The sequence below is a fragment of the Adiantum capillus-veneris genome, chromosome 7 (genome assembly GCF_014529385.1).
Source record: "Adiantum capillus-veneris isolate H3 chromosome 7, ASM1452938v2, whole genome shotgun sequence".
Classification (NCBI taxonomy): Eukaryota; Viridiplantae; Streptophyta; class Polypodiopsida; order Polypodiales; family Pteridaceae; genus Adiantum; species Adiantum capillus-veneris.
The window spans coordinates 160,170,116-160,458,473 of NC_140937.1; the positions used below are offsets into that span (position 1 = coordinate 160,170,116).

The 288,358-nt window shown below is 45.1% G+C and overlaps 1 protein-coding gene across 1 annotated transcript; it reads right to left on the reverse strand.

Annotated features, from left to right (window-relative positions):
- Positions 1-8,553: 8,553 nt before the first annotated feature.
- Positions 8,554-220,451, reverse strand: LOC147454937 (RNA pseudouridine synthase 2, chloroplastic-like). The gene is made up of 7 exons (XM_086517456.1): positions 220,095-220,451; positions 177,333-177,476; positions 164,109-164,372; positions 64,868-65,070; positions 9,301-9,379; positions 9,017-9,192; positions 8,554-8,920 (listed from the first exon to the last, which is right to left on the reverse strand). The coding sequence occupies exons 1-7, from the start codon at positions 220,383-220,385 to the stop codon at positions 8,812-8,814; spliced, it is 1,266 nt and encodes a 421-aa protein (XP_086373582.1). The 5' UTR covers positions 220,386-220,451; the 3' UTR covers positions 8,554-8,811.
- Positions 220,452-288,358: the final 67,907 nt, after the last annotated feature.

Below are 288,358 nucleotides of genomic sequence, written 5' to 3' on the forward strand. Positions count from 1 at the left end.
TGAGGAGAAGCCATCGTGCGTGAAGGAAAATCACTCACCGGAAACCAAAATTTTCACGGACAAAAATCAGGGGCAACTGTAAAGGCCTCGGGGGCGGAGGCCCAGAGACTTTTTTTTTTCGTCGGAATATTATGGCCGGACGGCGACCGGAAAGTGGTCGGAAAACAACCGGTCGGTTGGCCGGTGGCCGGTAGTCAATGGCCGATGGCCAGTGGTCGGAAGTCAATGGCCGGTGGCCGGTGGTCGGAAGTCAATGGCCGGTGGCCGGTGGCCGAATTCAAAAGCGGACTTGTCTTCTCAAGGGCGGCCACACATGGGCGGATTGGAGGGTCCGATTTGGACTTATTCGCACAAGGGCATCTACACATGGCTGTCTCTCATAAGAGAGGGCAACCCTTTTGGCCTATAAAAGGAGGCCATTTCTACACACATTTCATAGTGTGAAGTTGATGCAACAAGGTGAGTGTGAGGTGGTGAGAGTGAAGCAAGGCGGGAGCTCCATTAAGGGTATAATCCCTTTGTAAACTACTTCTTGTTTTGAAGTACTAAAGCCATTGAGTGGCTGCTTTCCCGTGGACGTAGCCCACATTGGGTGAACCACGTATATCGTGTGTACTCTCTCTCTCTCTCTCTCTCTCTACTCTATAATCTCGTGTATATAAATCTGTTTTTCTCCATTAAGTAATCTACTCAATTATCTATTTAGCTACGTCTTATTTCCTAACAACTGGTATAAGAGCAAGGTTTGCTCGTAGCTAAATTATCTCAAGGAAAGGATTCCTTGAATTGAGTGGGAGTTATGGCGGAGGAAGGGAAGCTCAAGATTGAGAAGTTCAACGGCAAAAACTACCAACATTGGAAGATGCAGATTGAAGACTATCTCTACCAGAAGGACCTCTATTTGCCACTAGGCGGTCTTGCGAAGAAGCCCGCAACAATGGCAGATGAAGCATGGATTGTCCTTGATCGAAAGGCACTAGGAACAATCCGGTTAAGCTTGACGTCAACGGTGGCCTTCAATGTTTCGGAGATGAAGACCACGGAGGACTTGATGAAGTCACTTGACGACTTCTACGAGAAACCATCGGCATCCAATAAGATATTTCTTATGAAGCGCTTGTGCAATCTAAAGATGGCAGAGAATGGTTCAGTTGCAGAACACCTAAATGACTTTAACACAAACATAAGTCAACTTCGATCAGTGAAAATCAATTTCGATGACGAAGTACGAGCTCTCCTTATACTATCATCTCTACCGGATAGTTGGGACAGCCTTGTGATGGCTGTAAGTAATTCTATCTCTGACACAAATACTCTTAAGTTTGATGATGTTGTGGGTGTTCTCCTAAGCGAGGAAATGCAAAGGAGAAGCACAGGAGAATCATCAAGTGCTGCACTATCAGTGGAAACAAGAGGAAGGCTTAAGGAGAGGTTCAAAAACCAAAAGGGTCGTGATCTCTCAAGGCGGAGCAAGTCACACACAAAGTCAGTTCTTGAATGTTGGAACTGCGGCAAGACGGGCCACGTCAAGAAGGATTGCTGGTCCAAGAAGAAGAAGGAGACAGAGTCTCAAGACAACAAGCCAACATCGGAGGCCAATGTGGCAGGTAAAGTAGAGCAAGATGCTCTAATTCTCTCATTAGACAATATGTCTAATTCCTGGATAGTAGATTCCGGGGCTTCATTCCATGCGACACAACACAAGCAACATTTCCAAGACTACACCAAAGGTAATTTTGGGTATGTATACTTGGGAGATGATGAAGCTTGTGAGATTGTCGGCAAAGGTACAGTTTCTGTCAAAACTGCTAACGAAAATGAATGGAAGCTTAAAGATGTTAGGCATGTTCCTTTTCTTCGCAAAAATTTGATCTCTACAGGACAATTGGACGATGAAGGTCACAACATTGCATTCGGAAACAAACGGTGGAAGATCTCAAAGGAATCTTTGGTGGTTACCAAGGGTGAAAAAGTCGATACACTTTACTTGTGTACTGTTAGCACGCAACCTTCAGCTTGTGCAACAACTACAGAAGTTGACAGTGCGGTGTGACACTACCGACTTGGGCATATGAGTGCCAAAGGAATGCAAATCCTTCAAACAAAGAAACTTCTACCAGGTTTGAAAGAAGTGGACTTAGAGTTCTGTGAAGATTGTGTTTATGGTAAACAAAAGAGGGTAAAATTTTAAAAATCAGGAAATGAAAGAAAAAATAAAAAACTTGAGTTGGTTCATTCTGATGTTTGGGGTCCTGCAAGTACACCATCACTTGGTGGCTCATTGTACTATGTAACATTCATAGACGATGCGACTAGAAAAACATGGGTTTATGTCATGAAGAATAAATCCGATGTATTTTCCATATTTCAAAGGTGGAAAGCCTTTGTGGAGAATGAAACAGGTACCAAGGTTAAATGCCTCAGATCCGACAATGGAGGCGAATATTACAGCCAAGCTTTTGAAAGCTTTTGTGCTAGCAATGGCATTCGGAGGCAAAGGACAACCCCAAGGACACCTCAACAAAATGGGATTTCGGAAAGGATGAACAGGACAATCATGGAACGAGCACGAAACATGCGGCTACATGCAAGCCTACTGCTTGAGCTTTGGGTGGAAGCTGTAAGTACGTCTGTGTACTTAATCAATCGGTCACCCTCAACGGCATTGGATGGGGGAGTTCTAGAAGAGGCATGGACAGGTAAACCGGTGAATTATGCATTTCTCAAAGTGTTTGGGTGTGAGGCTTTCATGCACATAGATAGAAGCCTAAGATCAAAGTTAGATGCAAAGTCCAAAAAGTGTTTCTTCATTGGCTATGGAGAAGGAGACTTTGGGTATCGCCTATGGAATCCTGAAGATGGTAAAATCTTAAGGAGTAGGGATGTAATTTTTAACGAACAAAATATGTACAAAAATTACTTGGAAAGAAAACAAACAAAAGAAACAGGTGATGAGTACATGGAGCTTGAGGACGGTGAAGACTCAAGGACTGCAAACGGTGACAATGTGCAACAACGTCAACCAAATGAGGAGCCTCAACCTATTCCCCGAAGATCTACAAGAGCAAGTAGACCTCCAGAAAGGTTTGTTCCTTCCTTCAACCATCTCTTGATCTCAGATTCTGGAGAGCCGGAATCATATGAAGAAGCTATGCAACATGAATCCAAAGAAGAATGGACGAAGAGCATGCAAGTGGAAATGGACTCACTACATCGCAACCAAACATGGGAGTTGGTTGAGTTGCCTAAAGGTAAGCGGGCACTTCAAAACAAACGGGTGTACAAGCTAAAGGAAGAAGAAGGTGGGAAGAAAAGGTACAAGTCTAAGCTTGTTGTAAAAGGTTTTTCTTAAAAGAAAGGTATTGACTTCAATGAAATATTTTCTCCTGTTGTAAAAATGAACTCAATTAGGCTTGTCTTAAGCCTTATGGCTGCTCATGATCTAAATCTCGAGCAAATGGATGTAAATACGACATTCCCTCACGGTGACTTAGAGGAGGAAATCTACATGCTTCAACCAAAGGGGTATGAAGTAAAAGGTAAGGAGAAAATGGTTTACAGATTAAAGAAGAGCTTGTATGGTTTAAAGCAAGCATCAAGACAATGGTACTTGAAGTTTGATCGATGGATGTTGGATCATGGATTCACAAGATGCAACTCGGATCACTGCGTCTACACGGAGAATTTGGGAGATGGGAAATTCATCATCCTAATGTTGTATGTTGATGACATGTTGATTGCAAGTGCTAACATGCAGGACATCAAATACCTAAAAGAGGAGCTGTCCAAATCTTTTTCAATGAAAGATTTAGGTGATGCAAAGAGGATACTTGGTATGAAAATATCAAGGGACAGGACGAAGAAGACAATAAAGCTATCTCAAGAAGATTACATCAAGAAGGTACTAAAAAGGTTTGCAATGCAAAATGCAAAACCAGTTTCTACACCTTTGGCTGGTCATTTTAAACTAACGAAGGATATGTGTCCAAAGACACAAGAAGAGATAGCCTATATGTCTAAAGTTCCATATGCTGCAACGGTAGGTTCTCTAATGTATGCTATGGTCTGGACAAGGCCAGGCATTGCACATGCAGTGGGAGTTGTGAGTAGGTTCATGGACAACCCAAGTAAAGAGCATTGGCAAGCTGTGAAGTGGATACTTAGGTATCTAAAAGGGACAACAACAAATGCTTTGTATTTTGGAGGATCTGATATTTTTCTAGAAGGGTATGCTGATGCAGATATGGCAGGTGACAAAGATACTCGAAGGAGCACTACTGGCTATGTGTTCACGGTTGGAGGCACAACAATAAGCTGGGCTTCAAAGCTGCAGAAAGTGGTTTCACTTTCTACCACGGAAGCAGAGTATGTAGCAATGACGGAGGCAAGCAAAGAAATTTTGTGGCTTCACAGATTCTTAGAAGAGCTTGAATTCAAACAAAACAATTGTGTTTTGTACAGTGATAGCCAAAGCGCTATCCATCTTGCGAAGAACTCAGCCTTTCATTCAAGGACAAAGCACATTGAGGTGAGATATCACTTCATACGCACTCTTTTGGAAGAGGGACAACTAAAGCTAGGAAAGGTGCATACAAGTGAAAATCCTGCAGACATGTTTACAAAGGTGGTCAACAAGGAGAAGTTGAGCTTTTGCTCATCTTCAATCGGCATTCAAGGATAAGAAGCCAGAATGGAAAGCACTCACAGGTTTGGTTTGGAGATCAGTCTCCAAGTGGGAGATTATTAAGTATGGAGCCTGATTTACCCTTGTAATTTTTTGTGGTAAAAGCGCACATTTGTAAAGCCCCCATTATGAGGAGAAGCCATCGTGCGTGAAGGAAAATCACTCACCGAAAACCAAAATTTTCACGGACAAGAATCAAGGGCAACTTTAAAGGCCTCGGGGACGGAGGCCCTCGAGACTTTTTTTCCGCTGGAATATTCTTTTCCGCCGAAATATTATGGCCGGACGACGACCGGAAAGTGGTCGGAAAACAACCGGTCGGTTGGCCGGTGGCCGATAGTCAATGGTCGATGGCCGGTGGTCCGAAGTCAATGGCCGGTGGCCGGTGGCCGAATTCAATGACCGGTAGCCGAATTCAAAAGCGGACTTGTCTTCTCAAGGGCGACCACACATGGACGGATTGGAGGGTCCAATTTGGACTTATTCGCACAAGGGCAACTACACATGGCTGTCTCTCATAAGAGAGGGCAGCCCTTTTGGCCTATAAAAGGAGGCCATTTCTACACATTTCATAGTGTGAAGTTGATGCAACAAGGTGAGTGTGAGGTGGTGAGAGTGAAGCAAGGCGGGAGTTCCATTAAGGGTATAATCCCTTTGTAAACTACTTCTTGTTTTGAAGTACTAAAGCCATTGAGTGGCTGCTTTCCCGTGGACGTAGCCCACATTGGGTGAACCACGTATATCGTGTGTACTCTCTCTCTCTCTCTCTCTACTCTATAATCTCGTGTATATAAATCTGTTTTTCTCCATTAAGTAATCTACTCAATTATCTATTTAGCTACGTCTTATTTCCTAACAACAGGTTCTTATTTGCAAAGTTATTTTGTGAGATCTCTGGGTTTGGTGAAGAGGAAATGTTGTATATATCTACATCTTGTTCCATACTTATCAGTACTTGCATGATTTCCTGATTTCATGCACTGACTTGCATACTAGTAGACCCCTTCTCTTACGCTTTTTGCAAGCCATTAGGCAACCCCATCTAAAAGTTATATCCTTGATCACTATGCATACACACACACATACGCACTACACAACGAATGCATTTAGGCAATGCTAGCTTATGACAGATCATCCATAAGCAGTACACCATACACACACGTACACATGCATGTGCACACACGCATGCGCGCGCGCGCACACACACACACACACACACACACACACACAATACACATAGGGTGGTCCTACCTACCATTACTTATCCCTTTTGAAGATGAACTACAACTACTTACAATACAAAGCTCTACATCGCAACCCCCTTGCAAACAAAACATGCACTTGAGATCTCACGATTTTGAGCGGAGATTATAGATCTGGAATCTACACGTCGAGCTCTTTCCAAAGGTATGCTACATGATATACTTTTGCCCACTAGACTTCAAATTTCAATTTGGGGGGAAATTTGAATTCAAATAAACTAGCCGTTTTGCTTGTTTAAATTCAAAATCCGTCCTTTGATTACCTTTTTAATACTAAAGGTTTGACTCCCTTAAACTGCCAAATAAATAGGCCCTCCTATACTCCATTCTCTTCCTAATGCTTCCAGCTATTTTCTACTCCAAAAGAAACCTACATTCTCTAAGATATCCAATACTATGCATTGGCTACATAGTTTTCTCCACGTTTCCTTTTAATTGATTCCTGATGTAACCTACTCTAATACTTGACTATTGTCCTTGATGCCAGAGTGTCAAGGCACATATGAGCTCCCAACACTCCTCTCTCTCTCACTACACCACTCCTGTGGAGTAAGCTCTGTAGCACGATGGAGTGTAGGTCGACCCCCATGGATCACTATCATCCTGCTGGTGGAGGATAGCTCAAACTGAAGTGCGGAGCTCGTGAGAGTGGACCAAGCAATTGCCCCCGAAGTGTATTGTTGTGTTGTGGACACGAAGCCAAACTTGCTGTGCCATAGGACAATCTCAAAGACAATGACACTGACTTTCCACAGGATGGCCACAAGCTGCGAGATAGTGAGGGTTGGGCACCGTGAGGCGGCGGACGCCCAAGGTTCGAAGGGCACGCGTGACAAGGGGGAACCCTAATTTTTTGCAAGACGAGTTTTGATCAATGGCGGGCGGATCAAATTTCCCCGTTGATTCCTTGCGCACGTCACATAGCGAGGAGGCATGTAACCTATTGAAAATAGCTGCTGAAAAGAGATGACAAGATAATCTGATAGAGGTGGGCAAAGAGAGAGTCTCAAGATTCTTCAAAAACCATCCAAGGTTGATGGAAACAACACCAAATAAGCATCTTCTCTATTAAGACCACGACCTCTACAGAGAGAGACAAACCTCCTTGCATTGTTGTCTGTATCTTTTGAGGAGAGTCCCTTGAAAGTAGGAAACTTGATGTTTACCTTGGCCAAAACACTGGTCAACTCCTCCATGGCCTCTTGCTCAGGAGCCTATTGCTCAATAGCTTGCTGTAACAAAATGGGAGAGGGCTGTACTGAGGAAGGTGACCCGGAAGATGTAGAACCGGACGGAGGAATGGATGATGCCGGATATGGAGGTATGGGTGATGGGGTTGATGGACTTCTACTAGGTACCAGGGGTTGATGCCTTCTGTGGTAGTACTTCAGAGGACTCAGTAGTGCGCTTTGACGCTCTAATGACCGCCTTGTATGTGTCATGCAATAACCACAAACCAAACCAAGCTTTGGGCAAGAAGACCTTTAACTGGTTGAACACCGGTCTAGACTCTACTAGACCAAGGCGAGAGACTAGACCACTTGGCTGGACCTGGGACGAGGAAGGACTAGACAAGGTCGAGAGCTTGGTTGGACCAGGGCGAGAGAGGACCAGACCAGCAGGGCGAGAGACTAGGTCAGCTAGACTAAGCTGTCTAGGGTGAAACTAGACCAAACCAGCAGGCTGCACTGGACAAGGCGAAGTAGGCGAGGCTAGGTAAACCAGCTAGCTCCTCGATTTGTACTTCAACAGAGAGTGAGACTTCAGTTGAGGTCCTACCAGGCGTGCCAAAATGAGAGCACCCATAGCGTGGATAGTTTGTTGTGCTCTCTACAATGGGTGCTCCTCAGTGCAATGTGCGTGACATCTCACTGAAAATAGAATGACAGAATGAAAACACAAGAAACAACAGAATGAAAACACAGGAAACAACAGATAACAACAAATCAACACAGAGACACACAAGCAGACCAGAACATATGGACTCAACTATCTCAAAGGAACCAGTACAGACTCTGGCGAGGCAGCATACTCAGCTCCTGCCCATAACTCACGAGTACAATGGGGGTGTCGAGGCTCATATGTGCAGGGATGGTGCAGATGTGCTGTGTATAGACTCACTTCTCTAAACGACGACGCTGGACCATATATGAAGAAGATGATCCTGATGACCCAACAACTACTACTCATATGTACAACAATAAAGAGCCACCAACGGCTCATAAATGTCAGCCATCTAAGTCTATCTCCAAACTAAGTGGTGGTGGTGACCTGGCCACGATGTCCACTAGACCACCGTCCGTATCCCTGCCACATGTCACTGCCTAGCCCAGAGAGTCCGTCCAGTGTGAACCAGATCAAACCAACTGTACTAACTGTGTGTCCTATGAAAGTGACATTGTAGCTTGCTACAGGTAGGTATGTTTTCTCCAACCTCTTCAAATGTAGACACCTCTCAAGATCTTGTTGGATGCTGCATCTCAAGCTCCAAGTAAAACAACAAATGTAAAATCGGCTTAGATCTTCAAATTTGACAACATGGATTAATTGGAATTTTGGCTTCAACCTACCTTTCATCTTTCATGCTGTACACACACAAAAAAAAAGGGACTTGAATTCCTAATTTTGCATGCTTAATCCAAAGTAATATCCAGCATCATATGAGAAAATTTTGGATGTCATCACAACAAGCTTGTGGACCTACAAGAATGTTGACATGCACAATACATGATGGGTATGACCTCCTCATATAGCAAGTTGACATCCAAAATGGGTCACTTAATTAGAAGTATAACAAATAGGATTGCAAGCTGTTGCCCATTCTTGCAATGTTCTCATACAATTTTGCAGCGACACCAGCGGGGGTTATAGTATGTTGTTGTTAAAGCTCTTGAGCTGAAGCCAGAGTTCTTCAAAATCACTTGGTAAAGGACAAGAAAATGTCATTTCCTTTAGATTTCGTGGGTGAATAAACCTGAAACAGGAAACATGCCAAACTATGTTGAAAATCAATAAAGAGAGAACTTCTGAGGTGAACCATAAGCACAACTCATCTCTTCTTGAATAATACCCTAAAGTGGCTGCATGAAGAGAAGGCCTTTGCAGTTGACTAATAAGCTTTCGTGCCAGTCCATGAGTAGATGACTGTATCTTAGGTAATATACAGGACAATGCTGCACCCCTTGTACCACCATATACGTCATCACCTAGCAGAGGATGGCCAAGGTATTGGGCATGAACACGAATCTAACATCAAAGACACAAGAAGGCAAAAAGTTACACACTAAGGTTAGATTATGCTAGGAGACAAGGAATAAGCATAATGCAGCCACATAAACAATTCCTTTTCAATACCTGATGAGTTCGCCCTGTTTCCAGCTTCCACTCCATGAGTGCTGCACCCCCATTTGCTAAGACTTCCAATACTTCAAAACTAAACAATATAGCACATAAATCAAGGAAACTATCTTCGGCAGTGAAAAATTGAGCAAACAAGTTACACTTTCCAGCAGCGTGCACAGGCGGCACAACGGCTCAGTCATCACTTTTATTACACGCCTGCCGCGCAAATATAAACAGCTGCGACCTTAAACTATCAAGCAAGACGCTCTGCTTGAAATCATTTTCTATTTCCAAGAAAGTTTTGGTGATTCCACTTTTTTTTCCTTTTGAAGGCCATAGAAAGACTCCCCTTTTCTTTCTACTACATCTACACAAATTTTAACCCCACTTTTTTGCCTCTGGTTGGGGTTTTTGGGAGGGGGGCAGGGGGGAGGGGGGAGAACTGAAGGAGTACGAGCGGAAGTGCGACGCGAGAGAGAGTGCGAGAAGAAGAGCACGACGATATGGTGAACTCGCTCTACTGTAATGTGTAGAGCATAGTGAGTTCTTATTAGGTTTTTACAAAGGAATATGTGTACATACATGGCGGCCCGCCCACTTACCTGGGCGACCACATTGGGCTTTATACCCCAACAACCTCCCACTTAAAGTCCAATGTGGTACTTTAAGTGTGAGAGAAGCTACTATACAAGCTAATATACAAGAGATGTAGAGAAGTGATGTACTACCCTACACCTAACTGCTTGCGAAAATGCGCAAAGCTCTCTGAGGGAAGTCCTTTTGTAAGTAGATCAGCAGGATTTTCTGTGGTGTGAACTTTGACAAGCTGAAGTTGCTTATCCTCGAGCATTTCCCTGATGAAATGATACTTCACATCCACATGCTTTGTCTTTGAGTGATAAACTGGATTGCGAGCCAATTGTATAGCACTTTGACTATCACAATATAACACAGGCATCTCTTCTTTGATTCCCAAATCTGTTACTAGTCGATTAAGCCAAATTGATTCTTTGCATGCCTCTGATGCTGCAACATATTCAGCCTCTGTAGTAGACTGAGTAACACAATCTTGTAATCTAGAACGCCATGATACTGCTCCACCAGCCAATGTAAAGACATACCCTGACGTAGACCTTCGGTTGTCTAAGTCACCTGCATAATCTGAGTCTGTAAAACCCTTTACACTTAGCTCCTGACTCCCATAGCATATACGCATACTCTTTGTAGCTTTCAGGTATCTCAATATTCCTTTCACTGCCTCCCAATGTTTCTTGCCTGGGTTTGACATGTATCGACTTACTACTCCCACTGCAAATGCAATGTCTGGGCGAGTAGCAATCATTGCATACATCAAACTACCCACTGCAGACGCATATGGAATCTTATCCATTTTAGCCTGTTCTTCCTCAGACACAGGACAATCTTGTTTGCTAAGTTTCACATATGGTGGCAATGGAACACTCAGTGCCTTTCCCTTCTCCATATTGAAACGTTGCAAAACCTTGTCAATATACTCTGTTTGAGATAACCAAATCAACTTCTTTGATCTATCTCTCTCAATGCGCATACCAAGTATATGACTTGCCTTACCCATGTCTTTCATGTCAAACGATTTTGCCATCTTTGACTTCAAAGCTGAAATTTCTTCCAAGTGCTTGCCAGCAATCAACATGTCATCCACATACAAAATAAGGATCAGCCAACTACCATCCTTAGCTTTCTTTGTATATAGACAGTGATAGAACTCACTACGTTTGTAGCCTTGAGAAAGCATAAACTTGTGGAATTTATGGTACCATGCCCTCGGTGATTGTTTTAAGCCATAAAGACTCTTTAACAACTGGCATACCCAATCTTCCTTGCCTTTCTCAACAAACCCTTCTGGCTGCTGCATGTAAATTTCCACATCTAAATCACCATGCAAGAACGCTGTCTTGACATCCATTTGGTGCAACACCAAATTTAATATGGCAACCAATGCAAGAAAGCATCTCAATGTAGTCATCTTGACCACCGGAGAGAAGACTTCATCAAAGTCAATGCCTTGTTCTTGCTTAAAGCCCTTGGCAACAAGCCTTGCTTTGTACTTTGGCTGACTATCATGAGCGGTGATCTTATACCTGTAAACCCATTTACAAGGTAGAGCCTTTTTGCCCTATGGTAATTTAACTAGCTTCCATGTCTTGTTTTTATGCAGAGCTATCATCTCTGACTGCATGGCCAATTGCCAATTCCCGGAGTCCTTCATTTGCACTGCTTCCTTGTAACACAACGGCTCATTGCAATCAATCAACATGACATAGTTCATAGATGGAACAAACCTACAGGAGGTCGCGTGACACGTCCAGATCTACGCACAATAGGTGGCTCAGGCTCAGCCACAACCTGTGGTTCCACTCTATCCTGTCCTTGCTCCTCTTGAGCCCTGATATTTTGTCTTGCACGTGCAGGTTCATCTTCTTGGAAGACAACTCTTCTAATCTCCTCAACCCTCTCTGGTTTAGAATGATATTTGGATTCATTAAAGTGAACATCATTGCTGCGGACAACCTTTCTGGATTCGGGATCCCAAAGTCTGTACCCCATCTCACCAGAATTACCATAGCCTAGAAAGATGCACTTTCTACTCTTTGGCTCAAGTTTGTTCCTAAATTCCTTTGGAACGTGAGTATATGCCTCACAGCCAAAGACTCTGAGATGCTTGTATGAGGGCATTTTGCCTGACCATACCATCTCTGGCACTGAATCCTTCTGCAAAACCTTGCTAGGAGATCTATTTACAAGATGAACAGCTGTTGATACAGCTTCAGCCCAAAACCCATTTGGCAGTTGTGCATTAGACAACATACTTCTGACCTTCTCTTGTATGGTCCTATTCATCCTCTCGGCAACACCATTTTGAGGAGGATTGTAAGGAGCAGTAAGTTCACGTTTTATACCTTTTGACTCACAAAAGTCCTGAAAGGCCTTTGAAACATACTCTCCATCATTGTCAGTGCGTAAGCATTTAAGCTTCTTGCCACTCTGATTCTCCACAAGTGTCACAAACGTTTTGAAAACACTAAACGCTTCATCCTTGTGCTTGAGAAAGTAAACCCATACTTTCCTCGAGTAATCATCTATAAATGTCATAAAGTAAGAAGCTCCCCCTAGAGATAGGTTAGGCATAGGTCCACACAAATCACTATGAACAAGTGCCAACTGTGTATCTCTTCTACTGCTTCTATGCTTATGTGGCTGCTGTGTTTGATTACCATACAGACAATGTTCACAGAATTCAAAATCATTAAATGAAAAGCCAGGCAAATAACAAAACGAGACAAGATTTCCATTCCCTTCTTGGACATATGTCCTAACCGGCTATGCCACAAAGAAACGTTCGGCTGCTCCGTTACATTGATTACATTTTTAGAGACATTTGATACATAAATCATGTAAAGTCCTCCAGACTTTACTCTATGTGCTACTGTCATAGAACCCTTCGATATCTTCCACATGTTCTGTCCAAAAGTGGTGACGTAGCCAGCATCATCAAGTAAACCTGTGCTGATCAAGCTCTTTGTAATTGCGGGAACATGTCTCACATTCTTTAGCGTGAAAGAAGAGCCATTCTGAAACTTCAATTGAACATCTCCAACACCTAAGATCTCACATGTCTGCCCATTGCCTAGCCGAACATGATCTTTAGTGGTCACATAAGAGGTAAACCACTCCTTGTTTGGAGACACATGAAGTGATGCCCCTGAGTCTATAATCCAGTCACTCAGTGCATTTCCATTAGATGCTGTAAGAAGAGCTGAATCCATTGTATTCTTCAAGAAGTAGATGTCTCCTGACACTAGACTGTCATCCTCTGCAACAGTGTTTGTCACATTTATTTCTTGAATCTTCACTGAGGACTTGTTCTTCTCACCATGGTCTTCAGCTTTCTCTTTGCCTTTTTCTGCTTTCCATTCTCTGCAGTCTCTTTTCATGTGACCCTTCTTGCCACAATGGTAGCATTCTATGTCACTCTTGTCTTTAGCACTGCGGGACTTGCTACGAGATTGATTCCTCTTTCCACCTTTGTACTTTTCTTTGGTCCTTCCCCCGACAACTAAGGCTGTTCCTTTGCCTTTGTCCATTGTCTTTCTATTGGTTTCTTCAGTAAGCAGACTTCCTTCTACACCTGCTATGTTCAAACCATCTGGAGGTGCAGAATTACTCAAAGCTGTGCGAAAAGTGTCCCAACTTTCCGGCAATGTGATCAATAGGAACATAGCTCTAACAGGTTCATCAAACTTGACACCTTGAGCTGACAACTGACCGTAGATTGTGTTGAATTCATTCAGATGATTGGACATAGGTGTCCCTTCTTTCATCTTCAAGTCAACAAGCTTCTTAAGCCAGTATACCTGTGAAGCTGCACTTTGCTTCTCATAAAGATCACTCAGCTTTAACCATGCTTGATAAGCCGACATCTCGTCTGCTACATTGAAGTAAACACTTTCTGCCAAAGTCAGCATAATGGTAGAAAGTGCCAATTCATCCATTTAGCTCCATTCATCTTCGTCCATATCTTCTGGTTTTATCCCCTTGAGCTTTATAGGTTTTATCTGCTTCTTTTGTACCAACACGTGCCAAATCTGCTTCTTTCACAATGGGAAATTGGTTCCATCCAGCTTCTTGATATTGTAAAGAGCAGTGTCCTGTGATCCAGCCATAGCTACGCTTCACAGTGGTTTACTTTCCTGGGAAAAATTCGGCAAAGTTTCCCCTTTAAACTGACCTCTGAACCAATATCAACCTGTCAAATGAACCAAGAAAGCTTCAGATTTTGCATAAATTTCGGCAGAGTCTCCTTTGTAAAATGGCTCTGGTGTACTCAAAAAACAGACCAAAAAACAGCTCAAAAAACACTCTCTCTCTGACACTGTAAGCTGTGGGTAAACCTGTCCTGCACCTGTACTGTCTCTCACTGTCCTGTAAGCATAGACTGTGACAATGCCTCAACGGCAGTAAAGCAAAGATGCAATCCCAACTGTCTAACTCACAGTCAATACATCCTAGTTGCCTATCTAAGGGTGCTCGAGGGATCGCTCCAAGACCTGTATCACCGAAAGGATCTCAACATTCGAGAATCCCCCAGCTCAATAAAACCTCACTCGACCCTCAACAAAGGCTGCAGTAAATCTGACAGTACATAGACTTCCCACAAAGTCATACATCCACAAATTTTCCACTATATGCTGTAACCGCTGCGGCGGTTGTTTGCTGCGTGACTCACAGCCAGCAAACCCTCAACAAACATACATCATCTCTGACAATACATCCCATGTGGAAGTACCTGCAATGTCAGGATGAAATCTGGAATATCAAGTAGCAAACACAAGCTACCTGATGAACTAGTGGATGTCGCCTACAGTCTGTGTGTAGATGCGCCCGTGTCGTATGTGACACGCCTCCAAGAACTGTGAGCCGTCCTTCGATGTGTAGACAGCCACAAATCAACACTCTGGGAGTGTCGATATCCTCAGCACCTACAATCGTAAGCCGAAAACCCCAAATTTGCAGAGTCGGATCTGCACCTGCTGAGACCACGTAGTCGAAAATGGCTTGCGCAGACCTTTGTCGAAGCCGAACGGTGGCCGAGATGACCTCAGAATTTGGGGCCGTGTCTTCGCCTGTCGAATTTCACTCCAATATGAGCCGGTGACTCTAGCCTCCTGCAGTGCTGCCCCGAGCCTCGATCTGAGCTCTGATACCAGTTGAAGGAGTACGAGCGGAAGTGCGACACGAGAGAGAGTGCGAGAAGAAGAGCACGACGATATGGTGAACTCGCTCTACTGTAATGTGTAGAGCATAGTGAGTTCTTATTAGGTTTTTACAAAAGAATATGTGTACATACCTGGCGGCCCGCCCACTTACCTAGGCGACCACATTGGGCTTTATACCCCAACAAGAACGAAGGGGAGGTGCATTTCCCTATATCCACAATCCATTGCGCAGAAGCCCACGGTGGGCGCCGGAGCGGTCGGTAGGTTGGCTTGGAACCACTAGCATGTGCGTAAACTCAGCAGTTAAGCAGAGAATAAGGGGCAGAATCTAGCCATGCAAAAAGCTAAGGCAAGTTGTATCGTCATCATAAGAGGTCAGAAGATGTGGATGGAGGATAGTCTGCCATAATAAGTATCTGATGCTGTGCCACATGACCAATCTATACGGCATAGGAGTACCTTTAGAGTTGACAAGAGCGGTCGTACCATTGTGTGAATTAGTTACTGACATTGTGAGGCAATGAAATAGACTAAAATTTGTATAACTTTGGCTTAAATCAAACCATCACAGTCACTGGACTTAAGCAGAATATCCCATTCACATGACCCTCCTTTGAACTCCACATTAGTCATATTTCTTTATGCTTGCAAATAACAGAATTTCAGTATGGACTCTCCAGAGATAACTATGGAGACACTAAATGTGCCTAGTTTTCTTACATGTCGCAAAAGATGAGGTGAAATCCAAGGTTGATAAATAATTCATGTTTACATGGACACACATTGTAATATGCATATTTTCATTATCTCCTCTGTGAGCCAGCTTTCTCTACACAATAGCAGCAAAGATGAGATTAACACAAGGCAATGCAACTCTTCAGTTGCTTTAGAGAATATCCTCACACATGCAGTCCTAGAGTGAAGGGCCCGAGCTATAGTCACCTTTCAGAAATCTGGTTACCCGTGTCCAATATGGAGCCTAAATTGGAAGACAATTCTTAAATGCATAAGAGAGTCGAGTCCTTTAGTCGTGACAATAATCTGGCATTGATTAGTAAAGGCACTAACTTGGTCTCACTCATTCATGCACATCTAACGTGTCGCGGGGAGGGGGGGGGGGCCTCTATTATGTCGCATGGGCCCTTCTTGAGCCCCATCCTATCGAGCTTGTCAAAATACCTGCCCGTACTCCATAGTAGCCATGAAGTTTCAAAATGGGAGTTTCGAAATGGATTTCATAGGTTCTGGGAGTTTTCGGTTCATGTTTGATACCATCCGAGGGGTTTTGTGCTCCACTCCTGCCCTGCGTCCCGAGCAGTCCTCCCACCTTGTGTGTTGCCCACTCCCCTCGCCTACTGGTGTCTGCTTCAATGACTTGACATGTCAGCAGTTTGTGACAATCTGATGGTGTCAATGGGGGCTTTGTCTTTCTTCATTTTACTTGTCTTCTTCCTCTCCCTTTTATGAGACCCTGGTTGAGAACCAAATGAATGTCTCCACCCAAGTCAATAATTTCTATCATGGAAGTGAAAATCCCTCTTCTTGTACCCGTTGCTCCTCTGATGGGTTTGAAGATTGTGGCTCCTCAACATGTGAAGATTGTGGGGAGTTCTGTTTCCCTTTTAGCTATAGAGGTATGCCAGATGGGTGGTTTGGGATGCCTCACTTTAGTGTGCAAGGGGATGGATGCTCTCCCTTTTATGAGACCCTGGTTGAACCAAATGAATGTCTCCACCCAAGTCAATAATTTCTATCTTTGGAAGTGAAAATCCCTCTTCTTGTACCCGTTGCTCCTCTGATGGGTTTGAAGATTGTGTCTCCTCAACATGTGAAGATTGTGGGGAGTTCTGTTTCCCTTTTAGCTATAGAGGTATGCCAGATGGGTGGTTTGGGATGCCTCACTTTAGTGTGCAAGGGGATGGATGGATGTGGGCGTGAACAGGAGACGCTCCCTCAACATGTGAAGATTGTGGCTCCTCATCATTAGGTGGGTTGGAGTTCGTCTGCGTGTGAGCGTGAGAGCAAAAAGACTTTGTTTCTTTGGCCCGAGCTTCTTTTTTCTAAGTTGCAATTTCTGTTTTATTTTGAGCTTTCTCCAAATGGGCCTAAAACCCATAAGGTTGCTGCAAAGGAGGGAGTTTCAAGTACTTCCAGAGGATCTTAACCAACATGGGGCATTTTGTCGCTGTTTTGGAAGCCGGGATGAGAGGGGAGCTCTTTTATCTTCAGATACCTTGATCGAAGTAGTACCTGGCACCTCTGTTCCTCAAAGATTGTTGACAGGTTTCTCTGCTAGGGGGAGGTGTCAACAAAAAATAGTACTTCAAAACTGAGTAAAGATTGACATGCCAATTGTAATCTAGGTGATGAAGACAGCAACATAATAAATGCAGCTACTATTTCTGTCTTGCACTTCTTCGAATGCATAGAGGTGCGTGTATTGGCTGTCATAGAACTAGACAACCCTATGGCTTCTGCAAGGACACTTGGGAGTCATATAACCTGTTTGCAAAGCCGGAAAGTGGTTGAAGAATTTGGCGAGGAGGAGAACACTAGGTAGAGATGGAAAGTACGCAAGTGCCAATCTAGTTAGTCCAAACTTGATTTTCTCGGAGGAGAATACCAGAGATAGGGAAGAGATCGGAGGGTGATGATAAAAATGTATAAAGAAACCAGTTATTAGTTGGTCCTAAGGGAACCTTATTGGGCACAAAAAGCTTACTACTTGCTATCGCAATGATCGGTGTGACATACTGCTTATCTTTGGTAAAGGATGGTGGTGGCACCTGCTTAGCCACTAACATCACAGCTATGTCTGCTTCTGATCCAGATCCTTCATTGACTCAGATGCGTGATGCCCCTTGCCGTCAGTATCGTTGTGGTCTGACGATTGTGTGTTGACTTCTTAATTTACATGGAAAGAGTCGTTCAAAGTGTCCTTTGCATCAACTTGACCCGGATCGACATCTTCGTCTGAAGATGCATATTCTGAGGGTGGTAAAGAAGGTGAGACTGGTTTCCTCGTGGAAGAAGAGGATCTTGTAGCAAGTTCTTCTTGAGCATCTACTCACGTTCTTTTCTTTTAGTGCCAAGCCGTTACTGGCAAGCGAAGAGCCTCCACAGCAGAGCTGCGCTTAGCAGCAGGTCCAATTTTTGTTTGGGCCGAAAAACTTCTTGATTGAATGCATGAATGGTACTGGAGTTTTCGGAAGGGTTTGGGAATCCATGACCTATGTATCACTTGAATCTGAATCCACAAGTGGATGCAAGAGACTCGAAGAGGATCTGCAAGGGAATCTGAATTCACAAGAGAATGTGAAACATGAAGAGGATCTGTAGGTAGCTCACGTAGAAGGGAGGTGGGAGGTGTGGGCGGAATAAGAGTGAGAGATGGGAGGCTATTTTAGACCCCACGCTGTAAGAAGCCTTGTCTAGCATAGAGTAAAAGGGCGCTTGCTTTTCTCTAAAGCCAAAATTAGACATATGCAAACTCGCTTTTATTTTAGAAAATTGTGTGCAAAGGTGAGTCCAAGGGTGGAACTCGAGCTAGTGGGTGACATGGAGGTCAGATTAAGGGCAACAGTTGAGGCGAGCGGAAGAGGGAAAGGGAAGAGCGATGAGTTGGGCAAGCAGAGGGAAGGTGAGGGGAAAAGCAAGCAAGTGGTAGAGTGGAAGAGGGTAAGGAAGGACAAGGATTTGGGCGAGCAAAGGGGACTCCAGGGGAAAGCAACTAGGGGAAGGGCAAGAGGTTGGAGACGAGGGGAAAGACGGATGCGTCAGAGACTAGAGATTCCCCTCCACCAGCTAGAGGAGCTCCATGAAGCCCTGAGAGAACTCCCCCAAGGTAGCTGTCCAGGGGAGGATGGTTTGACTCCCAGCTTCTTCTTGGAGTATTGGGACTTGGTTCAAATCTTTGCACCGCATTTCAACACATCTTGCACACTGGAGAGATGCCTGCCAGCATGAGTGAGGGCTTGATTTACCTTAATCCCAAGGAGGGAGGCTCCTTGGATGAGATTTGACAGTGGCAACCCGTCACCATCCTCAACTCAGCCTACAAAATTCTAGCAAAGGCTCTAAGCTTGAGGATTCAGCCACTACTAGAGAGCATTATACATGGGACCCAGACAGGTTTTGTCAAGAAGCGTAGTATTTGAAGAGAGGATCTCGAGGAACTCTTCAATTTTGAGAAGGCTTACGACACAGTTGATTGGGACTTCTTGGAGAGCACTGTACGCAGGATGGGTTTCTCAGATGCTTGGGTCAGAGGTGTGTCAGCTCTCTACAAGTGTGCGCACAATCAGGTGCTCTTGGTAGAAGGAAGAGAGGAACACTTCATGTTCACACGTTCGGTCAGACAAGGATGCCCTCTAGCCCCCTTTCTCTTTCTGTTCTATGCTAAGGCACTGAGCAGATTTTTGACTTCACAACAAGAAGGCTTGCATGGTTTAGAGCTCCCTATTAGGGGAGACGAGCTACTAGATGCTAAGTTTGACGACGACTCAGCCTTGTACTTGGAGGACCAGGAGACCAATCTGCACAGGTGTGAGAAGGCTCTTGAGGTGTTTTGTTGTGCATCACGCACACTGATCAACTGGAGAAAGACAGTAGTTTTCTCGGTTGGCAGTGCTCCTACGCCTGATTGGTCGCCAGGTGAGGGTTTCAGGTGGATTCCCCCAGGGACTCCAATTCGCTATCTGAGTTTGGACTTGTCCCCTAAGCAACAGATTGCTCCCCTCCTCTTGTCCATTAGGAGGAAAATGCTACATTGGAGTTCGACACGGCTCTCTTAGGTAGGCAGAGTTGTAGTGGCCAACCAGGTGCTATTGGCTACTATGTGGTACATCACGTCTTGTTGAATCTTCTTGAGCTCTTGTATCAGCCAGCTGGAGAGGCTGATCAGGAATTTTCTTTGGTCAGGGTGCGACACCTAGCTAGCCCGAGCCAAAGTAGCCTGGCAGGTCATCACTTTAGCATGTTCTCAGAGAGGGGGGGGGGGGGGGGGGGGGGGCTGGGGATCATCGACCCAGCACAGCAGAGCAGAGCCTTTCTTGGGAAGTTTGTGGTCAGAGGACTGCTTCCAGTGGAGGAGCCCTGGAAGGAGTTGTTGCTTCACCGGCTTCGAGCTGGAGTGCCTCATGCAGGAGGCCCTTGGAGCCCTTCCATCAGGTGGAGTTTTACAGAGTTGCGCAGAGTTGTTCTGAGCGGGAGATTGGAGGATCGTTTTGCTGCAAGCCTACTTAGGTCTTGGGAGGAATTGAGAAGTAGCATCAGCCCAGCCCACTTGCATGGAGGAGCGCTTGAGACAGCTCCTTGTTTGGAACCCCATGGTTAGCACTCAGAGAGGCCACCTGGTTGGTAGTGGGGCTCATGTTTCTTGGGGTCCCATGGCAGAGGGTCCAGCCCGCACTCTTGGAGACTGGCTCCACTTTTCCGGTTTGTCCGAGGAGGGTCAGAGCATCTAGCTACGAGGCATGAGGGGGGTGCAGAGCATGTGCCCGGACATTACAGAGGCTTTACCAGCTGATTGGCTCACCCCTCTAGAGACAGAAACTCCCAGATGGATGGCTTGTGGCCTTCCTTTAAAGAGTCAGCGGCACTGTCTGTGGGACTGCCCCATGGCACAACAGGTTAGGCTTCGGTTCTTCGGCTGATGCCGGCTCTTTCCACAGCACGACAATACACTTCGGGTGTTGCTGCCCCTTCCACCCTCATTGGTCCTGCACTCCATTTTGAGCTAGCCTTTACCAGCAGGACGATAGTGATTCAGGGGGTCGACCTTCACTTCAGCTTGCCACAGAGCTTACCCCCCCAGGAGTAGTGAAGCGAGAGAGGGGTGCGTTGGTAGCTCGTCTGTGGCCTGACACTCTGGTTCATTTGGCGGGCTCGCTGTTTCCACATCGTCAAGGCTCGCACTGTGCCACCGGCAGAGACTTAGTGATTTTTGGTTGGAGCTGATTCACACTCACGGGTCAGTTCGAGAGACTCTTGGGCAGCCCTGACCGCATGCGGGAGCGCAGAGAGGCTTGCCTGCTACTTTGGCGCCTAGGGCCTTTCTTCACCATGGTCCAGGGTGCACCCAGATGGCACTTCCGTCCACCTGTGTGGCTCTTTCCTCCTCCCATCTTGTGATTTATTCCCCATTGTACATATTTTGTTTTCTCATTGTGAGAGTCTACCCTTGTTTTTTATGTAGCCCTCTCTAGTAGAGGTGGTTGTAGCCCTATGGGCATTTCTATTAACCAATGGAAGGATCTTTTTCTTGGAAAAAAAACAAAACCGCTCTACCTGCTCCTTATAGGTAATCTTCCAAAAAGAAGCTACTCGCAAAAATGTATTCCAAAACCTCTCGCAATAATCAACCAAAGTGTCTTTCTTTGTCATCTTCAGATGATGCCAAGCCGTGATCATGTCGTCTTCATACACCTCCGTTAACCATGCCGAAGTGAAGATTCGTTTGAATTTGATCCACAACTTAGGTGCTTTCCTGTGTAACAGCAAGGTGGACCACCATGTCTTTGCATTACTCATAAGAAAAGACACCGCCTTTCGTACCTTGGAGGCTTCCGAGAACACCTCCTGAAAAAGAGATGTTAAACTGCTATATGTATGTAAAGGCTCGATGGGTATTCTTGAAGCTTGAAAAAGTATGAAACTTAACTGCTTGACCCCCGTCCTTCAACTCCTTGGTCTTCTTACTCTTTTTCTCTAGGTAATCATACTAGTCAACAGCATTAGGGGGTTCCATTTCATTCCATAGAATCCTTGAACTCCTTGTTCTTCTTACTCTTTTTCTCTAGGTAATCATGCTAGTCAATAGTATTAGGGGGTTCCGTTTCTTTCCATAGATAGTCCCAAATGCACAAGAATCAGTATACGAACTGCCATAAGCGAATGAGGTGTCCTCAGAACTGCTAGAATGCTTGCGGTGCTTTCTAGACTTCTTTTGAGATTTGCTTTTCTTTGTCTATCTCAACTTCTTTCGCTTCCTTTCCTCCTTGTTGGAATCAACGGACGAACTCTCTAAACTGTCTTAAGGACGAAGATGAAGATGAAGATGGAGAATTGGGGTCATCCTCAAAACGAACACGTTTATTAGATTTACTAGCCTCCTTGAGAGTGGATTTCCAACCTAGGTGGCCAAGATATCCCTTTGAATTGCTCTTCTTCCGAAAATGCTTTGTGGTCTTCACAATTGGTTGATTTTCTTTTCAAGCGTGTCGTCAAACTCCTCTTGCGAGTACAATTTCTACGTTTTTGCACTTGGCTTTGCTTTCTTCTGCATGGCCAACTTGAGAGGTGAATGTACGGCATCTCGCCATCGTGAATGAACGATGTCAAGCGGGTGATTCTTCAGATACTTTACGTATTTCAGGTCCTTGGAGTACTTGATCGTTCGTTTGGCACGTGTCAACCTACAGCTGACGCCAGTACTCCATCTTGTCAAGATCTCCCGCCATAGGCCATGGTCTTCTCTCGATTCCTCGGAAGGAGGTTGGCTCCCACTGGAATCTCCGTTGTTTTCCTCTGCTCCTCCCTTAGGATTGGAGTGCTCTTCATCTCCTTGAAGTCGAGAAGTCGGTGGAACACTTTCCTCTCTGTTGGATTTACTGCTAGAGCCCATGTATGTCTGTAGCGCAGATAGTGTGTCGTGCTCTCTACAGTGGGTGCTCCTCTGTGCAATGTGCGTGACAATCTCACTCAAAACAGACTGAAACAGGAAACAATAGACAACAATTGAGCTCACAGTGACACCACAGCAACAGACCACAACAAATGACTCGACTATCTCAAAGAACGATACAGACTCTAGCGTGGCAGCACACTCAGCTCTAGCCCTAGACTCTCAGGTACAATGGGGTGTCGAGGCTCAAATGTGCAGGGATGGTGAAGACGTGATGTGTGTACAGACTCTATACTCTAGACCACGATGTTGGACCAGATGTAAAAGAAGATGATCAATGACCAAACTACTACTACTCATATGTACAACCATAAAGAGCCACCAACGGCTCATAAATGTCAGCCATCTAAGTCTATCCCGAAACTGAGTGGTGGTGACTTGGCCACGATGTCCACTAGACCACCGTCCGTATCCTGCCACGTGTCACTGTCCAGCCCAGAGAGTCCGTCCACTGTGAACCAGACTAGACCAACTGTACTAACTGTATGTCCTGTGAAAGTGACACTGTAGCCCTGCTACAGGTTGCCCGCCACGAAACCACTCACCGTATCGGTGAGAGAACCGCTGAAACTGCTAAAAGACTGAACTGCAATAAGAAATGACTACTGTACTGTCATGGTGAAAAGACTGTCAATCATCATCCCAGAGGAAGAGAAGTCGCTATAGCTACACTCAAAGGATCGGTCCCCGCAGGTGGAGCCATCAAATCAATGGTGGAACTTCGTTGTAGGGACTGCTGAGCTGATAGAGGCTGCTGAGCTCTGTTGTCCATAACCTGGCCGCCTGTGAAAGGAGCCACCAGCTGCTGCACGGCAGAGGGTAACACCTGTCCGGAAGTGAACTGAGGACGACGAGTGACACAGCCATGGCGGTGTGCCCCAGCAACACCGTCGCAGCAAGGAACGCTATGCATGTGGGACGATGAAGACTGAAACCCGTGAGGGTACTGTGGACTGTAGTACTGAACTGGAGGCTGAGGCTGTGTGTATAGTCCCATAAAGTGCTGAGAAGGACCTGCAGTCTGCAATGGTGGCCCGGATCCAGTCCATCCAAACCCTGAGCTTGAGCCTGAGCCTGAACTGGAGGCTGAGGCTGTGTGTATAGTCCCATAAAGTGCTGAGAAGGACCTACAGTCTGCAATGGTGGCCCGGATCCAGTCCATCCAAACCCTGAGCTTGAGCCTGAGCCTGAGCCTGTCAATCTCCATGTAGAAGCATTTCCCTAAACATTTGTACCTGTGCCCGAAGGTCTTCAATGATGTCCGACTTTATCTTCAAAGCTTGCTGTAGCGCGAAAATCGTAGCATCCCGATCCGAGATGGCACTTTCGGCCACCTTCAGAGATCCCGCCATAGCTGCATATATGGCAGAGTGGCGCTGGTGCGTAGCAACTAACTGTTCCGCTCCAAGCTCTATGGTGGCGATAGCATTCCTGGAGTCTTGTAATACTTTCTCCGAAAGATGTACCGGAGAAGTAGAGTCGGCCACACCTGATGATGTCCCAAGTGGCACAGGTGGCTCGCTATGAGGAGGTACTACTGGTCGAGTAGGAGCTGAGGTGGGATCTGAGATGGTAGTTGCAGGTGGAGTCAGATGCGTATGGGTGAATATTGGGGAAGAAGGTAGAGGAATCTCCGAGGGAGAAGCCGCCGATTTGTCATGAAATTCGGGAATCGACACTGGTGGCGTACAGAGAGGGGTGGTAGATAGAGACCGCCGTGGAAGATGTGTTACTTTAGTCTGTTGGCTCTCCGATATTGGCAAGGAGATTAGAGACTCTGCTGTATCTTTGGCCACCTTTGCTTTTATCTTCTTTTTCTTGTGGATTGTAGGATCAGCATGAATGTTTAGTGATTTCCTTTTCCCTTGCACACTTTGTGTATCATCATCTACTTTGTCTGGTGTAACATGAATACTTACAACCCACGCCAAGAGAGGGGCTGCAAAGCATTTGAAGCTGAGCTGCACAGATCTTACCTGGGTCCGAAATCTTTTGGCCCGAGATTGTAAAGATGAAAAAAGGATCTGGTGAAATCCACGGGGTTGGGCATGGAGCAAACAGTAAAGACCGTCCCAATGAGATAATGTAGTGGGCAGTTCACATTTCCCTTTATATTCTTTGGCATCTCTAGCTAGAAAGTAGTATCTAAAGATTGCCAAGATCTGTTTATTTCTTTCATAATTCGGGTGATTTGTACTGAGCATTTCCTCGCATGACTGAATTGTGGCCTCCTTAGAAATCTGAGAGAAGGTTCGAGTGGCAGGCTTCACAGCTGGAAAGGTTGTCATACCCATAGCATGGCCTATGCTTGTAGCCGTGAGTTTATAACCCCTGACCTTGGGAAAGTTCTTCAGAAGATCATGAATCATCTCTATAGGAACAGTGGTTGGGAGATCTTCGGCCAGTGCTGTGAGACCCATAGTCTGTAGCTGGTCCTTGGAGAGGATTTGGCTCAGAGACGGTCGAGGTGGCTGTAGATAAACAGCCAAGGAGAATGGTGTGCGACTTTTAGATGTAGCCGGCCTAGCGATTTCTTGATGGATGATTTCCTGATTGCGTTTCTTTTCACCTGTTGTTTTCAAGTTTGTTTCTTTTGATGCATCCCATTCAGAGACAACTTCTGAATCTGACTCTGAAGTTGGGGATGCTTTATAACTTTCATCGCTGGCATCACTTGAAGTGAAGTCATTCACATCTTGGCTGTTAGTTTCCGAATCCTCCTCTTCAGCAGAACTCAGCTGCGGAGGTGGTGGCTTCTTGACTGCTTTTCTGGAGGGTTTGCTGGTACCTGCCATGATAATTGCAATTCTTCTTGAACTAACTGATGTGCACACTCGTGCAGAGAGACTTAAGTTGTTCCAATACAGAAGAACGTCAGACACTGAACAAATTCCAAAACTAATCCACAACTGCTTACATTTCCAGACTTGCATACATGTGATAATTCTGTGATAACTCTTAAAATCCGAATTGCTGAACGAAGGTGCAGATGCTCGCTATCAGGGACGCGGTCGGTTGGAAGCAAAGCTTACCATCTTACAAATGTCGAGTCGAGTTGGTTTTGACGAACCTGAGATGGAACCAGAGATGGCCGAGGCGACCTGGTTTCGAATTTGGAACCGGTGGGAAAATTTGGAAACTTCCGAATTGAGAACGGGTGGGCGAATTTGGAAATAAGGGAAAGCACGCCGAATAGGGTGGATATGAGGGGAGGGCCAATTGAGGGGAAGGGGGTGAATTGGGAGAGGGCAGGGCGAATTGGGAAGAGGTCAACAATAAATTGGGAGGGAGACGAGTTGGGCAGGGGAAGGGGCGAGTTGGGAAAAAGGAGGGAGGGACGAATTGGGGAGAGGGGGGGGGGGGGGGGGGGCGAATTGGGAGGGGAGGGGGGACGAATTGGGAGAGGAGGGGGGGGGGAATTTGGTAGAGAGGGGAGGGGACGAATTGGGAGTGGGGCGAATTTGCAAAGGCAGGGCGAATAGGGAGGGAGGGACTAATTTACCGAATTGGGGTGGGGGCGAATTTGCAGAGGGCGAATAGGGAGGGAGGGGCGAAATAGGAGAGGAGAGAGGGGGACGAAATTGAAGAAGGTAGGGCGAATTTGAGAGTAGTGGCGAATTGGTAGGGAGGGAGGGCGAATTGGGAGAGGGCAAAGGGGAGCGAATTTGGGAGAAAGGGGAGGGGGGGACTAACTGGGAGGGACAGAATAGGAAGAGGAGGGGGCGAGTTTGGAGGGGAGGGGGACGAATTGGGAGATGAGGGGCGAATTTGGTAGAGAGGGGAGGGGGACGAATTGGGAAGGGGCCGAATAGGAAGAGGGGGGGGTGAAATTTGGGAGGGAGTGATTGGCAGTTAATGATGAAGACAAACACTGTGAGGCTGTGCCCGCCGGTGAGGATATCATACAACACTCTGTAGAGAGGCATACACCAAAGAGCTTAAACCCTGCTTGATTGTCCAAGCATGTCCTTGAATTTTTCCCATTGTGACCACAATGGGAACAATGCCGCACCATCTTTGAGGAAGGCCAAGCAAAGCTAAGAATTTACTTACCAACTGCTACATGACAAACTCCTTATATGTGGGAGACCTTGATCCCAATTCCAATAAAGCACAGCTGTATGACGTGATTACCAGTGTCGGGCAAATGCTGTCTACTAGGGTTGGCCGACTTAACAAAGAGATCCCTTGGTTATGCCTTTATGAGAGTAGAGGTAGAATGGGTGATGCACTTGCAGGCGGAGTTGTTCTTCTGGAGGATAGGAGCCTGTTAGTCGGTTGGGATGAGACTGCAACCATAGCTCCTTGAAGTAAGTCGAGGTTAAGTTTGTCTCAAAGACAACCGAGGATGTGCTCGGAAATCACCAATGCCAAGGTACCCGATTAGGGCTTTAGAGAGTAGAGATGGTAAGGGTTTACCATAGAGACAGACAACTCCCAATAGAGACAGACAACTCCATGCTACAAAGAGAAGCGTGTAACCTTAAAGAAAATATCACAAGAGAGACTAGGAGCTTAATTGGAAATACCTTAGTGCTAACGTCAAATAACACTGGTGATAGAAACAATTATAGAAAGAGTGATTGGATTGTAAGAAGTTCAAGACAATACCCAATTACCGAGACTGGGTGGAGAAAGGATACCTTAGGCGAAAAGATGGAAACTTCTACAGACCTAGCAGAGACTGAGACAGTAACAGAACACCCGTTCTAGTGGAAAGGTAGTTGGGAGGAGAGAGATGGGATACTAGAACCTACAAATGGCGAAATAGTTCCAGACTGTTTACTCAAATGAGTAATAGCACTTGATTTTGGAGCCATTTACCAAAGGCAATGGAACACCGTCTACAGTTACTAACTGAATTGCTCCTTGTGGCAAAATTTCCTATACCCTGAATGGCCCTTGCCAGGCTGGAACCAGCTTTTTAGCTTTTTTCAAATACTTTGCTTGATAAAGTAGCACCAATGCTCCTTGCGTTATTTGCAGCTTTTGAAGATGGCGATCATGCCATGCTTTGCGACGAAGCTGCTCTGCTTCCAGAGCCAGAGAAGCCAAACTTCGGCTTTCATCCAGAAGGTAAAGACGAGAGACAGGTGCCGATCCCAAATCTCCATTGGCACGCAGACTACCCACTTGCGGAGATCCTAAGTTGAATTAGAAGGGCGCTATTGCTTCCAAACCGAAAGCTAATTGAAATGGGATGTGATTGGTTGTGGCTTTGAAAGAAGTTCGGTATGCCCAAAGGGTGCCGTGGATAGCTTGAGCCCAAGTCGCAGGATGGAGATAACATGATTTCCGTAGAAGTGCTATGAAAACCTTATTAGTGCTCTCAGCCTGCCCGTTTGATCTAGGTAATAGGAACAAGATTTGCGGTGAAAATTCTTGTAGTTGGCAAGCAAGGTTGAAATCATTTCATTCACAAAGTGACTACCCCTATCAGTGGTGATTTCCAGGAGACACCCAAACCTGCACAAAATATTTTCGTAGAGAAACGTGGCTACAGTAGTGCCAGTGCAATCCGTTGTTGCCAGTCCCTCTGCCCACTTTGTTGCATAATCTGTAGCCACTAGTAGATACTTCCGATTGCCTGGTTGGACGGAGGGAGTAATTGGACCCACAAAATCAATGCCCCACTTCTCAAAGGGCTGCCATGCTATAGAGACCTGCAGAGGACGATTTGACTGCTTGCTTGGTTTAGGGCCACAACGCTGACACACATCACATACTTTTACATAGGCAATTGCATCTCGAAAAATATAGAGCCACCATAAGCCACACTGGAGAATCTTCTGAGCAGTAATATGACCAGGGTAATGGCCACCAGCGGGACCACTGTGGGCATCCTCCAAAATATACTGCACTTCATGAGGGGAGACACACCGCCTCAGAACACCATCTTGTCTTGACTTGTATAGCTAGCCCCCAATTAGAGTGAATGGCCTAGACTTCAACAACAGTCGTCTCTTCTGCAGTGGAGAAGCGTTCTCTGGGTACACGCCAGTAGAAAGTAGATGCAAAACATCGTCGTACCATTCCGGAGTGGTATCCACCTTAAAAGAGATTGCTATCTGGAAAGTCGTCTGCAATCCCCGTTGCTTCTTCACCCGTTTGAATGCGAGAGAGGTGGTCGGCAAGGACATGATGTTTGCCGGCGGGCCTGAGTACCACTTCAAAATCAAATTCTTGAAATAAGAGTAGCCATCGCCATACTCGACCTGCAACTTGCGGCTTGTTGAGCAGATAGCGCAGGGCATGGTGATCAATAATAACTGTGAAGTGGACCCCTAATAAATAATGCCGCAATTTTTTCAGAGCATACACAATAGCTAAACCATCCCTTTCTGTGGTGCTATAGTTGCGTTCTGCCTTGGTGAGTAGGCGACTTGCATAGTGAACAGGGCGATCCGGGTTGTACTCCTTACTAGGCTGAGTCAGCACAGCACCCACAGCCAGTTGACTGGCATCAGTATGCACATGAAAAGGGAGAGACCAATCGGGAGCTACTAGGATAGGCGCTTCAGTGAGGCGTTTTTTGAGGTATGCAAAAGCTTCAGCCTCTCATTTGACCATTGAAAGGGAACAATAGCACTGGTTAGGCGGGTTAGAGGTTGAGCCACTTGTGCATACATGCGTATAAACCTGCGATGGTAGCCTGTGTGGCCTACAAAGCTCTGCACCCCTTTTGGGTTGATGGGAGGTGATAATTTTAAGATTGCTACGATCTTCTCAGGGTCGGGCGATAAACCTTTAGCAGACACCACATGGCCTAGAAGTGTGCCCTCAGTGACCAAAAAATGACATTTGTTAGGGTTTAGCTTTAGGCGTGCCTCTCTGGACTTGAAGAAGACAACAGAGAGCTGAACGAGGTGTTCCTCTAGATTTTCTACTGGGGTTGAACATTGAGCACCTGAAAAGGTCGAAAACGTCGTCCATGAGGATGCGAAGATGATCTGTAAGCAGAGGACAAAAGATGAGATATACCGCCCGATTGAAAGAAGGTGGAGCGCTTTTCAACCCGAAAGACATTCTCGTATAGATAAAAATACCCCAGGGAGTCACAAAGGCCATTTTAAGCTAATCACCTGGATGGATGCTCAATTGATTGTATCCACTGAACCCATCCATGAAACTGTACAATACATGCCCTGCTACATCTTCGAGCACACGTTCAGTGAAAGGTGTGGGGAAACCATTTGGGATAATCACCTTGTTCAGAGCGCGGTAATCTACGCACACCCGGATTTTATTGGACTGCTTCTTAGGCGCTATCACCATGGATGATAACCACTCAGAGTGCTCCATAGGTACAATGATCCCTACCTCTTGCATTTTTTCGAGCTCTGACTTGACAACCTCTGCATACTTGGGGTTGAGCTTGTAAGCTCGGCCTCTCACAGGCTTAGCCCCTTCTACCAGAGGAATAGTGTGGAGACCCAATTCTGGTGGGATCCCTTCCAAATCCTTGTAAGACCAAGCAAAAAAATCCTTAAAAGAGTGTATAAAAGAAACTATCTGATCAAGTAATGCGGGATGCTCCCATAACCAAGTTGCTAAGAGGACGTACTGAGGGTTGTCACGGTCGCCCAAGTTGATTTTTTTGACCGGGAGGAGGTGTAATTGTGGAGGGTACTTCAGAAGTTGAGAAACGAGCTGCCTCTTGGAGCTTCGAGACATCATGTGCTGGTGCTTGATCGATTGGAAACTCCGCATACTCTTCTTGTAACCATCCTGGTGGAAGCTGCTCGAAGGGTAAATCTTCAGACACAGACATAACAGAGTGCTTTTGAGGGGGCGGGGCGTTGACTTGGGAGATGTTAGCAGAAGGGGGAAATCATTGGCGAGTTCATGCAGAGGAGATTTCTTCCCCCTTCGGTGATGTATAATAGGTTTCCCGAGGCTGACGGCTTCCATCAGAGGAACATTTGAATCATGAGAATCAGGGACTAACACACTGACTTCTTTGACTGGTACTGTCACCAGCGTGTGACTACTATCTATCCTTTTTGTTGATTTCTTTCTTATTATCTATTTACTTTCACTTTTTGGAAACACCCCTCGGGAAATCTAACTGCCCTGCATTGCATAGCTAGTGTGGAACTGTCCAGAGGGAGTCCAGGCCTGAGGGCAAGAGAGCACTAAGGTTGGACAAGGACTATGGTTAGCCAAGTGGGGTCATTGACTAGCCACTGCTACAGAGGCTACATTTCAGTTCTGGATGTGACTGCAGTGTACAAAGAGGGTCGGATGACCTAGAAAGATACAATGGCAGCATCTCCTAAAATTTAGGGAACTGCTATTTTGGGACCTGAAAATGTGTTGACGTCATTACCTCCGGAATGACAAGGGGAACATTTTCTTACTCTGCCGTGAAGTCAACTGGGCAACCGGTTGGGATATTTTTAGACGGCAACCCCGAAACTGGAAAATGCTTATAAATGTGCCAAGTGGCACCTTCTGGTGCACCTGCCTCATGCAACAAGAAGTGGCGCTGAATTTAGGAGGGGGAGAGCCTCATTTTCAGATTTGTCACAGGTTAAGAGCTATGGAGTGCTTGCTTTCCCTCTTATGCACAGTGCGGTGCCAGGAGTGATGCCCTGCACGCTACGCACTGCCCTCTCTCTCCCCTTTGGCAGTATGTTATGCCCCTCTAGTGGGCTCTTCATTTGACCAATGTACAGTTGTGTGGGTTCATGCGCGATTGCCGAGGCAAGAGCCTCTTGCACAGGTACTGGATTAGCTAGCGGCTAATTCCCCCGCTGGTACAGGTGAATTCGGAGAGGTTTCACGCCAGAAATCTCGTCCGATTCAAAGGGCAAATAGCCCTACAGGTGCGGGAGCTCGAGGACTTGCTACGGATGCGACCGGCACGCGAAACGGAGCCCGAAACAGTAAATTACAGCCTGCTGTGTATTTTTGCAGGTTTAGGGTTTTGGCCCTAAACGGACCCTAATACCCCCAGGAGGTTCGGGGACGCAAGGGGACCGCTGTACAGGTGATCTGGCGCATTTTCAGGGCTGAAAACAGAGAATTCAGCGTGCTGCAGATTCTCGCCAGGTTTTGCAAAGTGCCCGTATGCGTCGGGAAAGTGAGTCAATGCGTGGGAATACTGACTGTGAAGGGTCCTAGTACAGTTATGCTGCCGAAATCAGGCCGGAACAGTTGAAATTCAGCCAAGTTTGTGCGGGGCAGCTTGTAGGGATCCACAACATTTATTCCCACTTTTAAAGAATAAAGAAATACCGAAAGGGGCGCCTAAGTTAGGGGCCAATCTGGTGTCGGTCTTCTCATACAGGTGCATTCTAGCATCTGTATCTCATTCCCCTCTCTTGTGTCACTATAGCACAGGTAAAATAGACGACTAATAATGGGTGAAAGCTAAATCAAGGTTTGAAGTAAAGTCTACCGCCCTTTTTGGATTGAACAGGCCGGTTACAGGTACACTCTCTACTGTAGGACTACTGTCTGCTGTAGGACTTGGGACATTGGTGTCCGCCTGAGGAGCTGAGAGAGAGAGTTTTACCGGTACAGGTGAGTCTTGAATAGAGACTACATAGCATGGCATCGAGGTGGTAGCTTCCAACCACTGCAGCAAGTGTTCGTTAGACCCGTTAGGTGGGATGGGTTGCTCAGGGTCGGGGTTGGACTATACTGACAATGAGCTGTGATGAACCACTGGATCCATCCCTCCTTCAAGCCGAATTGGTTGCATAGGGGAGCCAGGAGTATGTATCCACATGGCGTCGTTTCCCCAATCAGAAGTGCTTTAGTATGCCGCAAGCATGGTCTACCAATAAGCAAAGGGAATCCTCTCTCCACCTGAGGAAGATTGACCACCACAAAATCCAAGCTAAATGTGAAGTCTGTACTATCAGAGGCACCTTCTCTACTATGCCCACATGGTAGACTGTCCTATGGTCCGCCAGTGTAACAGTGAATGGAGCAGGGCGGGTAGTCTGCAGACCTAAGGCCAACATGGTAAATTCTGGCATCAGATTGATCCCAGATCCACCATCCACAATGACACCTGAGAATTGATGCCCAAGAATAGACATAGTGAGACGAGGACTTTTATAGTCGGTGAGGAGAGCAGCTGGATAAGAAATCATGTAGGACTCCAAGGGCTGCACAGGTAGGTGCCCGCCACTAGGCCCTGCACCAAGGTACAGAGACTGGATGATGGACAGGGTGTCACTTCTAAAATTTGCATCAAGTCGAAGCTTGTCGTACAGTGACACTTGCTGAAAGGTGTTCTTAAAGATAAGACTTTGTTGTAGGCTTCGCTCTTTTGATTAAATCTTGCTCTGGTTCTTAATCTTTTGCAAGTCCTCTACTGCTTCCATGAAAGCACCATCAATATCTGATAGAAGAGAGGTTGGTTGGCTCTTGGCACTACCTACTGGTTTGTCAGCTACTAAGGGAGTTTGACTCATTTGTGGGACTGGAGATGAACAAATTGGATCGCCAGGGAGGCTGAGACCAAGGGCAGCTCTCTGTGCCCGTGTGAGCACACCAGCCGGCTCTTCCATTTGCTTCAATCCATCTCGAGAGGCAACTACAAGAGTGGAAGGCGAGGCCTGTGGAATGGTGCTTACTGTGATGAGGTTAAGCTTTGGGAATGTAAACTCCTGCTGGTTCTGGCTTGTGCTTGCAGATGTGGATGCTCGTTGTTTTGGACAATCCTTACTATAGTGATCCTTAGCTTCAGGGCAATGTCGGCAAGGAGAGGACCCTTCAGCTAAGGGACATTTTCTCTGATAGTGTCCATACTCCCCGCACCTGTAGCATAAATTGGCCTATTTGAGGGGGAGGTGGTCTCGGCTCTTGCTGCATGGGACCGGATGCTGACGTGTAGAAGCTTTGGGGAACTGAAGGAGTACTAGCATGATAAAAGCTGGGGGATGTAAAGTTGTTGTGCATACCTTGCATAGGAAGTGTTGTAAGCAGAGGTGGCATCGGGTTCTGATGACTATATGGTGACACCATTTTTGATGCAGGTGCTAGCTCTTATTGCAGAGAAGGACCTAGACTTTGTTGTATCTGCCGTAATCCCTTGAAATAGTAGCAATCCTTGTCTTCATGCCCAGACTTCAACGCAGAAGTGGCAATAAGCCCGAAGGGGACAGTCCTGTGGAGGATGTCCTGGAGAGTGACACGAGCTGCACCATACCATAGCCTTAGTCTCCTGTTGAGACCGAAGCTCTTCTAGCTCTCTCTTGATTTGATCCAAAGACTCAAGATGTGGGGGTTTCTCTTGGCGAAGAGAGATATTTTTCTCCTCTTGAAGAGCGCGTTGTAGTTTTAGGGCTTCAAGTTCTCTACGTAAAGAAGTCAATGGATCAGCAAGACTTTTCGAAAACACAGAGGGGGTCTCTATGTGAGGGGAGTTGTTGAATAGCTTCCTAGCCCCCTCTATCCTGGTAGCAATTGTGATGAACTCCTCCAGAGTGGCGTCGGATCGGAGACTCTCTCGGAGTTTTTGCTGAGAAGTTTTGGGAAGCGCCTTCTCCACCCACTTCTTAACCATGAATTCACCGGGTTGCTGGGGAAGCTTGGCAACCAGAGACTTGGTCTTAGTCATAAGCTCTGCAAAAGTCTCCTCTGGCTAGAGCACCATGTTGGCCAACTCATCCAACACCTTCTCCTGTTAGTCACCTGGCCTGAAAGCTGCACAAAATTGTTGTCTTAAGGCTGCCCAAGTTGCAAAATGGTTCTCTGCAAACTGGCTGTACCATTTGTCTGCTTAGCCATCCAAGGTGGATGGAAAGAGTACCAAATAAGCATCTTCCCTGTTAAGACCTCGACCCCTACAGAGAGATACAAACCTCCTTGCATGGTTGTCAGCATCTTCTGAAGAGAGTCCTCTGAAGGTAGGGAACTTGATGTTTACCTTCGCCAAAACACTAGCCAACGCCTCCATGGCCCCTTGTTGAGCCTGTTGCTCAATAGCCTGCTGTAGCAGGATAGGAGAGAGCTTTACTGGAGAAGGTGATCTGGAAGATGTGGAACTGGATGGAGGAATGGGTGATGTCGTATGTGGAGGTATGGGTGATGAGGTTGATGGACTTCTACTAGGTATCAAGGGTCGTCTTCTGTTGTAGTACTTCAGAGGGCTTAGTAGTGCGCTTTGACGCTCGACTGACCGCCTTGTATGTGTCATGCAGTGACCACCAATCCAACCAAGCTTTGGGCAAGAAAACCTGTAACTGGTTGAAGACAGGTCTAGACTCTACTAGACCCCAGGCTGGACCGGGGACGAGGAGGGACTAGACCAGGGACGAGGACTCATTGGACCAGGCTAGAGAGACCAGACCAATTGGACCAAGGCGAGAGAGGACTAGACCAATTGGACCAGGGCGAGAGAGGATTAGACCAAATGGACCAGGGCGAGAGAGGACCAGATGAACAAGCTACACAGTGCAAGGCAAAGTAGGCGAAGCTAGATAAACCCAACTAGCTTCAAGATTTGTACCTCGCAGAGAGTGAGACTTCAGTTGAGCTCCCACCGTGATCGCCAAAATGAGAGCACCTGTAGCGCAGATAGTGTGTCGTGCTCTCTACAATGGGTGCTCCTCTGTGCAATGTGCGTGACAATCTCACTCAAAACAGACTAAAACAGGAAACAATAGACAACAACTGAGCTCACAATGACACCAGAGCAGCAAACCACAACAAACGACTCGACTATCTCAAAGAACTGATACAGACTTTGGCGTGGCAGCACACTCAGCTCCAGCCCAAGACTCTCAAGTACAATGGGGTGTCAAGGCTCAAATGTGCAGGGATGGTGAAGACGTGCTGTGTGTACAAACTCTATATTCTAGACCACGACGCTGGACCAGATGTAAAAGAAGATGATCAATGACCAAACTACTACTACTCATATGTACAACCATAAAGAGCCACCAACGGCTCATAAATGTCAGCCATTTAAGTCTTATCCCGAAACTGAGTGGTGGTGACCTGGCCACGATGTCCACTAGACCACCGTCCATATCCTGCCACGTGTCACTGTCCAGCCCAGAGAGTCCGTCCAGTGTGAACCAGATCAAACCAACTGTACTAACTGTATGTCCTGTGAAAGTGACACTGTAGCCCTGCTACAATGTTGTGCCTAAAAAGGGATTAGATCCTCCGTAGGAGAACAATCAATTTAATATCGACCTGTACGGATTTTCGCAGAATGCGCTGGCAGCTTTTGTGCTAGTGCTTGAGTTTGAAGGCTTTTCATGTAACTGCTTTTCCGGAGCCAAGGGCCTTTAAATAAGACCCCTGGGTCTCTCTTTGGCTCAGATCTGCTAACGAGCCGGTGAGCAGAGAGGACCCGTGCGCAATTGTACTTTGCTCAAGCATTAATACAAAAAGAAATATCAAAACGGGCGCCAGTCTTTGGGGCCAATCTCTTTGGGCACGAAATTACACCAGGCCGTGTCGACTCAATCGAATTGTGAATTAAGTGTGAAGTATTTTAAAGTGATTCTCTCTCGTGATTTTAAAGAATTGCCAAATTCTCGACTTGGGGTGCCCAAGTCTGTTACAGTGGTATCAAAGCTCAATCGATTTCTCTTCTACCGGGAAATCCGATCCCTTTTTCCACGACACACATGGATTCTGGCAAGAATCAAACAAACCTCCTTACACTTCTGAAACGAGAGGCAGCACGGAAATTCAAATGGATCAGTAGATCAAGAATAAGCGCCACCTTGGCCTACGGAGTATCAACTAATGGAGATGCAACGTCAGCAGCAGGTTGATGATTGCGCAAAGCAGATGCTCCAGTTTGCAAAGGATCCACAGTATGCCAAATTTTTGACCCGGCACCCGATTGATATAGTGCATACTCATTGGCAGAAAGCCATTGATACCCCAATAAAGTCAGCCCTCAAGAAACCTCCTGTCCCAAGGATGTTTACTGAAGATGAACTTGATGACGGTGGCGAAAGACAAGTCAACCATTTTTTGGGGGCGAAGAAGCAATCGAAGAAACGCAACAAGGGGACTGACTACCGTGGTTATTTGGGCCGTCAATCTTCTTTTGCGAATGCAAGAAAGCAGACAAAGCATGTATGCTTCGAAGGATTGTCTAGTTAGTCCTCATCTTCTTCTGAAAATTCGGATAGCTCTTCCTCTTCTAATTTGAGTGATGAGGGCAGAAAGGGCAAGAAACAAAGAAAGAACAAGAGATTTGGAAGGAACAAGAAGAAGGCCAAGAAGAGTAGACCATACAACAGATCTCGACATTTTTCTGACAGTTTTGACGAGGATTCATCCTCTTCTGAGAGTTCAGACTCCGATGACCACATGTTTTATTCAAAAAAGAAGCAGTTTGACAGAGCCAACCAATATGATTTTCTCGAGGACAAAGGGAAAACGGACCAAGGAATTCAAGGAAGGTGGACGGGTAGTGACACGGGTGCGTAGGGCGGTAGGCGTTGGCTTTCACCCGAAATTCTTTACTTTAGACACACACACAGAGAACGTACCAAGGAAACCTGTGACGGGAATTAACACTTAAACACACAGACGGCCTGGAAGCTAGAATGCTCCGAGCAGACACCAACAACCTGTAGGCCCCAAAATTGGCGCCCCTTTCGGTATTTCTTTATACTTTGAGAGGGTAAATTACAAAGTAGAGTCCTGGGAATTCTTCATCTGTATCCAGCTAGATACCACCTATTTTCGCCAAATTTCGGCAACATAACAGCCCCAAAACTTGCGAAAAAAACCAATTCCCCTGTTGGAACTCACTTCCACTAGCATAAACCCTCTGATTGTTGCCCAAAAACAGTAAATTCAGCACGCTGTATTTACTTGTTTTTGCTCTGTTTTCAGCCCCAAACAGTTCCTTAACTGTCCTCTGCCAGTGGGGCACTATTCCCAATGGTTTTGGCGTCCGTATGGCTGAAAAATAGTCAATTTACAGTGCATACACAGCACTAAAAACGCACCTGTACGGTGAGGTTATGACCCTCACCGGTGCCTGCTTTGGAGTAGTAGTTAGCTACCCATGTTCCTGCTCAAGGAGGCTCTTGCCTCAACACAAAAGCATGAAACCACACAGCTGTACATCAGTCAAATGAAGAGCCCTCTTGTGGGGCATCACATAACTGCACGTAGGGGGGAGAGAGAGCAGTGTGTAGCGTGCAGGGCATCACTCCTAGCACCACATTGTACATGAGAGGGAAAGAAAGCACTCCATAGCTCTTAACCTGTGACAAATTGCAAATGAGGCCTCTCCCAGCATAAAATTTAGCGCCACTTCTTGATGAGAAGGAAAGTGCAGATAAATGTGCCACTTGGCGCATTTACAAGCATTTGCCCGTTTCGGAAATGCAGCCTAAAAATCTCCCGATTGGTTGCCCAATTGACTTCGCGGCAGAGTTGTAGAATGTTCCCCTTGTCATACCGAAGGTAATGACAAGGTAATGACTTCGCGGCAGAGTTGTAGAATGTTCCCCTTGTCATACCGAAGGTAATGACGCGAACACATTTCACGGCCCAAAATAGCAGTTCCCTAATTTTTAGGAGATGCTTCCATTGGGCTCCCATTGGTCATCTGACCATTTATCCTCATTGGACCGCATCCAAAAGTGCAATGTGGCCCAACTGTCGGATGCTTTCTGTTGGTGATCCCACCTTGACTTTATGCCTTTATTGAGTTCACTCCCTAGTATCCACCAACTTGCTAAAGTGCGAAGGGGGTACCTACATGATCTTGCACTGAGCCTAGACATCCTCTTACTATACAAATTCCAGTACCGACCAACTTCCCGTCTGCGGGTGAAACTACCGTTCGCATTGGCCATACAATGTCCGACCGTTTGCAACTTCAAAAAGAGGGTCTCAAAAATAAAACAAAAATCATTGGAAAGAAACCAACAACTAAGGTTAGCACTTGCCACGTCCTCGTGACATAGTTAACAGTTGCCACGTCCGCGTAACATACCCCCCTCTTGAAATCGCAAACGTCCTCGATTGCATACCATAAATACACGCCATTGATGATCTTGTGCTATTAACACTCTTTTATCATCGCATGTATCCGCAAGAAAGGTCGCAACACATAGATACAAATGACTTAATGAGGCCTTCATACTTTTGCATTTCCATCTATTACATTGAATTCATATGTACACTTGATGTACTAGCTCTATCATTACCCCTCCTTTGCACACGTTGGGTTGGGACATAAGGCTTCAAGGTAAAGCTGCAATACATTTGGTGATTCTGACAGTTGCTCTTCCATCCACTTTGCATCCATAGGCGGATAGTTCTTGAACTTCACCAAATAGCGTCTTGCAACTTGTCCTTTAATTTTTATGTCCTTAGGTGCCAAAACTTGCTTAGGTACTAGGATCTCATCAAGTTCCTCAACTTCTGGCTGATCCTCATCTAGCATATCTTCTGGCACATCACCCACGAAGGGTCTCAGAAGACTCACGTGAAACGCATTATGAATCTTCCACGCATCAGGTAATTTCAGCCTATAAGCCACATCGCTGATCTTGTCAAGCACTTGAAAAGGCCCATAGTAACGCATACTGAGCTTAGAAAACAGCCGTTCCTTGCCCTTCATCTTCTTTAACCTTGCCTTTTCGCATCTTAACAGTACCCAATCACCAGGTGATAACAGCAATTCACGACGGTGCAGCAACCTTTTTCTTCTTTGCTTGAGTCTTCTCCAAGGCAACTTTAATTTTCTTATACATTTCATCCATGTTCTCACCATATCGATCTGCCTCAAAAATCTTGTCCTTTGTATGCAAAATGGGAGGAACCTTTTTGCCGCCTTCAACAATCTCAAAAGGTGCTTTGCCAGTAGACGAATGCACCGTATTATTGTACGCATACTCAAGCATAGGCAAATACTGTTCCCACTTGCCCTTATTATCTGACACATAGCATTTCAGCAGACCTAAGACAATAGTATTAGGCACTTCTGAATGTCCATCAGTTTGTGGATGAAACGAAGATGAGAACTTGAGCGTAGTGCCCATGTTCTCAAACAGTTTTCTCTAGAACAAACTGGTCATACGAGGATCACGATCACTGACAATCGATTGTGGCATACCATGGTACTTAAACACATTGTACATAAACAAGCGTGCCATCTGGTCACATTTTATCTTCTTACTGACAGGGATAAAATGGGCCTGCTTGCTGAACCTGCAGATAATGGTCCATATACCATCATTCCCTGTTGGCGTTCTTGGAAGATCAAAGATAAAGTCCATTGCAATGCTTTCCCATGGCTTATCCAGAATCGGCAGTGGTTGCAACAACCCTGGTGCCTTTTTCTTGTCAAACTTGACCTTTTGGCAAACTATGCATGCTCGCAAAAAGGCATCCACATCTCTCCTCAAGGTAGGCCAATAGAAGAATGTCTCTGCCGCTTTAACTGTCGCATCAATACCACGATGCCTCTCTTCCATGACCTAATGTCGCAATGGCCTAGTGACACAAAGTCTGCCATGCACCATCATAAAACCAGCTCTGAGGAGGTAGTGCTCATGATGTTGCCCCTCTTGCAACTGTTCAAAGATCCTTGCAAAATCTTCATCAGTAGCATACTGTTCCTTCATGTCATCTAACTCATGATGATAAGGAATTGACACAGCTGAAATTTGTGGCTTCCTTGATAACGCATCAGCCACAACATTCTTCTTGCCTTCCCCATGCATAATCTGGAAGTGGAACATAGAAAGAATGTTTGCCCATCGCATATGCTTTTCGGATAACTTTGACTGTGTCAAGAAGTATCGCAAAGCGTGAAGAGGGGATGCTATCTTTGCAAAATTCCCGATAAACCTTCCATAGTAGGAACACAATCCCAAGAAGCTTCTGACATCGTGCACAGTCTTCAAGTCTGGCCATGTCTTAATAGCTTCGACCTTTGCGGAATCCATTCTGACACCATCCTTTGAGACTATGTGGCCGAGAAAGTGGATCTCTTCTAGGAAGAATTCACTTTTCTTAGGATTGACAAGTAGCCTGTAACTGCGCAGCTCTTCGAACACAATGGTCAAGTGACGCCTACCTCTTCATTCTTCGAATAGACTATCATGTCATCGAAGAATGTCCCAACAAACTGTTGATGTGAGCGGAAAATCCGGTCCATCATTCTGTTGAACGTGGCAGGAGCATTTATTAGACCAAACGGCATCACTAGAAACTCATAAATACCAAATGTCGTTCTCAATGCAGTCTTGTGCACATCCTCTGGCCTTATACAAACCTCAGTGTACCCACTCTTAAGGTCTATCTTGTTGAAAATTGCAGCACCCTCTAAACGATCGAGAATATCATCAATTCTAGGAATAGGAAACCTATTCTTGATGGTATTCTTATTCAACGCACGGTAATCAATACACATGCGCCATGAGCCATCCTTCTTCTGCACTAGGAGCATTGGGGAGCAAAAGGGTGAAGAACTATGCTGAATCAACCCCTTCTCTAATAACTCCTCAACCTGGTCCATAATCTCTTTCTGCTGCGCCACGCTAACCCTGTAGAGAGGTCTATTTGGTGGGCTACACCCTGCTATCCGAATGTCCTCAGGTCTCTCTGCTGGCAATTGCGACAATAATGAATCAGAGAAACAGTCACTAAACTCTCGCAAAAATGTTGACGTTTCTTTATTTAGCACAAATTAATTTGACTGACAATTATCTGAGACATCATGTGCAAAAATCAAGTACACAGAAAGATGATTCTTTATTACAGAAGTGATAGCAGAAGCAGATACAATAGGGATAGACTCCCCTTTGAGCTTTACATCCAAAACATGAGTTTTGCCCCTATGCTGAAGGGTGATCGTCTTGCCGAAGACATCCAACCCGCCATGTACTCTGAACATCCAGGGAATCCCAAGTAGCGCATCGCACCCTTCCAATGGCATGATATAGAACTATTTTGTGTCCACATACGACTGAATATGCAGACGCAGTTTTCCAATAATGGGAGTCACACACTCTGAGTGGCCAGGACATGCAAACCCTACCTCTGCTGTGTACCCCATCTCTTCAGCTCTGATGCCCAGCTTCATAGCTAGCTCTGGCGAGATAAAGTTGGCTTTGGCATCTGGATCAAAAAAAGATGAGTGTCGTCTGATCCCTAACTTTACTCCATGCCCTACATAACTCACTGGCATTTGTACTGGGCCTATCACCCACCATGTCTGGCACCAAACCTGCCATGGGTTTAGGCTTCTTGCCTTTCTGGTCCTCGTTATCATCAGAGTCAGCTGGTCTTTTCCTTTGTGGACAATTGGTAGCAAAGTGACCAGGCTGCTCGCATATAAAGCATTTATTTTCGCCATTAGGACCTTCTTTCCTCGAGCGACTTGCGCACAAAAGGCTTCCTTTTCTGTTTCTTTGTCTGCGCTCCATAAGTCCCGACTGAATCCTTGTCTTTGGTGGCCTTTTCTCACCCCAATGACGCTTCAGGAGCCGTTTTCACAAAGGGCTTCTTCGCTGAATTTTTCTTTTGCTGCCCTCCCTTCTCGTTGCTCGGAAACCCACTGTTCTCTCCTTTCAACAAGGCAAGACTAGTGTCAGCAACTTCCATGAGCTGAGTGAGGGTAGCCACTCTGTTCTTAGTACAGCAATCACGAAGCCCTTTAGGCAGCCCATAACAATACTTTTGTATCTGCTCTGTCAATGGCACAAATCTGTAGGAGGTTACTGAGAGGAACGCTTTACAAAACCTCCGATTGTACTCCAACAAGCTCTTGCATGTAGCCGAAGTAAGCTAGTGCCAATCTGTCATGACGTCGGCTTCAAATTCATTTGACAGCCAAGAAGATGCAAACATTCGCTTGCAGTAGACCCAAGTGGCGGGTGCCTGTCCTTGCATTAACAATGTCGTCCACCATTTAAGCGCATTGTCCTTTAAGAAAGTGGCAGCTTTCCTTACTTTAGAGGCCTCCGTAAAATTCCCTCCTGCATAAGCTGTATCAAACTGTTGGAGGAAAGTAAGAGCCTTTGCTTTATCCTCGAAGCCACTAAAGGTGCTGAACTTTACAACTGCACCACCTTCTTTGTAAGCTTTCGGCTTTTCCAGTGCCCCCAAATTGTCATATGGAATGGTCTGCAACATGGGCACTGTAGTAGGCATTATCGGCACATCTTGGCCATTCACATTTTGCGTCAGAGGTGCAATATCTGGCTGCTGTCCAGAAGAACCAACCATGCCAAAATGACCCTGTGGCACCCCAAACTCGCCCTAGTTGCACTGAAAACCCTGCTGCATGCCGATACTACCATACATGGGGTTTGGCATCATGCCTTGCATACCCCCAAACACTGTTCCTGGCATGTACGGCTGACATCAGCCATACTTTGGAACACTGATCCACCCACGAAATACCCAGGATGTACCGTGGGTGGTGGAAAAACTGGGTGCATAGCTTGGTATCCAATTCCCTGGCCATTCAAGACAGCATGCGGGCTCTGAAACGTGGCGAGCTGAGCTGGCATAACCTGTGGAATAGGCGTTCTAGCCACCTGTTCAAGCACGGGAGGAACCTGTTTTGGAGCCCCTGACTCCGCAACTTGCGAGTGTTCCCTATCCTACTGAGTCGCATGAAGTACTTGGGCTTGAGCCTCAACAAGCTCTGTACGCGATGTAGGTTGCCTAATTTGTTGTTGCACTGGTGGCGCTTGCAAGAACTCCATAAACCTTGGGTTCTGCACCAGTTGCGAAAAGACATTCACCGCGGAAACTAACTGAGTCCTGAGCACATCATCCTCAAGTTGCCCAGTCATAAAGCCCTGTACTACTGGAGGGACATTCACATCAACAGGAGGTACAGACTGACGTGGCCGTGAGCTCTCGCCATGGCAGTTTCCTGTCTGTCCTTCGAAGAGGAACCCTCTTCCATAATGCCCTTCCCTTTGTCGGCCATAGTGTAATCCCGCGTTCCTGTACTCTGTGTCTTTACCCAAAACAACCGAGGCTCACTCTTTGAGGAAAAAGTGATTGATGTCCCGGCAACGGAACCTTGAAATCGGAGCGTAGGGCGGTAGGCCTTCTTAACTTTAGACACACACACACAGAACGTACCAAGGAAACCTGTGACAGGAATTAACACTTAAACGCACACACGGCTCAGAAGCTAGAATGCTCCGAGCAGACGCCGACAATCTTTAGGCCCCAAAATTAGCGCCCCTTTCGGTATTTCTTTTTACTTTGAGAGGGTAAATTACAAAGTAGAGTCCTAGGAATTCTTCACATGTATCCAGCTAGATACCACATGTTTTGGCCAAATTTCGGCAACATAACAGCCCCAAAACTTGCGCGAAACCAATTCCCCTGCTGGAACTCACTTCCACTGGCATAAACCCTCTGATTCCTGCCCAAAAACAATAAATTGAGCACGCTGTATTTACTGGTTTTTGCCCTGTTTTCTGCCCCAAACAGTTCCCTAGCTGTCCTCTGCCAGTGGGGCACTATTTCCAATGGTTCTGGCATCCGTATGGCTGAAAAACAGTCAATTTACAGTGCATACACAGCGCTGAAAACGCACCTGTACGGTGAGGTTATGACCCTCACCGGTGTCTGCTTTGGAGTAGCAGTTAGCTACCCCTATTCCTGCTCAAGGAGGCTCTTGCCTCAGCACAAAAGCATGAAACAACACAGTTGTACATCAGTCAAATGAAGAGCCCTCTTGTGGGGCATCACATAACTGCATGTAGGGGGGAGAGAGAGCAGTGTGTAGCGTGCAGGGCATCACTCCTAGCACCACACTGTACATGAGAGGGAAAGAAAGCACTCCATAGCTCTTAACCTGTGACAAATTGCAAATGAGGCCTCTCCCAGCATAAAATTCAGCGCCACTTCTTGATGGAGAAGGAAAGTGCACATTAATGTGCCACTTGGCACATTTACAAGCATTTGCCCGTTTCGGGGTTGCCGCCTAAAAATCTCCTGATTGGTTGCCCATTTGACTTCGCGGCAGAGTTGTAGAATGTTCCCCTTGTCATACTGAAGGTAATGATGGAACACATTTCACGGCCCAAAATAAGAGTTCCCTAATTTTTAGGAGATGCTTCCGTTGGGCTCCCACTAGTCATCTGACCATCTATCCTCATTGGGACCGCATCCAAAAGTGCAATGTGGCTCAACTGTCGGATACTTTTTGTTGGTGATCCCACCTTGACTTTATGCCTTTATTGAGTTCACTCCCTAGTATCCACCAACTTGCTAAGTGCGACGGGGGGACCTACATGATCTTGCACTGAGCCTAGACATCCGGGACCGACCAACTTCCCGTCTACGGGTGAAACTACCATTCACATTGGCCATACAATTTCGGACCGTTTGCAACTTCAAAAAGAGGGTCTCAAAAATAAAACAAAAATCATTGGAAAGAAACCAACAACTAAGGTTAGCCTTTGCCACATCCTCGTGACATAGTTAACAGCTGCCACGTCCTCGTGACAGGTAGTAAAGTTTGAAACCTTTTCAAGGTTTCGAGATGCTCCCAAGGCTTCATCCTTTATTCAACAGTTTGAAATAGTGTTCTCTGGAAGGCGCTACTCGGAGCACTTCAAAATCAAGAGGGCAGCATCATTTTTGAAAGGAAATGCACGAACATGGTGGTCCACTCTTCTCTTAAGGAAAGAAGCTCCGACAAAGTGGTTAAAGTTCAAACGGCTCTTTATTTCCTCTTGGCTGACTCTGGAGTACGAACGACATGTGATTACTGCTTGGAACCATCTTCGGATGTCCAAGGCCAACACTTTGGATACTTATTGTGAGAGATTTTGGGATGCTTTTCTACCTGCCTATTCTTTTAAGAAGGTCACTTGTAAGCAGCAAATCGAGCGATTTTGTTGTGGACTTCCCAAAGAAATCCGAGATTACTGCCTTCAGCAGAAGTCCGAGTCCATATAACAACTGATGGGGCATGCTAGGCAAAGATTTGCTATGCATTCAAGTAACTTGACTTTACCCCACTGATCAAGTTTTCACACCAAAGACCGAACAGAATTCGACAAATGATAACAGAAGGAGAAGGAAGTTTCAGAAAAAGAAGGATGTATGACCCCGATTGACCAAGGAACAAAAATCAGAATACCACAAAGAGGGGAAGTGTTTTGACTACAGAGAACAAGGACACCTGAATTGGCGGCTCGACTTGGAATTATGCCCAACAGAATGGGCCACAGGTAGAGGCATGTCTAGCAGCACCCGGATGGGATGTTGCCATTACAACTGTCATTGGCAAACTTCGTTTTCATTGTTGGGGGTATTTAGGACACGAGGACTTTTACATCATGCCTTTGGAAGGGTGTGAAGTCCTCCTAGGAATCCCTTGGTTCCACAAGGACAACGCCGTGGTTGGTTATCGGGCCAGGCAAGCTACTTTGAAGAAGGGCACGAAAATTGTACTTGATGTAAAATTGAAGGGCAAGTTTGTCCCACTTGTATCGGCTTTGGCCATTCCAAATTTAATAAAATCCAGTCTTTTTGTTTCCTCGATCTTCTTGAAAGAGTTGAATGATGAACAGCGAACCAATATGTCTGAATTGGAAAAGGAACGACATGAATATCTGCACACATAGGTTGATTGTTTCTCAGAAGGCCTACCAGGCGAGTTACCTCCACCTCGTCCTAAAGACCATACGATTGATTTGATTCCTTGAGGTACCCCACCGAACCGGCCACCTTATCGAGTTAGCCGAGCCCAAAATGAAGAAATAATGAACCAAGTAAAAGAACTTCTAGAAAAGGGTCTCATCCAACCTAGCACTTCCCCTTTCTGTTCTCTGGTATTGCTAGTACTAAAGAAAGACGTATCTTAACGGAATTAAAGTTTTCAATGAGAAGCAGAGCACACATCTCATCTGCTACAGGTCTTTCAAGCATTACGGAAGCACAGATTGGTTATCAATGCGAAAAAGAGTGAATTTTTCTTGCCCGAGATACATTTCTTGGGGCACATCATCTCAGCAGAAGTGCAGACGGGCCCAGCCAAAATTGAGACTATTTGTGATTGGCCCGACCTAAAGAATGTTCATAAAGTTTGGAGCTTTTTGGGCTTGTGCTCTTACTATCAACGGTTCATTTGAAAGTTTGCATAGATAGCTTCACCTTTGCATTTATTGACTCAGAAAGGAGTCCCTTTCACGTGGGGACTGACAGAGGTTACCGCTTTTCAAACCCTCAAAGAGAGATTGACTACCGGACCAGTGTTGGCTTTGCCAGACTTGCAAAAGCCATTCGAAGTTTATTGTGATGCTTGTGGTCGTAGTCTGGGAGCAGTTAAGGCCATGTCATTGCTTACGAGAGCAGGATGTTTTCACGTCCAGAGATGGTAGCACAGATTTATGAAAAAGAGCTATTGGCAGTTATCCATGCTCTTACACAATGGCGACACTATTTACTCAGAGCTAGTTTCATAGTCTTTACAAATCATTAGAGTTTACGCTATTTCTTGTCACAGAAGCAGCTTTCGGAAAAGCAAATGCGATGGACTAACATCCTGTCACAGTTTCCCTTCCAGATAGTCCATGTTCAAGGACAGAAGAACTTAGTGGCAGATGCATCGTCTCGAAAGCCCTTGGTTTTGGCTATTTCCGCGTACATCATCGTAGCTTCGATATATGGTTGAGCAGTACGCCACAAATCGTGGCTTTGCAAACATCTTTACCCAGATACAAAATGGGGAGACAGTTTAAAGCTATTCCATACGAGACGGCTATTTGATGCTAAAAACGATGTTGTGTGTTACACAACCTTTCAGGAAAAAGCTTTTGACAAAGTGCCATTGTCCACCTTTTACGGGCTACCACGGCATAGATACCATCTTGAAGGGTGTGGAGCATTACTTCTATTGGCGGAGGCTCAAAAAGGATGTGAATGACTTTGTTCGCAATTGTTTGGTATGCCAAAAGGTCAAGTTTGACAGGCATAAGGCACCAGGACTTCTACAGCCTTTATCCATTCTCTCCCACCCCTGGGTAAGCATTGCTATGGACTTCATCTTTGATCTTCCCAAGACTCAAAGTGGGCACGATGGCATTTGGACAGTCATTGACAGACTTAGCAAGCAAGCTCATTTATTCCAGTAAAGAAGACGGTCAAGCCTGATCATTTGGCGAGATTGTTCATTGCACAGATTTTTCAGTTACATGGCATGCCTAAGACATCAGTTTCGGACAGAGATCCAAGATTCACGAGTTTGTTTTGGAGGGCAATTTGGGAGAACATTGGCATGCAGTTGCAGTTCTCATGATCATTCCACCCGCAAACAGATGGGCAATCTGAGATAGCCAATTCAGTGGTTTTGGATTTATTGAAGTCTTACATTTCGGATTAGAAGACTCAATGGGAAAAGTAATTGCCTTTGGTGGAATTTTCCTACAATAACACGGTTCACTCTTCGACGGGGAAGGCGCCATTTGAGGTAATCGAAGGTGCTAAGGAGGTCCCTTCTTTTCTAAGCACCAAAAACAAGATTTTTGAAGCAGATCAGTACACCACCGATTTGACACTTCTTTTGCCAAAGTTCGCGAGGCTCTCGAAAAGTCTCAAGCACGACATAAGAAGGCAGCAAATAAACATCGACACGACTTGAAGTTCAAGGAGGATGATTGGGTGCTACAAATAAACATTGACACGACTTGAAGTTCAAGGAGGATGATTGGGTACTACGTTTTGAGTAGGTACGCCCAAGGAAACGAAATGGAAAGGAGTGACTTTTTCCAAAGCTAAGCATGAGGTATTATGGCCCTTTCCAGATCCAAGAAAAGATAAATGATGTATCCTTCAGACTCAAGTTTCCAGACTCTTGGAAGATTCACAATGCTTTTCATGTGAGTCTCTTGAAACCTTTTAATGATGAGGTGCCACTTGACAGGGAGCATGATGAGCAACATGAAGTGAAAGAGAGCAAGGAGATACTCGTTTCAGAAAGAAAAGTGAAAGGTAAAATAATTCAGCGGTTCTTAGTAAAATTCAAGAACTATCCGGCATTGGATGCGAAGTGGATGGAGGAGGAGGACCTAGCAGATACTCCTTAGATATTGGAACTTTACCGTGAGGCTTTCGGCTTAGCTGCGTCTATTCCGAAAGATCCCGCAGATCAGTAGGGTTGAATCTGGTGCAAACGGGACTGCACGAGAGGGGAGTCACTCCGTTCCTTTGTTACAGATTACCTTGGCGGAATAAAGTAACTGATTTTGCTTTGGATTTCAGGGATACCGCTGTGCTAACAGTATTCTGCTATATGACTTTATGAATAAGGAAATTGAAAATGGGAATTCCCGAACTTGAATCTGATTGATGTCTACTCTCTCATGTGATTTTGTTTGAGTGCAGGATTGAAAGACGAAATGACTACAGCATTTCAGTCTTGAGAATCTCTAGACATGATCGCAATAAGAATTAGCTAATCCGACATCAGTGAGGTTCAGTGTGGATCTAGATGTGATTGCTAAATACGTTGCCAGGAATCATGGTATTAGATCTAGGATGAATTTTTATGTGATTGATTTGGATATGATCTAAATGTGCACTGGCTGAGTCGTCTTTGTGCAAGTGCTAGATTTGTGTTGTCTAGTGCATCGGTACTTAGAGTCAGTGTCTACTAAACTGGTTTATGGCCTCTGTCTATTTTTGCAGGCGTAATCGAGGGTGATTACAATTCTTTCAAGAGGGGGTATGTCACAAAATTATGACATGGCACGTCCAACTGATAGGAGAAAAACTTATAAGTTGTCCCAACTTAATGGATACCTGCCGACAGGGCCCTAAGGACACTAGAGATTTAAAAGAAGCTGGGAAGCTGGCAAGCAGGCTGTGCTGACGTGGCAGACCGTACTGAAGTCCACAAATTACGTTGCTATGTTGATGTGGCACCTGTACAGATTTCCGCTGAACGCGCTGGCAGCTTTTGTGCTAGTGCTATTGGAGCCAGGTGCTTTTGAGTTTGAAGGCTTTTCATGTAACTACTTTTCCATGGCCAAGGGCCTTTAAAAATGACCCCTGGGCCTCTCTTTGGCTCAGATGTGCTGATGAGCCTCCCGCAGGCAACTGTACTTTGCTCAAGCATTGGTACAAAAAGAAATACCAAAAGGGGCGCCAGTCTTTGGGGCCAATCTCTCTGGGCACAGAACTACATCGGACCATGTCGACTCAATTGAACTGTGAAATAAGTGTGACGTATTTTAAAGTGATTTCTCTCTTGTGTTTCGTGCCAGATTCTCGACTTGGGGTGTCCAAGTCTGTTACAATGTCTCTCTTTCTAATTAACAAGGATTTCCTTGCTTTACCTTTTTTATGCCTTTCCATTTTCTTGAGTGTAACTCGCAAGCGAGCGCGTGTGTGTGACTGCCTAAGCGATTTATTTTCTTAAAAGATCACCTCAAGGGCACAACTCATACAGTGACTGGCTACAATAGACATATAGTCCAAATAAACATATCAACTTAGCCAAGACTATTTCTTTGTTGTACTAAGTATAGTAGATCTTCTTTACATGACATTTTAACGTCAATCCTAATAAGAAGAAAAATATAGCCAATAGCTCAAATAATGACATCTCATCCCTATAATAGAGCTACTAAACATGTCTGAAGACTCCACAATGGAGGCAACCTAGCTGAAGGCCCCAGGGGATGTATATAGGATCACCACCTCTACGTCTATGCGGATATACAACTTCAGAAGCCTTTGTCTAGCTCTATCTATGGTGCCTTGTTTTCTTTGCCCAACTCCTAGCCTTCTCCCTCTCTGATTTCCTACTTCAAGGACCTTCTTATGACTCCTTTGGCTACTTCCTTTGCTCCCGAGACACTCTACATCAAGTACACCCAGCTTCCATTCGTACCTTCCTCCAAAAGACCAAGTAGTGATATGACCCGATAAAAGAACTTAGTTCAAGACAGCTCCACCATGTAGACAGAGGAATGACGTAGGAGGGTCTTTTCACCAATTATAGGTGAAGAATCACACTAATGGTGGGTGTACGATCATCATCTACAAGGGTCACACTCCTGCCGATGTACAAGTCTTAGGCTGCTTTCTTGTGTGCGCACGCGCGCGGACACCTGAGTATGTGTGAATATAATTGGACTTGTTTGTGATGGCACGTGTGTTGGCCCATGCATCTGTGAATGTACCAACAAGGACATGCATGCAGTTTTTGTTTGTATGTATATTCTGCAGTACTTCTCTGCTTGTTTTATATGGTTGTTTGTTGCATCTAATGTTTTCCTTTGTTGTTGTTTTTTTTAACCAAAGGTGGAGATGGGATGGTCGCCCTCTCTTTCCCCTTCCTAGCATTGTCCTAATGTTTACACATTCATGCAAAAGAGGCAAGTTATTCACATTTTTCACGCCGCAAGTTTAGAGGTGTGGGTTTTGTCCTCTATTCTCCCCCTTTCTAGCTTTGTCCTTATGTATTCAAGTTTTCCCAGTTTTTCCCTGCTGCAAGTTTAAAGATGTAGATTTTCTTGTGCTTTCAAAATATTTGGTTCTTCAAGTTGTTCTTCATTGTTTTGACTCTTTTTCATCAGGTTTCTACTTTCGTGCTATTGAGATTCAATGCAGACTACCTGCAGTTTTTTGTCAGTGGATATTGTCCAGTAATGGTGGAGGCTGATTCACTAGTTTTGTGCAGCATCATTTGGGCCGAAAGAGGCACACTGGCAATTTGCAGCAGCTTCAAGCCCACAATCTTCTTTTTCAATCAATCCACATGCTTATGGCAAAGTTGGTCACAAGGTGTGGCTGATCAGATGGTTAAAACAGTTTATAAATTATTCCTATGGTAAGCCACCACCAAAAAACGTGGACTATGCAAAGATGCTAAAAGCACAAAAAGGTTGAGCACCACCCATAAGAATGTGCAATTTCCCACATGAGAAAGATCACAGCCAATCCACATCCCACAGTGGAAAGCACCTTGAAGGTGAACACATCATTAAGGACAAGTGTTGAGATTACATTTATATATGCATGATCTACCTATACAAAGACACACACACACACACACACACACACACACACACACACACACACACAGTCTTTTTTTTTGTAAAACTGCTTTGATTGATTTACAAGTGGGAAACCTCAAAGCCAGGAAAACCCACGAAAAGAAAGGGATACAAAAAGCGGAGCACTAGGAGGCTCCGAAGGCTAGAAACAGTCAAAGTAAATCCTGTAGGTATCAAGAGTGTTGTCTCCAGCGTCATAAGCAAAATGTAGCGCTTGACCAAGAGATAATTTGAAATAGGGAAAGGGGTCAACATAAGTGACTTGGAGCATTAAAGAGTTCCTATGGTGCCAGATGGCCCACAGAGTCCAAAATCTGACCCAGGTGAAGAACATTGCAAACTGAGATTGCAGTGACTGGAGCACCCCAAAAAGCCAAAAGCGTCTGTGAAAAGAGCCGGAAGGAAAACGCAGCCGAAGAGCAGTCGACACTTGCCGAATGAAGGCTCTGGAGTGACGACAACGCCACAGTAAGTGTGGCACGGTTTCCTCAGCTTCAAGGCATCTGGGAGAGCAGGAAGGCGCAATATGCCGAGCATGTAACACACTGCCAACAGGTAGAGTTCCCACCAAGCAACGCCACAAGCAAACACGCTCCTTCAAAGATAGATGACTCTGCCAAATGCGATACAATGTGTGTTGCCACCACAAGGATGACTCGGAAAGCAACCACAGCTGATTACCATGATGCACAATCCATACATCAGACTGAAGGATGGCATATACACTGCCAGCTGAGATGCAGTCCAATCTAGTAGTAGCCAGATTCCAATCAGAGAAGCGAGAGTCCAAATCCAAAGGAGGAATGGGTGCGTGATCAGCAAGCATCCTCCGCCAAAGAGGAGAATAGTGAGGACTCAACCGAAAGCGAGACACTGCATCAGTGAACGAAAGAACATAACCTGAGTCATCAAGCACCTCATGCACCTGACAGATTCCTTTTTGGGAAAGAAAATACGCTTCGCGAGGAGATCGTTGAACCAAAGTCGAAGCGAAGGCCCTGCTCCAATGCACACTCTCCAAACGAAGAGAGTTACCCACAGCGGATTGTCGACCATTCCAATCCAAATGCGACGTGACAACCTTTCAATCAACAATGAGAGAAGAAGTAAAGGGACAACCAGGAATGTGTCCTTCAAGCTTCCCAAAAAAAACATCCCAATAAGTTGGTTGCCTGACCAAAAGATGAGGTGACCATGAGAGCCCATGGTTGCTGCTGCTCCACCAGCTTTCCGAGCCAAAAGATGACGTCGCAAGTCCAAAATATTTAACCCTCCAAGCCACTTGGGAGAACACAGCTTGTCCATAGATAGAAGCCAAAGACCCTTCTTGCTAGACGAGGTCCGCCAAAAATGCTCTAAGTATTGGTCATGAGAGATTGCAAGCGCAACCGAGGCAAGGATAACAAAGGCAAGTAAAACTGCACATAAGCCACAAGGATGCATTGGACAATCCTGAGACGCACATGAAGTGGCCACGTGGACAGTTTCCAATAATTTAACTTGGAATGTAGACGTTGGAGCACCCAATCCAGTTTCTGCATAGCCGATACATTCCAACCTAACGGATAACCCAAATGGCGAACCAGAACATGTGGAGGAACAATCTCCCAAGGCCACAATATCTTATGCTAGTCACACTCCTTTAGAGGCAATAGCTTGGATTTTGTTGCCAATCCAAACAAGTGAAGAGAATGCATAATTTGATGTACATCATCATAGTGATTACGAGGCATAAACAAAAAGCCATCCGCATAGGCCTGACCAGCAAACTGCCGTCTAGAAGGTAAAGTCAGGCCATGTAGCCTACCAGTGGAAGTCAAGGAATCCAAATACATAAACAAGGGGTGAGTAGCGATGGCATAAAGCAAAGCACTCAGAGGGCAGCCCTGCCTTACCGACCGTCCCAAAGGCCAAGATTCTGTAAGAGATCTATCCAACAAGCCTGCAGAAGTGCTGTGTGCATACAAGAAAAGCACGAAATGGGATAGACTAGGCCCAAATCCCAAGTGTTGCATGGTATCCGCAATTTAATTCCAAAGAACAGTATCAAATGCCTTTTCAATGTCAACCTGCATGACCAAGACAATCCTGTTGAGTATATTTTGCATATTCCCTACCAATAATGACATTCCCGAGGTTATCAGTAATTTGACGTCGTGGAATGAAGCCGTATTGAGATTGATGCAAGCCTTCATGCAGAAAGCACTTGAGTCGGTTAGCTAGCATTTTTGCCATTAATTTATATACCACAAGCATGAATGTAATAGGCCGCCAATGAGAGAATTCTTCACACAATGAATGCTTAGGTATCAGCTTGAGCAAACCTTCTTTCTAAGAGGAGGGCAGTTCCTGCTGTTCCCAAGCTGTATTCATCATGAACAATAGAGGCAACTTCAAATAATCCCCGAAAGACAAGAAAAATTCCACAGAGACCATCCCAACCACGAGCTCTCCATCGACCCAAATCAAGCAAGCTGGCATACAATTCCGACTCAGTAAAAACAGCTTCCAAGTCTTTAGCCTATAAGACTGTCGCATCGAAAGAATGGGAGTAACATGTGATAGAAACATGTGACGCGCTTGGCAAGCTTCTCTCGTGGGAGAAGAAGGGGCCCCAAAAATCTTGCCATAATGAGAATGTAGGGCTAGTGCTAGCTCTTGGAAAGTGGAGGTTCACTCCCCCGATGGTACTTTAACTCTCCGTATAGCTTGAGACTGCCTGATGTGATGCAAATTGTCACGTGCCACATCCCAACCCTCTGTGTCCGTGGACAAGCTACACCACAGCAGGGTTCAGTCAGTTCAGTCAAGTCTAGATTAGCAGTGATATGGCACTTTTGTGAGTCTATTCGTAGACCGTGCATGTCCAGTCACTTAGCATAGATGCATATCCTCCGGTTGCACACAACATGACCATCAGAATTCCCATCAGAATCCATTAGCATCAGTTAGGGGGTTTTTCAAGTGACTTTATCCCATTTTTCCTATTTTTGACATTTTTCACTTATTTATTAAGTGCCTTTTGTTGGGTAGTCAGTAGGGCAAATTGGGTAAGTTAATATATAAGCAAACCCAAGTTAGCACTCCACAGCAGAAGAGGCAACAGGAGCACCTTGCTCAACAGGCAATTTCTCAGCAAGACCAACCCCCGCGACTACTCTGGCGTTTTCTCCACAGAAGACCAAGCGTTTTTGCATCAGATCAGCCTTGGCGATTTGTGCACAGCAGATCAGCCCCCACATCATCACGACACAGCAGATCAGCCTAGCGTTTTTGCATTTGCAAAACCCCGGCGACAGAAGGACCGATTTCAGCCCCTGGCGTTTTTGGATTTCAGCAGCAAATCAAGACCGGCATTATTCACCTGAAGTGTAGCAGATTCAGCCCGTAAAGACCATCAGTTTTCAGCCTTGAGAAACCTCATTTTTCAGCCATGAAAACGCAGCCAAAACAGTCATTTTCAGCCACCGAAACAGTCCCGAAATTCAGCGATTAGAAGATCTCAGATTTCAGCCATCGTCATCGTCGTCGTCACCGTCGTCGTCATCGGCATAGACCAAGTTGCATAGTCCATTGCATTCGCATTGTACTCCTTTGTGCAATCAAGTAGACCACTCTCGCCGACGAGAGTGGGGCCTTCGGAGGAGGGTTTTACAACCTCTCGGGTGTCGTATCTCTTCTCTCTCCTTCTCTCAGTCTCATTCACTTTCACGCACAATCCACTCACTTTGTTCGTGACCACAGCACTCTACAAGACGGAAAGCTCTCTCTTTCCCTAAAGAACTAAAAGGAACCTTGAGCAATAAAGATCACTAATCTTGAGAAAATACAACATTCATTCCGCTGCACCTAACACAAATGCTGGAAAAATTGTTTAGAATCACATCCTTTATCTGCAAAAGCTTGTTGTCGAGCTCGAGTCTGCCATTTGGCCAATTTCCTCTCATCATTGTGCCGTAACATAGCGCGAGCAGAAAACAACTCAATCATTTGAGTGTCAGTAAGAGAAGAATGATTAGCCAAGTGCATTAGTCTGCTACAAGCATCCTTTGCCTGATTAACATGCTCCTTGATTGTGACAAATAATCCCTGCCATAATCCTTGATAACACGTTGAGTACGCATAACAAAGCAGAAGTAGGCTATGTACATATCAACATACATCTGGGAGATCAAAGGCGGGATGATATCCACAATCATAGCGCGAAAAGGCTCATGCTTGAGATAAGCATTATTGACATGTAAAAGCCTCTTCTTGGGTAGGCGATCATTGACATCAACGGAGCCAAAACGAAATTTCAAGCATCCAGGAAAATGATCCAAGAGACACACAGCATAATCAATCCTCATCTCACATACAAAGTCATCATACTGTTGCATGTGAAAAAGATACCAGCGATCTAGCCCAGCGCGATACATAGATTGAGCATTATGTTAAAAAGTGAATCCTAGATCAGTCGCATGCGAGAAGGGCCACAAATCAAGCCCATTACATGTCAACATAAATTGATCCCATGATTGCCGTTCCATATGAAGCATGTGAGAATGCCCAATAGTATTATCCGCAAGGTTTGGTGTATTATTAAAATCCCCACAGAGAAATGCATTGGACCTCCAACAATAAGAGGAGATAGCACTCCACAACCGTGCCCTATCTGCAGAAGTTGTGTATGCATATAATCCTCCAAATTCGAAAACTTCCCCATTAACAATACATTGGATGACCATCCATCTCCCAGCCGGGTCATTGAAAACCAAGGTCGGGAAGAGTTCGTGTCGAACAAGTATAAGCACTCCAGAATAGCCAGGTGATCTTGCATAAGTTATCCAGTAGCCCGCAAAGAAAGAAGTTTGTCCTGCAAATTGATGTTGGTTATGCTCTTGAAGAACCACAATGTCCGCTTGACATTATGTACATAGTGCCAGGTAAGCCGCCACTTGTCGTCATTGCATAACCCACACATTATAGGAGATGCAATTCAAAGAACTATACATTCTGATATGGTATATACAATGGACGAGGAAACGGGAAAAAGGGGAGAAAACTCAAGTACCAGTGCCCATCAACACATCCTCCCCAGCTGTAGGCACCTGAGGAGGTGGGTCAAGACCTGGACCCGGATGATTGAAAATAAAGGCACCTTGCAATGAAGAGGCTTCTCCTATAACAACTTCCTTGTAAGAGCGGACTACCTTGTCCCAAGCTTCAGCCAAAGAAGTGTTGTCATTACAAGGGAGTTTTTTCTAAGCAACATTCTTCAAAGGGGGCACATAATTACGAGAAGATGCTGAAATACGGGCTGTAGCAGCTTTAGCAGGTTTCTTGGACACTATCCAAGTTTGAGAGGTTGAAACCTGTTCTTTGCCTTTGTCTTTAATATTTGGAGAAGCAGAAAGTGCAAACAATTGTAATTGTTTCCCTTTGCCTTTATTCGCCCCAGCTGTCGGAGAGGAGGTTGAAGCACTTTTGTTTTGAACATCAGCAGAAGATTTCGGAGGTGAGTGAGCTTGAGGAGTAGGAACAACTGAAGGCGGTGGTTGCAAATTTGGTTCCGGACATTCAGACTACATATGACAAAATTTGCCACAGCGGAAGCAAGAATTTGCAAATTTTCCCCATTTAAGCTTAAATGGACGCTTGCCAACCACTGCATCCCCAGAATCGATTGAAATACCTGCTGGGGTGTGGGGATATTTGTGTCCCACAGAATACAAAAACGGTTTGTGTTTGCGTCGAGCTTAGGAGGGCAAATGACTTTGTCCAGCTGAGCAGCCAACAAGGAAGGAAGTGACGCAAAGTGCGAGGAAAGTCGACCACCTCAACCAAGACGGGACACTTGTGACAAATGAGACTCTGATAGTCCTTGGTGAGAGCCCAGGGCAGTACATGAGTCATCTGCGTATTGAAGAAAAGAGGAAACATTTCAAGCAAAGCATCCCGAGCATCCATGTCGGCCAGCAAGACTTCATAGAACCCTCATGCGCCAAAGTAAACCCCTTGAACTGCTTGCCGTTTGAGTAGGAAATCAACCCATTGGCCTACATCCTGAGCCGTAGGCATTCTACCCGGGAAAAAGAATCACCGCGTTAAATGCATATTGAGCAACAGGATCCATAAGCTCCTGTATAGGGATGCGCACTTCCATGCGGGGAGCGGACCCTTCCCAGGTTTGACGTGCATCCTCGAAGTTTTCATGCAAACATTCTTTGATAAGGCTTAATGCATCCATATCCGAAGATTCCATGGCTTTGCGGCGCTTGTATACACACTGCTCAACTGAATCCATGCGAAGCTCACACACACACGCTCTTTTTTGGTGTTTTAATTTTTGATTCTGGCAGGCCACACACATACACACACACCCCTAAACAAAATGCAAGCCGTACAGAGGCTGAAATTGAACTGCACACCTTTTCCTCTCTCTCTCTCTCTCTCTCTCTCTGGCTGTTTTGTAGCAGGATGCAGACTTTTTTGAGCAGGACGCAGGCTTTTCAAGCAACGCCCAAGGGTGGCGCAATAGCATGCTGCTCAAAATAGCAGGTCAGCGCGAAGGTCTGCTGGTTGCAAAGGCAGTTCGCTTGTTTGTTGCTGGTCCCGAAACCCTAAAACAATTGTGCCTTGGAGTTTTTGAGCAGGCAGGGCACAGGTTGAGAGCCTGTGCGTTGCTGGTCCCAAAACCCCCCAAAACGGCTGTGCAGGTGGTATGTCTGCTGCAAGCAGGATCTTGTGTGCACGCGCGCGCGCGCACACACACACACACACACACACGCGTGCGGGCGCGAGCAGTGCAGAGTACTGAGGGTCGACTACAAAGGGGCAAGGCTGCTGCGCTGAGGGCTGAGAGTGCGTGGGCACTCAGGGCAGACGGGTTGCGCAGAAGCTGAAGGCGCACAGGGCGTACACACACACACACACTACCCCCTACACACACACGTGCACGCACGCGCGCAACCACGTGCATTTGGACACAGTTCTGTTTAAGCACAGTTTGCATGTTTAAGTCGAATGATCTTCGAGGTAATGCTCGCTGCTGCTCCTGCGCGTTCCCCTCCCCCCCCCCGCCTGCTCCTGCTCCCCGTGCCATAGCCCCCCCTTCGCCCTCGCCCTCGCGCTGCCCCTGTTGCGCGCTGTCTGTCCACGCGTGCTGCTGAGCTTACACCCAGCCTACGCGCAGCCCCGCCCGCTGCCCCCCCTGTTGTTCGCTGCCCGCTGCCTTGCCGCTCCAGCCCCTTATCCCCACGCCCCCCGCCCCGCCCCGCCCCCCTTCCTCCGAAGGCCTCGTTTGAATTGCCTGGCAGTGGATTCTCAGTTGGTTTCTCCTTGCCGAGCTCTCAAGCATTGGCCTTCTCGTCCGCCCTTCTCCTTCAGAGCAGCAGACACTAATGGAGGCTCATGCTCCACCTCAGAGGGACTCCTCCGAAGCCCCCTCGCCCGACACCGCTGAGCCCACCATTCGACTTGCTCTCTCACCGACAGAGCAAGCGAGCCTAGCCGATGAGGTAGAGCGTCTGCAGGCGACCTCGGTCATTTGCAAGATTCTCGGCACCTGACCCAGCAGAGGAGAGCTGCGTGACCTTCTCCAGGCCCGCCTTCTCGCAGAGGTGGGCAAGATTTTGGATGTCCAGATCCTCGGACGGGGGTACTACCAGATCGAGTTCGAGACTTCCGAGATGGCCTCCAAGGTCATAGCTATGAGTCCACTGGCTATCCGAGCATCACGCGCCCACTTTCGACAATGGCGACACGGTTTTGACCCGACATCGGATGTGCTCGTAGAGGAAGCAGACATCCCCATCTCAGTCTGCTTTCCGGGTTTATGGAGGGAGTACCTTCCACTGCTCTCCAAGATTGGCTCCGCCATCGGGACTGTTTTGGAGACACCTCGTACGGTAGCATCTGTAGCTGCCAAGGCGGCCGGCATCCCTTCAGTTCGAGTTTTGGTCAGAGATACCCACACGCTCCCGAAGGTCATCCTTTTGCCTCGGGTGAGTGGGGGTTGGTTTAGGCAGAGTGTGGAGTACTCGGGTCTCCCGAACCAGTGCTTCATTTGCAGACAGATGGGCCACCTAGCGAAGGCCTGTCCACGGAGAAGACAACGACCTGCACCTCAGCCTCAGCCCCAGCCTGCCAAGGCTGGGCCGCAGCCTCAGCCAGCGACACAGCGCACAAATTCTGAGCCACCCTCCGAGCCTGGGGCTCCAGCGGAGGAGGGGTGGCAGCATGCCTATGGTCGTCGACGCCAGGGGCCACAGCGACAGCTTGGCACTCAAAGTGGCCCACAGGTGCCTACTCAGCAGCAGTGGGTTCCCACGGGGAACCGCTTTGGTCCTCTTGAGCAGGAGGAGCCTCCTACGCCAGCCTTCTCTTTCGTTTTCACCCTCGCCAGCCCCTCCACCTTCAGATTTCCCCTCTTCCTCCTCATCCCCTCCCCCGCCCTTTGCTCCCGCCCACTCTCCACCTCGCCCCCTTGTCTCTGTCGTCCCGCCCCGCTTCTCCTCTCCTCCGCCCCCCCCCCCCCCCCCCCCCCCCCCCCCCCAGCTCCTTCTCCCCCTCCTCCTACTTCAGTACCACAGTCGACTCAGGAGACTGGTCCCTCGCCGGCGGCTAGGAGATCTCTTGGCAGCGCTTTTGCCACGAGTCGCCTAGCGAGAGAGGGTCAGCCCTTCTTGCGGCCCCCTTTGCAGATTCAGACATCTTCCCTTGCAGCTATCCCTCGTGGTCTGACGAGCATTGACCTCTGACGCCGCTGGGACTTCTTCGATCACGGATTCACTCGCTTTCTCGGCGATTCCGCAGCAGACCACGAGGCAGCCTGCTTCAGGGTCCACGCTCTGTTCCTCGCCGCTAGGGGGACAGAGGCCTTGGACTCAGCAGTTGGTTTCTCCTTTCCTCTCTGCGGTAGGACCGAGACAGAGTGGTCCCTCGACTCAGTGGTGGGATGGTTGCATACACAGGTTCTCGAGTTCTCTCACCACATGGGAGAACTTGGAGTTACAGATTTGCTGCAGACTTTGTGGCCACTGGCCAAGTTTGCGGTGACACCCCCAGACTCAGCAGGATGTAGGCACATTGTGGCGTACTTTTTTGCTGATACACAGTGTTTGCCTTGCTATGTATACATACATGAGGACTCCTGGACAGAGGAGGTTGCTTTACGCTCGGCTCGCTCTGCGTAGGCTTGGGCCAGGCACTCACTACAGGCTCGCCTATCTAGAGGACGCTTGGATGCGGATTACTCCCCATCCAAGTCTGCCTCGAAGATAGCCCGTCTTGCTGCTGCTGCAACATCTATTCTCTCTCGCTCCCCATGAGGATCGTCTCATGGAACATGCAGGGATTAGGTGGGCCCCAGTTTCAACGACAGCGGGGCCGATTGCGGCAGGAGCTTCAGCGTTGCCTTGTGGGAGGAGAGATTGATCTCCTTATGCTCCAGGAGCACCATTTGTCTGAGAGCCGCATCCGGCGCTGTGGTCAGATTTTGCGTGGACATTATGATTCCTTTTGGTCAGCTGCTTTTGGATCTGGAGGCATCCAGGGTGGGGTATGTATGACTATTGCGGACTCATTGCAGCAAGCCATTGTGGGTAGAGGGATTATTGTGCCAGGCAGGGCTCAGTGGATTACTTTGCAGGTTCAGGGTGGCCTTGTGGGCTTCCTGAACATCTATGCGCCCAATGTGGCCAGTGATCGTGCAAAGTTTTGGTCACAGATTGTTGAGTCTTTGCCACAGGTTGACCATTGGTGTGTAGGAGGGGACTTCAACATGTTGGAGGACCCTTCTGACAGGATCGGAGGCAGCCATGCTACTGTGCATGGAGTCGAGTTAGCAGCTTGGGAGAGGTTGTGTATGACCTTGAGGGTCTCGGATACATGGCAGCATTCTGGCTTTGTGAGGCCTCCAGAGAGTCTTGCCTTCTCTAGATCAGACCGCAGAGTGGGAGGAGTGAATCTATCGCGGATAGATCGCTTCTACACTAGTGACCACTTCAGTGACTTGGGGGGATCAGTGGGCATCCTCGCAAGGACATCCTTCTCGGACCATGCACCAGTGATCCTCACAGTGGCAGACAGGCAGAGGAGTGGGAGCACGATGCTTCGCATCCCAGAGCGGGTCTTGTTGGACACAGCACTCAGAGAGAGGGTAGAGGCTCTTTGGACAGAGGGCATGGACAGCCAGGCTCTACCGGCAGACAGAGTGGCCTTAGGCCTAGCTCAGCTTAGCCACTTTTTTCTCCAGGAGTCTTTGGCTCGACGGGCCGTAGCGAGAGAGGAGCAGCAGCGTCTCAGACAAGGCCTTGCTTCACTACAGAGGATGCAGGAGCAGCATCCAGACAGTCCATAGTTGGAGGAGCAGTTACAGCAGGCTCGACAGGAGCTTGTTTGCACAGAGGAGAGGCGCCATGAGTTTGCCTTTCACCGACAGGCATCTCAGTGGACTCAGGTAGGTGACAGAGTGACAGGTCCTTTTTTTGAGACAGTAGGACCTCAGCACTCGCATGCCAAGGTCACTCAGCTGAGGAGACCCGATGGTCCAGTTGCTTGTGAGCCTGAGGATATGCGTGCAGTTGCTACTGACTTTTACCGTGAGCTACTGACGGCTGAGCCCCAGTCAGAGAGACAGGATGCATGCAGGGAGCAGGCTTGGGCGCAGAGGCCTTGTCTTGTGACTGAGGAGATGCGCCAGAGGCTGGAGATACCTCTTCAGCTTGAGGAGCTGCACACGGCTCTTAGGGCCCTTCCTCGTGGTAGTTGTCCAGGTGAGGATGGGCTGACTCCCAGTTTCTTCTTGGAGTACTGGGACTTGCTTGGCCCAGATCTTTGTAGTGCCTTTCAGTACATTCTGCACACAGGAGTGATGCCGGATAGCATGAGTGAGGGCCTGATTTACCTCATTCCAAAGGAGGGTGGCTCCTTGGATGAGATTCGACCAGTGGCGCCCCATCACCATCCTCAACTCAGCCTACAAAATTCTTGCCAAGGCTCTGAGTTTGAGGATTCAGCCACTTTGGAGAGCCCTTATACATGGGACTCAGACAGGTTTTGTCAAGGAACGCAGTATCCTTGACAACATCTTCACTTTCTGGGAGGCTTCTGCCCTGGCACGTCTCCGTGGGGAGGACCTTGTGATTCTTCTTCTCGATTTTGAGAAGGCATACGACAGAGTTGACTCGGACTTTCTAGAGGGCACGCTTCGCAGGATGGGCTTTTCAGATGCTTGGATCAGAGGGGTGTCGGCTTTGTACAGACAGGCTCACAGTCAGGTGCTTTTGGCAGGAGGTAGAGGAGAGCGCTTCATGCTCACACGATCGGTCAGACAGGGTTGTCCTCTTGCCCCCTTTCTCTTTCTGTTCTATGCGGAGGCGATGAGCAGATTTTTGGTGTCACAGCAGGTTGGTTTGAGGGGCTTAGCACTCCCGATACGGGGAGATGAGCTTCTGGACGCTGAGTTTGCCGACGACTCAGCCTTGTACTTAGAGGGCCAGGATGCCAATTTACACAGGTGTGGGCAGGCTCTTGAGACCTTCTGCTGTGCATCGGGCGCATTGATCAACTGGAGAAAGACAGTGGCTTTCTCGGTTGGCAGTGCTCCTATGCCAGAGTGGATGCCAGGAGAGGGTTTCAGGTGGATTCCCCCAGGGACTGCAGTTCAATACTTGGGTTGTCAGGTTGGTTTGGATTTGTCCCCCGAGCAGCAAATTGCTCCTCTTCTCCTGTCCATGAGGAGAAAGCTGTTCCACTGGAGCTCAGCACGACTTTCGCTGGCTGGTAGAGTAGTAGTTGCCAACCAGGTGTTGTTGGCAACTATGTGGTACATCACTTCTTGCTGTATCTTCTCGAGTTCTTGTATCAGCCAGGTAGAGAGGCTGATCAGGAACTTCCTTTGGTCAGGTCGCGACACTCAGGTTGCCCGAGCCAAGGTGGCTTGGTCGGTCATCACACTTCCTTGTTCTCAGGGAGGGCTTGGGATCATTGATCCAGCACAGCAGAGCAGAGCCCTTCTTGGGAAGTTCGTCGTCAGAGGACTTCTTCCGGGAGAGGAGCCCTGGAAAGAGTTTTTGCTGCAGAGGCTTCGTGCCAGGGTGCCTCAGTCAGGAGGCCCTTGGCAACCTTCGACCAGATGGATCTTTACAGAGTTGCGCCGAGTTGGTTTGAGCAGGAGACTGGAGGACCGATTCGCTGTGAGTTTGCTTCGCTCTTGGGAGCTCTTACGGCGTGGCCTAGTGCAGAGACAACCGACATGCACGGAGGAGCGCCTACGACAGCCCCTCGTCTGGAACCCCATGGTTAGCACTCAGAGAGGCCACCTGGTTGGGAGTAGGCCTCATGTGTCATGGGGTCCCATGGCAGCAGGTCCAGCGCGCTCTCTAGGTGACTGGCTAGAGTTCACAGGTTTGTCAGAGGAGGTGCAGGGTGTCCAGCTATAGGGCATGAGAGGGGTTCAGAGCATGTATCAGGACATCTCAGAGTCAGTTCCAGCTGAGTGGCTCACGCCTCTCGAGCCAGTAGCACCCCGATGGATGGGATAAGGCTCACCTATGTGGTACATCACTCCGCATCTTTGAGGCTCACCCTGTGCCACCAGCAGAGACTGTTCGTGACTTTTGGCTAGAGCTGATCCATACTCTCAGAGGACAGCTTGAGGGACTACAGGGCAGCTCCGACCGCATGCGGGAGCGCCGCGAGGCTTTCCTTCGACTCTGGCGCCCTGGGCCTTTCTACACCATGGTCCAGGGGGTGCTCAGATGGCACTACTGTCCACCTGTGTGGCTCTTCCCTCCTCCCATTTCTTGATCTAGCCCCATTGTATATATGCTGTTTTTTCATTGGGAGAGTCTCCCCATCATGCTTGTTGTAGCCCTCTCTTGCAGAGGTGGATGTAGCCCTATGGGCAGTTTTCATTAACTAATAGAAGGATCTTTTTCTTGGAAAAAAAAATAAAAAATCAAATGATCTTCAAACTTCAGCGAATACTAGATTGTGACTATCTAATCACATGTGACACAAACACATTCAGGTAAGCACAAGACCACCACCAAGTAGCAAAATGAAGATGGCTACATAAACTAAATACACTCCATTGACTCCTATATGGCAAAGCTATGGTGGATCTTAACAACACTTAGAACAAGGGCTCTTACCCACTTACAGCATTGCGTGCCCTTTTGTTGCTACTGGAGTTAGGCACAACAGCCATGCGAATACGATTACGAATATCCCGCCCTATTGCTGCATCAACCCGCCCTCTTTTACGACTGGGAGTTCCACAAACCAGGCTTAAATAAGACCTCTTGACAGTTCGGTCCTTGAATTGCTTGGACAAATGCTCATGTGCATGCTCATCCTGTTCACAGGCATTACCATTAAGTACATTCAGGACACACCATGTAAACATACTCATATACTGTGCACATGTTCATCATGCCAATAAGCACACCTTTAAGTACAATTCACATAGCATGTATGTCAATTTTCTCACATTTTTTTATGTCAAGATGCCTGTTAGCTATATTTCTTTGAAAAGGTTAAGACAGTTAATATTGCAGAAGGGGTTCAAATCACCCACAAACACCACCACACACTCTTTACACTCACTGAGAGAGAAGAGGGAGTGGAGGAAAAAGTCCTAGGGATTCTCTCTCTCTCTCTCTCTCTCTCTCTCTCTCTCTCTCTCTCTCTCTCTCTCTCTCTCACCCAAGTGTGGTAGATTGGTTATGACGTTTCCCTCTTGAATAATAGATCTTGAGTTCAACTCCTCATCGGCTAGATCTTCTCTCTTCTTCTTCTTCTTCTTCTTCTCCTCTCTCTCTCTCATATGGGTCTCTCACTGTTTTTAGGGTTTTGTCACTTCTTCTTTGTTGTTTTTAGGATTTCGTCACTGTTTTTTTGTTGCTTTTAGGGTTTCGTCATTGTTTTTTGCTGTTTTATAGGGTTTCCTCACCGTTTTTTGTTGTTTTTAAGGGTTTTGCCACTGTTTTTTAGTGTTTCAAATCTGCGTTTTGCTGTTTTTAAAGGTTTCACAAGTGTTTCTTGCTGTTTTTATTTTTTTCTTGTATTATTTTGTTGTTTTAGAGTCTCTCTCTCTCTCTCTCTCTCTCTCTCTCTCTCTCTCTCTCTCTCTCTCTCTCTCTCTCTCTCTCTCTCGGGAAGCATCGGAGAAGTGCAAACGGCTTCCCCCACGTGTAAGAAGACACATCCCTCACCGGCCGGCCACAAAGCCTCTTTCATGTGGACAGGGAAGAGGATGTCGGCAATAGAGAAGGAAATGAGAGAATGGAAAAACGAAGTGGAAGAGTGGAGGAAGGAGAGGAGCACTATTCTTCAAAGATGGACTGAAGAAAGAGATGGCATGCGTAGGAGGATCACTTCGCTTGAGGAGAAAGTGGTCATCCAAGATTCCATCATCCGAAATCTACAAGCAAAAAGTGGGCGGCTCGAAGAAGGCGAAATTCAGCCATCCATGATGGAAGAATTGAATATCATGAGAGAAGAAATACGGGTTATCAAGGAAGGTGAGGAGAAGAAGTCATGGGCCGCGGTCATCTCCGCAACACAAAAGAAAGCAGAGGAGGCCGAAAAATGGATTGATGTTGCCAAGAAAGGGAAAGGTAAGGAAGCTCCTTGTACACCCACTCTTATTAACATGACCCTCGAAGAGGAACAAAGGAGGAGGATGCGGGCTCTACATGTGAGGGTAACCGGCCTCAAGGACATAAACAATGTGGAAAAACTAAAAGAGATCACAAGCCTCACATCCATGATGGAGGTGGACAAGCCTTCACACACAAAGGCATGGAGAGTAGGCAAGAAGAGTGATGGCTTGGGAGAATCTCCAAAATGGGAGAGCTCTCATACTACGCTTCCCCTCTTTGGAAGAGAAAGAGGCCTACTCTCAAGAAGACAAGTATTCTTGAGGAAGAGGCCTACTCTCAAGAAGACAAGTATTTTCCTCGGTGAAGATCTCAGCTGAGCTTTATTCCTTGTATTCAGGATTACTTAGTGAGAGCCAGACCAGTGGACGTAGCAGTGAATCGTGCACTTTTGACATTGTCTGTTTCATTTCAGTATAGTACAACCCAGACATCAGGAGGCCAGTCACATACTCGTTATACATTTACACCAGAGACTGACACGGTTTATACAGAGGAGATTTATAGCTGTCTATGCACAGCTGGTCTTGGCCTCTCAGTGGAGGAGTGCACCACTTTACTTATTGAGACACTGCATGGTGCAGCATCAGAGGCATACCCACACACTCAGCCAGGTCGGAGGCGATATTCTAGGAGCATGCCCCAAAATAGTTGGTATGATGAGGAGTGCAGAGAGATGAGAGCCCAGCTTTAGAGGGATCTTCTTTTAGGAGTCGTCACTTACAAACAATCTCCGATTGCTTTCCGACGCCTTGTGCGACAGAAGAAACGAGCTTACTTGGCCCTGATGGAGCGAGACTTGTATCAGTTGTTCTTGAGTAGAGACTCAGCAGAGGCATGGCAAGTCTTTCATGAGCACTCCCCTCTCCCAGTGATTACTTGTCCTGATGTGTGGGGCTTGTATGCCTCATCGTTATATACGGTTCCTAGACAAGACCCCCTTCTAGATCCTACAGAGCCATGCCCACCTACCAGCACCTTCTTTACCACTAAGATGGTAAAGAGAGCCATTGACAGGATGAGGACCAGCAAGGCATATGATCATGATGGTCTAGTAGCATAGCACTTTACACATGCTAGAGATATGCTGGTAAAGGTTCTTGCAGTGTTGTTCAATCGTGCCATGTGTGAGGTTGTCTACTATTGTGCCTATCTTTAAAGCATGTGATCCTATAGAGCCTAGGAATTACCGCACTATTATGGTTGGGCACACATTGGCACGGTTGTATGATCCATTCTTGAGCAGCAGTTGAGTAATTAAGCAGAGGGTGAGGGTGTACCAGCAAAGGGCCAGGCCGGTTCCAGGAGGGGTTTCTCCACTCTTGATCATATTCTGACACTCAGAGCCATCATTGAGGAGGGCATGTCACATGGGAGATGGATTTATTGTAGCTTTGTGGATTTTCGCAAAGCATTTGACATAGTACCGAGAGCTCGATTGATGCGCAGACTGCAGGAGATGGGGATGCCCATAGTGTTGATTTGGGGGATTATGGCTCTATACAGATCAGTGATGGGAATGTACGCACACTCCGGAGGGGATATGTGATTCAGCAGTTCACTCTACCATTGGGGTGAAACAAGGTTGCCCATTGTCTCCTACTCTATTTGGTATGTATGTTGATGAGGTGTCTAATTACATTGATAGAGAGGGTGATAGAGGTGCCCAGCTTGCAGGGACGTGGATCCCATTGTTGTTATATGCTGATGATATTGTGTTGATCTCTGACTCACCAGAGGGTATGCAGCGACAGTTGGATGCATAACACAGTTTTGCAAAGGATAGTGGATTGTTTGTAAACCTTGGTAAAACCAAGGTTATGGTGTTTAACACCACACCACAGTGGATCAGGAGATCAGCACCAACTTTCACATATGGTCAGGAGATTGTAGAGTATACAGATGCATACGCTTACCTTGGGGTTGTCTTCACTGGGCCAAGGTTTTCTTTGGGGAGATCAGCAGAGACTAGACTGACTAGAGCTTTTGCGGCCTAGGGAGGCATGGAGAGGGTGTGTTTGCAAGTTCAGTTCCAGGAACCTCGGACAAAGTTATGGCTCTTGATACTTAGATATAGGGACCTTTTGTAGGCCAGGATGGTTGGAGACGTATGGAGAGACCCTTGGTATCTATAATCTCTCGATGATCATATCCAAGGCCTCCGTACCCCACGCTATCATTCGAGCAGAGCTAGATGCCCCTCCTACGGAGATTGAGGCGCTTACCAGATCAGTCTCCTTTGTGCACAGCTTGTGGGATACTACTAGAGACAGATATGCTAGGCTGGCCCTTGAGTCTTCCAGACAGTTAGCTCTTCAAGGGGACACTTCATGCTGGTATACCGTATGCACAGATGACATCATGGTTTTAGACGCATGGCTTCACCATGCACAGGCTGCCCCCTTTCCAGTACTCTCTTCACGCACCCTCGATGTCTCTTACACGGGTGGAGATTACTAGACTCATTCGTCAAGACCTGATCCAGTTGGATACCATGAGGACATGGGTAGAGCCGCCACAGGAGTTGAGCACGAAGATGGCTTTCTATAGAGGGCATCTTCTCCACCTCACACAAGATGGGTTTGTGATTCGACCCAGATACATGGACACACTTATGTCTCATGGTTTGCGCTGTGCCATTGGTCAAATACGCACATCCTCACATCAGCTCGAGATTGAGACTGGTAGATTCAGAGGGATACCAGCAGACAACAGGATATGCCGCTCATGCCAGCTAGAGCCAGAGACAGAGCTACATTACATATGTCATTGCACAGTGTACTATGAGATACGGATCCGTTTCCACTACTTATTCAGAGCGGGTTTCGGTCCTTTCTCTAGGGTCATGAGTTATGAGGATCAGAGATGTCTTGGCCTATATCTACTTGAAAGTTGAGTTACACAGATATAGAGACACTTTACTGGGAGAGATAGAGAGAGACAATCCAAGAGACAGATTACAGATTTTCTTTCACTAGATATGGGACAGCCAGAGGAGCAGCCATCACTACAAAGCTCGGCCCACACTCATTCGACCACTACCGGCACTCTCATCGACCGAGCACTGGAGCTACGGAGATCCAGACGGCCACGATTGAGGAGAGGGGCTACACAGCATGGACGAAGACTACAGCAGAGGATTCGAGCCATACTCTCTCGACATCCAGAGTGCATATGAGGATGGATTCTAGTAGTAGTATCTTTGTTCTAGTTCTTTTGTACTTAGACATGGTATCATTTTGTAACAGATTGGTCTCATACGTCATTTTGACCTTTTGAAGACGTTAATATAACATTTCATTTCATTTCTCTCGTCGGATAGATCTTTAAGGTCCTCTTGGGATAGTTTCCTACGACGTTAAAATTCTCTCTCTCTCTCTCTCTCTCTCTCTCTCTCTCTCTCTCTCTCTCTCTCTCTCTCTCTCTCTCTCTCTCTCTATACCTAGATGTGTAGAAGCACATAGCCCACATACATCATGCACAGGTAGGCACGCATGTATGTACATGTGCGCGCATGCACACACACACACCTTTTTTTTGTGAAACTAATTTTCCATTAATTACAATAATGTACAAGAAATAGCCACCCGAATTGGGCTTGCACATGCCCATGCACTTTCAAGGAGGCACAAAAGCTAGAGCTATATCACCTCTTCATGAGCATGGACAATGCCACAACGTGGCACACCCTCCAGGAGCCCATGCACTTTCAAGGAGGCACAGAAGCTAGAGCTATATCACCTCTTCATGAGCATTGGCGCACCCTCCAAGAGCCACGACCGACTACCCCCATTGAGGATTCATATGTATGGCACGACTACGCAGAGAAACTCTATGAGGTGCCGAACCAGCCTCCAATTCCACAACCTCCCGGGCCTCGACCCATGAACTCCTCCTCCTTCACAGCGGAGCAGGTCAGGAAGGCCATCCACCAACTACAACACCGCCGATCATTAGACCATAGAAGTTTGCAAAGTGAGCACCTCATTTATGCAACCGTCACGATAGCCCCATTGATTGCACATGCATTCAACCGGGCTTTAGGGGAGGGCTTCCCAAAGGAGTGGACCAAGCACACCATTGTGCCGATCCACAAGATTGGAGACACTTTTGACCTAGGGAATTACAAGACTATCATGATTGGTCATACAATGTCCAAGCTATATGGGGCCTTCTTCATGGCATAGGCCGCCACTGACAACTCACCAGAGGATATGTAGCATTGGCCATGCTAGAGCGAAGATGCCATCAGGCACACTTTCAAGAGCCTCACACGAAGGGGTGGCTATTCGACAGATTACTCACTCTAGCCCTAATGTATGCAACAGCAATGTGGACACCCGGATTGACAGATAGCCAATGGGCACGGATTGAGAGACCACAGATCTATATGACCTCTCGTCTTTTTCGAGGCAAGCACACAGTGCCGCCGAACATCATCAAGCAGAGCTTGCCAACCCCCCCATGGTAGTGGAGGCACTCTTCCAGACGGTCTGCTTCATCCAAAGAGTGCGAGAGCTCCTAACCGACAGACTCACACAACGAGCATTTGAGTCAGTTATACAGATATCAGAGACCAGATACGACAGAGCATAGCGCACACACATTAGAGCATAGTTCGGAACACACGGCCTTGACCTGGAAAGCTTGTCACCTTTCCAGTACGACCCCGACTTCCCCCAGCTTCAGCTCTCACGTAGTGAGAGGAATATATTGATCCGATAGGATCTTTGGTAGCTCTATATCAGACAGACTTGGATCGCATCCCCCCTCCGGCGGAAGATGTCATACTACAGAGACCATTTTCTTACCATACTGGAGGATGGGTTCATACAACAACCATGCTATATGGACACCTACATGCCACACAGCTCACGGGTGGCAAATGTCAGCTCAGAGTGTCATCACACAGACTAGAGATCGAGGTGGAACGAGCTCATCACATTCCCATGGAGAAGAGAGTGTGTAGAGTATGCACAGAGGAAGTGGAGAGCCAGGAGTTTACAAATGTAGAGCTTATGCGGATATCAGAGGCCGATAGAACCCCTATTCAGAGGGCACTCTACCTTCCGAGATATCATGCACTCTCGAGATCAGAGACAACTGGGGCGCTACTTGCTAGAGATACAGAGGCACACGGAACAACCACCTACAGAGACCCTGGGGGGGGGGGGGGGGGGGGGGGGGGGGGGGGGGAGACAGTCACAGCTTACACATTTCTTTCAAAGAGCTACACCCCCCCCCTCCCATTAGCACAGGATGGAGCTAGCTAGATTGATTCATTTGCATGGTTGTACTACCCTCATCATATAGACATGCATATATCCCTAGTATTAGTACTCCACCCATCCTCATAGATTTCATCACCCACCAAGCGTCCTTCTCTCTTTTAATTTGTACCAGTCTGAACTATTTTGTCTTTTCCAATAGACAGAAGACATACACACATGTATACTTGATTCTTCTCATAGGCCAAAGACGTTAAAAAGCTCTCTCTCTCTCTCTCTCTCTCTCTCTCTCTCTCTCTCTCTCTCTCTCTCTCTCTCTCTCTCTCTCTCTCTCTTGCTTGCGCGCGCGCACTCTCTTGAGTTGAGGACACATAGAGATCGCTTGTTGAGGCAACGAGGAGACAAACTAAGCAGCAGGTTACGGACTATTTCAGGCTATCCATTAGCATTAGACAACTAGACAGACAGGTTTGGCAGCAGACTTTGGATCCCACCTCAACTAGAGGCACACTGATTGACCGTGCGATGGACCTAGGGAGATCCAAGCGTCCACGATAATAGAGGAGGGCATCCTGGCATAGACGAAGAGGATTCGGATTATTTTGGCGCACCATGCACGATACCCAATCAGGTTTTTGACCATGGAGGAAATCAAGGAGATCCGACACCGACCGATGCTGGATTTACTTTGAGCTGGAAGAATATCCCCTTTCTAGTAGCTTAAGTTTCTTGCATCCCTCATTATTTTGTACCTTTGTATTGACTAGAGGGTCTCTAGTCTTATGAGCTTCTAGGCACTGAGTTTGCTCACGACTCAGCCTTATACTTGGACGGCCAGGAGGCCAATCTGCACAGGTGTGAGCAGGCTCTTGAGGTTTTCTATTGTGCATCAAACGCACTGATCAATTGGAGGAAGACAGTAGCTTTCTCGCTTGGCAGTGCTCCTACGCCTGATTGGTCACCAAGTGAGGGTTTTCGATGGATTCTCCCAAGGACTGCACTTCGTTACTTGGGTTGTCGGGTTGGCCTGAACTTGTTCCCTAGGCAGCAGACTGCTCCCCTCCTCCTGTCCGTTTGGAGGAAGTTGTTGCACTAGAGTTCGGCACGGCTATCTTTGGCAGGTAGAGTTGTAGTCGCCAACCAGGTGTTGTTGGCTACTATGTGGTACATCACGTCTTGCTGGATCTTCTCGAGCTCCTGTTTCAACCAGCTAGAGAGGCTGATGAGGAACTTTCTTTGGTCCTGAGGGGGTTCTTTGGACCTCGACTCGAGAGCCAAGATCGATCCTTCGTGATTGATCAAATCTGCAACGAGGTTAGCTTTGCTAGAAAAAGCATCCACTAACACATCATCCTTGTAAACAATCACGTCATCTTCATGCAAATCATCATGCTCGTGAGAAATCACATCTTGATCATGCAAATCATCATGCTCATCATTATCATCCAAATCATCATGCTTATTATTGTCATTCAAATCATCATGCAAGTCATCATCATCATGCTTCACACAATCATGCAAATCCTGTGTATCATGCTTTGGAGAAGAAGAGATTGAGAGCGTCTCCTTTTCCCGAATCTCTTGCGCACTTGAGAAAAAAGTCGCAAGAACTCTTTCATGTGTTGGTCGCTCTTTTCTTGGAGGGCTTTGTTCTCGCGATCAAATTCTGCTTGTCTTGCTTTGTTCTCTCGATCAAATTTGGCTTCACTTTCTTTTTCTTCCAAGTCGTACCGACGCTTCATGGCTTCCATTTTTGCATCGTATCCACGATCTATGGCTGCCATTCTTTCTTCGTAGTCGAACTTCCTGTCCATAAACAACTGCTTCAACTCCTCCATAGGAGTTAGTGCAATCTTTGTCGTGGATGGGGAAGGGACGGAAAAACCTCCTGGTGAGGAAAATTCTTCTTCGCCTCTCTCATGCTCATCACCTCCAAGCGAAGTATCCATTCCACTTCGAGTGATGACCATTCTGCAATCGTGGGTTCTTGTGGGTTCTTGTGGGTTCTTAAGTTCACGAGGAACTTGGATTCTTGCGGGTCTTGGGTTCTTAAGTTCACGAGGAACTTGGGTCTTGGTTCTTGAGGTTTTCTTTCGCTTGCAAACCGTGTTTGAGAAGGATCTTCTCTTCACCCGAGTTCTACTCTTTTCTGCGGACGCACCCCTTGGCGGCCTTGCGCTCACACCAAGGTTGCTTTTTCCCACCTCACGTCGATTGGCCAGCCGCTAAGTGCACAGTCCGCTCTCAATGAGTGAAAAGAGACACAAGGGGAGGCTGGACAAGCCCTTCTTTCCTAGGATTCCTGTCACTCTTCAAAAACACGATTAGGAATCGACACGCCCAAGTGAACTTGGATTCCTGCGACCGCAACAAGCAAAAAAACTCTTGTGATTCTTGTGGTTCTTTCCTTGAGTGATACAGAACACTGCCAAAGCTCTGATACCAATGTTAGGTGCAGCGGAATGATTGTTTGCGCTTTGCTCAAGATGAGTGCTCCGAACCGTGCTCAAGGTTCCTTTTGTTCTTATGGAAGGTAGAGCCTTCCGTTCTTAATGAGAGAATGCTATGATCACAAACAAAGTGAATGGACACTGTGCTGGCAAGTGTATGAGACTGAGAGATAGAGAGAGAAGAGATATACGACACCAGAGTCGTTGTAAAACCCTCCTCCGAAGGCCCCACTCTCGTCGGCGAGAGTGGTCTACTTATGATTGCACAAAGTGGTACAATGACTATGCAATGGACTGATGCAACTTGGGACTATGCCGGTGACGACGATGGGATGACGACGACGACTTTAGGGCTGAAATCTGTGGTCTTTCTACTGCTGTCCAAAAACGCTAGGGGCTGAAATATGGGACTGTTTTCGGTGGCTGAAAATGACTGTTTTGGCTGCGTTTTTGTGCGCTGACAATGAGGTTCTTTTGCAAGTCCTTATGGCTGAATCTGCTTCTATTCTTGCATGCTGAAAACGCTGCCTATCTGCGGCCAAATGGGCTGAAAATAGAAACGCTAGGGGCTGATGGTAGCGTTAGTAAAAACGCTAGCAAGCTAGGATCATGGCGATGAAGCAAATCTGCAAAACGCCAGGCTAGGGTGATTGTGGGCGATGCCAAACTGAAAACGCTAGGCTGAGTTGAGGTCTTGGCGATGAAGAAAACGCTAGGGTGAAGGAGATGCTAGCGGGAAGGTGCTTGAGGGGTTCTTGCTAGGAAGGTGCCTGTTGAGCGGGAGCTCCTGCTGCCTCATCTGCCAGAAAGTCCTAACTTGGGTTTGCTTATATATTAACTTAGCAAAAGTGCCCTACCTACTTTTGTTGGGAAGTCACTTAAAAATAATAAGTGAAAAATGTCAAAAATAGGGAAAATAGGCTAAATGCAATGAAATTGCCCTAACTGATTCTAATGGATTCTGATGGGAATACTGTTGCTAAATTGGCTTTATCTGATATAAAAAAAATTCTAAATTAATTATTGGATTTATAAGTGAGAGGGTTTTCTCGCTTGGTACACCAAAGAAAAATAATTCTAAATGAATTATTGGAATTTTAAGTGAGAGGGTTTTTCTCACTGGCGACATCCGAGTACAGAGTATCCCTAGTGCGTCATTCAAAGTAATGACGGGAACACTGTGAAAGGGAATATCTGTAAGGCCACCAGGAATGGGTACTTCTGATGCATCACAACGGATGGGTGACAAGAAGCATCAGTAAGAAGTATCTGACCATCCGGGAACGGACATCTCTGATGCGTCATAGGATGGGTGACATAGAGCATCGTGAAGGGGATTGTACCGTAAGTTCGGTAGGAAAGGACTAGGTGATGGGTAATCCTGATGCGTCACAAGGTGGGTGACGGATGCATCGGAAAGGGGATATCCATAGTCGAGAGGAAATCCGAACTGGAAAGAGGAATAAGCGTAAAGATGCAAGCACAAGAATAAAGATGGGTTCTATGTCTGCATTGCATTTGTGCATGTGGTTGCATCCGGGGACGCCTGGGAAGTGTTGTGAAAAGCATTGTTTTAAACTTTTAAGGTTTTATTGAGTTTTTGGGCAGGTTCAGACCAATTTTAACACTTAATAAGTGGGCAGCCACTTAGAAAATAAAGCAACAAAACCAGCCAGCGAATTCTCTCTCCCTATTTCGGGTAGAACAGAAAAGAAAAAATTTGAAAAAAAAATTGAAAAAAAAAAACCGCAATCTCTACGCAAGCAGCTATTCGTGCCGTGGTCAAGGAGCTATAAAAGCACCACATGCCCTCACTGAAAAGGGGTTACCAAAGTCAGCAAGAGAAGACTGTGCCGCCAGATAACGTAAGAGATCGCAAGACTACAAAGCACGGAAGTCGCTTTTCCCGCGCAAGAGGGACAGGTATCTATTGTGGATTCTCCATACAAATTGTTGTCGCGTGTTTGTGTGTGTGTTTGCAGGTACTTCATCGCGAAGGAGAAGCGAGAGGGCTTTGGCCTACGCTTGAGGATTCCGGGAACGGAATTCGGAAATTGTTTGCGGAGTCTCGACTCCGAGTAAAGACGTAAAGAGGATTGAGAGCTCGTCTCTTGGATTTCCCTTACAGGAAGGAACGACCATCGAGTCAGAGATTTAGAACGGAGGGGTTTTCTCCGGTTCTTGTGCTTGTAAAAAGATTCTCCCTAATATAGGATTCTCTTTAAGGGGGCGGACCAGCCCATCTTTTGGTCCCCAGTACTGTGTCGATCTTCTCTCTCTCTCTCTCTCTCTCTCTCTCTCTCTCTCTCTCTCTCTCTCTCTCTCTCTCTATCTATCTATCTATTTCTCTCTATATCCTTTGGCTTCAGTATTAAGTGATAAATTCTATTTATCCGAGTATATTTTATATTGTTATGCGCTCCCGTTTGTGACAATGGTATCAGAGCATGGTCTCCTCTCTTTCTCTATAAAGGAGGACGACTCTAGGAAGATACGGAAAGAACCCATGACAAGCCAAGAGAGAAGTAAGCAGGCGGAACCCTAAGCCCTGCAGAAAAAGCTCGCAGAGTTGGGAAAATTTTCCTCTTTGCAAGAAGTCGACACGAGACTTGGGATTCTTTGCGAAGGTGACAAGAGCATGATGCTCAAGAACCTAGAGAATCTGACGAGCAAAATGCTCAAGATACTTCCGAACCCAGAAAATATCCATGAACATCAATCGAGAACCATAGCCAAGAAATCCCGTCATTTTGGGAAGGGTATGAAGAAGGTCTTTAGACCTCAGAACACTCCGGTCAAGTTTGATACTTTTGACAGAAGGGAAGATGTCCCAAAAGCTACCGCTTTCATTCGACGGTATGAAGTTGCCTTTGCAAACGACAATTTCTGAGAAGCGTCGAAGATGAGGCATGTGACCAAACACCTCAAGGGGGATTGCAAGTACTTGGTGGTATACCAAAGCTCTGCAAGGAACTTACAACAAGACTTGGATTCAATTCAAGGCTGAATTTTTCGACAAACTTTTTTCCTCTACGCTTTGAGGAAGGCATCCAAGAAGATTGGGATCGGATTGCCCAATAGGAACACGAGTGAGTCAAAGCAAGTAGTGGTTCACTCTTGCCAAGGTAGCTCCACTCTCGACCCTCTTTGAGCAACGAAAGATGAAGAAATTCAACAAAGGACTTTTGCCCGAATTTTGTAGACGCATCTGCAAGATACTTTGCAGCAAATGGTAGAGTCAACAATAAAAGCTGAAAGTGTACACCTTAGTGTACATAGAATCCAATCCCCGTAGTGGGACGAGAACCATTGAACACAGAAAGTTTGGAGTAAGGGAATTCAATCTAACTCCTGAATTCTTGAATAGAAGACCCTCAAACTCTAAGTGAGAGGGCAGGTCTTTGATAAAAGTTAAATCTTTGAGGAACTCATCAACTGCGTATTGCTTTTATGCACGAGATATGCACGTGTCTAACCAAGACAATCACTCTCGAGTGTTTATGAGAGTAAGGTTGAGTCAGAACATTGTTTTATACGATGAACTGCTTTGCTTAACCATCCGGAAGGTCCATGATTGATCTGGTATACGGTAGTTCTCCAACAAATTACTTGCTATTGTGGGTAGAAAATTAGGAAGGAACCATTCTGAGCTTTCCAGCAAAGAAAAGCTTTCATTAAGCTTGAATACTCTTAAAGCCCACACCCCCTACCCGGTAAGGGAAGATATGGTAGTGCTTTTTGCACAAGTGAATGAACACTCTCTTTACGAGGGAAGGAACAAGCGACGACTACGGCCTGTGCTTGAGGAATCCAAGGACTAAAATCCTAGATTATTTGATGAGCGGGTTTTGCTCTAAGATCGAGCCAAGGGATCATCAAGTTGAGCGTCTTCGCTCTAAGGATCTTACGAAGGAAAGGTAATTTCCCAGGTTCACCGAAACTTTTAACACAGCTTAAGAATTATGTACACTTTTGAGTACATGGAAAACACACGAAGATGCAAACCTATGCCAAGGAACTGGATGAGAGTTTGTTATACTCTCTCGAGCGCCTTTTTGCGCACAAGGATATTCCGACACAAGAATCTCTATTTGAGATGTGTTCGGTCGAAGGAATTTGAGTTTCTCTACGGAGAAGAGGTTTTGATGGTCGTTGATCATTGAGTACGCTATGTGCTTTTACCATTACAGTAGCAACTTTTGGTTGCGGTGTATGTTTCTCCATGAGCAGGTCAAGTAGCACTTACACGCTGCTGGAATAAATTCGAACTATTATGTTCGTAAGAATACAGTTCGCCAACCGTTTCAAAATGTAAGAATCAAAGAGGGTTCGCTCTATTGTGAACCGGGTTTGAACATACATTCAGAAAATGCTATGGCTAGAATTCTATTTGCTTGAGATTTTGCAAGACGTCATTGATGCTCGCAAGGTGAATCATTTTTTTATGATTTTCTAAGGAAGAGACGCTAATGGGCATCGGGAAAACACTGCTGGTGGTAATAACTCACAAGAGGAAAAAGATTGGAAGGAAGTGCCGCCGTCACAAAGAATCTTTGGATTGGAACCGTCCGCCTACGTTGAGCGACAGCCCAGAACATAGAACCTTCTTTGCGATGATCGCAAACTTTGTTTGTGAAAGAAAGACATCGAGCTTAATGCTCTATGATTTGGACATTCCCTATGTGGGAGGACACAAGAGGTTTAATACCCTCTGGACTAACAACGCACGATTATGCGCAAGGACAGATACCTAGATTGGTTTCTAGGAAGATTATTCTTCTCGAATTTGAGAAGACGGAATCAAGTTAACAGAGTCTCAGATAAGGAAACTTTGGATCAGAACAATTGGCCTACCCAAAGCAAAGGCTTCGGAATAAGAACTTACTTTGGTAAGATGGCACACTTTGTCTGCCACACAGGAAGATTCACATGAGCTTAATGCTCTCGACATGTCCTATGCGGGAGGACAGAAGAGGTTTAATATCCTCAGGACTAATAGCACAAGGTTATGCACAAGGACATACACCTAAATTGATTTTTAGGAGGATTATTCTTCTCGGGATTGAGAAGTTGGAATTGAGTTAACAAATTCTCGGAAAGACACGAATAACGAGTTCTTACATGGCTTGTAAGTTTGATGAATGGTGAAGAATATCCTCGAGTACTAGAGGAACGACATGAACCGGTAAGGTAAGTATTGAATTATTGAATTTTTGTTTAATTTAATTTTGAAGTTCTCTTTTGAGAAAGGACTAGCTCAACTCACTATTGAGCAAGATTTGGAATCTTTCCGGTTTCTCCCCGGCAGTTCAGTTGGACCTCTACAGTTGAGGACAACTGTTTACAAGTGAGAGAGATGTTGGTAAATTGGCTTTATCTGACAGAAAAATAAGTCTAAATGAATTATTGGATTTATAAGTGAGAGTTTTCTCACTTGGAACACCAAGGCAAAATAATTCTAAATGAATTATTGGAATTTTAAGTGAGACGGTTTTTCTCACTAGAGACATCCGAGTACAGAGTATTCCTAGTGAGTCATTCAAAGTAATGACGGGAGCATTGTGAACGGGAATATTTGTAAGGCCACTAGGAACGGGTACTTCTGATGCATCACATCAGATGGGTGACAGGGAGCATCGGGAAGAAGTATCCGACCATCCAAGAACGGCCACCTCTGATGCGTCATAGGATGGGTGACATAGAGCATCGTGAAGGAGATTGTACCGTAAGTTCGGTAGGAAAGAACTAGGTGATGGGTATTCCTGATGCGTCACAAGCTGGGTGACGGGTGCATCGGAAAGGGGATATCCATAGTCGAGAGGAAATCCGAACTGGAAAAGAGGAATACGCGTAAAGATGCAAGCACAAGAATATAGATGGTTTATGAGAAGCTTTTCTTAAAAAGCGGAATATTTTAACGAGTTTTCCGAGAAGAGCACACGCTTTCCCGCGAGGAATCTATGTTTGCATTGCATTTTGTGCATGTGGTTGCATCCAGGGACGCCTGGAAAGTGTTGTGAAAAGCATTGTTTTAAACTTATAAGGTTTTATTGAGTTTTTGGGCAGGTTCATATCAATTTTAAAATATGCCGGCCATCCACTTAATAAGTGGACAGCCACTTAGAAAATAAAGCAACAAAACTAGCCAACGAATTCTCTCTCTCTATTTCGGGTAGAGCAGCACAAAAAAAAACATAAACAAAAACAAAAAAAGGCCACGATCTCTACGCGAGCAGCTATTCGTGCCGTGGCGAAGGAGCTATAAAAGCACCACATGCCCTCACTGAAAGGGAGTTACCAACATCAGCAAGAGAAGACTCTGCCGCCAGATAACGCAAGAGATCGCGAGACTACGAAGCACGGAAGTCGCTTTTCCCGCGCAAGAGCGACAGGTATCTATTGTGGATTCGCCATACGAATTATTGTCGCGTGTTTACGTGTGTGTTTGCAGGTACTTCATCGCGAAAAGGAAGCGAGAAGGCTTCGGCTTACGCTTGGGAATTCCGAGAACGGAATTCGGAAATTGTCTGCGGAGTTTCGACTCCCAGTACAGACGGAAAAAGGATTGAGAACTCGTCTTTCGGATTTCCCTTACGGGAAGGAACGACCATCGAGTCAGAGAATTAGAACGGAGGGGTTTTCTCATGTTCTTGTGCTTGTAAAAAGATTCTCCCTAATAAAGAATACTCTTTAAGGGGGGGGGACCTGAAACCGGCCTGTTCAATCCAAAAAGGGCGGTAGACTTTACTTCAAACCTTGATTTAGCTTTCACCCATTATTAGTCGTCTATTTTACCTGTACTTTCAAGACACAACAAAGGGGAGAGGGATACAGGCTGCTAGATTGCACCTGTATGAGTAGACAGACACCAGATTGGCCCCTAACTTAGGCGCCCCTTTCGGTATTTCTTTATTGTTCAAAAGAGGGAATAAACGCTGTGGTTCCTACAAGCTGCCCCGCACAAACTCGGCTGAATTTCCATTGTTCCAGCCCGATTTCGGCAGCATAACTGTACTAGAACCCTTCACGGTCAGTATTCCCACGCATTGGCCGACTTTCCCGACACATACGGGCATTTTGCAAAACCTGGCGAGAATCTGCAGCACGCTGAATTCTCTGTTTTCAGCCCTGAAAATGCGCCAGATCACCTGTACATCGGTCCCCTTGCGTCCCCGAACCTCCTGGGGGTATTAGGGTCCGTTTAGGGCCAAAACCCTAAACCTGCAAAAATACACAGCAGGCTGTAATTCACTGTTTCGGGCTCCGTTTCGCGTGCCGGTCGCATCCGTAGCAAGTCCTCGAGCTCCCGCACCTGTAGGGCTACTTGCCCTTTGAATCGGACGAGATTTCTGGCGTGAAACCTCTCCGAATTCACCTGTACCTGCGGGGGGATTAGCCGCTAGCTAATCCAGTACCTGTACAAGAGGCTCTTGCCTCGGCAATCGCGCCTGAACCCACACAACTGTACATTGGTCAAATGAAGAGCCCACTAGAGGGGCATAACATACTGCCAGGGGAGAGAGAGGGCAGTGCGTAGCGTGCAGGGCATCACTCCTGGCACCGCACTGTGCATAAGAGGGAAAGCAAGCACTCCATAGCTCTTAACCTGTGACAGAGACTTGCAAAATGAGCCTCCCAGCTATAAATCACGTTTTTGCCTTCTCTATAAGTAGTAAACTGGCCTCAGAGTGCCAAGTGTCACTCATTTGTGCATTTTCCCGCTTTAGACCCTCGGGTCTAAAAATATCTCACCTGCAGCCTCTGTTGACTTGGCCACAGAGTAACAAATTGATCCCCATGTCAAACTACACGTAATGACGCGAAGACATTTTCAGGTCCCAAAATAGCAGTTCCCTAAATTTTAGGAGATGCTGCCATTGTATCTTTCTAGGTCATCCGACCCTCTTTGTACACTGCGGCCACATCCAGAACTGAAATGTAGCCTCTGTAGCAAAGGATTCCACTTTGGCTAGTCAATGACCCCACTTGGCTAACCATAGTCCTTGTCCAACCTTAGTGCTCTCTTGCCCTCAAGCCTGGACTCCCTCTGGACAGTTCGACACTAGCTATGCAATGCAGGGCAGTTAGATTTCCCGAGGGGTGTTTCCAAAAAGTAAAAGTAAATAGATAATAAGAAAGAAATCAACAAAAAGGATAGATAGTAGTCACATGCTGGTGACATACCCCCCTCTTGAAATCTCAAACATCCTCGTTTGCATCTATGTCGTACATGCTTACTGTCAGCACTGATGTATTCAACACCTGTCGACACATATACGACACATACATGCTCATTGTCAACCCTAGTGTATTCAACACCTCGTCGACTCATGTATTGCCTGCGTGTGAACCCTGTCCCAACGACATAGTGGTAGCTGTGCACTCTGCCATTGCTTTGAGTCACTAACTTTCCAATGACAAAATGGTAGCTGCACATTTTGCCACTGTCTTATAGTACACGTTGGATCCCATAACACTTTCGAGCATACCCAAACCGACAGTTTAAGAATGCAGTTACACATGTACTCTTCAATAGAAGCAATCACTGTATCCTTGACAAACTGACAAGAAATACTCACTTCTATCGCACTAACCAAACTTTTGGACATTCCATAAGAGCAATTGCCAAACTGACAATCTGTACAGCTCTAACATTCATGTAACAGGTATTTGATTTGAGCTCACTTTAAATACCATGTACATCATTTGTTTCAGAAGCCATTGCCACACTGACAATCCACTTAGCTTTGAAACTCAAGGGGTCAAGGTAGGTTGCAAATCGAAGGCTTCCAGGTAAAGTGATAACACAGTTGGTGACTCTGCAAGTTCACCTTCTTCCATCCACTTAGCATCCATTGGTGGATAGTTTCTGAACTTTACCAAGTAACGCCTAGCAACCTTGCCTTTCACTTTCCTTTCTTTGTGTGCCAAGATCTGTTGAGGGACCAAGATCTCGTCAAGTTCCTCGACTTCCGGCTGATCTTCAGCTGGCATATCTTCTGGCACATCACCCACATAGGGTCTGAGAAGACTCACATGAAACGCATTGTGAATCTTCCAACTGTCAGGCAATTTCAACCTATATGCAACATCATTGATTATGTCGCATACTTGAAAAGGCCCATAGTAACGCATGCTGAGCTTTGGAAACAGTCTTTCCTTGCCCTTCATCTTCTTTAACCTTGCCTTTTCAAAGCGTAAAAGCACCCAATCACCAAGTGAATATACCACTTCACGACGGTGAGGATCAGCTGCTTTCTTTTGCTTTGCCTGAGTCCTTTCTAAGGCCACTTTGACCTTCTTGTACATTTCATCCATGTCCTGAACATACTTATCTGCTTCAAATATCTTGTCCTTTGTATGCAGTATGGGAGGAACTTTCTTGCCACCTTCAACTATCTCAAAGGGTGCCTTGCCAGTTGATGAATGCACTGTATTATTGTATGCATACTCCACCAATGGCAAATACTGCTCCCACTTTCCTTTATGCTCTGACACATAGCACTTCAGCAGATCTAGGACAGTAGAATTTGCCTCTTCTGACTGCCCATCTGTTTGAGGATGAAATGACGAAGAGAATTTGAGTGTGGTGCCCATATTCTCAAACAAGCCTCTCCAGAACAAACTTGTCATGCGTGGATCACGGTCGCTAACAATCGACTGTGGCATGCCATGATACTTGAAAATATTGCTCATAAACAAGCGTGCCATCTGATCTGGCTTTATCTTCTTCCTGACAGGAAGCCTGTTTGCTGAATCTGCAAATAATGGTCCAAATACCATCGTTTCCTGTCTGCGTTCTCGGAAGATCAACGATAAAATCCATAGCAATACTTTCCCATGGTTTATCTGGAATAGGAAGTGGTTGCAATAACCCTGGTGCCTTTTGCCTGTCAAACTTGACCTTTTGGCATATTAGGCATTCTCGCACAAAGGCATCCACATCTCTTCTCAATGTAGGCCAGTAGAAGAATGTCTCAACCGCTTTAATTGTAGCATCGATACCACGATGCCCTGCATACGGTGGGACATGACTCTCTTCCATAACTTTGCGTCCCAATGGCTTTGTGACACACAATCTGCCATGCATCATCATGAACCCGTCTTTAAGAAGATAGTGTTCATGACGTTGTCCATCCATTAGCTGCTCGAAGACCCTTGCAAAATCTTCATCATTTTCATACTGTTCTCTCATATCATCAAGTTCATGATGATAAGGAATCGACACAGCTGAAATTTGTGGCTTCCTTGACAAGGCATCAGCCACAACGTTCTTCTTGCCTTCCACATGCACAATCTGAAAATGGAACATGGACAAGATATTTTGCCCATTGCATATGCTTCTCAGATAACTTTGTCTGTGTCAAGAAGTATCGCAAGGTCTGATGGTCCGTTTGGACAACGAAATCTGCACCTAGCAGGTAGTGTTTCCAACTTAAGAGCGCATGAATCACAGCCAGTAACTCTTTCTCATAGACCTGCATGGTCATCTCTGGCCCTTGCAAAATTCTGCTCTCATAGGCTACTACCCTGCCATCTTGCATTAGCACTGCACCAATGCTACTACCACATGCGTCGCACTGGACCACAAATGACTTCCTAAGATCTGGCAACACAATGACTGGATCTGAAGTCATCTTTTCCTTTAAGAGATTAAAAGCTGAAATCTCTTTCTGTGTCCATCTAAAGGTGACTGCCTTCTTTTGAAGAGCATGTAAAGGTGAAGCAATCTCAGCGAAATTTCGGATAAACCTTCTGTAATAGGAGCATAGTCCCAAAAAGCTTCGGACATCATGCACCGTCTTCAAATTTGGCCATGACTTGATCGCTTCAACTTTTGCAGGATCCATTCTGACACCATCCTTTGAGACAATGTGTCCCAGAAAGTGAATCTCTTCCAGAAAAAACTCACTTTTCTTTGCATTGATGAGCAACCTATGACTGCGTAGCTCTTTGAACACAATGGCCAAGTGATGCCTATGCTCCTCTTCATTCTTTGAGTAGACTATCATGTCATCAAAGAATGTACCAACAAACTGCTGGTGTGGACGGAAAATTCTGTCCATCATCCTATTGAACGTACCAGGAGCATTTGTGAGACCAAAGGGCATCACTAAAAATTCGTAAAGGCCAAACGTCGTTCTAAAAGCAGTCTTGTGCACATCCTCTGATCTAATGCGGATCTGATGGTACCCACTCTTTAGATCTATCCTGCTAAACATAGCTGCTGCTCCTAATTTGTCCATAATATCATCAATTCTAGGTATAGGGAACCTATTCTTGATGGTATTCTTGTTCAGTGCACGGTAGTCGATGCACATACGCCATGAGCCATCCTTTTTCTGCACCAACAACACTGGAGAACAGAATGGAGATGAACTGGGCTGAATCAGCCCCTTTTCTAACAGCTCCTGTACTTGGCCCATTATCTCTTTCTGCTGAGCCGCACTACCCCTGTACGGAGGCTTATTTGGTGGGCTACTACCTGGCACCAAATCTATCGCATGGTCCTCGGGTATCTCTGGCGGTAATTGAGACGGTAATGAATCGGAAAAACAGTCACTGTACTGTTGTAAAAACATTGACCTTTCTTTATCTAGCACAGATAAATTTGATTCATCACAATCTGACACTTCACGTGCAAAAACCAAGTACGCAGAAAGATGCTTTTTCATTACAGAAGTAATAGCAGAAGCTGATACAGTAGGAATAGACTCCCCTTTAAGCTTTACATCCAGAATGTGAGTCTTTCCCCTGCTCTGTACAGTGATCTTTTTGTTGTAGGCATCCAGGATTCCCTGTACACGAAACAACCAAGGAATACCTAGCAACACATCACATCCATCCAGTGGCATGATGTAAAATACTTCAGCATCTACATAGGACTGGATATGTAGACGCAACTTTCCCATGATGGGTGTCACAGCCTCTGTATGGCCAGGACATGCCAAACCTGCCTCTCCTGTATACCCCATCTCTTCAGCTCTGATTCCCAGCTTTGAAGCCAATTCTGGGGAAATGAAGTTGGCTTTGGCACCTGGATCAAAGAAGATAAGCACTGTTTGATCCCTGACCTTTCCCCATGCTCTGCAAAGCTCACTTGCATCTGAATTTGGCTTGTCGCCCACCATATCTGGCACTAGACCACCCATGGGCTTCTTTCCTTTCTTGTCTTCCTTGTCATCAGAATCAGCTGGCCTTTTCTTTGTGGGACAATTGTAAGCAATGTGGCCAGGCTGCTCACATATAAAGCATTTGTTCTCTGTCCTCAGGACCTTCTTTTGCTCTTCTGACTTGCGAGGAAAACGTCTTTTCCATTTCTTTGCTGGTCCTTTTTCTGATTCAGCCGTAGCTTTGTCTTTCCCTGCGTTGGCCGACTCCTGAGTCCCTTTAGAAGCCTCATGGGGAACGTGCTTCTTGGCTGAATTTTTCTTGCCTGATCCTGCCTTGACGCCAGTGTTAAATTCACAATATTCTCCCTTGAGCAAACCATTGCCAGTGTTTGCTACCTCGATGAGCTGCGTCAAAGTAGTGACTTTTGTCTTCGTGCAGTATTTTCTCAATCCTTTGGGTAGGCCACAACAGTATTTTTCAATTTGTTCTGTCAATGGCACACACCTATAGGAAGTTACTGGAAGTAGAGCTTTCCAAAACTTCCGATTGTAATCATCCAGATTTCTGCAAGTGGCAGCATTTAGCTGGTGCCATTCTGTCATGACATCTGCTTCAAAGTCATCAGATAACCATGCTGCTGCAAAAATCTGCTTGAAGTAAATCCATGTGGACGGAGCTTGCCCTTGAAGCAATAAAGTTGTCCACCATTGTCCCGCATTCCCTGTGAAGAAAGTGGCTGCCTTGCAGACCTTTGAAGCCTCTGTAAAGTTTCCCCCTGCATAGGCCTTGTCAAACTGCTAGAGGAATGAGAGAGCCTTCTTCTTGTCATCAAACCCTGTAAAGGTCGTGAATGACACACCTTTGCCACCTTCTTTGTACGGAGTTGGCCTCTCCAGCGGCGTTAAATTGTCATATGGAAGTGACTGAAACATGGGAACACTGTTAGGGTTCATCTGTGTTCCCTGACCGCTATTAACTTGACCTCGAAATGCCATATTTGGCTGCTCATTTGTAATTCCAGCCATACCAAAATTTGCCTGTGGCATCCCAAATTGGCCCTGAGTGCTCTGAAACCCTGGTAGCATGCCCGTGACACCATACATGGGATTAGGCATCATCGTTTGAGCACCCCCAAACACTGTTCCTGGCATATAATACTGATTTCCAGGTGCATGACCAACCATGCTCTGGAATACGGATCCACCTCCAAAATAGCCAGGGTGTACTGAAGGTGGTGGGAAGACCTGTTGCATAGCCTGTAGGTTGCTTCCCTGCCCATTAGAACCAGCTATAGGCTACTGAAAGGTGGCGGGCTGAATTGGTACAGCTTGAAAAACTGGCATCTCAGCCACCTGTTCTTGCACCTTAGGCACAGGTTGTGGAGACTGCATGTTCTCCGTCAAGTGTACAGGTGTTTCCATTGACTGTGCGGTATGAATCACATGTGCTCGAGCCTTAACAGGCTTTTGAATATGATCCAGTGACCCAACTTGCTGAGACGGAACAGGAGGTTGCAGAAAGGCTAAAAACCTCAGATTCTGCATTACTTGTGTGAACATAGCCACAGCAGTAGCCAACTGGGTCCTGAATATATCGTCATCTGTCTGTGGTGGTCTTGAGGACTCACCCACTTCATGTGTCTGTTGACCCTGTGAAGAGGAAACCTCTTCAGTCACATCATCTGGTCTGTCAGCCATAATTACAATTCCCTGTGTATGATCTATGATCCCCTGTGTCTTCAAGCCCAAAACTGCCCAAGGCTCACTTCTTTGGGAAAAAGTGATTTAATCCCGTCGATGGAACCATGAAACCGGCCTGTTCAATCCAAAAAGGGCAATAGACTTTACTTCAAACCTTGATTTAGCTTTCACCCATTATTAGTCGTCTATTTTACCTGTACTTTCAAGACACAACAAAGGGGAGAGGGATACAGGCTGCTAGATTGCACCTGTATGAGTAGACAGACACCAGATTGGCCCCTAACTTAGGCGCCCCTTTCGGTATTTCTTTATTGTTCAAAAGAGGGAATAAACGCTGTGGTTCCTACAAGCTGCCCCGCACAAACTCGGCTGAATTTCCACTGTTCCAGCCCGATTTCGGCAGCATAACTGTACTAGAACCCTTCACGGTCAGTATTCCCACGCATTGGCCGACTTTCCCGACGCATACGGGCATTTTGCAAAACCTGGCGAGAATCTGCAGCACGCTGAATTCTCTGTTTTCAGCCCTGAAAATGCGCCAGATCACCTGTACAGCGGTCCCCTTGCGTCCCCGAACCTCCTGGGGGTATTAGGGTCCGTTTAGGGCCAAAACCCTAAACCTGCAAAAATACACAGCAGGCTGTAATTCACTGTTTCGGGCTCCGTTTCGCGTGCCGGTCGCATCCGTAGCAAGTCCTCGAGCTCCCGCACCTGTAGGGCTACTTGCCCTTTGAATCGGACGAGATTTCTGGCGTGAAACCTCTCCGAATTCACCTGTACCTGCGGGGGGATTAGCCGCTAGCTAATCCAGTACCTGTACAAGAGGCTCTTGCCTCGGCAATCGCGCATGAACCCACACAACTGTACATTGGTCAAATGAAGAGCCCACTAGATGGGCATAACATACTGCCAGGGGAGAGAGAGGGCAGTGCGTAGCGTGCAGGGCATCACTCCTGGCACTGCACTGTGCATAAGAGGGAAAGCAAGCACTCCATAGCTCTTAACCTGTGACAGAGACTTGCAAAATGAGCCTCCCAGCTATAAATCACGTTTTTGTCTTCTCTATAAGTAGTAAACTGGCCTCAGAGTGCCAAGTGTCACTCATTTGTGCATTTTCCCGCTTTAGACCCTCGGGTCTAAAAATATCTCACCTGCAGCCTCTATTGACTTGGCCACAGAGTAACAAATTGATCCCCATGTCAAACTGCACGTAATGACGCGAAGACATTTTCAGGTCCCAAAATAGCAGTTCCCTAAATTTTAGGAGATGCTACCATTGTATCTTTCTAGGTCATCCGACCCTCTTTGTACACTGCGGCCACATCCAGAACTGAAATGTAGCCTCTGTAGCAAAGGATTCCACTTTGGCTAGTCAATGACCCCACTTGGCTAACCATAGTCCTTGTCCAACCTTAGTGCTCTCTTGCCCTCAGGCCTGGACTCCCTCTGGACAGTTCCACACTAGCTATGCAATGCAGGGCAGTTAGATTTCCCGAGGGGTGTTTCCAAAAAGTGAAAGTAAATAGATAATAAGAAAGAAATCAACAAAAAGGATAGATAGTAGTCACATGCTGGTGACAGGACCAGCCCATCTTCTGGTCCCCAGTACTATGTCGATCTTCTCACTCTCTATCTCTCTCTCTATCTATTTCCCTCTATATCCTCTGGCTCAATATTAAGTTATAAATTTTATTTATCCGAGTATATTTTATATTGTTATGCGCTCCCGTTTGTGACAGAGCCGATCCCACAAAAGATCTCAAAAGTATTTTGACGGTTAAGACGAGGATCTTCTTCCTCGGATAATTCGATTCTGATGAGCCGATGTTTTCAACAAAGAGAAGTACATTTATAGAGCCGACCAGTATGATTTTCTCAAAGACAAGGGCAAGAAGCCCAAGGATTTTAAGAAGGGTAGGCAAGCAATAAAGTTCGATATTTTTTCTCGCTTTAAAGATACCCACAAGGCCCTCGCTTTTATCCAACACTTTGACATAGCCTACTCCGGAGGATGCTACCCAGAGCATTCCACGGTCCAGAGGGTGGCATCCTACCTCAAGGGGCATGCACAAACCTCGTGGTCTACCTTGCTCTTACAGAGGGAGGCACCAACAAAGTGGCTTCAGTTCAAGCGAGTTTTTACTTCTTCATGGCTCACCGAGGAATACAAACACGACGTGGAATCATCTGAGGATGATCAAGGAAGACACTAGATACCTACTATGAGAGATTTTGGGACACTTTCTTACTGGCCTCTTCTTTCAAGAAAATCACGTTCAAGCAGTAGATTGAGTGATTTTGTTGTGGTCTTCCCAAAGAGACACGGGATTATTGTATGTTGCAAGAGTCCGAGTCCATGCAACAACTGATGGGACACGCAAAGCGAGGGTTTGCAATGCACGGGGGCACTCTTACATACCCTACCGACAAGTTAGTCACAGTTCGGACCGAAAAAGAATCGAACAACAATAACAAGAGGAAGGGAAAACAACAGAAAAAGAAGCCTTCAGGCCCTCGATTGTCAGTGGAGCAACACGCCGAATACTTTAAAGAGGGTAAATGTTATAGTTGTGGGGAACAAGGCCATGTGTTTGCTAGGTGCCCTAACAAAGCACCTAAAGAACAATCAGAGGACAAGCCAGAGAGTTCCAAAGCAACGGAGGAGCGAGCAAAGAAAGGGAACACAAAAGCAGTTCTGGTAGCAGATTTTGCGGGGACGGACCCTGAACAAATGGATGAAAGTAGAGCTCTACAGAGCGTGGGGCAAAGTACGAGATCAAGAAGCCCTTATCTTCTTCGCCGAAGGAGCCAAGGCCAACTTCATTTCGACTGACTTGGCAACTCGACTTGGAATTACGCCAAATGAAATGGACCATTGGCTGAGCTAGTTCTAGCAGCACCACGACGGGATGTTGCCATTACACCTGTCATAGGCAAACTTCGGTTGCATTGTCAGGGGTATTTAGGGCACAAGGACTTCTACATCATGCCCTTGGAGGGGTATGACGTCTTTTTGGGAATCCCTTTGTAACAAACTGCTGACGTGTCAAAGCCCTGAAGAAGGGAGCCAATTTGCAAATGTCGGCCGAGGGGCCTAAACCCTAAGAAGAACAAGTAACAGAAGAAGAAGTCCTACCAACTTATGGGGACCCCGTTCGATGGGGCCCAAGTGACAAAGGATTAAAATAAAGCAGGACCTACATACACGCACACAAACTGATGACGTGGCAAATTTTTGAAAATTGCGCTAACATGATGACGTGGCAGGCTGTACGGATTTCTACGTTTTGCGCTGGCTGATGACGTGGCAAGCTATATGGATTTCAGTGATTTACACTGGCAGCTTTTTGGCTTTGCTTTTGGACCAAATGCTTTTGAGTTTTAAAGGCTTTTCACTGTAACTGCTTTTCCGGCCAAGGGCCTTTAAATATGAGGTTAGGGCTCATTCTTTGGCATGCTTCCTAGAGAAGGTGCAGAGGGTGGAGTACCGGCTTGTACTGTGTTGATGCAATATAAAGAAATACCGAAAGGGGCGCCAAGGTTTGGGGCCAATACTCGTTGGGGTGGAATTCCGCCACTTCGTGTCACGTGTCGTCTCTCTCTCAGTTCAGTTGTTATTGAAGTGCTAAAAGTCTGTTTCAGTCATTTCTTTTCTATTGGCACGTGATGCCCGTCTTGTGACACCTTGGTTCCATAAGAACAATGTGGTGGTCGACTATAGAGCGAGAAAAGCAACTTTGAAGAATGGAAAGGGTAGCGATATAATTCTTGATGTAAAATTAAAGGGCAAGTCCGTCCCACTTGTATCGGCTTCAGCCATTTCCAAATTAATGAAATTTAGTCTGTTTGTTTACTCAATCTTCTTACATGAGATAGATGACAAGGAAATGTCACATTTGTCCGACCTCGAGAAGGAATGACAAGACTTTTTCAAGCTCAGGCTGATTGTTTCTCTGAAGGCTTCCAGGAGAGCTACTCCTCAGCGTCTTGAAGATCACACCATTGATTTGATTCCCGACAGCACGCCACCGAACCGGCCACCTTACAAAGTCAACAGAGCCCAAAAAGAGAAAATTATGAACCAAGCAAAAAAACTCTTACAAAAGGGTCTCATTAAACCCAGGCACACCTTACTGTTCTCCAGTGTTGTTGGTTTTAAAGAAAGATGGATCTTGGAGAATGTGCATTGACTACAAGGCTCTCAACAAAATCACCATCAAGAACATGTTTCCAATACCCACAGTCGATGATATAGTGGACACGCTACAGAGTTCTACATGTTTCAGTAGAATCGACCTGAAAAGTGGCTATCATCAGATTAAGATTGCTCCTGGAGATGTATACAAGACCACGTTCAGGACGTCCTCTGGATTATACAAGTATCTAGTGATGCCTTTCAGTCTCACAAATGCTCCTGCAACGTGGACACGATTTTTCGAGAGTATAGGTCATTTGTGGGCACCTGTTTCGACGACATTGTCGTATTCTCCAAGAATGAGGCAAAGCATCGACACCATCTATTACAGGTTTTTCAGGCACTGCGCCAACTTCGGTTGGTGGTTAATGGAAGAACAGTGAGTTTCTCTTACCCGAGATCCACTTTTTGGGACATCGTCTATGCAGAGGGTGTCAAAATGGACCCAGCCAAGTTGAGACCATTTTAGATTGGCCAAATTTGAAGAATGTTCACGAGGTTCGAAGCTTTTTGGGTTTGTACTCTTACTATCAACGGTTCATTTGAAAATTTGCGGGGATTGCTTCTCCTTTACATGTTTTGACGCCAAAAAGGGTTCCTTTCACATGGGGACCATCTGAGAGTGCAACCTTCAAGACTCTCAAAAAAAGTTGACAATTGGTCTAGTGTTGGTTTTGAGGTATACTGTGATGCCTGTGGTCGTAGTCTGGAATCGGTCTTAATGCAAGAGGGCCATGTTATAGCTTATGAGAGCAGAATGTTTCCACGACCAGAACGGGTTGCACAGATTTATGAGAAAGAGCTTTGGCAATCATCCACGCTCTTACGCAGTGGCGACACTTTTTACTCGGAGCCGATTTCACAGTGTTCACTGATCATCAGAGTTTGCGATATTTCTTGTCTTAGAAAGAGCTTTCGGACAAGCAAATGCAATGGGGCAAACATTTTGTCACAATTTCATTTTCAGATTGTCAATGTTCAGGGACAGAAAAATGTGTGGCAGACGCATTGTCTTGCAAGCCACTGGTTTTGGCTATTTCAACGATTCATCACCACAGCTTCGATGATGGTAGACTGGTATGCCACGGATCCAGATTTTGCACGCTATTCGCTCGAGGAAGGCTTTTTGATACGAAAACATATGTTGTGTGTTACACAAGCCTTGCGAAATAAGGTTTTGACATAGTACCACTCTCCACCTTTTTCGGGCCATCATGGCATAGAAACCACATTGAAAGGTGTGGAACGGTTCTTTTATTGGCTGAGGCACAAAAAGGATGTGGACAAGTTTGTTCGCAGATGTTTAGTATGCCAAAAGGTCAAGTTTGACACGCATAAGGCACCAGGTCTTCTGCAACCTTTACCAATACCTAGCCGGCCTTGGGAAAGTAAAGCAATGGAATTCAGTTTTTATCTTCTCAAGACTCAGAGTGGGCATGATGGCATTTAGACCGTCATCAACAGATTTAGCAAAACAGACTCATTTTGTTCCAGTCAAGAAGACAGTTAAGCCCGATCATTTGGCTAAAATGTTTGTCTCAGATCTCGTCTACATGGCATGCCTCATTCCACAGTTATAGATAGAGATCCCCGTTTTACCAGTTTGTTTTGGAGGGCGATCTGAGAATATTGGTACACGGTTACAATTCTCATCCTCTTTCCACCCACAGACAGATGGGCAATTGGAAATAGCCAATTCAATAGTGTTGGACTTGTTCAAGTCATACATCTATGATCAGAAGGCTCAGTGAGAGAAATATTTGCCCTTGGTGGAATTTGCCTACAACAACACAATACATACGCCTACAGGGAAGGATCAGAAGGCTCAGTGAGAGACATATTTGCCCTTGGTGGAATTTGCCTACAACAACATACGCCTACAGGGAAGGCGCCATTTGAAGTTGAGTATGTGGTACTATGGCCCTTTCCACATTTAGGAGAAGATAGATAATGTATCCTTCAGACTGAAGTTACCAGATACTTGGAAGATTCACAATGGATTTCATGTGAGTCTATTGAGACCTTTCAAAGGTGAGGTGCTAGTGGACAAGGAGCCAGAGGAGCAACCTGAGGTGGAAGAGATAGAGGAGATTCTCATTCCAGATTAGATCCTGGCCCACAAGAAAAGGAAAGTGAAAGGTAAGCTGATACGACGGTATTTAGTCAAGTTTAAGAACTATCCGGCATTGGATGCGAAATGGGTGGAGGAGGAGGACCTAGCTGGATTTTAGAGCTTTACCTTGAGGCTTTTGGTCTAGCTTTTACTATTTCAAGAGTTATCGATGATCACCACGTTGAATTTGGTGGGGTGCAGACTGCACAAGAGAGGAGTTACTCCGCTCCTTTGTCACAGATTACCCAGATGGAATAAAGTCACAGATTTCTTTTGTGATTTCAAGGATACTAACAGACTGACAGCATTCTGTTGTATGACTTTATGAAAAGAAGTACTTTGAAATTGGAATTCCTAAAATGAATTTGTTGTATGTGCTGCTCTCTTTAGTGTATAGTGTTTGAGTGCATGTTTGAAAGACGAAATGACTGCAACATTTCGGTCTTGTTTCACCTAAGAGGTGATGTGGATATGATAGTAACAAGATTAAGTTAATTAAGACATCCAAGCGAGACCAGTGCAGTTTGGATGTGATTGCCAAACACGTTACAGTGATCATGTTTGTATGCATTTTGCTTCTTTCTCTCTTGAGTTCGATGCATGAATGATTGCGCATGAAGGGCCACACATAGCAGAAGATAGACTCTCCATTGTGATAGCTTCCGACAAGCTTTTTGGAAGATAGACTCTCCTGGTGAGAGCTTCCAACAAAGCTTGCAGAAGAGGGGAAGTCCTCTTAGCAGAAAGAGAGTGAAAACGTTCTCTCAGTCAGTAGTCATAACTAAACAAAGAAAGAAATAGAGGATGGGCATTTGCCCAGTTCCTGTGCTTGTAAAGATTCTCCCTTAGTAATAAAGAGACCATCCCATCTTCTGGTCCCATGAATGATTGCGCATGAAGGGCCACACATAGCAAAAGATAGACTCTCCATTATGAGAGCTTCTGACAAGCTTTTTGGAAGATAGACTCTCCTGGTGAGAGCTTCCAACAAAGCTTGCAGAAGAGGGGAAGTCCTCTTAGCAGAAAGAGAGTGGAAACGTCCTCTCAATCAGTAGTCATAACAGAACAAAGAAAGAAATAGAGGACGGGCGTTTGCCCCGTTCTTGTGCTTGTAAAGATTCTCCCTTAATAATAAAGATATTCTCTTTATGGGGGGACCATCCCATCTTCTGGTCCCCAATGATGTGTCAAGCTTTTCTCTCTCTCCCCCAAATTCTCTCGAGTATATGAATTGCATTTAACAGTTAGTTTACGCTTCCGTATTTTGTGACAACAATATTCACACTTCGACGAGGAAGACATCATTTGAGATTGCTGAGGATGACAAAAAGGTTGCTCTTATTTTGTGCACCAAGAACAAGATTTTCCAAGCAAATCATTTTGTTCGGGACCTGGAGATTGCTTGTGCGAAGGTAAGGAGGCTTGCAAAAGTCTCAAGAACGGCACAAGAAGGCAGCAAACAAACACCAAGTGTTTTGCACTTGAAGGAAGGGGATAAGGTGCTTCTTCGGTTTGACAAAGCACACCTTAGAAAAATAAAGGGTAAGGAGAAGCTGTTTCCAAAGCTAAGTATGAGATACCATGGGTCCTTCCAAGTTTTTTAGAAAGATCAACGATGTAACCTTTCGACTCGAGTTGGGGGATACTTGGAGGATTCACAATGCAGTCCATGTGAGTCTATTCAAACTTTTCAAGGGTGAAGTGCCAGAGGACAAGGAGCCTGAGGAGCAACCGCACGTACAAGAAACAAATGAGATTCTTACACCTAAGCAAGTCCTAGCACACAAGGAAAGGAAAGTGAAGGGTAAGTTGATCCCCAGGTATTTGATCAAGTTCAACAGCTATCCAGCTCTTGATGCAAAGTGGATGGAGGAGGAGCTTTGGAGATACTCCTCAGTTAACTAGAGCTTTACCCTGAGGCTTTTGGCTTAGCTCAAACTATTCCAAGAGTGCACATCAAATCAAAACAGACTGAATCTGATGCGGTGCGCGCTGCACAAGAGGGAAGCCACTCCACTCCTTTGTCGCAGATTATCCACAAGAGAAATAGAGTCAACCAACTGATCTCTGATATTTTGTGGGCGTGATATGTCACAAACTGATGACGTGGCAGATTGTACGAGCTGATGACATGACTGAACTGTACGGTAGGACCGCATTTTGCGCTGACAATGTTAACATGGCAGCAATCTAGACTTCCGCGATTTGCGTTGTGCAATGTGGCACGTTGTACGGGTTTCAGTGAATCATGTTGGTTGCTTTTGGGCCAGCAGCTTTTGAGTTAGAAGCTTTTCATGTAAAATTACTTTTGAGTTTGATGGCCAAGGGCCTTACCCTCTTTTCCTCAGTGTGCTGATGAGTAATTGAGCAGAGAGGACCCACGGGAGTTGTAACTTTGCTCAAGCATTAATATAAAAATAAATACCAAAAGGGGCGCCAGATTTTGGGGTCAATATCTCTGGGCACAGCACTAAGCCAGACCGTCTCGACTCAAGTGAGTTGTGATTGCAATTGTGAAGTGTTTTTTAAGTGATTCTCTCGTGTGTCGTGCCAGATCCTCGACTTGGGATGTACAAGTCTATAACAGTGGTATCAAAGCTTGAGGCATGTGCTTTTCTCAAAGCATACTGGTCCTCCAAAGTTTACTGGAAATTTTATCAAAGAATCTTCGTGCCCCGACCCCGGACTTATCAATCACTCCCACCCTTACTTCATCGCGCATCGAGCACGCTCCCGTCGTCATCGCTCTGTCTTTGAGGGCATAAGCCATAAAGAACCCCAGATTACACATGGATTCAAGTGACGAATCCCACAAGAATCAGACAAACCCACCTGACAATTCCGGAAATCGGGTGAAAGTACGGGAAATTCAAATGGGCAATCGGAAGAAGAGTACGGGTCTCCACCGCCTACGGAGTATGAACGAATGGAGATGCAACGTCAACAGCAGGTTGATGCTTGTGCTAAGCAAATGCTACAGCATTCAAAGGATCACTGTACGCGAAATTTTTGACCTGGCACCCGATTGATAAGATGCATTCCCGATGGCGTATGGCCATCGATTCATCATTAAAGTCCACATTGAAGAAACCACATGTCCTGAAGACCACGAAGCCTCCAAAGAGACGCAGCAAGGGAACAAACTACCCTTGTTATTTGGGTCGACAGTCTTTGTTTGCAAATGCACGAAAAGCCAAGAAGCATGTACACTTCGAGGGTGTGTCCAGTTCGTCCTCATCCTCTTCTAACAGTTCCAACAGCTCTTCCTCTTCTGATTCCAGTGATGAGGATAGAGAGGGCAAGAAACGACAGAAGAACCAAAGACATGGAAAGAACAAGAAGAAGGCCAAGAAAAGCAGATCCCACCGCATATCTCGGAAATTATCTGACAGTTTTGAGGAGGATTCATCCTCTTCTGAGAGTTCAAACTCTGATGACCAGATGTTTTATTCCAAGAGGAAGCACTTTCATAGAGCCAATCAATACGACTTTCTCGAAGATAAGAGCAAGAAGAGCAAAGAATTCAAGGAGGGCGGACAAGTAATAAAATTTGAGCTTTTATTCAACAGTTTGACATAGCTTTTTTGGGAGGGCTCTATTCAGAGCACTCCAAGATTAGAAGGGCAGCATCCTATTTGAAAGGCAATGCACAGACATGGTGGTCCACACATCTGTTACGAAAAGAAGCACCAACCAAGTGGCTTAAGTTCAAGAGATTTTTTAATTCTTCGTGCCCCCCTCAAGAGTACGAATGAGACGTGATTACCGCTTGGAATCATCTTCGGATGGCCAAGGCAGATACTCTGGATACTTATTGCGAGAGATTTTAGAATCTTTTTCTACCAGCTTCATCCTTTAAGAAGATCAGTTTTACGCAGCAAATCGAGCAATTTTGTTGTGGACTGCCAAAGAGATACGAGATTACTGCTTGTTACAAAAATCTGAGTCCATACAACAGTTGATGGGACATGCTAAGCAAGGAGGGTTTGCTATGCATTCAAGTAACTTGGCTTATCCAACAGATCAACCTCGACAAGTGATGACAGAAGAAGAAGAGACAAAGATACACGTCCCCGACTGACACAGGAACTGAAAAACAAATACCTCAACATGGAGAAGTGTTTTGACTATGGGCAACAAGGACACATCTGCGCGGTGCCCCAAAAAGGCACAAGAATGAAAACGACTGGCAGATTGAAATAGAACTGGGCGAGGAAATACTCGCTCCAGAACAAATACTGGATAGAAAATTGAAAAAGATACTGATGAGCTAACAGTATTTTGTTTTATGACTTTATGAATGAACAATTTTAAAATAGGAAGTTTTGAAGATGACTTTGATTTATGTATGTGTTTGGAAGATCCTGCTATTTGTGAACAGATAACAGGTGAAATCGAGAATAAGATCATGACGAAATTGCATTTGAATGCAATCCGGAGCAATGACACCTCCAGAATGAACCTGATAACGATAAGAATCAGAATTTTGAATGATAATAATGACTGATGATAAATGATTGAACAAAACTGTGGTGAGCGCATCAAGAGTTCCCAAGGGATGAGATTGCTACACAGCGACACGATAACTAGAACTGAATGATAGCACTCTGTTCAGTATGAACTCTTGATGAATTGGAATTCTCGGAAATGATTACTCACACATGTGATTGTGTTTGAGTGCAGGATTGAAAGATGGAATGATTGACGAAATGACTGCAGCATTTCGGTCTTGAGAAATCTATGGACATGATCGCAATTAGGATTAGTTAATCCGACATCAGTGAGGTCCGGTGTGGATCTACATGCAATTGCTAAATACGTTGCCAGAAATCATGGTCCTAGATCTGAATGGATTCTATGTGATGACTTGAATGTGATGTGATGCGACTGTCATCTTTGTACAAGTGCTGAATTTGTGTCGTCTAGTGTGTCTACTGAACTTGTTTATGGCGTATGTCTGATTTTGCAATCGAGGCGATTACAATTCTTTCAAGAGGGGGGTATGTCACAAAGCGATGACGTGGCAGACTGTACGAGCTGATGACGTCGTTGAACCGTTCGACAGGCCCACATTTTGCGTTGACAATGTTGATGTGGTAGCAGCACGGACTTCTGCGATTTGCGTTGTGCCATGTGGTAGGCTGTACGGATTTCCGTGAATCACGCTGGTTGCTTTTGGGCCAGCAGCTTTTGAGTTAGAAGCTTTTCATGTATAATTTCTTTTGAGTTTGATGGCCAAGGGCCTTTCAGTAAGAACCCAAGGCCCCTCTTTTCCTCAGTGTGCAGACGAGCAATTGAGCAGAGAGAGCCCGCGGAAGTTGTAACTTTGCTCAAGCATTGATATAAAAGTAAATACCGAAAGGGGCACCAGATTTTGGGGCCAATATCTCCGGGCGCGGAACTGCGGCGGACCGTGTCGACTCAAGTGAATTGTAATTAAAGTTGTGAAGTGTTTTTAAGTGATTCTCTCGTGTGTCATGTCAGATCCTCTACTTGGGGTGTCCAAGTCTGTAACACAATAGGCTGACAATCCTCTACTGAGTGACTTTATGATATATACATAAACAGTTGCCATAAGTTGTGGGCTTGTGGTTGGAATTCCCAAATAACTGAATGAAACATGTACTCTTTCATTTGTTGTTTTGTCCAAGTATCTATTAAAGATGAAATGACTACAACAATTTGTCTAGTTGACGTGAATCTGAAGAGACGAGATTTAGTGCATCAAGATATCTATAAATGCTCAATGAGGTCTAGATGTGATGGCTAAATCAGTCATAATAATCACGATTTGTCACAAACCAGTGACGTGGCAGCCAGTACACATCCACTCACACCCTATGAAATGCTGACATGGCTGGCCCGGAAAATACGTTGAACGCTGACGTGGCACTGCCCTACGGATCTCCGCGATTCATGGCGCAAAAAGCGGGACACGCTGACGTGGCAAATTGCATACGGAAAAGCAGCCTGCAGCTTTTTGGGCTACTCTCTACACAAGAGAGAGAGAAAGCTTTATTTTACCATTGCTTTATTTTAGCAAGCCTTGTGAGAGGAAAGTTGCTTCATTTTTACAAGGCTTTTGATTTTCAGCTTTTGGGGCTTTGCTTTTGGCATCCCTTGTAAAACCTTTATAAGTGTGTGCAGGGCTCCCACTTCTCAGAGCATCTGCACGTAGAGTCTGAGAGTGAGACCCTCCCATTCCCTTGTACTTTGAGTTGCAGATTAATACAAAAAGAAATACCAAAAGGGGCACCACTCTTTGGGGCCAATATCTCTAGACCGGGCTGTGTCAAATCAATTGTGAACTATGAACTGTTTTGAAGTGAATTCCTGTCGTGTCGCGGTAGAATCTTGACTTGAAGTGTCCAAGTTTGCTACAGTGGTATCAAAGCACGGCCGATTTCTCTTCTACCGGGAAATCCGATCCTTTTTACGCGGCAATTATGGATTCAGACAGATCTCAATCGACTTCCTCTATATCCGGAGATGCGCAAAGAGATCACGAAGAAGATTCACGCGAGGAGTACGGCCCACCTCGGCCTACTCAGGTGGAGCGGAGCTTGAAGAGATGGAGCGTCGACGATTGATTGACGATGTAGCAAAGATGATGCTAAATTTTTCGAAGGATCCGAAATTTGCAAAATTTATGACCCAAACCCCCTTCGACGAGGTGCACTCGCAATGGCGGCAAACCATAGAACCACCCCTCAAACCGGCACTCAAGAAACCTCCTACTCCAAGGATGTTTACAGAGCAAGAATTAGAAGAGGTGGTTGATGCACGGATTTCTCAGCTTTTTGACGCACAGAACAAAGCCGAAAAGCACGACAGAAAGCAGAAGAAAGGCATTGACTTCCCGGGTTATTTGGGTCGTCAATCTACAATTGCCTCGGCAAGAAAGCAGAAGAAGCAGATGCGATTTGAAGGAGTACCAAGTTCTTCTTCTTCTTCTGATAATTCTTCTAGCTCTTCTGACTCGACGAAGAAGACAGAAAAGGGAAAAAGCGAAGCAAAAAGCGGAAAGGGTAAGAAAAAGGCAAAGAAGTCTAAATCTCGCCCAGTTGTTGAAAGTTCTACAGAGGACTCGTCTTTGGATAGTTCGGACTCTGACGACAACAGCTTTTATGCAAAGAAGAAGAATTTCTATAAAGCCAACCAATATGACTTTCTGGAGGATAAAAGCAAGAAAGTCCGAGAGTTTAAAGAAGGTGGACAGTCAATTAAATTTGACACGTTTTCTGGATATCGAGATGCTTCGAAGGCTTTGGCCTTCATACAGCAGTTTGACATAGCTTTCTTTGGAGGGCGTTACTCAGAGCACTCCAAGATTCGGAGGGCTACCTCTTACTTCAAGGGAAATGCTCGAACTTGGTGGTCCACGCTTCTATTAAGCAAGACAGCGTCGGTTAAATGGCTGAAATTTAGAAGGCTTTTTATTTCTTCTTGGTTGACTGAGGAGTACGAACGCAACATACGAACTGCTTGGAACCATCTTCGAATGACCAAGAAGAATACATTGGACACATATTGCGAGAGATTTTGGAGCTCTTTTCTACCAGCCTCTTCATTTAAGAAGATCTCGTTCAAAGAACAGATTGAGAGGTTAACCTTGGGACTTCCTATAGAGATACGAGATCACTGCTTGGAGCAAAAGTCAAATTCCATTCAGGAATTGATGAGTCATGCGAAATGGGGTTTTGCCAATCATTCAGGCAGTTTGACCTACCCCACAAATGAAATCATGACGCAAAGGACAGAACAAACTTCGAACAATGAAAGTAGAAAGAAGAAGAGCAAACCAGAAAAGAAATAAAAGACCTAAGCTCACTCTTTGAGAGAGAGCTCTCTACATCAAAGAGGGGAAGTACTTTGGATGCAGAGAAACGGGACACATCTTTGCGAAGTGCCCTAAAAATGCATCGAAAGAACAGAACGATAAGGATGAAGACAAGCCTGAGGGTTCAAAAGCAGCTAAGGAACGTGGACAAAAAGGCAAGATGAAAGCAGGACTAGTTCTAGATTGCATGGGTACTGACCCAAGCACGATTGACGAGAGTACAAAACTTTGCCGAGCTTGGGGCAAAGTAAAAGACCAAGAAGCCTTGATCTTCTTTGATGGAGGAGCCAAGGTCAACTTCATTTCACCTGAATTGGTGGCGCGGCTCGAGATCACACCCAATCGGATGGGACCACTAGTAGACGCAGTTCTAGCGACACCCGGCAGGGACGTAGCCATTACACCTACCATTGGCAAACTTCAGTTGCATTGTCAGGGGTATTTGGGGCACGAGGACTTCTACATAATGCCCTTGGAAGGTTGTGATGTCCTCCTGGGAATTCCCTGGTACCATAAGAACAACGTCGTGGTCGACTATCGGGCGAGAAAAGCGACTTTGACTACAGAGAAGGGCCGAACTATTTTACTTGATGTGAAACTTAAGGGCGAGTCTGTCCCTATTGTATCGGCTTCGGCCATTTCCAAATTAATGAAATCCAATCTGTTTGTTTACTCGATCTTTTTGAAAGAGTTGAATGATGAGAATAGGACAAATATGTCTGAACTTGATAAAGAACGCCAAGATTTTCTCCACACTCATGCCGATTGCTTTTCAAAGGGCTTGCCAAGCAAGTTACCACCAGCTCGTCCTGAGGATCATACCATTGATCTGATACCTGGAAGCACACCACCGAACCGGCCACCTTATCGTGTGAGTCGAGCCCAGAACGAAGAAATTATGAACCAAGTGAAAGACCTCTTGGAAAAGGGTCTTGTCCAGCCTAGTACTTCACCGTATTGCTCTCCAATGTTGTTGGTTTTGAAGAAAGACGGATCTTGGAGAATGTGCATCGATTATAGAGCTCTCAACAAAATCACCATCAAGAATAGATTTCCGATTCCTAGGATCGATGATATTTTTGACCGACTATAGGGATCCTCGTGTTTTAGCAGGATCGACTTGAAGAGTGGATATCATCATATCCGAATCGTGATGGGAGATGTGTACAAGACAGCTTTTCGGACGACTTTTGGGTTATTTGAGTTTTTGGTGATGCCTTTTGGCCTAACCAATGCTCCTGCGACATTTAGCCGAATGTTGGACAGGATTTTTCGAGAGTACAGATTATTTGTTGGCACTTTCTTTGATGACATGATTGTTTTCTCCAAGGATGAGGTAGAACATAGAGAACATCTGCTACAGGTCTTTCAAGCATTACGAGATCACAAGTTGGTGATTAATGCGAAGAGAAGTGAATTTTTCCTAACGGAGATACACTTTCTGGGACATATTGTCTCAGCAACAGGAATGCAGATGGACCCGGCCAAGATTGAGACTATCCGTGATTGGCCCGATTTGAAGAATGTCCAATGAAGTTAGAAGCTTCTTGGGCTTGTGTTCGTACTACAAGCGGTTCATTAGAAAGTTTGCAGAGGTTGCTTCCCCTTTGCATATTTTGACACAGAAAGGAGTCCCTTTCTTGTGGGGACCCTTAGAGGTGACTGCCTTTCAGACACTCAAAGAGAAATTGACTACAGGACCAGTTTTGACTTTGTCGGACTTGCAGAAGTCATTTGAAGCATATTGTGATGCTTGTGGTCGTAGTCTAGGTGCGGTCTTAATGCAAGAAGGCCATGTCATTGCCTACGAAAGCCGATTGTTTTCAAGGCCAGAATTGACAGCACAGATTTATGAGAAAGAGCTTTTGGCGGTTATCCATGCTCTTACTCAGTGGCGACATTACCTACTCAGAGCGGATTTTACTATCTTCACAGACCATCAGAGTTTACGCTAATTCTTGTCACAGAAGCCGCTATCGGAAAAGCATATGCGGTGGGCGAACATCTTGTCACAGTTTCACTTCCAGATTGTCCATGTGCAGGGACAGAAGAACTTGGTGGCAGATGCTTTGTCCCGAAAGCCGTTAATTCTGGCTATTTCCGCGATACATCATAGGAGCTTCGACGATATGGTCGATCAGTATGTTACAGATACAGATTTTGCAGATATTTTCACTCGGATACGGAATGGGGAGATAGTAGCGCGATATGCCATTCCGGATAACTACTTGATGAGGAAAACGATGTTGTGCGTTACACAGCCATTTGAGGGAAAAGGTTTTAACTGAATGCCACTGTCCACCTTTTACGGGTCACTACGGCATAGCTACCACCATGAAAGGTGTGGAGAGATACTTCTTTTGGCCGGGACTCAAGAAAGATGTGGACGATTTTGTACCCAGTTGCTTGGTATGCCAGAAGGTCAAGTTTGACAAGCATAAAGCACAGGGATTGCAAGTACTTGGTGGTATACCAAGGCTCTGCAACGAACTTACAACAAGACTTGGATTCAATTCAAGGCTGAATTTTCCGACAAATTTTTTTTCCTCTACGCTTTGAGGAAGGCATCCAAGAAGATTGGGATCGGTTTGCCCAATAGGAACACGACTGAGTCAAAGCAAGTAGTGGTTCACTCTTGCTAAGGTAGCTCCACTCCCAACCCTCTCCGAGGGAGGAAAGATGAAGAAATTCATCAAAGGACTTTTGCCCGAATTTTGTAGATGCATCTGCAAAATACTTTGCAGGCTTGCAGCAGATGGTGGAGTCAGCAATAAAAGCTGAAAGTGTACACCTTAGTGTATATAGAATCTAATCCCCGCAGTGGGACAAGAACCATTCAACACAGAAACAACGAATTTTTGTTATTTCTCCTTGAAGGATACGTTGCTATCCGAAGAAAGTTTGGAGTAAGGAAATTCAATCTAACTCCTGAGTTCTTGAATAGAAGACCCTCAAACTTTAAGTGAGAGGACAGGTCTTTGATCAAAGTTACATCTTTGAGGAAATCATAAAGTGCATGGTGCTTGTTTGCTCTTTTGCACGAGCTATGATTATGTCTGATCAAGACTACTCACTCTCGAGTGTTTATGAGAGCAAGATCAAATTGAAACATTGTTTTTTGAGATGAATTGGTTTGCTTAACTACCCGGAAGGTCAACTATTGATCTGGTTTCCGGTAATTCTCGAACAGATTACCTGCTATTGCGGGTAGGAAATTATGAAGGAACCATTATGAGCTTTCCAGCAAAGAAAAGTTTTCAATAAGCTTGAATACTCTTAAAGCCCACACCCCCTACCCGGTAAGGGAAGATATGGTAGTGCTTTTCGCACAAGTGAATGAACACTCTCTTTACAAGGGAAGGAACGAGCAACGACTACGGCCTGCGCTCGAGGAATCCAAGGATTGAAATCCTAGATTATTTGATCAGCGGGTTTTGCTCTAAGATCGAGCCAAGAGATTGTCAAGTTAAGCGTCTTCGCTCTAAGGATCTCACGAAGGGAACGTAATTTCCCAGGTTCATCGAAACACAGCTTAAGAATTATGTATACTTTTGAGTACATGGGATAACACACGAAGATGCAGACCTATGCCAAGGAACTGGATGAGAGTTTGTTATACTCTCTTGAGCGCCTTTTTGCGCGCAAGGATATTCCGACACGAGAATCTCTATTTGAGATGTGTTCGGTAGAAGGAATTTGAGTTTCTCTATGGAGAAGAGGTTTTCTGATGGTCGTTGATCATTGAGTACACTATGTGCTTTTACCATTACAGAAGCAACTTTTGGTTGCGGTATATGTTTCTCCATGAGCAGGTCAAGTAGCATTTACACGCTGCTGGAATAAATTCGAACTATTATGTTCGTAAGAATATAGTTCGCCAACCGTTTCAAACTGGTGAGAATCAAAGAGGGTTCGCATTGTGAACCGGGTTTGAACATACGTTCAGAAAATGCTATGGCTAGAATCCTATCTGCCTGAAATTTTGCAAGGCGTCATTGATGCTCGCAAGGTGAATCATATTTTATGATTCTGTAAGGAAGAGACTCTAATGGGCGTCTGGAAAACACTGTTGGTGGTAATAACTCGCAGAAGGAAAAGATCGGAAGGAAGTGCCGCCGTGCACAAGGAATCTTCGGATTGGAACCGTCCGCCTACGTTGAGCGACAGCCCGGAACAAGAACCTTCTTTAAGGTGATCGCAGACTTTGTTTGTGAAGGAAGACATCGAGATTAATACTCTTATGATTTGGGCATTGCCTATGTGGGAGAACACAAGAGGTTTAATACCCTCTGGAATAACAGCCCAGGATTATGCGCAAGGACAGATACCTAGATTGATTTCTAGGAGGATTATTCTTCTCGGGATTGAGAAGGTGGAATTGAGTTAACAGGTTCTCGGATGAGGAAACTTCCGATCTGTTGGAAAGACGCGAATGAGGAGCATGGCTTGTAACTTTAATGAAAGGTGAAGGATATCCTCGAGGTACTAGAGGAAAGACATGAACTGGTAAGGTAAGTATTGCATTTTTGAATTTTTGTTTGATTCACTTTAAGTTCTCTTTTGAGAAAGTCGTCGGACTAGCTCAACTCACCATTGAGCAAATTTTGGAATCTTCCCGGTTTCTCCTCGGCAGTTCAGTTCGACCTCTACAGTTGAGGACAACTGTTTATAAGTGAGAGGGATGTTGCTAAATTGGCTTTATCAGACATAAAAAATAATTCTAAATTAATTATTGGATTTATAAGTGAGAGGGTTTTCTCGCTTGGTACACCAAGGAAAAATAATTCTAAATGAATTATTGGAATTTTAAGAGTGAGGGTTTTTCTCACTGGAGACATCCGAGTACAGAGTATCTCTAGTGCGTCATTCAAAGTAATGACGGGAACACTGTGAAAGGGAATATCTGTAAGGCCACCAGGAACGGGTACTTCTGATGCGTCACAATGGATGGGTGACAGGGAGCATCAGTAAGAAGTATCCGACCATCCGGGAACGGACATCTCTGATGCGTCATAGGATGGGTGACATAGAGCATCGTGAAGGGGATTATACCGTAAGTTCGGTAGGAAAGGACTAGGTGATGGGTTTTCCTGATGCGTCACAAGGTGGGTGACGGGTGCATCGGAAAGGGGATATCCATAGTCCAGAGGAAATCCGAACTGGAAAGAGGATTTCGCATAAAGACGCAAGCACAAGAATAAAGATGGGTTCTGAGAAGCTTTTCTTAAAAAGCGGAAAATTGTAACGAGTTTTCCGGGAAGAGCAAACGCTTTCCCGCGGGAATCTATGTCTGCATTGCATTTGTGCATGTGGTTGCATCCAGGGACGCCTGGAAAGTGTTGTGAAAAGCATTGTTTTAAACTTATAAGGTTTTATTGAGTTTTAGGGCAGGTTCAGACCAATTTTAAAATATGTCGGCCGTCCACTTAATAAGTGGGCAGCCACTTAGAAAATAAAGCAACAAAACCAGCCAGCGAATTCTCTCTCCCTATTTCGGGGTAGAACAGAAAAGAAAAAAACGAAAAAAAAAATTATTAAAAAAAAAAAAACGGTTACGATCTCTACACGAGCATTTATTCGTGCCGTGGTCAAGGATATATAAAAGCACCACATGCCCTCACTGAAAAGGGGTTACCAACGTCAGCAAGAGAAGACTCTGCCACCAGATAACGTAAGAGATCGCGAGACTACAAAACACTGAAGTCGCTTTTCCCGCGCAAGAGCGACAGGTATCTATTGTGGATTCGCCATACGAATTGTTGTCGCGTGTTTGAGTGTGTGTTTGCAAGTACTTCATCGCGAAGGAGAAGCGAGAGGGCTTCGGCCTACGCTTGGGAATTCCGGGAACGGAATTCGAAAATTGTTTGCGGAGTCTCGACTCCGAGTACAGACGTAAAAAGGATTGAGAGCTTATCTCTTGGATTTCCCTTACGGGAAGGAACGACCATCGAGTCAGAGATTTAGAACGGAGGGGTTTTCTCCGGTTCTTGTGCTTGTAAAAAGATTCTCCCTAATAAAGGATTCTCTTTAAGGGGAGGGACCAGCCCATCTTTTGGTCCCAGTACTGTGTCGATCTTCTCACTCTCTCTCTCTCTATCTATTTCTCTCAGTATCCTTTGGCTTCAGTATTAAGTGATAAATTCTATTTATCCGAGTATATTTTAAATTGTTATGCGCTCCCGTTTGTGACAAATACTGATGATCATGCTCTGTGCAACCAGAGGATATGCATCTACACTAAGTGACTGGGCATGCACAGTCTATGAATAGACTCACAAAAGTGCCAGATCACTTCTAATCTAGACTGACTGGACTGACTGAACCCTGTTATGTTGTAGCTTGTCCACGAACACATAGGGTTCGATATATCACGTGACACCACGAGCCAAAGTAGCCTGGTAAGTCATCACTCTACCATGTTCTCAAGGGGGGCTAGGGATCATAGACCCAGCACAGCAGAGCAGATCCGGAGATGCGGGCAAGGATCACAATAAAGATTCCGGCAAAGAGTATGGCCCGCCTTGGCCTACTCAGGCGGAGCAACGAGAGATAAAGCGTCGTCAATTGATCGGCGATGCAACAACGATGATGCTGAGTTTTGCGAAGGATCCGAAATTGGTAAAATATATGAGCGAGACTTCTTTTCAGGAAGTGCACGAGCAGTGGCAGCAAACCACACCACCACCCCCAAAACTCGCTCTCAAGAAACCTTATGCTCACAAGACCTATTCACAAAAGGAATTAGAAGAGGTGGTTGATGCACAGATTGCTCAGCTTTTTGATGCGCAGAACAAAGCTAAAAAGCACGGCAAAAAGCAGAAGAAAGTCACTGACTTCCCGGGTTATTTTGGTCGTCAATCGACATTTGACAAAGCAACTAAACAGAAGAAGCGTGTTCAGTTTGAGGGAGTACCAAGTTCTTCTTCTTCTTCTTCTTCTGACAGTTCTTCTAGCTCTTCAGATTCGAGCGAAGAAGACAGAAAAGGCAAAAAGCGAAGCAAGAAACAACGCTTCGGAAAGGGCAAGAAAAAGGCAAAGAAGTCTAAATCTCGCCCTGTGAGTGACAGTTCTACAGAGGACTCGTCTACAGACAGTTCAAACTCTGATGAGAGCAACTTTCTGCGAACAAGAAGAATTTTTATAAAGCCAACCAGTATGACTTTCTGTAAGATAAAAGCAAGAAACTCCGAGAGTTTAAGGTGGACAGTAAATCAAATTTGACACTTTTTCAAGATATAAAGATGCTTCGAAGGCTTTGTCTTTTATACAGCAGTTTGACATCGCTTTCGCGGGAGGACACTACTCAGAGAACTCCAAGATTCGGAGAGCTGCCTCTAACTTTAAGAGGAATGCTCGAACTTGGTGGTCCACGCTTCTTTTAAACAAGACTACACCATTTAAATGGCTGAAATTTAAGAAGCTTTTTATTTCTTCTTGGCTGACGCAAGAGTATGAACGCGATATACAAGCTGCTTGGAACCATCTTCGGATGACCAAGAGAGATACAGTGGATGCTTATTGCGAGAGTTCTGGAGCTCTTTCCTACCCGCCTCTTCATTCAAGAAGATCTCGTTCAGAGGACAGATTGAGCGGTTTACCTTGGGTCTACCTACAAAGATCCGAGATCACTGCTTGGAACAGAAGTCAACTTCTATTCAGGAGTTGATGAGTCATGCGAAACGGGGCTTTGCCATTCACTCTGGCAGTCTGACCTACCCCACCGATGAGGTCATGACACAACGAGCCGAATAGACTTCAGCGAATGAAAGTAGAAAGAGAAAGAGCCAACCAGAAAAGAAGGATGCACGACCCAAGCTTACTCCTGAGGAGAGAGCTCGCTTCATCAGGGAAGGGAAGTGCTTTGGATGCGGGGAACATGGACATATCTCCGCGAAGTGCCCTAACAAGGCACCGAATGAACAAGACGAAGAAAGGCCAGAAAGTTCTAAAGCAGCTGAGAGATGTGGCAAAAAAGGCAGATAAAAGCAGAACTGGTACCACATGGCGTGGGACCTGAACCGAATCAAATGAATGAAAGTACAAACTTTGCCTCTTTTGGGGAAAACTGAAGGATCGGGAATCTCTTTTAAAGGAGCCGAGGCCAACTTCTTTTCACTTGGAATTGGCGGCTCGATTTGGAACTACGCCCGACAAGGCTGAGGCCACAGGCGGAGGTAGTTCGAGTGGCACCCGGACGGGATATTGCCATTACACCGAGCATTGGCAAACGTCCTTTGCAATGACAGGGGTGTTCAGGGCACGCGAGTGATGTTCTACTCGAAATCCCTTGGTACCACAAGAACTACGCCGTGGTTGACAACCAGGCCGAGAAAGCGACTTTGACAAATGAAGGGCTCAGACATTGTACTTGCTGAACTTCAGTTTCTTTGCTCATTCTTTTGGGAGAGAATTGAACGATGGATAAAGGTCAAATATGTTTTGACCTGAACAAAAGAACGCCAAGATTTTTCTGCACACTCATGCCGATTGCTTTTTAGAGGGCCTGAAGATCATACCATTGATCTGATACCTGGAAGCACACAACCGAACCGGCCACCTTACCGTGTGAGCCGAGCACAGAATGAAGAGATTATGAACCAAGTAAAGACCTCTTGGAAAAGGGTCTTGTCCAGTGTTGTTGGTTTTGAAGAAAGACGGATCTTGGAGAATATGCATCGATCATAGAGCTCTCAGCAAAATCACCATCAAGAATAGATTTTCGATTCCTAGAATCGATGATATACTCGAGACATTATACGGATCCTTGTGCTTTAGCAGGATTGATTGGAAGAGTGGATATAATCATATCAGAATCGCGTCGGGAGACGTCTACAAGACAACTTTTCGCACGACTTTTGGGTTATTTGAGTTTTTGATGATGCCTTTTCGCTAAACCGATGCTCCTGCGACATTTAACTAGATGATGGAGAGGATTTTTTTCGAGAGTACAAGCTATTTGTTGGCACTTTCTTTGATGATATCATTGTTTTCTCCAAGAATGAGGCAGAACACAGAGATCATCTGCTTCAGGTCTTTCAGGCATTATGAGATCACAAGTTAGTGATTATGCAAAGAAAAGTGAATTTTTCCTACCAGAGATACACTTTTTGAGACACATTGTCTCAACAGCAGAAGTGCAAATGGATCCGGCCAAGATAGAGACTATCCGTGATTGGCCCGATTTGAAGAATGTCCATGAAGTTAGAAGCTTCTGGGGACTGTGTTCGTACTACAGGCGGTTCATTCGAAAGTTTGTACAGGTTGCTTCCCCTCTGAATATCTTGACACAGAAAGGAGTCCATTTCTCGTGGGGATCCACAGAGGTGACTGCCTTTCAGACATTGAAAGAGAAATTGACTACGGGACCAGTTTTGACTTTGCCAGACTTGCAGAAGTCATTTGAAGTATATTCTGATGCTTGTGGTCGTAGTCTGGGTGCGGTCTTAATGCAAGAAGGCCATGTCGTTGCTTACAAGAGCCGATTGTTCTCAAGGCCGGAAATGACAACACAGATTTATGAGAAAGAGCTTTTGGCGGTTATCCATGTTCTTATTCAGTGGCGACATTACCTACTCGGAGCCAATTTTACGGTTTTCACAGATGATGCGAGTTTACGCTACTTCTTGTCACAGAAGCAGCTATCGGAAAAGCAAATGCGGTGGGCGAACATCTTGTCACAGTTTCACTTCCAGATTGTCCATGTGCACGGACAGAAGAATGTGGTGGCAGATGCTTTGTCTCGGAAGCTATTGGTTCTGGATATTTCCGCGATACATCATAGCAGCTTCGAGGATATGGTCGACCAGTATGCCACAGATACAGATTTTGCAGACGTTTTCACACGGATACGGGATGGGGAGACAGTAGCGGGATATCCATTCGGGACGGCTACTTGATGAGAAAAACCATGTTGTGCGTTACACAGCCGTTGAGGGAAAAGCTTATGACTGAATGCCACTGTCCACCTTTTACGGGTCACCGCGGCATTGCTAGCACCATGAAAGGGGTAGAGAGATACTTCTTTTGCCCGAGACTCAAGAAGGATGTGGAAGAGTTTGTGCGCAGTTGCTTAGTATGCCAGAAGGTCAAGTTTGACAGGCATAAAGTACACGGTTTGTTACAGCCTTTACCCATACCCACCGCGCCTAGGAAAGTATTGCAATGGATTTCATTTTTGATCTCCCGAGAACACAAAGTGGTTGCGATGGTATCTCGACTGTTATTGACAGATTTAGCAAACATGCTCATTTCATTTCAATGAAGAAAACAGTCAAGCCGGATCACTTAGCGAGAATGTTTGTGGCCCAGATTTTCAGATTACATGGCATGCCTAAGACAATTGTCTCCGACACAGACCCCAGATTTACGAGTTTGTTTTGGAAGGCAATTTGGGAGAACATTGGCACGCGGTTGCAGTTCTCGTCATCGTTCCACCCGTAGACTGACGGGCAATCTGAGATTGCCAATTCAGTGGTTTTAGATTTATTGAAGTCTTATATCTCGGATCAGAAGACTCAATGGGAAAAGTACCTACCTTTGATGGAATTTGCCTACAATAATACGATACACTCTTCGACGAGGAAGGCGCCATTTGAGATTGTTGAAGGTGCTACGAAGGTTCCACCCTTCCTAAGCACGAAAGATAAGATTTTTGAAGCGGATGAATATACGCGAGACTTAGATACGGCTTTTGCCAAGGTTCGCGAGACTTTGCAGAAATCTCCAGAACGACAGAAAAAGGGAGCGGATCACCATCATCGCGACTTGAAATTGAAGGAGGATGATTGGGTGCTCTGAGAAGGCACGCCTGAGAAAGAAAAAGGGAAAGGAGAGGCTTTTTCCAAAGCTTAGTATGCGCTACTACGAACCTTTCCAGATCACTGAAAAGATAAATGATGTCTCCTTCCGACTGAAACTGCCCAATACTTGGAGGATTCACAATGCATTTCATGTGAGTCTCTTGAAATCTTTTAAAGGTGATGTGCCTAATGATGGGAAGCTTGATGAGCAACGAGAAGTGGAAGAAAACGAGGAGATCCTTGTTTCTGAACAGATTTTGGCACATAAGGATACGAAGAATAAAGGTAAAGTCCGAAGACGGTTCTTGGTTAAGTTCAAGAACTATCCTGCATTGGATGCGAAGTGGATGGAGGAGGAGGACAGGCAGATACTCCTTAGATTGTGAAAGTTTACCTCGATGCTTTTGGTTTAGCATGGTTGACTCCAAATGGAACCCAGAGTTCAGCTTGGCCGGAGATCTGGTGCAGTGGGATACACAAGAGGGGAGTCACTCCGCTCCTTTGTCAACAGATGCCTTGATTTAGATACTAGAGTCACTGATGTCTCTTTGAGCTTTAGGGATACTAAAAGCTGACAGTATTCTGCTGTATGACTTTATGAAATTGAATTCCTGATTATGATATTGATTTGTTCTTGACTTCTTTTAAGTGCAAGAACTGATAGACGAAATGACTGCAGCATTTTGGTCTGATTGATCTCGAATAGACATGGTTGCAATAGGGGTTAGTCAATCGGACATCGATGAGGTCCCGATTGGATCTAGATGCGATTGCTAACTACATTGCCGATAAATCATGGTCTAAGATCCGAATAAATGTTGAGTGTCATGTGATGTGACTGTCGATTGGTACATGTGCTAGATGTGTGTTCCTAGTAGGCTAGTACGTAGGTACTAACAGTCAGTGTCTGCTAAGACGGTTTATGGCCTCTGTCTGTTTTGTAGGCGTAATCGAGGGCGATTACAATGCTTTCAAGAGGGGGGTATGTCACAAAGTGATGACATGTCTGCCCGAGAGCGGAAACCATGACTGCTGCTGAAAACCCTAATTCTGCAAACCCTAACCCTAAAACCTGCAAACCCTAAAATCTGCCAAAAACCCTAACCCTAACCCTAAAAACTGTCATAAACCCTAACCCTAACCCTAGCAGCAGGCTGAGATTTCCATGAAAAGCGCTGACTAGATGACGTGGCACTGTACGGCTAGACCCGGAATTTGCGGCGCTGATTTTCAGCTTTTGCTTTATTTTTCTCTGTGCAAATTGAGTTAAGAGAGAGAGAGAGAAATGAATTGCTTTATTTTATTGAAAGCTCCAGAGAGCTTGTGAGAGAGAGATTCTGCTTTTGATTTGAAGCTTTTGGGGCTCTGCTTTTGGCATCCCTTGTAATTTAAATAGGTGGTGAGGGCTCACACTCTGCAGAGCATTTGGACGCAGAGTCTGAGAGTGAAACCCTAACCACTCTCTTGTACTTCGAACTGATTAATACATAAAGAAATACCGAAAGGGGCGCCAGTCTTTGGGGCCAATATCTCTAGGCACGGAACTCGCCGGGCCAGTGCAAATCTATTGTGAACTGTGAACTGTTGAAGTGATTATTTGGTGATGTTGTGATTGATTCTTGACTTGGAGTGTCCAGGTCTGTTTACAGTGGGACTCTAGACAACCGAGGCGAGTCACTTTGTTCCATGGGCTAGTTGCACATAGAGCTACAGCAATGGGGAGTTGGTTGGTACATAGTGGCCTTTCAGCAGCCTGTGCAACTTGCGACCATCCTTTGGAGAGTCAACGTCACTGTCTGTGGGACTACCCCATGGCACATCAGGTTTGGCTTCGGGTTCTTCGGCTGATTTCATCTCTTTCCACAATGCGACAATACTAGGGGATCTGCTGCTTGGTCCACCCTCACGGGCCCGGCGCTACTGTTTGAGCTATCATCCACCAGCAGGATGATAGTCATCCAAGGGGGTCAACCTACACCTCAGCCTGCTCTACAGAGCTTACCTCGCAGGAGTGGAGCAGTGAGAGAGATGTGTTGGGAGCTCGCTGACACTCTGGTTCATTTGGCAGGCCCATTGCTTCTGCATCTTTGAGGCTCGCCCCTTCCCACCGACGAAGACTATAACCGGCCCGTACAACGTAGAGGGCGGTACTATTTCAATTACCTGTTAACTTTACACAAAGCACTGAGAAAGGAAGAGAACACAGTTGCGTCCAGCGACTAGAATGTCACTGCGCACACGAGACCGACATCCTGTAGGCCCCAAAGACTGGCGCCCCTTTCGGTATTTCTTTATTCAAATTAAGGTAGACGATCCGACCACTTAGCACAAGCTTTCATAAAGCTGTCCAAACCTGGCGAGGGCTGAAAACGCAGGTTTTCGACCGGATTTCGATAGCATAACGACGCAAAAAGTTAAAACCCTTGTAGGTCAAAAACACCTGTCTAAGACGGATTCCCTCGATATCTGGAAGCTTTCTGGTGAGCTGTCACAGAAATTCAGCGGGCTGTAATTCTCAGTTTTTCACTGCCGGGAGCCCAAAAGCCTGTACACGCATCCCAAGGCTCTCACGAGGCTCCCCCGATGCTCCCTTGCAGTTTAGGTGCGAAACCCTAAACCTGCAGAAAAACACAGCAAGCTGTAATTCCCTGTTTCGGATCGTTTTTAGCGGAGCGAACATGCCTACGCGTGTCCCAAGGGCTCCCGCACGCAATGGGACAGTTCCCCTGTGAATTGGACGAGTTTTCACGCGAGAAAACTCTCCAAACTCGCAATCTTTCGTGATGGAACTGTGCGTACCTGTGGGGGATTAGCAATTAGCTAATCCGGTTCTTGTTCAGAAGGCTCTTGCCTTGGCAAACGCGCATAAACCCCCAGAGCTGTACATAGGTCAAATGAGAAGCCCATTAGTGGGGCATAACACACTGTACGTAGGGGAGAAAGAGAGCAATATGTAGCGTGCGGGGCATCACTCCCGTCACCATACTGTGCATAGAGGGCAAGGTAAGCATTCCATAGCTTCTGTACCTGCTACAATCCACCTGAGGCTGAAAATGGCGCCCCCATTGTTGATATGCAGCTCGTTTTTGCCTCCCAGAGTGGCAGAATCGCTCACAGGCTGACACGTCGCCCAGTTTCCGAGTTTGGGCTTTCCCTGCTAAAAATATCTCAACTGGTGCGTCAGTTGACTTGGCAGCAGAGCAATAAAATGTTCCCCTTGTCATTCTAGAGCTAGTGACGCGAACACATTTTCCGGTCAAAAATAGCAGTTCCCTAAATTTTAGGAGATGCTTCCATGGCGTCCCTATCGGTCTCCTGACCATCATTGAAGACTACCATTTGACCAACATCTACAATGTGGGTTAATTTACTGGCCCCTTTCAACTTATAAAGTTGCAGTGACTTGACGAGTGGCCCAAATTCCAGTTTGGCGCACAGCTTCCATACTCATCAGACTTCAGTGCTAACTGGCCGGGGCAGTCCCTGTCTGACCGACCTAAATCCCCGATGTGAGAAACCCATTTGGCTGCAGCCACTTCACACTGGCCATGCAATGTCCACTTGCACGTTTTCAAGGGTTTTGGGACAAACAAGTAAAAATAAAATAAATATATCTAATACTTATTTACGGAAGGCAACACGAAAAATACACCTCCTGGTGACACACCCCACCCTTGAAATACTGCAAGCGACCTCGCTTGCATGCCAATAATACATGCAGATATCTCCTGATATCACATAAATTCTATGATGGGAATCCAAGATATACATGCTTCCGGAAATGTAGCGTTGGACGATTAAACAATCCCACCAACCTGGCTACGACACATATATCAAGCATAGAAGTCTTCTAGTGTACTCTTGAGCACAAACTTCTCTAGCTAAATTCTGTATGGAAAGAGTAGATACAATTGCTTAACTACTCTCTTGAGCATCATGAACCATGCTCTTGCCTTGCTCCAAAAAGGTTGCATCAAGTCACTGTGGGTTCCATTTGAAAGGCTTCAAGATACAATTGCAATAGCTGAGGTGAATCAAGCAATTCAGACTCTTCCATCCATTTGGCATCTAATGATGGATAGTTCTTGAACTTCACCAAATAGCGTCTTGCAAATTTTCCTCTAACCTACCTTTCTTTATGTGCCAATATCTCTTCAGGAACAAGGATTTCATCCAATTCTTCCACTTCGGGTTGTTCCTCATCAAGCATATTCTCTGGCACATCACCAACAAAGGGCCTTAGAAGGCTGACATGAAAAGCATTATGTATTTTCCAGCCTTCTGGTAGCTTTAACCTGTAAGCTACATCACTGATCTTTTCTGAAATCTGAAAAGGACCATAATATCGCATATTGAGCTTAGGAAACAAGCGTTCCTTGCCTTTCCTTTTCCTTAACCTGGCCTTTTCAAAGCGCAAAAGTACCCAATCACCAACTGAAAATACAAGTTCACGACGGTGACCATCGGAAGCTTTCTTTTGCTTAGCCTGAGTCTTCTCAAGAGCAATCTTTATCTTCCTGTATGTTTCATCCATATCTTGCACATACTTGTCTGCCTCAAATATCTTGTCCTTAGTCTGCAAAATGGGTGGGACTTTCTTTCCTCCTTCCACTATCTCAAATGGTGCCTTACCTGTTGATGTATGCACAGTGTTATTGTAAGCATATTCAACCAATGGGAGATGGTGTTCCCAAGTTGCCTTGTGCTCTGAGACATAACATTTGAGCAGGTCCAAGACAGTAGAATTTGCCTCTTTTGACTGTCCATCAGCTTGCGGATGAAACGAAGAAGAGAACTTGAGCGTAGTGCCCATGTTCTCAAACAATGCCTTCAAGAAAAGACTCGTCATACGTGGATCCCTGTCACTGACAATTGACTGAGGCATCCCATGATATTTAAAGATATTGCTCATGAATATCTTGACCATGTGTTCTGGCTTTATCTTCTTCCTAATAGGAATGAAATGGGCCTGCTTACTGAACCTACAAATGATAGTCCAAATCCCATCATTTCCTGTTTGCGTCCTTGGAAGATCAAAGATAAAGTCCATTGCTATACTTTCCCATGGCCTATCAGGGATCGGCAATGGCTGCAACAATCCCGGTTGCTTTTGTCTGTCAAATTTGACTTTTTGGCATACTAAACATGATCTTACAAATGTGTCAACATCTTGACGCAAAGCTGGCCAATAGAAGAATGCCTCAACCCCTTTCACTGTCGCATCAATTCCACGATGCCCAGCATAAGGTGGAGCATGACTTTCCATCAAAATCTTTGGCCGTAACTGTTTAGTAACGCATAACTTTCCATGCATCATGAGAAAGTCATTTTTAAGCATATAGTGCTCATGATGTTGCCCATCAACAAGCAGGTCATAGATCCTTGCAAAATCTGAATCTTCAGCATATTGTGTCTTCATTTCGTCTAGTTCACAATGGTACGGAATTGACACTGCTAAAATTTGGGGCTTTCGTGACAACGCATCAGCCACCACGTTCTTTTTCCCTTGCACATGCACAATCTGAAAATGGAACATTGACAAGATGTTTGCCCATCGCATGTGCTTCTCAGACAACTTCGTCTGTGTAAGAAAATATCGCAAGGTTTGATGATCCATTTGGACAACAAAATCAGCCCCTAGCAAATAGTGTTTCCAACTAGTGAGAGCATGAATTACTGCCAGCAATTCTTTCTCATAGACTTGCAAGTTCCTTTCAGTCTTCAAAAGAATTCTGCTCTCATATGCGACTACTCGGCCATTCTGCATTAGAACTGCACCAAGACTATGGCCACACGCATCACATTGAACCACAAAAGGTTTAGAAAGATTTGGCAAAATAATTACTGGATCTAAAGTCAGCTTCTCTTTCAAGTGTTTGAACGCTAAAATTTCCTTGGCTGTCCACTTGAAAGTAACTCCTTTTCCTTGCAGTGCATGGAGTGGAGAAGCAATCTCAGCAAAATTCCGGATGAACCTCCTATAATAGGAACATAAGCCTAGAAAGCTTCGAATGTCATGTACGGACTTCAAGTCTGGCCATGACCTAATTGCTTCCACTTTAGCGAGATCCATGTGTACCCCATGCTTTGAAACAATGTGCCCAAGGAAGTGAATTTCTTGCAAAAAGAACTCGCTTTTCTTCGCATTGATGAGTAGCCTATTCTTGCGTAGCTCATTGAAAACTGCGGTCAAGTGATCCCTATGCTCCTCTTCAGACTTTGAGTAGACAATCATGTCATCAAAGAAGGTACCCACGAAGTTTCTATGTGATCTCAAAATTCTGTCCATCATTCTATTAAATGTGGCAGGAGCATTTGTGAGACCAAATGGCATGACAAGAAACTCATAGAGACCAAATGTTGTCCTGAACGCGGTCTTATGGACATCTTCTGGTCTAATGCGTATCTTATGATACCCGCTCTTTAGGTCTATTCTTGTAAACAATGACGCTCCCTCAAGCCGATCAAGAATGTCATCTATCCTCGGTATGGGGAACCTGTTCTTGATAGTATTCTTATTCAAGGCGCGATAGTCAATGCACATGCGCCATGAACCATCCTTCTTCTGCACTAAGAGTACAGGCGAACAAAAAGGGGATGAACTGGGCTGAATCAGCCCCTTCTCTAAAAGCTCGTTGACCTGACCCATAATCTCTTTCTGCTGGGCTGCACTAACCCTGTATGGTGGTCTATTCGGTGGACTAGAACCTGGCACAAGATCTATAGTATGATCCTCAGGTCTCTCAAGAGGTAACTCCCCTGGCAAAGAGTCCGAAAAACAATCACTGAAACCACTCAAAAAAGTTGACCTGTCTTTATCTAAGGTAGACAAATTAGATACAACTTGAGGTACTTCTTTTGCAAAGATCAAGTACGCAGAAAGATGATTCTTTATTACAGATGAAATAGCAGAAGCAGAAACAACTGGAACAGACTCGCCTTTAAGCTTTACATCAAGGACATGAGTCTTTCCTCTATGTACAAGGGTAATCTTTTTGTTGAAAGTATCCACCACAGCATGCAACCTGTAACACCGTGGGATACCCAATAACACATCACAGCCCTCAAGCGGCATAATATGAAATTCTTCCGCATCCACATAGCTCTGAATGCGCAGACGAAGCTTTCCCAGAATGGGAGTAACAGGCTCTGAATGTCCTGGGCATGCCAAACCTGCTTCGCCTGTCATACCCATCTCCTCTGCACGAATGCCCAACTTTGATGCCAATTCTGGTGATATGAAATTTGCACGGGCTCCTGGATCAAAGAAAACCAGCACTCTCTAACTTTGCCCCAAGCTCTGCACAGCTCCGTGGCATCTGTGTTTGGCTAATCTCCAACCAAATCTGGAACAAGTCCTGCACTCGGCTTTGGCTTCTTCCCTTTATGGTCTGACTTGTCATCCTTATCCTGTGACTTCTTCTGTGGGCACTCATTTGCAAAGTGTCCTTCCTGTTCACAAATGTAGCATTTCTTGGCCTCCCTAAGAGCTTTCCTTTCTTGAAAATTTTTGCCAAAAAAATGCCTTTTTTGTCCTTGTCCTCGTTCCGAAGAAGATTTAGACTGCTTCTTGGACGTATCAGCTTCTTTGATGGAGGGCTTCTTTGTGGGTGGCTCAGAAGGCTTTGCTGCAACATTGCCCTTGGCTGAAAACTATTTGCCCTGGGACCCTTTCTTGTGGCTATTAAATCCATCGGAATCTCCCTTCGACAGATTGCTGGCCACTCTTGCATTCTCTATCAACTGAAACATATTCATGACAGTAGTCTTTGTGCAGTAGTCCCTGATTTTCTTGGGCAATCCGCAACAGTACTTCTCAATCTGTTCTAACAATGGCACAAACCTGTAAGAGGTGACTGGCAACAGTGCGGCCCAAAACTGTTTATTGTACTCTTCCAAATTCGCACACTGTTTAGCATTCAACTCGTGCCATTCTATCATCACATCCACTTCAAAAGTGTTTGTCAACCATGCAGGCGCAAAAAGCTGTTTGAATTGGACCCACGTTGTTGGGGCTTGACCCTGGTTCAACAATGCGGTCCACCATTGGAGCGCATTCCCTTTCAAGAAAGTGGCAGCCTTGCGTATCTTTGAAGATTCCGTGAAGTTGCCTCCAGCATAAGCTGCATCGAACTGCTGTATAAAGGTCAAAGCCTTTAATTGGTCCTCAGTTCCTCTGAAAGTTTCAAACTTCACTCCCTGCCCACCTTCATTGTAATCCTTAGGCTGACTCAAAGGAGCCACATTATCATAAACAGGTGCCTGTAGCAGTGGTGCTCCATGAGTGTTCATTCCAGCACTCGCATCAACTGTTTTCCCTGTCATATCTGCATTTTGTACGTATGGCTACGGAAAACCAGCCATACCAAATTGTGTTCCAGGCACTCGAAACTGGCCATAGGCACCCTGAAAACCAGGTTGGACACCCATGTTCGCATACATAGGGTTACCCATGCCTGTTTGCATTGTCCCGAACACATTCCCTGGCATATAACCTGTGGAAGGTCAAGCCATAGCTTGAAACACTGAACCACCTCCAAAATAACCAGGATAAGTATTAGGTAATGGAAGGGTCTGACGCATAGCCTGTTCATTGCTCCCTTGACCATTCACAAACGGTTCCTGTCCAGCAAAAGCAAGTTGCTTTGGATCATTGGACACCGCTAGTTGCTCAACCACATGGGCTTTCCCTCGAGCATCATGAGTCCTCTTCGCATTGGAAATCTCCTTTTCCTGCAACGGCTTAGTCATGCCCTGTGTAGGAGGCTGAAAACCCTGTGTCGGAGCCTGTAAGAATTCCTGCATCCTTGGGTTGTTAGCCAACTGCTGAAACATGTCCATGCAACAACGCAGTTGAGTTCTAAACAACCTGTCCTCTTCTTGAACAGTTGAAGGAATTTTCTCTGTGCCATGTGAGGAAGATCCCTCTTCAGGTACTTGGTCTCTCTTCTCTGCCATATCGACAAGCTCTGTGTTGCTTTCACCCACAACAATCCACGCTGCACTTTTTGAAGAAAAAGTGACTATCCCGTCAATGGAACCATATAACCGGCCCGTACAACGTAGAGGGCGGTACTATTTCAATTACCTGTTAACTTTACACAGAGCACTGAGAAGGAAAGAGAACACATTTGCGTCCAGCGACTAGAATGTCACTGCGCACACGAGACCGACACCCTGTAGGCCCCAAAGACTGGCGCCCCTTTCGGTATTTCTTTATTCAAATTAAGGTAGACGATCTGACCACTTAGCACAAGCTGTCACAAAGCTGTCCAAACCTAGCGAGGGCTAAAAACGCAGGTTTTCGACCGGATTTCGACAGCATAGCGGCGCAAAACGTTAAAACCCCTGTAGGTCAAAAACACCTGTCTAGGACGGATTCCCTTGATATTTGGAAGCTTTCTGGTGAGCTGTCACAGAAATTCAGCGGGCTGTAATTCTCTGTTTTTCACTGCCGGGAGCCCAAAAGCCTGTACACGCATCCCAAGGCTCTCACGAGGCTCCCCCGATGTTCCCTTGCAGTTTAGGTGCGAAACCCTAAACCTGCAGAAAAACACAGCAGGCTGTAATTCCCTGTTTCGGATCGTTTTTAGCGGAGCGAACATGCCTACGTGTGTCCCAAGGGCTCCCGCACGCAATGGGACAGTTCCCCTGTGAATTGGACGAGTTTTCACGCGAGAAAACTCTCCAAACTCGCAATCTTTCGTGATGGAACTGTGCGTACCTATGGGGGATTAGCAATTAGCTAATCCGGTTCCTGTTCAGAAGGCTCTTGCCTTGGCAAACGCGCATAAACCCCCAGAGCTGTACATAGGTCAAATGAGAAGCCCATTAGTGGGGCATAACACACTGTACGTAGGGGAGAAAGAGAGCAATATGTAGCGTGCGGGGCATCACTCCCGTCACCATACTGTGCATAGAGGGCAAGGTAAGCATTCCATAGCTTCTGTACCTGCTACAATCCACCTGAGGCTGAAAATGGCGCCCCCATTGTTGATATGCAGCTCGTTTTTGCCTCCCAGAGTGGCAGAATCGCTCACAGGCTGACACGTCGCCCAGTTTCCGAGTTTGGGCTTTCCCTGCTAAAAATATCTCAACTGGTGCGTCAGTTGACTTGGCAGCAGAGCAATAAAATGTTCCCCTTGTCATTCCAGAGCTAGTGACGCGAACACATTTTCCGGTCAAAAATAGCAGTTCCCTAAATTTTAGGAGATGCTTCCATGGCGTCCCTATCGGTCTCCTGACCATCATTGAAGACTACCATTTGACCAACATCTACAATGTGGGTTAATTTACTGGCCCCTTTCAACTTATAAAGTTGCAGTGACTTGACGAGTGGCCCAAATTCCAGTTTGGCGCACACGAGCTTCCATACTCATCAGACTTCAGTGCTAACTGGCCGGGGCAGTCCCTATCTGACCGACCTAAATCCCCGATGTGAGAAACCCATTTGGCTGCAGCCACTTCACACTGGCCATGCAATGTCCACTTGCACGTTTTCAAGGGTTTTGGGACAAACAAGTAAAAATAAAATAAATATATCTAATACTTATTTACGGAAGGCAACAGGAAAAATACACCTCCTGGTGACAAAGACTGTTTGGGACTTTTGGCTCGAGTGATCCATACTCTCAGGCGCTAGTTCGAGAGGCTTCAGGGCAGCTTCGATCGCATGCAGGAACCCAGAGAGGCTTTTCTGCGACTCTGGCGCCCTAGGCCCTTCTTCACTATGGTCTAGGGTGCACCCCGATGGCACTATCGTCCACCTATGTGGTTTTTGCCCCCTCCCATCTTGTGATTTAGGCCCCATTGTACATATTTTGTTTTCTCATTGGGAGAGTCTCCCAATGGATCTTTTTCTCGGGAAAAGAAAAAAGAAGGTCTCTAGTCTTTCCCCCACTTTCACTTTCACTACAACATTTTGTTTAGGACATTAGTCTTTCTTTCAACACACAGAGTTTGTATTAGATTCACTAGTTTGTAACTTGTTGGTCTCATAGGTCATTTTGGCCTTTTGAAAATGTTAATAAACCATTTCATTTCATCTCTCTCTCTCTCTCTGAGGATCTTCGCATTGACAGCTGCCAACTGAGTTTTCACTCCCGCTGCACTCAAAACAAGTTTCAGGTTTCAACACTGTATTTCAGCCCAGGATTTCTGTTAGTCTTGCAAGAGCTGCCCCCGGTACTTTATGTGAAGCCTCACACGAGGTGCTTGAGGATGGACCAATCAGCTTTATGAAGCCCCGCCTAAATCGAAAGCGACACTTAGGCGGAGGATTCAAGAAAGCACACTATCGCGAGGTTCTGTGAGAGTAGAGAATCTTTCAAGAGAGCACACTATCGCAGGTTCTATGAGAGCAAAGAATCTTTTAAGAGACAACACTATTGCCAGGTTCTGTGAGAGTACAGGTGATATTTAAGGCGGAGCTGAACCTTTTGAGGGGTGATATTGGAAAAGAGATGTATGCAAATGCGAAGACTTACAAAAAAGCTATGTATGCAGATATGAGGAAAGAGTTGGACAAACAGATGCTTGGCAAGCGTGACGAGATGTACACATCATTGAAGGCCGAAATGCAAACTATAGTGAGGGCAGAAGTGAATGTAATGGAATGAGTGATGCAAAAAAGATTAGAGGATGCACTTGCTACTTGTTTCTTTTGAATCCTCGAAATAAAAAATGGAAAAACGTATGAATGAAAAGGAGGCATTGATCGAAGCACTTGAGGGAAAACTCACAGGGTGTAAAAATACCCCCGCAAAGGAGGGAGAAAATCAACCCTCAAGGAGCTCAAAAGCATTAAGATACAGGTGAAAACTCTATGTGAAGAGGAAGAGCAGAAGGCACGAACCTCTTCATCGGCAGAGCACCTATTCAAAACACCAGAGAAGGTTGATAAAGCTGAAAAGTGGATTGAGGACGCAAAGAAAGGAAAAGATAAGATGCATGAAGCCACACCAACATCCACTATCATCAATAATGACAATCGAGGAGGAGCAAAAGAGGAAGACTAGAGCCCTTCATGTGCATGTTACAGGTCTCGAAGACGCTTAAGTAGAAGAAGAAGTGAAATAACTCTTGAAGCGCAAGGGCATTTTTGAACCCACACGCACAGGTGCTTGGAAAGTGGAGCACTCATTATACGTTTCCCTACGTTGGAAGCTAGGAAGGAATTCCAAAAGAAAAGACCAACACTCAAGCAACTGGGATATTTTTGGGTGATGACCTCACTCTAACACAAGTAGCACACATGCAAGAGCTGATGCCAGAGATCAAACCAGCAAGGGAGAAAGGGAAAATTGCTTTCTACAGGGGAGGAAGAGTAGTGGTTTTGGAAAGACGCACCACATGACGGTGCGAGACCTATGCAACCAACCTTAAACTGGAAGCATGGAATTGTAATGGATCAATGAAGCTACATGTAGGCACATTTGAAGATAGCTTCAAGGGAAGAGATATTATTTTTTACTCGGAGATGCATGAGACTCCTGGTGGCACATTACCTAGAGTGGCGGGATACCATTGGAAGACTACTTGTACATAGAATATGAGATCAACACATAGAGGATGTGGTTCAAGAGGTGTGGCAGTCCTATTCAGGGAGGAGCTTCAGCCCCTCATTTCGTATTGTTCGGAGACATGAGCAAACTAGATATATGTGGGTCAGAGTGAGAACGGAGACAAGGAGGCCACTCTACATTGCAATATGCTATTTTTCCCCAGCACATCTGATTATGCATCGTCCAAGGGACAGTCACCCTACATGTTTATTAAATGAGGACATTTGGGAGTTCTCTAAGGATGGAGACGCGATTCTTCTAGGAGACTTTACTGCCATGACGTGCCAATCTCAAACAGCTTTCTACGATACCTCAGAGGAAATGTTGAGAGAATTGGATGTCAATGATACGGAATTGGCCAAGTGTTCGCAACATGAAGAGCACACTGAACATGGGGGATATCTGACAGACATGGGGACTACACATGGAGTGGCCATCCTCAATGGCCTCCAGAGTTTTTAGCATCGAGTGGGTTCACTTGTTTTCCTCATAGACATGGGGTGTCACGTGACACATCCAACCCTATGTGTCCGTGGACATGCTACAGCATGACCTGTAGCAAGCTACAGTGTCACTTTCACAGGACAGTTAGTACAGTTTGGACTTTACAGTTGGTCTTTGGTCTGGTCAGTTCACACTAGACGGACTCGTTGGGCAGTGACACGTGGTAGGGATATGGTGGTTTAGTGGACATCGTGGCCAGGTCACCCAGAGTTACCGGGGAACGCCATCCCATGGGCGGGGAACGCCGGAACGGCGTCCGGGGGGGGTTACATGGTCCGGAATGGCCCGGAACGGCCAGACGTTCCGCAGGGACTTTTGGTCCCGGAACAGCAGGCCCGTAACGGCTCGGAACGGTCCGGAACGGCTGGGAATGGGCAGATTTTCAGATTTTGGTGATTTGTCTTGTGAGCCTTCCCTTTGTTAAATGTCCCTTCCCCCACCCCTTACCTTCACTATGCACACAAGCTTTCAAGGGCCAAAGCTAAAGCTCTACCCTCTCGACTCTCGACTCTCAAGCTCTAGCCTCTTTCAAGCTTTGAAGTCTAGACTATAGAGTCTACAAGGCTAAAAGCTCTCCCCCTCTCTCTCAAGCTCCCTCCCTCTCTCTCTCAACTTTAAGCTCTCTCTCGAGTCTGTCCCCCCTTCCCTCTCTCCCCCTCTCAAGCTTTCAAGTCTACACGACACACGTTTGTCATAGTAAGACTGAATGGTCTTCAAATCAAGTGTTTTGTGAGTGTTAAGAGTCAAAGGACTCTGATACTACTTCTATTCAATCACAAAGAGCTTGAAATTGCATTATTTGGGTGTTTTTATGCCTCCCGTTCCGCGCCGTTCCCGTTCCGGGCCCCTCCCCGTTCCCCCGTTCCGCAGGGGATCCCGTCGCCGTTCCCGTTCCGCGTTCCGGGTAACTATGAGGTCACCACCGCCACCCAGTGGAGATAGACTTAGGTGATGTCATTTATGAGCCGTTCGTGGCTCTTTATGGTTGTATATATGAGTCATAGCGGTTTGGTCAGGAGTATCTTTTTACGTAGTCGTCTAGAGTGAGTCTATACACAGAGCACGTCTTCACCATCTCGGCACATCTGAGCCTCGACACCGCCATTGTACTTGTGAGTCCTGGGCTGGAGCTGAGTGTGCTGCCACGCCAGAGGCTGTATCAGTCTTTGAGATAGTCGAGTCATATGTTCTAGTCTGCTCTTGTGTCTTTGTGAGCTCAGTTGATGTCTATTGTTTCCTTTCTTTTCAGCCTGTTTGAGTGAGATTGTCACGCACATTGCACTGAGGACCACCCACTGTAGAGAGCACGACACATTATCCGCGATACAGGTGCTCCCATTTTGGCGATCACGGTGGGACCTCAAATGAAGTCTCACTCTTTGTTGAGATACAAATCGTGAAGCTAGTTGGTTGTTACCTAGCTTCGCCCACTTGCTTGCATTGTGTAGATAGTCTGCTGGTCTGGTCCTCTCACGCCCTGGTCCAACCAACCTCGTCCTCGTCCCTGGTCCTGGTCTAGTCCCTCCTAGTCCTGGTCCAGTCCTCCTCGCCCTGGTCCAGTCCTCCTCGTCCTAGTCCAGCTAGGTGCTCTAGTCACTGGTCCTGGACCAGGTGGTCTACTCACTATCCTCACTTGTCCTGGTCTAGGCCTATGTTGTTCAGCCCACAGTTAAGGGTCTTCTTGCCCAAAGCTTGGTTGGATTGGTGGTCACTGCATCACACATACAAGGCGGTCAGTCGAACGTCAAAGCGCACTATTGAGCCCTCTAGAGTACTATAACAGAAGACGACCTTTGGTACCTACTAGAAGTCCATTAACCTCATCAACCATACCTCCACATACGACATCACCTATTCCTTCATCCGGTTTCACATCTTCCAGATCACCTTCTCCAATGAAGCTCTCTCCTATTCTGCTACAGCAGGCTATTGAGCAACAGGCTCGGCAACGGACCATGGAGGCGTTGGCTAGTGTTTTGGCCAAGGTAAACATCAAGTTCCCCACCTTCAAAGGACTCTCTTCAGAAGATACTGACGACCATGCAAGGAGGTTCGTATCTCTCTGTAGGGATCGTGGTCTTAACAAAGAAGATGCTTATTTGGTACTCTTTCCATCCACCTTGGATGGCTTAGCAGACAAATGGTACAACCAGTTTGCAGAGAACCATTTTGCAACTTGGGCAGCCTTAAGACAACAGTTTTGTGCAGCCTTCAGGCCAGGTGACTACCAAGAGAAGGTGTTGGATGAGTTGGCCAACATGATGCTCCAGCCAGAGGAGACTTTTGCAGAGCTCATGACTAAAACCAAGTCTCTGGTTGCAAGCTTCCCCAGCAACCCGGTGAACTCATGGTTAAGAAGTGGGTGGAGAAGGCACTCCCCAAAACCTCTCAGCAAAAACTCCGCAAGAGCCTCCGACCGGACGTCACTCTGGAGGGATTCATCGCAGTTGTTACTAGGATAGAGAGGGCTAGGAAGTTGTTCAACAACTCCCCTCACATAGAGACTCCCTCCGTGTTCTCGAAAAGTAGTCATGCTGATCCATTGACTTCTTTGCGCAGAGAACTTGAAACCCTAAAACTACAATGCGCTCCCCAAGAAGAGAAATCAATCTCTCTTAGACAAGAGAAACCACCGCATCTTGAGGCTTTGGATCAAATCAAGAGAGAGCTAGAAGAGCTTCGGTCTCAACAGGAGACTAAAGCTATGGTATGGTGCAGCTCTTGTCGCTCTCCAGGACATCCTCCAAAGGACTGTCCCCTTCGGACTTATTGCCACTTCTATGAAAAATCTGGGCACGAAAACAAGGATTGTTACTATATCAAGGGATTGCGGCAAATACAACAAAGTCTAAGTCCTTCTCTCCAACAAGGGCTAGCACCTGCATCCAACATGGTCTCACCCTATGGCCATCAAAACCCGTTGCCACCTCTGCTGACAACACCTCCTATGCAGCAAGGTATGAAAAACAACTTTGCATCCCCAAGCTTTTATCATTCTAGTACTCCTTCAGTTCCCCAAAGCTTCTACACCTCAGCCTCCAGTTCCATGCAGCAACAAGAGCAGCTACCACCTCGTCTCCCGTTTCGTCCGTCTAATCGGCCAATCTTATGCTACAGATGCAGTGAATATGGGCATTACCAAAGTAAGTGGTGAAAAGAATAGGCCAATCTCTATGCTTTCGAACATTGATGGAGCCTTCCTGGCAGCAGTGGCTGACTTGCAACTGGTCAAAGTTTCCGAGGAGGCCCAGATTGTAGGAGCTAAGCCCACAGCGGAAGCAATCTTGAAGAACACCTTTCAACAAGTGTCCCTTTATGAGATACTCCACCTAGATGCAACCCTCAGAAGTGACACCCTCTCAATAATTGAGTCTCTGTTGCCTCGTACAGGGCCTAGTGGCGGGCACCTACCTGTGCAACCCTTGGAGTCCTACATGATTTCATATCCAGCTGCTCCCCTCACTGACTACAAAAGTCCTCGCCTCACTGTATCTATTCTTGGGCATCAATTCTCAAGCGTCATAGTGGATGGTGCATCTGGGATCAATCTAATGCCAGAATTTACTATGTCGACCTTAGGTCTGCAGCCTACCCACCCTGCTCGATTCAATGTTACATTGGCAGACCAAAGGACAGTCTACCCTGTGGGCATAGTAGAGAAGGTGCCTCTAAGGATACAAGACTTCACATTTAGCTTGGACTTTGTGGTGGTCAGTCTTCCTCAGGTGGAGGGAGGATTTTCTTTGCTGATTGGTAGACCATGGTTACGGCATACTAAGGCACTTCATGATTGGGAAAATGACGCCATGTGGATACATACTCCTGGCTCCCCAATGCAACCAATTCGGCTCGAAGGAGGGATGGATCCAGTGGCTCATCACAGCTCATTGTCAATACAATCCAACCCCGACCCTGAGCAGCCCATCCCACCTAACGGGTCTGACGAAGACCTACTGCAGTGGTTGGAAGCTACCACATCGATGCCATGCTATGTGGTCTCTATTCAAAACTCACCTCTGCCGGTAACACTCTCTCTCCCAGCTCCTCAGGCGGACACCAATGTCCCAAGTCCTACAACAGACAGTCGACCAATCGAAGAAGTGTGTCAGCCCCAAATTCTCATGATTCAAATGATCTCAGAAGCCGTCGGCCTCGGGGAACCTATAACATATCACCGAAGGGGGAAGAAATCTCCTCTGCATGAAGTCGCCAGAGATATCCCCCTTCCTGTAACATCTCCCAGGTCGAACGCCCCGCCCCTGCAAAAGCACTCTGTTATGTCTATGTCTGAAGATTTACCCTTCGAGGAGCTTCCAACAGGATGCTTACAAGAAGAGTATGCGGAGTTTCCAATCGATCAAACACCAGCACATGATGTCTCGAAGCTCCAAGAGGCAGCTCACTTTTCATCCTCGGAAGCACCCTCTCCAGCTACACCTTCTGACCCGATCAAAGAAGTCAACCTAGGAGATCCTGACAACCTTCAGCACATACTCTTAGCAGCTTAGTTATAGGAGCATCCCGCGTTACTCAATCAGGTAGTCTCTTTTATACACTCTTTTAAAGATGTTTTTGCCTGGTCCTACAACGATTTAGAGGGGATCCCATCAGAATTGGGTGTCCACACTATACCTCTGGTTGAAGGGGCTAAGCTTGTAAGAGGCCGAGCTTACAAGCTCAACCAGAAGTATGCTGAGGCGGTCAAGTCAGAGCTAGAGAAAATGCAAGAGGCAGGGATCATTGTACCTGTGGAGCACTTTGAGTGGTTATCACCCATGGTGATAGCTCCTAAGAAGCAGTCCAATAAAATCCGTGTGTGCGTAGATTACCGCGCTCTGAATAAGGTAACTATCCCAGATGGTTTCCCCACACCTTTCACTGAGCGTGTGCTTGAAGATGTAGCAGGGCATGTATTGTACAATTTCATGGATGGATTTAGTGGATACAATCACTTGGGCATCCATCCAGGTGCTCAGCTGAAAACAGCCTTTGTGACTCCCTCGGATATTTTTAGAATGTCTTTTGGGTTGAAATCCACCTTCTTTCAATCGGGCGGTATGTCTCATCTTTTGTCCTCTGCTTACGGATCATCTTCGCATCTTTATGGACGATTTTTCGACGACCTCAGGTGCTCAATGTTCAATGCCAGTGGAAAATCTAGAGGAACAACTCGCTCAGCTCTTTGTTGTCTTCCTCAGATGCAAAGAGGCACGACTAAAGCTAAATCCTAACAAATGTCAATTTTTGGTCACTGAGGGCACACTTCTAGGCCATGTGGTGTCTGCTAAAGGTTTAGCACGTGACCCAAAGAAAATTGTGGCAATCTTAAAGTTACCAAATCCCATCAGCCCAAAAAGGGTGTAGAGCTTTGTAGGCCATACAGGCTATCATCGCCGGTTTATACGCATGTATGCACAGGTGGCTCAACCCCTAACCCGCCTAACCAGTGCTACTGTTCCCTTTCAATGGTCGAATGTAGACGCTCAAGCTTTTGCATACCTCAAAAAACGCCTCACTCAAGCGCCTATCGTAGTAGCTCCAAATTGGTCTCTCCCTTTTCATGTGCATACTGATGCCAGTCATTTGGCTGTGGGGGCTGTGCTGACTCAGCCTAGTAAGGAGTACAACCTGGATCGCCTTGTTCACTATGCAAATTGTCTACTCACCATGGGAGAGCGCAACTATAGCACCACAGAAAGGGACGGTTTGGCTATTGTGTATGCTTTGCAAAAATTTCAGCATTATTTATTAGGGGTCCACTTCACAGTTATTACTGATCACCATGCCCTGCGCCATCTGCTCAACAAGCCGCAAGTTGCAGGTCGAGTATGGCGATGGCTAGTCTTATTTTAAGAATTTGATTACGAGGTGGTACTCAGGCCCGGCAAACATCATGTTTTTGGCGACCACCTCTCTCGCATTCACACGGGTGAAGAAGCAACGGGGGTTGCTGACGACTTCCCAGATAGCAGTCTCTATAAGGTGGATACCACTCCGGAATGGTATGGCGATGTTTTGCATTTGCTTTCTACTGGCGTGCTCCCAAAGAACGCTTCTTGACTGCAAAAGAGACGACTGTTGTTGATGTCTAGTCCATTCACTCTGATTGGGGGCCAGCTATACAAGTCAGGACATGATGGTGTTCTGAGGCGATGTGTCTCCCCTCATGAAGTCGAGTATATTTTGGAGGATGCCAACAGTGGTTCCACTGGTGGCCATTACCCTGGTCATATTACTGCCCAGAAGATTCACCAGTGTGGCTTATGGTGGCCCTATGTTTTTCGGAATGCAATTGCCTATGTAAAAGTATCTGATATGTGTCAACGCTGTGCCCTAAACCAAGCAAGCAGTCAAACCGTCCTCTGCAGGTCTCTATGGCATGGCAACCCTTCGAGAGATGGGGCATTGATTTTCTAGGTCCAATTACTCCCTCCGCCACACCAGGCAATCGGAAGTATGTCCTAGTGGCTACAGATTATGCAACAAAGTGGGCAGAGGTACTGGCAACAACGGCTTGCACTGACACTACTGTAGCCAAGTTTCTCTACCAATATATTTTGTACGTGTTGGATGTCCCCTAGAAATCACCAGTGATAGGGGTAGTCACTTTGTGAATGAAACGATTTGAACCTTGCTTGCCAACTACAAGATTTTTCACTGAAAATCTTGTCCTATTACCCTAGAGCAAACGGGCAGGCCGAGAGCACTAATAAGGTCCTGATAGCATTTCTACGAAAAGCATGTCATCTTCATCCTTCGACTTGGGCTCAAGCTATCCACGGCACCCTTTGGGCATACCGAACTTCTTTCAAAGCCACGACAAATCACACCCCATTTCAATTAGCTTTCGGTTTGGAAGCAATAGCACCCTTCGAATTCAACTCAGGGTCTCCACGAGTTGGTAGTCTGCGTGTCAATGGAGATTTGGGGTCGGCATATGTCTCTCGTCTTTACCTTCTGGATGAAAGCCGAAGTTTGGCTTCCCTGGCTCTGGAAGCAAAGCAGCTTCGTCGCAAAGCATGGCATGATTGCCATCTGCGAAAGCCGAAAATAACACAAGGAGCACTAGTGCTACTTTATCAAGCTAAGTATCTGAAAAAAGCAAAGAAGTTGGTCCCAACATGGCAGGGACCATACAGGGTGATGGAGATTCTTCCTCAAGGGGCCGTACAATTAGCCACCCTTGAAGGTGTTCTGCTGCCTCTAGTCAATGGATCTAGGATCAAATGCTATCATGCTTAAGCTGACGATCAACGGCCTAAAATCAAGTGTGATCCTCGCCGACTCTGAGCCCTTAAATCTTTTGGTATCACTATCTTAGACATCCCCTTCTTCTGTTGCTTCTTTTTCATCACTATCTCGTACACCCTCTCCTTATACAGCTCTCCTTCTGATGACTCTGTTGTGTTCACGTTCATGGGCATGATTTTAGAATTGGGAAACTCTCTCCTTCACTCTCGGTTTGTATCCTATGTAACCCCTCTCCTTCCTGCTCTGGTGGAAATGATTTTAGTTTTGGGCTTAACCTACCCACTACCACTACCTCAACCCAACCGATGCCTTTCTTACAAAGAACAAGCTTCTGTTGATCTCTGGCGTCTCATAAGTTCTCTTTACTATGCATATAAGTCTTAGTGTTCTTCAATTGGATATTTATGAAGGTACCATGTTCATTAGCAATTTTATTCCGCGTTTTTATATACTTTCAGAGTAGTTAGATTACCTGATTTCCGCATTCTGTGAAGCTTTCGTGCTCTTGCTAGTCCCTTATCCTGGTTGCTTGGTGCTTCTGATGTCCTCTCACTCATGCTCCTTCACCTTGCATCAAATTGGTTCGCCCAACAACTACCCCCATTGCCTCGCCTTCGCCTTGCTGCCCTCGCCCTGGCTGGCCTAGCCTTCGCCTTGCTGCCCTAGCCCTCTCCTCTCGCCCTCGCCCTAGCCAACTCCCCTCGCCCTCACCCCTCGCCCCTCGCCCACTCCTCTCGCCCTCTCCCCCCGCCCTCGCCCTCACCCCTCGCCCTCACCCTCCCCCTCACCCTCTCGCCCACCCGCCCTCGCCCTCGCCCAAGCTGTTGTCGTCTTCGCCCTCGCCCACGGTGCTTTAATAAAAAGCTACATTAAAATAGATTGAAAGCCCATACTTATTTAAAGCCAGCTCAACGTAAAAATCAGCCTTGCTTTAAGACACAAGAAAAAATAAAACTCAACGCAACGAGTATTCTCTGCCAGCGTTTTCAGTTTTCAACCAGGCGTTCCTCCAGTCGTTCTATCTCTAGGCTCTCTCTCCATCGCCAGCGTGCCTCCAGCCTCTCTCCATCGCCAGGTGTGCCTCCAGGAGTTCTCTCTCTGTGCTCCGTGCTCCGTGCTCCTCGGCCGTGCTCCTCAACCACCCATAAGCGGGATAACACTTAAAGATGGGAGCTTGAATTAACCTTGCTACATGTATTTGGTTGTGATCGCAACATGTATCTCACTGTGGGTTGAAGAAATTGTTCAATGTGGTTTACTGTGGTATATGTTTCAGTGGGGACTTAAGAATACAGGTTTTTAAGGATTCATCAGTTGCAGATTCTCGGTATACTTTATCAAGATGGTTCGTACTCGGAATCGAGAGCAGCACCTCCAGTCGGACGAAGAGTCCTCTGCCTTCTCTGGGGATAGCTATGACAATAAATCCGACTATACTCCTAGTTCAGAGCAGCTTTCAGGAGAATCTTCAGAGGAAGATTCACCCCAATCAATCACTGCTGGCAAGGTCACCACTCTCCAGGTGCCTCGCCCTTCTAGTGCCATCTCGAAGGTACCCTTACTAATGATCTATCATTTACAGGCGCCAAACCCGGCACTCAAAGATGTGTTCTCTCAGCAACAAATGATTCACCTGGGTCTCCAGAATTTAGCTCAGGCCGATTTGTCCTGCACAATCTCCAGGGCCAAGCTAAGTGCCCTCTTGCTTACTTTTCCGAAGCTAAATGGAATTACACTTACAGTGGAGGATATCGGACAGGCTATGGGAATATTGAATGTGCTGGCACCTTTGCCCGCCACCAAAATCTTCTCGAATGTCTCCCCAGAAGACACTGCAAATGCGTGCCAAGAACTATTGATGCACTTACATGCAGACTATCAGAGGAGTCAACATCTGTATTCAATTTTACAGTATTATTTTTTACTGCCCACCGGAAAGAGCAGTAGTTCCATCTTCTCCAGCCTCTCCAGGAATATGCGATGCTTTTTTTTTGTCTCTGCCACTGCCTGCTGTATCCGTTTCACCATCTGTTGTTTAGAGCACTACAGGACAGGGCAAAGCGATTTCAGACTCAACGTACAGGGAAAGCGGAGAGGTTCAATTGCTATGCAGCTCCATTATGTATTGGGTAGTGCAAATTATGCAGCAAAAGGCAGATGCAACCGTTGTTCTCACTCTGCAAGATCAAGCCAAAGAACAAGAACAAGGCCGTTCCAAAATGGCCAAAGAGAAAGGCACCTTACGCAAGAGGGCAAAAGTACAAAAAGATTCGACTTGGCAGCTAGCAACACTACCATTCTCTGAATCACAGGTCAAAATCTTTGACGTCAATACTGCAACACCAAGAGTGGGCATGACTACTTCTATGGCCACCTCTACTTTTACACCATCTCTTGTGAGTAGTGTTGCAGGCACCAAAACACACCCTCCAGTTGTGTCGGCAGCACCACATACTACTGTTAGTGCAGGGGCACATACTGCAGAGGCATCTAACCTAACATGTTTGCCAATTTTGTGCCTCAAGCCGACAGACTTTTAGATGGGAACAGAAGAGCCATATCGACGATTATGGATACAGCCATCTCATTGCAAGGTACCAACGGTGTGCATCCCGCTGTCTATGAGAGTATGCAAAGGAAAGTGCGCAGCTACCTCAACGATTGATGGATAGGGACATGTTTATTGCTCAGGCCAAGATCGCATAAAGATTCTCACTCAGCACGTAGTAGACCTCAAACATATTGTCCGCACTCAACAAATACAGTTAAAAGAGGCAAATGATATGGCCGCAGTTCAAGACCTTTCTCCTGTGGTGCATACAGTGTGTCCCTCATGTGCCAAATACCAAGCTGTAGCCATTTCACAAATAGCTACAGCTGCGGTTTCTACCCAAGTTCCTGCTATGGCAGGACAGATACAAACGGATGTTTCCAAAGCCCATTCAAGGGATGCTCAAGCAGCTGAGAAAACAAATCCTACCACTTGGAGTCTAAGCCAGCAAGATCGGCTTCATCACAGTTTCATGGACCCTCTATGGCCTCCCCTTCCCAGTCCACCTCTTTCCCTCAGCACTTCTATAGCTTCCCGGGATTCCAACCACTTGTTCCACCATCTCAGCCTATTCAGTCTTTTCCTGGGTTTCCACCTGTCCCACCTTCTCAACCTTCTCAGCCTACTCAGTCTTTCCCTGGGTTTCCACCTGCTCCACCTACTCAATCTGCTACTGCTCATGGGGTGGCCACTCCATATCCAATGTACCCTCCTCATGGCCACTACCCCCCATCATACACATGGCCTCCATCTCCTTACCCACCTTTCTACCAGTCTCCTCCTCCTCCATCATCCGAATACCAACAGTAGGTATCATCTTTTGGAGTTTTACCAGTAGTAGATCTGATTGCCAATCTTTCAGTTCTTAAGTTTCGCTCTCCGAGACAAGAAGCGGTCTTGTGGCGGGTAACCTGTAGCAGGCTACAGTGTCACTTTCACAGGACAGTTAGTACAGTTTGGAGTTTACAGTTGGTCTTTGGTCTGGTCGGTTCACACTAGACGGACTCGCTGGGCAGTGACACGTGGCAGGGATACGATGGTTTAGTGGACATCGTGGCCAGGTCACCACCGCCACCTAGTGGAGATAGACTTAGGTGCTGTCATTTATGAGCCGTTGGTGGCTCCTTATGGTTGTATATATGAGTAGCAGCGGTTTGATCAGGAGGATCTTTTTACGTAGTCGTCTAGAGTGAGTCTATACACAGAGCACGTCTTCACCATCCCAGCACATCTGAGCCTCGACGCCCCCATTGTACCTGTGAGTCCTGGGCTGGAGCTGAGTGTGCTGCCACGCCAGAGTCTGTATCAGTCTTTGAGATAGTCGAGTCAGATGTTCTGCTCTACTGTTGTGTCTTTGTGAGCTCAGTTGATATCTATTGTTTCCTTTGTTTTCAGTCTGTTTGAGTGAGATTGTCACGCACATTGCACCGAGGACCACCCACTGTAGAGAGCACGACACATTATTTTATTATCACAGGGCGCGGATAATGTGCCTTTCTCTTTGGCCATTTTGGAACGGCCTTGTTCTTGTTCTTTGGCTTCATCTTACAGGGTGAGAACAGCGGTTGCATCTGCCTTTTGCTGCATAATTTGCACTACCCAATACAAAATAGGGGCTGCATAGCAATTGAACCTCTCCGCTTTCCCTTTATGTTGAGTCCGAAATCGCTTTACCTTGTCCTGTAGCGCTCTACACAACAGATGGTGAAACGGATACGGCAGGCAATGGCAGAGACAAAAAAAAAGCATCGCATATTCCTCGAGAGCCTGGAGAAGATGGAACAACTGCTCTTTCCGATGCGCGTAGTAAAAAATAATACTGTAAAATTGAATACAGCTGCTAACTCCCGTGATAGTCTACATGTGAGTGCAGCAATAGTTCTTGGCACCCATTTGCAGTGTCTTCTGGGGAGAGATTCGAGAAGGTTTTGGTGGCGAGCAAAGGTGCCAGCACATTCAATATTCCCATAGCCTGTCCGATATCCTCCACTCTAAGTGTAATTCCATTTAGCTTCGGAGAAGTAAGAAAGAGGACACTTAGATTGGCACTGGAGATTGTGCAGGACAAATCGGCCTGAGCCAAATTCTAGAGACCCAGGTGTATCATTTGCTGCTAAGAGAACACATCTTTGAGTGCCGGGTTTGGCGCCTGTAAAGGATAGATCATTAGTAAGGGTACCTTCGAGATGGCACTAGAAGGGCGAGGCACCTGGAGAGTGGTGACCTTGCCAGCAGTGATTGATTGGGGTAAATGTTACTCTGAAGATTCTCCTGAAAGCTGCTCTAAACTAGGAGTATAGTCTGATTTATTGTCAGAGCTATCCCCAGAGGAGGCAAAGGACTCTTCCTCTGACTGGAGGTGCTGCTCTCGATTCCGAGTACAAATCATCTTGATAAAGTATACCGAGAATCTGCAACTGATGAATCCTTAAAAACCTGTATTCTTAAGTCCTTACTGAAACATATACCACAGTAAACCACACTGAACAATTTCTCTAACCCACATTGAGATACATGTTGCGATCACAACCAAATACATGTAGCAAGGTTAATTCAAGCTACCATCTTCAAGTGTTATCCACCTTATGGGTGGTGGAGGAGCACGGCCAAGGAGACGGAGCACGGAGAGAGAACTCCTAGAGGCACACCTGGCGATGGAGACAGGCTGTAGGCACGCTAGCGATGGAGAGAGAGCCGGTAGATAGAACGCCTCGAGGAACGCTTGGCTGAAAACAGAAAATGCTGGCAAAGAATACTCTCGATTGACACGCAAACTACCGACTCGCGGAGACCCTGAGTTGAATTCGAAGGGTACTATTGCTTCCAAAGCGAAAGCTAATTGAAATGGGGTGTGATTTGTCATGGCTTTGAAAGAAGTTCGGTATGCCCAAAGGGTGCCATGGATAGCTTGAGCCCAAGTCGAAGGATGAAGATGACATGCTTTCCAACAGAAATGCTATCAGGACCTTATTAGTGCTCTCGGCCTGCCCGTTTTCTCTAGGGTAATAGGAGCAAGATTTTCGGTGAAAATTTTTGTAGTTGGCAAGCAAGGTTGAAATCGTTTCATTCACAAAGTGACTACCCCTATCACTGGTGATTTCTAGGGGACATCCAAACCTGCACAAAATATATTTGTAGAGAAACTTGGCTACAGTAGTGTCAGTGCAACCCGTTGTTGCCAGTACCTCTGCCCACTTTGTTGCATAATCTGTAGCATCTAGGAGATACTACCGATTGCCTGGTTGGGTGGAGGGAGTAATTGAACCTACAAAATCAATGCCCCATCTCTCAAAGGGTTGCCATGCCATAGAGACCTAGAGAGGACGGTTTGACTGCTTGCTTGGTTTAGGGCCACAGCGCTGACACACATCACATACTTTGACATAGGCAATTGCATCCCGAAAAACATAGGGCCACCATAAGCCACACTGGTGAATCTTCTAGGCAGTAATATGACCAGGGTAATGGCCACCGGTGAGACCATTGTGGGCATCCTCCAAAATATACTCGACTTCGTGAGGGGAGACACACCGCCTCAGAACACCATCATGTCCTGACTTGTATAGCTCGCCCCCAATCAGAGTGAATGGCCTAGACATCAACAACAGTCGTCTCTTTTGCAGTCGAGAAGCGTTCTCTGGGAGCACGCCAGTAGAAAGCAAATGCAAAACATCGCCATACCATTCCGGAGTGGTATCCAACTTAAAGAGACTGCTATCTGGGAAGTCGTCAGCAACCCCCGTTGCTTCTTCACCCGTGTGAATGCGAGAGAGGTGGTCGCCAAAAACATGATGTTTGCTGGGCCTGAGTACCACCTCGTAATCAAATTCTTAAAATAAGACTAGCCATCGCCATACTCGACCTGCAACTTGCGGCTTGTTTAGCAGATAGCGCAGGACATGGTGAGCAGTAATAACTGTGAAGTGGACCCCTAATAAATAATGCCGAAATTTTTGCAGAGCATACACAATAGCCAAACCTTCCCTTTATGTGCTGCTATAGTTGCGCTCTGCTTTGGTTAGTAGACGACTTGCATAGTGAACAGGGCGATCCAGGTTGTACTCCTTACTAGGCTGAGTCAGCACAGCCCCCACAGCCAGTTGACTGGCATCAGTATGCACATGACAAGGGAGAGACCAATCGGGAGCTACTAGGATAGGCGCTTCAGTGAGGCGTTTTTTGAGGTATGCAAAAGCTTCAGCCTCTCATTTGACCATTGAAAGGGAACAGTAGCACTGGTTAGGCGGGTTAGAGGTTGAGTGTCACGAGGACGTGGCAGTTATTAACCATGTCACAGAGATGTGGCAACTGCTAACCTTGGTTGTTCGTTTCTTTCCAATGGGGTTTATTTTATTTGTTTAAGACCCTCTTTTTGAAGTAGCAAACGGTCGGACATTGTATGGCCAATGTGAACGGTAGATTCACCCGCAGACGGGAAGGGGTCAGCACTGGAATTCGTATGGTAAGAGGATGTCTAGGCTCAGAGCAAGATCATATAGGTTCCCCCGTCGCACTTCGCAAGTTGGTGGATACTAGGAAGTGAACTCAATTAAGGCGTAAAGTCAAGGTGGGACTACCAACAAAAAGTATCCGACAGTTGGGCCACATTGCACTTTTGGATGCGGCTCCAATGAGGATAGATGGTCAGAAGACCAGTGGGAGCCCAACGGAAGCATCTCCCAAAATTTAGGGAACTGCTATTTTGGGCCGTGAAATGTATTCGCGTCATTACCTCCGGTATGACTAGGGGAACACTTTACAACTCTGCCGCGAAGTCAACTGGGCAACCGGTCAGGATATTTTTAAGCGGCAACCCCGAAACGGGAAAATGCTTGTAAATGCGCCAAGTGTCACATTTTCAAGGACTTGCCTCTTCCAGAAAAATGGGCGCTGAATTTTTAAGCTGCGATGAGCCTCCTTTTGCATTTGTCACAGGTTAAGAGCTATGGAGTGCTTCCTTTCCCTCTCATGTACAGTGTGGTGCTAGGAGTGATGCCCTACACGCTACACACTGCTCTCTCTCTCCCCTACGTGCAGTTATGTGATGCCCCACAAGAGGGCTCCTCATTTGACTGATGTACAGTTGTGTGGGTTCATGCTTTTGTGCTGAGGCAAGAGCCTCCTTGAGCAGGAACAGGGGTAGCTAGCTGCTGCTCCAAAGCAATCACTGGTGAGGGTCATAACCTCACCGTACAGGTGCAAAATCAGCGCTGTGTATGCGCTGTAAATTCACTGTTTTTCAGCCGTACGGACGCCAGGATCATTGGGAATCGTGCCCCACTGGCAAAGGACAATTAGGGGACTGTTTGGGGCTGAAAACAGGGCAAAAACCAGTAAATACAGCGTGCCGAATTTACTGTTTTTGGGCAGGAATCAGAGGGTATACGCCAGTGCAAGTGAGTTCCAGCAGGGGAATTGGTTTCGCGCAACTTTTGGGGCTGTTATGCTGCCGAAATTTGGCCAAATCAAATGGTATCTAGGTGGATACACGTGAAGGATTCCCAGGACCTTACCTTGTAATTTACCCTCCTAAAGAATAAAGAAATACCGAAAGGGGCGCCAATTTTGGGGCCTACAGGTTGTCGGCGTCTGCTCGGAGCATTCTAGCTTCCGAGCCGTGTGTGTGATCAAGTGTTAATTCCCGTTACAGGTTCTCTTTGCAAAGTGCTCTGTGTGTGTGTATAAAGTAAAGAATTTCGGGTGAAAGCCAACGCCTACCGCCCTACGGGCCGGTTACATGGTTCCGTTGCCGGGACATCAATCACTTTTTCCTTAAAGAGTGAGCCTAGATTGTTCAGGGTAAAGACACACAGTGCAAGAACACGGGGATTACACTATGGCCGACAAGGGGAAGGGAATTATGGAAGAGGGCTCCTCTTCAAAGGACAGGCAGGAGATTCCTATGGTTTTTGAGATTGGCGAGAGCTCACGGCCACGTCAGTTTGTACCTCCTGTCAACGTGAATGTCCCTCCAGTAGTACAGGGCTTTATGACAGGGCAACTTGAGGATGATGCGTTCAAGACTCAGTTAGTTGCCGCGGTGAATGTCTTTTCGCAGCTGGTGCAGAATCCGAGGTTCATGGAATTCTTGCAAGCACCACCAGTGCAACAGCAAAATAGGCAACCTACGCCGCGTACGGAGCTTGTTGAAGCTCAGGCCCAGGTACTTCATGTGGCGCAGCAGGAAAGGGAACACTCGCATGTTGCGGAGTCGGGGGCTCCAAAGCAGGTTCCTCCCGTGCTTGAACAGGTGGCTAGAACGCCTATTCCACAGGTTATGCCAGTTCAGCCCGCCACCTTTCAGAGCCAGCATGCTGTCTTGAATGGGCAAGGAGCTAGATACCAGGCTATGCACTCAGTTTTTCCACCACCCACGATACATCCTGGGTATTTCGGGGGTGGATCAGTGTTCCAAAGTATGGCTGGTTATGCGTCTGGAAGTCAGCCGTACATGCCAGGAACAGTGTTCGGGGGTATGCAAGGCATCATGCCAAACCCCATGTATGGTACTATCGGCATGCAGCAAGGTTTCCACGGCAACCAGGGCCAGTTTGGGGTGCCACAGGGTCATTTTGGCATGGCTGGTTTTTCTGGACAGCAGCCAGATATCGCACCTCTGATGCAAAATGTGAATGGCCAACACGTGCCGATCATGCCTAGTACAGTGCCCATGTTGCAGACCATCCCGTATGACAACTTGGGGGCACTAGAGAAGCCGAAGGCTTACAAAGAAGGTGGTGCAGCAGTAAAGTTCAGTACCTTCAGTGGTTTCGAGGATAAGACAAAGGCCCTCACTTTCCTCCAGCAGTTTGATACAGCTTATGCGGGAGGGAATTTTACAGAGGCCTCGAAGGTTAGGAAAGCTGCCACTTTCTTAAAGGACAATGCGCTTACATGGTGGACGACATTGTTAATGCAAGGACAGGCACCCGCTACTTGGGTTTACTTCAAGCAAATGTTTGCATCTGCTTGGCTATCAAATGAATTTGAAGCCGATGTCCTAACAGATTGGCACCAGCTTACTTCAGCTTCGTGCAAGAGCTTGCTGGAGTACAATAGGAGGTTTTGTAAAGCGTTACTCTCAGTGACCTCCTACAGATTTGTGCCACTGACAGCAGATAGAGAAGTATTGTTGTGGGCTGCCTAAAGAGCTTCGTGATTACTGTACAAAGAACGGAGTGGCTACCCTTACTCAGCTTATGGAAGTTGCGAACACTGGTCTTGCCTTGTTGAAAGGAGAGGACAGTGGATTTCCGAGCAGTGATAAAGGGGGGCAGCAAAAGAAAAATTCAGCGAAGAAGCCCTTTGTGAAAACGGCTCCTGATGCGTCACAGGGGTCAGAACAGGCCACCAAAGACAAGGATTCAGCTCGGACTTCTGGAGCGCAGGCAAAGAAACAGAAAAGGAAGCCTTTTGTGCGCAAGTCGCTCGAGGAAAAGAAGGTCCTAATGGCTGAGAACAAATGCTTTATATGCGAGCAGCTTGGTCATATTTCTATCAATTGTCCACAAAGGAAAAGGCCAGCTGACTCAGAGGATAAAGAAGACCAGAAAGGCAAGAAGCCTAAACCCACGGCAGGTTTAGTGCCAGACATGGTGGGTGACAGGCCCAGCACAGATGCCAGTGAGTTATGCAGGGCATGGGGTAAAGTTAGGGATCAGACGGCACTCATCTTCTTTGATCCAGGTGCCAAAGCCAACTTTATCTCACCAGAGTTAGCTATGAAGCTGGGCATCAGAGCTGAAGAGATGGGGTACACCGCAGAGGCAGGGTTGGCATGTCCTGGCCACTCAGAGTGTGTTACTCCCATCATTGGAAAACTGCGTCTGAATATTCAGTCGTATGTGGACACTGAAGAGTTTTACATCATGCCGCTGGAAGGTTGTGACGCCTTGTTGGGGATCCCGTGGATGTTCCGAGTGCATGGAGTCTTGGATGCCTACAACAAAAAGATCACTGTACAGCATAGGGGCAAAACTCACATCTTGGATGTAAAGCTTAAAGGAGAGTCAGTCCCTATTGTATCTGCTTCTGCTATCACTTCTGTAATAAAGAATCATCTTTCTGTGTACTTGATTTTTGCACGTGATGTCTCAGATAGTGATCAGTCAAATTTATCTGTGTTAGATAAAGAAAGGTCATCATTTTTGCAAAAGTTTAGTGACTGTTTTTCTGATTCATTACCGTCGCAATTGCCGCCAGAGAGACCTGAGGACCATCGGATAGATTTGGTGCCAGGGTGTAGCCCACCAAATAGACCTCCCTACAAGGTTAGTGCGACGCAGCAGAAAGAGATTATGGGCCAGGTTGAGGAGTTATTAGAGAAGGGGCTGATTCAGCCTAGTTCTTCACCCTTTTGCTCCCCAGTGCTCCTAGTGCAGAAGAAGGATGGCTCATGGCGCATGTGTATTGACTACCGTGCGTTGAATAAGAATACCATCAAGAATAGGTTTCCTATTCCTCGCATTGATGATATTCTCGATCGTTTAGAGGGTGCTGCAATTTTCAGCAGGATAGACCTTAAGAGTGGGTACCATCAGATTCGTATAAGGCAAGACGATGTGCACAAGACTGCGTTTAGAACGACATTTGGTCTTTATGAGTTTCTAGTGATGCCGTTTGGGCTAACAAATGCTCCTGCCACGTTCAACAGAATGATGGACCGGATTTTCCGCTCGCATCAACAGTTTGTTGGAACATTCTTCGATGACATGATAGTGTATTCGAAGAATGAAGAGGAGCATAGGCGTCACTTGACCATTGTGTTCGAAGAGCTGCGCAATCACAGGTTACTTGTCAATCCTAAGAAAAGTGAATTCTTCCTTGAAGAGATCCACTTTCTGGGCCACATAGTCTCAAAGGATGGTGTTAGAATGGATCCCGCAAAGGTCGAAGCTATCAAGACATGGCCAGACTTGAAGACTGTGCACGATGTCAAAAGCTTCTTGGGATTATGTTCCTACTATAGAAGGTTTATCAAAAATTTTGCAGAGATAGCATCGCCTCTTCACGCATTGCAAAAGAAAGAGGTCACTTTCAGATGGACCCAAAAAGAGATTTCAGCTTTTAGTCTCTTAAAGGAAAAGTTGACTTCAGATCCAGTTATTGTTTTGCCAGATCTCAGGAAGTCATTTGTGGTCCAGTGTGACGCGTGTGGCAGTAGCATCGGAGCAGTGCTAATGCAAGATGGACGGGTAGTAGCCTATGAAAGCCGAATTTTGCAAGGGCCAGAGAGGACTATGCAAGTCTATGAGAAAGAGCTCTTGGCCGTGATTCATGCGCTTTCTAGCTGGAAGCACTCCCTCTTAGGTGCTGATTTTGTTGTCCAAACAGATCATCACACCTTCCGATACTTCTTGACACAGTCAAAGTTATCCGAAAAGCATATGCGATGGGCAAACATTCTTTCCATGTTCCACTTCCAGATTATGCATGTGGAAGGCAAGAAGAATGTTGTGGCTGATGCGTTATCAAGAAAGCCACAAATTTCAGATGTGTCAATTCCTTATCATCATGAGTTAGATGACATGAAGGAACAGTATACTGCTGATGAAGATTTTGCAAGGATCTTTGAACAGTTACAAGAGGGGCAACATCAGGAGCACTACCTCCTCAGAGATGGTTTTATGATGATGCATGGCAGACTGTGTCACTAGGCCACTGCGACATAAGGTCATGGAAGAGAGTCATGTCCCACCGTATGCAGGGCATCGTGGCATTGATGCAACAGTTAAAGCGGTAGAGACGTTCTTCTATTGGCCTACCTTGAGGAGAGATATGGATGCCTTTGTGCAAGCATGCATAGTTTGCCAAAAGGTCAAGTTTGACAGGCAAAAGGCACCAGGGTTGTTACAACCACTGCCGATTCCGGATAAGCCATGGGAAAGCATTGCTATGGACTTTATCTTTGATCTTCCAAGGACGCCAACAAGGAGTGATGGTATATGGACCATTATCTGCAGGTTCAGCAAGCAAGCCCATTTTATCCCTGTCAAGAAGAAGATAAAATCTGATCAGATGGCACGCTTGTTCATGTACAATGTGTTTAAGTACCATGGTATGCCACAATCGATTATCAGTGATCGTGATCCTCGCATGACCAATTTGTTCTGGAGAGGATTGTTTGAGAACATGGATACTACGCTCAAGTTCTCGTCTTCGTTTCATCCACAAACTGATGGACAGTCAGAAGAGGCCAATTCTACTGTCTTAGATCCGCTGAAATGCTATGTGTCAGATAATAAGGGCAAGTGGGAACAGTATTTGCCTATGCTTGAGTATGCGTACAATATTACGGTGCATTCGTCAACTGGCAAAGCACCTTTTGAAATTGTTGAAGGCGGCAAAAAGGTTCCTCCCATTTTGCACACAAAGGACAGGATCTTTGAGGCAGATCGATATGTTGAGAACATGGATGAACCGTCGTGAATTGCTATTATCACCAGGTGATTGGGTTCTCTTAAGGTTCGAAAAGGCAAGGTTAAAGAAGATGAAGGGCAAGGAACGGCTGTTTCCTAAGCTCAGCATGCGTTACTATGGGCCTTTTCAAGTGCTTGACAAGATCAGCGATGTGGTTTACAGGCTGAAATTGCCTGATGCGTGGAAGATTCATAATGCGTTTCACGTGAGTCTTCTAAGACCCTTCGTGGGTGATGTGCCAGAAGATATGCCAATTGAGGATCAGCCAGAAGTTGAGGAGCTTGATGAGATCCTGGTACCTAAGCAAGTTTTGGCACACAAGGACAGAAAAGTTGAAGGACAAGTTGCAAGACGCTATTTGGTGAAGTTCAAGAACTATCCACCTATGGATGCAAAGTGGATGGAAGAGCATGAACTGTCAGAGTCACCAAATGTATTGCAGCTCTACCTTGAAGCCTTTGCGTTACAGCCTACTTGTGCCCCAACTCAACGTGTGCAAAGGAGGGGTAATGATAGAGCTAGTACATCAAATGTACATATGAGTTCAGTGCCATAGATGGAAATGGCAAAAGTATGAAGGCCTCATTAAGTCATTTGTATCTATGTATGATACGACCTTTCTTGCGGATACATGCGATGATAAAAGAGTGTTGATAGCACAAGATCATCAGTGGCCTGTATTTATGGAATGCAATCGAGGACGTTTGCGATTTCAAGAGGGGGGTATGTCACGAGGACGTGGCAGTTATTAACCATGTCACAGAGATGTGGCAACTGCTACCCTTGGTTGTTGGTTTCTTTCCAATGGGGTTTATTTTATTTGTTTAAGACCCTCTTTTTGAAGTAGCAAACGGTCGGACATTGTATGGCCAATGTGAACGGTAGATTCACCCGCAGACGGGAAGGGGTCGGCACTGGAATTCGTATGGTAACAGGATGTCTAGGCTCAGAGCAAGATCATATAGGTTCCCCCGTCGCACTTAGCAAGTTGGTGGATACTAGGAAGTGAACTCAATTAAGGCGTAAAGTCAAGGTGGGACTACAAACAAAAAGTATCCGACAGTTGGGCCACATTGCACTTTTGGATGCGGCTCCAATGAGGATAGATGGTCAGAAGACCAGTGGAAGCCCAACGGAAACATCTCCTAAAATTTAGGGAACTGCTATTTTGGGCCGTGAAATGTGTTCGCGTCATTACCTCCGGTATGACTAGGGGAACACTTTACAACTCTGCCGCGAAGTCAACTGGGCAACCGGTCAGGATATTTTTAAGCGGCAACCCCGAAACGGGAAAATGCTTGTAAATGCGCCAAGTGTCACATTTTCAGGGACTTGCCTCTTCCAGAAAAATGGGCGCTGAATTTTTAAGCTAAGATGAGCCTCCTTTTGCATTTGTCACAGGTTAAGAGCTATGGAGTGCTTCCTTTCCCTCTCATGTGCAGTGTGGTGCTAGGAGTGATGCCCTGCACACTACACACTGCTCTCTCTCTCCCCTACGTGCAGTTATGTGATGCCCCACAAGAGGGCTCCTCATTTGACTGATGTACAGTTGTGTGGGTTCATGCTTTTGTACTGAGGCAAGAGCCTCCTTGAGTAGGAACAAGGGTAGCTAGCTGCTGCTCCAAAGCAGGCACTAGTGAGGGTCATAACCTCACCGTACAGGTGCAAAATCAGCGTTGTGTATGCGCTGTAAATTCACTGTTTTTCAGCCGTACGGACGCCAGGATCATTGGGAATCGTGCCCCACTGGCAAAGGACAGTTAGGGGACTGTTTGGGGCTGAAAACAGGGCAAAAACCAGTAAATACAGCGTGCCGAATTTACTGTTTTTGGGCAGGAATCAGAGGGTATACGCCAGTGCAAGTGAGTTCGAGCAGGGGAATTGGTTTCGCGCAAGTTTTGGGGTTGTTATGCTGCCGAAATTTGGCCAAATCAAATGGTATCTAGGTGGATACACGTGAAGGATTCCCAGGACCTTACCTTGTAATTTACCCTCCTAAAGAATAAAGAAATACCGAAAGGGGCGCCAATTTTGGGGCCTACAGGTTGTCGGCGTCTGCTCGGAGCATTCTAGCTTCCGAGCCGTGTGTGTGATGAAGTGTTAATTCCCGTTATAGGTTCTCTTTGCAAAGTGCTCTGTGTGTGTGTATAAAGTAAAGAATTTCCGGTGAAAGCCAACGCCTACCGCCCTACGGGCCGGTTTCATTGAGCCACTTATGCATACATGCTTATAAACCTGCGATGGTAGCTTGTGTGGCCTACAAAGCTCTACACCCCTTTTGGGTTGATGGGAGGTGATAATTTTAAGATTGCCACGATCTTCTCAGGGTCAGGCGATAAACCTTTAGCAGACACCACATGGCCTAGAAGTGTGCCCTCAGTGACCAAAAAATGACATTTGTTAGGGTTTAGCTTTAGGCGTGCCTCTTTGCACATGAGGAAGACAACAAAGAGCTGACCGAGTTGTTCCTCTAGATTTTCCACTGGCGTTGAACATTGAGCACCTGAGAATGTCGAAAAATCGTCCATAAAGATGCGAAGATGATCCGTAAGCAGAGGACAAAAGATGAGAAATACCGCCCGATTGAAAGAAGGTGGATTTCAACCCAAAAGACATTCTAGTGTATATAAAAATATCCCAGGGAGTCACAAAGGCCGTTTCAGCTGATCACCTGGATGGATGCCCAAGTGATTGTCTCCACTAAATCCATCCATGACACTGTACAATACATGCTCTGCTACATCTTCAAGCACACACTCAATGAAAGGTGTGGGGAAACCATCTCGTTTAGTTACCTTATTCAAAGCGCGGTAATCTACGCACACACGGATTTTATTGGACTGCTTCTTAGGAGCTATCACCATGGGTGATAACCACTCAGAGTGCTCCACAGGTACAATGATCCCTGCCTCTTGCATTTTCTCTAGCTTTGACTTGACCGCCTCAGCATACTTCGGGTTGAGCTTGTAAGCTCGGCCTCTTACAGGCTTAGCCCCTTCAACCAGAGGTATAGTGTGGACACCTAATTCTGATGGGATCCCCTCCAAATCGTTGTACGACCAGGCAAAAACATCTTTAAGAGAGTGTATAAAAGAGACTACCTGATTGAGTAACGCGGGATGCTCCTATAACTAAGCTGCTAAGAGTATGTGCTGAAGGTTGTCAGGATCTCCTAGGTTGACTTCTTTGATCGGGTCAGAAGGTGTAGCTGGAGAGGGTGCTTCCGAGGATGAAAAGTGAGCTGTCTCTTGGAGCTTCGAGACATCATGTGCTTGTGCTTGATCGATTGCAAACTCCGCATACTCTTCTTGTAACCATCCTGATGGAAGCTCCTTGAAGGGTAAATCTTCAGACACAGACATACCAGAGTGCTTTTGAAGGGGCGGGCATCCGACCTAGGAGATGTTAGAGGAAGGGGGAGATCTTTGGCGACTTCATGCAGAGGAGATTTCTTGCCCCTTCGGTGATGTGTTATAGGTTCCCCGAGGCCGACGGCTTCCATCAGAGGATGATTTGAATCATGAGAATTTGGGGCTGACACACTTACTTCTTCGACTGGTCCACTGTCTGCTGTAGGACTTGGGACATTGGTGTCCGCCTGAGGAGCTGGGAGAGAGAGTCTTACCGGCACAGGTGAGTTTTGAATAGAGACCACATAGCATGGCATCGATGTGGTAGCTTCCAACCACTGCAGCAGGTCTTCGTCAGACCCGTCACGTAGGATGGGCTGCTCACGGTCGGGGTTGGACTGTACTGACAATGAGCTCTGATGAGCCACTGGATCCATCCCTCCTTCGAGCCGAATTGGTTGCATTGGGGAGCCAAGAGTATGTATCCACATGGCATCGTTTTCCCATCATGAAGTACCTTAGTATGCCGCAACCATGGTCTACCAATCAGCAAAGGAAATCCTCCCCCCACCTGAGGAAGACTGACCACCACAAATTCCAAGCTAAATGTTAAGTCTTGTACCCTCAGAGGCACCTTCTCTACTATGCCCACAGGGTAGACTGTCCTCTGGTCTGCCAATGTAACAGTGAATGGAGCAGGGCGGGTAGGCTGCAGACCTAAGGTCGACATAGTAAATTCTGGCATTAGATTGATCCCAGATCCACCATCCACTATGACGCCTGAGAATTGATGCCGAAGAATAGATACAGTGAGACGAGGACTTTTGTAGTCGGTGAGGGGAGCAGCTGGATATGAACTCCAAGGGCTGCACAGGTAGGTGCCCGCCACTAGGCCCTGTACCAAGCTACAGAGACTCAATTATTGAGAGGGTGTCACTTCTGAGGGTTGCATCTAGCCGAAGCATCTCATGAAGGGACACTTGTTGAAAGGTGTTCTTCAAGATTGCTTCCGCTGTGGGCTTAGCTCCTACAATCTGGGCCTCCTCGGAAACTTTGATATGTTGCAAGTCAGCTACTGCTGCCAGGAAGGCTCCATCAATGTCCGAAAGCATAGAGATTGGTCTATTCTTTTCACCACTAAAGGGTTCGACAGTTTGATCAGGTTGCGGAAGTGATGGACGAGATGGTCCTGTTAGCAAGCTTAAACCCAAGGCTGCTCTTTGTGCCCGAGTGAGCACGCCAGCGGGCTCTGCCACTTGTTGTAGCCGAACTGTATGAGTAGCAGGTGCTGGATGAGGGGTGGTGTTCAGTGTGATTAGATTGATCTTCGGGAATGTGAACTCTTGTTGGTTTTGAGTCGGGCTTGAAGATGAGGATGCCCTTTGCTTGGGACAATCCTTACTGTAGTGGTCCTTAGACTCCAGACAATGTCTACAAGGAGGATACCCTTAAGGTAAAGGATACTTACTTTGGTAATGTACATATACCGCATCTGTAGCATAAGATTGGCCGATTAGACGAACAAAACGGGGGACGAGGTGGTCGCTGCTCTTGTTGCTGCATGGAGCTGGAGGCTGAGGTGTAGAAGCTTTTGGGAACTGAAGGAGTACTAGCATGATAAAAGTTGGGGGATACAAAGTTGTTGTGCATACCTTGCTGCATAGGAGGTGTTGTCAGCAGAGGTGGCAACGGGTTTTGATGGCCATAGGGTGAGACCATTGTTGGAGGTGCTAGCCCTTGTTGGAGAGAAGGACCTAGACTTTGTTGTATTTGCCGCAATCCCTTGATATAGTAACAATCCTTGTCTTCTTGCCCAGATTTTTCGCAGAAGTAGCAATAAGTTCGATGGGGACAGTCCTGTGGAGGATGTCCTGGAGAGCGACAAGAGCTGCACCATACCATAGCTTTAGTCTCCTGCTGAGACCGAAGCTCTTCTAGCTCTCTCTTGATTTGATCCAAAGCCTCAAGATGCGGTGGTTTCTCTTGTCTAAAAGACATTGATTTCTCTTCTTGGAGAGCCGTTGTAGTCTTAGAGCTTCAAGTTCTCTGCGCAAAGAAGTCAATGGATCAGCAGGACTACTTTCCGAGAACACAGAGGGAGTCTCTATGTGACGGGAGTTGTTGAACAGCTTCCTAGCCCCCTCTATCCTAGTAACAATTGCAATGAATTCCTCCAGAGTGACATCGGGTCGGAGGCTCTTGCGGAGTTTTTGCTGAGAGGTTTTGGGGACTGCGTTCTCCACCCACTTCTTAACCATGAATTCACCGCTTGGCAACCAGAGACTTGGTGTTTTAGTCATGAGCTCTGCAAAAGTCTCCTCTGGCTGGAGCACCATGTTGGCCAATTCATCCAACACCTTCTCTTGGTAGTCACCTGGCCTAAAGGCTGCACAGAATTGTTGTCTTAAGGCTGCCCAAGTTGCAAAATGGTTCTCTACAAACTGGTTGTACCATTTGTCTGCTAAGCCATCCAAGGTGGATGGAAAGAGTACCAAATAAGCATCTTCTCTGTTAAGACCACGACCCCTACAGAGAGATACAAACCTCCTTGCATGGTCGTCAGCATCTTCTGAACAGAGTCCTTTGAAGGTGGGGAACTTGATGTTTACCTTGGCCAAAACACTAGCCAACGCCTCCATGGCCCCTTACTGAGCGTGTCTCTTCTTATACAGCGCGATGCAGACTATTGGTACCTTGCAATGAGATGGACCGTTGGTACCTTGCAATAAGATGGCTGCATCCATAATCGTCGATATGGCTCTTCTGTCGCATCTAAATGTCTATCAGCTTGAGGCGCAAAATTGGCAAACATGTCAGGTTGCCCAGATGTAGGTGTCCCATACCTAGATGCCCCTGCACTAAGAGTAGTATGTGGTGCTGCCGACACAACTGGAGGGTGTGTTTTGGTGCCTGCAACACTACTCACAAGAGTTGGTGTAAAAGTAGAGGTGGCCACATAAGTAGTCATGTCCACTCTTGGTGTTGCAGTATTGACGTCAGAGATTTTGACCTGTGATTCAGAGAAGGATAGTGTTGCTAGCTGCTCAGTCGAATCTTTTTGTACTTTTGCCCTCTTACGTAAGGTGCCTTTCCCTTTGGCCATTTTGAAACGGCCTTGTTCTTGTTCTTTGGCTTCATCTTGCAATTTGAGAACAGCGGTTGCATCTGCATTTTGCTGCATAATTTGCACTACCCAATACATAATAGGGGCTGCATAGCAATTGAACCTCTCCGCTTTCCCTTTACGTTGAGTCAGAAATCGCTTTGCCCTCTCCTCTAACGCTCTAAACAGCAGATGGTGAAACGGATACGACAGGCAGTGGTAGAGACAAAAAAAAGCATCGCATATTCTTGGAGAGGCCGGAGAAGATGGAACTACTGCTCTTTCCGGTGCACGCAGTAAAAAATAATACTCTAAAATTGAATACAGCTGCACACTCCTGTGATAGTCTTCATTGAGTGCAGCAACAATTCTTGGCACGCATTTGTAGTGTCTTCTGGGGAGAGATTTGAGAAGGTTTTGGTGGCGGGCAAAGGTGCCAGCACATTCAATATTCCCATAACCTGTCCGATATACTCCACTGTAAGTGTAATTCCATTTAGCTTCGGAAAAGTAAGCAACGGGCACTTAGCTTGGCACTAGAGATTGTGCAAGACAAATCGTTTTGTGCCAAATTCTGGAGACCCACGTGTATCATTTGCTGCTGAGAGAACACATCTTTGAGTGTCGGGTTTGGAGCCTGTAAATGATAGATCATTAGTAAGGGTACCTTCGAGATGGCACCAGAAGGGCGAGGCACCTGGAGAGAGGTGACCTTGCCAGCAGTGACTGATTGGGGTGAATCTTCCTCTGAAGATTCTCCTGAAAGCTGCTCTAAACTAGGAGTATAGTCTGATTTATTGTCAGAGCTATCCCCAGAGGAGGCACAAGACTCTTCATCCGTCTAGAGGTGTTGCTCTCGATTCCGAGTACGAACCATCTTGATAAAGTATACCGAGAATCTGCAACTGATGAATCCTTAAAAACCTGTATTCTTAAGTCCCCACTGAAACATATACCACAGTAAACCACACTGAACAATTTCTCTAACCCACACTGAGATACATATTGCAATCACAACCAAATACATGTAGCAAGGTTAATTCAAGCTGCCATCTTCAAGTGTTATCCAGCTTATGGGTGGTGGAGGAGCACGGCCAAGGAGCACGGAGAACTCCTGGAGGCACACTTGGTGATATAGAGAGAAGCTGGACGCACGCTGGCGATGGAGAGAGGCTGCACGCACGCTGGCGATTGAGAGAGAGCCTGGAGATGGAACGCATGGAAGAACGCCTGGCTGAAAACTGAAAACGCTGGCAGAGAATACTCGTTGCGCTGAGTTTCTTTTTTTCGTGTCTTAAAGCAAGGCTGATTTTTACGCTGAGCTGGCTTCAAATAAGAATGGGCTTTCAATCTATTTTAATGTGGCTTTTTATTAAAGCACCGTGGGCAAGGGCGAAGGCGACAGCAGCTTGGGCGAGGGCGAGGGCGAGGGCGAGGGCGAGAGGAAGGGGATGGCGAGGGGCGAGGGCGGGGAAGAGGGCAAGGGCGAGAGGAAAGTGAGGGAGAGGGCGAGGGGAAGGGGATGGCGAGGGCGAGGGGTGAGGGAAGAGGGCGAGGGTGAGGGAAGAGGGGGAGGGCGAGGGGAGTTGGCTAGGGCGAGGGCGAGGGCGAGGGCGAGGGCGAGGGTAGGGAGAGAGGGCGGGAGTAGAGGGTGAGGGCGAGGGGAGTTCGCTAGGGCGTGGGCAAGAGGAGAGGGAGAGGGCGAGGGCAAGGGGAGAGGGCGAGAGGAGAGGGCTAGGGCAGCAAGGCGAAGGCTAGGCCAGCCAGGGCGAGGGCAGCAAGGCGAAGGCGAGGCAATCGGGGTAGCTGTGGGGTGAACCAATTTGATGCAAGGTGAAGGACCATGAGTGAGAGGACATCAGAAGCACCAAGCGACCAGGCTAAGGGACTAGCAAGAGCACGGAAGCTTCACAGAATGTGGAAATCAGGTAATCTAACCTCTCTGAAAGTATATAAAAACGCGAAGTAAAATTGCTAATGAACATGGTACCTTCATAAATATCCAATTGAAGAACACTAAGACTTATATGCATAGCAAAGAGAACTTAGTGTCACATGAGACGCTAGAGATGAACAGAAGCGTGTTCTTTGTAAGAAAGCCATCAGTCAGGTTGAGGTAGTGGGTAGGTTAAGCCCAAGACTAATATCATACCCACCAGAGCAGGAAGGAGAGGGGTTACATAGGATACAAACCGAGAGTGAAGGAGAGAGTTTCCCAATTCTAAAATCATGCCCATGAACGTGAACACAACAGAATCAGCAGAAGGACAGCTGTATAAGGAGAGGGTGTACAAGATAGTGATGAAAAAGAAGCAACAGAAGGAGGGGATGTCTAAAATAGTGATACCAGACGATTTTAGGACTCAGAGACTGGCAAGGATCACACTTGATTTTAGACCGTTGATCGTCAGCTTAAGCATGATAGCATTTGATCCTAGATCCATTGACTAAAGGCAACAGAACACCTTCAAGGGTGGCTAATTGTACGGCCCCTTGAGGAAGAATCTCCATCACCCTGTATGGTCCTTGCCATGCTAGGACCAACTTCTTTGCTTTTTTCACATACATAGCTTGATAAAGTAGCACCAGTGCTCCTTGTGTTATTTTCGGCTTTCGCAGATGGCGATCGTGCCATGCTTTGCGACGAAGCTACTCTGCTTCCAGAGCCAGGGAAGCCAAACTTCGGCTTTCGTCCAGAAGGTAAAGACGAGAGACATATGCCGACCCCAAATCTCCATTGACACGCAGACTACCAACTCGCGGAGACCCTGAGATGAATTCGAAGGGTGCTATTGCTTCCAAACCGAAAGCTAACTAGAATGGGGTGTGATTTGTTTGGTTCATTTGGCGCACCTCCTGCTTCTGCATCTTCCAGGCTCACCTTGTCCCATTAGCAGAGATTGTTCGTGATTTTTGGTTGGAGCTGATTTTCACTCTCAGGGGTCAGTTCGAGAGACTCCAGGGCAGCTCCGACCGCATGTGGGAGCGCAGAGAGGCTTTCCTGCGACTGACGCACAGGGCCTTTCTTCACCATGGTCCCAGGTGCACCCAAATGGCACCTACCGTCCCCCTATGTAGCTCTTTCCTCCTCCCATTTTGTGATTTAGGCCCCATTGTACATATTTTGTTTTCTCATTGAGAGAGTCTCCCCTTGGTTTTGATGTAGCCCACTCTAGTAGAGGTGGTTGTAGCCCTATGGGCAGTTTTATTAACTAATGGAAGGATCTTTTTCTTGGAAAAAAAAGGTACCTTCCACTTAGCCACACTGTGGTTCTGGAGCCGTAGTCTTAAGTGACTGCAATGTGTCGCTGCAGAGAAATGGGTCAAGATGCTCATACTAATAAAGAGACACTTGCTGATAAGTCTTCTAAGGAGCCTTCTCTGCAGAGAGGACTAGACTAACAGCTTTGCTTATTGAGGAAGGACTAGCTTTGGACTCCAAATTGTAAAGATCTTGAAGTAAAGAGTGAGGCCAAGTGTAGCTCTTTATGATTGAGCACCGACACCTTGGGGTCCTAAATACCTTTGGAATCCTACCAGAAGATGACATGGGAAAAGGGTGATCATTGAGGCCATTTAGGATTAATAGATTCCCTCCCCTTGGTCAATGGCTCCAAGCTGAAGGTCTACAGTTCTAGCATTTAGCAAATTTCAGCACTTTTCTTTCTCATTGTTCCAATGGTCACCTAGTCTACCTGCTCCACCTAGTCTTTACTTCTTAGACTCTGGTGTTCCTTGCTAGCTTCAGATATGACCATCTATAATAACAGACTTGGACACTCCAAGTCGAGATTCTACCGCGACACGACAAGATTCTCTTCAAAACAGTTCACAGTTCACAATTGATTCAACACTGGCCCAGCGGAGTTCCGTGCCTAGAGATATTGGCCCCAAAGACTGGCGCCCCTTTCGGTATTTCTTTTTGTATTAATCTGCAACTCAAAGTACAAGGGAGTGGTCGGGACTCGCTCTCAGACTCTGCGTCCAGATGCTCTGAGAAGTGAGAGCCCAAACCACTAATATATAGGTTTACAAGGGATGCTAAAAGCAGAGCCCCAAAAGCTGAAAATCAAAAGCCAAAGCATCTTCAATTTTCTCTCACAAGCTCCATTGAGTAATAAAGCAAAAGCTCTCTCTTTCTCAGCTGCCTTGTGTAGCTTTTTTTTTCCCATCATTGCATAGCCAAAACAAGCCCAAAAGCTGCCCATTTCCATTCAGCCTGCTGCCACGTGTCAGCTCCGTGTTTTGCGGGCCTGTCCGTACGGCAGTGCCACGTCAACATTCAGTCGGAATTTGCGGGACTATTCCATGCCAACACCGGGTAGCCATGTATGTGTACAGGGTAGCCACGTCACTAGTTTGTGACATACCCCCCTCTTAAAAGCATTGTAATCGTCCTCAATTACGCCTGCAAAACACACAAAAGCCATAAATTGTCTTAGCAGACACTGATTGTTAGTACCGACGCACTAGAAACACACATCTAGCACATGTACCAATCAACAGTCACATCACACGACATCACAAGACATCACTTGACATCACACGACATCACATGACAAATCACATTCAACATTCATTCGGATCTCAGACCATGATTTATCGGCAATGCAATTAGCAACCGCATATAGATCCACTCAGGACCTCATAGATGCCCGATTGACTAATCCCTATTGCAACCATGTCTATCAAGATCATTCAGACCAAAATGCTAAAATGATGCAGTCATTTCTTCTACCAGTTCCTGCACTTAAACAAGTCAAGAACAAATCAGTATCATATTATCGGGAATTCCAGTTCATAAAGTCATACAGCAAAAATACTGTCAGCTCTCAGTATCCCTGAATCTCAAAGAGACATCAGTGACTCTAGTATCAAAAATCGAGGCATCTGTTGACAAAGGAGCGGAGTAACTCCCCTCTTGTGCATAGTACATACCCACTGCACCAGATATCCAGCCAAGCTGAATTCGGGGTTCCATTTGGAGTAGACTATGCTAAACCAAAAGCTTCAAGGTAAAGTTTCACAATCTGAGGAGTATCTGCTAGGTCCTCCTCCTCCATCCACTTCGCATCCAATGCAGGATAGTTCTTGAATTTAACCAAGAACCGCCTTATCACTTTACCCTTAATCTTTCTGTCTTTATGTGCCAATATCTGTTCTGAAACAAGGATCTCCTCGTTTTCTTCCACTTCGAGTTGCTCATCAGGCTCCCCATCTTCGGGCACATCACCTTTAAAAGGCTTCAAGAGACTCACATGAAATGCATTGTGAATCCTCCAAGTGTTGGGCAGCTTCAGTCGAAAGGAGACATCATTTATCTTTTCGGAAATCTGGAAAGGTCCATAGTACCGCATACTAAGCTTTCTTTTCTTTCTCTTTTTCTTTCTCAAGCGTGCCTTCTCAAAACATAAGAGCACCCAATCATTCTCCTTCAATTTCAAATCGCGGCGGTGGCAATCTGCTGCCTTTTCTGTCTTTCTTGAGATTACTGCAAAGCCTCGCGGACCTTGGCAAAAGCCATGTCCAAGTCGAGCGTGTACTCGGCTTCAAAAATCTTATCTTTTGTGCTTAGGAAGGATGGAACCTTCGTAGCACCTTCAATAATCTCAAATGGCGCCTTCCCCGTCGAAGAGTGTACCATGTTGTTGTAGGCAAATTCCACCAAAGGTAAGTACTTTTCCCATTGAGTCTTCTAATCCGAGATGTAAGACTTCTAGTACCAGTGGATTGGCAATCTCAGATTGCCCGTCAGTCTGCGGGTGGAAAGATGACCACAACTGCTACCGCGTGCCAATGTTCTCCCAAATAGCCTTCCAAAACAAACTTGTGAATCTGGGGTCCCTGTCAGAGACAATCGTCTCGGGCATGCCATGTAATCTGAAGATCTGGGCCACAAACAGTCTCGCTAAGTGATCCGGCTTGACTGTTTTCTTCACTAGAATGAAATGAGCTTGTTTGCTAAATCTGTCAATAACAGTCCAGATACCATCGTGACCACTCTGTGTTCTCGGGAGATCAAAAACGAAATCCATTGCAATACTTTCCCAGGGGCGGGTGGGTATGGGCAAAGGCTGTAACAATCTCTGTGCTTTATGCCTGTCAAACTTGACCTTATGGCATACCAAGCAACTACGCACAAACTCGTCCACATCCTTCTTGAGTCTCGGCCAAAAGAAGTATCTCTCTACCCCTTTCAAGGTGGTAGCAATGCCGCGGTGACCCGTAAAAGGTGGACTGTGGCATTCGGTCATAACCTGTTCCCTCAACGGCTGTGTAATGCACAACATGGTTTTCCTCATCAAGTAGCCAGCCCGAATGGAATATCCCACTAGTGTCTCCCCATCCCGTATCCGTGTGAAAATGTCTGTAAAATCTGTATCTGTGGTATACTGATCAACCATATCCTTGAAGCTCCTATGATGTATCACGAAAATAGCCAGAACCAACGGATTCCCAGACAAAGCATCTGCCACCAATTTCTTATGTCCCTAAACATGGACAATCTGGAAGTAAAACTGTGACAAGATGTTCGCCCACCACATCTGCTTTCCCAATAGCTACCTCTGTGACAAGAAGTAGAGTAAACTCTGATGGTTTGTGAAGCAAGTAAAATCCGCTCCGAGTAGGTAATGTCGCCACTGAGAAGAGCATGGAGAACCGCCAAAAGCACTCTCTCATAGATCTGTGCTGTCAATTCCGGCCTTGAGAACAATCGGCTCTCGTAGGTAATGACATGGCCTTCTTGCATCAAGACCGCACCCAGACTACGACCACAAGCATCACAATATACTTCAAATGACTTTTGCAAGTCCTACAAAGTCAAAACTGGTCCTGTAGTCAATTTCTCTTTCAATGTCTGAAAGGCAGTCACCTCTGTGGGTCCCCACAAGAAAGGGACTCCTTTCTGTGTCAAGGTATGCAAAGGGGAAGCAACCTCTGCAAACTTTCTAATGAACCGCATGTAGTACGAACACAAGCCCAAGAAGCTTCTAACTTCATGGACATTCTTCAAATCAGGCCAATCACAGATACTCTCTATCTTGGCCAAGTCCATTTGCACTCCTGCTGCTAAGACAATGTGTCCCAAAAAATGTATCTCTGGAAGGAAAAATTCACTTTTCTTTGCATTAATCACCAACTTGTGATCTCGTAATGCTTCAAAGACCTGAAGCACATGTTCTCTATGTTCTGCCTCATCCTTGGAGAAAACAATGATGTCGTCAAAGAAAGTGCCAACAAATAGTGTGTACTCTTGAAAAATCCTGTCCATCATCCGGTCTAATGTCGCAAGAGCATTGGTTAGGCCAAAAGGCATCACCAAAAACTCAAATAACCCAAAAGTCGTCCGAAAAGCTGTCTTGTAGACATCTCCTGCCGCGATATGAATCTGACGATATCCACTTTTCAAGTCGATCCAGCCAAAGCACGAGGATCCCAGTAGTCGGTCAAGTATATCATCGATCCTAGGAATCGGAAATCTGTTATTGATGGTGATTTTGTTGAGAGCTCTATAATAGATGCACATTCTCCAAGATCTGTCTTTCTTCAAAACCAACAACACAGGAGAGCAGTACGGTGAGGTACTAGCTGGACAAGACCCTTTTCCAAGAGGTCTTTCACTTGGTTCATAATTTCTTCGTTCTGGGCTCGCGGCTCACACGGTAAGGTGGCCAGTTCGGTGGTGTGCTTCCAGGTATCATATCAATGGTATGATCCTCAGGATCAACGGGTGGTAACTCACCTGGCAGGCCCTCTGAGAAGCAATCGGCATGAGTGTGGAGAAAATCTTGGCGTTCTTTATCAAGTTCAGACATATTTGTCCTATTCTCATCATTTATCTCTCTCAAAAAGATCGAGTAAACAAACAAACTGGATTTCATTAATTTTGAAATGGCCGAAGCCGATACAATAGGGACAGACTCGCCCTTAAGTTTTACATCAAGTACAATGGTTTTGCCCTTCTCTGTGGTCAAAGTCGCTTTTTTCGCCCGATAGTCGACCACGGTGTTGTTCTTGTGGTACTAGGGAATTCCCAAGAGGACATCACAACCTTCCGAAGGCATTATGTAGAAGTCCTCATGCCCCAAATACCCCTGACAATGCGACCAAAGTTTGCCAATGACAGATGTAATGGCTACGTCCATGCCGAGTGCCGCTAGAACTGCCTCTGCTAGTGATCCCATTCGATCGGGTGTGATCTCGAGCCGCGCCGCCAATTCAGGTGAAATGAAGTTGGCCTTGGCTCCTCTATCAAAGAAGATCAGGGCTTCTTGGTCTTTCACTTTGCCCCATGCTCGACAAAGTTCTATACTCTCATCCATCGTGCTTGGGTCAGTACCCACGCGATCTGGAACCAGTCCAGTTTTCATCTTGCCTTTTCGTCCACATTCCTCAGCTGCTCTTGAACCTTTAGGCCTGTCTTCATCCTTGTCATTCTGTTCTTTCGGTGCCCTTTTAGGGCACTTCGCGGAGATATGCCTAGTTTCCCGCATCCGAAGCACTTCCCCTCTTTGATGTAAAGAGCTCTCTCTTGAGGAGTGAGTTTGGGTCGTGCATTCTTTTCTTTCTTTTCTGGGTTGCTCTTCCTCTTTCTACTTTCATTTTTCGAAGTCTGTTCGGTCCTTTGCGTCATGATTTCATCTGTGGGGTAGGTCAAACTGCCTGAATGAATGGCAAAACCCCGTTTCGCATGACTCATCAATTCCTGAATGGAATCTGACTTTCGTTCTAAGCAGTGATCTCGGATCTCTGTAGGAAGACCCAAGGTAAACCGCTCAATCTGTTCTTTGAACGAGATCTTCTTAAATGAAGAGGCTGGTAGAAAAGAGCTCCAGAATCTCTCGCAATATGCGTCCAATGTATCCTTCTTGGTCATCCAAAGATGGTTGCAAGCAGTTCGTATGTCGCGTTCATACTCTCGAGTCAGCCAAGAAGAAATAAAAAGCCTTTTAAATTTCAACCATTGAACTGGCGTTGTCTTGTTCAATAGAAGCATGGGCCACCAAGTGCGAGCATTTCCCTTGAAGTAAGAGGCAGCCCTCCAAATCTTGGAGTGCTCGGAGTAATGCATTCCAGAGAAAGCTATGTCAAAATTGTTGTATGAAAGACAAAGCCTTCGAAGCATCTCTATAACCAAAAAACGTGTCAAATTTTATTGACTGTCCACCTCCTTAAACTCTCGGACTTTCTTGCTTTTATCTTCCAGAAAGTCATACTGGTTGGCTTTATAAAAATTCTTCTTCTTTGCATAAAAGTTGTTGTCACCAGAGTCCGAACTATCCGAAGACGAGTCCTCTGTAGAACTGTCAACCACAGGGCAAGATTTAGGCTTCTTTGCCTTTTTCTTGCCCTTTGCGAAGCTTTTCTTTTTGCTTCGCTTTTTGCCCTTTCTGTCGTCTTCGCTCGAGTCAGAGGAGCTAGAAGAACTCGAAGAAGAAGAAGAAGAAGAATTGGGTACTCCTTCGAATCAAACACGCTTCTTCTGCTTTCTTGCCGATGCAAATGTGGACTGACGACCCAAATAACCCGGGAAGTCAGTTCCTTTCTTCTGCTTTTTGTCATGCTTTTCTGCTTTGTTCTGCGCGTCAAAAAGCTGAGCAATTCGTGCATCAACCACCTCTTCTAATTCTTGCTCTGTATACATCCTTGGAGTAGGAGGTTTCTTCAGTGCCGGTTTGAGGGGTGGTTCTGTGGTCTGCCGCCACTGTGAATGCACCTCGTCGAAGGAGATCTGGCTCATAAATTTTGCAAATTTTGGGTCCTTCGCAAAATTTAGCATCATCTTTGTTGCATTGCCGATCAATCGTCGACGTTCCATCTCTTCGAGCTCCGCCTGAGTAGGCCGAGGCGGGCCGTACTCCTCGCGTGAATCTTCGTTGTGATCTCTTCCCACATCTCCGGATGCAGAGGAAGTCGACTGATCTCTGTCTGAAGCCATAAGTGTCGCGTAAAAAGGATCGGACTTTCCTGTAGAAGAGACATCGGCTGTGCTCAGATACCATTGTAACAAACTTGGACACTCCAAGTTGAGATTCTACCGCGACACGACAAGATTCTCTTCAAACCAGTTCACAGTTCACAATTGATTCAACACTGGCCCAGCGGAGTTCCATGTGTAGAGATATTGGCCCCAAAGACTGGCGCCCCTTTCGGTATTTCTTTTTGTATTAATCTGCAACTCAAAGTACAAGGGAGTGGTCGGGACTCACTCTTAGACTCTGCGTCCAAATGCTCTGAGAAATGAGAGCCCAAACCACTAATATATAGGTTTACAAGGGATGCTAAAAGCAGAGCCCCAAAAGCTGAAAATCAAAAGCCTTCAAAATAAAGCATCTTCAATTTTCTCTCACAAGCTCCATTGAGTAAACAAAAGCAAAATCTCTCTCTCTCTTTCTCAGCTGCCTTGCGTAGCTTTTTTTTTCCCAGCATTGCGTATCCAAAACAGGCCCAAAAGCTGCCGTAAAAACTGCCCATTTCCGTACAGCTGCTGCCATGTGTCAGCTCCACGTTTTGCGGGCCTGTCCGTACGCAGTGCCACGTCAGCATTCAGCCAGAATTCGCGGGACTGTTCCATGCCAGCACCGGGTAGCCATGTATGTGTACAGGGTAGCCACGTCACCAGTTTGTGACACCATCTGCTCCCGATGTAACTTTATGCCATACATTTAATAGTGTCGATTTTGGTAGCAGCTTCCAATATATACATGTCTTGGAAGTTGGGCCCTTCTTTTTTTTTTCTTTTATTTGCTTTTTCTATCATTTTTTTAAACTTCTTCTAGCACTTTCCTCAAATATATCCTGGATCACCACAATCCTAAAAAATCACCTCCTTGGGTCCTCTAACGGATCCAAAAGTATCACCCTTATGTTGCATTTGTTTCTGCTTTTGAGGTCCTAAATGATTGTCCAGACAAGGCCTCAGAGCCTCCACTAAATCTAGAGCTCTATAAGTGGTCCTCTTGATCCAACACCATGGGAGAAAGCTCCTCCCAAGTCAAATCAAAAGTCCTCCCCAAAGTAATCAAGGTTGAATAGAACGCACTAAACTCCCGCATGAGATGTGTCATCAGGATGATAGCTATATCCTCCGAAGAGATCGGCTTCCCTGCCGTATCTTGTGAATATGATCCTTCATAGTTTTGGACTTTCGAGAATTGACAAGCCGCTAGTGTACCTCCAGGTGTGCACCCTTCATAGGAGTCATCCTATTGTAGACCTTTTCCAATTGTATAAAGATTTCCTGAGCAATGGTCATACCAAGAAGATGTCCAAGTGCCTTTCTTTGTGCTCCAAAATATATGAGAGAATGTAGCTTATTGGCATTCTTTTCCTAATCAACCATAGGATCTTTTTGTGTTCTTCAAAAACTAGACTCTCCTACTTTCACAGGTAACCTCTGCTACTAAGGGCCTTCTGACATCTTAGTGCAAATTCAGTCCCCTACATCAGCATAAGAAAACTCAACTAGACCCAATACGATCTACATAAGGTAGAAGAAAAAACAGTTTACAAGTGCTTCAAAAATAGTTATAATAGACACATAACAGTACCTTTGCAATCACAAGCAAGCCACTTGTGCCCTTGTCCAGCCTGTGCACTATACCTGGTCTGACTGCTAGCGGAACTCCTATGTAAACACTAGAATTCAGGTTTTGAGATTGATCCAATTGTTCGTCTTCGTCATCAAAACTATCTTCCTCAGGTTCTTCACCAGAAGTTTCATCTGTTGCTTCACAAGCCACGGGTAGTTCACAATGATGTACAAGGGCATTTACTAGTGTGCCATTCCAGTTTCCTGGTGCAGGATGAGTTACCTGAAGAAATAAGACCAAAATTGTAAAACTGCTAAAGAATATGCATCAATGTACAACAAGAGATTAAATTGACGACGCCAACAGAGGAGTAATGGTGGCCATCACTCAGATGAGGACCAAAAGAGGTATCCTCAAACTTAGCCTTTAAATTTGCATTAAAAACTAGCTTTTCTTACTTTATTTGAAGGCATTGGTAATCAATGCAAATACCTAATTTCATATCCTAAAATGATTTGACTGACCACGACAAAAAAACGAGCGTAAACCACAAAACAGCCAAAGTTATATAAAATTTTCTTGGTAGCTGAATTCTGAAATTCTAGAGGTAAAATAAAATTGTAACCAGACATCTGAAGCTACAATATAGAGTGCCAATTTCTGACCATAAATTTGAAATAGCAAATTCTATTTTTGAGACATTAAACCTTCAGCAGGCTTTGTACTTGAGAATTTTTTGAAGACGGGGGCTTTTTTGTAATTTTCATTGGGTAAATCCCCCACCAAAGATAAAAATAAAGCAAATGGGCTTTATCATAGAATGGGGCAGCGAAGATTCAAACAGCTGACCTATTTTGTTATCTAACAGAGCTGCGACAGACTATTAAGAATGCTCCTGCTTGCCAGAGACTGATAAGGCTCAGCAATGCTGTTGCATAATGTAGAGCTACCCTCAACCCACCGCTTAAAGGGGCCATCCACAGAGTGAAATCAAGTCAGCCACAGTTCACATATGATCTCAGCCGTGGGTACTGAATGCCCCTCAAAACAAGAAAACAGCAATCTACGAGTTGTCAGGCTCTTTATAAGCGCCCAAGGTGCAATGCCAAGCCTAAGGAGTCCGGGGAAAAAAGCCATGCAGCCTGCGAGCAGTCCCTCTGGGAGTGCCACCGATGACAATCACATGTGCATATTGTGGTATGACCAATGTGGACCAACTTACTGCAAATGTCATAGACCAATGAGCTACAAGCCGCTCAAATGATCTGACCCACTATGGTAGGCAATTGTCCTTGGAAATGCTCTGTTACAGCTTCGACTACTGTAACTGGCAAGTCACTGGCAAGGGGGTCAGACAGACAAACAAACCACGGACTGAACTGCAACAGCAAGTACTGGAACTGAAAAAAAAAACTGAAAACTAGAGACAAGACACAGTCGAGCGGCATTCACCACTCAGATGCACTGGCCTCTGTCACCAGCGTGTGACTACTATCTATCCTTTTTGTTGATTTCTTTCTTAATATCTATTTACTTTCACTTTTTGGAAACACCCCTCGGGAAATCTAACTGCCCTGCATTACATAGCTAGTGTGGAACTGCCTGAGGGCAAGGGAGCACTAAGGTTGGACAAAGACTATGGTTAGCCAAAGTGGGGTCATTGACTAGCCAAAGTGGAATCCTTTGCTACAGAGGCTACATTTTAGTTCTGGGTGTGGCTGCAGTGTACAAAGGGGGTCAGATGACCTAGAAAGATACAATGGCAGCATCTCCTAAAATTTAGGGAACTGCTATTTTGGGACCTGAAAATGTGTTTGCGTCATTACCTCCGGAATGACAAGGGGAACATTTTCTTACTCTGCCGTGAAGTCAACTGGGCAACTGGTTGGGAGATTTTTAGGCGGCAACCCCGAAACGGGAAAATGCTTGTAAATGTGCCAAGTGGCACCTTCTGGTGCACTTTACTCATGCAACAAGAAGTGGCGCTGAATTTTAAGTTGGGAGAGGCTCATTTTCAGATTTTGTCACAGGTTAAGAGCTATGGAGTGCTTGCTTTCCCTGCGGTGCCAGGAGTGATGCCCTGCACGCTACGCACTGCCCTCTCTCTCCCCTATGGCAGTATGTTATGCCCCACTAGTGGGCTTTTCAATTGACCCATGTACAGTTGTGTATGTTCATGCGCGATTGCCGAGGCAAGAGCCTCTTACACAGGTACTAGATTAGCTAGCGGCTAATCCCCCCGCAGGTACAGGTGAATTCGGAGAGGTTTCACGCCAAAAATCTCGTCCGATTCAAAGGGCAAGTAGCCCTATAGGTGCGGGAGCTCGAGGACTTGCTACGGATGCGACCGGCACACGAAACGGAGCCCGAAACAGTAAAATTACAGCCTGCTGTGTATTTTTGCAGGTTTAGGGTTTTGGCCCTAAACGGTCCCTAATACCCCCAGGAGGTTCGGGGACGCGAGGGGACCGTTGTACAGATGATCTGGCGCATTTTCGGGGCTGAAAACAGAGAATTCAGCGTGCTGCAGATTCTCGCCAGGTCTTGCAAAGTACCCGTATGCGTCGGGAAAGTCACTCAATGCATGGGAATACTGGCTGTGAAGGGTCCTAGTACAGTTATGCTGCCGAAATCGGGCTGGAACAGTTGAAATTCAGCCAAGTTTGTGCGGGGCAGCTTTTAAGGGACCACGGAGTTTATTCCCTCTTTTGAACAATAAAGAAATACCGAAAGGGGCGCCTAAGTTAGGGGCCAATCTGGTGTCGGTCTACTCATACAGGTGCAATCTAGCAGCCTGTATCCCTCTCCCCTTTATTGTGTCTTGAAAGTACAGGTAAAGTGGACGACAAATTAAATGGGTGAAAGCTAAATCAAGGTTTAAAGTGAAGTCTACCGCCCTTTTTGGATTGAACAGGCCGGTTTCATGGTTCCATCGATAGGATTAATTCACTTTTTCCCATAGAAGTGAGCCTTGGTCAGTTTGGGCTTGAAGACACAGGGGATCATACACGAGACACAGGGAATTGCAATTATGGCTGACAGACCAAATGATGTGACTGAAGAGGTTTCCTCTTCACAAGGTCAACAAACACATGAAGTGGGTGAGTCCTCAAGACCACTACAGACGGAGGATGATATATTCAGGACCCAGTTGGCTACTGTTGTGGCTATGTTCACACAAGTAATGCAGAATCCGAGGTTTTTAGCCTTTCTGCAACCTCCTGTTCCGTCTCAGCAAGTTGGGTCACTGGATAATATTCAAAAGCCTGTTAAGGCTCAAGCACAGGTGATTCATACCGCACAGTCAATGGAAACACCTGTACACTTGACAGAGAACATGCAGTCTCCACAACCTGTGCCTAAGGTGCAAGAACAGGTGGCTGAGACGCCAGTCTTTCAAGCTGTACCAGTTCAGCCAGCCACCTTTCAGCAGCCTATAGCTGGTTCTAATGGGCAGGGAAGCAACCTACAGGCTATGCAGCAGGTCTTCCCACCACCTTCAGTACACCCTAGCTATTTTGGAGGTGGATCGGTATTCCAGAGCATGGCTGGTCATGCAACTGGAAATCAGTTTTACACGCCAGGAACAGTGTTCGGGGGTGCTCAAACGATGATGCCTAACCCCATGTATGCTGTCACGGGCATGCTAGCAGGGTTTCAAAGCACTCAGGGCCAATTTGGGATGCCACAGGCAAATTTTGGTATGGCTGGAATTACAAATCAGCAGCCAAATATGGCATTTCCAGGTCAACTTAATTGCGGTCAGGGAACACAAATGAACCCTAACAGTGTTCCCATGTTTCAGTCACTTCCATATGACAATTTACCGCCGCTAGAGAGGCCAACTCCATACAAAGAAGGTGGAAAAGGTGTGACTTTCACGACCTTTACAGGGTTTGATGACAGGAAGAAGGCTCTCTCATTCCTCCAGCAGTTTGACAAGGCCTATGCAGGGGGAAACTTTACAGAGGCTTCAAAGGTCTGCAAGGCAGCCACTTTCTTGACAGGGAATGCGGGACAATGGTGGACAACTTTATTGCTTCAAGGGCAAGCTCCGTCCACATGGATTTACTTCAAGCAGATTTTTGCAGCAACATGGTTATCTGATGACATTGAAGCACATGTCATGACAGAATGGCACCAGCTTAATGCTGCCACTTGCAAGAATCTGGATGACTACAATCGGAAGTTTTGGAAAGCTCTACTTCCAGTAACTTCCTATAGGTGTGTGCCATTGACAAAACAGATTGAAAAATATTGTTGTGGCCTACCCAAAGGATTGAGAAAATACAGCACGAAAACCAAAGTCACTACTTTGACGCAGCTCATCGAGGTAGCAAACACTGGCAATGGTTTGCTCAAGGGAGAGGATTGTGAATTCAATACTAGTGTCAAGGAAGGATCAGCCAAGAAAAATTCAGCGAAGAAGTATGTTCCCAAGGAAGCTCCGAAAGTGACTCAGGAGCAAGCCAACGCAAGAAAAGACAAAGCTACGGCTGAATCAGAAAAGGGACCAGCGAAGAAATGGAAAAGACGTTTTCCTCGCAAGTCGGAAGAGCAAAAGAAGGTCCTGAGGTCAGAGAACAAATGCTTCATCTGTGGGCAGCCTAGCCACATTGCTTACAATTGTCCTACAAAGAAAAGGTCGGCTGATTCTGAAGACAAGGAGGACAGGAAAGAAAAGAAGCCCATGGCTGGTCTATTGCCAGATATGGTGGGCGACAAGCCAAATTCAGATGCAAGTGAGCTTTGCAGAGCATGGGGAAAGGTCAGGGATCAAACAGTGCTTATCTTCTTTGATCCAGGTGCCAAAGCCAACTTCATTTCCCCAAAATTGGCTTCAAAGCTGGGAATCAGAGCTGAAGAGATGGGGTATACAGGAGAGGCAGGTTTGGCATGTCCTGGCCATACAGAGGCTGTGACACCCATCATTGGAAAGTTGCGTCTACATATCCAGTCCTATGTAGATGCTGAAGTATTTTACATCATGCCACTGGATGGATGTGATGTGTTGCTAGGTATTCCTTGGTTGTTTCGTGTACAGGGAATCCTGGATGCCTACAACAAAAAGATCACTGTACAGAGCAGGGGAAAGACTCACATTCTGGATGTAAAGCTTAAAGGGGAGTCTATTCCCACTGTATCAGCTTCTGCTATTACTTTTGTAATGAAAAAGCATCTTTCTGCGTACTTGGTTTTTGCACGTGAAGTGTCAGATTGTGATGAATCAAATTTATCTGTGCTAGATAAAGAAAAGTCAATGTTTTTACAACAATATAGTGACTGTTTTTCCGATTCATTACCGTCTCAATTACCGCCAGAGATACCCGAGGACCATGCAATAGATTTGGTGCCAGGTAGTAGCCCACCAAATAAGCCGATGTACAGGGTTAGTACGGCTCAGCAGAAAGAGATAATGGGCCAAGTACAGGAGCTGTTAGAAAAGGGGCTGATTCAGCCCAGTTCATCTCCATTCTGTTCTCCAGTGTTGTTGGTGCAGAAAAAGGATGGCTCATGGCGTATGTGCATCGACTATCGTGCACTGAACAAGAATACCATCAAGAATAGGTTCCCTATACCTAGAATTGATGATATTATGGACAAATTAGGAGCAGCAGCTATGTTTAGCAGGATAGATCTAAAGAGTGGGTACCATCAGATCCGCATTAGATTAGAGGATGTGCACAAGACTGCATTTAGAACCACGTTTGGCCTTTACGAATTTTTAGTGATGCCCTTTGGTCTCACAAATGCTCCTGCTACGTTCAATAGAATGATGGACAGAATTTTCCGTCCACACGAGCAGTTTGTTGGTACATTCTTTGATGACATGATAGTCTACTCAAAGAATGAAGAGGAGCATAGGCATCACTTGGCCATTGTGTTCGAAGAGCTACACAGTCATAGGTTGCTCATCGATGCAAAGAAAAGTGAATTTTTTCTGGAAGAGATCCACTTTCTGGGACACATTGTCTCAAAGGATGGTGTCAGAATGGATCCTGCAAAAGTTGAAGCGATCAAGTCATGGCCAGATTTGAAGACGGTGCACGATGTCCGAAGCTTCTTGGGACTATGCTCCTATTACAGAAGGTTTATCCGAAATTTCGTTGAGATTGCTTCACCTTTACATGCTCTCCAAAAGAAGGCAGTCACCTTTAGATGGACACAGAAAGAGATTTCAGCTTTTAATCTCTTAAAGGAAAAGATGACTTCAGATCGAGTCATTGTGTTGCCAGATCTTAGGAAGTCATTTGTGGTCCAGTGTGACGCTTGTGGTAGTAGCATTGGTGCAGTGCTAATGCAAGATGGCAAGGTAGTAGCCTATGAGAGCAGAATTTTGCAAGGGCCAGAGATGACCATGCAGGTCTATGAGAAAGAGTTACTGGCTGTGATTCATGCGCTCTTAAGTTGGAAACACTACCTGCTAGGTGCTAGGTGCAGAATTCTGTGCAGACCTTGCGATACTTCTTGACACAGACAAAGTTATCTGAGAAGTATATGCGATGGGCAAATATCTTGTCCATGTTCCATTTTCAGATTGTGCATGTGGAAGGCAAGAAGAACGTTGTGGCTGATGCCTTGTCAAGGAAGCCACAAATTTCAGCTGTGTCCATTCCTTATCATCATGAACTTGATGATACGAGAGAACAGTATGCAAATGATGAAGATTTTGCAAGGGTCTTCGAGCAGATAATGGATGGACAACGTCATGAACACTATATTCTCAAAGATGGGTTCATGATGACGCATGGCAGATTGTGTGTCACAAACCCATTGCGACGCAAAGTTATGGAAGAGAGTCATGTCCCACCGTATGCAAGGCATCGTGGTATCGATGCTACAGTTAAAGCGGTTGAGACATTCTTCTACTGGCCTATATTGAGAAGAGATGTGGATGCCTTTGTGCGAGAATGCCTAATATGCCAAAAGGTCAAGTTTGACAGGCAAAAGGCACCAGCGTTATTGCAACCACTACCTATTCCAGATAAACCATGGGAAAGTATTGCTATGGATTTTATCTTTGATCTTCTGAGAACACAGACTAGAAACGATGGTATTTGGACCATTATTTGCAGATTCAACAAACAGGCTCATTTTATTCCTGTCAGGACGAGGATAAAACCAAATCAGATGGCATGCTTGTTTATGAGTAATATTTTCAAGTATCATGGCATGCCACAGTCGATTATTAGTGACCATGATCCACGCATGACAAGTTTAGTCTGGAGAGGCTTGTTTGAGAATATGGGCACAACGCTCAAATTCTCTTCGTCATTTCATCCTCAAACAGATGGGCAGTCAGAAGAGGCAAATTCTATTGTCCTAGATCTGCTGAAGTGCTATGTGTCAGAGCATAAAGGAAAGTGGGAGCAGTATTTGCCATTGGTGGAGTATGCATACAATAATACAGTGCATTCATCAACTGGCAAGGCACCTTTTGAGATAGTTGAAGGTGGCAAGAAAGTTCCTCCCATACTGCATACAAAGGACAAGATATTTGAAGCAGATAAGTATGTTCAGGACATGGATGAAATGTACAAGAAGGTCAAAGTGGCCTTACAAAAGACTCAGGCAAAGCAAAAGAAAGTATGTGGGTGATGTGCCAGAAGATATGCCAGCTGAAGATCAGCCGGAAGTTGAGGAACTTGAGGAGATCTTGGTCCCGGAACAGATTTTGGCACACAAAGAAAGGAAAGTGAAAGGCAAGGTTGCTAGGCATTACTTGGTAAAGTTCAGAAACTATCCACCAATGGATGCTAAGTGGATGGAAGAAGGTGAACTTGCAGAGTCACCAACTGTGTTATCACTTTACCTGGAAGCCTTCGATTTGCAACCTACCTTGACCCCTTGAGTTTCAGAGCTACATGGATTGTCAGTGTGACAATGGCTTTTGAAACAAATGATGTACATGGTATTTAAAGTGAGCTCAAATGAAATACCTGTTACATGAATGTTAGAGTTGTAGAGATTGTCAGTTTGGCAATTGCTCTTATGGAATGTCCAAAAGTTTGGTTAGTGCTATAGAAGTGACTATTTCTTGTCAGTTTGTCAAGGATACAGTAATTGCTTCTATTAAAGAGTACATGTGTAACTGCATTCTTAAACTGTCGGTTTGGGTATGCTCGAAAGTGTTACGGGATCCAACGTGTACTATAAGACAGTGGCAAAATGTGTAGCTACCATTTTGTCATTGCAAAGTTAGTGACTCAAAGCAATGGCAGAGTGCGAAGCTACCACTATGTCATTGGGACAGGGTTCACACGCAGGCAATACATGTGTCAACGAGGTGTTCAATACACCAGGGTTGACAATGAGCATGTATGTGTCGTACATGTATCAACAGGTGTTGAATACATCAGTGTTGACTAGGAGCATGTACGACATAGATGCAAACGAGGACGTTTGAGATTTCAAGAGGGGGGTATGTCACCAGCGTGTGACTACTATCTATCCCTTTTGTTGATTTCTTTCTTAATATCTATTTACTTTCACTTTTTGGAAACACCCCTCGGGAAATCTGACTGCCCTGCATTGCATAGCTAGTGTGGAACTGTCCAGAGGGAGTCCAGGCCTGAGGGCAAGAGAGCACTAAGGTTGGACAAAGACTATGGTTAGCCAAAGTGGGGTCATTGACTAGCCAAAGTGGAATCCTTTGCTACAGAGGCTACATTTTAGTTCTGGGTGTGGCTGCAGTGTACAAAGGGGGTCAGATGACCTAGAAAGATACAATGGCAGCATCTCCTAAAATTTAGGGAACTGCTATTTTGGGACCTAAAAATGTGTTTGCGTCATTACCTCCGGAATGACAAGGGGAACATTTTCTTACTCTGCCGTGAAGTCAACTGGGCAACTGGTTGGGAGATTTTTAGGCGGCAACCCCGAAACGGGAAAATGCTTGTAAATGTGCCAAGTGGCACCTTCTGGTGCACTTTCCTCATGCAACAAGAAGTGGCGCTGAATTTTAAGTTGGGAGAGGCTCATTTTCGGATTTTGTCACAGGTTAAGAGCTATGGAGTGCTTGCTTTCCCTGCGGTGCCAGGAGTGATGCCCTGCACGCTACGCACTGCCCTCTCTCTCCCCTATGGCAGTATGTTATGCCCCACTAGTGGGCTTTTCAATTGACCCATGTACAGTTGTGTATGTTCATGCGCGATTGCCGAGGCAAGAGCCTCTTACACAGGTACTAGATTAGCTAGCGGCTAATCCCCCCGCAGGTACAGGTGCATTCGGAGAGGTTTCACGCCAAAATTCTCGTCCGATTCAAAGGGCAAGTAGCCCTATAGGTGCGGGAGCTCGAGGACTTGCTACGGATGCGACCGGCACACGAAACGGAGCCCGAAACAGTAAAATTACAGCCTGCTGTGTATTTTTGCAGGTTTAGGGTTTTGGCCCTAAACGGTCCCTAATACCCCTAGGAGGTTCGGGGACGCGAGGGGACCGTTGTACAGGTGATCTGGCGCATTTTCAGGGCTGAAAACAGAGAATTCAGCGTGCTGCAGATTCTCGCCAGGGCTTGCAAAGTGCCCGTATGCGTCGGGAAAGTCACTCAATGCGTGGGAATACTGGCTGTGAAGGGTCCTAGTACAATTATGCTGCCGAAATCGGGCCGGAACAGTTGAAATTCAGCCAAGTTTGTGCGGGGCAGCTTGTAAGGGACCAGCATTTATTCCCTCTTTTGAACAATAAAGAAATACCGAAAGGGGCGCCTAAGTTAGGGGCCAATCTGGTGTCGGTCTACTCATACAGGTGCAATCTAGCAGCCTGTATCCCTCTCCCCTTTGTTGTGTCTTGAAAGTACAGGTAAAGTGGACGACAAATTAAATGGGTGAAAGCTAAATCAAGGTTTAAAGTAAAGTCTACCGCCCTTTTTGGATTGAACAGGCCGGTTTCAGGCCTCTAAGGTAAGCGCCCCTTGCGGTACTTCTTATTATTGATCTTTGATAGATAAAGCTGCCGGGCAGTCGCTCTGTAAATCTGCAACCATGCACTGCTCTGCAGAGAGCTCCCAAGGCCACTTATTTGAAGGCACTTGGCTTGAAAAGCAACTACTATCCGCCTTCATAACCGGTCCAAAAAGCACCCACGTCCAACTGCCATGTCAGTAGCATGTGCTAGCACCTTGCCTTGGATCAGAATTCTTGGCTCATGGCGGGCATAAAAAATGAGGAGTTGGAAGAAGAGGAGGAGGAGGTAGTACCTCTTATCAGAAGGTCCAAAAGAAATATTGTTCAGCAACCTGCAGAAAGCGATGAAGAGAGCGATGAGGACCCAATGGAGGAGCCTGCAAGGACCAGCTCTTTGCGGAAAGTGATGAGAACACGGATTTTGAAGAAGAAAAGCAAAGGGAAGCCAAACATAAGCAAAAGATAGAAGAGAGACCAATCAAGAGAGCCCAAACACCACCACCAATCAGAATTGAAGAGCCTGCACAACAGGCAGCTTGGCTCCAACGAGAGAAGTAGGCATTTGAAAGAGAAAGGGGGCTCAGAGGAGACTTTGAAGAGTATTGAAAGCCTAACCCCTACAAGTTACAAGCAAAGAACCCATTGTATATAGAAGAATTGGACCCTTTGGCTTACTTGGAGCAAACCTATGGGCAAGAGGAGTAGGAAAGGGAAATGAGGAAAGAGAAAAAGGCACCATTAAAGACAAGGAGGTGGGCACATTTGGGGAGGCAAAAGCTCCTCAAACCTCTTACAATCTGCTCTCTTCCACCCAAGAGGAAACACTAGAGGCAACGCCCAAAGCTGTATCACCACATCCAGGCCTCACCGACGTCTCACAGATGTCAGGCTGCGCTAAATACATCATGTCAATCAGTAGTATCACCCTTATCGGTGAATAGAGACAAAATGTTGAAGATATTTCACCTCACATATTCAAACAAACACACAATTTGCAGGAGTACTCAACACTTGTTCAAGCGCTTCAATCACACAACCTTGGAATTCCAACCATAACATCACATATCATGGTAAACACTCTATGTACATATCACAGAGTAGTCACCACGCAAAGTTCTGTCAACACATCAGTACCCCTGAAATGCAAGAGACAAATGGCTAACTCTATCTCAATCTGTTGTGAATCTGTGACAAAGGAGTGGAGTGGCTCCTCTCGTGCACAGCACGCACCGCACCAGACTGCATCGACATGCAATGGTCCCAGCTAAACCAAAGCCTCAAGGTAAAGCTCGTGACAACAGAGGAGTATCTGCCAAATCCTCCCCCTCCATCCATTTTGCATTCACAGCAGGTGGTTCCTAAACTTGACCAAGTATTTCCAGACCATCAAAGCACAACTACTTTCTTGCTTGGGTGCGATGGTGGACCCAGCTATTTCTCATACATGCAATCATATTCAGCAGGCTTTTTGCCATGACAGCAGCTCTTTTGTTTTGCCCTTACACATACTTTTGTACTCAGCTCCTTTAGTCTCTTTGTGATTGTTTCCATTTATGAAACATTTCACTTTAGTAGTTTGAGGTCTCCTATGACTGTATTTAGCCTTCTTACATAGTTCCACTGATTTTCGGTGGTTATGTTGTTATGGTGATTAATGCAAATGTAGTTTCAATAAAATGTATGTGCACGCGCGCCTACAAATACATAAACTAAACACAAATAAACAGGAACTCTTCATAAAGTAATAAAGACAACTCACTTGAGACAATGTATTATCTGCACAAAACTCTATTCTGTTGTAAAACTTTGTACATTAAACATTGAATGAAACTTGCTAGAACTTGACACAAGCTTGGGAGTATCTCGAACATGGTGTCTCCTAATCACTTCCAGGCGTAGCATAAAATTGGGCAGTCGATAGTCAGGAGCATAAGTTTCAAAATTCAGGTCGGCCAATGAATAGCACAAGTGTTCATCTTTCTATGGGACTCACCTCACCCGATGTTCCGGTGCTGGAGATTTATCTTCAAACAGCTCAGGCAAGTTGAACCTTTCCTAGGCGCAACAAAGCAAAAGACCAGTGAGTTGAATATGGCAACTAAATAGGCATGAACCTATAGAACTACCATCATGGACAGTATGTTTCAACCAATTGAACTATAAGCCCACTATTGGCCCTCTCCAGTAATGGAGTTAATAGATTTGTTAAGGGCAGGCAAAACTTTCCACCGCAAGAAAACAAACACCTTAGCATGATACGTGATACCGACTATGCAACCCCCGGCGATGACCTAGTAATAGGTGATGCAAAGGTCGCTAAGCAGAGCCATGAGAGACTTAAAGAATCGTCAGTAGACATCTCAGAAGGGAAGTCGATATCTGACAACAAAAACTTGAACAAATCATTGGGTAAGTTCCAACCCACACAAAAAGCTACACAATGTAAGCCCAGTTTCAAAGAGACTTAGTGAAATAGACATGTCTATAAGGATACGGACTACCCGCAACTAGACAAAAATTACCCGCTTCATTGTTCCCTGCGGTGGGCTTCGGGCTCTTCTTGCGAAGCTCAGATAGAAGGCCAACAAATTTCCCTTTCTTTAACATTAAAAAAAAAAAAAATCAACAACTATAATGCGTTACTTTATTAGTGTAACAAACAATACTTACTGGTGGAGAGGCACATTATACATATTACAGATCCTGTATTACATCAGGAGAACTCAAAAGCTGTTGGCGGAGACAATATACTGTACGTTTGTGGTCCGGCACTTAAAAATATCAAGGACTTTCACCTTTGGCAGCAGTTGGTGTCTGTCAATGCAGCTTAGTTTCCTTGATATATTTAGTCTTTTGAATGACATGTTCTTGGAAAGATACAAACACATCTCTACACCTTCAGAGAATAATGTGACTCCCTTGTACCCCCCATCTTTGAGGGTAGGACTAGGAGGTGGTCATAAGCCCGTCTTCCTAGAACCAACTTTGCCCCTCCATGATGGGCCTACTGTTAACAACCCCACCACCATTCACTATCCTTTTCTCAAAATCTTATTGACCACTTATCTATCAATTGCAAATTGTGCCCGTGTGGTTGATTTCTGGAGTGATCCGTGTTCTACTTTGCTACAACAACCAAACTACAATCAGACACAGTTTAAAGTGCAAACTTCAATTTCATATATAAGACAAGAACAGACTATTGAGATGATTTAACATCAATGATACTTATATGATGCCTCTATAAATCTATAACCCTCACTGGCGTTAGTGAACCTTGTACACTGCAATCTAATGGATGAAAGGAACAAATATGAAACTATGGTGTGCATCATACCATTTGTGCTGGCTTGTTTACAACAAGTACATGATCGTCTTCATATACTATGTCCAAACAAATGTCTTCAGGTTCTGCCTTCAAAGGAGTAAGAGCTGCAATGGCACATTTTACATGATCCCCACTGCGGAGAGAATAAGAAACCTGCAAAATGAGCGTAAAGATAATGTTGCACCTAAACAAGCCTTGATTATGCACACTAAATACCAAAAGTTGATTTTAAATTCACATTGATACGACTACTCATTGCCAACATCCGTTTTGTTACAGTCTAAAAGGTCACACTAGTACGTTTAGTGAATCAAGCAATGTCATTGATTGACCAAGGGGTTGAGTAGGAGTAAAATGCAGTTAAACCAAAATGGAAGCTTGATAAGAATACAAAACATATTGTACGACATTCACCCACATGCTACAAATTCATTATCCACATTCATGGTTCACCAACTTGCAATACAATCAAGCTTTCACAAATCACAAAAAAAACGCACTCACAAGCAAGACATTGATGTTTGGTATGCAAACTAGCTTTCACAAATCACCACCATCCAAAAACCATAAGAGTAGTGTGTTCACAAAAAATGACTGCAGCCTTTACTACCCAAATGCACCCACAGATCCCACAGCCTTTACTAGCAGCCTGGGCGACCTCTGGAGGAGCTTACTACTATACTGACACAAACATTGCATGATGCAGCAGCAGATGCATACCCACACACCCAGCTTGAGCAGAGACGACGTTCTGGGAGCATGCCCCAAAACGGCTGGTATGATGAGGAGTGCCGCGAGACGAGAGCCAAGCTTCAGAGGGAGCTTACTACTATACTGACACAAACATTGCATGATGCAGCAGCAGATGCATACCCACACAGCTTGAGCAGAGATGACGTTCTGGGAGCATGCCCCAAAACGGCTGGTATGATGAGGAGTGCCGCGAGACGAGAACCAAGCTTCAGAGGAGGTGCTTCTGGGGGACATCACTCATAGACAGTCACAGATTGCCTTCCGACGCCTCGTGCGGCAGAAGAAGAGGGCATTTTAGCTCGACTAGAGCAGGATCTATATCAATTATTCTTGAGTCAAGACTCACGTGAGGCATGGCGAGTCTTTCATGAGCACTCCTCCCCTCCTGCCATTACTTCTACAGAGGCCTGGGGCCAGTATGCGTCATCTCTGTACACAGTCCTTGGACAGCCACCTCTTCCTGACCCCCCCGAGCTATGCCCACACACATGTGCTTTTCTCACCGCTGAGATGGTGAAGAAGGCCATGAGGACTGGGAGAGCATATGATCACGATGGCTTAGTGGCTGAGCATTTTAAAATTTATACATGCTCGCAGAGCTTCTAGCAGTAATGTTCAACCGTGCCAGGTATGAGGGTTTGCCTGATACTTAGAGTTTATCTACTATTGTACCTATCTTCGAGTCAGGAGACCCTATGGAGCTTGGGAATTATCACACTATCATGATAGGACACACATTGGCACGGTTGTACGCATCCATTCTTGAGCAACAGCTGAGTAGATGGGCAGAGAGGGAGGGTATATGCGCAGCCAGGCAAGCAAGGTTCAGGAGAGGTTTTTCTACTGTTGACCACATTCGGACACTCAGAGCTATTATTGAGGAGCCTGTCAACTGTGCACCTCTATCGCCCTCTCTCTCAATATAGTTAGAAACCTCATCCACATACATACCAAATAGCGTAGCAGAGAGCGGGCAGCCCTGCATCGCCCCGATATTGGAGTGAACTAATGTAGATAAACCCTGTGGAGTGCGTACATGCCCCACTACTGACCTGTATAATGCCATAATCTCCCAAATCAGCTCTGTGGGTACTCCCATCTCTTGTAGTCTGCGCATCAATCTAGCTCTAGGCACTGTGTCAAATGCTTTTCGGAAGTCCACAAAGCTACAATAGATCCATCTCCCATGTGATCTGCCGGGACATGGATTCCACTATTGTTATATGCTGATGATATTGTGTTGATCTCTGACTCTCCGGAGGGGATGCAACGTCACTTGGATGCTTTGCATAGGTTTGCTCACGACAATGGTCTCTCTGTCAACCTTAGTAAAACCAAGGTTATGGTGTTTAATAGCACCCCACAGTGGGCCAGGAGATCAGCACCCACATTCACATACGGCCATGAGACAGTGAAGTATACAGATGCTTACACCTAACTTGGAGTGGTCTTTAGTGGATCAGCATTTTCATTGAGGAGAGCAACAGACACTAGACTGACTAGAGAACATGCAGCATTGGGTGGATTGGAGAGGATGTGTTCACAGATTCAGTTTCAGGAGCCTCGGACGAAGCTCTGGTTTTTGACACTCTGGTGGCTTCCGCATTGCTCTATGGAGTTCACATATGGGGAGGTTGGGTCGCACTAATGGATGGGGAGACATGGAGAAGCCTCTAGTCTCTGTGATCTTGCGGCTTATTAGAGCCAAGGCTTTAGTACCACATGAAATTATTCGAGCAGAGCTAGCTGTCACAAACTGATGACGTGGCATAACCTATTGACAATAAGTTGTTCCCAACTTATGGGACATTGCAGAGGGGACAAAAGAGACTCAAAGAAAATCAGCAATGCGTAATACTGCTGACGTGGCTGGCTGTACGTACTACGGACGTCACAAATTGTGCTGACTAATGACGTGGCAAAACGTACAAATTATCGCAGATCGCGTTGACAGTGCTGACGTGGCTGTACGGATTTCCACAACTCCGCTGACTGCTTTTACTTGCAGCTTTTGAATCAAGTTGCTTTTGAGTTTACATGCTTTTGGGGCTTTGCTTTTGGCATCCCTTGTAACAGTAAATAAATCCCAAAGGTCTCACTTCTCAGAGCATCTGGACACAGAGTCTGAGAGCGAGCACCCGTGGGAGTTGTACTTTGCTCAAAGATTAATATAAAAGAAATACCGAAAGGAGCACCAGTCTTTGGGGCCAATCTCTCTTGGCACAGAACTACGCCAGGCCATGTCGACTCTTGAATTGTGAAGTGTTTTGAAATGAATCTCTTTTGTGTTGTGATAGAATCTAGACTTTTGGTGTCCAAGTTTGTTACAGTGGTATCAGAGCACGGCCCAGTTCTCTCCTATCGGGAAATCCGATCCTTCTTCTCGCGACACCTATGGATTTCGAAAAGAATCAGTCGATCTCTTCTGCCACCGCTGAGGCGGGAGGGGGCAATACGAAAAATTCAAGCGACTTAGCAGAGACTGAGTACGGGCCACCCCGGCCCACGCAGTATGAAGTTATGGAGATGCAACCTCGATAGCAGCTTGACGAGTGCACAAAGCAGATGCTTCAGTTTGGTAAGGATCCCCACAATGCAAAATTTTTAACCCAGCAGTCGATGGCTGAAGTGCATACCCAGTGGCTAAAAGCCACCGAGCCACCAATCAAAGCGGCAATCAAGAAGCCTCCTACTCCGTGGATGTTCACTGAAGAAGAACTCCATGATGTGGTCCAGACCCAAATCAGTCAGCTTCTGGACACGAAGAAGCCATCGAAGAAGCAATTGAAGAAGCGCAAGAAGGGGATTGACTACCCCGGTTACTTGGGCCGTCAATCTTCTTTTGCATCTGCACGAAAACAGAAGAGGCGTGTGCGTTTTGAAGAACTGCCCAGTTCTTCTTTCTCTTCTTCTAATAGTTCTTCTAGCTCTTCCTCTTCCGACTCGAGCGAGGAGGACAAAAAGGGCAAGAAGCGAAGCAAGAAGCAAAGCTTTGGAAAGAACAAGAAAAAGGCAAAGAAGGTCAGATTCCGACCAGTTTCTGATAGTTCTACGGAGAAGTCATCCATTGACAATTCAGACTCCGAGGATCACATATTTTATGCAAAGAAGAAACACTTTTACAGAGCCAACCAGTATGATTTCCTCGAAGAAAAGATCAAGAAGACAAAGGAATTAAAGAGGGTGGACAGCCAATAAAATTTGAATCCTTTTCGGAATTTCGAGATGCTCCGAGGCTATGGCTTTCATTCAGCAGTTTGACATAGCCTTCTCTGGAGAGCATTACTCAGAGCACTCCAAGATCAGAAGGGCAGCGTCGTTTTTAAAGGGAAATGCTCGAATATGGTGGTCCACTCTTCTTCTGAGGTAAGAAGCTCCGACAAAGTGGTTGAAGTTCAAACGGCTCTTTATTTTTTCTTGGTTGAGCCAGGAGTACAAACGAGATGTGAGAACCGCTTGGAACCATCTTCGGATGGCCAAGGGTGATACTTTGGACACGTATTGCGAGAGGTTTTGGGATTCTTTTCTACCGACCTCTTCGTTTAAGAAGGTCACTTTTAAAGAACAGATTGAGCGGTTTTGTTGCGGACTCCCTACAGAGATCCGAGATTACTCCCTTGAACAAAAGTATGAGTCTATACAACAGCTAATGGGACACGCGAAACGGGAATTCTCAATACATTCGGGGACTTTGACCTACCCCATTGATGAAGTTTTGACTCAGAAGACCAGACAAACCTCCACCAACGATGATAGAAAGAAGAAGAATTCCCAGAAAAAGAAAAATGCACGACCCCTATTGACTGCGGAAGAGAGAGCCGACTATCTCAAAGAGGGGAAGTGTGGTTGCGGGGAACAAGGGCACATCTCTGTAAAGCGCCCCAAAAAGGCACAACGAGAACAGACTAAATACAGGCCAGAGAGTTCTAGAGCAGCGGAAGAGCATGGCAGAAAAGGCAAGATGAAAGCAGGACTGGTACCATATTTGCATGGGAACCAACCCAAGCCAGATGGATAAAAATACGAAACTTTGTTGCGCATGGGGCAAAGTGAAAGATCAGGAAGCCCTTATCTTTTTTGATGGAGGAGCCAAGGCCAACTTCATTTCACCTAAATTGGCGGTGCGACTAGAGGTTACGCCTGTCAGAATGGAGCCACTGACGGAGGCAGTTCTAACGGCGCCCGGACGGGATGTAGCCATTACGCCTGTCATCAGCAAACTTCCTTTGCATTGTCAGGGGTATTTAGGGCACGTGGACTTTTACATCATGCCTTTGGAAGCGTGTAACGTCCTCCTAGGAATCCCTTGGTACCATAAGAACAACGCCGTGGTCGACTATCAGGCCAAGAAAGTAACTTTGACAAATGAGAAGGGCATGAAAATTGTATCTGATGTAAAAGTGAAGGGCGAGTTCGTCCCTATTGTATCAGCTTCAACCATTTCAACGTTAATGAAATCGAGTCATTTTGTTTATTCGATCTATTTGAAAGAAATGAATGATGAACAACAAACGAACATGTCTGAATTGGACAAAGAACGAAAAGAATTTATGCACGCACATGCTGATTGTTTCTCAGAAGGCCTGCCAGGCGAGTTACCTCCATCTCGTCCTGAGGACCATGCTATTGATCTGATTCCTAGAACCACACCACCGAACTGTCCACCTTACCGTGTTAGTCGAGCCTAGAATGAAGAAATCATGAACCAAGTGAAAGACCTTCTTGAAAAGGGTCTCATCTAGCCTAGTACTTCACCCTACTGTTCTCCAGTTTTATTGGTACTAAAGAAAGACGGATCTTAAAGGATGTGCATTGACTATAGAGCTCTCAATAAAATCACCATCAAGAACAGATTTCCGATTCCAAGGATCGATGATATTCTTGACAGACTTCAAGGATCCTCTTGTTTCAGTAGGATTGATTTGAAAAGCGGATATCATCATATCAGAATCGCTCAGGGAGATGTCTACAAGACAGCCTTTCGGAAAAGCTTTGGTTTATACGAATTTTTGGTGATGCCTTTTGGACTTACCAATGCTCCAGCAACTTTCAACCGAATGATGGATTGGTCGTCCTAGTGAGGATGAGAAAAAGCAGAAGAAGCGGAGAAAAGTAGGGAAAGCAAGGAAAGCAGATTTCTGAAAAGGTTTAGAAGGCATGGGAGGCCATCTTGCAGTTCAGGAGAGCTCATCCTCTTCGGACCGTGAGCAGATGAGAATGAAGACCAAGGAGTTCAAGGAAGGGGTCAGGCTGTCAGGTTTGAGACGTTTTCAGGCTACTAGGACACCCATTGAGCCTTGAGTTTATACAACAATTTGATGGTGCCTTCTCTGGAGGTTGGTTCTCGGAACAAGGTGCGGAGGGCGGCATCTTAGTTGAAAGGAAATGCACAAACATGGTGGTCAACTCTGTCGTTACGCAGAGAAGCACCTGCGACGTGGGTACAATTCAAGAAAATTTTCACATCAACTTGGATATTGGACGAATATGAAAGAGATGTCATCATGGCTTGGCATCATTTGACCATTGGATGACTACTGTCAGAGGTTTTGGGATACTTATTTGCCAATGTCTTCGTTTCGGAAGATTCCTTTGAGGGACCAGATTGAACGGTTTTGCTGTGGTTTGCTAAAAGAGATTCGAGAGTATTGTCTAGAACAGAAGTCTGACTCTATTCAAAGAATTATGGGACATGGTAAGCAAGCATTTGGAATGCAGGCTGGCTCATTGACTTATCCTACAGATAGGATAGTATCCACCTCAACACGGCAACAGCAAGAGCCTTCTAGTGAAGAGAATGAATTAGGGGAACCGGATGACAACTCATCACATGATTCCGAAGCAGTAAGAGAATCAGATGGTAGCACATCCGAGGGTTTCAACGAACTAAGGGAACTGGAGCAAGTTTATCAAAGGATTTTGAAGAAGCTCAGATGATAGCGCGTCTCAGGGTTCCGATGATTGGACTGACCTGCGAGTGGACAAGGGAGGCTAGCGAGGCTACCCACAGGTCCTAGGGCACAAGAAAAGAAAGGAGAGGGAATCAGCTGGTAGATCATAGAATTCCACCGATCCAGATTGAGGTGTCAAAGACAGGGAGGCCAGCAAGGCTACCAACAAGTCAAAGGGCACAAGAAAAGACTAGAAAGGTCAAATAGTTCCACCTGATAATTTGGTCAAGGGTACTTTTTGGCCCTCGATGCAAAGTGGATGGAGGAGGAGAACATCACAAATTCTCTTCAGAGAGAGCTGTACCTTGAAGCTTTTGGGCTATTAGAAGTGTCTATGCCAAAAGTTACCGATGAATCAGTAGGTTGAATTTGGTGCGGTGCAGATTGCACTAGAGGGGAGCCACTCCATTCCTTTGTCAGAGATTGCCTAGATTGAATACAGTCACTAATTTCTCTTTGAGATTATAGGGTGCAGACGGGCTAACAGTATTTTGCGGAATGACTTTATGAACTATGTGCATTGAAACGGAAATTTTCTTGATTGAACCGAAAACATGTACTCTTTCATGTGTATTGTTAGAGACATGTAAAGAAACATGAAATGTCTACAACATTTTGTCTGATGAATGATTAGAACTTAATGCATCTAGACATCCGTCAGAGATAAGTAAGATGTGGATGTGATGGCTAAGTGAATGAAGAATGAATGTGATTTGAACTTAGTGCATATAGACATCTGTTAGAGATCAGTGAGATCTAGCTGTGATGCCTAAGTGAATGTGGATTGAATGAGAATCTAGTGCATAAACATATCTATCTGGATGAGATGACTGGATACTGTTGTGAGTGTATCAAGAGTTCCGAAAGGATGAGATGACTGCATAGTGATCTAGGTGCATCAAGAGTTCTAGACAGAATGAGATGGCTAGATTGAATGGTAGAAACCACAGTGTTGAGTGTAAACTAAGTGATTTTGTGAATTGCATGCTATGTGGATGTAGTGTCTTGTGAGGATAGTCATGGGCATGGCTTGCTTGGTTGAAGTGTGAAATGAAATGATATGATTTAGTAGATTAAGCCGTGAAAAGATCAACATGGTCTGGATGTGATTGCTAAATGGTTACAATGATCACAATTTGTATCTGAGACCCTTGACAGAAATGTGATTGATCAGTGTCTTTGTAGAAGTGTTGGATTGGTGGAGTCTGGTGCATTGTTACATAGAGTAAGTGTCTATTGAAGAAAGTTTCCGTCCTTTGGCTGTAGGCGTAATCGAGGGTGATTACAATTCTTTCAAGAGGGGGGAATGTCACAAAGTGATGACCTGGCATGCCCAACTGGAAGCGAAATGGCCGAGTGGACAAGAGAGACTGAACCGACCAACTTAAGGGACTTATGAGCACCGGCCGTGGGGCTTAAAACCCTATAAACCCAAAGCTTGAACTCTAAAGAAGTTTTTCGTAAATTGCATTAATGATGTGGTAGCCGTACGGATGCCCGTGTTTTACGTTGATGACGTGGTAGGCTGTACGGATTTCTGCAAAAAAGCGTTGGCAGCTTTAGCGGTAGCTTTTTTGGGAGTTTAGTGCTATTGAGAGAACATTTTACTTTGTTGTGAGCAATAATAAAGAAATATTGAAAGGGGCGCCAGTCTTTGGGGCCAGTGCATTTGGGCGCGGAACTCGGTTGTGCCGTGTCGACTCTCTTGTAACGTTCAATGATTTTGCAGTTTTTGTTCGCGTGTTGCTATTGATATCTCGCTTGGAGTGTTTAAGCTTGTAACAGTGAGGAGGTAGTCGTTGAGTAGCTTCATGCCTAAAGACCATCTGTTTGGGAGGAGTGCTCAACAGTGCTGTTTGTTGTGTATATGTATGCATTTGTGTTGCATTGCGATGTGTCAACCAATGAATATTCCTAATTTGGTGAGATTGCCTGGGTATGTCATTTTAGTGCATCTAGGTATCCATTAAAGATCAACATGGTCTAGGTGTGATGGCTAATTTTGCTAGCTGGAATTTCAAGAGCTTCAATATGGAATGAGAAAAACTGAATGACCCTCGGATATTTTTGATCTAACTCAAGTTGTTTTGCAGATATAATGTAATCGCAGATGATTACTCTTCTTCCAAGAAGGGGATGTCATAAACTGCTGACGTGTCAAGCCACTGAAGATTTGACGGATTAGGGATCCCCGAGCCTAACCCTAGCCAACTTGCAGATCTCGGCCAAGGGGCCTAAACCCTAGAAGAAGCAGAAGAAGATGAAGTTCTCACCAACTTACAGATCCTCGCCGAGTGGGCTAAATATTAAAGGTCTTTCCAACTTACGGCACCCCATCTGACGGGGCCTAAAGTAAAGCGCGCGCGCACGCACACCTGCACACACACACACACACACATGTCACACACACAAGACTTTGGCGTCAAAAATTGATGACGTGGCAAAATGGATTTACGTTGACATGCTGACGTGGCTTGCAGTACAGATTTCCGTGATGTACACTGACGCGGTAGGCTATACGGATGCCGCTTTTCACGTTGCTGACGTGGGAGAACTGTATGGATTTTTGTATTTCACATTGGCTGATTTTCAGTGCCAGCTTTTGGACTAGATGCTTTTGAGTTCAATGCTTTTTGTGTAAACTGCTTTTAGAAGGCTTGCCGTTGAATATGAATGGTGGGCTCTCTCTCTCTGGCATTCTTGTGAGAACATACGTAGAGCAGAGCCGCAAGTGCTGTATTGTGCTGAAGCAATATAAAGAAATACTGAAAGGAATGTCATCATTTGGGGCCAGTGCTCTCTTGGGGTGGAACCCCGCCATTCCGTGTCTCGTGTGCCGTGCATCTCTTTTAGTTCAATTGTTTTGAAGTGCTTAAAGTTTGTTCCATCTGTTCTTTTCCATTGGGACGTGGTGCCTTCCCATTACAGCAGCATAGGCAGAGAGTTGCCCATAGTCAGAGCAGTGGTTCTAGGCGTCCTACCATGGTCTACAAAAGGAGAGAGGTGCTTGTTGTATCAGTGCCAAAGTAGGACAGTCCTTCAAATGAGAGACAATTTTCACAGGAGGGAGGTCTTTCTCCTTCATTTTAGTCAGTTTGCAGATAGCCAGGCCTAGTCTCTTGTTGAGGAGACAACAGATTTGGAGGTTGGGGGTTCTTCAGGGATCCGTGTGATAGGAGAGGAGGCCATGCCAGACTTGCTTCCCCCACCTTTAGCTCTCCCTTCTACGTGGTTACCCATTGAGTTTTTGCTTATTGGATCTTGGAGGACATGAGGAGAGGATTAGACCCGGCCCTTTGGAGATGGATGTTTTGCTTATTCAAGTCACAAAGAGAAGAGGTCATATGTTTATTGGTAAAGACACTCCTACTTTCAGGACCACTCTATCTCCAAAAGCCAGGGAAGCTAGTTACTGGAATGAATTTTCAGTAGTGACAGAGCTCATGGTTGCATTTGAGGAATTCTTCCAATCACTTGGGATGTTAGAGGAGTATAGTGAGGAGCTCTTAGAGTTGACAGAGGATGCCATGGGGACATTAGTATGGCTTCCAACATCAGACTCATGTTATCTACCTCTTACTTTCCTCATCAGACTAGATTGGCCACATCCACTGTCGGTGACAATGTGGAAGCCTCGACAGTGGAAGATCGGAGATGCAAATGAGGTGAGTTTGAGCAGATGGACTCAACAGATGGTCTAAGGCATTTTGAGAGGATATTCAGTACCTTGGATATGATCTCTTTGTGAGATGATAGAATACGCTGCAGATACTTGCACACATGGTTATAGAGAGTGTCTTGGAGAGTGTGGAGGAGGATGCCTTGCGCACAGGTCTTGGAGACCATTATAGATCTCCCCCTACCGTTTCTCTGCAGGCTTTGGTCACTTTATCTGTTCATTTACAACTTTGTACTAGTTGGAGTTTTTCCCCTATTCCATGTTATATCACTATAGGGGTTCTTTCACTTGAATTGTATCATGATGTGTTATGGCTGCGGCTATGTTTTGTACATTTTATGTGATATGATCGAGACATTCCCACTTCTTTGCTGAGAGAGAGAAATGAAATGAAACGTTATATTAACGTCTTCAAAAGGCCAAAGTGACCTATGAGACCAAAAAGTTACAATGTGGTGGATCTGATACAAAGTCAGAGTAACAAGAGTAACAAGATGACAAAATGACAGAATGACAAAATAAAATACTATGGAATCCTAAATTGCTAGGTGTGAACTAAGCAGCTAAACAGCTAGCTGGGATAGCTAGATCACAGGAGATCCAGCATCGGTCGCTAGCGGATCTCATCAATCTCCTCCATGGTAAGTAGTCTGACCGGGCGTCGCGCATGTCGAGCCAAAGTGATCCGAATCCTCTGATGCAGCCTCCATCAATGCTGTGTAGTCCTCCGTAGTCGTGGGTGTCTGGACTCTGGATCTCCCCAGCTCAGTCGCTCGGTCCATCTGTGTGCCTCTGGTGTAAGGCGACGAGCTCTGCTGTGGTAGTAACTCCTCCACGTGTCTAGTGGCAGCTCTAAAGAAGTCTGTGATCTGTCTCTGAGATTGGCTAGTCTCTCCTCTCATCAGGCTCTCTCTATGTCTGCGCAGCTCGAGCAAAAACAAACCCAGGCATCTCTGATCCTCGTACCGCATGACTCTAGAGAATGGTCCAAAGCCCTCTCTGAACAAGCAATGGAGGCAGCCTCGTATCTCGTAGTAGACGGGGTAGTGGCATGTGTAGTGCAACTCTGTCTCAGGCTCGATGTCACACAGGGGGCATGTCCTGGCCTCTGCTAGTACTCCGCTGTATCTCCGAGTCTCGATCCACAACTGGTGTGAAGATGTGCGTATCTGGCCAATAGCACATCGTATCCCATGAGACAAGTGGGTGTCCATGTATCTGGGCCTCGTCACAAAACCATCCTCCGTAAGCTGGAGGAGATGCTCTCTGTAGAAAGCCATCTTCGTGCCCAGCTCCTGTGCTGGCTGTATCCATGTCCTCTTGGTGTCTAGCTGAGTCAAGTCCTGGCGAATAAGCCTGGTGATCTCGGACTGTGTAAGAGTCAGAGAGGGCGCATCCAGTGAGTACTGGAAGGGAGGCAATCTGTCTATGTTGAACCCATGCGCTTGAAACCATGATGTCATCTCCCCATACCAGCATGCTGTATCTCCTTGCATGGCTAACTGTCGAGAGGACTCACGGCGTGCATATCTGTCTCTGGGAAGTTCCCACATGCGGTGTATGAAGGAAACAGATCTGGTGAGCGCCTCAACCACTAGTGGGGGGGCAGCTAGCTCTGCTCGTACAATAGCACGTGGTACTGAAGCCTTGGCTCTAATGAGCCGCGAGATCATAGAGACCAGAGGCTTCTCCATGTCCCCCCATCCATCACTGCGGCCTGTCCTCCCGTGATGATCCAGTGAAGGTCCTCAAATCTCAGCTCCATAAAGCAATGCAGAGGTCACCAAAGTGTCAAATAGCCAAAGCTTCGTCCGAGGCTCCTGAAATTGAACCTGTGAACACATCCTTTCCAATCTACCCAATGCTGCATGGGCTGGTCAATCTAGTCTCTGCTGCCCTCCTCAATGAAAATGCTGGCCCACTAAAAACCACTCCAAGGTAAGTGTAAGCATCTGTATACTCCACCTTCTCATGGCCGTATGTGAATGCGGGCGCTGACCTCTTGATCCACTGTGGGGTGGTATTAAATACCATGACCTTGGTTTTACCAAGGTTGACGGACAAACCACTTTCCTGGGCAAACTTATGCAAAGCATCCAAGTGACGTTGCATCCCCTTCGGAGAGTCGGAGATCAACACAATTTCATCAGCATATAACAATAGTGGAATCCATGTCCCTGCCAGCTGTGCACCTCTATCACCATCTCTCTCAATGTGTCAGAAACCTCATCCACATACATACCAAATAGAGTAGGAGAGAGCGGGGCAGACCCGCTTCACTCCAATAGTGGAGTAAACCGGTGTGGATAGCATAGTTACACGGAACGGGAAATCGGAAGGGGGAACGGGGAACGGCAACACGCATGAAATGCCATTCCTTGTTTTGGATCCTCACGTTTGAAACACGAAACGCGGATTCAGAACGGGAAATTGGGATGGGAACGGGGAACGAGGACCTGAAAATGGCCATTCCCTGTTACTATGGTGGATAGACCCTCTGGGGTGCGTACATGCCCCACTACTGACCTGTATAATGCCATGACCCCCCAAATGAGCTCTGTGGGTACTCCCATCTGCTGTAATCTGCGCATCAATCTAGCTCTGGGTACTGTGTCAAATGCTTCGCGGAAATCCACAAAGCTACAATAGATCCGTCTCCCATGCGATTTGCCCTCCTCAATGATAGCTCTGAGTGTCAAGATATGGTCAAGAGTAGAAAAACCCCTCTTGAAACTTGCCTGCCCGGCTGCGCGTATCCCCTCCCTCTCCGCCCATCTACTCAACTGCTGCTCAAGAATAGATGCGTACAACCGTGCCAATGTGTGTCCAATCATGATAGTGCGATAATTCCCAGGCTCCATAGGGTCTCCCGACTTGAAGATAGGTACAATAGTAGATAGGCTCCAAGTATCAGGCAAGCCCTCACACATGGCACAGTTAAACATAACTGCTAGAAGCTCTGCTAGTAAATCTCTGGCATGCGTGAAATGCTCAGCCACTAAGCTATCATGATCATATGCTCTCCCAGTCCTCATCCTGTCAATGGCCTTCCTCACCATCTCAGCGGTGAAAAAAGCACGTGTGTGGGCATGGATCAGGGGGGTCAGGAAGGGGGGGCTGCTCCGGAACTGTGTACAGAGATGATGCATATTGGCCCCAGGCCTCTGTAGAAGTGATGGCAGGGGGGGGGGGGGGGGGGGGGGGGGGGGGGGGGGGAGTGCTTATGAAAGAGTCGCCGTGCCTCACGTGAGTCTTGACTCAAGAATAGCTGTGTGTGTGTGTGTGTGTGTGTGTGTGTGTGTGTGTGTGTGTGTGTGTGTGTGTGTGTGTGTGTGTGTGTGTGTGTGTGTGTGTGTGTGTGTGAGAGAGAGAGAGAGAGAGAGAGTTTAACGTCTACTAGAGGCTGAGACAAATCAAATATACATCGGGTGTCCTCTGTGTATCCATGAAAGGACAAAAAAGAGAACAATAACCAAGACTATAAGCTGGGGTGGCTTTGGCAAGTGGGGGAGTAACACATGGTAAGGGAGGTGGAGGATGGCACCCTATCACTATCGGAAAATGCAGTCCTAAATGCTCAAGGTAATGTACAATCATGAGAACGCATGGAAGGCTAGCTCCATCCAATATCATAGTGGAGGTGTAGTACATGGTGCATCGGTGGGTAGGCATGAGGAGCCCCCGAGGTATGGCGCTAGAGTCAGCAAAGGCTTGTGTCATAATAATCAATATCTAATTCTCCTAAATGATTTTCTCATATTAAACTGATCATTTAATGTGGGGAAGGCCGGGGAGAAAAAGCTAGAATATTGGTTAAGCTAGCAGACCGGCCACAGTAGGGATCCAAAGGAGGGAAAATAGGGATCCAAAGGGGGGGCCATCTGCAAAAGAGCCATGTGCAACAATGGGCTAAAAAGACCCTAAGGTTCAGCCCATTAAGACTTCCAAAATGCTAAGGTTCCAAAATTCAAAGGTTGTGTCCAAAGGTCAACCCTAGGGAAAATTGGATGCTTTGTGTGTGCCCTAAAAGTCTTTGCACATCCCTACATGGGAGGGGGCGAGCCCTAAAGGTAGGGGATGAGAGAGAAAGCCACACACACACACACGCTCCCTTTACACAAAGGGAATGAGGGACACATGTCAGCTCCCTAGGCCAGATGCCCACAAAGTGTGCCCAATTTCTATTGGATGACCCTTGAAGTGGACCAATGAGAATTAAGCTAGAGTCAGAGTTACCGGGGAACGGCATTTTAGGGCCTTGGAACGCCGGAACGGCGTTCCGGCCGGCTGGAGGTTTCTGGAACGCGTCGGAACGGAACGACGTTCCGGCTGAAAGCTGTCACCGGAACGGGACCACCGGAACGGGCTGGAAGGGGCCGGAACGGCCCCAACGGCAATTTTTGAAATTTAAAAAAATGACTGTTGGGCAGCCAACGGCCATTTTCAGCAGTGAAAAAAGTATACAATGCCCCCCTCCTCCCCCATTCTTCATACACTCATCAAGCCTCAAGGCCCATTCTCCCTTGCTTGAGCCTTGCTCTCAACTCTCAAGCCAAGCTCATTCTCCCTAGCTTGCTCTCAACTCTCAAGCCATAGTGTGGCGCCGCGGCATGCCTCAAGGCTCAAGCTCTCAACCTCTCTCTCTCTTGGGCTAACTTCTAAGTTCTAACCCTCAACTTTCAAGGCTCAAGGCTCAAGCTCTCACGGAATCAAGCGGCAAGCCTCTCTCTCTCAATCCCTCTCTCTCTCTCAAAGTTCAAGATCAAGCTCTCTCTTTCACGGATAATCCATCATCCATGGCCTCTTCTTCTCGTTCAACCCCCTCCGTTCATGCGGGCAACACTCAAAAGGCGAAGGAATGGTCGTGGTGGGATGAAGTGACCTCGGAGGGCACCTTGTCGGCGGCGGGAGGTTCTCGTGCATGGGGATGCAAGCTATGCTCTTACACGCGGAAAGGGGGGCATGACAAAGTGAGGGCACACTTTCTTCGAGTGCCGGGACATGAGGTGAAATTTTGTGCCAACGTAACCATCGAGAAGAGGAAGGAGCTCGAGGAAAAGGATCGGCAATTCAACCATAAAGCCAAGCCGGCACGCAAAGGTATTGATCCAAAGACCCTCATTTTCCCTTCTTCCTCTCTACCCGGTGTAGGTGTTGGTGCATCTTCAAAAGGTCCAATTCGTCGCCAAAAGACCCTTGCCACCTCTTGGGACCCAAAGAGAAGGAAGAGGTGGATGCGGCCGTGGTCCGATTCTTCTATCACGACCATATCCCATTTGTCGCAGCGAGGTATGTTCATTGTTTTATGATTCATCAATCTTCTCTCTCATTTCTTCCGTTATCGTCGTTTCCACTTTTTTGATACTAACCTCTTCTATGTTTGATCGAAATAGGTCGGAGTATTGGAAAGTCATGGTGCAACGGATAGGAGAGTATGGCACCGGCTATGTGCCGCCATCTTCAGAGGCTCTCCGAACCACCTTGCTCGATCGAGAGAAGGCTATCGTGGAGCAAGCAACCCTCAACATTCAGCGTCTTTGGGCAAAACATGGCGTTTCCCTCATTGCTGACGGGTGGAGCGATACAAGGAAGAGATCTATCCATGGTCTCGTCGCATACTCCAGTGGAGAGATGTACTTTGTGCACTCTCATGATGCCACTGAGAGTGGCAAGTCCGCCGATGTCCTCTCTGCAGAGTGGACAGCGGCCATAGAAACCATCGGTGAGCAACACGTGGTGGCCTTTGTCATAGATGGGGAGGCATCAAACAGGGCAGCAGCAGCTATCATAGAGGGCCACTATCCGCATGTGACAGTGTGCTTTTGCATGGCACACTGCTTGAACAACCTTCTAAAAGACATCGGCGAGCTAGACTGGATTGCTCTAGTCATTGCTGATGCAGTGAAGATGGTTGCTTTCATCAACAATCACAACTTGGTTCGGAGTGAGTACCTCAAGAGGTCGGACGGCAAAGTGCTTCTAAAGTATTCAGATACCCGCTTCGCATTCAACTTTCTTCTTGTACGCAGGCTGTCTGAATGTCAAAATGCGGTCCGACAGGTCTTCATCAGTGATGAGTTCACCACCTCCCCCTATGCAAAGACAGTTGCAGGGATTTTGTGCAAGGATAAGGCAAAGGATCTTGAGTTCTGGAAGGAGCTCAAGAGTCTAGATGCACAGGTAAAACCGGTGGTTCATTTGCTTCGAGTTCTGGATGGCATGGATCCTTGCATTGGCAAGATTTATGAGGCAATGGACCGCATGATTGAGCAGCTTGCACAGCTTGAGCCGAACGCAGAGCGATATGAGGAGATCCATGCGCTTTGCAACTCGAGGTGGAATTCATATGCCTCTCCTTTACACAAGGCAGCGTACATGGTGGATCCAGAGTTCCAAGGTGCAAGGCAAGAGACAGATAGGGAAGTCATGAACCAATTTACAGAGATCTTAAACAAGATGGTTCTAGACAGAGATGGGCGACGCATTGTCAGAGATCAGCTGAGACAGTACAGAGAGATACGGGGGTCATATGGCAGTCCAGATGCTCAGATTGATCGCAAGAAAATAGGTTCAGTGCTTTGGTGGGAGGACTATGGCTATGATGGCCCTGAGCTTCAGAGATTGGCGATCCGTATTCTCAGCCAGTCAATTAGTACCTCATGCTTGGAGCAATTGTGGGGTACCTTTAGCCACATTGCTTCCAAGAAGAGAAATCGGCTTGGAGTGGAGAAGGCTAATGATCTTGTCTTCGTCAGCGCAAATTTGAAAATGCTTTGCAAGAGTACAGACAAACAGACAGATCCTTTTACACAGTGGGAGATGGAGCAAGAGGCTTCTCAGGCGGGTGGAGATGCACATCCACCAACACCAGGTACTTCATCTGTGGCTGAGATTGAGCCGAACCTAGACCTCGATGATGAGGAATGGGAGGATGTGCATGATTTACAGCCGGCTACTACGGATTGGGAGGCCTCTCAGGCTAGTGGCTCTTGAGTCTTGAGTCTTTGCCATTTATCCACCTTTTTGTATGGCTTCTTGAGCCTTGCCCTCTTTGCCATTTGTAGCTACTAGCATCTTTATGGTATTTGTCACCTTCAGTCTTTTGGTATTGTGGTCACTGAAGTTTGGTTTGAACTTTGCCCCCCTTTGGTTTTTTTGTAGCACCTTGGCCGCTGGCAGCCCTTGAGGCTTGTTACTATGTTAGCCATAATTAATTCCAAAGTGTTATCTCTGACTACTACTCTTGCAATTATTTGAGAGCATTGTGTATGTACTATGGGCATTGTGTTTGCTCATTGTTGTTCATCTGGCTATGTACTCTGGGCGCCTCACATCCCAATCAAGTCATAATAAGGTTAAATCGTCTTCGAATCGTGTTTTTTCAATTTTGTGGGTATTAGAGTCAAAGGACTCTAATACTACTTGTATTCAAACACATAACGCTAAAAAAATAATATTTGGGTGTTTTTTTAGCCTGCCGTTCCCGTTCCGGGCCCATTCCCATTCCCCCGTTCCGCAGGGAGGCCCGTCGCCGTTCCCGTTCCGCGTTCCGGGTAACTCTGGCTAGAGTCAATCTAGTTTAATTAATTTAAAAACATTTAATAAAAGAAACCAATGAGAATTAAGTCTCCTAGAAGACTATTGGGCAGTCTCCCAAGGGGTCCAATGAGCATTCAGGAGCCCCATGGCTTGCCTGATTCCTATTGGCCAGGAGGCAAAGGGGTCCAATGAGAGTTTAGTTTAATTATTTAATTACCTAAAGCTCTCACAAAAGGGGAAAGGGGGACACATGTCAGAAGGCTATCACTTATGCTGCTTAATTGTAATTTGCTTGACTTGGGGAGGGCCAATGAGGCTTCAGCAAGAGCAATTAGCAAGAGGGCTCGCCCAAGAGAGAGAGGGGGCTGATTTTTGCAAGGCATTAACACACACACACTCACACAAGCTCATGTGTGAAGAAAGAGAAGACTATCTCTTCCCAAGCTTTAATGGAGAACTCATCACCTACTCCAAGCTTGTGAGATAGAAGCCTACATCAACACTCTCTTGGCATGTGGATGCAAATCCAACCAAGAGCCAAGCTTCAATGCATGCTCATCTCCTCTACCAAGCTAATTACTAAGCTAAGCTATGCTACATATGAGTGATTCTGTGAGGAGATGTACATCTTTCTCGTAAGATACTCCTTCTTCCTCTCAATCTACTCTCATACCCTGCTAGCTCTCACCATCTTCGAAGGTGTGTGAGGTCTTGGGTCTGAGAACGGGGATAACTCAAGTTGTGTTTGTTAAGTGTTTTGCTTAGTGCATGAAGTTTCCATCTTCATTGCACTAGCTAGTCTTGAAGGAACACAAAGAATTGTATTGTACAATGTCTCTCTTGATGGGAGAAACCATAATACAAAGCCTTTTGGAGGGGGGACCGGCTCCATGAAAATCCGGTCCTCAACTGTTGTCAATAGCTTAATTTCTCTCTCTTTTGAAAGTATTGTCGATGCTATCTAACTAGATGTTATGCTTTTTGTTGCTCTCTCTCCACCCAAGCACTCTTGTAATTCTCATTAGGAATCTATTCTAATGAAATGCCCACTATGTTCATGCTAATTTCCGCTACACATAAGTTATTAGGCCATTAAATGTTACAGCTTGTGCCCTTCTACCTTCTCGAGCTCTTTAGTAGCGTGTCTGGATATCTTGGATCACCCCGTGATACTTAAAGATATTGCTCATGAATATCTTGAACATGTGTTTTGGCTTTATCTTCTTCCTAACAGGAATGGAATGGGCCTGCTTACTGAACCTACAAATGATAGTCCAAATCCCATCACTGCCAGTTTTCATTCTTGGAAGATCAAAGATAAAGTCCATCACTAGGCTTTTCCATGGCATCGGCAATGGCTGCAACAATCTCGGTTGCTTTTGCCTGTCAAATTTGACTTTTGGGCATACTAAGCATGATCTTACAAATGTGTCATCTTGACATAAAGCTAGCCAATAGAAGAATCCCTTAACCCCTTTCACTTTCGCATCAATTCCACGATGCCTAACATATGGTGGAGCATGGCTTTCCATCAAAACCTTTGGCCGTAACTGTTTAGTAACGTATAACTTTCCATGCATCTTGACAAAGTCATTCTTAAGCATATAGTGCTCATGATGTTGCCCATCAACAAGCTGATCATAGATCCTTGCAAAATCTGAATCTCCAGCATATCGTGTCTTCATTTTGTCTAGTTCACAATGGTACAGAATTGACACTGCCGAGCTTGGTGCTTCCGTAACAACGCATCAGCCACCACGTTCTTTTTCCCTTCCACGTGCATAATGTGGAAACTTAGACAACTTCGTTTGTGTGAGAAAGTATCGCAAGGTTTGATGATTTGTTTGGACGACAAAATCAGCCCCTAGCAGATAGTGTTTCCAACTAGTGAGCGCATGAATTACTACCAACAATTCTTTCTCATAAACTCGCAAGTTCGTTTCGGTCTTCAAAAGAGTTTTGCTCTCATATGCGACTACTCGGCCATTCTGTATTAGAACTGCACCGAGGCTATGGCCACATGCATCACATTGAACCACAAAAGGTTTCAAAAGATTTGGCAAAATGGTTACCGGATTTGAAGTCAGCTTTTCTTTCAAGTGTTTGAAGGCTAAAAGTTCCTTGGCTGTCCACTTGAAAGTAACCACTTTCCCTTGCAGTGCATGAAGTCGAGAAGCAATCTCAGCAAAATTTTGGATGAACCTCCTGTAGTAGGAACATAAGCCTAGAAAGCTTCGGATGTCATGTAGGGACTTCAGGTGCTTCAACTTTAGCGGGATCCATGCGTACCCCATCCTTCGAAACAATGTGCCTAAGGAAGTGAATCTCTTCCAAAAAGAATTCACTCTTTTTCACATTAATGAGTGCTTATTGAAAATTGCGGTCAAGTGATCTCTATGCTCCTCTTTAGACTTTGAGTAGACAATCATGTCATCAAAGAATGTACCCACGAAATTTCTATGTGGTCTAAATATTCTATCCATCATTCTATTGAACGTGGCAGGAGCATTTGTGAGATCGAATGGCATGACAAGAAACTCATAGAGACCAAATGTTGTCCTGAATGCAGTCTTGTGGACATCTTCTGGCCTAATGCATATGTAGTGGTACCCACTCTTTAGGTCTATCCTGATAAGCAGTGATGCTCCCTCAAGCCAATCAAGGATGTCATCTATCCTTGATATGGGGAACCCGTTCTTGATGGTATTCTCATTCAAGGCGCGATAGTCAATGCACATGCGCCATGGACCATCCTTTTTGTGCACTAGGAGTATAGACGAACAAAAAGGGGAGTGAATTGGGCTGAATCAGCCATTTGTCTAAAAGCTTGTTGACTTGACCCATAATCTCTTTCTGCTGGGCTCCACTGACCCTGTACGGTGGTCTATTCGGTGGACTAGAACCTGGCACAAGATGTATGGTATGATCCTCAGGTCTCTCACGAGGCAACTCCCCTGGCAAAGAGTCCGAAAAACAATCACTGAAACCACTGAGAAAAGTTGACCTACCTTTATCTAAGGTAGACAAATTAGATACAACTTCAGGTACTTCTTTTGCAAAGATCAAGTACGCAGAAAGATGATTCTATATTACAGATGAAATAGCAGAAGCAGAAACAACTGGAATAGACCATAGCATGCAACTTGTAACACCATGGGATACCCAATAACACATCACAGCCCTCAAGTGGCATAATATGAAATTCTTCCGCATCCATATAACTGTGAATGTGCAGACGAAGTTTCCCTAAAATGGGAGTAACAGGCTGTGAATGACCTAGGCATGCCAAACCTGCTTCATCATCTCCTCTGCATGAATGTGATGTCAATTCTGGTCATATGAAATTTGCACGGGCTCTTGGATAAAAGAAAACCAATACTGTTTGGTCTCTAACTTTGCCCCAAGCTTTGCACAATTCCGTGGCATCAATATTTGGCTGGTCACCAACCAAATTTGGGACAAGTCCTGCATTGGGCTTTGGCTTCTTCCCTTTATGCTATGACTTGTCATCCTTATCTGTGACTTCTTTTGTGGGCATTCATAGCAAAATGTCCCTCCTCTTTAGAAATGTAGCATTTCTTGGCCTCTCTTAGAGCTTTCTTTCCTTCAAAAGATTTGTCAGAAAAATGCCTTGTCCTCGCCCAGAAGAAGATTTAGATTGCTTCTTGGACATGTCAGCTTCATTAGTGGAGGGTTTCTTTGTGGGAGGCACATAAGTCTTTGCTGCAGAATTGCCCTTGGCTGAAAACTGTTTGCCCTGGGACCCTCTCTTGTTGCTATTAAATCCATTGGAATCTCCCTTCGAGAGATTACTGGCCACTCGCATTCTCAATCAACTGCACCATATTCATGACAATAGTCTTTGTGCAGTAGTCTCTGATTTTCTTGGGCAATCCGCAACTGTACTTCTCAATTTGTTCTGACAATGGCACAAACCTAAAAGAGGTTATTGGCAACAATGCGGCCCATAACTGTTTATTGTACTCCTCAAGATTCGCACAGTGTTTAGTCTTCAACTCGTGCCATTCTGTCATCACATCCACTTCAAAAGTGTCCTTTGAAAGTTTCAAACTTCACTTCCTGCCCAACTTCCTTGTAATCCTTAGGCTGACTCAAAGGAGTCACATTGTCATAAACAGGTGCCTGCGAAAGTGATGCTCCACGTGTCACAAAACAGGCACCACGTGCCAATAGAAAAGAACAGACTGAATAGACTTTTAGCACTTCAATAACAACTGAACTGAAAGAGAGAGACGACACGCGACACAGAGTGGCGGAATTCCACCACAGAGAGTATTGGCCCAAAACCTTGGCGTCCCTTTCGGTATTTCTTTATATTGCATCAACACAATACAAGCCGGTACTCCACGCTCTGCACCTTCTCCAGGAAGCATGCCAAAGAATGAGTCCATGGCCTCATATTTAAAGGCCCTTGGCCCAAAAGCAGTTTACATGAAAAGCCTTCAAACTCAAAAGCGTCCGGTCCAAAAGCGATGCCCAAAAGTTGCCAGCGTGATTTATGGAAATCCGCATAACTGCCACGTCAGCAACGCAAATCCGTACAAATTGCCACGTCAGCATGTCAACGTAATTTTTGAGCTGTCCGTACAATTGCCACGTCATTTGTTTCCATGCTGTCTTTTGTGTGTGTGTGTGTGTGAGGGTCCAGCTTTATTTCAATTCCTTTATGTCACTTGGGCCCCATCGGACGGGGCCCATAAGTTGGTAGGACTTCTTCTTCTGCTGCTGCTTGTTCTTCTTAGGGTTTAGGCCCCTCGGCCGTGATCTGAAGGTTGGCTCTGCTCCTTAGTGACTTGATATGTCAGCAGTTTGTGACATTGCCTCTTCTTGAAAGAAAGTAATCGTCCGCGATTACAGCAAATCTGCAAAACAATTCAAGTGAGCTCAAAATTTTCGAGGGTCATTCCAGGGGACAATCAGTTTGCTCTTTTTTTGTTAAGGAATTGGCTTCTCCTTTCGGCTCTTTTGATCAAGGAGTTGGCTTCTCCTTTCGTCTAGATCGGAACTCTTGATATTCTGGCGTAGTAAAATTAGCCATCAGACCCAGACCGCATTGATCTTCCTCGGGTGTCTTGATGCACTAAAATTACATACCGAGGCAATCTCATGCAATTAGGAATATTTAGTAGTTGGCACATCACAATGCAACACAAATGCTCACATATGCATGTTACAAGACATATAAACATAAAGTGGCCGATGAACACTCCCCCCGTAAATAACCATCCCGGGCCATGAGCTGTTCAACAACTCCCTCATCACTTCTCCCGCAAATAACCTAAAAACGTCCGGGCTGTCACAAGACGAGCACCACGTGCCAATAGAAAATAACAGGCTGAACAGACTTTTAGCACTTCAATAACAACTGAACTGAGAGAGAGAGAGAGAGAGAGAGAGAGAGAGAGAGAGAGAGAGACGACACATGACATGGAGTGGCAGAATTCCATCCAAGAGAGTATTGGCCCCAAACCTTGGCGCCCCTTTCGGTATTTCTTTATATTGCATCAACACAGTACATGCCGGTACTCCAGACTCTGCACCTTCTCCAAAAGCATGCCAGAGAATGAGCCCATGGCCTCATATTTAAAGGCCCTAGGCCCAAAAGTAGTTTACATGAAAAGCCTTCAAACTCAAAAGCATCTGGTCCAAAACAATGCCCAAAAGCTGCCAGCGTAAATCGCGGAAATCTGTACAACCGCCACATCAGCAACGCAATCGCGGAAATCTGTACAGGCTACCATGTCAGCACAGTCAGCGTGAAACGCGCAAATCCGTACAGTTCTGCCACGTCAGCAGTCAACGGAAAATCAGGGCTCTGTGTGTGTGGGTCCTGCTTTATTTATATGCCTTCATGTCACTTGGGCCCCATCGGACGGTGTCCCATAAGATGGTAGGACTTCTTCTGCAGTTGCTTGTTCTTCTTAGGGTTTAAGCCCTTTGGCCGGGACCTACAAGTTGGCTTAGGTCTTCAGTGGCTTGACACGTCAGCAGTTTGTGAAAGAGAGTAATTGTCCGCGATTACAGCATATCTGCAAAACGACTCAAGTTAGCTCAAATTTTTTTTTCGGGTGACATTCCAAGGGACAATCAATTTGCTCTTTTTTTGTTAAGGAGTTGGCTTCTCCTTACGGCTCTTTTGATCAAGGAGTTGGCTTCTCCCTTCGTCTAGATCGGAATTCTTGATATTCCAGCGCAATAAAATTAGCCATCACAACCAGACCGCACTGATCTTCCATGGGTGTCTCGATGCACTAAAATTACATACCCCGGCAATCTCATCCAATTGAATATTCAATGGTTGGCACATTACAATGCAACACAAATGCTCACATATGCATGCTACATTCATAACAAACAGCGCCATTGAGCACTCCCCGAGACAAACGTTCTGCGGTATGAAGCTACTCAACGACTACCTCGTCACTTCCCCCGCAAATAACCTAAAAAGGTCCGTGGCATGAGCTCAGAGGACTGTACAACCAAACTCTCCCCAGACTACAGTCTGTGTCGCTTGGAGGTTCAAGCATACAACCAAACGCTCCCCAGACATCGGCTTGTGTCATTCGGAGGTTTTATAGCATACAACGGAACGCTCCCCAGACATTGGCCTGCGTTGTTCCGAGGTTTTCAAGCATACAACAGAACGCTCCCCAGACATCGGCCTACATCGTTCCGAAGTTTAAACAATACCAAAACAGTATTTCTCACTTCTCCACCCGGGAGTAAAATCACCAATCAATGAAACCAGTATTAAAACGAGAGTCAAACAGTTTAAATCGGCACCAAGACAGGTTTAAAACAGATACCATCCATTTCAAACAAATGCCAAACAGGATCACCAAACAAGTTCTCAAATAGATTCTTAGACAAAATTCAAACTTAAAAAGCAATCTCGACATCAGTCGAGCTCAAAAAGTTGACTGATTTTCCATCCTGAAACCTGTACCAAAAATTAGGGTTAGGTTCCTTCTATGAGGTCGTAGCCGACGGCACCATGGTCCATAAGCTCTTGGACAGACAGTGTTCCTGTGGCGATGATGGTAGTCCCAAGACATAACAGTCACACCGGACCTCCAAGGTTATCAGCTTGATAAGAGACACCTCGTGAGAGATGTCCAAAAACTTCAAGTCGTATTCCGCTAGAGTTTCCGTAGCAAGCATTTCAGGATACCCACTTTGCCAGAAGTTGCAAGTAAGCTTGCCAAGTCCTTGGAGTGTGCGGCTTGGTAGCTATAGACTTCCACCACTACATAGCATTGCCTATGAGAAAACCAGTAGCTCCAAACAAATCTTGGATCCTTCTCTATGGCTTATGGCTTGTAAGACATGAGCGGTGAAGACTGGAGCACGCCCGATGCGCGATGAAGTAAGGGTGGGAGTGCCTAATAAGTCCAGGGTCGAGGGCCAAAGATATTTCAAATAAAATTCCAATAGTCTCTAGTTTGCTCTGTCTGCTCTTTTGTAGGACCGGTATGCTTTCAGAAAAGCACACGCCAGATGCTCTGATACCACTGTCACGGGCACCACGTGCCAATAGAAAAGAACAGACTGAACAGACTTTTAGCACTTCAACAACCGAACTGAGAGATAGAGGGACCACACGCGAACGGAGTGGCATAATTCCACCCAAAAGAGTATTGGCCCCAAACCTTGGCGTCCCTTTCGATATTTCTCCATACTTTGCACCTTCTCCAGAAGCATGTATCACGTGACACATCTAACCCTATGTGTACGTGGACAAGCTACTTCATGACATTAGTTCAGTTCAGTTCAGTTCAGTCAGTCTAGAATAGGAAGTGATCTGGTACTTTTGTGAGTCTGTTCGCAGACCGTGCATGTCCAGACACTTAGAGTAGATGCATATCCTCTGGTTGCACACAACATGATCATCAGATTTCCATCAGAATCCATCAGTAGCATTTTTACAGTGCATAGATCTATTTTCCCTATTTTTGACTTTACTCACTTATTAATTTTAAGTGACTTTTGTTGGAAAGTAGGTAGGTCAATTTTGCTAAGTTCGTATATAAGCAAACCTAGCGCTAGCACTTTCTGGTAGAGGAGGCAACAGGAGTATTGCTCAAACGGGCCGACTCTCAGCAAGAACAAGAAGACTTCAACTGGCGTTTTCCCTCACCTCAGCCCTTCAGCGTTTTCAGCCTTGGAGAACCTCAGCCATTAGCGTTTTCTGTCAACAGCAGCAGGCGCTTTCAGCAAACAAAACAGCCAGCCTATTCAGCGTTTACAACAGCCCTGCATTGGCGTTTTTTTTTGCAGCAGTTCTCAGCCCTACCAGCGTTTTTGAGCCTGCGTTTTCAGCCAGCCATGACCTGCGTTTTACATCAACTCAGCAGCGTTTTCAGCAAGGGTTTGCAGCAGTAAGGACAACAAATTCAGCAGTTGAAGACCCAACAAAGACAGCGTTTTTGGCCTACAAAGACACATTAGCAGATCAGCCTGACTAGAGCAACAATACCAATTCGAAGCATTTAGTTTTCCGCCATAGTCTCGTCCTCATCGTCACCACCGTCGGCCTCGACATAGCCCCATTAGGTTTGCATTCAACATCTTGTAGCAGATTGTGCAATCAATAGTAGACCACTCTCGCCATCGAGAGTGGGGCCCTTGGAGGAGGGTTTTACGTCTCTGGTGTCGTATTCTCTTCTCTCTCTATCTCCCAGTCTCATGCACTTCCACGCACAGTGTCCATTCACTTTGTTTGTGTCCATTGCACTCTCTCATTAATGAACGGAAGGCTCTCCCTTCCCTAAGAAAAAGGAACCTTGAGCACAGTTCAGAGCACTCATCTTGAGCAAAGTTCAACATTCATTCCGCTGCACCTTACAGCATGCCAGAGAATGCCTCATATTTAAAGGCCCTAGGCCCAAAAGCAGTTTACATGAAAAGCCTTCATACTCAAAAGCATCTAGTTCAAAAACAATGCCCAAAATTTGCCAGCGTAAATCATGGTAATCCGTACAAGCGCCACGTCAACAACGCAAATCGCAAAAATCCGTATAGGTTGCCACGTCATCATAGTCAGCATGAAACGTGTAAATCCCTACAGTTCTGCCACATCAGCAGTCAGCGAAAAATCCGGGCTGTGTGTGTGTGGGTCTTGCTTTATTTACATGCCTTTATGTCACTTGGGCCCCATCGAACGGGGTCCCATAAGTTGGTAGGACTTCTTCTTCTGTTGTTGCTTGTTCTTCTTCGGGTTTAAGCCCTGTGGTCGGGACCTGCAAGTTGGCTTAGGTCTTCAGTGGCTTGACACGTTAGCAGTTTGTGACACGGGCCATGAGATATAGAGGCCTTTTTGTCACAAGACGGACACCACGTGCCAATAGAAAAGAACAGACTGAACAGACTTTTAGCACTTCGTTAACAACTGAACTGAAAGAGAGAGACGGCACGGGACACGGAGTGATGGATAGCTTTTCACTCTAAACTACTTTTGGAGCCTAGGGCCTTTAATTATTTGCTAAGGGCTCATTCTCTGGCATGCTTCCTGGAGAAGGTGCAGAGTCTGGAGTACCGGCTTGCACTGTGTTGATGCAATATAAAGAAATACCGAAAGGGGCGCCAAGGTTTGGGGCCAATGCTCTCTGGGGTGGAATTCTGCCACTCCATGTCGCGTGTCGTCTCTCTCTCTCTCTCTCTCTCTCTCTCTCTCTCTCTCTCTCTCTCTCTCTCTCTCTCTCAATTGTCATTGAAGTGCTAAAAGTCTGTTCAATCTGTTCTTTTCTATTGGCACGTGGTGCCCGTCTTGTGACAGTGGTATCAGAGCATCAGGCGTGTGCTTTTCTAAAAGCATACCGGTCCTACCAAAGAGCAGACAAAGCAAACCAGAGACTAATGGAATTATATTTAAAATATCTTCGACTCTCGACCCCGGACTTATTAGCCACTCCCACCCTTCATACATCGCGCATTGGGCGTGCTCCCGTCTTCACCGCTCATGTCTTACAGGGCATAAGCCATAAAGATCACTTACAAGAGAAGGATCCAAGATTTGTTTCGAGCTGCTATTTTTCTCAGAGGCAGTGTCATGCAGATATTGATCTCTATAGCTACCAAGCTACGCACTTCAAGGACTTGGCAAGCTTTTTGCCCGAAGTTATATGGTTTCTGACATCTTCCTTCGGAGTGCAACTTCTGGCAGAGTGGCGTATGTTGAAATGCTTGCCATGGAAACCCTAACAGATTATAACTTGAAATTTCTCGACATCTCTCAGTAGATGTCTCTTCACGAGCAGATGACCTTGGAGGTCGAGTGCGATTGCTATCTTGGGACTACCGTGGCCGCCAAAGAAACGTTGTTTGTCCAAGAGCTGATGGACCATTTTGTGCTCGGCTACGACCTTATGGAATGAACCTAACCCTAATTTTTTTGGTTTAAGTTTCAGGATGGAAAGTCATTCGGCTTTTCGAGCTCGAGTGATGTCGAGATTGCTTTTTAACTTTGAAATCTGTTTAAGAACTTGTTTGGTAATCCTGTTTGGAATTTGTTTGAGATGGATGGTATTTGTTTTGAACCTGTCTTGGTGCCGATTTGAATTGTTTGACTCTTGTTTTAATACTGGTTTCAATGATTGGTGCTTTTACTCGCGGGTGGAGTAGTGAGAAATGATGTTTGAGAATGCTTGTTCATACTCATGGCCCGAGCCCTTGTGATTATTTGCGAGGGGAGTATTGAATGATTGAAAAGTGTTGTTTTTACCAGAGTTACTCAGAACGCGGAACAGGAACGGCGACGGGCCTCCCTGCGGAACGGGGGAACGGGAATGGGCCCGGAACGGGAACAGCGCGGAACGGCAGGCTAAAAAAACACCCAAATATTATTTTTTTTAGCGTTATGTGTTTGAATACAAGTAGTATTAGAGTCCTTTGACTCTAATACCCACAAAATTGAAAAAACACGATTCGAAGACCATTTAACCTTATTATGACTTGATTGGGATGTGAGGCGCCCAGAGTACATAGCCAGATGAACAACAATGAGCAAGCACAATGCCCATAGTACATACACAATGCTCTCAAATAATTGCAAGAGTAGTAGTCAGAGATAACACTTTGGAATTAATTATGGCTAACATAGTAACAAGCCTCAAGGGCTGCCAGCGGCCAAGGTGCTACAAAAAAACCAAAGGGGAGCAAAGTTCAAACCAGACTTCAGTGACCACAATACCAAAAGACTGAAGGTGACAAATACCATAAAGATGCTAGTAGCTACAAATGGCAAAGAGGGCAAGGCTCAAGCAGCCATACAAAAAGGTGGATAAATGGCAAAGACTCAAGACTCAAGAGCCACTAGCCTGAGAGGCCTCCCAATCCGTAGTAGCCGGCTGTAAATCATGCACATCCTCCCATTCCTCATCATCGGGGTCTAGGTCCGGCTCGATCTCAGCCACAGATGAAGTACCTGGTGTTGGTGGATGTGCATCTCCACCCGCCTGAGAAGCCTCTTGCTCCATCTCCCACTGTGTAAAAGGATCTGTCTGTTTGTCTGTACTCTTGCAAAGCATTTTCAAATTTGCGCTGACGAAGACAAGATCATTAGCCTTCTCCACTCCAAGCCAATTTCTCTTCTTGGAAGCAATGTGGCTAAAGGTACCCCACAATTGCTCCAAGCATGAGGTACTAACTGACTGGCTGAGAATACGGATCGCCAATCTCTGAAGCTCATGGCCATCATAGCCATAGTCCTCCCACCAAAGCACTGAACCTATTTTCCTGCGATCAATCTGAGCATTTGGACTGCCAAATGACCCCCGTATCTCTCTGTACTGTCTCAGCTGATCTCTGACAATGCGTCGCCCATCTCTGTCTAGAACCATCTTGTTTAAGATCTCTGTAAATTGGTTCATGACTTCCCTATCTGTCTCTTGCCTTGCACCTTGGAACTCTGGATCCACCATGTGCGCTGCCCCGTGTAAAGGAGAGGCATATGAATTCCACCTCGAGTTGCAAAGCGCATGGATCTCCTCATATCGCTCTGCGTTCGGCTCAAGCTGTGCAAGCTGCTCAATCATGCGGTCCATTGCCTCATAAATCTCGCCAATGCAAGGATCCATGCCATCCAGAACTCGAAGCAAATGAACCACCGGTTTTACCTGTGCATCTAGACTCTTGAGCTCCTTCCAGAACTCAAGATCCTTTGCCTTATCCTTGCACAAAATCCCTGCAACTGTCTTTGCATAGGGGGAGGTGGTGAACTCATCACTGATGAAGACCTGTCGGACCGCATTTTGACATTCAGACAGCCTGCGTACAAGAAGAAAGTTGAATGCGAAGCGGGTATCTGAATACTTTAGAAGCACTTTGCTGTCCGACCTCTTGAGGTACTCACTCCGAACCAAGTTGTGATTGTTGATGAAAGTAACCATCTTCACTGCATCAGCAATGACTAGAGCAATCCAATCTAGCTCGCCGATGTCTTTTAGAAGGTTGTTCAAGCAGTGTGCCATGCAAAAGCACACTGTCACATGCGGATAGTGGCCCTCTATGATAGCTGTTGCTGCCCTGTTTGATGCCTCCCCATCTATGACAAAGGCCACCACGTGTTGCTCACCGATGGTTTCTATGGCCGCTGTCCACTCTGCAGAGAGGACATCGGCGGACTTGCCACTCTCAGTGGCATCATGAGAGTGCACAAAGTACATCTCTCCACTGGAGTATGCGACGAGACCATGGATAGATCTCTTCCTTGTATCGCTCCACCCGTCAGCAATGAGGGAAACGCCATGTTTTGCCCAAAGACGCTGAATGTTGAGGGTTGCTTGCTCCACGATAGCCTTCTCTCGATCGAGCAAGGTGGTTCGGAGAGCCTCTGAAGATGGCGGCACATAGCCGGTGCCATACTCTCCTATCCGTTGCACCATGACTTTCCAATACTCCGACCTATTTCGATCAAACATAGAAGAGGTTAGTATCAAAAAAGTGGAAACGACGATAACGGAAGAAATGAGAGAGAAGATTGATGAATCATAAAACAATGAACATACCTCGCTGCGACAAATGGGATATGGTCATGATAGAAGAATCGGGCCACGGCCGCATCCACCTCTTCCTTCTCTTTGGGTCCCAAGAGGTGGCAAGGGTCTTTTGGCGACGAATTGGACCTTTTGAAGATGCACCAACACCTACACCGGGTAGAGAGGAAGAAGGGAAAATGAGGGTCTTTGGATCAATACCTTTGCGTGCCGGCTTGGCTTTATGGTTAAATTGCCGATCCTTTTCCTCGAGCTCCTTCCTCTTCTCGATGGTTACGTTGGCACAAAATTTCACCTCATGTCCCGGCACTCGAAGAAAGTGTGCCCTCACTTTGTCATGCCCCCCTTTCCGCGTGTAAGAGCATAGCTTGCATCCCCATGCACGAGAACCTCCCGCCGCCGACAAGGTGCCCTCCGAGGTCACTTCATCCCACCACGACCATTCCTTCGCCTTTTGAGTGTTGCCCGCATGAACGGAGGGGGTTGAACAAGAAGAAGAGGCCATGGATGATGGATTATCCGTGAAAGAGAGAGCTTGATCTTGAACTTTGAGAGAGAGAGAGGGATTGAGAGAGAGAGGCTTGCCGCTTGATTCCGTGAGAGCTTGAGCCTTGAGCCTTGAAAGTTGAGGGTTAGAACTTAGAAGTTAGCCCAAGAGAGAGAGAGGTTGAGAGCTTGAGCCTTGAGGCATGCCGCGGCGCCACACTATGGCTTGAGAGTTGAGAGCAAGCTAGGGAGAATGAGCTTGGCTTGAGAGTTGAGAGCAAGGCTCAAGCAAGGGAGAATGGGCCTTGAGGCTTGATGAGTGTATGAAGAATGGGGGAGGAGGGGGGCATTGTATACTTTTTTCACTGCTGAAAATGGCCGTTGGCTGCCCAACAGTCATTTTTTTAAATTTCAAAAATTGCCGTTGGGGCCGTTCAGGCCCCTTCCAGCCCGTTCCGGTCCGTTCCGGTGGTCCCGTTCCGGTGACAGCTTTCAGCCGGAACGTCGTTCCGTTCCGACGCGTTCCAGAAACCTCCAGCCGGCCGGAACGCCGTTCCGGCGTTCCAAGGCCCTAAAATGCCGTTCCCTGGTAACTCTGACTCTAGCTTAATTCTCATTGGTCCACTTCAAGGGTCATCCAATAGAAATTGGGCACACTTTGTGGGCATCTGGCCTAGGGAGCTGACATGTGTCCCTCATTCCCTTTGTGTAAAGGGAGCGTGTGTGTGTGTGTGTGGCTTTCTCTCTCATCCCCTACCTTTAGGGCTCGCCCCCTCCCATGTAGGGATGTGCAAAGACTTTTAGGGCACACACAAAGCATCCAATTTTCCCTAGGGTTGACCTTTGGACACAACCTTTGAATTTTGGAACCTTAGCATTTTGGAAGTCTTAATGGGCTGAACCTTAGGGTCTTTTTAGCCCATTGTTGCACATGGCTCTTTTGCAGATGGCCCCCCCTTTGGATCCCTATTTTCCCTCCTTTGGATCCCTACTGTGGCCGGTCTGCTAGCTTAACCAATATTCTAGCTTTTTCTCCCCGGCCTTCCCCACATTAAATGATCAGTTTAATATGAGAAAATCATTTAGGAGAATTAGATATTGATTATTATGACACAAGCCTTTGCTGACTCTAGCGCCATACCTCGGGGGCTCCTCATGCCTACCCACCGATGCACCATGTACTACACCTCCACTATGATATTGGATGGAGCTAGCCTTCCATGCGTTCTCATGATTGTACATTACCTTGAGCATTTAGGACTGCATTTTCCGATAGTGATAGGGTGCCATCCTCCACCTCCCTTACCATGTGTTACTCCCCCACTCGCCAAAGCCACCCCAGCTTATAGTCTTGGTTATTGTTCTCTTTTTTGTCCTTTCATGGATACACAGAGGACACCCGATGTATATTTGATTTGTCTCAGCCTCTAGTAGACGTTAAACTCTCTCTCTCTCTCTCTCTCTCTCTCTCTCTCTCTCTCTCTCTCTCTCTCTCTCTCTCTCTCTCTCTCTCTCTCTCTCACACACACACACACACACACACACACACACACACACCAGCTATTCTTAAGTCAAGACTCACGTGAGGCACGGCGACTCTTTCATAAGCACCCCCCCCCCCCCCCCCTGCCATCACTTCTACAGAGGCCTGGGGCCAATATGCATCATCTCTGTACACAGTTCCTGAGCAGCCCCCCCTTCCTGACCCCCCCGATCCATGCCCACACACGTGCTTTTTTCACCGCTGAGATGGTGAGGAAGGCCATTGACAGGATGAGGACTGGGAGAGCATATGATCATGATAGCTTAGTGGCTGAGCATTTCACGCATGCCAGAGATTTACTAGCAGAGCTTCTAGCAGTTATGTTTAACTGTGCCATGTGTGAGGGCTTGCCTGATACTTGGAGCCTATCTACTATTGTACCTATCTTCAAGTCGGGAGACCCTATGGAGCCTGGGAATTATCGCACTATCATGATTGGACACACATTGGCACGGTTGTACGCATCTATTCTTGAGCAGCAGTTGAGTAGATGGGCGGAGAGGGAGGGGATACGCGCAGCCGGGCAGGCAAGTTTCAAGAGGGGTTTTTCTACTCTTGACCATATCTTGACACTCAGAGCTATCATTGAGGAGGGCAAATCGCATGGGAGACGGATCTATTGTAGCTTTGTGGATTTCCGCGAAGCATTTGACACAATACCCAGAGCTAGATTGATGCGCAGATTACAGCAGATGGGAGTACCCACAGAGCTCATTTGGGGGGTCATGGCATTATACAGGTCAGTAGTGGGGCATGTACGCACCCCAGAGGGTCTATCCACCATAGTAACAGGGAATGGCCATTTTCAGGTCCTCGTTCCCCGTTCCCATCCCAATTTCCCGTTCTGAATCCGCGTTTCGTGTTTCAAACGTGAGGATCCAAAACAGGGAATGGCATTTCATGCGTGTTGCCGTTCCCCGTTCCCCCTTCCGATTTCCCGTTCCGTGTAACTATGCTATCCACACCGGTTTACTCCACTATTGGAGTGAAGCGGGTCTGCCCCGCTCTCTCCTACTCTATTTGGTATGTATGTGGATGAGGTTTCTGACACATTGAGAGAGATGGTGATAGAGGTGCACAGCTGGCAGGGACATGGATTCCACTATTGTTATATGCTGATGATATTGTGTTGATCTCCGACTCTCCGAAGGGGATGCAACGTCACTTGGATGCTTTGCATAAGTTTGCCCAGGAAAGTGGTTTGTCCGTCAACCTTGGTAAAACCAAGGTCATGGTATTTAATACCACCCCACAGTGGATCAAGAGGTCAGCGCCCGCATTCACATACGGCCATGAGAAGGTGGAGTATACAGATGCTTACACTTACCTTGGAGTGGTTTTTAGTGGGCCAGCATTTTCATTGAGGAGGGCAGCAGAGACTAGATTGACCAGCCCATGCAGCATTGGGTAGATTGGAAAGGATGTGTTCACAGGTTCAATTTCAGGAGCCTCGGACGAAGCTCTGGCTATTTGACACTTTGGTGACCTCTGCATTGCTTTATGGAGCTAAGATTTGAGGACCTTCACTGGATCATCACGGGAGGACAGGCCGCAGTGATGGATGGGGGGACATGGAGAAGCCTCTGGTCTCTATGATCTCGCGGCTCATTAGAGCCAAGGCTTCAGTACCACGTGCTATTGTACGAGCAGAGCTAGCTGCCCCCCCACTAGTGGTTGAGGCGCTCACCAGATCTGTTTCCTTCATACACCGCATGTGGGAACTTCCCAGAGACAGATATGCACGCCGTGAGTCCTCTCGACAGTTAGCCATGCAAGGAGATACAGCATGCTGGTATGGGGAGATGACATCATGGTTTCAGGCGCATGGGTTCAGCATAGACAGATTGCCTCCCTTCCAGTACTCACTGGATGCGCCCTCTCTGACTCTTACACAGTCCGAGATCACCAGGCTTCTTCGCCAGGACTTGACTCAGCTAGACACCAAGAGGACATGGATACAGCCAGCACAGGAGCTGGGCACGAAGATGGCTTTCTACAGAGAGCATCTCCTCCAGCTTACGGAGGATGGTTTTGTGACGAGGCCCAGATACATGGACACCCACTTGTCTCATGGGATACGATGTGTTATTGGCCAGATACGCACATCTTCACACCAGCTGTGGATCGAGACTCGGAGAAACAGCGGAGTACTAGCAGAGGCCAGGACATGCCCCCTGTGTGACATCGAGCCTGAGACAGAGTTGCACTACACATGCCACTACCCCGTCTACTACGAGATACGAGGCTGCCTCCATTGCTTGTTCAGAGAGGGCTTTGGACCATTCTCTAGAGTCATGCGGTACGAGGATCAGAGATGCCTGGGTTTGTTTTTGCTCGAGCTGCGCAGACACAGAGAGAGCCTGATGAGAGGAGAGACTAGCCAATCTCAGAGACAGATCACAGACTTCTTTAGAGCTGCCACTAGACACGTGGAGGAGTTACTACCACAGCAGAGCTCGTCGCCTTACACCAGAGGCACACAGATGGACCGAGCGACTGAGCTGGGGAGATCCAGAGTCCAGACACCCACGACTACGGAGGACTACACAGCATTGATGGAGGCTGCATCAGAGGATTCGGATCACTTTGGCTCGACATGCGCGACGCCCGGTCAGACTACTTACCATGGAGGAGATTGATGAGATCCGCTAGCGACCGATGCTGGATCTCCTGTGATCTAGCTATCCCAGCTAGTTGTTTAGCTGCTTAGTTCACACCTAGCAATTTAGGATTCCATAGTATTTTATTTTGTCATTCTGTCATTTTGTCATCTTGTTACTCTTGTTACTCTGACTTTGTATCAGATCCACCACATTGTAACTTTTTGGTCTCATAGGTCACTTTGGCCTTTTGAAGACGTTAATATAACGTTTCATTTCATTTCTCTCTCTCAGCAAAGAAGTGGGAATGTCTCGATCATATCACATAAAATGTACAAAACATAGCCGCAGCCATAACACATCATGATACAATTCAAGTGAAAGAACCCCTATAGTGATATAACATGGAATAGGGGAAAAACTCCAACTAGTACAAAGTTGTAAATGAACAGATAAAGTGACCAAAGCCTGCAGAGAAACGGTAGGGGGAGATCTATAATGGTCTCCAAGACCTGTGCGCAAGGCATCCTCCTCCACACTCTCCAAGACACTCTCTATAACCATGTGTGCAAGTATCTGCAGCGTATTCTATCATCTCACAAAGAGATCATATCCAAGGTACTGAATATCCTCTCAAAATGCCTTAGACCATCTGTTGAGTCCATCTGCTCAAACTCACCTCATTTGCATCTCCGATCTTCCACTGTCGAGGCTTCCACATTGTCACCGACAGTGGATGTGGCCAATCTAGTCTGATGAGGAAAGTAAGAGGTAGATAACATGAGTCTGATGTTGGAAGCCATACTAATGTCCCCATGGCATCCTCTGTCAACTCTAAGAGCTCCTCACTATACTCCTCTAACATCCCAAGTGATTGGAAGAATTCCTCAAATGCAACCATGAGCTCTGTCACTACTGAAAATTCATTCCAGTAACTAGCTTCCCTGGCTTTTGGAGATAGAGTGGTCCTGAAAGTAGGAGTGTCTTTACCAATAAACATATGACCTCTTCTCTTTGTGACTTGAATAAGCAAAACATCCATCTCCAAAGGGCCGGGTCTAATCCTCTCCTCATGTCCTCCAAGATCCAATAAGCAAAAACTCAATGGGTAACCACGTAGAAGGGAGAGCTAAAGGTGGGGGAAGCAAGTCTGGCATGGCCTCCTCTCCTATCACACGGATCCCTGAAGAACCCCCAACCTCCAAATCTGTTGTCTCCTCAACAAGAGACTAGGCTTGGCTATCAGCAAACTGACTAAAATGAAGGAGAAAGACCTCCCTCCTGTGAAAATTGTCTCTCATTTGAAGGACTGTCCTACTTTGGCACTGATACAACAAGCACCTCTCTCCTTTTGTAGACCATGGTAGGATGCCTAGAACCACTGCTCTGACTATGGGCAACTCTCTGCCTATGCTGCTGTAATGGGAAGGCACCACGTCCCAATGGAAAAGAACAGATGGAACAAACTTTAAGCACTTCAAAACAATTGAACTAAAAGAGATGCACGGCACACGAGACACGGAATGGCGGGGTTCCACCCCAAGAGAGCACTAGCCCCAAATGATGACATTCCTTTCAGTATTTCTTTATATTGCTTCAGCACAATACAGCACTTGCGGCTCTGCTCTACGTATGTTCTCACAAGAATGCCAGAGAGAGAGAGCCCACCATTCATATTCAACGGCAAGCCTTCTAAAAGCAGTTTACACAAAAAGCATTGAACTCAAAAGCATCTAGTCCAAAAGCTGGCACTGAAAATCAGCCAATGTGAAATACAAAAATCCATACAGTTCTCCCACGTCAGCAACGTGAAAAGCGGCATCCGTATAGCCTACCGCGTCAGTGTACATCACGGAAATCCGTACTGCAAGCCACGTCAGCATGTCAACGTAAATCCATTTTGCCACGTCATCAATTTTTGACGCCAAAGTCTTGTGTGTGTGACATGTGTGTGTGTGTGTGCAGGTGTGCGTGCGCGCGCGCTTTACTTTAGGCCCCGTCAGATGGGGTGCCGTAAGTTGGAAAGACCTTTAATATTTAGCCCACTCGGCGAGGATCTGTAAGTTGGTGAGAACTTCATCTTCTTCTGCTTCTTCTAGGGTTTAGGCCCCTTGGCCGAGATCTGCAAGTTGGCTAGGGTTAGGCTCGGGGATCCCTAATCCGTCAAATCTTCAGTGGCTTGACACGTCAGCAGTTTATGACATCCCCTTCTTGGAAGAAGAGTAATCATCTGCGATTACATTATATCTGCAAAACAACTTGAGTTAGATCAAAAATATCCGAGGGTCATTCAGTTTTTCTCATTCCATATTGAAGCTCTTGAAATTCCAGCTAGCAAAATTAGCCATCACACCTAGACCATGTTGATCTTTAATGGATACCTAGATGCACTAAAATGACATACCCAGGCAATCTCACCAAATTAGGAATATTCATTGGTTGACACATCGCAATGCAACACAAATGCATACATATACACAACAAACAGCGCTGTTGAGCACTCCTCCCAAACAGATGGTCTTTAGGCATGAAGCTACTCAACGACTACCTCCTCACTGTTACAAGCTTAAACACTCCAAGCGAGATATCAATAGCAACGCGCGAACAAAAACTGCAAAATCATTGAACTTTACAAGAGAGTCGACACGGCACAGCCGAGTTCCGCGCCCAAATGCACTGGCCCCAAAGACTGGCGCCCCTTTCAATATTTCTTTATTATTACTCACAACAAAGTAAAAAGTTCTCTCAATAGCACTAAACTCCCAAAAAAGCTACCGCTAAAGCTGCCAACGCTTTTTTGCAGAAATCCGTACGGCCTACCACGTCATCAACGTAAAACACGGGCATCCGTACGGCTACCACATCATTAATGCAATTTACGAAAAACTTCTTTAGAGTTCAAGCTTTGGGTTTATAGGGTTTTAAGCCCCACGGCCGGTGCTCATAAGTCCCTTAAGTTGGTCGGTTCAGTCTCTCTTGTCCACTCGGCCATTTCGCTTCCAGTTGGGCATGCCAGGTCATCACTTTGTGACATTCCCCCCTCTTGAAAGAATTGTAATCACCCTCGATTACGCCTACAGCCAAAGGACGGAAACTTTCTTCAATAGACACTTACTCTATGTAACAATGCACCAGACTCCACCAATCCAACACTTCTACAAAGACACTGATCAATCACATTTCTGTCAAGGGTCTCAGATACAAATTGTGATCATTGTAACCATTTAGCAATCACATCCAGACCATGTTGATCTTTTCACGGCTTAATCTACTAAATCATATCATTTCATTTCACACTTCAACCAAGCAAGCCATGCCCATGACTATCCTCACAAGACACTACATCCACATAGCATGCAATTCACAAAATCACTTAGTTTACACTCAACACTGTGGTTTCTACCATTCAATCTAGCCATCTCATTCTGTCTAGAACTCTTGATGCACCTAGATCACTATGCAGTCATCTCATCCTTTCGGAACTCTTGATACACTCACAACAGTATCCAGTCATCTCATCCAGATAGATATCTTTATGCACTAGATTCTCATTCAATCCACATTCACTTAGGCATCACAGCTAGATCTCACTGATCTCTAACAGATGTCTATATGCACTAAGTTCAAATCACATTCATTCTTCATTCACTTAGCCATCACATCCACATCTTACTTATCTCTGACGGATGTCTAGATGCATTAAGTTCTAATCATTCATCAGACAAAATGTTGTAGACATTTCATGTTTCTTTACATGTCTCTAACAATACACATGAAAGAGTACATGTTTTCGGTTCAATCAAGAAAATTTCCGTTTCAATGCACATAGTTCATAAAGTCATTCCGCAAAATACTGTTAGCCCGTCTGCACCCTATAATCTCAAAGAGAAATTAGTGACTGTATTCAATCTAGGCAATCTCTGACAAAGGAATGGAGTGGCTCCCCTCTAGTGCAATCTGCACCGCACCAAATTCAACCTACTGATTCATCGGTAACTTTTGGCATAGACACTTCTAATAGCCCAAAAGCTTCAAGGTACAGCTCTCTCTGAAGAGAATTTGTGATGTTCTCCTCCTCCATCCACTTTGCATCGAGGGCCAAAAAGTACCCTTGACCAAATTATCAGGTGGAACTATTTGACCTTTCTAGTCTTTTCTTGTGCCCTTTGACTTGTTGGTAGCCTTGCTGGCCTCCCTGTCTTTGACACCTCAATCTGGATCGGTGGAATTCTATGATCTACCAGCTGATTCCCTCTCCTTTCTTTTCTTGTGCCCTAGGACCTGTGGGTAGCCTCGCTAGCCTCCCTTGTCCACTCGCAGGTCAGTCCAATCATCGGAACCCTGAGACGCGCTATCATCTGAGCTTCTTCAAAATCCTTTGATAAACTTGCTCCAGTTCCCTTAGTTCGTTGAAATCCTCGGATGTGCTACCATCTGATTCTCTTACTGCTTCGGAATCATGTGATGAGTTGTCATCCGGTTCCCCTAATTCATTCTCTTCACTAGAAGGCTCTTGCTGTTGCCGTGTTGAGGTGGATACTATCCTATCTGTAGGATAAGTCAATGAGCCAGCATGCATTCCAAATGCTTGCTTACCATGTCCCATAATTCTTTGAATAGAGTCAGACTTCTGTTCTAGACAATACTCTCGAATCTCTTTTAGCAAACCACAGCAAAACCGTTCAATCTGGTCCCTCAAAGGAATCTTCCGAAACGAAGACATTGGCAAATAAGTATCCCAAAACCTCTGACAGTAGTCATCCAATGGTCAAATGATGCCAAGCCATGATGACATCTCTTTCATATTCGTCCAATATCCAAGTTGATGTGAAAATTTTCTTGAATTGTACCCACGTCGCAGGTGCTTCTCTGCGTAACGACAGAGTTGACCACCATGTTTGTGCATTTCCTTTCAACTAAGATGCCGCCCTCCGCACCTTGTTCCGAGAACCAACCTCCAGAGAAGGCACCATCAAATTGTTGTATAAACTCAAGGCTCAATGGGTGTCCTAGTAGCCTGAAAACGTCTCAAACCTGACAGCCTGACCCCTTCCTTGAACTCCTTGGTCTTCATTCTCATCTGCTCACGGTCTGAAGAGGATGAGCTCTCCTGAACTGCAAGATGGCCTCCCATGCCTTCTAAACCTTTTCAAAAATCTGCTTTCCTTGCTTTCCCTACTTTTCTCCGCTTCTTCTGCTTTTTCTCATCCTCACTAGGACGACGAACTATCGGAACTCTCTGAAGATGAAGAAAAATCTGAGTCGTGCTCAAAACTAGTACACTTCTTGGATCTTCTTGCCAGCTTGAAAGTCGACTTCAGGCCCAAAAATCCCCAGATTTCCTCTTCTTCTGAGAGTGCTTCAAGCCTTTCATTATATAATTCATCTTCTTGTTAGGAGCTCTGTCCAACTCTATTTGCGAGTACAATTTCCACTTTTCTGCACTCCACTTATCTCTCAGCTTTCTTCCCAACCTGAGAGGAGAAAAAATGGCCTCACACCATCTCGAGGAATCTCATCCATCATGTAATTCTTTAGGTGTTTCACAAATTTCGGGTCTCTAGAGTACTTGATCAATCTTTTCACACACGTGTCAACATGCAGTCTACATTTGTACTCCGCTCTAGCAAACTTCCTCGTCGAAAAGTTACCCGATTGTGAATCTGAAAGTGACTACAACCGTTAGAGATCAATACGACCTGGACGTGATTGTGAAACAAGTTATAATGATCACGATTCATGTCTATGATCTTGACAGGATACTCATTTGAATGTGATTTGGGATTGTTCAGTGCCTTGTATCTTTGTGCTAGTGCATGGTTTGAGTGGTTAAATGCATGTATGCATAGAGCCAAAGTGGAGCTTGTTTATTGTTTGTTGTTTGTTTTATGCGTAATCGGGGCAATAACTCTACTTCTGAGGGATGGAGGGGGGGGTATGTCCCAAATGGTGACGTGGCATGGCCAAACTGAGCCTCAAGGGAATAGGAAGGAATTAATTGACATCGGCTGACCCCAAAAAAAAGGATCAAAAGCTAGGTGCGGGATCCCGTAAATCGAGCAGATTTCGCTACGAAAATCACATAATCCGTACAAATGATGGCATGGCACTTTTGGGAGACTGAGAGAAAGATGATGACTTAAGGGGGCTTTTGAGTACTGAATTTTAATAACAGAGAGCTTTTGAGTTGTAAAAAATGCTTTTGGGCCTCAATGCCTTTAAATATGAGCCTTGGGGGTTAATTCTGGTGGATCGGTGCATGGTTTACATCTGCAAAGTGACCGCCCACAACTGTACTCTGTGGATTATTTAATGCAAAAAGAAGTGCAAAGGGGTGCCAGACTTTGGGGCCAAAGCTTCTCGGAGTGGAACTCCGCTATTCCGTGCCGCTTGTCTACTGTGGGGTGTTCTCTCTTTCCAATTCGAGTGTTTGGTGATCGTTGCAATGATTTTACCGCCTTGCTAGTGGCTTGCTGGTTACATTCTCTTTACATTTGTTTCTAGTTCTTGACTATTTTGATGTTTTCTCTGTTTATTACCATTCACCACATGTGTTTCCATTACCACCAGTTACGTATATGTCTCCAAACTTGCAACTCTTACCTTTTCTCTTTAAGCGAATAGAACTACTTTAACTACTGCAGAAGGAGGCATTTATTCCGAGTCATATTAAGCTTTCTTTGGTAGAATTGATTCCCTTTGACATCTTCCTCTCATTTAACTTTAGTTGTTGCTGCTTATTCTTTCTGGTAATTTTGTTATCTTGAAAAATGGATTTTATTCAAGAAAGATATAGAGGTGCAAATTTATCCTACAAAGAGCAAGAGAAATAAGAAGACACCTAATTATGGGTTGAAATCAATTCTCTTAAAGGCGCTCCACTCCGTTATCAGAGTGGTATGGATCCTAATCAACCCTCTTAAGGGCCCTCCACTCCATTTTCAGAGTGGTATTTACTACTTTATTGCATAAATCAATAGTAAGTACAAGAGATCCTAACTTGTGCTTATGCCATTACGTCCCTTGGAGAATTTTTTACTAGGAAACGAGTCCCCAATATTTGGAATGTTTTGCTTAATTCGCTTATGCATTGCCCAAAAACATAAGCATCCACACAAGCAGTGTTTTTCCAGACAAACCCAAAGAAGCTAGACAGAAAAATGTGAGAGTGTACATGCTGCTAAGAACATGCAAAAGAATCATGAACCTTGTCTACTGGCTGACCATTCACAAATGCCAAGCCTGAACGGATGCTGCTTTGAACGCGAGCTCGACTGATGTGTGAGGGGAGCTGAGAGGCGAGCCAAAGATCAAGGCGCAATTTACCATCCTGTACAGTTCCGTCAAAGGTGATGCCATCCTCAGAGGATGGTGAGGAGGCTGTTGATAATGGTGTGGAGCAGCACGTCCTACATCCCCAAACGTGGAGCATATTCCGCTGCAAAGAAATGCCAGCGCGCGCTGAGGGAGCGAGTTGAGTCATTGTCAAACTTCTCATACATATGATGCGCAGCGAACTATCATCATGGTCCTAAAGCCTGCATATGAACGCTCTACCTTGCATGTAAAATGAAGGAAGAGAAAATTTAAATAAAATATCTACGTTCTGGCCTTGCATTAAACCACCCACCTCGTTAGCATATAGGCGCTTTTGAATTCTCACCCTCTCAATCGTCCTAGTAACAAGATAATCAACAAACGTGGAGGCATCATCATTAGCACCTTCATGTGCAAATCAAAGTTTTGAGAGTAACGAAATTAGAGAATTAGATAAAGCACTTCTGTAAGATTACTGTGTGAGCATAGCGAGTGAACTTAATTGATGGTAGCAACATAAACATGGTACTTAGTTAACTTGGTATGAACAATACTTTTGTAAGAGAGAGAGTTTAAAGAACATGACAATAGTTGAGGATCCGAATCATACGGAGCCGGTCCCCCCTACAATAGGCATTTGTATTATAGTTTCTCCCATCAAGAGAGACTTGGTACAATACAATCTTTGTGTTCCTTGTGACTTAAGTGATGCAATGAAGATGAAAAGCTGCATGCATCACAAGCATAACATAAACTTTGTAGAAAGCATTAACTATCCCAAGCCTCAGTCCCAAGGCCTCAAACACCTCGAATGTGAAGAGAGCTAGCAGGGAATGAGGGCAAGGAAGAAGAAGAAGAAACGTTCCATAGGAGAAAGAAATAGTTCCTCACTTATCATCACTCTTCTTGCTAGCATACGTAATAGCATAGTAATGAAGATGGACAAGATAGCAAACTTAAGCATTGAAGCATGGCTCTTGGTTGGATTTGCATTCCGTAGCCAAGAGTGTTGGTGTAGGCTCTCACTTCTCACAAGCTTGGAGAAGGAGGTGGAGTCCCTCTACTTTCACCAAGTGAGAATGAATCCACAAAATGAGTGTATGAGAGGTGTGTACCCCCCCAGCACACCCCTAGCTTGCTTGGGGCGAGTTCTACTTTTTGCTCATGCCTCAAGCTCATTGGAGTCCTCTCCCCCTAGCCAATCATATGCACCATGCATTTCAAGTACATGGGTAGTCTTTGGACAAGTGTCCTCCTTACCCCTTAGAGAGAGAGAGAGAGAGAGAGCTTGAAAATATCTAGATATTTGTTGAATGGAACTAGAAGCTCATTGGACCCCTCTTTAGCCCAGCCAGTAGCATTCAAGCACACCATGTGGCTGAGCATAGGGAGAGTCTGACATGTGTCCCATGTGCCCCTTGAGAAAAGGGTGCCCTTTGGGTGAGTGGGAGGTTAAGTCAAAGATTTTCGTAAATGGAGCTTTCCCCCTCCTTTGTAGGGTTTCTTTTTTACTCAAGCACCTTACCCCCCATGCATAGGAAGCTTCTCAAGCACCTTCCCCATCAAGCATGACAAGCACCTCAAGCACCTTAGTCATCAAGCACGACAAGGACCTCAAACACCTTAGTCATCAAGCACGACAAGTACTTCAAGAACCTTAGTCATCAAGCATGACAAGCAACTCAAGCTTAGGTCGAGTTCCCACCTCAAGCTCAGCCCTAGCTTGCCTAAGGTCAAAGAACTTTTAGCACTAACTATTGGAGGTCTTTAATGAAGCTAACCCTAAGGTCTTTTAAGCTCCATTAGATGCACATTGCTCTTTGATAGACTACCTCCTTTTGGACCCGTATTGAGATGTAACCATCACTTCTCTTGGTCCTTTGTTGAGATAAGTCTAGAAGCACCTATTGCACATTGCTCTTTGATAGACCGTCTTTTTTTGAACCCCTATTGAGATGCAACCATCTCTCCTTTTGGTCCCCGATTGAGATAGGTTTAGAAGCACATGTCTCTATTCTAACTCTTGTTCTCGTTTATTCTCCCACATTAAATGATCACTTTAATATGAGAAAATCATTTGGGTTAGCTAGATATTAGATTTTATGACATTATCTCTCTCTTGAAATCATAGTCGTCCTAGACTATGAGGTAGAGAAGATAAAGCCTAATCATTAGTCCATGTTACTTAGCGGGTAGAGGATCCCTTTTTACCCTACGACATCATTCCAAGATGGATGACTAATCCATTTGGTGCTTGGGAGACGTAGCTGCCGCAAGCATGTCTGCTCTTTAGTCCATATTATACTTCCAAAGTAGAGTGACAAGTTCTATTGGTGTTTGGGAGACGTCGTCACCACAAACATGATTCTAAGCATGCATACTATTTAAATTTGTGCACAATAAAAAGAGAACTAGTTTTATAAGACAAATACATTTTTCATTTAAAATGCATTTTCATATGCTTACTCTAGTGCAGCATTGTAAGCATTGACAAGGTTCATATTATCCTTAAGCTAGGTTCCTTGCATCCATTTAGCATCTTTAAAAGGATAATTCTTTAACTTAATAAGATATTGTCAGATAATCTTACCGTTTCTTAATACCTTGTCTTCATGTCATAGGATGGATTCAGATTGAAGTACTTCTTCTTGATCTTCGATTTTTGGAAGGTCTACAACTATTGCTTCTTTTGATGGCGCTCCTTTGTAAGGCTTACGTAGGCTCTCATGGAAAACATGGTGCATGAGCCAATGGTTGGGCAACTTTAATTGATAAGGCATCTCATTGATTTACTTAGAATTTAAAAAGGACCATAGTATCTTTTTGCTAGTTTAGCATAACACTCTTGGTGGCCCGAAGGATTCTTGCCCGTAATATGCCTAAGATGAGCCTTGAGAAACTTTAGCAAGACCCAATCATTTTTCTTAAAAGCTAAGGCTCTTTTGTGCTTATTAAAAGCAACCCTTTTTGGCTTTGCTGTGAGATGGATATAATCATTTTAATCTTTGGAAAAGATTCTTGTAAGTCTTGGCTATATTCATCAATAGCGAAGATCTTCCCATGTACGCTAAGTAGTAAGGGACTTTTGGATCTTCCCTCTTTAACCTCAAAGGATGTACAATGTCATTGTACGCATACTCTATAAAAGGTAGGTACTTCTCTAATTGAGAACGTTGATCTACGTCCATGACATAGGCTTTTAGTAGATTCAAGAATCATTAGATTAGTTATTTCACTTTGGTCATCCGTTTGTGGATGATAGGCCAAAAGAGAAATTTAATCTACTTCCTAGGTTCTCAAAGAGACCCTTCCAAAAATTACTGGTCATTCTAGGATCTTTGTCCGACACTATGGATGTTGGCAAGCCATGATGCTTGAAAATTTGAGATCTAAAGAGGGTTGCCATTTGATGTGCCTTAATAGTCTTCTTGACAGGCATAGAGTGTGTTTTCTTGTTAAGCCAGTCGACTTAAACAATCCAAGTTTCTTCCCTCGATCAAATTTCAACTTGTGGTATACCACACATTTTGAAATGTACTCTTGTATGTTTACTTTTCATGGTAGACCAATAGAAATACATTTCTACTCCTCGAAGAGTAGATTATGGAATTCCTCTTTACCCCACATAAGGAGAAGTATGGGATTCATACATGACTTTCGTATTGTATGGGTGAGTAACACATAGCCTATTGTCGTTTGGAAGATAACCACCCTTCAAGGTAAATGGTTCTTTTTTCTTCCCTATTGCAAAGGCTGTAATTATGTACTTAAAGTCTTGGTCAGTAGCATACTCATCATAAAAGATAGATCATTGTGAGTTGCTATAGACACCACATTTACCCTTGGTCGATGTGAAAGTGCATCGAACACTTGATTGTGCTTGCCAGCAATGTGAGCAATATGAAATCTAAATTGCAAAAGAAAATTTTTCCACCTCATTTGTTTGTCGGAGAGCTTGGTTTGTGTCATGAAGTTCTTGAGGCTTTGTGATCCATTTGTAGGATGAATGGATTCCCCAAGAGATAGTGTTTCCACGTGTTTAGGGCATATAGAATAGCTAGTAGCTCTTTTTCGTATTTTCCCAATACTCACTTATCGGAGTTCTTTGACTCTCATATGCTATGGCATGCCCTTCTTGAAGCAAAATATCTCCAAGGCAATCACCACAAGCATCACATTGGACCTCAAATGTTTTTGAGAGATGTAATAGTGTAAGCACACGTTTAGAGATTTAAGCTTCTCAAAAGCTTCTTGCACTTTTGCAGTCCATGAATACTTAACGTTCTTTTTTGTTAAGTCATGTCATGGGCTTGCTATTAGCGAGAATTTTTTGTTATGAAGCATCTATAGTATGCACACATACCTGTGAAGCTTCGTACCTCTTATAGATTCCTTGGATTAGGCCATCCTTTTATTATCTCTAACTTTGTTGGATCCATACGAGCGCCATCTTTAGAGATAATGTGACCTAAATATTGAATCTCTTGTAGGAACAATTCACTTTTCTTTTGATTAATGAAAATCTTATTCTCTCTCACAACTTGAAAGATTACCTGGAGGTGTCGCTTGTACTCCTCAGGAGAATTTGAATGGCCTGATGATTTTGTCCATCATGAGTTTGAATGCATCTAGAGAATTTGTCAGGCCAAAACTTGTAACTTATCAAATAGATCTTCTACCTGCGGCACGGAAAATCTATTTTTGATAATGATCTTATTTAGTGATCTATAGTCGACACACATGTGATATGTGTCGTCTTTCTTTTGCACTAAACGTAATGGTGAACAAAATGGAGAGGATCTAGACCTCACCATCCCTTTTTCCACCAATTCATGCACTTGCCTCATGATCTCCTCTTGTTGAGCTTGTGAAACTCGATAAGGAGGCTTGTTAGGTGGTGAGCTTCCTGGTAGGAGATCAATTGCATGGTCATCATCTCTCATTTTAGAGGTAGCTCACTAGGGATGTCATCAATGAAAACATCTTGGAATCCATTTAGAAAATTAGACAACTCTAATTCCTCTTTATTCCCTTTATTATAGAGATATGGTGTTCCCCAACTCATTAGATTCTATGTACATGCTCTTTTCCCTGTAGGTGAAGTAGATTCTCCTTTCAAGGAACTTCATGTTGGAAGCCATGCGGTTAAACCATGGTGCCCCAAAAATAACATCCTCATGTTTGAGAGGGGAGATGAATAAATCATCCTCTTGGATCTTTCCCCAAGCATAGGAAAGAAGAAATCCTAATGAGCACCCTCTTTTGGAGCTTCAAACATAGAGGCTCTAGGAGTCTCATTGTGAGCAATTCTCTTGGGGCAAGGACGATAACCATGGCCTTGCTCCCCACACTTCAAACATTTGTGGTCCTTATGAAAAGCTTCTAGCTCTTTAGGAGAGAGTTTATATTTACCTTTATAAACTCCCTTCTCCTTGGACCGATTGTTGTTGTTGTTGTTGTTGTTGGAATGGCCTTGGTAAGAAACTTGGGCATTGGTTTCCTCTTGGCATCACTTTTGTCTTTATTTTCCATGGGCTTGACATTCCTTCTAGCCCCTTGTTGGAAATTGATGCACGAAGCAACCATGGTATCTCTATCTGACACGATGGACTTTGGCAATCCATGGTGTTTGAAAATCTGAGATATGAAGAAGGTTGCCATTTAGTGTGCCTTAATAGTCTTTTTGACAGGAATAAAGTGTGCTTGCTTGCTAAACCTGTCGACTATTGTCCATATTGTCGTATTTCCATGGATAAAACTTGGGTAATCCAAAGATAAAATCCATGGATATACTCTCCCATGGTGAATTAGGGATCGGCAATGGTTGTAGTAATCCAAGTTGCTTTCATTTATCATACTTGGTCTTTTGGCATACCACACATTTTGAAACATACTCTTGTATGTCTACTTTCATGGTAGGCCAGTAGAAGTATGTCTCTACTCCTCGAAGAGTAGGTTGAATGCCTCTATGCCCCGCATTGGAAGGAGCATGGGATTCATACATGACTTTGTTACAAAGGGAGTGGGTAACACATAGCCTATTGGCATAGAGAAGATAACTATCCTACAAGGTGAATGGTTCTTCTTTCTTCCCCAATGCAAGGGCTGACATTATGTCTCTAAAGTCAGGGTCATTAGCATACTCATCTATCATAGAAGATAGATCATTGTGAGTTGTTATAGACACTGCATTAACTCTTGGTCGTCGTGAAAGTGCATCGGCCACTTGATTATGCTTACCAACAATGTGAGCAATATGAAAATAAAGTTGCGAAAGAAAATTTGCCCGCCTCATTTTTTTGTCGGAAAGCTTTTGGTTTGCGTCATGAAGTACTTGAGACTTTGGTGATCCGTTCGCAAAATAAATGGAGTCCCCAATAAATAGTGCTTCCATGTGTCTAGGACATGTAGAACAACTAAAAGCTCTTTTTTGTATATGCCCAAGACTCGTTCATCGGCATTGAGCCTTCGGCTCTCATATGCTATGGCATACCCTTCTTGAAGCAAGACTGCTCCAAGGCAATCACCACAAGCATCACATTGGAGCTCAAATGGCTTTGAGAGATCCGGAAGCATAAGCACTGGTTGGGAGATAAGCTTCTCTTTAAACTTGTTGAAAGCATCTTGCTCTTTAGCAGTCCATGAGTACTTAACGTTCTTCTTTGTTAAGTCATGAAATGGTTTCTCAATTTGAGAGAATTTGACTATGAAGCGTCTATAGTATGCACTCATACCAATAAAGCTTCTTAGCTCATGTAGATTCCTTGGATTAAGCCATGATTTTATTACCTCCAACTTTGATGGATTCATAGGATACCATCTTGAGAGATAATATGACCTAAGTATTAAATCTATTGAAGAAAAAATTCTCTCTTCTTTTGATTGGATAAAAAGCTTGTTCTCCCTTAAAGCTTGAAAAAGTTCCTTGTGCTCCTCCAAGGACTTGGAGTAGATGATGATATCATCAAAGAACACTCCAGTGAACTTGCGGTAGGGTCTAAAGACTTTCTCCATTAAATGATTGAATGTGGACGGTGCATTAGTCAAGGCAAAAGGCATGACTAGATTTTCAAAAAGACTAAACATTGTACAACACTCGATCTTTAGGATATCTTCATTCACTATCTTTATTTGATGATAGCCACTTTTAAGGTCAATCCTATTGAAGTAGGTTGAACCTTATAGCTTATCAAACAGATCTTCTACCCGCGATACGGGAAATCTGTTTTTTTATAGTGATATGGTTTAGCGCTCGATAGTCCACACACATGCGGTATGTACCATCTTTCTTTTGCACTAAAAGGACTGGAGAACAAAAGGGAGAGGAGCTACGCATCACCATCCCTTTGTCTACCAAGTATTGTACTTGCCTCATGATCTCGTCTTGTTGAGCTTGGGAAACTCGATAAGGAGGCTTGTAAGGTGGTGAGATTCCTACTAGGAGCTCAATTAGATGGTCATCATCTCCTCGTTTTGGAGGTAAGCCCATAGGGATATCATCGATGAACACATCAGACAAGTCTAATTCTTCTTGATTCCTAACACTTTACTTTGTTAAAACATTAGCATCATTTAGAGACTCTTTGACAAAAACTCATGTACGTAGAAACTGAACTTTTCATTGACTTATCAAAAGCAGGTGAATTTACAAGTGGTATAGTATGACCGGACTCACTAGCATCTATATACATGTTCTTTTACCTATAGATGAAGTAGATTCTCCTTTTAGAGAACTTCATGTTGGCAGCCATGCGATTAAACCATGGTGCCCCTAGGATAACATCCTCATGTTGGAGAGGAGAGATCTAAAAGTTTTCTTTGTCGACGGAGCTTTGGACATGAAGCCTCGACTTCCCAATTAAGGGAGTAATGGAGGCTTGTTGTCCCTTGAAAGCTCCATCGGCAGTTACAATATCTCCCATCTCGAAAGCTTGAGTGCCCAACTTAGTGGCCAACTTTGTTGATATGAAGTTGTGTGTAGAGCCAGGGTCAAACAATATGAAGGCATCATGCTCCCTTACCTTTCCCCAAGCATAGGAGAGAGGTGATTCTTTGCAATGAGCATCCTCTTTTGGAACTTTGACCGTGGAAGCTCTAGGAGTCTCACTGCGGGCATTTCTTTTGGGGTAAGAATGGTATTTATGTCCTTGATCCCCACACTTAAAACATTTGTGGTCCTTACGAAAAGCTTCAAGCTCTTCAGGAGAGAGTTTATTTTTACCTTTTTAAACTCTTTTCTCCTTGGAACGATTGTTGTTGTTGGAATTGCCTTGGGAAGAATTTTGGGCATTTTTTTCCCCTTTGCATCACTTTTGTCTTTGCTTTCCATGGGCTTGGCATTCCTTCTAGTGGAAATTGATGCAAGAAGCAACCATAGTGTGGTGGATTACTTTGGTGATAGAACCAGGCCATTGAGAGTTGACATACTCGGCCATTTATTCAGGTAATAATCCCACACATAATTGTTGATTTTTCTTGGTGAAGTCTATCCTTTGAAAGACACTAGCCTTGAGATGTAAATCCCAAAAAAACTTTTCCACATATTTGTGGATAGACTCGTTGGAGAGCAGCTTCAAACTTTACCATTTGGTAAGCACTTTGTCCTTTGCATCGCTTTTTTGCAAGGAATTGCTTCATGATGGAAACTTGTAGAGTTTTCCATGTCTTTGGGGCTTCACCATTGCCACAAAGGCTAGCCCACCAGTGACGAGCAGATTTCTGGAAGTGCATGGCTACATGGCGTAGCTTGGAGGATTCCGTGAAGCCCTCTCTCCAAAGGGCGCATCAAATTGCTGGATGAAGGCCAATACTTTGTCGGTAGCACCAAAGGTGCCATCATAGGTGAGAAAAGATATACTCTTTCCTCCCTCTTTGAACTTCTTGAGCTTTTGGGACCTTCGCCTGAAAGGGTGGTGGTAATGCGTGTGCTAGTCTCCACCAACCGTGCTATCTTATAGCCTCCCCCTAGCGTACACACTGTCCGGTCGTGTCGGTGGCCTTGCCCATAGGAACCATGTCCTTACATTACCCCACCCTTGGAGAATCGTTTTCGTCCTTGAAAAAGAACGTAGGAAAATGTTTCTTAAGTGTGGAGACATTCTCCCATGTAGAACCTTCTTCAGGTCTATCTAGCCATTTTACCAACACCTGTCGTCTGACATGATGTCTGGTGCGAAGCTCATGAGAATCCATAGTCTTTTTGGGCTCATGAGGAATGCTTGGCGGTGCAATAAGGTCAACCAACACACTTGTGTCAATGACATTATCATTATGTCCTAGCTATTTTCGTAAATGGCTAACATGAAAAACAGGATGAATTCGTGAGTGTTTTTGAAGAGCTAACTTATAGGCCACTTGACCTATACGTTTGAGAATGGTAAACGGTCCACAATAGCATGGTGAAAGTTTAGCAACTTTTCCCATCTTCAGACTTATTGAATGCTCCGGAACTTTGAGGAAAACCTTGTCTCCTTCTTCGAAAGTAGCAAGACAACGATGCTCATTTGCGTACTTCTTATATCGATCTTGAGCTTGCTTAACATTTTGTCGAGCAACTCGAAGCATGTCAAAATGGTCTTGGAGAAAATCCTTCGCTTGCTGTATCTTCTCCTTAGCCAACCCACCATAACGGGTGATCTAGGTTGAAATCCATATAAAAGCCTAATGGGCTAAACCTTGTAGTCACATGCTTTGAACTATTATGAGCAAATTCCAATATAGGTAAGTAGTCTTCCCAATTCGTTTGCTTCTTGCTAACGTATGCTCGTAGCATATCCTCTAGCACTTGATTAACTCTTTCTGTTTGACCATCTATTTCTGGATGATCAGCCGTACTTAGATTAAGTTTAGTTTCCAAGTTTTGGAACATAGCTCTCTTAGAAGTGATTATCGAACTTTCGATCTCTGTCACTAATGATATTAACTGGAAGACCGTAGAGTTTATATATATGCTCTACAAATAGCTGTGCTAATTCCGATGTCTTAACCGTAGTCTTGATGGGAATGAATCGACCCATCTTTCTGAGACGGTCTACAATTACCCAAATGGCATCATGGCCACGATTTGTAGCGTTGGGGTTAAGGCCTATGTGCCTTGACCGGTCGCCCAGGTCATGGACGCCCGCCCACTGTTACCCGATACTTATAGTGAGTATACTGTATAGGGGGAGCCGCCACTTCACAGTCTCCCCACCCACATCGTGTGTGTGTCTCCTTCTCTTTCTCTCTCTCTCTCTCTCTCTCTCTCTCTCTCTCTCTCTCTCTCTCTCACTCTTCGTCTGTGGTGCTCCCCGATCCCCTTCAATTGGTATCAGAGCGTAGGTGCGGAGGGAGCGCGTGTGTGCACAGTCACGAAGACAACGGAGAGCCAGTTTCATTCCCGAAATCGCATCCGCGTGCGCGCACTTTCAAGAGTGCAAACAGGGTTTCGACTTCGGCATCGGCAAATTCAGCTTTCCGAGAGCGTTTCTAGCAAGTGTCCTGAAGTTTTACCCCCCTTTCGAAGCCATTCGAGCCATCAGAAACCTCATTCGAGCTACGGTTGAGGAGCTGCATTTTTCAGCCCTCTTTTGGCAGTTTATGCTGCGTTTTTGGGTCGAAACAGAGGTTTTTGGCATAGCTTTCACACCCGGACTCGGATACATGTGATCCAGGAGTCTACCTTGGGGTTTTGGCACGCTCCGGACACACTTGTCATATCAGAATTTTAAAATTCTGAACGCTGAATTTTTTGCTGCAGCAATTGTTTATTGTGTGTCGAGGATTCCACACATGGTTTGCTCTCAGATGTGAGAGTGATATTTGCTGCAAGTTTCCTCACAGGTGGGAGGATACGATGTATGTCTTATGTGGTTTGATGCTCAGGGAGACTAATGTGATTGCATTTTGAGCTCGGCAATGTATGCCTCGAGCATGTTTTTTGGTAGTCACAGGTAGAGTAGATATTTGTGTACTAGATTTGCAGGTGTTTGCAATGATGTATGCAAAGTGTGGAGATTGGTGCATGCATTTGGAGTGTGGTTTGATGCGCTTTGGTTGCTCATGGTTTTGAGAGTGCAATCAGTTTGGTTATTGGTTTTGTGGCCGTTTTACTGACGAAACTCTGGCGAAATTTTCCCAGGAGTTTTATGCGCATCATTTATGCGATCTAGGTAGAGATTGCAGGTTGCACTCAGCATTTGCGTGCGATGTTCTCTGCAGGTGGGAGATTTATGCGTGTGTATGCATCAATACCGCACAGTGTGGGTTTGGTGATTAGCTCACGGGTTTGACAGGCGTACAATTATCTTGGCACACTCACAGGAGTGAATGTTGTGATGTATGCTTGTGTGGCTACGAGCTAGGTAGCCAGATTCGAGCACTAATGGCTTGAGGTTTTTCAACAGGTTTCAGCTACAGGTTTACAAGTTTACAGGCAGGTTTGAGGGCTTATTTGGGCGCTGAATTTTCAGCCATTGTTTCCTCTTTGCAGGTGTCCATGTATGGCTCAGTTGTAGGCTGATCTGGGACACGTTTGTGACTTGTTTATGCAGTTGTTTAAGGGCTGAATTTTGGGGCTGATTTGCAGCCATATTTTACAGCCATAATTGCAGACTTTTGTTGATACGATTCGAGCCAGTTTAGGGCTGATTTGGTTGACATTTGCTACTCATTATTGGTTGCTCTTTTGCGAGCATTATGGCTGATTTTTCATTTGACTTCCAGCGTTATGGTCTGACACAGTTTGATGGTGCAGATTTTGTTGCTTGGAAGGAGCATATGCTTGTTGCATTGGCGGATTTGGGGCAAGATAAACCCTTGTGTGGTTTATCGGCGAAGCCCAAGTCTATGGGTGATGATGATTGGCAGGATCTTGATGAGTTGGCAATGTCTACGATTCGTTTGCATCTGGTTGAGTCTGTTGACTGGCAGGTCTCGAGGGAGACTACAACTCATGCTTTATGGCAGAGTTTACATGCTATGTACGGGACATCCATGTCTACAGGGGAGTCTAATCCCACTTCTATGTCCATGGGAGAGATTGGTCCCACACGTAAGTCTTGACGGCATAGAGACTTGACATGTTGGCATTGTGGACATAGAGGGCACATTAGGCATCGATGTTTCAGGCATTTGAGACAACGGAGGCGACAGATGCGTGATGCAGATTTGGGCATGACAGATGCTAGTGAGATCAGTTTGGTGGTTACTGAGTATGCTTGTGACAGCGATGTCACATTTACATCTAGCTTGTCTTCAAACAATCTTATGTCTACGGATTGCATATCGGATTGCACATTGTCTTCACATTGGTTACTAGATTTAGATGCTACTTTCCATGTCACGTCGCATCGTGAGTGGTTTAGTACGTTTTCTAGTGGGAGACTTGGTTGTGTGCACATGGCTGATGGTTTTGTGTATGACATTGAGGGTGCAGGAGACGTATGTTTGTCCTTGCCCAGTGGTATGAGATTTACCGTGCGTCATGTGCGTTGTGTGCCAGATCTGAGACGGGATTTGATCTCGATTGGTCAGCTTAGAGATTGTGGATGTCAGATTTCGCTACGAGAGCGAGATTTTGTGTTGCGTTTGGGTTCGCTAGTGATTGCGAGAGGTGCTAGGAGTGGTACAGGTTACCCATTGCATGTGGATCACGGGAGAGACGGTGTTGTCTCTGTGATCATGCAGCCAGGTAGAGAGCGAGAGAGCAGGCGAGTCTCTTGTGCTTGTGGGTTGCAGGATGCTTTGCATGGAGTGCAGAGCAGTGACCTTGTTGTGCAGGTTGCATCTATGGATGCACAGGTAGAGCGGGACAGCTCTAGTGAGTCACAGCAGGATGAGTCATCAGAGGTGATGACAGAGATGACTCACATGGATGCTGAGATGTCGGCTATTGTGGAGTCATTTCTTGATATGCTTATGCCAGAGCTTGATGCAGATTCAGGACAGATGGATACTCTTGGTACACATGTGATATGTGGTGGGCACGAGGAGTCACTCCAGAGCTCGGAGTCAGAGTGCCATGGTCTCTATGATAGGGGACAGGATTGCCATGAGTTGAGTTCTCTGCTGGAGGTGGCAGAGGTTGCCAGGGTTGCATCAACGTTCGGTGTCCTCATGTACGAGATGTTGATCTCGAGGCTCGACATAGCAGCTGCAGTGGGAGCATTTGTAGCAGGGTTGATTAGTTGTTCGATGACTGATCTCGGCATAGAGCATAGGGGAGGTTTGCAGGTATTGGACCGATACTTGCAGGAGTGCATGAGCTCTTGTAGACTCTTTGTAGAGCTTGGAGCTAGCTCTGTGTGGCTTCCGCAGTGGGATGTTTGTCTATCAGTAGAGCCGGATGCACTAGCTCATCGAGAGTCAGTGGGCATAGGTTGAGAGAATATCTCACCTTCTATTAGTTGTACACTAGTAGATCTTGCTTAAAGGCACATTGGCCTTTAAGTGGGAGGTTGTTGGGGTTAAGGCCTATGTGCCTTGACCGGTCGCCCAGGTCATGGGCGCCCGCCCACTGTTACCCTATACTTATAGTGAGTATACTGTATAGGGGGAGCCGCCACTTCACAGTCTCCCCACCCACATCGTGTGTGTGTCTCCTTCTCTCTCTCTCTCTCACTCTTCGTCTGTGGTGCTCCCCGATCCCCTTCAATTGGTACACAGTAGTGAGCTCGTTGTGCACACAGTTGGGGCACGACTTGAGCAGTCACACAGAGAGGTGACAGAGTCAGACATGCATGCTTTGCTAGTGACTGAGCAAAGCAGAGAGTCAGTTGTGCGAGATACTTCTATGCAGGATAGACAGGTAGAGCGGTCTTGCTCTAGTGAGTCACGACAGGAGGACGTTGTGCAAGAGTCTATGCATACGGAGTTAGAGCATGAGAGCTCTAGTGAGTCACAGCAGATTGAGTGGTCATGTTTGCAGTGGATGATTGCAGAGGAGGTTGAGATGTCAGCGATTATGCAGTCATTCCTTTCTATGCTCGACAATGAACATGGGGATATAGTTGTGCAGGATATGTCTTCCAGCAGACACCTAGAGCAGCTGGTTCGCTCGGAGGTTGCACGACAGGTTGATGCATCTTTTACGGACAGTCAGGAGATGCATGTGGCTGACACGCCTTGTCAGTCAGAGATGCCTATTGCCAGGGATATATATGTTGATGCATGCTCCGTAGAGCTAGCAGGGTCCGCTAGCATTGCATCGGCATTCGGTGGTCTCATGTATGAGATGCTGATCTTGAGACCGGATATCGCAGCTGCAGTTGGAGCATTTGTAGTTGGGGTTGTCAGTCATCTGTTGACTGATGATGGCATAGTGCACGAGGGAGATATGCAGGTATTGCGTACATACTTGCAGTACGTGTGCGGTACGTCTGGTGGTGTATGGACTTACACGGGAGCAGGACAGCCGGATGCACACGATCACAGCCAGCCAGTGGGCATCGGTTGAGAGCGGTTTTCTCTCACCTTTTGTAGTCTTTAGACTAGGTTCTCTTGCTTAAAGGCACAGGCGCCTTTAAGTGGGAGGTTGTTGGGGTATAGGCGCATGTGCCTTGCCCGGCCGCCCAGAGTCTAGGTGCCCACTGACTTGTATACCTTATACATAGCATTGGTGTATAGGGGGGCTGCTCACTCTTTGGAGTCTCCCCACCCACATCGTATGTGTGTCTCCTTCTCTCTCTCTCTCACTCTCCGTCTGTGGTGCTCCCCGATCCCCTTCATGTAGTAGGTAGTCCTACTACAAGATACTCTCCCACTTACCTTGTGGAATCTCTAAAGGATGTAAAAGGCCACCTACCTTCAGGCGCTCTGCCTTATTAACTTGGCACTGCTGGCAGTTTAGTACGTACTCTTGAATATCATGATGTAAGCCCGACCAATAAAATTGCCGTCGAACTAAGGCATACGTCTTACGAATACCTGAATGACCAGCACTTGGACTATCATGACACTCAAATAAGATTTGGCTCCTAGTGTCTGAGTCCTTTGGCACACATACTCTACCTTTGTGGAGTAAGTAGCCATCATCAATGGAAAAATTCTTCCATCGCTTAAGCTCTTCCTGAGTAGGGGTGGAGATTTGTGTGTAGAAGTTTTTATATGCACGTGCAGAGACATGTTGATCTGGCTATTCAGAGACATGTGAGTGTAAGGGATCCCTTTTTAAAACTACACTCCACACTTTAGCATATGATTGATCTTGTACACACTTGCTACGTAATGACTCCAAAAATCCACTCTTTAGTTTCGTGAAAGCAAGTGAATTAATATGAGGCATCTGACTTAGTGCATCCGCTACTACATTATATCGCCCCTTGCGATATCGTAGCTTACAATCATAATCTTGAAGGATTTCTGCCCATCTAGCTTTACGGCCCTTCAAGTCTGTTTGAGTAGTAAACCATTTGATACTCTCATGGTCAAAAACTACTTCAAACTCGGCACCATATAAATAGTGTCGCCACTTTCGTAAAGCGTGAATTATGGCATGGAGTTCTTGCTCATAAACATAATAATTCTGTTGAGCTCTATCTAAATTTTTACTTTCAAACGCTATAGGTCTTCCCTCCTGGAGAAGTACCGCACCAATGGCTTTATCACTAGCATCAATCTCTACCACAAACGGTTTTAAGTGGGTGGATGATTGCTAGGATGGGAGTAGTGGCTATAGCTACCTTGAGCTGTTCGAAACTACAGTTTTGGGCTTCTTCCCAAGAAAAGGTCTTACCTTTTTCTTTAAGTTGATCCGTCATAGGAACAGCAATTTTGGCATAGTCACGAATATACTGTCGATAAAATCCAGCCATGCCTAAAAATATTTGAAGCTCCTCAACCATGTTGGGATGTGGCCATCGAAGAATGGCAGCGACCTTGTCGACCTTGTCAGTGTCCATCTTGATGCCAAAATAAGAGATCACATGACCAAGGTAACATATCTCTGTTTTAAAGAAATCGCACTTGCTTTGCTTAGCATACAACGCGTGAGCTCGTAGCTGTTCAAACACTAATCGTAAGTGTTCTATGTGTTCATCTTCAGTCTTACTGTAAATGAGAATTTCATCAAGGAAAACCACAACAAATTTTCCAAGATAGGGACGTAAGACACTATCCACGAGTGTCATAAATATAGCTGGAGCATTGGTTAGACCAAAAGGCATAACCAAAAATTCAAAATGCCCGAACCATGTTCTAAAGGCAGTTTTGGAGATATCTTGTAATAGGATACGTACCTGGTAGTATCCTGAACAAAGATTTATCTTTGTATAGTATCTTGCCCCATGGAGTTGATCAAACAACTCATCCACTCGAGGCAGAGGATACTTGTTCTTGATGGTTATCGCATTTAATCCGTGATAATCTATGCACATGCGCATAGTACCATCTTTCTTTTTTACCAATAGAATTGGTGATGCCCAAGGCAAAGTGCTAGGTCTAATGAAACCACGGGCGAGGTAGTCAGCCAACTAACTCTCAACCTCCTTGGCTTCTTTAGCACTCATACAATAAGGTGGTTTACTCACCGGTTTAGTGCCTAGCAAGACTTCTATGCCATGTTGCACATCAAGTGTAGGGGGTAAACCCGATGGTAAACCACTTGAGAACATATCACTATACTCCGTGATTAAGTGAGTTAGCTTTTTCCGTGCAAAAGGAAAAAGTAAACTAGAGTTATGCTGGATGGAGAATCTTGTAATTCTTGTAATATTTGTTTTACAACAGTTGCACGTTGCTCTATAGAATTAAAGTTGAGAGCACTTTGCTGGTTAGATTTGTTAACACTTTGTTTATCAGTAGAATTCATTGCACTTTGCATACCATTACTAGAATTCACCGCACTTTGCTCTTGAGAATTCACAAGACTTGGAGACAAGCAGTAACACAAAAATACTTTATCTATTAAATCTGTTTTCTGCAAAATAGAAAGCTCGGTTGTACATATAAGAGGTGCAGATGGTATATTTTTCTCACCAAGCAAAAGCACATGTTTACCATTGGCCATAAAGGATAAGGAGTTGTGTTCATAACTAGTGTGCAATGTGTTTCCTAAATCATGCAGCCACTCCCATCCTAAAACTACATCAACATGGTCCATGTTCATAACTTGGAAGTCAAGGGTCATCGTATGATCTTGGACAATAAGCTCAACCCCTTGAACTACCGTTTCCCGTACTTCTTTATCATTCCCAGACATCTGCTGCACCACATACTTGTGAGAGAAGGGAGTCTGTGTAAGCTTCAATTTCTTGACTAGCTTATAGTTCAAGAAGTTATGAGTTGCACCATCATCCACTAAAATATGAACACGTTATCCGTTAATAGTGCCATGCATGTGAATCAAATCATGGGGGCTAAAGGTGGGCTGCCACATTGAAGCAGGCACACAACACTTGTGCTTTTCTTCCATATGAAGAACCTCTACATCACAATATTTAGGAGATGAATCTAATGTGAGGCGTTGCACCATGTGCATGGCCTTTTCTTTGCCTTGCAAAAGAGGACAATATTTCTTGTTATGTTGGTCCGAAAGACATCTAAAACACAAATTGTGTTTCTTTGCACGCTCATAATCGGCAGTGCTGAGAGACCCACGTGGAGTACCTCGTGAGTGCTTAGGCTTCTTAGCCTCTTGTGGGCATGGAGAGATAGATTGTCTCTTATTCCTCTTGGAACGTGTGGAAGATCTACCTCACCATTGGCTCTTAGCCACATTACTCTTAGCAAAAGTATTCTTAGAGTAGGAAACATTTCCTTTCCTCTCTTGGTCATCATCATATCTTTGCGCATGATTGATGGCTTCTTCCAAAGTTTTGGGTTGTTGGGTCTTGACATGAAGACGATAATCTTTGTCAAGACCCCTACTAAAACCCCGTATCTTTTGGAATTCATATAGACCTTCTAGTTTTAATATGATTTCCCGTTACTTTGAAAGGTGCTGGGTGAGAGAGAGGCCAAACATGCGGCATGCATCCCATGCTAACCAATTCTTATCTTCTTCATTGGAGTCCAAAAACTCTTTGGAGAAAGAAGCTTGAAACGTAACCCAAGACGGAGGACGAGCATCTATTGGAAATGTCATCCACCACTTATAGGCCTTGCCTTTAAGAGATAGATTTGTTTCCACAGCCGTCTTTATATCCGGGGTGTGTCTCAATCTATGAATATCACTCCATTTGTGTAAGAACGTATTGACCGCCTTGCGATCAGGCTCTTGCTCGTGAAACTCAGGAATGGTGATATTCTTAAGAAATGCATTGCTACCTTTTACATCTTCTGCAGCACTTGTCTCTTGGACTCCTTGAGTCGTGCGAGCTTGGTTCCCTTGAACCGTGCCACTTGTGGCTCCTTGAGTTGTCTGTGAATTCATAAATTTCACAAGTAACTCCGTAAGATTGGTAACATTTGCATTGAGTGCAGAGAGGTTGCTTTCAAGTACGTTTTGGTGATGTTCCAAAGTGTTGAAAGAAGCCATATCTACAAGCCCATGATCTCCTAGATCATCATCATCATGCATATTAGTGTCAGCAGCATCGATGGTGTCCTAATTTTGATCTACGTGCTCAAAATCAAACGTATGTGTAGGTGGGATATCCTCACTGGTCATGGTAAACACACACTAATGCAAAGAGAGAGAAAAAAGACAACTTGTACCTTGAGAAATTGAAGTCTTTGTGTTTTGTATGCTCCGCGATTTGCATTGCATGTGAACCTCGCCTTGCGGGAATTTGAGCACTTCACTTTTTGTTTGTTGTAAGAACACCTTTGATGATTCTTCACAAAAACCCGTCGTTTTTGTGAAGGCTTTTGTTCACTTTGAAGCTACCTCCTTGAGGAAAAAAGAATTTTTGGAGGAAAACTTGCCTTCCCCAAGAAGTGAAGAGGAAGGGTGAAGCTACTTCTTTGAAGTTTGAAGCTTTCCCTTTCCTTCTAGTTTTCCTTTCAACACAAGTAGATTATCTTTCCTTGTTATACACAACAAGGGCCAATAGCTTGATGGTAAAATGTTGGCCTCTTACCCTCATGGGGTGGGCTTAACCCTCCTTCATGTAAGGGTTAAGCAGGCCTTCCTACGCACGCAGCCAACGGAAGCCTTTGGAGCTTCGGTGCCCTCGAGTTGCCGGTCGAGTTTGCCTTGGTCGCTCGCCTTGGTCGTGCGTTGTGGAGGGTGTAGATGGGGTGATCGGGATCGACTGTTTTCGTCTGTCCGCGCGAGCATAGGAAAGCATGCCTGTCTTCTTTTGCTGCATAGTGGAGACGTCACTGTATGTGGAACGTGGGAGAGAAGTAGAGCGTTGCACGCAAATACAAGCCGCTTTTAGCCTCCTTCCAAAAATAGCTCGGATACCAGTGAAAGGGTGGTGGTAATGTGTGTGCTAGTATCCACCCAACCGTGCTATCTTATAGCCTCCCCCTAGCGTACACACTGTCCGGCCGTGCAGGTGGCCTTGCCCATAGGCACCATGTCCTTACATCGCCATACAGGGTAAGATTTGCACTGTCCCCTCCTCTTGTATTCTCTAGGAGAATACCTGTTGCTTTCATCACAAGAGAAGGAAGGTGAAGAAGAAGGAGAAGAGGGTGACCTCTTTCTTGCCTTTTTCTTCCTTTGTTTCCTCTCTTCCCTTTTGGAGTGACAAGGAGAAGGACTATGGGTTGCCGTTTTCTCTTGGGAGGAGTTGGCGACCGTCTAAACTGCCGTCTTCGTGGAGCCACATGTTCAGAGGAACTTAGGGATTCGCTTCTTTCTTGTTCTTTCAATTCCTCCTCTCTTATGGGAGGGAGTCTTCTTTTGGGAGTCTCATCAAGAGGCCTCCTAAGCTCTCTCTCCTCTTGGAGAGGAAGGGAAATCCCATAAGCATGAAGTTGTTGAGTAACTTCGGCTTGCAAAGTTGGGTTGCCCATAGCTTGCTGCAACCTAGTAAGAAGGTAATTAACAAACATGGGGGCATCATCATTCGCACCTTCATGTGCAAAATCAAAGTTATCAATGTTCATTCTACTCTCTTGGTTATCGTCTGCCATGCTAATCAAACTTATGTATAGATTACTTTGTGCTTTCGTACTCTCAATAACCTTAGTCGCTACTCTTCTTTACGTTTTAAAATTAGTTCTCAAGGAGCCACACCTGTGGTTTAAAGTCAAATGATTGCAAAGACTAGTGAAGAGGGTCTAACATTGCTCGGTTGATTATGGTTCTTGTTGAGCTTGCTCGTAGCTCAATAATGGTTAAGCCAAAGACAAGCCCTAGAGACTCCATTATTAAGACTATAGTTCCCAACGGTGTACCTCAAACTAAGTCCTTCTCAACCAAGATAATATATCCCTGTCCCACTTACCCTATTGCAATGAACAATTCCAACCTTTCATGGACAACTTAGGGACCTCTTTTCTTAAGCAAGAAAAGGGAAACCAATAGGTCTGATACGAATGTAATGGAAATGGCCTATGAACTTTGAGAATAACGGAATTAAGAGAATTAGAGTGAGTATTTTTATGAGACTTCTTTGAGAACATAGAGGGTGAACTTAATTAATGGTAGCAACATAACCATTATACTTAATCAACTTGGCATGAACAATACTTTTGCAAGAGAGAGAATTAGAGAACATGACAACAGTTGAGGACCGGATTTATGTGGATCCAGTCCCCCCTCCAATAGGCTTTTGTATTATCGATTTTCCCATCAAGAGAGACTAGGTATAATACAATCTTTGTGTTCTTTGTGACCTAGGTGATGCAATGAAGATGGAAAGCTTCATGCATCACAAGCATAACATAAACTTTGTAAAATCATTAACGATCCCCGGCCTCAGTCCGAAGGCCTCAAACACTTTCAAAGGTGGAGAGAGCTAGTGAGGAATGAGGGTAGGTAAGAAGAAAAAGAAGTAACATACGAGAAAGAGATCCTTCTTCACTTATCATCACTCTTCTTGCATAACATATCATAGTAGCACAATAATGATAAAGAAGATGGCAAGCTTAAGCATTTGAGCATGGCTCTTGGTTTGATTTGCATTCCATAGCCAAGAGTGTTGGTGTAGGCTCTCAACTTCTCAACAAGCTTGGAAAAGGAGATGGAGCTCTTGCACTTCACACACACACACACACACACACACACACACACACACACACACACACACAGAGAGAGAGAGAGAGAGAGAGAGAGAGAGAGAGAGAGAGAGAGAGAGAGAGAGAGAGAGAGAGAGAGAGTGGGAGAGTAAACCCCCCAAGCTATCCCCTAGATTCCTTGGTCAACTCCCCCCTTGTAGCTCATGCTGGAAGGTTATTAGACCCCTTCAAGCCTAGCCAATCACATGTAGAGTGCATATCAAGCAATCATGCTAGCCTTGGGACAAGTCCCCCTTTCCCCTTTGAGAGAGAGGACTTGATAAATGCATAAACCTGTAATCAAACTAGCTAAATTATCATTGGACCCGTTGAGAGGCCAACCAATAGGCTTTAGGTACACCATGAGGGCAACATGGAGAGGAACTTGACAAGTGTCCTTGTTGCTTCTTTAGACCAAACTTGCCTTGTGTGATGGTGTGTGTGTTCTCTCTCATGCTCCTACAATGAGGGCTCGCCCTCCCTTGAGTAGGGATCTTGTTGACTTTTGGGAACACCTTGAACCCCTTAAGCACCTTAGCACCTTAGTCACCAAGCACGACAAGCACCTCAAGCTTGGGCCGGGTTCCCACCTCAAGTACAACCCTAGATTGCCTAAGGTCAAAGGAAATTTATTACTAATCTTTGGAGGTCTTTAATGAAGCTTACCCTAAGGTCTTTAAGCTCATTAGCTAGCCTTGCTCTTTGACATACCATCTCTCATTTGGACCCTTTAACCTTGGCCCCGTGCTGAGATAGATCCATAAGCACATGTCTATACTCTAACCGTTGTTCCCGTTTATTCTCCCACATTAAATGATCAATTTAATATGAGAAAATCATTTGGGTTGGTTAGATATTAGATTTTATGACAACCCCATGCCCACGCATTCAGAGTCATAGAACACGTAAATAGAGAGACGAGTCGCTGGTAAAAGCTAATTTCTTCCTTGCTCAAATGCACGTGTGTACCATTAGGAAAGAAATGAACTCGTTTTCAGGCCTTTTAGCTCTAGTGTGAGAATGCTCCTTAGCCAATAGGAAGAAGGCTAACGTTACGTTGAAAAGCCTTTTGTCTCATTTTTTAAAATATCCATGAAAAACATTTTGGTGAAATTATCATTGTCATGAGAAAAGTGAGGCGCTTGATAATGACATCTTGCACAAGCACCAAGCACCTTTCTATGACCAGCTATTGCTATCTCGCACAAGCATCAATCACCTTTTATGAGGTACTCGCAATTCAAATTCGAACAGACTGTACTTGATAGCGATTGATAAGTACTATTTAAGACTATGAAGCGGTCAAAACCAAGCGAATAAAGGCCCATGAGGGGTCTTGGGGGCTTCTATTCGCTTGGTTCTGACCTCTTGAGGACGTAGGCTTAAAACAATTGTATCTTGAGCTAGATACGTCGGATTTCAGTGTTTTAAAGTGCTATCCTACGGTTTTTGGACGTTTCGGATGCATCCGTGGTGTTCTTTTTGTATTTTGAAACATCTGTTATGTGTTTTCTCTCATCACACATCACATCACTCATTAAGATTCATGAACATGGATTTTGGTGCACACTTAAGTTGGGCTCTCGAAAAGCATTTTGTACGAGCATGCATTTAAGTGATCGAGCAAACTTTTACGTATGTACTATGAGAAATAAAATTCCAAAAAACTACTTTTGTATTTTTCAAGATTACCTCTCTCTATGCTGGGTTGGCGTTTCTTACAGGGCCCAAAATTGAGTCCAACTTTCTCCTAATGACAGAATCACAAACCACGAGAGAGAGTGTAAGGATTCTAGTTGCTAATCCTTCATTAATTATTTAAACTCATGATTAAGACTTAAGAAACTTGAATTGTACCTAGAAACAAGATTTAGAAGACTCTGTATTGATTGATTGAAAGTGAGTACAATGGGCTCCTTTTATAGGAGATGAAGAGTCACAAATGAAAAGACAAGCCTCATGGTGAATAGACATGACTCTAGGTGTAGAGACACATCCTTTGGATGAAGAGCTGCAACCATTGGGTGAAGAGTTGCACCCGTAGAGCGAAGGGGTGTGACCACTCGTCAAAGGAGTGTGGCTTTTGGTGAAGAGGCATGTCTCTTGAGCGAAGGGTTGTGACCACCCAAGCATAGGGGTCCTCCTTGGCATGGCACTTCGTGTATCTGCATCCATGAGCAAGTGTACATGATGTAACTTAGCCACATTCCCTCCCTCTTTAAATAAAACCCATGTGTCAAATGAAAATCTACCGTTTGTCAAAGAATCCTCGGAGAAGGTGAGGGTATTGTTGCATTTCTTCATCTGTTTGCCAAATAGAATCTGACTCTTTCAAATCCATCCACTTAACAAGAAACTTAGTTAGATCTTTTATCTTGTTTCTTTCTAACAAACATTGAGAATATTTTATGGGACAAGAATAACGTGTTCATCCTCTATTTTTGGCACATAAGAAGATAAGTCTGCAATAGGCGAATCTCCTTGAATATATTGTTTGAGCCAAGAAATGTGAACAGTCGGATGAATTTTTCCCCATGAAGGCGGAAGTTCCAACTTGTAACTGACAACTGAATTCTTCTTGATGATTTTGAAAGGTCCATAGAAACGAGGCCATAATTTTGAAAAGACTGACTTTATGGTTTTGTATCGATGGGGTGCCACATACAGTAAAACCAAGTCACCTTCTTGGAATTCTGCATAACGACGACGCTTATTGGCCTGTTTATGATATTTCTATTGGACATGAGCCAATTTATCTCAAATCTATATAAGCACATCATGCATCCCTTGAACCAACTGATCTGCCAATGCTACTTTGTGTTGAAGAACAAAGTTTTGTAGGAACAAGAGGTGCACTGTCCATATGCTGCTTGAAATGGGGTCATTTCAGTCATTGAATGAGGAGAATTGTTATAAGCAAACTCCACAAGGGGCAAGTAATCCTCCCAAGATGCTAATCTGGTTTGAATATAATGTCGAAGCATCTTTTCCAAAATTTGATTCACTCTTTCGGTTTGACCATCTGTTTGAGGATGATAAGCTGAACTGAACAAGAGATTGGTGCCAAGAGATTTGAATAGAGAAATTCAAAAATGTCTTGGGAATTTTGGATCTCTATCTGAAATGATGGATTTTGGAAATCCATGCAATCTGAAAATATGTTGTAATAACAGTGTCGCAACATCCGGGCCAAAAATCCTTTTCTTGCAAGGAATGAAATGCGCCATTTTGGAGAATCGATCAACCAACACAAAAAATTGAGCATTGCCTTTAGATGAGTGAGGCAAAGTGGTGATGAAGTCCATGCTGATACTTTCTCATCTTTCTTTAGGTACTGGTAACGGTTGAAGTAGATCTTGAGGAACACGGCTTTCATGATCCGAAATGAGTGACAAGCCTTTACAAACTTGATTACATCGAATTGCATATGTGGCCAAAAATATGTTATTGGCAGAAGCCAATAGGTTTTGTTAACCCCAGGGTGTGCAACAAAAGGGACTTCGTGATGTTCTTGTATCAAAATCTTCCTCAATTGTGTATTGTGAGGTACACAAATACGATCAGCATAATACAACAACTCATCCACAATTGTATAAGCTGCAAACATGTTCATCTCTGCAGGAGTTGGACAAGGAACACCTCTCCAAAGTCTCGATCTGTTAAATATTCATTCTTGAAACACGCAGGAATTTCCATATGTACATCACTTATGCGGTAATTTGTTGCTTGAGGCATGCGGCTCAAAGCATCTGCAACCAAGACCACGCACGTATTGAATCATCATATGGAAATTTGCCAAAAATTCCACCCATCTTCCTTGACAAGAATTCATCATTGGTTGAGAGAAAATGTACGTCAAAGACTCATGGTTTGTTTTAACCACTGAATCTGTGCCAAGAAGGTAATGTTTCCAAGTGCGATAAGCATGTACGATATCCAAAAATTCCTTGTCATACATTGGATATCGCATCTGAATCGCTGAGAATTTCCGACTGTCAAAAGCTATGACACGATGATTTTACATAAGAACGCCACCAGACGCTCGATCAGAAGCACCTGTCATTACATCAAATGGTTGGGTAGGATCTGCTATTGCTAAGACATGTGTGGTTGTCAAAGCATGCTTGAGATCATTGAACGATTTGTTTGCTTCAGGAGTCCAATGCAGCTTATCCTTCTATGTCAATTCCGTCAAAGGAGAAGCAATATCCGGAAACTTGTGAACTTTGGTGTGATAAAAAATGGCAAGGCCCAAGAAAGAACGCACATTTGAAATAGTGAGAGGGAGAGGCCAATCTACAATGACCTGGATTTTCTTGGGGTCCACTGCAATGCCTGTCGAAGAAATCACCTGTCGAAGGTCCTCCACGTGATCCTTAAAAAACTCGCTCTTTTTCTTGTTAATGTACAACACATTTGGTACGTAATATCTCAAGAACAATCTACAAGTGTTCATTGTGCTCTGCCATGGTTTTGTTGAAGACGAGGATATCGTCGAGGTACATGATCACAAATTTATCCAAATGAGGGCCAAAAATCTCGTTCATCAAAATCATGAAGGTAGCTGGGGCATTGGTTAACCCAAAATGTATGACTAGAAACTCATAATGGCTGTATTTTGTACGAAAAGCTATTTTGTACTCATCTCCAATTCGAATGCAAATCTGGTGATAACCTAACTGTAGATCAATCTTTGAAAACACCTTGGAATGCAATAACTGATCAAAGAGTTCATCGATGGGAGGAAAAGATCGATCCATCCACCTTTGAAGGCACACTTAGTAGAGCCCAAGTTGCATAATCACATGCCAAAGATGCACAAGCTCTGGGTATAATTACTACATCCTTACATGAGAGTTAGATGCACTATCACAGATGATTGCACCATAGTACTTCAAGCATGGATAATTCTTGTGCTAAACAAAGCAATCAAATATAAGCCTAAAGAAAAATCTTCATAAGCTAACTATGATTAAAGGGGAGGACATATCTAGCCTACTAAATAGGCTAGTGAGAATAATCATGTAGCTCATATACATTGAATGCATCATCATTGAAGAATAAAAATTGATGTGCTTTTGAGTGATCTACCTGAATCGTATGACAACATAGTCACTAAATTTAAAAAAGGGGACCCCACACCTTCAGTGCAACAGGTCATAAGTGCAATCTAGAAAGAAGGGAAGAAACAAAGAAAGAAATATACACCAAATGGAGGATCTTATCTTGCATCATCATCTAGGTCAAATAACAATAAAAAGAAGTGTTACAAGTGTGGCAAGCCTCAACGCTTTTCAAAGGAGTGCTAAAAGAACAAGTATTGCAGCAATTGCAACATCAAATGTCATCCATTGTCAAAGTGTTAGAGGAGCAACATCAAAGGATGAAGGTAGAGTCAATATAGTAGAGGACTGGATGAAGATAAAGACAAGAAAGAGGAGAGATGTCTCCATGTCTAAAGTATAATTGACCCTTACAATGATTACATTGATGTACTATAGAGTACATGGTTGGTCTCCAGGCTACTCATCAAGTCTATGTTAGCTTGGCATCATTGATGAACGAATCAAGGTCTAGACTAGGCATAGAGGTCAAATGTATACTCTGGATGCTGCTTTGTACGTTCCCCACTTCTCTTGCAATTGATGCCAACCTCAATCCGCAACCACTCCCTAAACACACCTGACTCTCTTGGGTTGTGAAAAAATTTATCTTTATAATTGAACCCCATGCGAAGCCAAATAGGTAGACTGTTAAGGTGATGTTCAAATGTGCTCACCTATCTGTGGTATGTCCAAAATCTTAATGTATGCCTGGTTTGTTGAATCCATTGCATGGAGAATGGATGTTTTCTTCACAGGTAGAAGATCTGCAGATGCCAGCCCGTACAATCTTTCCTCCATTAGCCACTTTGGGTGGTTGGTCCACTCGATTGTTCGCTATGTCCTGCCTGAGATCATTGTACTCCAAGTTATAAGGTCTTGTGCCGTTAATCTGTGAAAGAAAATATTTACATCTTCAAGGCTTCCACAGTTGGCATACATGTCAATAAGCATATTTCCAATGCTTGTTTCCATGTCATAGCCGTTCTCTACAATTAGGGCCTTCCTTGCATGTCTATTGTAAAGCTAAATTACTATCAGTGATTCCTTGATTCACTATCACTCCCTCCCTCTCTCTCTCTCCCTCTCTCTCTCTCTTACTTTCAGACTATCGCACTCAAGCTCATCATGTATAGCGCTCACCATACATGACAAGCTTGATGGCGATAGTCTAAAAATAAGATAAAGAGAGAGAGAAGGTAGAGAACCTGGTGAGTCAGGGAGAGAGGGACACTTTCAAAAGCTAGCAATAGATCATTACCTTATTATGCAACACTCTTGTTTTACCTTCTCTTTCAACTCTTAACACTAGAATGGTAACCTAACAGGACATAAAAGTGTCCTTTCAGGGTTTTGGGAAAAAATTCCAAAACCATAGTAGATCCACTCATTTTGAAAAATCCTTTCATGAGCTTATAGTTCAATAACTACTACATATGGAAAAAATGAGAAACTTGTAATTTTTCTCATCCCTTGGTCACTACAAGCCTCCAAAGTTGATGGACCACTGCATTTTGCCCAAAACAGCAATTTCTTACGGTTGATTGCATATAAATAAGAGTGGAGAGTTTTGTAGGACATGAGATAAAATGCCCCGTTAACTTCAATGGGTTGGTGACCAAAACATATGGTTGCTTTTACCTCACTAATTTTTTGTTGGGCAAAAAAAATAGGTACAAAAAAGCTGCATTTTTGCCATTCTGCGGACCTATCATCAAAGTTTCTATAGTCACGCTCAATACAGATACTATATACATGTTTTCTTAGTTCCCTTTGGGCCTCTGGATTCAAAAGGAGCCATGGAGCATGTCAAAAGGATAATGGATCTCTTACAATTGGAACCTTGGGGGCAATGATAAAGTGCTAAATACAGCAAACATGAAAAAACTGGGTTTAGCATTATGACCTCTAGAAACCCATAGAAACTACTCAACATCTAGCCAAGTTTGTAGTCTATGATTAGATATGGTTACTACCTACAAAAAACACACAATTGGCCTAAGAAACTAGCAATATTAAGAAAGTTATACTTGCTACTCTAAAATGTATCGTATTCTTCAACAATCAAAAAACTCAACCATCATCATATACTATGCTATATAGCATATTAGGTCCCCCAAAACTCAAGGAAGATTAGCTTTATGTTATAAATTACACTTACACAATCAAAATTGAATTGGGATATCAAGAAAGCCACCAAAAAAATCATAAAAGTGCTAATTTTGGCTAAAAAACAGGATTATGCAATTCTTGTAAATTGGTCATAACTTTCAATTTTAACACTTAGCTTTCCCTACAAGCATCAAAACATGTTGAGAACTATGAAGGCCTAACCTCTAGCCATCTAAACCTCACAAACATGAAGTTTAGAGTGGTATAGTTGCCAAAAATTGAAAAAAAGCCAAAAATAGGACCCGTTTTTTCACACAGTTTAGGTTCAAAAATGTTGTGCAAGAGTAAGGTTAATGGTGAGATCGATACTCAAAAAAAAATGCTAAGTTTTTTTCAGCTCATAAGGCAACTTTGTGGATATATAGCACCTAAAAATTCATTTTCATACTCTTCAAATAATTCAAGCAAAATGGTCACTTAACAGGACACAAAAGTGTCCAAGGACATAAAAGTGTCCTGTTACCATTCTAGTGTTAAAAACCTTATGGTCATCCCCTGCTTATAGTAAATTTTGCTAGCCAAAGATCAAATCCACACATACTCCCCTCACTCACTCACTCTCTCTCTCTCTCTCCCGCTTTCCCTCTACCTCCCTCATGCAAGAAATGTATGGTGAGCGCTAGACTCCCTTCACTCCCTCTCTCTCGGAGATAGAGGGAAAGCGGGAGAGAGAGAGGGAGTGAAGGGAAGCCACGTAAATGAAGGAGGGAGATGGGGTGAAGTCAAAGGGTTTGGGAAAACTTACCTTGGAATCAGTCCGGTCCTCAACAATCCCAAGCGCTAGCGCTCAGCAGCTGGGAGTGTATTCTAGATTGATGCACTTAATATGCAACTATTTTTCCTTCTCTTGCAACTCTTAAAAACCTTTATGTCATCCCCTATTTATAGGAAATTTTGCGAGCCTCCCTTAGCTCTCCATCTCTCTGCCGCTTTCCCTCTATCTCCCTCATGCATGTATGGTGGCGCTAGCGCTCACCATACATGTCTTGCATGAGGGAGATAGAGGGAAAGCAAGAGAGAGATGTCTAGTCACGATGATAAGTTGGTTAACATGTGACAATGATATTTTTTCTTGCATGTTTTTTGGACTATGACATCTAAATGCTTTTGTGGCTCTCAGTGCATTCTCTCTTTATCTTAGCTCCGTCTGCCTCACAAGTACAACCTCAATGTAGCGGTCACCATACATGTCTTGCATGAGGGAGATAGAGGGAAAGCAAGAGAGAGATGTCTAGTCGCGATGATAAGTCTGTTAACATTTGACAATGATACTTTTTCTTGCATGTTTTTTGGACTATGACATCCAAATGATTTTGTGGCTCTCAGTGCATTCTCTCTTGATCTTAGCTCCATATGCCTCACAACTACAACCTCAATGTTCACAACCCTCCTCAATCACATCCTATTCTCTACTTTCTATTAACATGAAAAAAGAATCAACACATGTAGGCCACATTGGCAACATTAGCACATACATAGTGATGGAAATCTTCATTCTAAACAGCAAGCAAATTGTGAGCTCTGTGAATTCTTATGCATCTTACCTGGAAAAAAACATTCAAAGACCAAGTGTGCATAAGCATAAACCTACAGACAAGTTAGCAAGCAGCTAGATTTTCTTTTATTTTCTTTTGGAGTTTTCATAAGCAAAAAGAAGTGGGACAATGCAATTAGATCGCACAGAAAAAAAAAACATGGTTGTCTTAGAGAGAGACAAGTTACCTTATGCTAAACACTGATCTAAATGGCTGGAGTACATCTATTGTTGTAATCCAGGTCTTCCTTGTCCTTGTGATTGCTTGATACGTTGTCGAAGAGAATAAAGGTGGAACAATCCTTCCCAGCAACTAAAAGTCAAGAGAGCTCTAACGGAAGCCTCTGCAAAGGGTTTCAAAAGGCCTACTTTTTGACCCGCTTCTTTAGGCAATTAACATCTCTGGATGAGCTCCAAGAGGCTTGTTCCCAAGCTCCGAGAATCCTAAGCGCTAGCGCTCAGATGCTGGGATTGAATTCCAAATTGATCCTCCTCTCGTTGATAGAGACCTGCCAGGCAAGCAAGCGTATGAGAGAGATAGTGAGAGGCACCAATAGAATTTCTCTTTTCTCGCATGGCACCCATATAACCAAGCGCTAGCGCCTCAAATCGGACACTCATGCATGGCATGAATTGCAGAATCGGACACACATGCTGGATTGGCCTGAGCGCTAGCGCCTCAAATCAAACACACACACACACACACACACACACACACACACACACACACACACACACACACACACACACACACACACACACACACACACACACGTGGAATGAATTGCAAAATTGGCTCCTATGAATTTAGAGCGTGCTCTCTCTCTCTCTCTCTCTCTCTCTCTCTCTCTCTCTCTCTCTCTCTCTCTCTCTCTCTCTCTCTCTCTCTTTGTGGCTGCGTTTTGCTTCTGCGTTTTTGAGCCGTATAAACTCGAAACTTACCAAGAAACTCCTGTAATTTGTGGAAATTCCAAAAATGCCCCTCATATTTCAAAAATTTCCTTATTGTCCCCCATATTTTGTCATTGATTCTTGGAATCAAAAATGCCCTTCAAATTTTCCAAAAAATAAAAAATACCCCTAGTTGTGAAAGTAAATTTCTCAAAAGATAAAACAAATTGTATGTTTTCCTAAGAAGATTGATTGTCTATCAATACAAAATACTAAAACTAGAATTTGAGATATTTATGTAGGCTTTAGAGATGAATTGCTTCATTATTTTTATCAATAGTTGCCCTTTTGGGAGGTGATTTGTGACAAGTAACATGCTAAGCTCTCAGAAAAAATAATCAATTGTCAATTATGGATAAAGATTAGGAAAGACAATAAAAAAACCCCTTTGATTCGTGGAAATTTCAATACCCCTCTAATTTCCAAAATTTATAAAATACCCCCCATATTTTGTCATTTATTCCAAAAATACCCCTGGTTGAGAGAGTAATTTTTTTTTAAAATAAAACAAATTGTTGGTTTTCATAAGAAGACTGATTGTCTATCAATACAAGATACTAAAACTAGAATTTGAACTGTTTATGTAGGTTTTGGAGATGAATTGCTTCATTATTTTTATCAATAATTGCCTTTTTGGGAGGTGATTTGTGACAAGTAACATGCTAATCTCTCCAAAAAAAAGATCTCAATTGTCAAGTATGGATAAAGATTAGAAAAAATAACCAAAAAACCCCTCTATTTTTTGGGAATTCCAAGAATATTCCTCTAATTTCAAAAATTGTGCGCGTATGTTGCACGTGTCAATGCAAGGAACTTGCCGATACACTGTGTGCGAGCCACAAATGGCTCCAAGCACACAACAAGCCTAAACTAGTAAGCTCAAAGATAGCGATGGTGTGTCACTCACTGCTCTACGCTTGTTGTCATGGAGGATTCCTCGCCACGAAGAAGAGGGAGACGCCGCTATGCCGCGCTCAGCTGCCTCGCCGCCGTCGTGCCGCCGCAATGCTTGATCGCACACACGCTCTCTCTCTCTCTCATGCATACACACACACACACACACACACACACACACACACACACACACACACACACACACACACACACACACACACACACACACAAGGAGATGAAGAAGAAGAAGATGGAGATGGAGATGGAGCAAGAGTACTCTTCAATTGCACAAATGAGAGAATGAGTGATTTTTAGGTTTAGTTGACTTTTATATGAGCTCGCCCCATTCACACTTGGGCGCCCATGCTTAGCCAACTAATCCCTTGAATGTTCCGGTTAGAGTGCGCCTCTCATCGGCGATTACTCTTACCCTTTTCCTATTGGATCGACAAGCCTGGTACCTGACTCTACCAAATAAATAATACAATGTCCGTCGTAGGTGATAGGAATGTGCGTGAGGGTTAACATCCCCTTCGTGATGTAGATTCCGTCCTCGGAAGCTATTGAGTTGATACAAGCAATGCATATAGCTTCTGACAAGACTCATCATAATATAACGAAGATAACATACAAGTGGGTCCCTAAAGCTTCTTTAGCGACCATCTCTAGTGCTAGAAAACAAAAGCCTTGTAAGAAACGTCCCACTCGCTCGATAAAATGTAAGGAAACGTGGCATTGGATTCCTAAACGACTATTAGAAGCCCAAGGCTACTATCAAGGAAATGATCAAATCTGGGTGCCAAAACGTAGATTGTGTTCTTACTTGTCACCTAACCAATGTGAGCCCAATCCTGTAGCTTCAAAACAAATTGATGATCGCGGAAAGAAAAAATCACAGAATGCTACACACCCTCTCCATAGATAGTTTGGGTACCAAAGAAAGAACGATTTGTTCCACCTGGCTCAAGAAGGGGGGAGTCCCATGAAGCTACACACCCTCTCCATAGATAGTTTGGGTACCAAAGAAAGAACGATTTGTTCCACCTAGCTCAAGAAGGGGGGAGTCCCATGAAGCTTCTAGCTCCTCATGTAATGCATCCATAGAGGTAAAAGCTTCTACATAGCCTCCACCTACAATCGTGGACCTCCATGAAGCTACAAAGGAATCCACACCTCCCAATGTTCAAGAATCACCTGATGAACCACTTCAAGTTCGATCCTGGGAGAGTACATTACCACCCTTGCAACTCGACGAGGCACCTAAGGTAATAGAAAACTACTGGCAAAAATCCTCACCTATTACCAACTGGAACAATTGGTTTCAAAGGGTGCCGAGCACATTTCAAACGGTATGGCCTACCCAAGGAAGGGGGGAGTGTTTGCCGACATCCATCATTCACTTGCTTCCCTCTCAACCTTCCTCCCCGACCTCTCAATCTCCCAATCTCCCAATCTTAGGGAATGTATATATAAAGCCTTATACTCACAAAAAACAAAAATAATAAAGAGCAAGAGAAATTAGCAAACAAGTATGTTTAACAAAAGTCAAAACATTGACCTAGACCTTCACATTCACATCGGTACACCGAAACAAAAACCTATGTCATCAAACACCCTTGATCCTCATCACTCAAGTGATGGAGGGTAGGGAGGATTAGTACGATAGGAGTGTTTCTGTTTTAGAGTTTAGTGATTAGGAAAGTTCTTTCTTCCCACTGATGTGCCTGCTAGAGGTATTCTTTGTGTTTTCTCGTGTGTACACGAACATGTTGCTATTGTTAGGATTTTGACCTTCATGGAATCTTTCTCTCGTTCACACTTCAAATCAAGCGCAACCATCAACACAAACAGGTGTTTCTTGTCCATTAGCATTGCCCTTTATCTTTTTGCATCCATGTTTGTCTGCTTTAATTGTGATTGGTAGCATAATATTCAACACATTTGCTTAACATCAAACATTAAATTCAATGTAATTTTTTTTCATAATCACTTGTCTAGGTTTAAAAATCAAGCACTCCGACTAAGCTAGTTTGACCAAGCTAGGTGTTAGAGATCTTCTCTTAATACCATGGGGAATGCCTTCCTAATAATCAATGGTTACTTAGGTTCTTAATCCGATTTAGGCAGCATTGTGTGAAATGTACTAGGGCTTTCTAGCGGGCTTGACCCTATTGACCTTTAGCTTAAGTATTATAAAGGGAGTTTACTAGTGTGATGAGCCTGGGGTAGGTGTAACAGTGTTATATGACCCCCCAAAGTTACAAAATTAAAATGCTGAAAACGAACAAAAAAAAAGAAAAAAAAATCAAAGTTCCACAATGACGTAAAATCTTAAGCTGGAAGAGAAATCTCAGCTTGATTGGGTACTTCACTCACATGATCGCCTATGGTACTAGAGCCCTAGAGTTCCCAGTGTGGGCACTTTTCCTTGAAAAGCAAAAAACCCAAGGCATACAAAATAAGCACACACATAAAAAATGAATCACTGTGAAAAGACTTTGGGGAGTCAAAGAAAAGGTAATGAGTCATGCGATGATTTCATGAGAAATTCCTTTTATTATAGCTTAACTACAAGGTCTTCTAGGTATAGCCTCTAGTCAGCCCTCGGACATGAAATACTTGGCTCTCGCGATTAAACAACTTAATTGACCAGAGAAAATTGAGAAGCTTGGCCATGGTATTAATAGTCGATCTTTAGTGCCTTTCGACCGTTAAATTAGCGACCCCAGACTTGTTTAATTTTTTACCTTTATAGCTATTTATGCATTTGATTATATTGCAATTTAATGTTTATTTGCTGACAAATGGTTTAAAATTCTGTTACCAATCAAATTGTCTGCCTATAATTGCATATGCTTTTTAATTGCTTATGAGAATGCAATTACTGTGCCAATGTTGTTTGATTTTGCAGTGACTGAAGGAGGCTAAGGACATTCATCTCAAAAGCTCTTCCACCTCGATGAACGAGCTGCATATTTAAGGGTACGGGCATTTCATCCCCCTCAAGTGTTACCCAGGTAGTCCCCCTATTTCCCCAAGTGTCTATGGTTGCTGCTAGGTGGACCCAATCCACATTGTTCGACTCAGTCATCCCAGGTAGTACATCCATATAAGGAGAATCTTCCCCAACATCACTGTCCGCTTTACGCGTGTAACAATACTGCAATGGGGCAGAGTGAACTGTGGTGTCATATCTATGATCAATTATAAACCTATTTCCTAGAGGATGTGCTCGACCAGTTACAAGATCCACTCTAATGACAGAATCTTGGAACTGTAGGTAGACATCATTTTTAGACCAGTCATGCACCATTTTTGCTTCCCTCATGAAAGGACGTCCTAAGATCATCTCTGATGCCATAGTGTGTTTGGAGAAATCCATAACAATGAAGGTAATTCTTATTTTATGTCCAAAGAGCTTGATCTTGAGATCTTCTAGCATCCCAATAGGTTTAACAATAGACCCATTGGCCATCTTCACTACTATGGTTGTGGTCGCAAGGTGAGGTCTTCCCATAGTTTCCCATCAATTTTTAGTCACAATGCTAACCCCAGTGCCACCATCAAGGATTCCCTTCACTGTTAATCCCTTAGTAGTGATTGGTATGGTCGCATTGGATTCATCACCCTCAAAGTATTGTCCCAACTTGTTAACAGGTATTTCTATAACAAGGTTCTCATCTCGGTTGGGTTGTGGATCTAAGTGTTCCCCTCTATTGGCATCTCCCCAGCTCCATCCATCTGTGCAAATTGTGGTAGCCCAAACTTTAGTTCTCCATTGAGGAAAGCTCGAAGAGCTGAGACTAGCTCAGGGTCTTTATATAGTTTGGACATGATGGTAGTTCTAACTTCTGAAGACATGAAATCCATCAATTTGGCAATGTTTAACGGTACCTTTTGGCCTTGAGTCCCTTGACGTGGGGAAGATGGGATCTCCATTTCTTCGATAGGATCAAGTAGTCCCTTTGTAAACATTCTTTCCATCAAGAAGTGAGTACGTCCACTTTTCCATGACTTTAAGTCACTTTCTTCTTGGATGACACTAGGTATGGCTAAGGGTCTATGGACTTGGTGAGGTTGTTGTTGCGTAGGGAACACGGTGTCTGTAATCTGGATCTGCCTCGGTGCTGGTTCTAGATCCCTTTGGGTATCTTCTACCAAACTCCTTAATTGCTTGACTCGCTCCATCTCCTCTGTAGGGTTTGGATAAGTTCCTATCTTCTTCTTGGATCCTGGCCATTGTGGCTCATGAAGGTCTTCGTTGTTAGTTTGTATCTTAGTGGTCGTTTTGGTCTCCATGGTTTCACCTGAATTAGAATCCTCTTCATCGTCATTCATATATACGGGGTCGTCACCAGTCCCTATGTTGGTCTTTGAACTGGGGTCTGACTTCGCTGCTTTTTGCGATCTCTTTCTTCGTGTTTTCTTCTTTTTCTGAGATTGGTCAATTGATGCCGTGTCCCTTTCCTCAAGAATATAATGTTGTTTTTGGAGCATCGATCGTGTGAGTACGTTTACTGGTACCACAGGTGTACTTTGTGATGGCCCCTTGGTAACTTCAATCAAGTTTAATGGTGTGATCTTCGGTGCATTTGGATTATTTGGACATTGGGCAATCAAATGATCTATGCCACATCGATTACACATGAGTATCAGCATTGTAGACGTGCTCGCTTGATTGGTTTGCATTAGTGTGGCGTTCTTTTGTAGCCTAATAGGACACTCGGCTACACGATGTGGACCTCCACACTCATAGCATTGAAGAGGTTGTCTCTTAGCAGTGTAATTGGTATTTTGGCCTCTTGCCGCAAGAGAAGCTACTTGATAGACAGGTTTGAACTTTCCCCAATAGTCCTCCATGTAGTATTGTGGACTTTCTTCAAGCATATCCATCCCTTAGGAAATATTAGGGTCAATATTAGGGCCTATATCTTCCTCACAGCCTTCCAAACAAGCAATAGATGACTCACAACCCACTTGATTCAGAGAAGTGATTCTTGGATGTGGTGGTTGCGGTCCTAGCATTGGAGGTGGTAAGGGTGTTGTTTGGACAACATTTTGCGCTCTAGGGACCACGTGTTGTGCTGTTTGTTCAAGAGGTGGGGCCGACATCAATGCAAGCCCTCGAGGTGTGTTTGTCTATGCTAAGGTTGGTCTATTGGCCATCGCATGCTTAAATACTATGCAATCCTTAGCTTGATGACCATACCTTCCACCCACAGGCATTGCAATTCCCATTGAATTTTACTCTAAAAGTAGGGCATTCACTGGTACTATGCGGTCCATAGCATACTGAGCACCATTGTTGCTCCCTTTTTGGATACATATGATTGTTTTGCGAAGCACGATTGTCTCTAAGACTCTCTTGAATAGCCTTGGTGAGGTCTGCTAAAGTCATCTTAGATATCTTTGGCTCCTTAGCAATAGGTTTTAGGGTCATTGGCTGATGCCTTGATGCTTGCGAGCTAATAGATTTAGGCTCAACAGAAACTCTTTCTACTTGAATCATTAAATTATCCTCTAATTGGATCGCATTGGTGGTGAGTGCTTCCCTAGTGGTGATACCTCTAATGACTAAGCCATTGTAGATATCCTCATGTCGTAACCCCCTAATGAATCTATCAAGCAATTGATTATTATTGAAGCGCTCATTTGGATTACAATGAGAATTCACATGCTTCAAGCGACTAATAAAGTCTCTCACCGACTCTCCTTCCTCTCGTTGGGCTTTCTGGAGCTGAGAGGCTACACCCCAAAGTACTCCCTCTCGGATGTATTCTTTTAAGAACAGTCTCCTAAGAGTAGGGCAAATCGTTTTTTCTTCCATCCTTAGGGTTCTATACCAATCCCTTGCCTTCCCACTTAAGGTTAGTCTTAAAGCATTACTCTTATGCAGGTCATTGTGTTCTCCTAGAGAATCCCATATTTGTTCAAACACTTCGATATGCTTTCTCACATCCCCGTCTCCACTAAATTTTTGTGTGAGCTTGGCTATTTGTACTGCCTTACTTCTAGGCTCTCTATCAGGTGTGTTACGCATATTCTCAGCAATAGATCGACCAATAGCTTGAGCAAATGTTGCCAAGTCACCTAAGTGAGCAGGCATCGTGGGTGAAGGCGCTCCAGAGACTACATGTGGAGTAGGTATTGGCATAGGGCTCGGCGCATAGGAAGCCCTTGGGTTCCACGTTTGGTACGGTGTTGTGCCATGTGGCGGCCCAAAGTTCATATGTGTGGCCCTAGGCATAGCAAACGTCGGATGTGACATGCTAATGCTAGCCGGTATGGTCCCATGGAAATAAGAACTTGGGTGTTGTGGTTGTGGAGCATAGGTTGTTGAAACAATGGGAGGGGTAGGGGCTACATGAGTACGAGGACCCATGGGTGTATACGATTGGTACACACTTGTAGGCACTCTTCCAGGCATTGAGCTACCATGTAGCGGTGCTTTACTAACAAATGAGGTCCATGGCGTGTTTCTCGGCATGCCCATCCTTGGGGTAGGCATGGTAGCTGTGGTGTCATCAAGGGAAAGATGAGCTAGACTTGGAAAGGTAAAGCTATCACTTGTGGGCTCAGATTGCACCGAGACCCCTGGCAAAACAACATATGGGGGATCCATCGGAATTTCTGAGGGAGTCTCCATTTGCGATAAGGTCGGTTGTTTAGACTTTCCTGTATCCAAGAATCTCATGAGACCCGTTGAAGGCATGTTGATCTCCTTGTTCTGTCTCTCTTACTCAACGACCCTATGGATGACCTCACAAACTCTTTGTTGTTGATCCTCCACACTAGTAGCACCCATTGTGGATTGTGGGACATCTAACCAACCCATATGATAGGTGTGACCTGTGTATAGGTCGGTTAGAGTTTCCGTTTGTAGTTCGTACTCCTAGTTCTCATTTAAGAATGCTCCATCTAGGATTGAGGTGCTAGGGGTGTCCTTTGCGCTAGATGCAATGTTGCTTTCTTGGGGTTGGCCCTTAGCGGTTGCTAAGTCAAGAGCACTCGATTACTCTCCTAGTAAAGATATTGACATAGGAGCTTTCGATTTTAACTCTCTTCATTGCTCTGCCTTGCGTAAGCTCTCGACTTCCTTTTCCCTAGCCGCAATGATATATCGCTCAACCTCTTGCACTTCGGCAAGGCTTCTACCATCAGGTAATACGACCTCGGAGGGAAATAACTCTGAAGAGTGAGGAGGTGCAGTGAATGAAGTATTCACATGCACATTCTCTAAGGGCATAGGGTCTACGTTGGTCACGAATGGAGAATTTTACTTCCCCACCCCGCTCATTTACATCATTAGCTCCATGTTCGGAGCGAGTGGCTCTACTAAAGGTTTCCTTCAAGCGGCTAAGCATGCTCGGCCCGGACCGCGGGTCCATGGCATGCATGTCTTGGCTTGAGCTAGGATTAGGCATTGGGAAACCCTCCATGACATCGTAGTCAGAGGAAGAGTCACTAGCCGCTATGTTCGGGACTTGGTTTGTACTACCTTGGGTCCCCGCCAAGGGCCTGGAACCTAAGGTAGGTGGATATTGAGAACTCGCGTAAGTTGAAATTTTCTCTAGTTGCTTCGTCTCTAGCACACAACCAGAGCGCAGATGCATGTGCCTTTGACACCCTACAATCGTCGGCGAATAACCTCGAAGGTTAACCTCTTACTTTTTTAGGCATCCGTTTTCACTCGTTTTTTATGTTTTTTAATATTTTTGAATGATCGGTTTTTTGATTAAAGTGTGTGATAGCTCAAAATGAGCGTATCACTCAGAGGGTCGCGGTGTGCTTTACAACACAATGTTCGGTCACGTGAAGCTCCGTTGGTCCTCAAAAAGTCGATTTTTAGCTACGTCTGAAGCTAAAATATGTAAATTCAAAGGGCGACTAAGGCCTGAGCCTAAGCGTGAGCTTGGGCTTGGGTCTGGGAGATATTCCCAATCCCAGTCCTACCTTAATTTTTTTTTTAAATTTTAAATCTAAGGATAAGGTCGCCGCGGCCTGCGGGAGAGCACACACACACTCTACTTACCTACTTACAACTAATAAACCTACTGTTACACACTAACACACTTCATTAGCTCTCATATATCTACTTCCTACTTACTGTACTTTGCATTACACAAAACTAACAACCTTAATACTAAGACCTTATCACAGAGAAAAAACACAGTACCTTTGAAAACTCCATTAACAAAGAAATACACAGTAGCAACACAAAATCCTTCTTCTCAACACACACACCCTCCTTCATTACCTTTCCTACAATTGAAATTGCACCACAAAAGAAGCACAGAGTGCCATTCAAGCTTAGTGTATGGCATTCCCCGGAAACGACGCCAAAAATGTGCGCGTATGTCGCATGTGTCAATGCAAGGAACTTGCCGATACACTGTGTGCGAGTCACAAATGGCTCCAAGCACACAACAACCCTAAACTAGTAAGCTCAAAGATGGCGATGGTGTGTCACTCATCGCTCTACGCTTGCTGTCGTGGAGGATTCCTCGCCACGAAGAAGAGGGAGATGCCACTACGCCGCACTCAACCGCCTCGCTGCCGTGCGTTGCCGCAATGCTTGATCGCACACACACTCTCTCTCTCATGCATACACACACACACACACACACACACACACACACACACACACACACAGACACACACAAGGAGATGAAGAAGAAGAAGATGGAGATGGAGCAAGAGTACTCTTCAATTGCACAAATGAGAGAATGAGTGATTTTTAGGTTTAGTTCACTTTTATATGAGCTCGCCCCATTCACACTTGGGCGCCCATGCTTAGCCAACTAATCCCTTGAATGTTCCAGTTAGAGTGCGCCTCTCATCGGCGATCACTCTTACCCTTTTCCTATTGGACTGACAAGCCCGGTACTTGACTCTACCAAATAAATAATATAATGTCCGTCATAGGTGATAGGAATGTGTGTGAGGGTTAACAAAAAATTACAATTATTTTGTCATTATTCCGAAAATGCCCCTTAAATTTTCCATTAAATACAAAATACCCCTGGTTGTGCGAGTAAATGTTTTAAAAGATAAAACAAATTGCTGGTTTTCATAAGAAGACTGTGTCAATACAAGATACTAAAACTAAAATTTGAGCTATTTATGTAGGCTTTGAAGATGAATTGCTTCATTATTTTTAGAAATAATTGCCTTTTTTGGGAGGTGATTTTTTGACAAATATCGTGCTAAGCTCTCAAAAAAAGAATCTCAATTGTCAAGAAACGATAAAGATTTGGAAAATTACCAAGAAACCCCTCTAATTTGTGGAAATTCCCAAAATACACCTCAGATTAAAAAAATTTCAAATCACTACCCATATTTTGTCATCAATTCCCAGAATGCCTTTCAAATATTCCAAATAAACAAAAATACCCCTGGTTGTGAGAGTAAATTTCTAGAAAGATAATAAAAATTGTATGTTTTCATAAGAAGATTGATTGCAATACAAGATTCTAAAAGTAGAATATGAGCTGTTTATGTAGTTTTTGGAGATGAATTTGTTCTTTATTTTTAAAAATGATTGCCTTTTTGTGGAGGTTATTTGTGGACAAATAACATGCTAAGCTCTCAAAAAAAGGATCTCAACTGTCAAGAAATGATATAAATTGGGGAAAATGATCAAAAAACAACTCTAATTTGTGGAAATTCCAAGAATACCCCTCAAATTTCAAAAATTTACAAATTATCCCCATATTTTGTCATTGATTGTTGTGAGAAATAGATTTGTAATGATAGAAAAACAATCTTCTTATCAAAAGAATCAACTTTTTGTCTTTTTGAAAAAAAAATGCAGTCTAGAGTTGTTTTGGGAGTTATGGAAAATTGGAATGGATTTTGGGAATTTATGACAAAATAGTGCCGAATTCAAGGGGCATTTTAGTGAGTTATTGGACTATAAAGAACTCTAGAGTAGTTTTTAGCAAAATTTAAGGATATGGCCAAATTACATAGTATATTTTGCAAAGAAAATAGATTGGATTCAACAAGCAGGGGTGTTAGTTATATATAGAGTGTGAGGTAGAAGAAAATGATAGACATGGTGAGGGAGATAGATATAAAGAGTGTCTCAGATGCCTATAAATATATGATATGGGGTTAGCTTGGAAATTCACATATATGCCATTGCTTCTGCTTGATTTGTTGGGCAATGGCTTCATCATCATTGAGCAAGGTGATTTTATTTTTAAATACTATTGGCAATGTCCCCTTGTTGATTGATTGCCCATCAAGATATTCGATGATGAATCCTGTGGACTATGGAGGTTGTGGTGACAGTAAGATGTTTGCCATCATTTCAACTCCGGATGGTAACATTCAAACGCAGGTGGCAGATGGTGTGCAAGTAAATCAATAGTTTCACTTTGTGGTGAATTCCAAGGTTTCTATTGGTCATGCACGACAATGTGAAATTAGCCTCAACACCGAAGGTGGCAATTGTAGAATTGTGTGACACTTCCATTGAAGAACAAGGAGAAAGGTCTGCCAAAATTTCATATGGTAAGACTGATGATTCCTTTCATGCCTGTGATGAAGAAAAGGTAGACAACTTAAGTGAGGAACATAACAAAAAGATAGAAAAAGAGTAAATTTGAGCAATTGGAAAAAACACAAAGTACATTAAAGTATATTGCATTGAATAGCCACAAGTACCCCAAATTAAGCCGAATGATCTCTGCATGTTCCATTAAGAAGCGTGTTGATGAAGTTCCTCACATATACAATGGGGACTACATTTATGAGCTAGACGATGTGCCAAATGGCGTTCCAAAAATGATGGGAATGGATCAGAAGTATGATGGTTATTGTTGAGTTAAGCCTATTCAATCTAAAACGAGGTATCCATCATTGATAAAGAGAAGTAAATGTGGTGGACACCTCATTTGTAAGAATAGCTCGTGCTCGATAAATGCAATAAACAGGTTGCCAAATGAGACTTCTTGGAATGGGAAATTACTAACATCAATTGCTTATGTTGGTATGTTTAGCTTTGAAAATGGAACACTTAGTTGCTTTCATTGTGGCAATTGTCCAATTCTTTTTGGGGAGTGTCCATGCATTGTCTATTACTTACTGACCGATTACAACTGGACCCATTTATTTATACATCTTGATGTCATGTGCTCAAAATGTCAGCCAATTGTCCAGGATCTAGTGTTGAGCTTGTGGATAGAATGTGGCAAGACGGTAGTGGAGACCTCCAAAAAAGCTGGGTTTGCTTTGATCACGTTCGTAGAGTAGCACAATGGACAACAATGGCAACCCATGTCTACGACCCTGCGTAAGACCTACCGACATATTGACCCTAGTATTTTTCTTTTGTTTTGTAACAAAGATTAATCAATGCACTTTATAGGATCCAAGAAACGTAAACAATAGCCATTTGCGAGATGAAAGAAGAAGACACACATGCGCAAACCATGTTTTGGGAAATGATGAATTCAATGCTTTTGGAAAGTGGGCACCTTCCAGCAGATTTTAGAGGATTCATGGCAGATGAGGATGGGGCAAATTGGAGAGTTGTTCGATCTGTATTCAATGGAGGGCCTGACAATATTATGGCGGCAAGAGAACGTTCTTGCTTGTTTCATTGGGAGAAAAGTTTGCAAATTCACACCATGCAATACGTTCATAAAAATTTCTAGGACGAGCACAAGCATACAGTTTAAACAAAGTGATGGTGGTATTGCCTTGTGTCAGAAAAATTACATAGAGACATTGCTATGTAAGTTTTGACTTGAGGATTGCAAACCTATTGCCACTCCCATGGAAACAGGTTTGAAATTGAGTCTACATGATGATGGTGATCCGCTAGATGTCACTCTTTACCAAACTGCTGTTGGATGCCTCATTTATGTATGCAACACGAGGCCAGATATTTAGTTTGCAGTCTCAGAGGTCAGCAGATTTATGCATATCCCAGGGTCTAAGCATTGGCAGGCTGTCAAGAGGATTTTTTTCTACCTTAGTGGCACTTTACATCTTGGCTTGTTTTATCCCGAGGGGGGATCATTGCCGCCAGACTTACATGCTTTTTCGGACTCAGATTGGGCTGGTTGTTTTGACACGTGAGTGTCCACAAGTGGTTTTTGTTTCATGCTTGGCAGTTCATGTATATCATGGTTGAGCAAGGAGAAACCTAATGTGGCCACTTCAAGTTGTGAGGCTGAGTACAGGGTAGTCTTCACAGCTACTGTTGAGTGTGTATGGATCAGACGCCTGGCTGATTTGGGTGTTGGACAGGACACTACCAACACTATCTACACTGACAATCAGAGCGCATTGGCAGTTGCAAGGAATCCAGTTTTTCAGGTTCACACAAAGCACATTGAGGTGCATTACCACTATGTCAGGGAGAGGCTCTCAGTAGGAGAGATTAGCTTGGCTTATGTGCCAACACAGGACAACCTTGTAGATCTTTTCACAAAGACATTGTCTCATCATGAGAAGGTTGAAGCTTTCCACAAAGCTTTGGGCTTACTCCCCTTTGTGGACTGATCATGTCCTCAAGACATGGCACTTTCCTTTACTCATGTGCCAGCTCTCGTTCACCGCATCACTCCAGGGGGGATTTGTTACCATATACATGTGGTAGTGATGTATGTGAACACAGTAGGACCGCCGGGGCATTTTTTGCCTCTTTGTTAGAAGCTGGACACACCCCACGACATCTAACTACTCGGCGGATTATTATTTTTTTGTAATTAGTCATTCATTGAGGAAAACCCGGTTTTTCACCTTGTAAATATTGGGACTTACAGAAGTTTCCAGATTGTATCCTAGTTTTGATAGTTAGATGGAGTAGATGGATGATTTTGAAACTTTAGGGTTTGAGAAGTTGTAAGGTATATATATCACTTTTTGACCTTAATGAAAAACCTTTTGTCATTTTAAACAAGTTTAAGTTTGTGAGTGAGCGTACTGTGTACGTGAGAGAGAGAGAGTGTGTGAGCTTTGTCTTGACGCTACGTGTGCTACGGTGGTTGGAATGGAGTGCGGAGAAGTGCAGTGTGTTGCCCCCGACAAGAGCTACGAGCCGATACCAACATTGCACGCGTACGGTCCGGCTTTGGGAGCTCCTTCTACGAGCTTCATCGGTTGTTTGGGTGAGCATACGTTGTCTGATTTTGCATTGCAACATATCCACGCGTTCAGATTGAGTAGAACTACACATTAGGCACTTCATATTTCGGAAACGAAGACATGTAGATTTCGGCCAGACATCCTACGTATTTCTGCACCGGGTGTTTTGGGTCGTGATTTTGGTGCACAGACCTTAGGGAGAGTGGCCTATAGGTATTAGTAGGGTCTCCTTCAAGTTCTATGGTGTTTCGGAAGTGTTTGATAGGTATTCGGCTCTAGCAAGCGTTGTAGGAAGCATCCTCTTTTGTTCTCTTGAAGACTGTGACTTAGACAAGTGGTAGGAGTCTCTGTAGGAATTAGTTAGGAGTCGGTCGAGTGTAGGTTGACACCTTATGCTTTCTTCCACGTGCCTGCGGGTCGAGCTTCATCCTTAGCTGACATTACTTGTTAGGTGAGTTCTCGCTGTGCTGACGTCCGTCGCGGCGTACCCGTCCAACATTGGTGCCGCTGCTGGGGACGAAAACCTTAGGTAGGTGACCGAGACTAATCCTTGAGGATTGGGATTTTTGGCTTGCCAAGAGTCTCGCTTTACATTTAGATAGGATCAGAGGGTGGAGGACTCTCTAGGTCTTAGAGGGAGTATAGGAAGCGTGTGTCTGGCCTAGATCCTTCGACTTAGGTAGAGGAGGTAGACTTAGGTAGTTTTAGGTAGTAGTCGAGTCTAGAGTAGAAGTGGGAGTGGTAGAAGCAGTGAGAGTAGAGCTTGAGAGTCCGGAGAGGCCAAAAAAGCAACCAAAAACACCATTATCACCATTTCCTCATGGTAGGTAGACGTAGAGTAAGTAGAACATCATGATTCAGATCTAGAGCATTTCATGCATGTATACTTGCTTGGTAGAATCATTACAAGTTTGTAAAAGACGCAAAAGTGTGGTTGAAAGCTTAATTGAAATCCAAAAGTTACTGTGAGTGTTTCTGATAGGCCTACAGAGCATCAGGAGCATTTCTGTCAGAAAAAAAAAAACTTTAATTTTAAGCCAGGAGACATCCTACGCGTAGGATGTCTACAGGCCAATCTGGGAGGGATTTTGGGATTTTGAGTTGACCAGTGTGTTCTGAAGGTAGGGTTTACCCTAATTTCAACTGGAAAGTGGAAACTTGGCCATCTCTTGACAGGATAAGACCAGATAGACTGAAATTGCTAGACATCCTACCCAATTAGTGCCAAAACATCAACTTGAAACCAAAACCATAAGATGGCTGCATGAGTGTGTCTTTCATGATATATTGAGTGACTGAAAGGGGTTTCACCTCAGTCGGGTAAGAAAATTGGGTTCAAAGTGGACTTTAGCACTTTTGACTGAAAAAGCAAAAACAGCTGAAGTTTAGGACTTTTGACATCCAAATCAAGATCTAAGCATACCACTGGGATACTGACATCAAGGGGAAGTTGTGGAACAAATATGGGGTCAAACAGACCAAATAGACATCCTACGCGTAGGATGTCTTCTGAGTGATTTGGGACTCCAAACTGAAATCTGAGTATACCAAGGTGATCATCAGCTCAAGGAGAGCTTAAGTCTTGAGTTTAAAGCCATTCTGATAAAAAAGACATCCTACGCGTAGGATGTCTAATGCAAGAAAATGAAGCCATAATTGGACTTTGAGCATTGTAAGGTGTTATATAGCCTAAGGCAAGCCTGCTAGTCAATTTTGGTCCAATTTGGAGTTGATTAGACTGATCAACACCATCACCAGGCCGTCGGAACAGATTTCTGACTCATTGACCAGCTTCTAGAAGTCCAAATCAAAAAGTAAAAACAACTGTAAGCTCAACACAACGAGGTGAAAATACAGTGTAGAAATCCAGGCAAAATGCAGCAGGAGACATCCTACGCGTAGGATGTCTATTGGGGCATTCTGCAGGGAAAATTTGACCTGGCCTAGACAGTGAGGTTCTATTTGGCTTACGGGTTCCAGAACTCCTTTCAGAAGTAAATTTGGACCTTGGTTGCCCATTTGACAAAGCAAAGATTGAATTCAAGTTTTTTCGCTTAAATTGGCCAACATCAGAGAAAAGTACTGTTTCAGGTTAGCAACCTAATCCGGAACATCAACAGTGTATAAAATACAATAGTGGTTGAGATTAAATCTTCAGTTATACCAATCATTACTAAGATAACCTCTAGCAGATAAGAGCGGTGATTCAATTTCCGCAATTAAAACTCTTGTGTACAGGTCTATTTGGCAGCAAAGCAAGAAGTTGTGCAGAAACTGATCCATTGCCAGGTTAGTGGTTGAACTTGTGATAAGTTGCATTGATAAGTTTGATGAATTTGAGATCAGGAAGATACATTGTTAGAGACCAGAAGGTGGCAGGTGACCAAGGTAGTGTAGTGTCCACCGAAGAGAGTGTAACTCAGGCAAGGTTAGATCCGCTAGCACCGATTATTGAGGAAGGTAGTGATACTGACATTTCGTCAGACAAATCTTTCTTCATGATGGGTAGCCAACAGCCAGGAGGTTTCACCTATGATGGACCTATGCGAGGAGGAAGTACCTCCCAAAATCCTTTGAATGATTCCAGGCTTACGATGATCTTCTTGGAGGGAACAAACTCAAGAGGAGCCCTAGTCTATTATGACTATCGAGGTCGCAAGTGCATTTGCATTGAAGAGAAGCCAGCACAAAGATTGGAGATAATCCGTGTGTATGATGATGGAAATAGATTCCGAGACAAAAAGGGGAACCACTATTTAATAGTAAGCAACCCTGAAGATTACAATAGATATGGAGACAACGTGGCTAAAGGGAAAATGGTTTCAGAAACTCAAGAGCCGCCACCAAACATTGATCGGCACGGAGCTATTTTCATGTATGATAAGAAAACAATCAGGGTTCCAACTTATGACGAGGATGCGGGAATCTACAAACACGAGAGCGAGGGTATTGTCTCTTACTTTCATAGTAAAGAACCATACATAGACGAACTAAACAAAGACAAGGTTCTTTACTTATTCTCTTATGAAACTGCTATGTGGAAGGGCATAGTTTTTGTTGATAGATATTTGCGAGAATACCAACGTATTCTTGTAGAGAAAGTAGAAAGAGCAATAGGTCCAAGAGCATCAGCATACGCCCCTGAGGAAATACCGAGATCCGCCCACACCCCAAGAAAGTCAACGAATCCGTTTTCAGATGAGTATGACGCTACATCACATTCCACTAGACCACAAGCATTCACCAACCAAGACCAACCAGCAAACCAGCCATCATTGCAGGCATGGCTTCGACAAAGTGCAACAATGGAACCAGACCGAAACCAAGAGGATTATCTAGTTGCACGAGGGCTCAGGGATTTGCAAGAACCCCCACACTATTCAAGGTATCAAGCAGAGAGTAAGCCAAAGACACAAGGGTCGACCGAGCTTGGAGGACCACCCATGGAACGAATTCGAAGAGAAGGACCACCTCCGGCAAGAACCGTTAGAAATTATGGCTTAGGAGCACCGTTGGGCGAGGAACCAGCCTATTACAGAAGGCCTGAGGAGGGGTATAGACTTGGAAGGGGTGATCCAATGATGAGGTTTGTAGACCATCGCAGAATTAGACCTTCTCAAGTGCAAAAATGGGTATACAGGAAATACACAGGAAACAGAGACCCAAGAGATCATGTAGCAGCCTTTGTACGTGTGATTAGAGCCGAAGAGGTGTTAGACTTTCCTACCCAATTCGCAGGGTTTGGACTAACCCTAGAGGATGATGCTGCAACTTGGTTTGACTCTGTGGAGCGTAGAGACTTTGAGTCGATGGAGGAAGTGTTTGACGAGTTTATTGAGGAATTCTCTCAAAGGGGAATAGCTCATAATACCGTCTCACAAATCCATAAATTCAAACAAAAAGATGGAGAATCTGTACGGAAGGCAGCCCTAAGACAAAAGAGATATGTTAAGTTCTGTCCTGTTGAAGAACTTCCAACTCAGTCCAGACTTATGCTGATATTCATCCAAGGACTAAGGAATGCAGATCTCTAGAAAGACTTACATATGAAGAGGAGCACTACATTGAATGAGTTGACGAAGGAAGCTTTGTACCTTGTGGACAATTGTGTTGTCTACAAAGAAGGGGAGTTCAAGGACCTTGATGACGATTCATCTTCACAGCAAAGTGGGAGCAAGTCCTCCAAGACAACACTGAAAGGAGAAATAGCGGTAAACCAGGAGCAGCACGTAGATGAACTGCTAAAAAAGATCAACTTGTACGCCAAACCCCAGGCTAAACAGCCCAAGTGGTGTGCTATTGAACAAAAATGGACAAACCATGGGACCGAGGAATGTTACTATAACAAGGGATATGTGAGGGAGAGACCTTATGCTCCCCAAGATCCTGTAGCTTCCCCTCAAGTTCCACCTATGCCTAGATATCAAGCAGGCAACTTACCAGGACATGTAGGTGTAGAGAGACCACAATCGGTGTTGGGGCAACAACCACCTCTACTAGGATTACGACCAGTTGGTGTAAGATACACCCCAACGGTAACTGAATCAGAAGAAAAGGCTTTGGTGCCTATGCATGCATATTATGAGGATCCCAACGGATATGCGGCAAACCTTGTCTATTATCCGCCGGAAGAACCCTCGACACCAGATCCATGGAGCATGATAGGGAATCAAGGACCTCCAACTGCTGCACATGCCGCAGGAGAAGGAAGATATAGCTTAGATGAACGAACATTGTTGTTCATAGCCAATGGAGGCATGGGCGGATAGAGACAGACTTACCAGCAACGAGGAGCTCAAGGAGCAAACAACCCAAGGGCCCCTGTTACAAGTGTGGTGGAGACCATTGGTTGAGAGACTGTCCCCATGATGAAATCATTAGAGTCAATGCGTATTGCCCAGAATGTGGGATTACTCATTTGATTCTTGATTGCCCTAAAAACCCGAGTAAAGGAGCAAAAGCCACTTTGAACCTGTTGGAAACAGTACCCTCCAGTGGAGTATCAAAAAATGAAACAGTCATACCTGTTCAGGCGGTGACACGGGCCCAAGCCCAAAGAAGGACGAACGAACCCATAATAGAAGAATAAAAAACAAATGCCCAAAGTTCAGAAACAAAAAATCCGAGAAGCACTTGGAAGGTAAGAAAGGCGCATAGGAAAGCCAGGAAAGAGCGAGAGCAAACAACCCTATCCGATGAGTTGAAACATACAAAGAACAGGTTGGAGCGGTTAGAAGATCTAGCTAGCCTAAGCTCACACACCACAACAGCCATAGCACCAAAGGAATTAGCTGAGCCCAAAAGTGCAGGATCAGGAGGATCTGTGCTGGAAGACAAGGTAAACGAGCAGCTGGATGCGCTTCTAAAAGCCTATGAAGCTCGACTTAAAAAAAAACCAGACCCAGGAGCAAAGGTGGATGACATATCCATATGCGGAAATAGAAAAACAAAGGTTGGATATGTGTAAAAAGATGATCGAGACGGCTCAATCATTGATGGAAGACCCATTGGGAAAACTGGCAAATTGCCATGACGCACGAGCTCCAACCCCTATCCAACCAACATTGGAGAAACATGAGGAAACAAAAGAAAGACTCACTAATAAATATGAATCCAGGGGAGAGCCTATCATAGTGCCCAATACCACCGATGAGGCAAGTGACGGGGTCCATCCTAAAATATTGGCAGAAATGGGAAAGGACGGTAATGGTCTAGATGATTTGTGGAAGCAAATCCGAGAGGCCAACGAGGCTAATAGGATGAATGACCACATGAATAGCACGAGAAAAGAAAAGAATGTGATCCTACCTCCTATTGAAGAATTTGAGGCAAGATCACAAATAAACTTTGAGATACATTCACAAGGGGGAGACCAAGGATCTATTAGTTCGGGGAACAGCCAACCAGACTCTTTGAGAACCTTACCCTCTTACCTAGGAGAATATGAAGCTAAGTCGAAAGTGAGAGCAATCCCATCTCAAAGACTTTCGTCTAACAAGGTGATGGATTCACAAGGATTGATTGAGCTGTTATCCACTCCGATGGCATGCACAATCACGTTAGCAGAACTCCCAAGGCTAAGGCCAAACATGTGGACCACAGTAGGAAAATGCCTAGAAAAATTTGGAGTGAAGGACCCCACCTTGAAACTACAAGAAGGAATCAGGGAATTGGACAGACCTAACCTAAACACTAGGCCGGTACCATTGAACAAGGTTGGAGAATATTATGAGGGAGAAGACGGAAACACGACGCTACCTGTAGAATTCCAAGGAGTAGTTTCCAAAGCCATTCTTGACAGTGGAGCTGGAGTTGCTATCGCCACCAAGGAAATCTGGAAAAAATGGGGAAAACCAGCTCTGAGGGCTACCAGAATGAAGCTGCAGTTGGCAGATGGTTTCATGGAAAAGCCTCTCGGACTCTTGGAAAAAGTAATTGTCACTTCGTGCAGGATCGAGTATGAGCATACATTTGCAATAGTCGATTTCGACAAAAAGAACAATTATGAGATAATCTTGGGACGACCATTCATGCGACAACTGAAGATGGTCCAAGATTGGGGTTATGACCACATATACCTCAGACATGGCGAGACGACAACTAAAATACAACTGAAAGACCATAGTTACAAAGATGTAAACCAAACACCGGTGGAAGAGTTTGATTCGGCTACAATAGCAGGATCAGAGCTACCAGCATGGTTGGGGCAACCAAAAGCGCTATGGATGTGCGGAGCTTCACATTGTGGAAGCTTAAGGAAAGAGGAATGAGTCTTAGAGAGAGCAATTGAGGACAAAGAGTATATTCCGGAACCATTCCCTGAAGATGCCTTGGAGCCTCTAGAATGGGAACACATACTGGCAACGTTAGATGTCTGTACCATTACCGACAGTCCAACAACAAAATTTTGCGATAAGGATGGTTACGATGTGCTGCCCTATTACATGGTAAGCGTGGTGCCAGAAAAAGAGACGGTAGTACCTCCAGAACAAGAAGAGTTTTACAACTCTTCTGAACAACTGGAAGTAAATGATGAGGCAGATAATGAGTGTTCGGACACCTCCAGTGAGCGTGGGAATGAAGCCGAGAATATCAAGTTTTATGATTTTGCTAATCAACACCCTAGACGCCAAGAACGCTATAGGAAGAAAAGAGCCGAAAATAAAGTGAGAGAGAACCTGATGCCCAGGATAAAAGGTAAAACCCACTATTTGATGCTTGTAAAAGCAGAGGATTGTGTGAAAGATCAAATATCAGGGAAATTCTTAGAAAATCGAAAAGAACGAACGCGAGAAGAAATAAAACAGGAAAGAAAAGCTAGGGTTGAAACAAAATCACAAAAATCTGAAAAGTCAAAAAAAGAACCAACAAAAGACCAAGAGTGGACCAAACTGGAGCATAAACAGAAATACTAAGAACTGAAACGGTCTTTGAGGGAGATGGACTACTGAAGAGGATAGTGATGGTAAAGGGGAGTCAGGAAAGGGCAACATGAACGTACCACCACACTATAGGAAATTTACTATCCAGGATAGAAAAATCATCATGACACCACCAATCCGGGAGAGAACCAACCAAGAATCTTACGATGGGCCTGAAAATGCAAAAAGAATAGACCTCGCAGAACCAGGTGAAAAGCCCCAGCCGGTCTATATAGCTAATGATTTAGAGCCTGAGGAGGAAGCACAGCTAACACGACTTCTCACGAAATATAAAGATGTGTTTGCTTGGTCCTATAAAGACCTTAAAGGAGTTGATCCATTGATATGCCAACATACAATTCCTTTAAAATCAGATGCAAAACCTAGCAAACAATGTCCTTATACATATAATGACACATTTGCCAAACGAATCAAAGAAGAGATTGATAGGCTGATGGACGCAGAGTTCATCTATGAAATTGAACATACAGATTGGGTTTCACCTATTGTGGTCGTTCCCAAGAAGAATGGAAAACTGCGAGTGTGTGTAAACCTCAAAAAGGTGAATGCGGCAACCATAAGGGATAATTATCCCTTGCCAATTACAGAACATGTCCTTGAGCGAGTGGTCGGGAAACGGGCTTATTCCTTTCTGGATGGGTTTTCAGGATACAACCAATTGGCAATAGCAAGGGAGGATCAACACAAAACAGCTTTTTCCACAGAATGGGGGATTTATGCATATCGAGTTATGCCATTTGTCTTAACAAATGCACCAGCCACTTTCCAGAGGTTAATGATTCACGATTTCAAGGAATACCTAAGAATATTCTTAGAAATATACATGGATGACCTGTGTGTACACTCTCTTCTGCGAGAGGAACATATCCACCATTTGCAAAAGGTCTTTGAAAAGTGCAGAACATATCGAATCTGTCTAAACCCGAAAAAGTGTGTATTTATGGTTAAGCAAGGACGAATCTTAGGACACATTGTCTCAAGAAACGACATAACCACAGACCTGGACAAAGTCAAAGTCATTGTAGACTTGCCCAGGCCGACTAATGCAAAACAAGTGCAATCCTTTATGGGACACTGTGGATATTATCGAAGATTCATCTACATGTATGCGGTCATCGCACAACCTTGTATCGTTTGCTAGTCAATTTCGAATGGACCAATGAGTGTGAGACTTCATTCCAAAGGCTGAAAGAAAACCTTATATCTGCACCTGTGCTAAAGGCACCAGATTGGGACAAGATATTCCATGTGCACATTGATGCTTCGGCATATGCCATTGGAAGCATTCTAGCTCAACCTGGAGACGGAACAATGGATTTTCTAGTTTGCTATGCGAGCCGACAGTTAAACAGTGCAGAAAAAAACTACACAACCACCGAAGGGAAGGGTTAGGAATGATTTATGCTGTAAAGAAGAAATTTCGGCATTATTTGCTTGCAAAAAAATTTGTGTTCTTCACGGATCATCAAGCTCTTTTATACCTAGTAAATAAACCTTGCAACACAGGGAGGATCGTACGCTGGTTTATTATATTGCTAGAATTTGACTTCACAGTGGTGGTCAAAAAGGGAAAAAATCATCTGCGAGCTGATCATCTTTCAAGAATACACAACGGGGAAGCTCCTCAAGGGGTAGATGATGACATACCAGATGCTTATCTTTTCAACATTGAAATGGTACCCAAATGGTCTCAGGAAATAGTTAGCATTCTCTCCTTTGGAAGTGAGTTTGATAATATAGGATGTAGATCCAAACAGCGAACAATTCGACAAACAAAAAACTTTCAGTTGATAGCAGGACGACTGTATCATCTTGAATCTGACCTAATCCTACGATTATGTATAAATCTGGAAGAATTCGAGTGCTACCTCGAAGAGGCTCATGTCCAGGGTTTTGCATTTCATTGTTCGACAGTGAAAACACACCAAAGACTGAAACAATTAGGGGTGTATTGGCCAACTATGTATGCGGATACACATTCTTATGTTACCAATTGTACAGTATGTAGTGCCAAACGACCAGTGGATCACGCAACTTTGTTTCGGGTGAACATAGCACCTGCATGGAGTCAATATATCATTGACTTCCTAACCACCAGAACGTTCCCTGAGAACACTACAACAGCACGGGAGAAAGCTATAGAGCTGGAAGCTCGTGACTTTCAGCTAATTGGAAATCAACTCTATAAACGGGGAAAGGACAACCAACTTAGAATCTATGCAAGTGAAAGCGAATACCTGCTGATTCTAGAACATGCACATAGCGGAGTAAGTGGAGGCCATTTTTCGGGCGATAAGACGACAAAAATCGTCTTAACCGCAGGAATTGGGTGGCCTACATTGCACATGGATGCCGAGGAGTTTGTCAAATGTTGTGATGCATGTCAACGCACCAAGGTACCAATCAAAAGAGATGAGATGCCATTAAGGCCAAAGATGGGGGCAAGGGAATTTGCAAAGTGGGGCATTGATTTTGTGGGACCTATATCACCCCCTGCATGTCGCACCCACCCAATATATCATTGTGGCTACGGATTATCTCACAAAATGGGTCGAAGCCAAAGCAACACAAAAAGCTGATGCACTCACCACGGCTCAATTTTTGTATGAGAATGTTTTTGTACGTTACGGGTTACCAATAGAAATTGTTAGTGACCGTGGAACACACTTCCTCAATGAAGTCATTGAATATCTACTAGAGGATTTCATGGTCATACATAGAAAATCAGCACCATACCATCCACAGGCCAATGGGCAAGCGGAGGCCACAAATAAAAACTATGCACGGTTCTCACTAAAATAGTGTCACATTCAAGGACCGATTGGGATCAGCAGCTACACTCAACACTATGGGCATACAGGGTAGCTTACAAAACCTCAATAGGAACAACACCATACAACATGGTGTTTGGGCTAAATGCTATACTAGCCATAGAGTTTTAAATCCCAACTCTACGAGTATCAACAAGCTTGGATTGGACAGGGCATGAACTCTCTTCACGAATTAATGATCTTGAAAAGCTAGATGAACTCCGCTTACGAGCTGTCGCTTCGATCTATGCTAAAAAGAGAAGACAAAAGGAATTTTTTGACAAACATGTGCGTACCAAAGAGTTTAAAACAGGTGATTACGTACTTGTTTATACCTTGAAGCAACATGCCAAGAAACTGAAAAAGCGAGGGATGGGACCATTTGTGATTCATGATCTATCACAAAGTGGGGCTGTCAAGCTTGCTACATTAGTAGGTGAAGAAATGTCAAACTGGATTAGTGGGTGTCGACTAAGGAGATATCACCTACCACTCACACAGGAAATGCTCCAACAAATTCATCAAGGAAAGCAAAGAATGAAGGAAAAAGAGAGAGTACGGGAGGAAGCTCAAACCGAAGCACAAGAACGCATTGCAAAAAGACGGCTTTTGCGACAACAACAACAATGTAAACCACCATTGAGAATCAATGTCATTCGACTGGTGAACTTGGAAGAGGACACAGTAGAGCCAATAATTACAGTCAAGGTGGGCAACAATCAAGTTGAATCACCAGCCTTGCTCGATTCGGGTGCTCAAGCAAATTTGATCTCTTACGGATTATACCAACAGCTCCAAGTCATAGATCAACTTCATCCTACTCCCCAAGTGCTGGAAAGTAGCACATCACATCCATTGAAAACATTAGGGTGGATTATATTGCATATACAGTTACATCAATATATTTACCCACACAAATTCTATGTGGTGATAGATGAAAGCACACAACAACCAATGATGCTAGGGCAACCTTGGCAAAAAGCATACAATGTCCAAATAGACTGGAAAGCACAGGCGGTCAAAATCCAACACGAACACGAACAACAGGTGATAGCTTTTGCTCAAAAGGACCATCATGATCAAATGCAAGCCATGCAATCACTGGCAACAAAAACAAAAGAACACATACCACCAAAGATCAACATGAAACCTGAGACAAACAACCAAGTAAAGGCCAACCATGCTCATCACAGACAACCGAAATCACCGGCTACACTGCAAAAATCTACGCTACCAAAACAAGGTAAACAAGTATGGCTGCGGAAGGATAGAAAAGCCATGGCGGGAAAAACACAATGTGACAACCGGATTCCAACAAAGCAGATGGTGCAACCCAAAACCAAGGTAACCAAGCAGATATCGATTCCAAAGAAAATGCTTAGCCAAAACCCTAATATCACTCACATTTGGATACCAAAGCAAAAGACAAATCAAATACCTACGGTACAAGCAACAATGGAAAGCAGACATTTGCAGGTCAACCGGGCAAACATATATAAGAGGTTGCCGATGACAGACAAACTAGTGGCAAAGTTGGCAGCACCAAACTACCAATGGAAAGCAAGGCAGTCTTGGGATTCTTAACCCTAGCATTTATGGGTAAGTCTAGTGCACCAAGCTTGTGCTTGCACTGGTAAAAAATGACTAGGCTTGGGTTATTATGGTTAAGGCGATGATGTATTGCTTGGAACGTGGCTAGTGGAAAGGACTTGAAGTGCACGACAAGTTGTGTGCCCTCGTTGGGTTGTCCTAAAACTTGGGGGTTTGACGGGTGAACTTGCATGGAAATGCAACAGGGCAATGGAGTCCTTGGAATGGGGAGAGTTGTTTAGGTACTTTCATAATTCCATAACTCACTGGTCCCCTTGGATCTCCAAGAATGGATGCATCTTGTTGACCCCTTTTTGGAGAGAAGTGGCTAGGAAAATTAATAAAAAAGGTATCAAACATCTTGGTCAACTTTGGGATTACAAAAAATGTAATTGGAAAGGAACAGATTAGCTGGCTCTCCAATATAGAAGCCAAGGACATACGGCCCATAGCTATCACATTCCAGCCAATTCCATCCTCAGAAACAGCTACGACTCCATCAACAGTGTCGGCAAAGCAGTTGCCTCTGGCCAAAAAGACCATTAAACAAAGAGTAGTAGAATTACAACTGCTACTTGCAAAAAAAACAGGAAACCTCGACGGCGAATGCCAATAAGCATCTTGCCTATTCCCTTCTCTTGCACAGCATTAATTTTTCCATGCATTGACCGAGTATGCATAAAATAGGGCCACATTAATCGGCCAGGCATTAGCAGGACTTTTTCAACCTATGCACGGCACATACTACGAGGTGAGACCTTGTCGTCCGGGAGGACTCCGACTAGGAGGGGGGGAGGCATTCTCAATGCGGAACCAATAACAGAAACATCAAAAAAGGGCATGATTTTCGACTTTTTAAAGGGTTGACATTTGATTGCGAAATTTTCTGGAGTAACCCAAGTATATATGCCCTTATACAGCATGAAGCTACAGGTATATGGGACCAAACGCCAAATCAAGCCCTTAGATGTGTGTATATAAGTAGAAATAGCCATTTTTCAGGCAAAATACTGGTAAAACGGAGAAATCCGGCCATAAAAATTGCATGTGAGTGTATATAATGTGTTCCGGCGATGTTTGTGATCTATTATGAATTTTGGGGATTTTCTGGGTTTGATTTGCTATTTTCCTTTTAATTTTGCTAATTTTCGGCAGAAAAACTTCAAAAATACAAAAAGCAGGTGAATAACAGTCGTAATGAAAAACAAAAAATATGGGGATGACCAGTGACTAAAAGACAACCTATGGTACGGTGGGGGTGCAATTATGAGACTAGAGCGGAAAGCGTGTTTTGGCCAGGTTTTGACCGAAATGACAAATTTCTGGTAAACAGAGCAAATGGAGTCCAAATCAAGAAATTTTTGAGCCTAAACCGCATCTTGCAGAAAGATAGGAGCACATGTCAAATTTCATGAAAAATGGTTCGGGGACCTCTATTATAAGAATTTTTCACCCCATTTTTAGCTCATTCTCACTATTGACCTTGTGGAGAGAGCTTCTGCCACCTAAAGCGGATCGATCTTCCAGCAGCTTCTACGACGCGCACGGCTACCCGACCAGCTCCAGACATGAGAGGTAGGCTCACCACCTTGAGCTTTTCGCGCATGTTTGTCATTTTGTCGCGAGAACTAGCGTAGAAGTCATACACAAAGCGGGCAGTAGAGACCTGCAAATAGAAACGGCGGCCAAACGGCTAACCCAAAAGCAACAAGACTTCATCGGCAGCTTACCGTAGTCTAGGAGACCAGTCTTGGATAGCCAAAGGCAGTGGGAAACCATCGGGAAAAACCCTAATTCCCAGAAACCCGCAAGAGGCCACCAAATGGGAAATCGGCGAAACGGCGACCAAATGCTACCAAAATTTATGGGTATGAGCATATCGACATGCTCGACAAGTCCATATGACCCGCATGACCAAAAAGTGACCCGAAACGCCACTAAACCTCAGAAACGGCATCAGACAGACAAAGCGTCAAAATGCACTTGCGGCCAAACCGCAAGTCCGTTTGCCACCAAACTTCACGAGCGGCTTTCCTAGACCATCAACAACCAAGTCCTATGGTGGTGGACCACCACAAATCATCAAAGGTATGTAAACGCAGCCACGGGTGCTTCTAGAGCGACAAATTGCCAAATGAAGCTTCGATGAAGCCGAAGTCGACAAAAACCATACGGCAAGGATCCCCAAGGGATTGGGAAGCTATGGAGACCAACATCGAGGAATTTCATCGCCAAAAAGCACTCCAAAAGTCAGAAATCGGCTCGGAGGCTCTGAAGTCCACACAGGGAGTTATACTCTATCCATTTGACTTTTTTGTTGAAATTAGGCTCAAAAGGGACTTAGGGGGGCAAAGGGCAAGCACTGGGAGCACTAACAAAGGAAAAATCACCAAGAGACATCCTACGCGTATGATGTCTCAAGGGCATTTTTTGGCACAAAACCCAACAATTCTTGTCATGCACATGTTCTGAATGACATTTACAAGCCATACCCCAAGTTTCATCACATTTGGATGAGATTGGACCTCATATGCATGGAAAAACGCAAAGTTAGGGCATAAAGGAACTAATGGGCCTTTGACCTACCAAATCTCATGAAACTTGCACAACACATTCACATACACATCAGCTAACTTTCTGTGTGGTCTGGGAGTTAAAATGAGGAAATAGACATCCTACGCGTAGGATGTCTTATAGACCATCTGGGCATGAAGGAGAAGTTTTGTCATTTCAGAATTGATAACCTCATCAACAAGAGCCCATATGTCAAGCTTCAAGCCCTTCTAATCACTTTTGACCCCCAACACCTTCAAGATACACTTTTCTGAGCCCAAAAACACCTCACAGAGCCCTACAGGCATCAATTATTATCCAAATGCAAATCCAAGAGCATGGCTATGTTCCATAGGTCAAGGACAACCCACAGATCAAGTTTCATGCAATTCTGATGAAAAAGACATCCTACGCGTAGTATGTCTTAAGCTTAGATTTAGACTTCTGTGCAAGAAATGACATCATAGGAGCTAATACCATGATGCATTGAGCCCATATACCAAGTTTTAACCCATTTGGACATCAATTGCTTCCCATGATGGACAATCTACCAAAATTGTGACCTAAAGCGTAAATCAGCCCAAAAATCCACTTTTTGACATCCAAATTCAAATCCAAGCTTATAACCATGTTCCATGAGCCTTACACTACCTACATGTCAAGTATGCACCATTTCTGAAGAAAAAGACATCCTACGCGTAGGATGTCTAGATGGATTTTTTGGATCAAATTTGCACTGTGAGCACATGCACAACTTCACAAGTTCTTTTTAGGCTATAATTTCAATTTTCAAGTCATTTGGATAAGTAAAACTCAGTTTAGCAGCTGATATGGAAAAAACGCTAACTTCGGATTGCTGAGTGCAACAGGGTCTATGGCAGCCTCAAAGTCACCGACAAAGAAGAAGAGAATGACAATCAAAGAATATCTGGACGAGGTGGAACCATTTGTCATTCCAGAGGGAACATTAAAGCCCACAAGCACCTGGATACAAGAAGATCTACCAGAGTCAAACGACATTAAGATCTACCAAGGTGTGTTCAAGGACAATGACAGAAATGTAATAGAGCTGCCAATGCTGCCAAGGGAGCTCAATGAATTTTTCCGAAGCAAAATGGCCGGCTACTTGGAGAAAATTGACCTCCATAACTATTTCGAAGCAATCCCAGCAGGGGTGGACGTCAAAAGGGTATGGGAGTTTGTGACCAGCATTAAAGAAGATGGAGTGGCCAAGGTGACTGATTTGCACGGCAGACCCAACACAGAGATCATTATCACGGAAAGGGTTGTCGCCCATGCACTAGATCTCTCCAATCAGGGAGACAGCGTGACAAAGAGAAGGGATGAAGTAAAGGTGTACAAAGAGAAAAAGGCTAATTACACTTTTGAAGACATCGCCAACCCAAAGGTGGCGATCATGAGCCAATTGTACAACCAATACTTCCACATGTGCACGAAGAAGCCGTAGAAGTACAGGATGCTGCCAGGTGCAATTGCCACAACATTTACTTGGGCAATGACGAAGGGCACCCCAAAGATAATCAATTATGCGGCATACATACATGACAGCCTGGTGAAGATGGGAAACAAAAAGCCAACCTACATAGTGCCAGGAGAGATGATAACCAAGGTAGTTTATGCAGCACTGCACGCCAAGGGAAGGTGGCCTGACCCCCCATCTTACAATGACTGGCTCAGGGTGAAGGAAGACAAAGAAGACGAGCCACAAAGAGCACCAAGGGTGGCTACAAGGTTGAAGAGACGACTAGAGCCAGTGGAAGAGGAGCAACCTGAGCAGAAGAAAGGCAAAAAAGAATCTTCTCAAGTGCGGGTCAAAGAGACTCGATCACAAAAAGCGGCTAGACTCGAGAGGCTGATGGAGAGTTTCCGAGCAGAAAGAGCCTTGAAGGGCGATTTAAACGAATTATGGAAGCCATCCCTCGAGTCTATGTCCGGATCCTCAAGAAGAGTGTAGAGGGACCGCTTTGAAGACTACATCAAGAATTTCGAGATTCTTGATGCCGCAGTGGAAAACATTCCCCACATCCCTTTCACCGAGGAAGAAGTGGAGCAAATACGGCAGACGTTGCTAGATGAACAAGAAAACCAGGAAAGGGAAAGAAAGAAGAAAGCAGATAGAGATATAAAGGGCAAACCTACAGCTTTACTAGATAGCCCTAAACCTAGCCCACAGCCATCACCATCACCATCACCACCTCCTAGCAGCCCTCCACCAGAAGATAAGGAGGCTAGAGACAATCAAGAAGAACACCGGGCTGAAGAGCAAGAGCAAAAGCCAGAACCTAAGCCCAAGGAAGAGGCCAAGCCTGCATCTGAGCAAAAAGAACTTGAGGAAGCATATTATGCATTTATGGACCTGCTAGCTGCAGGCTATACAAGGGAAGAAGCCGCCACAGTCGCATTCGACTTGGCGAGGACAGGGCATGAAGAACAGATGCCAGGCATCCGGCTAATTGAGCTAAAGGAGATTGCTACCGACACGGTAGACCTGCACCCGCCCTCGAATGATTGGGATGTGGTGATGACAATGCTAGCCGGAATAAGGGCACAATCTGTGGCATCAGACAAAGAATTGATAACTCTAAAGGCCACTGAAGTAAAGACCAAGATGGAAAGAGATCTACTGCAGGCAAAAAGCCAAGGACACAAAGAAAGAGAAGCTGACCTCCAGGCCAGCCTGGCCACTGCTCTACAAAACTGCCAAGTAAAGGAAGAAGCAAATGAGGCAGCGGCAAAGAGATTGCAAGCAGCTGAAGAAGAGTGCCTGCAACTCAGCAAGTCATTGCGAGATGCAGAAAAAGAAAGAGATAATCTGACACTCCAGCTAGCAGAAGAAACTAAAGAAGTAGAGGCCTTGAGGAATGCTAAGGAGAAGGCGGAAATAGAACAAGAAGCAAGCCTGGATGAAGTCCTTGAGCTCAAGGACCAATTAAAAGTCAAAGATCAAACCATCCATAGGCTGAGAGCATCACCTGCGAGAGTTAGAGCTACAAGATCAACTCAAGTTATTTCGGAGAGTCAAATGTATGAAGAGCATATGCAAGAACTCCAAAGGGAGTTGACTCTTGAGAAGAAGCAGAGGGTGATCATGGCTGAAGGTTCTATCGCAATGCAAACCAAATTGGAGGACAGCCAAAAGGCCCTACAAGAAGAGTTGGAGAGCATAAAGATAAAGCTCAAGGAGGCTGAAAAAGTAAATGCTGAACTCAATGACCTCCTCGTGACTATGGGCGAACAAGCTGAAGTGGAAAAGCAGACGCTCCTCAAGCAAATTGAGGAGTTGAAAGGCCGGCAACAAGCAGAATCAGAGAGCTCACGGCCAGCTGCCAATGAGGGCATCGACCTCGACAATGTGGCAGATCCTGTGGACACACCCATGCCAGAGGAAAGCATAGCAGGCTCCTCTCAAGAGCCCCAGGATCTAACATAGGAAGAGGAGGAAAAATTGCGAAAAGCAATAGAGGCAGAGCTCAGAGAAAGCACCAAACAGGCCTTGGAATGGGAACAGAGGGTTTTCAAATCAATGACAATTCAGAAAATCGACGCCAGCGATCTCAGGCGTGAATGGCTACAACCCTCTCTCCCATATCCATTGCTTAAATATGAAGCGGCAACAATAAACCAGTGGATCAGAGAAGAGCCAATGGTCCCTCTCTACAACGCAGACACCTCGAGGCCAGAAGGAATAAGGCTGATAGTGGATTCTCAGCCCAAGTGGAGGAAGGCTTGTCTTACCAAGTACCCGCAGTACCTAATACACTTGGTAGAGGCACCTAAACACATCAGAGACAACCTCAGCTTCTGCCCTCTACCAAGGGTTAGGATGTGGAAAGCACACGAACTCTTACAGAGAAGCCAACCCACTTGGCTGAACTACCCAAAGCTGCTAGGCGTGAAGGCAGGTGAGAGAATAAGTGTACAATACATGGTGAAAACCCTAACGGGCGCCATAAAGTTGTTCACTGGCTCACCTGACCTTACATGCATCATGATGAGAAAGATTTGCAGAACCATCCTAGCAGTGTTTGAAACCTTCAAGCCAGGACAGGTGACTGACATCATATTTTTCTTCCAGGACACATACAGATGTGCTTATGATATGTCACGTCAGCCTTCCAAGGAGGTGATACATGCATTATACCAAAGAATCATGTTCCTCCCATCTTATCACCTCCAGGTGTTTGAAGAAGCTTTCTACACGGGATTCTTTACCATGCATACAGACATCTTTGGACCAACAATGCTAAATCTACATGCACGGTACGAATCACTGCTACAGATGCGGGAGACCATAAGGTGAAGCAAAAGATCAAGGCCATGTCGGGGACGACATGAACACGGAGGGGGGGGATGTTAGAAGCTGGACACACCCCATGGCATCTAACTACTCGACGGATTTTTTTTTTTTTGTAATTAGTCAATTGAGGAAAACCCGATTTTTCACCTTGTAAATATTGGGACTTACAGAAGTTTCCAGATTGTATCCCAGTTTTGATAGTTAGATGGAGTAGATGGATGATTTTGAAACTTTAGGGTTTGAGAAGTTGTAAGGTATATATATCACTTTTTGACCTTAATGAAAAACCTTTTGTCATTTTAAACAAGTTTAAGTTTGTGAGTGAGCGTACTGTGTACGTGAGAGAGAGAGAGTGTGTGAGCTTTGTCTTGACGCTACGTGTGCTACGGTGGTTGGAATGGAGTGCGGAGAAGTGCAGTGTGTTGCCCCCGACAAGAGCTACGAGCCGATACCAACATTGCACGCGTACGGTCCGGCTTTGGGAGCTCCTTCTACGAGCTTCATCGGTTGTTTGGGTGAGCATACGTTGTCTGATTTTGCATTGCAACATATCCACGCGTTCAGATTGAGTAGAACTACACATTAGGCACTTCATATTTCGGAAACGAAGACCTACAGATTTCGGCCAGACATCCTACGTATGTCTGCACCGGGTGTTTTGGGTCGTGATTTTGGTGCACAGACCTTAGGGAGAGTGGCCTATAGGTATTAGTAGGGTCTCCTTCAAGTTCTATTGTGTTTTGGAAGTGTTTGATAGGTATTTGGCTCTAGCAAGCGTTGTAGGAAGCATCCTCTTTTGTTCTCTTGAAGACTGTGACTTAGACAAGTGGTAGGAGTCTCTGTAGGAATTAGCTAGGAGTCGGTCGAGTGTAGGTTGACACCTTATGCTTGCTTCCACGCGCCTGAGGGTCGAGCTTCGTCCTTAGCTAACATTACTTGTTAGGTGAGTTCTCGTTGTGCTGACGTCCGTCGCGGCGTACCCGTCCAACACTCTTTAGGAGGTTTCTTCCCCCGAGCATTGTATAAACGCCCATCACTCTAGGGCTATCTATCTTTCCATTGCACACTAAGTAACACACTCTCTATTGTATTCCTTGAGCTTCTTCTCCAAGCTATGTGCGTTTCTCTGCAGCCCTAATTCCAACAGTGCATAACATGTTTCTTTGTTGGTTGGCACTGAATGTATTGTAGTTTGTCTACTTGGAGCTTACCATGTTACTTTTTTTATATATGCTATGTGTTGGGTTGAAGTCGTTTTGCAATTCATCTTCTTTGTGCATAACATATTTCTTTGCTAATAGATGATGTGTAGTAAACTAAAATTGTGATCTGTGTCGTGACTCACATGTCCTAAAAGTGAGGAGTGTACCATATTGTCCTTTGAATATGGTTCTAGCATAAGTTTTATCAAAGACAACCATAGTTTGAAAATTCTAAGGGATTGATAAATGACAAAGAAATGTCTCTATAAAAAGCTCTCTCCAGCGACAGAGGAGGGAGCTTTTTGCTAGAAAATATTACCCAAGTAAAAGAAAATGAAAAAGCTCTCTCAAAAGCTTCCTTCAAAAGCCTCTCCATACCCGTCCCCGAGTCACGAGAGCACAATCAACATAGGCATCCATGAACAAAGCACACACTAATTGCATTGAAGTTGGACTTCCCAATCATCACATGCCAACCAAGGTACTCTAATCATATCACACACAAGTAGCATTAAGCTCAAGGCTCTTAAACCCTCACACACTTAAGCACACAAGTAGGCATGGACTCTAATCACATGACCAAGAGTTCACACACACTACACTAATCAAGAGAAATAGAGAAATCATCAACTAATTGAAATGCTCATAATAGAAGAGAATCAGATCAAAGCAAGAAGTCATTACCTCTCTCAAATTATGAGAGTGTAAAACTACTTTATGACATTAATAAAATGTAGAGAAGACAAGACTAATGAGAAAAAGAGAGATTATATTAATCAAGAAGAGCTACTCTAATTACGAAGGACTAACATTAACCTTCTAAGCATGGGTATTAAGCTCAAGGCTAGGCCATTCATTGAGTGAGTACTCAAGAGTGAGCTCTCAAGAATGAATCCTCTTGCATGAAAGGGCTTCTTATAAAGGCATGGACTCTAAGCCTTTCTACTATGGGATTAAGTTGAGCCTTCTACCTTATACAATTTGGAACTCCTAAATGAGCCCAAGACCTTATACAATGTGAATAGGAAATATTGTGCACATCAATAGCACATCCCCAACTTGGTGCATAATCGGTGTAGCATGTGTTAGCCACTGCTAACATTCCCCCCTCTTAATATGGCACACATCCTCGTGTGCCGCTAAATCAAAGCACGGTGACACGGTAGAAAGCACGTCCATCAAGGAATGTTGAGTTGCAAAACATAAGACAAGTCATGAGTATCAAAGGCCAACAAAGATGAATAAAACATGAAGTGCATTGAAAGATTATGCAAAGTGAATTTTTGCTTCTAAAAGATGGATCCATCATAGCCAAAAACTAAACTACATAAAGCAAAAAAACACCTAAATCATTATAAGGATTTCTACCACTAAAAAATTTCAAATTTATGCATGTAACACAAGTAATCAATTATGACCCTAGGCTAATGCAAGCTCATAAACCTACTAGCCTAAAAACCACATGATCAATCTAAATAAAGCATCCAAGTCTATCATGTCACTTGGCCTTTTGAAGCTCATGGAAGATTTTTTTTATAGTTTTTCATAGAAAAAGGTAAAGTATATCACAAGGCGATCACCCCAAGATAAGTCTAGCTGCGACTCTTGGCTCCTTGAACCCTCAAGGAGGTGTTCCAAGAATCTACTGACCTACCATGGCGACGGCTAACCCCTATTAGCCCAAGGCATCGGTTTAGGGCATTGACCAAGCGAGCCAAGGTGGTTCCCCTTACGTGCCAAGTGCCAATAAGGCACTAGGCCTAACATAGACACACCATAACATAAAAAATTCATTTTTATCTGTCTAGTAGCATTTTTTCTACTCTTTTTGACACTTTTTTGATTCATTTGTTCATTTTTTTTGCATTGTTATTTCTTCGATAGTTAGAGTGCTTATGGAAAATGGACTAAGAGACTAAAGCTTAATCATAGCCCTAGGTCATGCTAGAATTGAGTGGAGTATTAAGACAATCACTAAGAGTCTAGGACTAGCAAGAAATGATCCTACAATAACCTAAGGTCAATGTCAATTACCCATGATTATCACACGTAAAACCAAATTTCTAATGACTTCAATATTCACAAAGCAAAGTGTTGAAACTTTCATGTATGTCTAGTTTTTGAAAATGAACAAAACCATAGCTTAGAAGAAAATTCAAAGTGTTGAAACTTTCATGTATGTTTAGCTTTTGATAATACAACTTTAATCAAATGAAAGAGGATGGCTCTAAGTAGCCAGATATTGCAAGTTAATGCAATGCCGACCTCCCTTGGATCAATGGAATCCCACTTTGTCACAAACTTTCAAAAAAGGACTTGATCATTAGTGCTCTCAAGGGTTTATGTTCAAATCAAGCACTTAAATCATGCTCATTGACAACCCCAAAATTTTAGTGCTCTCCCATGGTCATTCAAAGAAGCTCAATTTTAGTGCTATTTCAATGCTTGTGAAAAATGCTTTCATAGCACTATCAAACCCTGGCCCACACACACTCTCTCTTCTTGGCATGATTTGTCCATGGCCATTTATTATGTCCTGCTCACGAGGCCTCAAGAGTTAAAAATGCCGATCACTTGCTTCGTGTGTTGCCTGTGAAACGATGAAATTAATGAACCCCTCGAGCCCCTGAGACTTTGTCTTTTGTCATTGACGCCACCAGAGACTAGATGAGTGTGTGTGTGGGCCAAGATTTTCCGTTATGGTAGAAGCAAGCCGCAACATGCAACATATTCTCAAGCATGTGAGCGTCAGTTAAATATGCCACAAGTGGCATGGCTGGGGACATCGAGCTTGTGAACAACCTAGGTGTTGATGTCATGGTTCCAAACCTAGAAGAGAGAATACTTCATAGCTATATGGAGATCATGTGGTGGCATGTCAAAGTCAGGTTGGGGCCTTGAGAAGGCTTGTGTGTGTGTGTGTGCGCACGCACGCATGCTGATTTCACAACAAAAGTAGGAACATTAAATTAGATGCACGAATGGCATGCAAAACCGGGATCTGGCCCCTGGGTGGTGGCAAGTCGAGTGGGCAAGCGAATAGCGCAAGGACCGGGTCACGGGGCTAGGCCTAATGCACATGACATAAATGGATAGAATTTAGAGTAGGCGATGAGAGTTAGTGGTTGCAATGAGGCCAACCTGCCAAGGTAATCCATGGCAAGCAAGGGGCCGAGAAAGAAGACAAGTGGTGGGCCACTCAGAGGGTAGGTGAGTTATGAGTATAGGCATATGGGTGAATGAAATCAATGCACCAATCAGTTTTAGTGCACATGCATTGTACTTGATGACTCTCTTGAATCGTGCATGTGGCCACGATACCCCACTCCGCATGAATTGTCCCTTGCTTTGTTTGGGTGCAAGCAACAATACACACACATGAGGTAGCATGCTGT

Coding starts and splice junctions, on each gene's coding strand:
- LOC147454937 (XM_086517456.1), bottom strand. CDS start 220,385: ATGAGAAGTTTGACAATGACTCAACTCGCTCCCTCAGCGCGCGCTGGC. Junction 9,193..9,300: donor AAACAGGGCGAACTCATCAG/GTATTGAAAAGG, acceptor CTTTGATGTTAG/ATTCGTGTTCATGCCCAATA. Junction 8,921..9,016: donor CTTCATGCAGCCACTTTAGG/GTATTATTCAAG, acceptor TTCCTGTTTCAG/GTTTATTCACCCACGAAATC.